Source organism: Heterodontus francisci, chromosome 40 (assembly GCF_036365525.1).
Source record: "Heterodontus francisci isolate sHetFra1 chromosome 40, sHetFra1.hap1, whole genome shotgun sequence".
In the NCBI taxonomy this organism is placed as follows: Eukaryota; Metazoa; Chordata; class Chondrichthyes; order Heterodontiformes; family Heterodontidae; genus Heterodontus; species Heterodontus francisci.
The window spans coordinates 8,866,489-9,154,846 of record NC_090410.1 but is presented as its reverse complement, the minus strand read 5'-3'; the positions used below and the strand labels follow the sequence as shown (position 1 = coordinate 9,154,846).

The 288,358-nt window shown below is 47.7% G+C and overlaps 7 protein-coding genes across 16 annotated transcripts in view; 2 read left to right on the top strand and 5 right to left on the bottom strand.

The window, feature by feature from the left end:
• LOC137353056 (glutaminyl-peptide cyclotransferase-like protein) overlaps positions 1 to 15,622 on the bottom strand; it is a 20,011-nt gene extending 4,389 nt beyond the window's left edge. Inside the window, exons 1-3 of one of the 2 annotated variants that reach the window (XM_068018999.1) lie at positions 15,222 to 15,622; positions 5,306 to 5,452; positions 1,502 to 1,789 (exon numbers count right to left, since the gene is read on the bottom strand). In XM_068018999.1, the coding sequence (XP_067875100.1) occupies positions 1,502 to 1,789; positions 5,306 to 5,452; positions 15,222 to 15,407 (621 nt within the window). In that variant the 5' untranslated portion in view covers positions 15,408 to 15,622. The remainder of the gene's footprint in view (positions 1 to 1,501; positions 1,790 to 5,305; positions 5,453 to 15,221) is intronic. The other variant, XM_068019000.1, reaches the window with a different exon arrangement.
• Positions 15,623 to 28,332: 12,710 nt separating this feature from the next.
• On the bottom strand, positions 28,333 to 47,772 carry fbxo46 (F-box protein 46). 4 transcript variants are annotated; one of them, XM_068018997.1, is made up of 3 exons: positions 47,702 to 47,772; positions 42,980 to 43,085; positions 28,333 to 32,081 (listed from the first exon to the last, which is right to left on the bottom strand). In XM_068018997.1, the coding sequence occupies exon 3, from the start codon at positions 31,992 to 31,994 to the stop codon at positions 30,003 to 30,005; it is 1,992 nt and encodes a 663-aa protein (XP_067875098.1). In that variant the 5' UTR covers positions 31,995 to 32,081; positions 42,980 to 43,085; positions 47,702 to 47,772; the 3' UTR covers positions 28,333 to 30,002. The 4 variants fall into 4 exon arrangements, with proteins under 4 accessions (XP_067875098.1, XP_067875097.1, XP_067875099.1 ...); XM_068018996.1 differs by having other exon boundaries at positions 42,980 to 43,089; positions 47,702 to 47,763; XM_068018998.1 differs by lacking the exon at positions 42,980 to 43,085 and having other exon boundaries at positions 47,702 to 47,771.
• Positions 47,773 to 57,464: 9,692 nt separating this feature from the next.
• On the top strand, positions 57,465 to 57,956 carry LOC137353158 (nanos homolog 2-like). The gene has a single exon (XM_068019206.1). The coding sequence runs from the start codon at positions 57,465 to 57,467 to the stop codon at positions 57,954 to 57,956; it is 492 nt and encodes a 163-aa protein (XP_067875307.1).
• Positions 57,957 to 62,466: 4,510 nt separating this feature from the next.
• On the top strand, positions 62,467 to 71,894 carry LOC137353053 (zinc finger and BTB domain-containing protein 1-like). Of its 2 annotated transcripts, none has more exons than XM_068018993.1 (2): positions 62,467 to 62,599; positions 68,661 to 71,894. In XM_068018993.1, the coding sequence occupies exon 2, from the start codon at positions 68,673 to 68,675 to the stop codon at positions 70,815 to 70,817; it is 2,145 nt and encodes a 714-aa protein (XP_067875094.1). In that variant the 5' UTR covers positions 62,467 to 62,599; positions 68,661 to 68,672; the 3' UTR covers positions 70,818 to 71,894. The 2 variants fall into 2 exon arrangements, with proteins under 2 accessions (XP_067875094.1, XP_067875093.1); XM_068018992.1 differs by lacking the exon at positions 62,467 to 62,599 and adding an exon at positions 62,606 to 63,146.
• Positions 71,895 to 72,647: 753 nt separating this feature from the next.
• Positions 72,648 to 77,012, bottom strand: polr1g (RNA polymerase I subunit G). The gene is made up of 3 exons (XM_068018994.1): positions 76,825 to 77,012; positions 75,134 to 75,281; positions 72,648 to 73,639 (listed from the first exon to the last, which is right to left on the bottom strand). The coding sequence occupies exons 1-3, from the start codon at positions 76,961 to 76,963 to the stop codon at positions 72,997 to 72,999; spliced, it is 930 nt and encodes a 309-aa protein (XP_067875095.1). The 5' UTR covers positions 76,964 to 77,012; the 3' UTR covers positions 72,648 to 72,996.
• Positions 77,013 to 112,865: 35,853 nt separating this feature from the next.
• LOC137353049 (G-protein coupled receptor 4-like) lies at positions 112,866 to 262,424 on the bottom strand. Of its 5 annotated transcripts, XM_068018987.1 has the most exons (4): positions 262,351 to 262,422; positions 172,380 to 172,453; positions 170,431 to 170,603; positions 112,866 to 117,032 (listed from the first exon to the last, which is right to left on the bottom strand). In XM_068018987.1, exon 4 carries the CDS (start codon positions 116,685 to 116,687, stop codon positions 115,626 to 115,628), a length of 1,062 nt encoding a protein of 353 aa, XP_067875088.1. In that variant the 5' UTR covers positions 116,688 to 117,032; positions 170,431 to 170,603; positions 172,380 to 172,453; positions 262,351 to 262,422; the 3' UTR covers positions 112,866 to 115,625. The 5 variants fall into 5 exon arrangements, with proteins under 5 accessions (XP_067875088.1, XP_067875089.1, XP_067875087.1 ...); XM_068018988.1 differs by lacking the exon at positions 172,380 to 172,453 and having other exon boundaries at positions 262,351 to 262,424; XM_068018986.1 differs by lacking the exons at positions 172,380 to 172,453; positions 262,351 to 262,422 and having other exon boundaries at positions 170,431 to 171,056.
• Positions 262,425 to 276,585: 14,161 nt separating this feature from the next.
• Positions 276,586 to 281,311, bottom strand: LOC137353048 (probable G-protein coupled receptor 132). The gene is made up of 2 exons (XM_068018985.1): positions 281,126 to 281,311; positions 276,586 to 279,347 (listed from the first exon to the last, which is right to left on the bottom strand). Exon 2 carries the CDS (start codon positions 279,288 to 279,290, stop codon positions 278,274 to 278,276), a length of 1,017 nt encoding a protein of 338 aa, XP_067875086.1. The 5' UTR covers positions 279,291 to 279,347; positions 281,126 to 281,311; the 3' UTR covers positions 276,586 to 278,273.
• Positions 281,312 to 288,358: the final 7,047 nt, after the last annotated feature.

Genomic DNA, 288,358 nt, shown 5'->3' with positions numbered 1-288,358 from the left:
TTCAGCCCACCGAGTCTGTGCCGACCATTAACCACCCATTTATACTAACCCTACACTAATCCCATATTCCTACCACATCCTCACCTGTCCCTATATTCCCCTACCACCTACCTATATGAGGGGCAATTTATAATGGCCAATTTACCTATCAACCTGCAAGTCTTTTGGCTGTGGGAGGAAACCGGAGCACCCGGAGGAAACCCACGCAGACACAGGGAGAACTTGCAAACTCCACACAGGCAGTACCCAGAATTGAACCCGGGTCGCTGGAGCTGTGAGGCTGCGGTGCTAACCACTGCGCCACTGGCGACAATAAGCTGAGGCCCCCATCTCAGCTGGATATAAAAGATCCCACAGCATTGTTCAGAAGAATAGGGGAGTTCTCCCGGGTGTCCGGGCCAATATTTGTCCCTCAGCCAACATCACAAACAGATTATCTGGTCATTAGCACATTGCTATTTGTGGGAGCTTGCTGTGCACAAGTTGGCCATCGTGATTTCTACATTACAACGGTGACTACACTTTAGAATAGGACTGCATTGGCTGTAAAGCACTTTGGGATGTCTTGCACTGTCAGCCTGGAAATGTGTGCTCAAGTGTCTGGAATGGGACTTGAACCCCCAACCTTTTGACTCTAGGGGAGAGAGTGCCACCCACCGAGCCACGGCAGACTGCATGTAACATAATTAAGATCGGGGGAAAGAGAAATGGAAGACAGTCAGTTGCTCGGAATGAAAGCCCAGGAGAAATTATTTTAATCAGAGGTTAAACAGAGAACTAGAAGGTGTCCGCCCTGGACCTCATCCACCTAGACTTCCCCTGTCTCCCCTCCACCAGCACAATGGACATTTAGACCACTCTCCAAAAAGCTGTTGAGGCTGGGGGTCAGTTGAAAACATCAATAGAGAGATTGCTAGATTTTTGTTGGATAATGTTATTGAGGGTTACAGAACCAAGGCGGGTAAATTGAGATACAGATCAGCTCTGACCTAATTCAATAGCAGAAGAGGGTGGCGTAGCATAGTGGTTATGTTACTGGACTAATAACCCGGGGAGGCCTGGAGTCATCATCTGGAGACATCTGTTCAAATCCCACCATGGCAGCTAAATTTAGATGAAATAAGAATCTAGAATAGCTAGTATCAGTAATGGTGACCCTGAAACTAATGGATTGTTGTAAAAACCCATCTGATTTAATAATGCTTTTAGGGAAGGAAATCTGCCATCCTTCGCTGGTCTGGCCTACATGTGACTCCAAACCCACAGCAATGTGGTTGGTTCTTAACTGCCCTCTGAAAAAGGCCTAGTAAGCCAGTCACATTCAATAAGGTGGCCTTCTCAAGAGCATTTAAGGATAGGCAATAAATGCTTGCCTAGCCAGCAACGCCCACATTCTGCGAGTGAATAAACAAAGAAAAAAGCCTCAAGGACCTGAATGGCCTCCTTCCAGCAATTATCATCCCCTGAACGAGTCTCAAATGCCCTCGCTGGGGTTTTTAACCTTGTCCTTGAGCTTGGCCAGCTCCCTGTCCAGTGAACGCGCCAACTCCAGCATCATGGAGCACGGCACAGCTGAGTCAGTGGCGCCCACGTAGATCCGTCCCCGGTCGTCGCGGGGGAAGTACTTGGAGTCGTAGTGACACGCCAGTGCCAGGCGGCGGTGGGCGGAGGGGTCGAGCGTGGCCACTATGTTGGAGAAGGTCCGCATGCCATGCGGGGTGTTGTCCTCAAACGTGTCCAACTCCACAGTCCACTGGGCAGATAGTGACCCCAGATGCCCCTTGATGTGCTGAGGGAAGTAAACACAACATTTCAGTTACATTATGGCAGGATGGCAACAAGCCCTTTTCAAATCTTCCTCTCCCGCCCGATTTTATGCTGCGATACAGATCCACGGGCAGCAAGAGACACCCTGTATAATTTTAAGACAGTGTGAGATCTGAGAATGAATAGGAGCAGGAAGTGCGACTATGGGAGGCATCCCATTGGAGCCCAAACTCTCTCCTTGCCCGGCATTGGCACATGGGCAATTAGAACTCGGAGATGCATTTTTTGACCTCCCTAAATCAGGGAACAGAGGCAAATTTAACCCATCGACAAAGGTCTCAGCTGTCAAATTACTCTCAGAGTGCAGGGGTCGGACTTACCAATCGAGCCACCAGGATACACTCCGCAGTGATTTTTTCATCAACAAAGGCGACTGACAATTTCCCAGGTCACAAAGGGTGGAGTACGGATAGGAGGGGTGGGGGGTTGGGGAATCTGTCTTGGACAGACCCTCAAGTCTGCTCTGCCATTCAATTAGCTCACAGCTGATCTACATCAATTCCACTTTAGATTAGATTCTAGATTAGATTAGAGATACAGCACTGAAACAGGCCCTTCGGCCCACCGAGTCTGTGCCGAACATCAACCACCCATTTATACTAATCCTACACTAATCCCATATTCCTACCAAACATCCCCACCTGTCCCTATATTTCCCTACCACCTACCTATACTAGTGACAATTTATAATGGCCAATTAACCTATCAACCTGCAAGTCTTTTGGCTTGTGGGAGGAAACCGGAGCACCCGGAGAAAACCCACGCAGACACAGGGAGAACTTGCAAACTCCACACAGGCAGTACCCGGAATCGAACCCGGGTCCCTGGAGCTGTGAGGCTGCGGTGCTAACCACTGCGCCACTGTGCCGCCCACTTGCCCACACTATCCCCATATTCCCTGAATGCCCAAGAATCTATTGATCTCAGTCATGGGAACAGGAGTAGGCCATTCAGCCCATCGAGCCTGCTCCGCCATTCATTTAGATCTTGGCTGTTCATCTACCTCATCGTCACGTTCCCGCATTACCCCCAAATCCCTTGATGTCATGAGTATCCAGATATCTATCGATTTCTGTCTTGAACATGCTCAATGATTGAGCTTCCACAGCCCTCTGGGGTAGAGAATTCCAAAGATTCACCACCCTCTGAGTGAAGAACCTCCTCCTCATCTCCATCTTAAATGACTTGTCCCTTATTCGGAGACTGTGTCCCCTGGTTCTAGACTCACCAGCCAGGGGAAACATCCTATCCACATCAACCCTGTCACGCCCTGTAAGAATTTTCTGAGTTTCAATGAGATCACCTCTCATTCTTTGAAACTCTAAAGAATACAGGCCCAGTTTCCTCAATCTCTCCTCATAAAATAATCCCGCCATCGCAGGGATTAGTCTGGTGAACCTCCTGAATTTACTTAACAACTGAGAATCCTCCTGGAGTAGAGAATTCCAAAAGAGACACAACTCTCAAAAGAGAAAAAAATTGCTCCTCAACTCAGTCCTAAATGGCTGATCCCTTAACCCTGAGACAATGACTCCTAGTTCTCACTGCATTAGAAATTGCAGCCACAATTAGTGGTGATGTTACTGGACTAGTAATCCAGAGGCCCAGCCTTATGCTCCAGAAACAGGAGTTCAAATCCCACTCTGGCAGCTGAGGGAATCTAAATTCAATTAATAAATTTGCAATAAAATGCTAATCTCATTAATAATGATCATGAAACTACCTATCGGATTCACTAACGTCCTTCAGGGAAGGATATCTGCAGTCCTTATCCAGTTTGACCTACATGTGACTCCAGACCCACAGCAATGTGGTCGACTCTTAACTGCCCTCTGAAATGGCCTAGCAAGCCACTCAGTTGCATCAAACTGCCAAAGAACGAGAAGCACTCATGGGTATAGCTACATCACACGGACTGTAGCGGTCAAAGAAGGCAGCTCACCACCACTTTTTCCAAGGTCAATTAGGGATGGGCAATAAATGCCCCAAAATTAATAAAACAGGAGGCCATTTGGCCCCTTGTGTCTATGCCAGCCACAAAAGGGCTATCCAGCATAATCCTACTTTCTGTAGCCGTGTAGGTTATCGTACGTCTAGACTCTCCAGTCAGCCTCTACCTTGACAAACCCTCTAAGAATTTTATATGTTCTATTGAAACCTATCACTCACCACAGCCTCCTTGAGTGACTCCAATGCAGTAAATCTGAATTGAGAGGCTGCCTGGCCAGGATCTCAGCGCATTATTTTAATGAATCACTGATTATGCAACTTTTCCACTCCCTCAAACTTGCCCCCCCCCGGCTCAGTGTTGAAGTTCATCGAAAAATAGGGATTTCCAGATCAAAAAAAAAGATCCAGGCTCATTCACTGCCTTCAGCCCTGTGATAATACAGCAATCTCCATCAACTAGTTTACAACAGACCCAGACACAAGGCGAGGAAAATCCTTGTGGTGGAGAGTTTTGCGAACCGTAAGTCCAAAGTTTCTCCCAACACGTCATGTCTCCAGTTACTCTTATACTGTATTGCAAAATATTAACTTGTGAAAGAAATCTAATTTTAATTAAATCAATAATATCTCACTCCACTTAGGGAGCCTGTTCCATAAATGTGTTACAGAGTGAGTTGGGATCTGGAACGCACTGCCTGAAAGGGCAGTGGAAGCAGATTCAATAGCAACTTTCAAAAGGAATTGGATAAATACTTGAAGGGGAAGAAATTGCAGGGCTACAGAGAAAGAGTAGATGGAGTGGGATTAATTTACTAGCTCTAACACAGGCATGATGGGCCGAATAGCCTCCTTCTGTGCAGTACCACTCTATGATTCCATGTTTCCATAGATTAGTTTTGTATTTACCCCCTTCAAGCACAGGCCTTTATTACCAGTGGGAAGTGCAGGATGCCTTTCACAGGTTACAATTTGTCAAGTGAAGTCTCCCAAACTTGGAGAGAGCACATGAAAATTATCAATGTCGCCAACAGTAAAAAGTTGAAATGCATTGATAATTTTCACAGGGTCTTTCTGTGTTCATGGAATCCACTGAACAAATGTCCCTCTCAACGGACTGATTGGGCTAATAAGCTGAGCAGTGGGTTTCCCTTAGAAGACAGAAACAGCAGCATTGCCAAGATCTGTATCTGTTATGTTTATCTTTGGAATTATATTGTTTTGTGTCTGTATAATTTTATTTCTTACAGTAAATTCAATTTATTGTTTAGCCTGAATGACACAATAACTGGCATTTATTAGAGCCCGAACGCATGAAAATGTATACAATACAGACTGAAGATGTCACACTAGAAAGCAGTGGCTTTATGTGAATGGAGTATTGGGAAACATCCTGAATTGTAACAACCCCTTTCAGTTCCACATTTGCTTGAGACCCGAGCTTGGTTGCTATCAGGAGTACCTTTGAAAAATCGTGGGAGTTGATTCTGAAACCACAACAACAAAAGAAATATTTCAGCTACGAACGTACCTGACGGACAAATTCGATTCCCCCTGACCCTGGGTATCGCTCGATTAGCATTGGCATCAAGAAAACATTCCACAGACGTTGGAAGTCGATGAGCGAGGCGAGGTGCCTCACTTGACTTGACATGACGCTCTTTGGTTTGTGTTCAAACTGTTTTAAAAGCAAATGTTTAAGAATACAACAGGAGTGTAATTTTCATTCAATCTAACCATGAGGAACTGAAAGAATAACTTATATTTATAAAGTGCCTTTAACATAGCCAAATGTCCCAAGCCACTTTCCAGGAGAGTTATCAGACAAAATTTGACATTGGGCCACAGGAGGAGATATTAGGACAGGCAAAGAGATAGTTTGTTTTTTTAAGCAGTGTCTTAAAAGGAGAAGAGACAGATAGAGAGACAGAGAGGTTTAGGGAGGAAATTCTAGGGCTTGGGGCCTAGACAGCTGAAGGCACGGCCACCAACAGTGGAACAAAAGATACTGGAGATGCACAAAAGATCAGAGATGGAGGAGCACAGAGATCTCGGACGTTTGTAGGGCTGGAGAAGATTAGAGAGATAAGGAGAATTTTAAATTTGAGGCGTTGCTGAACTGGAAGCCAACGTCGGTCGTCAAGAATAGAAGTGACGGGTTAACAGGACTTGGTCCGAGTTAGGATCCGGGGGCAGCCGAGTTTTAGATGAACTATGGGTTTACAGAGGGCGGAAGAGGAGAGTGAATTTCACTGAAACCACCAGTCAAGATGGACACAACTTTAACCTAACACAGAAATAATTGAAAAAATTCAGATAATTCTCCTGATTACACACCTGTGACCAATCCACACAGATGAGAAGATCCTAGTTTTGATTCCCAGTCTGTCCCGAGTTAGCTAAAGATAATTCACAACTGAGATGGAGCCCAGTCATTCCAAGTTGGTGCTAATCCTCCACATCAGCAGTATCCTAATCCCACGTGCCCGTTTCACTCCGATTATTCCCGTTTTCTTCAACTACCTATCAAATCCATTCTGAGGGGAGGCGGTGGCATAGTGGTATTGTCACTGGATCAGAGACCCAGGGACATGGGTTCAAATCCCACCACAGCAGAAGATGAAATTTGAATTCAATTAATAAATCTGGAATTAAAAAACTAGATGGCCATGAAATCATTGTTGATGGTTGTAAAAATTCACTAATGTCCTTTAGGGAAGGAAATCTCCTGTCCTTACCTGGTCTGGCCTACATGTGACTCCAGACCCACAGCAATGTGGTTAACTCTTACATGCCCTCTGAAATGGCCGAGCAAGCCACTCAGTTGTACCTAACCGCTACAAAGTCAATAAAAAGGAATGAAACCGGACGGGTCACCCGGCATCGACCTAGGCACCGGAAACTACAATGGCAAACCCAGCCCCGTCAACCCTGCAAAGTCCTCCTTACTAACATCAGGGGGCTTGTACCAAAGTTGGGAGAGCTGTCCCACAGACTAGTCAAGCAACAGCCCGACATAGTCATACTCACAGAATCATACCTGACTGACAATGTCCCAGACACTGCCATCACCAGGTATGTCCTGTCCCACCAGCAGGACAGACCCACCAGAGGTGGTGGCACAGTGGTATACAGCAGGAAGGGAGTTGCCCTGGGAGTCCTCAACATTGACTCGGGACCCCATGAAGTCTCATGGCATCAGATCAAACATGGATAAGGAAACCTCCCGCTGATTACCACCTACCGCCCTCCCTCAGCTGATGACTCAGTACTCCTCCATGTTGAACAGCACTTGGAGGAAGCACGGAGGGTCGCGAGGGCACAGAATGTACTTTGGGTGGGGGACTTCAATGTCCATCACCAAGTGTGGCTCGGTAACACCACTACTGATCGAGCCCTAAAGGACATATCTGCTAGACTGGGTATGCGGCAGGTGGTGAGGGAACCAACAAGAGGGGAAAACATACTTGACCTCGTCCTCACCAATCTGCCTGCCGCAGAGGCATCTGTCGATGACAGTATTGGTAGGAGTGACCACCGCACAGTCCTTGTGGAGATGAAGTCCCGCCTTCACATTGAGGATACCGTCCATCGTGTTGTGTGGCACTACCACAGTGCTAAATGGGATAGATTTCAAACAGTTCTAGCAATGCAAAACTGGGCATCCATGAGGAGCTGTGGGCCATCAGCAGCAGCAGAATTGTACTCAACCACAATCTGTAACCTCATGGCCCGGCATATCCCCCACTCTACCATCAAGCCAGGAGACCAACCCTAGTTCAATGAAGAGTGCAGGAGGGCATGCCAGGAACAGCACCAGGCATACCTCAAAATGAGGTGTCAACCTGGTGAAGCTACAACACAGGACTATCTGCGTGCCAAACTGCATAAGCAGCATGCGATAGACAGAGCTAAGCGATCCCATAACCAACGGATCAGATCTAAGCTCTGCAATCCTGCCACATCCAGCCGTGAATGGTGGTGGACAATTAAACAACTAACTGAAGGAGGTGGCTCCACAAATATCCCCATCCTCAATGATGGGGGAGCCCAGCACATCAGTGCGAAAGATAAGGCAGAAGCATTTGCAACAATCTTCAGCCAGAAGTGCCGAGTTGTTGATCCATCTCGGCCTCCTCCTGAAGTCCCCAGCATTACAGATGCCAGACTTCAGCCAATTCGATTCACTCCGCGTGATATCAAGAAACGACTGAAGGCACTGGATACTGCAAAGGCAGTGGGCCCCTGACAATATCCCGGCAATAGTAATGAAGACCTCTGCTCCAGAACTTGCCGCGCCCCTAGCCAAGCTGTTCCAGTACAGCTACAACACTGGCATCTACCCTGCAATGTGGAAAATTGCCCAGGTATGTCCTGTACACAAAAAGCAGGACAAGTCCAACCCAGCCAATTACCGCCCCATTAGCCTACTCTCTATCATCAGTAAAGGGATGGAAGGTGTCATCAACAGTACCATCAAGCGGCACTTGCTTAGCAATAACCTCCTCAGTGACGCGCAGTTTGGGTTCCGCCAGGGCCACTCAGCTCCTGACCTCATTACAGCCTTCATTCAAACATGGACAAAAGAGCTGAACTCCAGAGGTGAGGTGAGAATGACTGCCCTTGACGTCAAGGCAGCATTTGACGGAGTCTGGCATCAAGGTGCCCTAGCAAAACTGAGGTCAATGGGAATCAGGGGGAAAACCCTCCGCTGGCTGGAGTCATACCTGGCGCAAAGGAAGATGGTTGTGGTTGTTGGAGGTCAATCATCTGAGCTCCAGGACATCACTGCAGGAGTTCCTCAGGGTAGTGTCCTAGGCCCAACCATCTTCAGCTGCTTCATCAATGACCTTCCTTCAATCATTAGGTCAGAGGTGGGGATGTTCGCTGATGATTGCACAATGTTCAGCACCATTCGTGACTCCTCAGATACTGAAGCAGTCCGTGTAGAAATGCAGCAAGACTTGGACAATATCCGGGCTTGGGCTGACAAGTGGCAAGTAACATTCGCACCACACAAGTGCCAGGCAGAAACCATCTCCAACAAGAGAGAATCTAACCATCTCCCCTTGACATTCAACAGCATTATCATCGCTGAATCCCCCACTATCAACATCCTAGGGGCTACGATCGACCAGAAACTGAACTGGAGTAGCCATATAAATACTGTGGCTACAAGAGCAGGTCAGAGGCTAGGAATCCTGAGGTGACTAACTCACCTCCTGACTCCCCAAAGCCTGTCCACCATCTACAAGGCACAAGTCAGGAGTGTGATGGAATACTCTCCAATTGCCTGGATGTTGCAGCTCCAACACTCAAGAAGCTCGACACCAATCAGGACAAAGCCGCCTGCTTGATTGGCACCCCATCTACAAACATTCACTCCCTCCACCACCGGCACACAGTGGTAGCAGTGTGTACCATCTACAAGATGCACTGCAGCAATGCACCAAGGCTCCTTCAACAGCACCTTCCAAACCCGCGACCTCTACCAACTAAAAGGACAAGGGCAGCAAATACATGGGAACACCACCACCTGCAAGTTCCCGTCCAAGTCACACACCATCCTGACTTGGAACTATATCGCCGTTCCTTCACTGTCACTGGGTCAAAATCCTGGGACCCCCTTGCTACCAGCACAATACCTACCCCACACGGACTGCAGCGGTTCAAGAAGGCAGCTCACCACCACCTTCTCAAGGGCAATTAGGGATGGGCAATAAATGCTGGCATAGCCAGCGACACCCACATCCCATGAATGAATAAAAGTTGCTAACATACATGGTCTCTGCGTCAATCGCTAACTCCTTGAGTACATTCCACTGCCTCACAACCTTCCGTGTTGAAAACAAAAGTTTTGCCCAAAGAAGTTTAAAATCAGAAGGGGTTTTGATAGTGTGAATAGGGAGAAACTTTTTCCAGTGGCAGGAAGGTCGGGAAGCAGAGGACACAGGTTTAATATAATTGTCAAATATTCCAGGAGGGAAATTAGTTTATTTTTCCATGCAACATGTTAATGATGGACTGGAATGTGCTAACTGAAGCAGATTCAATAGTCACTTTCAAAAGGCAATTAGCTATGTTACTAAAAAGAAAAAAAAAGGAGAAATTTGCAGGGCTATGTGGAGTTAACTGGATAGTTCTTTCAAAGGGCTGAATGGCCTCCTGTGTTCTTTGATTCTATGATCACTCTCCTTACATGTAATCATAGAGTCATAGAGTTGTACAGCATAGAAACAGGCCCTTCGGCCCACCGCGTCCATGATGCCTATCTGTACTAATCCCACCTGCCTGCATTAAATCCATATCCCGCTATGCCTTGCTCATTCAAGTACCTGTCCAGATGCCTCTTAAATGTCGCTACTGTTCCTGCCTCCACCACCTCCTCAGGCAGCTCATTCCAGATACCCACTAATCATCTTCTTTATCTGTTTCAATCTATGCTGTCCCTTCATAATTTTAAACATCTCCATCAAGTCACCTCTTAATTACTTCAGTTGTAACAAAAATAGCCCCATTTTAAAAAAAAAGACTTTGTAATTCCTCATCTTAGTTAGCATCATAGTACACCGGATGCTAACTGCCTCAATATCCTTACGATAATGTGGAGCTCAAAATTGTACACAATATTTCAGCTGTGGTCAAATTGGCTACTGCGTTGTCTACATTACAACTTCAGTATTTTACAACTTCAGTATTTCATTGGCTGTAAAGCACTTTGAGAAGTCCTGAAAGGCGCGACACACACACACACCCACACACACACCACACCACACACACACACACCACACACACACACACCTTTCATTTGAGGTCATCCGAAGGTTTTATAAAGGTTCATCAAACCTAGTATTCCATTCATTTTTTTTTTTAAATGGCCTTATCCACTTGATATGTTGCTTTTAATATCTCAAGAACCTGAACCCCAAATCCCTCAGTATAGGCCATTCAGCCCATCAAATCTGTTCCACCCTTCAATTAGATTATAATTACATCTGTATCTCAACTCCATCACCCACCCGTCCCCCAAGATACTAACATAGGAACATAGGAGGAGAAGGCCATTCAGCCCATCGAGCCTGCTCCGCCATTCAATACAATCATGGCTGATCATCCACTTCAATGCCTACTTCCCACACTATCCCCAGATCCCTTTATATTATTGGCATTTAGAAATCTGTCAATCTCTACTTTAAACATACTCAATGACTGAGCTTCCACAGCCCTCTGGAGTAGAGAATTCCAAAGATTCACAACCCTCTGAGTAAATCAGAAATTAAAATGGAAGGCGGAAAATTAATGGATGAGTCTGGAAGACAGAGGAAATGAGGGTTAGAAAATGAGGGTTAGAGAGACTTTGGCAGTGCTCAATGGTATCTATTTCAATGCAAGGAGTATAGCAAATAAAGCAGATGAGCTGCAGGCGCAGATAGACACGTGGCAGTATGATATCATAGCTATTACAGAAACATGGCTTAAGGAGGGACAGGAATGGCAGCTCAACATTCCTGGTTACTGGGTTTTCAGATGCGATAGGGAGGGAGAAAAGAAAGGAGGAGGAGTGGCAGTTTTGGTCAAAGAAATTATTACAGCTGTGAGGAGAGATGATATGTTGGAAGGCTCATCAAATGAGGCCATATGGATTGAGCTAAGGATCAAAAAAGGGGCAATCACACTGCTGGGAGTGCACCATAGACTCTCAACTAGTCAGAGGGAGATAGAAGAGCAGATATGTTGGCAAATCTCTGAGAAGTGCAAGAACAGTAAGGCAGTAATAGTAGGGGATTTTAATTACCCCAATATTAACTGGGATAGTTTGAAAGGAATTGAGGGAGCAGAATTCTTGAGGTGCATTCAGAAGAACTTGTTTGCCCAGTACGTAGCAAGTCCCACAAGAGAGGGCACAGTTTTAGACGTAGTTTTAGGAAATGAAGATGGGCAGGTGGAAGAAGTGGCAGTGGGAGAGCATTTTGGTGGTAGTGATCATAATCCATAGTCTATAACTAAATTCAGTCAGTTTAAACATAATTATGGAAAACCACAGAGTTTAAACAGGAGTTAGAGTTCTCAATTGGGGCAAGGCCAATTTTAGTAAACTGAGGAGCGATTTAGCGAAAGTGGACTGGAAACAGCTACTTGAAGGTAAATCAGTATCAGAGCAGTGGGAGACATTCAAAGGAGAGATTCAAGGGGTTCACTGTAAACATGTTCCCACAAAGAAAAAGGGTGAGACGGCCAAATCTAAAGCCCCATGAATGTCAAGGAGCTTACAGGGTAAGATAAGGCAGAAAAGGAAAGCTTATGTCCGACACCAAGAATTCAATACTACAGAAAGCCGAGAGGATTATAGAAAGTGGAGGGATAAAATCAAAAAGGAAATTAGGACGCAAAGAGAGGGCATGAAAGAATATTGGCAAGAAAAATCAAGGTGAACCCAAAGATGTTTTATCAATACATTAAGAGTAAGAGGATAACTAAGGAAAGAGTAGGACCCATAAAAGACCAAAAAGGTAACCTATGTGTAGGAGCAGAAGATGTTGGTATGGTTCTTAATGAATACTTTGCGTCTGTCTTCACAAAAGAGGGGGATGATGCAGATATTGTAGTTAAGGAGGAAGAGTGTGAAGCATTGGATGTGATAAACATAGGGAGAGAGGAAATATTAATGGGATTAGCATCCTTGAGAGTTGATAAATCACCAGGGCCAGGTGAAATGTATCCTAGGCTGTCAAAAGAAGCAAGGGAGGAAATAGCAGAGGGTCTGACCATCATTTTCCAGTCCTCACTGGAGACAGGTGTGGTGTCGGAGGATTGGAGAATTGCTAATGTTGTACCTCTGTTTAAAAATGGAGTGAGGATAGACCGAATAGTTACAGGCTAACCTCAGTAGGGGGCAAATTATTGGAACCTATTCTGAGAGACAGGATAAACTATCACTTAGAAAAGCACAGATCAATTAAGGATAGTCAGCATGGATTTGTTAAGGGAAGATCTTGTTTGACAATTTTGATTGAATTTTTTGAAGAAGTAACAAGGAAGAAAGATGAAGGTAGTGCAGGTGATGTGGTCTACATGGATTTTAGCAAGGCTTTTGACAAGGTCTCACATGGCAGACTGGTTAAAAAAAATAAAATCCCATGGAATCCAGGGAAATGCAGCAGTGGATACAAAATGGGCTCAGTGGCAGGAAACAAAGGGTAATTGTTGACGGTTGTTTTAGCGACTGGACGGCTGTTTCCAGTGGCATTCCGTAGGGCTCAGTACTGGGTCCCCTGCTTTTTGTGGTGTATATTAACAATTTGGACCTTAATGTAGCAGGTATGATCAAGAAGTTTGCAGATGACACAAAGATTGGCCGTGTGGTAGATAGCGAGGAGGATAGCTGCAGGCTACAGGAAGATATTGATGGTCTGGTCAGATGGACAGAAAAGTGGCAAATGGAATTCAACCTGGAGAAGTGTGAGGTGATGCATTCGGGGAGGTCAAACAAGGCAAAGGAATACATGATTAATGGGGAAAATACGGAGAAGTATAGAGGAAGTAAGGGACCTTGAATGTCCATAGATCCCTGAAGGTAGCAGGACAGATCGATAAGGTGGTTAAGAAGGCATATGGAACCCATTCCCTTATTAGCCGTGGTACAGAATACAAGAGCAGGTAGGTTCTGCTGGAACTGTATAACTCATTGGTTAGGCCACAACTTGAGTACTGTGTGCAGTTCTGGTCACCTCATTTCAGAAATGTTGTAATTGCACTAGAGAGGGTACAGAGGAGATTGACGCAGATGATGCCAGGACTGGAAAAATGCAGCAATGAGGAAAGATTGGATAGGCTGGGGTTGTTCTCCTTGGAACAGAGAAGGCTGAGGGGAGATCTCATTGAAATGTACAAAATTTTGAGGGGCCCGGATAGAGTGGAGGTGAAGGGTCTATCCAGCTTAGCAGAGAGGTCAGTGACAAGGGGGCATAGATTTAAAGTGATTGGGAGAAAAATTAGAGGGGAGATGAAGAAAACCTTCTTCACCCAGAGAGTGGTGGGGGTCTGGAACTCTCTGCCTGAAAGGGTATTGAGGCAGAGACCCTCAACTCATTCAAAAGGAGTCTGGATATGCACCTCACGTGCCGTAAGCTGCAGGGTTACGGACCAGATGTTGGAAGGTGGCCTTAAACGTTCTATGATTCTAAAGAAACTTCTCCTCTTCTCAGTCCTAAGTGGCTTCCTCCTTAATTTGAAATTGTGTCCCCTGCTTCTAGACTTCCCAACCAGGGGGTATCATCTAACCTGTATCTACCACATCTATCCCTTCAGTATTTTGTAGGATTCAATAAGATCACCTCTCATTCTTCAAAACTCTAGACAATACAGGCCCATTTTCCCCAATTTCTCTTCAGAGGACAGTCCCACCTTCCCAGGTACAAGTCTGGTGAATCTTCATTGCACTCCCTCTATGGCAATAATATCCTTCCTAAGATAAGGGGACCAAAACTGCACACAGTACTCCAGGTGTGTTCTAACCAAGGTTCTATACAATTGAAGCAAGACTTCACTACTCCTGCACTCAAATCCTCTTGTAATAAAGGCTAACATACCATTAGCCTTCCTAATTGCTTGCTGCATCTGTGTGTTAGCTTTCAGTGACTTATTGACGAGGACACCCAAGTCACTTTGTACAGCTACACTTTCTAATCTCTTACCATCTAAGAAATACCCTGCACATCAGTTCCTGCTGCCAAAGTGCATAAGCTCACATTTTTCCACATTATATTCCACCTGCCATGTTCTTGCCCACTCACTAAGACTGTCCAAATCCCCTTGAAGCCACTTTGCATCTTCCTCACAACACACATTCCCACCTAGTTTTGTGTCATCCGCAAACTTGGAAATATTACATTTGGTCCCCACATCCAAATCATTGACATGTCTAGTGAACAGTTGGGGCCCCAAGTACCGATCCTTGTGGTACCCCGTTCATTTGAGGTCATACCAAGGTTTTATAAAGATTCACAATTGTAAATTACTATATTTTTTTCTCCAAAGAAAGCAAAACCTCACACATACTGGCAATAAACTGCATCTGCCACTTCGTTGCCCAATTGTAGCAATTAGAAACAAAAAGACCCCGCAACACTCGGTTACAAACACAACAGGGCAAATAATTCTGCACATAAACCCACAAAACAGGATGCGACACGTAGATAGAACCTGGCGTCAACCCAGGGCGTTTCATTAACAGAGGGACTTACAACAGATGGCAGCAAAATCATATCAGGCTAAATTACAAAAATAAACTAAATTTGTAAAAAAAAAATCTATTTAGATTAAAGATTAAAATCAAATTCATTCAAATATTTAATAGGGGAGAACCTGTAGCAGTTGCGGGCTGTGTGATTGCTGAAGTCACATTGTTGCAGATTAATGTTACAATCTTTTTGTCGGGAGCCACGTACCTTCCGCCGGGTCCAATCCGCCTGTGGTTCGACAGCTTGTTCAGCTGTGAAATAAAACCCCCAAACAATGCAGGGGACCGCGACAGCGAAGAAAGCCGAGAGCAAGACAACAAGCCGGGGCATCTTGACCAGATTGGTGCGCTTGTCGGTGCGGGAGGCGCGGTGATGCCTGCCTGATTTTGACATGATGGGTGAAAGGATCAATCCATCAGATCAAACTGCTTTTTAAAAAAAAAAGAATGTACATTTGCACCTGAAAGAGAACACACAATCACAGGAGTTCCGATGTCATTCCTAAGCATAAGTTCCCACTGGTCAGTTTCATGCCAGTTTCAGTGCTTAAAAGCACAGCTTCCCTATTCTACTGAGCAGTTTCTACCCTTATCCCACTTTAAACTGTTCACAGCAGCGACGCAGAATGATGACATATTGTGGGTGTTATCGATTCTTAAAAAGGTACCTCCCCTTAGTCTGAGATTGCAATTCATTGACAGTCACCACTGCAGTGATGCTGACAAATTAGTGCATCTAACATTGTCCACATAAGACCCTGAGTTACACATGCCACTCATCAAAATCATGCTCTGCTTTTGACTCAAAGGCTTGCATTTATGTAGCGCCTTCCATCGCCCCAGGACATCCCAAAACATGTTACAGCCAATGAAGTACTTTTTGAGGTGTTGTAGGAAACGAGGCAGCCAGTTTGCACACAGCAAGCTCCCACAAGCACTGCAGATGCTGGAAATCTGAAATATGAACAGCAAGTGCTGGAAATACTCAGCAGGTCTGGCAGCATCTGTGGAGAGAGAAGCAGAGTTAACGTTTCAGGTCTGTGACCTTTCACCAGAACTGGCAAAGATTAGAAATGTAATAGGTTTTAAGCAAGTAAAGCCAGTGGGGGGTGGTGGAAGAGAACAAAAGTGAAGGTGTTTGATAGGGCAGAGGGCAGGAGACATTAAATGACAAAGATGTCATGGGACAAAGGCAACGGGAGTGCTTATGGTTGTAGTGAAAGATAAAGCATTAGTCCAGAGAGAGTGTTAATGGCAGAGTAATGAACAGCTCTGTCCAAAAGCACAAACATAAAAAACCAAAGTTAAGGCAGGCACATGGTTAAAAAATAATTTAAAGATATAATAATTAGAAAAAGGACAGTCATTCTCTGAAATTGCTGAACTCAATGTTGAGTCCGGAAGGCTGTAGAGTGCCTAATTGGAAAATGAAGTGCTGTTCCTCGAGCTTGTGTTGATGGCCACTGGAACACTGCAGGCCAAGGACAGAAATGTGGGCATGAGAGCAGGGGGGTGAATTGAAATGGCAAGCAACTGAAAGCTTGGGGTCATGCTTGCGAACTGAGCAGAGGTGTTCCGCAAAGCAGTCACCCAATCTGTGTTCGGTCACACCAATTTTGCCATTTAATCTCTCCTGCCCTCTGCCCTGTCACATACCTTTGCCTTTTGTTTTCCAGCACTTTCTGGTTTTATCCCACAAGCAGTTAATGACCAGATAATCTGTTTTATTGATGTTGGTCGGGGGTTAAATATTGGCCAGAACACCGGGGATAACTCCCCTGCTCTTTTGTGAAAGATCGCTGTGGGATCTTTGAATCTGATGGGTCTCGGTTTACCCTGTTGTCTGAAAGACGGCACACAACCTCACTACTGTGCTGATGCATCGGACTACAATATATGCCCACAGTCCTGTAGTGGGACTTGAATCTGGAATCAGAGGCAAGAGTGCTCCCTACTGAGCCAAACTGGCACCCAGTAGGGATAGGCCACATCTTAGTTCATTTATCAAGGAAAGTCTGCAGTGCCCCATCACGACGTCAATTCCTAAAGAGAATCATCGTTTTTGGACATCTGCTTTCCTCCCATTGCACAGGTTTGACTATGTGATGAATACCCGATCATCAGTCTTAAAAATGCCTTTTTCAGTTTGAACCTGTGTCCGATTAGGGTGGTGCCACCCGGTGGTGCCAACAGGTGTCAGATGTGGTTCAGTGGGTTCTTCTCTCCAAGTCAAAAAATTGAGTTCAAGTCCCACTCAAGGGCTTCATCTCAAAGATTTAAGGCTGATGCTCCAGTGCAGTACTGAGGGAATGCTGCACTGTTGGAGGTGCTGTCTTTTGGATGTAATGCTAAACCTAGACATGTCTGCCCTTTCAGGTGGATACAAAGGATCCTGTGACACCATTTCGAAGAAGAGCAAGGGAATTCTCCCTGGTGTCCAAGCCAATATTTATATGACAACACAGATGATCTGGTCATTATCACATTGCTGTTTGTGGGAGCTAGCTGTGTGCAAATTGCCTGCACATTTCCTACATTACAACAGTTGACAACATTTCAAAACTACTTAATTGGTTGCAAAACGCGTTGAGATGCCCCAGGCGCATGAAAGGAATTATGTAAATTAGTGCAAATCTTTCTTTTTTCCATTGCCAAGGATTGTGAAATTGTCATGAGGTGGAGCCAAACATTTACAAGTGAATACACTTAAATTCTAATTGAATTTCACAAGCAGCCATAATTCTCTGGATTTGTCAGCAGGAAGCGTGTGGCCAGTGGCCTTAAAGGGACTGGCCAGGTTGAATATCCATCTATTTCACCAGCCAAATCTCGTAAATGTAATTCAGGCTCGAAACTGTGAGTGATAAAAGAGAGATAACACAATTAAACATTCCAAAGGGCCTCATAGATAATGCTAACTTTGGGAGTGTAGTCACTGCTATTTGAGCCAATGTGTGCACAGCAAGATCCCACAAGGAGCAATACAATAACCCATTAATTTGTTTTGGTCATGCTGGCTGAGAGGTAAATGTTGACTCTTCTGCTCGTCCAAGTAGCACCATGGGAACATAGGTTTGACCATCTTTTTTTAATTTGTTCTTGGGGAAGAGAGCATCACAGGCAAGACTGCTGCAGTCCATGTGGTGTAGGTAGGTACACTCACAGTGCTATTCTGTGGCAGTCTGATACAACTGAGTGGCTTGCTAGGCCATTTCAGAGGGCAGTTAAGGGTCAACTACATTGCCGTGGATCTGGAGACACATGTAGGCCAGACCAGGTAAGGATGGCAGATTTCCTTCCCTGAAGGACATTAGTGAACCAGATGGGTTTTTATAACAATCCAGTAGTTTCATGAGTCAACGATTCTGGAATAAGTTAGAGATGACAATGTTAGTGTTGGACCGAGAGAATGGAATGCTGCAAGTTCAGAGGGAGAGAGGTTAAAGTGAGTAAGGGAGCAGAGAAATTGAGACGGCCAATGTCACAAAAAAATCTAGAGAGGGTAAGAGGCTAGAGGGAGGGGTTCAGGTGGAGTGAGAATTCTGAAGATGGGAGAAAGGGTCTACTCTAGAGGGGAAGACTCCTGGTCAAGGATGTAGATGTAAAGGCGAAGTCAATTGAAGAAGATCTCAGCTCGAAATTCTTGAGGTGGGGGCATAAGGAATGAAGCTGAGGCCTTTGCTGGATCATTTGGAGTCAGAGAGGTGAAGGTCAGAGGGGATGACGGAGTCCAAATTCTCCTTTCATCGAAAAGTTGACTTATGAGCAGCACAGTGATTGATGGGCCGATCAACACAGGAAACATTCCAATCAGGAATAACAAAATTTGTACAACACCCAGAAAATTATAACAAAGGCTTTGTTGGGAGGTAAGGTTCCGCTTTACTCAGTACCATGTACATAGTTACGTACTTGTCAGTTTTTAAAAAAATTCATTCTCAGGATGTGGGCGTCACTGGCAAGGTCAGCATTTATTGCACATCCCTAATTGTTCTTGAGAAGGTGGTGGTGAGCTGCCTTCTTGAACCACTGCAGTCCTTGCGGTGTAGGTACACCCACAGTGTTAGGGAGGGAGTTCCAGGATTTTGACCCAGCGACAGTGAAGGAATGGTGATATAGTTCCAAGTCAGGATGGATACCTTACAATGGGAATCAGTATCAATTCCATGTTCCCTGCTCCCTTGATGATGTTGCCTCTTGCAGGGTAGGTTTCCAAGAGGTGCTTGCCTGCCCTCTGCTAATTCTCTCTTCATTATACATGTGTGAGCCAAGGTGGTGTCGACCATGGGAGGCATCGCAGTCAAATCCAATGCCTGTGTCTACAAACCTATACTTACTTGGTGGGCAGTTTTCTCAAGAGTGGTAAGAATGTGGAACTCACTAGCATGTGGCATAGTTGAGACAAACAGCATAGATGCATTTAAAGGGAAACTAGATAAGCATGTGAGGGAGAAAGGAATCGAAGGATATGCTGATAGGGTGAGATGAAGGAGGATGGAAGCTTGTGTGGACTAGTATGGACAAGTAGAGCTGAATGGCCTGTTGTGTTCCGTATGTTCTGTGTAAATCATGAGCTGGAATTCTGTCTGATTCCCCCTCTCCTCCCAGCCCAGGGGCTAATTAAAGCAACCCCAGCACAGTTGAGGTACCATAGCATCAACCGGAGTGGGGGGTTGGGGAAGGGAGGGGAAGACCTGTGACTCTCTGGCCAGCAGCACACCAGGCAATGCATTCACCCTCTCAGCAGAGCATTCCCAGGATCTTTGGGCAGCTACTACCCACTCACACAACTGTAGTCTTTGTTAATGCTAATACTCTGTGATGTGCAAGGAAGGAAAAGATTGAAAGGATTGGAACTATTTTCTTGAGAAGAGAGGGGTGGCCTGATATAGGTCTTTAAGATTATGAGGGAGCTCAATAAGGTAGACATAGAGATGTTTCCATTTGTGGGGAGACCAAAACCAGGGGCCACATATATAAAATGTGGCCCGAGTCCGACCACACGCAGAGTCCTGAAAAGATATTTGTGATCCATCCTGTTGAACGCCTTCCCTTGATTGAGGGAGAGAAAGGCGACCAACAGGCGAAACCTCTGGGAAAGATGGATCAGGTCCCAGACCAGGTGGATGTTGTCCTGGATGGACCGGCCCAGGCCCAGGCCCGTGCAGGACTGGTCAGGGTGGATCATGTGGGCCAGCACAGAGCCCAGGCGGGTAGACATAGCCCGGGTAAAGATCTTATCATCCGTGCTGAGGAGGGAGATCAGACTACAGCTGTTAAGTAAGCGCAGATCGCCCTGTGCCAGGAGAGGGGCATCCCCCCAGTCGCCAGGCTTTCCCCCAGAACCCACGTGTAATTGCCCCCCAGGACGTCCCAGAATGCCCTGATGAACTCCAAGATCAGCCTGTCCAGCCCCGGGGATTTGCCCCTCAAGAGCTGGTGGAGGGCACCGGTCAGCTCCGCCAACGTTAGCAGAGCCTCTAATCCTTTGGCACCCTCTGGGCTGACCTTCGGCAGGTCCTCCCACAAAACTCTGTATGCGTCCTCGCTGTATGGATCCAGAGAGAATAACGTGCAGTAATAGGTATGGACCAAAAGGCCCATTCCCTCCGGATCCGTGATGGAAGATCTGTCGTCGGCCAGCAGCTCAACGAGCTGCTTACGGAACCCCCGCCATTTTTCCAGCGAGTAGAAGAGGGTGAGGCACGGTCCAAATGTTCCAGGACCTGGACCCGCGACCTCACGTATGCGCCTCAGGACCCTATGAGCTGCAGGTCCCTCAGCACACTCATTGTACGCCTGTCACAGGGCCAGGTCCGCGACGGCATGACCGAGACAGGACTCCAAGTCGAGCACCTCCCTCTCTAGGCGCCCCATCTCAGCTTTCCACCTCTTGGTCAACCCCTACGCATACTCCTGCCCACATCCCAACATAGCCTCAAGGAGGGGAAGCCCCCCTGCTTCCTTCTCCAGTCGGCCCAGAATCAACAGAAAGAGTCCCGAAATCGCTCGTCCTCGAGCAGCCGGTTGTTAAAGTGCCAGTACGCGGACCCCGCCCGCGTGCGGAGCGGAGTCAACTCCGCCCACAGCAGGTGGTGGTCCGAGCACGGCACCAGCCGCATGGAGGCCGCCGAGAAGCGGGAGACGTATGCCTGCGAAATGTAGAGGCGGTCGATTCGGGACCCTCCTCCTCCAGACCTCCAGGTTAAGGCGCTGGAGTCAGGATCGAGATTCTGCCAGACATCCACCAAGTGGAAGGAGCTGATCAGTTCCCTCAACTTCTCCACCGATGCTTGGCTCTGCTGGGGACCAGAGCAATCCCTCACCTCAAGGGTGCAGTTAAATTTCCCCCCCCCCCCCCCACCAAGGATAATGCAGTCGCCGCTATTGATAGAGCTCAAGAGAGTGGACACTTCTTTAAAGAAGCGCGCTTACAATGCGCTGGGCCCAGGCACGTGCACGTCCACAAAGTGGAGCGGCACGCTACCCAGGCGAACAGCGAGGTGGAGCAAGCGGCCCGGCACAAGCTCCCTGACCCACAAGATCTCCAGCTGAAAAGTCGGGCCAACAAGTTAGCCACCCCACTAGAAATAGGGGTGAGGTGACTCATATAGACCCTACCCTGCCACTCCAGGAGCCAGGTGTCTCCCGGAACAGTGTAGGTTTCCTGCAGAAAGTTCACCGCATAGCTCCCTTCCCTGAGGACTGCGGGATTGTGAAATCTGTGGAGAGACCCCCTGCTGCCGTTGATGTTGAGGCTGGCTATGGTTATCTTTATGTCAAAAGTACTTAGAACCCGTCACCATCGTCTCACTGTGAGGAGGGAGCAGAAGTGCATTTTGCCTTCCACTCCCCAAGCAACCCATTGAGAAATGGAGCCTCTCAACCAGTTTCACGCCTGTGCCCTTCCCCGCCTCCGAGGGTGACACAGATGGACTGGCTGAACAGCGTCAAACTCGACCATCGACCGAGGGCCAGCTGAACATTATTGAGACAACCCCTGCATGCCGCGAGGAAGGCCCGGAGTTCATGGTGGGGATGAGAGGAGACTTGGTGGGAGGCACGAGGGAGTCCACCGCCTCACTGGCGGATTCAAGGTCATCCTCCGTGCCCCACACCAAGTCTACATCCTCCTCCTGGTCGTCACCACCAGCGGCCAACACACCAACTACACACCGCGGGGTGGAAGTCCCGGCTGTGCCAGCTGGTCCCACCTTCATCATGATCCCACCCAGGATCGATGGCGGAGAAGTCCTCTTTAGGTTAATCTATCGGGCTGGAGCCTATGGGCACCAGCGGTTCAGAACCCCATTCCACTTCCCAATGTGCGGCCCAGGGGAGATGGTAGCTCCTGAGTCTGGAACTCCAGCCGGAGCCTGGACGGGAGGCAGAGGGAGGAGGCCAATCCCGCCCTGCCAGTGCCCACAGGCCCAGCAGAGTGGACAGCATTTTCATCCATAACTGGGTTGGATACAACCTGGTCGGGAGTGGATTTTGGCTGGGAGGGCAGACCCTTCAGAGCCTCGCCCTCCCATCCACTCGGCACCCGACGCAGTGGGAGACGGGGAGGCTTCTCCAGGAGCAGCTCCAGGCTCCCACACCACAAGCTCCTTCAGTAAGGGCCACATGTACAGGGTTCTCCCCCTCCTCTCCATCATGAGGGGTAGGAAGCTCCTGCCCAGGCTTTACAGCCTTTATGATGGTGGTGGCAGGGGAAACCTGGGGACCCGCATCAGGAGACAGCTCCCTTCCAGCAGATGGGCCCTGCACCTCAGGGTGTTACCTCTGTGGAGGGGTGCCTTCTCCTCTTTTTCCCACTAGGGCGCGGAGGCTCAGTGTCCTCCATGTCATCAGAGGCCTCCGCCTCCTCCTTTTGCCTGGTTACCCTGGGCCCCGAGCCCAGCCTGGGGCAGGTGGGTTCCCTGGGATTGGGCCTTGGGCTGAGCTCAGGCTCAGGTTGTGCCACAGTGTCCAGGTGACTCACCTCTCGGTGTTTATTCTTTCTCCGCGTCTTCCTTCCACTCAGACAGGCACCCCCCTCACCTCCAGAGGCCATGAAAACCACGGCTCTGGAACCGTCTGTTGGAGGTGTATAGGGAGAGTGGGAGGAGGTGCAGTGGCGCTGGTATGTAGCACATAGAATCTAACAAAGCAATTTTAGAGATAAAATGCATCACAAAGCAACACAGAAGAAGGCCTTTCAGTATATCATATTCAGGCATAACTCAGAGCTTGGAATGTGCCAGTCCAGAGGCTTTTCTGCTGCTGGGTGTTATTGCAGAAATTACAATACTTGGGTTGTATTATTTGGAGGGGAGGGTGGGTTGGGACAAGAGGGCGGATTAGGGTTTGGAGGGGAGCACAGGTACAGCCCAGGGTTAGATATGGAGTAAAGCTCCCTCTACACCGTCCCCATCAAACACTCCCAGGACAGGTACAGCACGGGGTTAGATACAAAAAAAAAATGGGGTTAGAGTAAAGCCCCCACTATACTGTCCCCATCAAACACTCCCAGGACAGGTACAGAAAAAAAAAACAGGGTTTGCTGCTGCCTGATTGGGAGTGCTGAGTGCATCAACGAGGTGCTGCAGTCAGTTTCTGGAGTTGCTGCTGGAGCGGGGGAGCTAGGGTAAGAGCTGAAACACTTTTGGACAACATTTGCTGAAGAGGAGGAAAAGACTTTGGAGAAATAAGGCTGCTTTTTTTTTTAGAGATACAGCACTGAAACAGGCCCTTCGGCCCACCAAGTCTGTGCCGACCAACAACCACCCATTTATACTAACCCTACAGTAATCCCATATTCCCTATCACCTACCTATACTCGGGGCAATTTACAATGGCCAATTTACCTATCACCTGCAAGTCTTTTGGATGTGGGAGGAAACCGGCGCACCCGGCGAAAACCCACACAGACACAGGGAGAACTTGCAAACTCCGCACAGGCAGTACCCAGAATCGAACCCGGGTCCCTGGAGCTGTGAGGCTGCAGTGCTAACCACTGCACCACTGTGGGTGGATGAGCACGAGACCTTTGTTTGACTTGGACTGTTGCGGGAGGTGGAAGTGGCTGGAGCAACAAGGGGTGTACAATTCTATAAGGAGCTGTGCAATTGCATTGAATACACAAGAAAGCTCCACTTCCCCACCCCAATTGGCCAGCCTGGGTCAGCTGAAGCTGCCTGGCTAAAGAGACAGAAGGATATAGCTAGTGCCTGGGCAGCTTTCAGCTGATCCAGGTGAAGACCCCTCCCGCAACCAGAAGACCAAGAGTGTTACTCAGGACTGTTTAGAGTGCACTGTGTACCACCCTTAAAGCAAAAGTAATCGCTTACAGCCGATCTTTCCCCTTTCCTGTGTACCCTCAGCCTCTCCCTGAACCTACTATTTGTTTCTATGTTATTTCTTGCCAACTTTTGCAAGCCTACAACTTGGGGTGGGTTTGGCTCTTGAACCCATGGCGAGCCCATAATCACCGGTGGCAGGTCCCTCTCATGCGGCTGCAGCCTCTGTGGCCGCCCATATAGTCCTTTTAAATTAATAACGTCTAGCCATGGGGTGAAGAGCTATGCCCACCCCAACATGTCTATAGAGGCTCGTGTAAAGGCAATGGCCAAGGTTGTCAGCCCCTCGGCCATTGTGGCAGCCTCAAAGATGTACAGGAAGGCAGTATTTTTTCTGAAAACCGAGCAGGCGGTATCCCTGGCCCTGAGTAGGGGGCTCACCCTGGGCAGGACTTTCCTGCCAGCGGACCCTCTGGGGCCACTGCGCAGCAGATAACAATATCTAACGTCCCGCCCTTCATTCCCAGTGAGCCCCTCCTCCCGCACCATCTGGGGAAGGTGAGGTAGGGGATCACACCAGTCTCGCTCGGTCTTCGGGAGAACAACGTGTCCATTAGAAAGTTCAGAATGCAAATACAGAAATAAGGGCAGAATGTGTGACTTTAAATTGGGGGCTAATTTACATCTGCACTCCCTAGTCCATGCCCCTACTACTAACTCAGTAGTTTGCAAACTGGGGTCCGTGGAGCCCTAGGAGTCTATAGAGACTTTCTAAGGTGTCTGTAAAATAATTGGTTGGCTGGAGGCCGGCTTGGTGCAAGCTGGGAGGCAACAGCAGAATGTGGTTGCCATACGTGAAGCGCAGAGAGGGTGAGCTTCCTAACCTGAGAGGGGAACGCACAATGCGGAGTGCTGAGAGCAGAAGAAAGATCCGCCAGGTAACCCGCAGGTACAGAGGCTGGGGGTGGGTGCCAGGTGAGTTCAGCCTTGCTCAAGAGCAGGGAGTTTTTGAAAAGTATTTAAATATTACACACCGTACAGTGAGAAGCAGTCACACCCATCTCACTGATATCTGCAATACCTCAACTTAAAAGCATTATATAAACACTCCTTATATGTAACCTTTTCATGAGTATTATATAGTATTATAATTTAGATGGGGGAGTTCCGTGATTACTAACCCATTTGAAAAGCGTCCTTCAATCAAAAAAGCTTGAGAAGCACTGCTCTAACCTCACTTGACCTGAAGACTACATTTGCTCGACTCCCTACAATGCTACGGGAGATTTATGGGGAGACGGTGGTGTAGTGGTAATGTCACTGGATTAGTAATCCAGAGGCCCAGGCTAATGCCCTGGAGAAACAGGATCAAATCCCACCATGGCAGCTGGTGGAATTTAAATTCAGTTAATGAATTTTTTAAAAATCTGAAATTGGAAGCTCGTCTCAGTAATGGCGACATGAAGCTATCGTTGTTGTAAGGACCCATCTGGTTCACTTTAGGGAAGGAAATCTGCTGTTCTTACCCGGTCTGGCCTACATATGACTCCAGACCCACAGCAATGTGGTTGACTCTTAACTACCCTCTGAAATGGCCGAGCAAGCCTCTCAATTCAAGGACAATTAGGGATGGGCAACAAATGCTGGCTTTGCCAGTGATGCCCATGCCCCATGAAAAAATGAAACAAATGATTGACTAGTAAGGTTAAAGTCACAGCGCAGTTAACTTTTGCTCACTTTGGTTGGAACACAGGAACAGAAGGGGGCTGCTGTGCCACTCAATTAGGCCACTGCTGATCTGTACCTGAACTCCATCGACTTACCCACGTTCCTTAACACCAGTTGCTAAAAAAACAATCTAGCAATCTCAGCTTTGACATTTTTAATTGACCCTGAGCCTCAACAGCATTTTGGGCGGGGGGAAAGAGTTCCAGATTTCCAGCCCCCCTTGTGTGAAGATGTGCTTCTGGACATCACCCCTGAATGGCCTGGTTCTAATTTTAAGGTGATGCCCCCTTTGTCTGGACTCCCCCAACCAGAGGAATCAGTTTCTCTCTATCTATCCTCTCAAATCCTTTAATCTTAAATACCTCAATTAGATCCACCCCTTAATCTTCTATATTCTGGGGAATACAAGCCTAGTCTATGTAGCATGTCCCTTTAATTTAACCCTTTTAGCCCTGGTGAATCTGCACTGCACCTGTCCAAGGTTAACAGATCCTTCCTCAGTGTAGTGGCCAGGACTGAACACAAGTTACTGCAGATGGGGTCTAACCAGAGCTTTATATAACTGTAACAGAACTTTCACCCTTTTCAATTCCAGCCCTTTTGACAGCTCCAAGCTGGCACTTGGAACTCGAAGGAAGCAATGAATGTCAAATCACCTCATACCACTCTGTTCACTCCAGGAAGTTTAGAATTAGCCCCTAAAGTACTGCACCGTTACAGAATCTACCACAGGAGCAGTTATCTGAGCACTGCACCATCATCTAGTATGTAGACGATGGTACTGACCTATTGCCATGCCAAATCTAGCTTCCCCTTAAATGTATCTGTGCTATTTGTCTCAACAACAACTTATATTTATAATAGCGCCTTTAACATAATGAAATGTCCCAACGCATTTTACAGGAGTGTTATAAAATAAAGTATGACACCGAGCCACAAGTCAGATGACCAAAAGCTTGGTCAAAGAGATAGGTTTTAAGGTTCATCCTAAAGGAGGAAAGGGAGTTAGGGGGGGGGGGGGGGGGGGAGAGGTTTAGGGAGGGTATTCCAGAGCTTGGGGCCTAGGCAACTGAAGGCCAATGGCATAACGATTAAAATCGGGGATGCACATAAGGCCATAATTAGAGGAGTGCAGAGATCTTGGAGGGTTGTGGGGCTGGAAGAGATTACAGAAATGGGGGAGGGGAGGGGGGGTGGTGGAGGCCAGGGCCACAAAGGAATTTGAGAACAAGGATGAGAATTTTAAATTCAAGACGTTGCTTGACCGGGAGCCAATGTAGGTCAGCGAGCACAGGGGTGGTGGGTGAATGGATCTGCTGCGAGTTAAGACACAGGCAGCAGAGTTTTGGATGACCTCAAGTTTACGGAGCGCAGAATGTGGGAGACCACTCTCAGTGGTAGCAAGTTCCACATTCTCACCACTCTCTGAGTTAAAGAAGTTTACATGGTCACCCAGCCCCTTCTGTCACTGTGGACCTAGGTGGGGAATTTGAGCATTTTCATAAAATTCGGAATCATCGAAATGAACACGTGAGCATCTGATTCATGGTCACATCCATTGAGGTCAGTATTGCAGGGCATTAATATAGGGGTACATTTCCCCCTTCCCCCCCACCACTCTGCTGAGTTCCTAATTTCAGTCTTGTTGCTTTGGAGAGGTGGGGAATGGCCACAGGATTGGATGGAAATTGAAGGCAGCTTCCAGGTGTCTTCACCCAAATGGTTCAGAGAATTTGGGAAGAGAGATCCCAGAACTGGATGAAAAATATTAATTAAACATTTGCAATTATATCGCACCTTGAAATATCTCAACGCCTCAACACAATTACACTCAAGTGCAGCCAAACGTGGCAGCCACTACATACACAGCAAGATCCCACAAGCAGCAACGAGACGAACAGGCAGTTCAACTGTTTTTGGCGATGTTGATTAGTTGAGAGAGGAATTTTGGTAAGGACACCAGGGAGAACTCCCCCGCTCATCTACCAATAGTGCCGTCAGATATTTTACATTCGCCTGAGAAGGCGGACAGGGCCCTTGGTTTAACGTTTCATCCTTACGACCACACCTCTGCCAACACAGCACGGGGAGTGCCAGCCTAGGTTTTGTGCTCAAGTCTCTGGGGCAGGACTTGAACCCACAAACTTCTGACTCAAGAGGCGAGAGGGCCTGAGATGAACCTTTTATCTGAACTTTGGCATCCCTGGCATGGTAGCACCCCCTCACCGTCCTGCCATATTATACCAGTGCATCGGCCTCGATAATGGTTTTGAATTCTGTTAAATACCCTAAATAATAGAACCGTTACAACACTGTGAGAAACAAGTTTATTACCGGATATGTTAAAAAAAAATCATTCAGGGAGATTTTAACTCCTCACTGCCTTAAGCCAATTCAGATACTGTGCCAGACCAGGGAAGCTGTGCTGAAATATTTGGACATGACACCCTGCTGTTGAGATGTGGTTTAGCAAGTGATGGTTTTTGTTGATGGTGAGGTATATATTATCTTGCCCTTTATCGGACAGCCTGGAAAGTATTCAACAGACACACTTACTAATTCAGAGGGTAAAAGCTTTGCCACTCCCCCAGGCAGACCAGCAGGCCCGAGTTTCGACCTGTGGCCTGTGAACTCCAGCCAGGACAGTAGTAGGGGGTTCTGTAACGCCCCAATGTCCAGCGACAGATAAACCAGCGGTAAGGATAGGCAATGGGCTAGAATGTTAATGCCCTCCTACTTATGAACAGTCACTGGGGTGGGGTGGGGGGGTGAGATAGAAAAAGACAGCCCGCCCAAACCCTCTCCCCTCCAACACCCCTCCCACTCTCCCGAAAGATTCCCATGAGGACAGATCCGGTGCCGTTTTATTCCTGATTGACTGTCTTTCTAACCTTTCAATAAGTTCTTTGAAACAATCCCCTTGAGCCCAACTGTCCCGAAATGGAAATGGGTGGTCTATGTCAGCAATGTGGTTTGGAGGTAATAAGTGTTTGTGGCCTGTGTTTCATGCTGGTTGCCATTTTGTTTCAAATCGATTCTCAGCAATAAATATAATCAGATCGTTGAAGTGAAGGTATTGATTTTTTTTGTGATTTCCTGTTTCCTCCCGTCCCCAATAGTCTCATTTCCTGAAGGTGCTCCCTTCCTGTTGGGGGGCATATTCCAATTCTGCCCCCTCCCCCACCACGGCCATTCTCCACCTGCGCCGGTTAATTGGTTGCGAATGGGAGTCACGACCGATTCTAATGCTGTCTTTGCCTGGTGCCCACTATCCAGCAGTGGGGAATGGCTTGGGGATTGGGTTTGGGAACCCTGACTGAATCCCACCTCACCAGCTCCCCCCACCCCTCTCTCTCTCTCTCTCTCCACACCTGCTCCCCCCTCCCGCTCTCCCAACTCAGTTGTAGCACCCCCAAGGTTTGCTAACTCTGCACAGGCCTGGGGCCTTCCTGCGAGGAATGGCTCGCGGTCAAAGGTTACACAAACTGAGCCGTGGGTGAGGTGAGAGGGGAGGGGCTTATCCTTGGAGGGACAAAGCCCCTAATTTTGTTTCTGAGCATGTGAGTCACAGCCGCTAATGGGCCTCTCAGCCCGATAGCATGAGAAGAACCAGGGTGAGGGGCTGGTAGAAAGGCCAAGTGATTGTTAAGGAAACACCCCTGGAGAATTTGCCCTTGAGTGAACAAGGGGCAGGCAGATGAACGAGGCTGCATTTGCATTGATCTTAAATTATGTTTCAATATATTTGGATAACAGGGAAGAAAAAAAACACAATCGTTATCATGCTCTCAACAAATAATCTCACACCATACGACCCCTTCCTCCCCCGTCGCTCCCAACCTCAAACAAAACAAAAATTAAATAGCTCTAGCACACAAGAAGCCAGAATGTTCAATCACAGGACGGAGTAGGGAAGGAGGGCGAGGATTATATAGAAAAAAAGCCTTCCGTGGGTGTTCCTTTTTTTTTATTTATCCGTTTTACCTCCCCTCCTCCCTCTTTAATGTGTCACTGGGCTGCACCCAGTTATTGTCATGGAGTCCGATTCGGCAGCCCGGTGTGTCCCTGTCTTTCCGTCGGCAACACATCCAGTAGGAGCGTCCATAAGGCAGGTCGTGGTGATAAGGTTTGGGATGCCAGCGGCAGAGCGAGACGTCGCCCCTCTCATAGCGCTTCTTGCATTGTTTGCAGGGGTCATCGCGGTAAAGTGGGTCTCGGTTCCACCGAGAGTCAGTGGCACGGACCCCGTAGGCTTCAATGACGGCCTTGAAGTGGTGGCAGACGCACTTGAGGGCGGCCAGGGCCCGGGTTGGGAGGTAGCTCAGGATCTTCACTGTCACATGGTCAGGGAGGAGAAGCAGGTACTGCCGGGGTTCCAGTAGGCGCTGGATCTTGAACCGGATCTCCAGGAAGTCATGCGAGACGTGGCGGTAGAGGCAGTAGAGCGAGGCGTCCTGCGGGTCGGTTTCGGGGCTCAAGAGGACCGCCTTCTCCTTGGCCTCTGGCAGGCCCTGCCTGGTCGGGCTGGGCTTCCTGTCGGACGACTCGTCCGCCGAGGGGTCCGCCTCGGGGCTCTGGGCCAGAGAGTGGAGGAAGAAGAGCTGGCCTGGCGGAGGGTCCTCGCAGGCCAGGCACTTGGCGTCTTGGCTGGGGCCGCTGACCGTCACGCAGACCGTGTCCTCCTTGTCGCCCTGGGCTCCCTCCCGCCCGAAGAAGACGCACTGGTCCACGCCACCCGTCACCACTACCTCCACGTGGAAGCCGTTCAGGCAGTCCCGCGGCACGCTCTTCTCCGAGGAAGGGGTGGTAGCGGCGGCGCCGTCGGGGAGGCTGTCGTTCCGCTGCTCTTCGACTGGGTGGGGCGTCGTCATCTCCACATCCGACCGGGAGCGGGCCAAACTGCCGTGGTTGTTGCTGCTGCCGCCACCGCCTCCGGGCGGGAAGTCAGCAGCAGACACAGAGGAGGAGGAGGAGGAGGAGGAGGAAGAGGGGCTGACGATATGGTAGAGGTCGCAGGTGATCTTCTCCATGGCCCCACTGCAGACGGTGTGGTTGCAGCTCATGAAGATGCAGCTGGGCCCCGTGCTGGACTGCGCCTCCGCCGGTGAGCGGGTGTCCCCGCTGGCCACCCGGAAGGCAATGCGCACTTCACCGGCGGAACAGGGGGCACGATCTCCACCCCCCCCGGCGCCGGCCCCCTCGCCCTTTGCAAGCCCATTGCGCCGCCCTCCGCCGTCCTCACCCCCACTGCCCCGCTGCGCAGACTCAAACTTGGCAATGGCCTCGGCCACCCGGCTGGTATCGGCGCCCCCGTCCCTCCCTCTGCCAGACTCCTGCTCCTCGGGGACCACCATGGGCGGGGGCGGCGGCTCACCCGCCTGCCCGCCCGTCGCCCCGCATGGCTCCGGGGGCGGACGGGCCTGTCCCCGCGGGGCCGCCGTCGCCCGCTGCTCCACCCGTGCCACCATCTCCGCCACTGAAACCGGGTCCGTCTCACAGGGCGGTTCCACGGGGTCCGAGCAGACGCAAAGCCTCTCCGCCAGCCGGCACGGCTCCCTCAGCCTTGCTGGGCAGCCCTTGGTAGGGTCGTGCGACTTCCGCCTCCTCTTGGGCTTAGTCCCATCTGTACTCCAATTGCCCTTGACCTTCACCGCGTTGCTCCGGCTGCCGCCACCACCACACTGGTGAGCGACGAAGAAGGCGATCTTCTCCTTGGTGTTGCCTGGCTTGATGACATACCAGGTATCCAGCATGACCCGCCCTTCCTCCCCTTGCCCATCCCCCGGGGCAGTGCCCCCGCCAGTGGTAGAGGGAGGAGGAGGCATGTTCTCTGAGCACGAGGGCTCATTCTCTTTGGTCCTGGCATCGCCCGTGGTCTTCTTGACGCTGATGCAGCACTGCTTGTTCTGAGAGTAGGTGCCAAGAGGCCTGGGGCACCAAAGTCTTATGCGAGAGAAAGTGTTTTGTTCCATTCTTTTGTGGCCGCCAGGCCCCAGCTCTCACAGTCTCCGTTTCCCGTTCATTCAGTTCGAAGGAGACGCGTCCAGTTTTGACCTCGCCTGCAAAACAAGAGAGAGAGAGTGAGAGATGTTGAATGTCTGCGAGCATCTCACCTAAAGTGTTAACCTCTCTCTCTCTGCTCTTTCTACATCCCTCCCCTGAGCACACCCGCAGGTAAGGAGGGTTCTAGACATGCTGACCATCCTCACCAAGAACTTGCATTTCTATAGCAGCTTTCGCGACGTCCCAAAGTACTTACAGTCAATGAAGTACCTTTGAAGTGTAGTTACTGTTATAATGTAGGAAACACGGCAGACAATTTGCACACAGCAAGATTCCACAAACAACAATTCGATAATGACCAGATCATCTGCTTTTTTTTAAATGTCCTTTGAGGGGTAAATATTGGCCAGGACACTGGGGAGAACGCCCCTGCTCTTCTTCAAATAAGGCCACGGGATCCCTTATGCTCACACGGGAGGGCAGACGGCGCCTCAGGTAGTGCAGCACTCCCTCAGCACTGCATTGGGTGTGTCAGCCTCGATTATGTGCATGAGTATCTGGAGTGGGACTTGAACCCAGAACCTTCAGAGGCGGGAATGTTGCCCACTGAGCTTCGGCTGACACCTAGATAGCCACCCTTTACATGCGAGGCTTTTGGGCTAAAGGCCACACTGCCCCCGAGCCTGATCCTGGACCCTATCACGAGGTTCACGTGCTACTTGATTCTTCCCATCCCCATCCAACCGGAGAACCCCCGACTTCCTCCCTGACTCTGATCTGCAGACACATTACCGAGCCTAGTCTGTAAACCTCAGTACCACTCAGGGTAGAGCATTCACACAACAAGCCACTAAACCAATTTGAATTTATAGGTGTCGTATTCTGAAGACCCTCACTGCCCCGCTCCTGCACACACACACACACACACACCAATTATACATTCTTCACAGAACAAATGAGTTATTTGTACAACAACACCTGGCATTTACGCAGCACCTTTAATGTAGCAAAATGTCCCAAGGCTCTACACAGGAGCATATTCAGCATGTTCTGGCACTGAGCCACACAGGGAGATAATAGGACAGACAACTAAAAGCTTGGTCAAAGAGGTAGATTTTAAATACAGTCAATGAACTGCTTCATGAAGTGTAGGCTTAATACAGGGAAACAGGCAGCCAATTCGTGCACAGCAAGGTCCCACAAACAGAAATGCAATAATGGCCATAAAGGAAAGACCTATTTGCCTTGGAGGGAGTGCAACAAAGGTTCACCAGACTGATATCCTGGGATGAGGGGATTGTCCTATGAGGAGAGATTGGTGTTTAGAAGAATGAGAGGTGATCTCATTGAAACATATTACATTTTTTTAAGGAGATTGATGGGATAGATGATGGGAGGATGTTTCCACCTGGCTGGAGAGTCTACAATATGGTGTCTCAGTCTCTGAATAAGGGGTAGGCCATTTGGGACTGAGATGAGGAGGAATTTCTTCACTCAAAGGGTCGTGAACCTTTGGAATTCTCTACCCCAGAGGGCTGTGGATGCTCAGTTGTTGAGTATATTCATGATAGAGGTCGACAGATTTTTAGATACAAAGGGAATCAAGGAATATGGGGATAGTGCAGGCTCAAAGGGCTGAATGACCTGCTCCTATTTCTTATGACCAGATAATCCATTTTTGGTGATGATCCTTTAGGGATTAATATTGGCTGGCACACCTTTGGGAAGAACTCCCTTGTGAACTGGGATACTTCCAAACACAGAGAAACAGAACGAGATCAGGGAAAAGTATCAAGACCGGGAATGCTCACACCTCTTGCCGGCTGTTTCAACAGCAGGATTGGAGGTAACCTGGATTTGCTTGCTCTCTATCTAGGCTGGTGAATGCTCAGGTTTGGAGTTGGGGGACGAGAGGGCACCTTAAAAAAAAATTAACAGTAATAGAAATAATGGGGTTCATTTCTAGAGCGATAGAATTAAAAGCAATAAAGTTATGTTAAACATGTAATGAACCTTGGTTAGACCACACTTGGGAGTACTGTGCACAGATCTGCTCTCCAGAAAGGATACAGAGGCACTGGAAAAGGTGCAAACCAGATTGATGAGTGCGATACCAGAATTGAGAGGTTACAACTACCATGAAAGGCTGAATAGGCTGCGGCTCTTTTCTCCATAATGAGAATGCTGAAGGGTAACTTGAAAGATTATCAAAGGGTTTGTTAGGATAGGCATAGAGAAAATATTACCGCATGCAGGAGTCCTAAAATTAGGACTATTAAATCCAATAAGGAACTCAGGAGAAACGCCTTCACCCAGAGAGTGATGAGAATGTGGAACTTGTTACCATATGGAGTAGTGAGGTGAATAGATTCATTTAAGGGGAAGCTAGATAAGTACATGAGGGAGAAAGGAATAGAAGGTTCAGCTGATAGGGTGACATGAAAACATGGGAGAAGGCTCATGTGGAGCATAAACACGGGCATGGACCAGTTGAGCCTGTTTCTGTGCTGTAAACCCCTATGTAATTCCATGTAAGGAGTGTCTTTAGGAGGAGAGAAGGGTAGAGGAGTGGCGAGGTTTAGGGAGGGAAGTCCAGAGCTTAGGGCCAAGGCGGCTGAAGGCTTGGCCACCAATGGCAGATGACAAAACTCTGCGATACACAAGAGGTCGGAATCAGAGGAGTGCAGAGATCTAAGAGGGTTGTGGGACTGGAGGAGGTTACAGAGATACGGAGGGGTGATGTGCCATGGAGGGATTTGAAAACAAGAATGAGAAATTTAAAGATTGATGCAATGGTAGACATGAGCCAATGTAGGTGGTCAAGTAGAAGAGTGATGGGCGAATGGGACTTGATGCGAGTTAGGATATGGGCAAAGTTTTGGATGAGCTCAGGTTAATGGAGGTGGGGGCATTGGCCAGGAGAGTATTTGAATAATCAGGTCAGGAGGTAACAAAGACGTGGATAAGTGTTGGAGCAATAGTGGAGCAGGGACGGAGACAAGCGATGTTACAGAGGTGGAATGATTGTTGTTACGGGGGCAAATAAAATGCGTGATCCACACCCACAAGATCCCACAAAGAGCCAATGAAATGAATGACAAGTTAATCTGATCAAAGGAGGAATGTTGGCAAGTACACCAGGGGAGAACTCCCCTGCTCTTCTTCCAATAGTGCCATGGGATCTTTAATACCTATCCAAAGAGGCAAATGGGACCTCGGTTTAACATCTCATCCAAAAGACCCAACTGAAGCCTGTATTGCCGTCTCCCTAGGGCTGGTGAACCCCAGAGTCCCTGGGCAGAGAGCAACGTGGAGCCAACAGCAACAATCAGGTCTATTGGCTCTGCGGTTACCTTCTTGCTGCAAGAAACAGCAAGCTTGCATTTCTATAGCACCTTCACATCCTCAGTGTGTCTTAACGATTTACCTTTTGAAGTACATCTGCTGCCATTGTAGAACTTGCTTCTTCTACATCGAGTGAGGCCACTTGTCCCTACTACTGTTTTTCTGATCATAGAATCATACACCACAGGAGGCCATTCACCCACTGAGTCTGTGCAAGCCCTTTTAAAGAGCTGTCCAATTAGCCCCACTCCCCTGCTCTTTCCACATCGCCCTGCAAATTTCTCCTTTTCAACTATTTATCCCATTTCATTTTGAAAGTTACGATGGAATCTGCTTCCACCGCCCTTTCAGGCCGTGACTGTTAGATTATAACAATGCCCTGCATAAAAATTCTCCACATTTCCCTCCTGAAATATTTGACAATTATTTTTAAATCTGTGTCCTCTGGTTACCAACCCTCCCGCCACTGGAAACAGTTTCTCCCTATTTACTCGATCAAAACTCCTCATGATTCTGAGCAGCTCTATTAAACTTCCCCTAGCTCGAAAGAGAACAATCCCAGATTTTCTAATCTCTCCACGAAACTGAAGTCCCTCATTTCTGGTACCATTCTCGTAAACCTCCTCTGCACCCTCTCCAAGGCTTTGCCATCCTTCCAAAAGTATGCTGCCCAGAACTGGACACAATACTCCAGGTGAGGCCAAACCACTGAGTTATAATTGTGACGGTGGCATTCGCCAGAGCTGGCGGGCAGCCATAAAGACAGGGCTAAAATGTGGTGAGTCGAAGAGACTTAGTAGTTGGCAGGAAAAAAGACAGAGGCGCAAGGGGAGAGCCAACTGTGCAACAGCCCCGACAAACAAATTTCTCTGCAGCACCTGTGGAAGAGCCTGTCACAGTGGCGCAGTGGTTAGCACTGCAGCCTCACAGCTCCAGGGACCTGGGTTCGATTCTGGGTACTGCCTGTGTGGAGTTTGCAAGTTCTCTCTGTGTCTGCGTGGGTTTTCTCTGGGTGCTCCGGTTTCCTCCCACAAGCCAAAAGACTTGCAGGTTGGTAGGTAAATTGGCCATTATAAATTGTCACTAGTATAGGTAGGTGGTAGGGAAATATAGGGACAGGTGGGGATGTTTGGTAGGAATATGGGATTAGTGTAGGATTAGTATAAGTGGGTGGTTGATGGTCAGCACAGACTCGGTGGGCCGAAGGGCCTGTTTCAGTGCTGTATCTCTAATCTAATCTAATCTAGAATTGGCCTTTATAGCCACTCCAGGCGCTGCTTCACAAACCACTGACCACCTCCAGGCGCGTATCCATTGTCTCTCGAGATAAGGAGGCCCAAAAGAGAAAGAGAACATAATATAGTCCCATGGCATTATTTCAAAGAAGAGCAGGGGAGTTCTCCCCGGTGTCCTGGCCAATATATCCCTCAACCAACATCACTGGTCATTATCACACTGCTACTTATGGGAGCTTACTGTGCACAGATTGGCTGCCATGTTTCCTACATTATAACAGTGACTACACTTCAAAAGTACTTCATTGGTTGCGAAACACTTTGGGATGTCCTGAGGTCGTGAAAGGCGCTATATAAATGCAAATTTTTCTTTTGAAAACCTCTCTCTCCAAATAGTCCATTGGCCATCCCTCCTAACCTCTTCCTCTTGGCTCGGTGTCTATCTTCCTTCGTGCCTCTGTGAAATGCCCCGGAACGTTCTCTCTGTTAAAGAGGGATAGCTAATCCTGGTAAACGTCAAGGTGTCACACACTTTGCTACAGATGCAAAATGATCTTTAAAGGGAAAGAAAATAGGAAAGCCAGTTATTGAGCTGGGCCCTGAAATTCGCAACCAATCAGAACTGCTTTGCGATGCGGCCCCAGCTGCAATTCCTCAGATTTTGCAAAGTAAAGCAAGATCCGATTGACAGGTGAACATCACAACTGTGCACCGGATCCTTCACGCAAACCCACAGAAGGTCTGTGGCTCGACAAAAGAGATCACTGAGGGGACGCCTAACAGAGCGCTTCAAGATTGTGAATGGGATTCATATATAGAAAAAGCACAGAAAAATTACACAAGGAATCACAATGGAGCAGGCATTTCCACCTGTGCAAAGCTAGGAATTTTTTTTTTAGAGATACAGCACTGAAACAGGCCCTTCGGCCCACCGAATCTGTGCCGACCATCAACCACCCATTTATACTAATCCTATACTAATTCCATATTCCTACCACATCCCCACCTGTCCCTATATTTCCCGACCACCTACCTATCCTCGGGGTAACTTATCATGGCCAATTAACCTATCAACCTGCAAGTCTTTTGGCATGTGGGAGGAAACCGGAGCACCCGGAGGAAACTCACGCAGACACAGGGAGAACTTGCAAACTCCACACAGGCAGTTCCCGGAATTGAACCCGGGTCGCTGGAGCTGTGAGGCTGCGGTGCTAACCACTGCGCCACTGTGCCGCCCCGTGTCATAAATATAAGACAGTCACTAATATATCCAAGAAGGAATTCAGGAGAAACCTCTTTATGCAGAGATTAGTGAGAATGTGGAGGAGTTGAGGCGAATAACAGATACCTTTACGGGGAAGTTAGGCGAGTACATGAGGTAGAAAGAAATAAAAGGTTATGCTAATAGGGTGAAATGAAGTAGGATGGGAGGAGGCTCGTGTGGAGAGTAAACACCAGCATAGAATAGTTGGGCCAAATGGCCTGTTTCTGTGCTATAACGTCTCTGTAATCCTATATATGAGATCAGCTGGTAATTGGATGCAGTGCGACAGTTGGAATCGTAAAATGCTTGTACACGATAGCAACGCAGCTGGCAGCAGACGGGCTCTCTCTATCGGTTGAGCTCCTGGATTATAAACGACCCGACATTCATGTCACCAATAGAAAACCAAGAAAGCGTGGCCGGTAAACCTGCTTACTGGTCCTGTTTCAGTGGAGTAATTAGAGTCATAGAGTCATACATCACAGAAACAGGCCCTTCGGCCCATCGTGTCTGCGCCAGCCATCAAACACCTACCTATTCTAATCCCATTTTCCAGCACTTGGCCCGTAGCCTTGTATGCTATGGCGTTTCAAGTGCTCATCTAAGGCTGGAAGCCAGCCTTGCTTGTTCATGTTCAGAGTCTACATTTTGGGTGCCAGCTGTAGCTCAGTGGGTAGCACTCTCACCTCTGAGTCAGAAGGTTGTGGGTTCGAGACCCACTCCAGAGATTTAAGCATCTTAGCAAGGCTAACACTCCAGTGCAGTACTGAGGGAGCGCTGCATTGTCACATGTGCTGTCTTTCAAAAGAGACGTTAAACCGCCCTCTCAGTTGGATGTAAAAGATCCCAAAGCACTATTGTGAAGTTCTCCCCGGTGTCCTGGCAAATATTTATCTCTTAACCAACATCACTAAAATAGATTATCTGGTCATTATCACATTGATACTTGTGGGAGCTTGCTGTGTGCAAATTGCTGCCACGTTTCCTATGTGACAACAGCAACTACACTGCAAAAGTACTTCACTGGCTGTAAAGCACTTTGGAATGTCCTGAGGTCAAGGAAGGCGCTATATAAATGCAAGTCTTTCTTTACATGGTGGAGGCTAGCACCCATTAGACAGAGGCTGATCTCCCGAAACAAGAAATGTAAAGAACGTCAGTATTGGAACATCTGTACTGTACTTTGCAATGCTGATGTTATATAAATTCTGGCTGAAAATTGGACTGTGTTTATCCTGTATCTGTTAGACTGGGTACTAGCGTGTGTTTATACTGTGTACATTAGACTTAAGTTTGGGCCTGTGTTTATATACTGTATACAGGACTGAGTATGGGCCTGTGTTTATACTGTCTACTGGACTGAGCGTGGGCCTGTGTTTACACACTATATACCGGGCTGCATGTGGGCCTGTTTATACTGTATACCCAAATGAGTGTGGGTCTGTGTTTATACTGTATATCGGACTGAGTGTGGGTCTGTGTTTATACTGTATACCGGATTGAGTGTGGGTCTGTGCTTATACTGTAAACTGGACTGAGTGTGGGCCTGTGTTTACACACTATATACCGGGCTGCATGTGGGCCTGTTTATACTGTATACCCAAATGAGTGTGGGTCTGTGTTTATACTGTATATCGGACTCAGTGTGGGCCTGTGTTTATACTGTATATCGGACTCAGTGTGGGCCTGTGTTTATACTGTATATCGGACTCAGTGTGGGCCTGTGTTTATACTGTATATCGGATTCAGTGTAGGCCTGTGTTTATACTGTATATCGGACTCAGTGTGGGCCTGTGTTATACTGTATATCGGACTTAGTGTGGGCCTGTGTTTATACTGTATATCGGTCTCAGTGTGGGCCTGTGTTTATACTGCATATCGGACTCAGTGTGGGCCTGTGTTTATACTGTATATCGGACTCAGTGTGGGCCTGTGTTTATACTGTATATCGGACTCAGTGTGGGCCTGTGTTTATACTGCATATCGGACTCAGTGTGGGCCTGTGTTTATGTTGGTTGAGGGATAAATATTAGCCAGGACACCAGTGGGCGAACTCCCCTGTCCTTCTTCGAAATAGTGTCTGTGGGATCTTTTATCTCCGTCTTTCAGCTGAGATGTTAAATTAGGCCCTTCTGGCCCCTCAGGTGGACGTAAAAGTTCCCATGGACATTTCTTTTTACCGCCTGAGAGGGCAGAAGGGGTCTCAGTTAAACATCTCATCCGAAAGATGGCACCTCTGACAGTGCAGCACTCCCTCCCTACTGCCTAGATGATGTTCTCCGGAGTGGGACTTGCACCTACGATCTTCTAGCTCGGAGGGGAGAGCGGTTCTAAAATTGGCCTTTGGTGTTCCTGGGGTAGGAAAGGGAACGTTGGTTGGGGCTCTTGCTCCTTTTTTCATGGGATGTGGGCATCACTGGTAGATATTTGTTGCCCATCCCTAATTGCCCTGAAGTGGCTTGCTGGGCCATTTCAGGGGGCAGTTAAGAGTCAGCCACATTGATGTGTGCCTGGAGTCACATGTAGGCCAGACCATGTAAGTATGGCAGATTTCCATCCCTAAAGGACATTACTGAACCAGATGGGTTTTTACGACAATCATGGCATCATAACTGCAACTAGCTTCCAATTCCAGATTTTTACTTATTAAATTTTAATTCCACCAGCCGTGTTGGGATTTGAACCTGTCTCCCCAGGACGTTAGGCTGGGCCTCTATTACTAGTCCAGAGACATTACCACTATGTCACCGTCTCCTGATCGCTATCGAAGAGTCTGGCTAGAGGGTTTGGGGGTGGGGGGGGGGGGGGGGGGGGGCGTGGCGTTTACGTGTGGAAGTCGGGTGAGGAGGGCTGGGAGTGTGAAGATGCTGCAACTTGTCCCAACAAGTTGGGACGTCATGTTACAGTTGTACATAACGTTGGTTAGGCCGCATTTGGAGTACTGTGTGCAGTTCTGGTCGCCGCACTACTGGAAAGATGTGATTAAGCTAGAGAGGGTGCAGAAAAGATTTACAAGGATGTTGCCTGGTTTGGAGGGCTTGAGTTATAAAGAGAGATTGAATAGGCTGGGTCTGTTTTCCCTGGAGCGAAGGAGGCTGAGAGGGGACATGATCGAGGTATATAAAATTATGAGAGGCATAGATAGGGTTGATAGCCAAAGTCTGTTTCCCATGGTAGGGGTGACTAAAACTAGAGGGCATAGATTTAATGTGAGAGGGAGGAGGTTTAAAGGGGATCAAAGGGGTAAATTTTTCACACGAAGAATCGTGGGTATCTGGAATGAGCTGCCTGAGAAGGTGGTGGTGGAGGCAGGAACAGTAGCGACATTTAAAAGGCATCTGGACAGGTACTTGAATGAGCAAGGCATAGAGGGATATGGAGTTAATGCAGGCAGGTGGGATTAGTATAGATATCCATTATGGTTGGCATGGACGCGGTGGGCCAAAGGGCCTGTTTCTATGCTGTACGACTCTATGACTCTATAACTATCGCACACATTGCTTCCCTGGATTGTCCAAGGAGTATGAGCCACACTCCAGGGATATGATTTGCATGGGGACACAGACTGAGAGCACTCTGCATCTGGTGTGGACACTCTGCAAAATCTGCTGTGGCTTGGAGTCTGTATGATTCGCCTTCATACTGACTGCTGTGAAGTTCTAAACATAGTTTTCTCTCCTCGCCTGTAGGCCCTGACTCCTGTTGGGTGGAGGTGGGGGGTGGGGGGGGGGGGCAGTTCCCCAGGGCCTGACTCCTGTTGGAGGCAGTGTGGTCAAGGGGATAATAATTAGGAGCTGGAACCCTGGTGCAGAGGCTCTCTAAGCTGCTGACTCAGCAGAGACCAGAGGTTGAAGCTGGGCCTTTCTGCTTTGTATCACAAGGGGGAGGGAGGGGGGGGGGGGTGCATTGGTTGGGTTGGTGGACCCTGTTTATCTCCAGCTGCAAACTTCAACCTCTCAGGCAATGTAAATAACACTGACTGCAAACCAGTGTGGGAAGTCAGTGCAATAGAGCCACTGTGTGGGAGATACTTAAAGTATGCTTATTGTCTTCCACAAGGTAGAAAAGGGTTGCATTTTTACTACTGACCCCCCCCCACCCCCCGCAACACCATTCGATATCAGTCGCATTTATTGATCTGTTGGCAACCCAGGACGAAGGGGCCATTTTGCAAGCTCAGCCTCAAAGCACAGTCACGGCCTACGACACAGACTCTAGTCACTGTCCTGGGTGGATCAATTACAATAATTCAATGTTATGCCACATTTAGCCTCCCCCTCATGCCAGTACTGCGTCCCCAGGACCTTAGTGCTGTAATGATGCCGCTCCCAGTTCCCCCGTTCCTCTTACAACCTCTAAAACCCAAGCTTGGCTGGCAGCACCTACCCCACTAGCCTTCCCTTCAGCTGCAGTGTGCCCTGCACTGGGAGATTGAGCCTTTCATTTAGGCTTATCAATGTAAGTAAAAAAAAAAATAACAGTGAGGTGAAGCACATTGCATCAAAGAATTACATCGGCTTTATCTTCCTTTATCTAGGAGCGATTGACAGCGTGTTTAACCCAGTTTTCCTAGTGGTGTGCCAATGTTAAGATGTTTACCTGAAGAAAGTCTAACCGGAATCACTATGTTATGTGGAGTCCCTCAGAAGGGGAAAGTGAGGAGAAAGTCCAGGTTCCTTGCTCTGCGTCCATCCGCAGGCTCGTGCACACTGAATGGGGTAGCAGACCCGAGTTACCGAGTCCGGGCTGTGCCATAGGGAAAGATGCCAACAGCAGGGCTACTGAAGGATCAGATAATAGAAAGTCAGGTAAAACACACTGAGCTGGGCTTGCACTAAGGAACAAGACACATTGAAAACAAGTGACATTTTATTCTAATCAACCTCAGGAGGGGGGGGGCGGGCGGGCGGGCGGTGGGGGGGGGGGGTCTCACCCCACACGACAGGTCTGGAAAGGGACTTGAGTTAAGCATCCCACAACACTCAGCTCCAGAGACGGGTTACGGTCCCTAGTAGCAATAGAATATTAAATTCGGGACTCAACAAAAGCTGTTCTCTTCTTGAATTAACTCGCAGGCTGTTTTCAGTGACTCCCCAGTCTCCCCTCTTACCTTCATCACAAAGAAGCAGGTAGCAGAGTACTGTGCCTCCTGTCCAGTGTTGCTGCTAATCTAGTCCCCTGCTTCGCCATCTGCTGCAGGCCACAAGTGGGAAGGTCTCACTCAGAGATTAGCAGGAGAGAAAGAAATGATTCAGATTCTGCGGAAAGCTGCATCCCGTAACATAGCTCCAATTAACTCTAAATCCTTCCCCCCCCTCCCCTCCCCCCACCCCCCCTCCCTGTTCAAGGTGAAACTGGCTGGGGAGGCTCAGCGTTTGGAAAGCTGAAATAATACTTCTCGGTTAAACAATATCTGCAAAGCTAAGGGAGGTAGGCCATTTGTTGACAGACACTTGCGAGAGACCAAGAGCCTATCATGAGCCAGAATTCACGGCATGTCTATATATGGACGGCAGAGTTACTCTGATCTGCCAGGGCCTGTTAGGAAGAATAAGAGGCTCAACATAGCTACAGACTGTGGAGTGAATGGGATAGGAGAGTTAACCCATTCCTGCCCAGACAGGCCTCCTGTTACGCCAAGTGTAAACACAATGCGGCGAATATAGGAACCGGAGGAGGCCATTCAGCCCCTTCGGCCTGTTGCGACATTCAATCAGATCATGGCTGATCTGTATCTGAACTCCATTTACAGGCCTTCGCTCCATATCCCCTTAATACACTTGCCCATTAAAATCTTTTCGATTTCAAGATTATTAATTGAGCGTGCAATTGCTGCGTTTCGCGGGAGAGAGATCCACATTCCTTTGCGTGAACAAATGTTTCCGAAATTCCTTCCGAATATCCTGGCTCTGATTCGTCCCCTTGTCCTGGACTCCCGCACCAGCGGAAAAAGGAGGCTTTATTTTTAAAATAGAAAGACTTACATTTATATAGCGCCTTTCACGCTTTACAGCTATCGCAGTACTTTTGAAGTGTAGTCACTGTTGTATTGTAGGAAACACGGCAGCCAGTTTGCACACAGCAAGATCCCACAAACAGCAATGCAATAATAGCTTATTTTTTTTACTGATGTCAGTAGCGGGATAAATATTGGCCAGGACACTGGGGATAACCCTCCTTTCTCTTTAATGAATAGTGCAATGGGGTCATTAATATCTATCTGAGAGTTTAACACCTCATTTGAAAAGTGTGTTGGACTGCTGAAGGCTTGTCTCTCGTTGTGTCGCGGGTTTGATAGGCGCCCGGCGCACTCCAATCGGGTCGTCCACTTTTCAGACGGTGAATATTCGGCTGACTATTCGACCATGGGGAGCGCATCACGGTCAAAAGCTGCATCTGCACAGGTGAGGAGGGTGATCCCAGGCTGATCTGTCCCTCGGATTTGGAGAAGTTATTTTTGAGGGGAGGGAAGACCTTCTAGTGACACTTTTCAATTTTGAGTCAAAAGGTCGTGGGTTCAAGTCTTGAGCTCAAGTCTTGAGCTCAAAATCTAGGCTGACACTTCCAGTGCAGTACTGAGGGAGTGCTGCACTGTCAGAGGTGCTATTTTTCGGATAAGAAATTAAACCAAGGCCCCACCTTCTCTCTCGGGTCGAAGTAAAAGTTCCCGTGGCACTATTTTGAAGAAGATCAGGGGAGTTCTCCCCGGTGGCCTGGCCAACATTTATCCCTCAACCACCATCGCTAAGTACAGATTATCTGGTCATGATCACATTGCTGTTTGTGGGATCTTGCTGTGTGCACACTGGCTGCTGTGTTTTCTATATTACAACAGTGACTACACTTCAAAAGTACTTCATTGGCTGTGAAGCACTTTGGGACGTTCCAAGGTTATGAAAGGCACTATATAAATGCAGGCTTCGGTTGTTGTTGAACGTTGGATACAGGCTAGTGATTCCAAGGTCAGCTCTGAATCTTGTCTATTAATAGATGGGAGTTTTGCAAGGGAACTGCAGATTGCATTCTACCAACTGGGCATGAACAGCATGTCCAACAGAAAGACGAAGAACAAGATTCTTTTTTTAAAAAATCCATGCAGAATCTTTATCTCATAGCCCTGGAGTGCAAGCATCTCCACGTGCGCACTCTTTATGTCGGGCCCAGACAGTATGCATCAGCATGCTATTTTTCCGTTGGGGGGCGGGGGGTGGGGGGGTGGGGAGGGTATTGCAGTTGAACCTAATACTGCTCTTACTGAATGCCCCTACATGTGCACTTTCGAGCCAAGGACAGTTGGAGAGGAGCAGGAACCACCACTGATTCCCACCCACAGACTCCCTAGCCTTGGGGAAGGGAGGATGCTTTCCAGTCTGTGTCTGTTCCCCTGTCAATGACCTTTTAGTATAGAAGTTCACTGTCCTTATTAGATTCAAGACTGGGTGTTCGTTATTTGTTATATAAACGCCTCGTTCAAATTCCAGCCTGCAATTCACTCCCGGGTATCAGTTATTTTATTTACTGCCCATTTCTCTTCTGTGACTAATCTGAATGATTTAGGCAAATAACCTCCTTTCATTAGATTTATTGCTGCCATATCTGTTGGGTCCTCACACTCCCTGGACTCCAGTAATATCTCTGGTCCTGATGGTATCTTATACCCTGAACATGTGTGCTTCTGAATTTATTGAAGTACTATACCATCTCTCACTCCGAGTCCACTGTTTCTTCAGTAACTTGTTCATGCTCACTCTATTGCTATGAAGGAAAGATTTGCATTTATATAGCACCTGTCACAACCTCAGGACGTTCCAGAGCATTTTGAAGTGCAGACACTGTCGTAGTGCAGGAAATGCCTCAGCCAATTTGCACACAGTAAGGTCCTACATACAGCAATGTTATAATAACTAGATCATTTGTTTTAGTGCTGTTGGTTGAGGGATAAATATTGGCCCCTGGGAGAAATGTCTTGTTCTTTTTCGAAATAGTATCATGGGATCTTTTACAGCCATACGAGAGGGCAGACCGGGCCTTGGTTTAACATCTCATATGAAAGGAGGCTTCCAACAGTGCAGTACTCGCTCAGTACTGGCACTGGGAGTGCCAGCCTAGATTATGTGCTGAAATCGCGAGACAGACTTGAACCCACAACCTTCTGCCCCAGAGGCAAGAGAGCCCTGCAGTGAGCCACAGCTGGATACCTAGTTCCCACTGCACTGCCCTCACATTGGTACTTTCTAAGCATATAGGTGCTGCTGTTATCTCTCAAATGATCCATCACCTTGAAAGCTCGTCTAATCCAAGAAACCAGTCTGGTTCCCCTGTGATGTCCTTGCTATATCCTGCATCTCTGGCACCCAACTTTCAAACACTTCGGTATACAGGTTGTGGAATTATACACTTCTAAACAATCTCTTGTCATTCCACCTGCCACCTCAGCTATGTATCCAGAGCTATGTAACCTCCTCTTACATTCATCCATCCATCCGGGCTAGAATGATTACCCTCTTGACTCTTGTTCCATTAACTCAGACTGTTTTACCCCACACCGCAGGAACTATGGGCTCTCTCACAAGTTTTTCCTCCAATAGTCTCCTCCACTCATTATCCAACCCTATGCCCATTCTTCCACACCCATTACTGTTTCACAGAGCACAGCAGAGCTGAACAATGGGTGTAAAAAGGGCAGTCTTCTCTGATTCAACATCCTGATGTCAATTTTCCAAGCGAGTCAGAATATGGATTTCACCAACACATTTCCAACTGGGAATCCTGGAGCCTGCAAACTGATGCCAGATTCTCGACGGGGTCAATGCTCTCCATTATAGTTTTTCTGTATTTGTTGACTCAAACGAACATTACTTCTGTTGCTGTACATGAATAAAAAGACAGCTTTGGCAGTGATACTGTTGTTTTCCTTCGGGCAGCTTGAGTGTCTTTTGGAGGTTAAGATAGGATGGGGCTGTGGGGGGGTATTTGCCTGGAGTGTGTCAGTATTTAGAGGGGGTCCCCGGGGGTATGCCAGTATTTACAGGGAGTCCTTGGGAGTGCATCAGTATTTACATGCGACCCCAGGGTGTGTGTCATTATTTACAGGCAATCCCTGCGACTGTGTCAATATTTGAAAGGGGTCCCTGGGGATGGGTCAGTATTTGCAGAGGATGGCCAGGAGCACCTCAGTATTTGCAGGGGGTTCCCGGGAGTATGCCAGATCCCTTGAGAGTATTTCAAAGAAGAGCAGGGAAGTTCTCCCCGGTGTTCTGCCCATTAATTACCCCTTAACCAACATCACTAAATCTGATGATCTGGTCAATATCTAATTGCCGTGTGTGGGAGCTTGCTGTGCACAAACAGGCTGCCACATCGACATTACAACAGTGACTTCAAAAGGATTTCATTGGCTGCCAGGCGCTTTGGGACATCCCGAGGTGGTGAAAGGTGTTGTATAGGCGAAAATATTTCTTTCAATAGCTTATGCAGCACGTAGCAGAGCCACACAGTACAGGAAGATCTCAGGCCTGATTACAGTTGGTATTGAGTCAGCTGGCAGCAGTTAGCAGCGTTACCATGACGAGCATGAGGTGTTAGGCAACGCAAAAGGTTTAAAATGCTTTTCCCACTAAGATGCCCATCGAAGTTAAGAGTTGCTCAGGGCAAGTCCAATTGTGACTATGTTATTTACATACAGTCTAACTTAACACAATCTCAATTTTCTCCTTAATGATAATTTAATCTTTCTGCATTGATATTTCCTTCACCCTCCTCTAAAATAAGGCACAGTTTGTAACTGTCTCTCTTATCTCCAATGCCCAGGTATAACAGGTGAGGTGTTTACCTGTCCTCCTGCACTGCTCCTCTCCTCCATTCAGGCCATTTAATCCCCACTTCCTGGCGACGTACGTGCCTCAAAACGTCATGACGTACAGGAGAGGGCGGGGCACGTTGGGTCCCGTTCGCAATGCCTTCTGGGAATTGTAGTCCACTGATTGGATCATGAAGACAAGGCCTAATCCTTATTGATCCACTCGAGTAATTTCAGACATTACTTCACCAACAGGCCGTTGTAAACGATTATAAAGAGTGTAATTTTTTTTTAATTAAAAAAAACTAAACCAATTTGACACAAAACATGTTGGGAGATGTAGTCCCCATTTACCTTTTGCAACCTCCCCCCGAACCCAGGCCAACCCAGTGTCACTTACGATGGGTGAGAAGCTCCAACCACTTGTCCAGGCTGTGTAATCTGCTCCGGGGGTATTTAGTTGGCTTCTGTCCACCTGGATTATAGGCACAGTGGTTAGCACCGCAGCCTCACAGCTCCAGCGACCCGGGTTCAATTCTGGGTACTGCCTGTGTGGAGTTTGCAAGTTCTCCCTGTGTCTGTGTGGGTTTCCTCCGGGTGCTCCGGTTTCCTCCCACATGCCAAAGACTTGCAGGGTGATAGGTTAATTGGCCCTTATAAATTGCCCCTAGTACAAGTAGGTGGTAGGGAAATATAGGGACAGGTGAGGATGTGGTAGGAATATGGAATTAGGGTAGGAATTAGTATAAATGGGTGGTTGATGGTCGGCACAGACTCGGTGGGCCGAAGGGCCCGTTTCAGCGCTGTATCTCTAAACTAAACTTTGCATTTGCATCCTGCCTTTCACCTCCTCAGAATGCCTTTAAGACTATGAAGGTTTGATAGCACAGACGTAATGATGTTTCCTCTTGTGGAGGCATTGGAAACTAGGGACCATAAATATAAGACAGTCACTAATAAATTCAATGAAGAATTGAGGAGAAACTTCCTTACCCAGAGAGCGGCTAAAATGTGGAACTCGCTACCATATGGAGTGGTTGAGGCAAATGAGGGGAAACTAAATAAGTACATGAGGGAGAAAGGCATAGAAGGATATGATAGGGTTAGAGTAAGGTGGGAGGAGGCTCGTGTGGGGCATAAAAATGCCTAACCTTTGCTGTTAAATCTGATGTAACTCAATGTAACTGTTTGAAATAGGTAATTCAACTGGGCATTTACCATTTTATCTCCTCTGCGGTTCCTGTTTAGTGAATGGAATCACGTGTGCATGCATTTCATATGAGTGGCGCAGTGGTTAGCACCGCAGCCTCACAGCTCCAGGGATCCGGGTTCAATTCTGGGTACTACCTGTGCGGAGTTTGCAAGTTCTCCCTGTGACCGCGTGGGTTTTCGCCGGGTGCTCCGGTTTCCTCCTACCACCAAAGACTTGCAGGTTGATAGGTAAATTGGCTGTTGTAAATTGCCCCTAGTGTAGGTGTTAGGGAATATGGGATTACTGTAGGGTTAGTATAAATGGGTGGTTGTTGGTCGGCACAGACTCAGTGGGCCGAAGGGCCTGTTTCGGTGCTGTATCCCTAAATAACAAAATAAAATAAAAACACCCCTTGGAGCTCAGGCAGCTGGTAACAGAAAGATCTTTCCGACAAGAGGGGAGGAACTGAGGCCTGTAGACAGGCCATCCTTCTACATGTAGAAAGAGGAAGCATGAATGTATTCCTCACTAGTACAGGGTATCTGCAGTGTAAATCAGTAATTTTTCCCCCCAAAAATATACTTTATTCATAAAAAATTAATTACAAAACAATTCAAATTGGACATTTCAGAAAGTGCAATAAAGATCAGTTTCTTTCGATACAGAACGTGAGGTGCCTCACAACTCTTGCTGTTCCATTTTATATACAATGTACATTTGCATTACATTGCAAAAACATTCTCTGGTGCATACAGCCTGAGGAGTTTTACATGGTTTCCTGCTCCTCAGTATACTATTGCGGGAGCAGCCTTTCCCCATTGAGCCTCTGTGGCGGCTGCCCCAGGCTTTAGTGCATCCTTCAACATGTAGTCCTGGACATTGCAATGTGCCAGTCTGCAACACTCGGTCGTGGACCGCTCTTTGTACTGGAAGACCAGCAGGTTTCAGGCAGACCAAAGAGCGGCTTTCTCGGAGCTGATGTTCCTCCAGCAGCAGTTGATGTTTGTCTCGGTGTGCGTCCCTGGGAAGAGCCCGTAGAGCACAGACTCCTGTGTTACAGATCTGCTTGGGATGAACCTCGACAAAAACCGCTGCATCTCTTTCCAGACCTGCTTTGCAAAGGCACATTCCAGAAGGAGGTGGGCAACTGTCTTTCCCCACCACAGCCACTTCGAGGGCAGCATGCGGAGGGGGTGAGACTCCAGGCATGCAGGAAGGATCTGACGGGGAGGGCCCTTCTCACCACCAGCCAAGCTACGTCTTGGTGCTTGTTTGAAAGTTCTGGTGATGAGGCATTCCGCCAAATGACTTTGACAGTCTGCTCGGGGAACTATCTGACAGGGTCCACTATCTCCTTTTCCCTTAGGCCTTGAGGACATTCTGTGCAGACCACTGCCTGATGGATTGGTGGTCAAAGGTGTTTTTCTGCACAAACTATTCCACGAAGGATAGGTAGTACAGCACAGTCCAACTGGATGGAGCGTTACGTGGCAATGTGACCAGACCCATCCTTCGCAACACAGGGGCGGCACAGGGGCGCAGTGGTTAGCACCGCAGCCTCACAGCTCCAGCGACCCGGGTTCAATTCTGGGCACTGCCTGTGTGGAGTTTGCAAGTTCTCCCTGTGTCTGTGTGGGTTTCCTCCGGGTGCTCCGGTTTCCTCCCACAAGCCAAAAGACTTGCAGGTTGGTAGGTAAATTGGCCATTATAAATTGCCCCTAGTATAGGTAGGTGGTTGGGAAATATAGGGACAGGGGGGGATGTGGTAGGAATATGGGATTAGTGTAGGATAAGTATAAATGGGTGGTTGATGGTCGGCACAGTGGACCGACCATGGTGGACCGAAGGGCCTGTTTCAGTGCTGTATCTCTAAACTCTAAACTAAACACCAGGGACCTATAGAACCTCAACACGTAGTGACACATAGTGTTTGCATACTGGGGCTCTACGCACAGTTTGATGCAGCCGCACAAAAAGGCCCCTATATCCAGATGTTTGAACATCGTCTCCCTGAGGACACAGTCCACTTTCGATCTCCAGATAAAGCGGAAGATGGCTTGGGTACTGCCACAGCGCAGGAGCAGGGTATGGGCCAGACCTGTGCCTCATACAGCAACACTGAGAGCGCTTCTCCCACATGACCAGTTTCCGTTTCACCAAGGCTACTCGCTCCTTCCAGTTTTTAGTGCACACCCCGGCCCCTCTGAACCATATCCCCAGCACCTTCAGGTCATCCTGACAGTGAAGGGGACAAAGAATTGGTCAGCCCAGTTCCTAAAGAACATGGCCTCACTCTTGCCGTGATTTAGTTTGGCTCCCGAGGCCAGTTCGAGCTGGTCGAAGATGCTCATCAGTCTGCAAACGGACAGCGGATCTGAGCAGAAGACAGCGACGTCGTCCATGTACTGGGAGGCTTTGACCTGAGTGCCTCCGCTGCCTGGGATTGTCGCCCCTCTTATGCCTGTATCCTTCCTAATGGACTCGGCAAAAGGTTCGATACAGGAAACAAATAAGACAGGGGAGAGAGGACAGCCCTGTCTGACTCCAGATTTGATCGGGAAGCTTTCTGATTCCCACCCATTGATTGAGACTGCTGATTGATCTTTGTGTAGAGCAGTTTGATCCAATTTTTGATTCCCTCCCCAAACCCCATTTTGGAAAGCACGTTCATCATGTAGGTGTGCGATATCCTGTCAAAAGCCTTCTCCTGGTCCAAGCTGATGAGGCAGGTGTCCACCCTCCTGTCCCGTACATAGGCTATCGTATCCCTGAGTAACGCAAGACTATCGGAGATCTTCCTGCCGGGTACAGTGCAAGTCTGGTCAGGGTGAATCACCAACTGCAGATCAGACTTGACCCGACTGGCGATGACTTTGGACAGAATCTTGTAGTCTAGATTGAGCAGTGAGATGGGCCGTCAATTTCTGATTTCCTCCCTCTTCCCCTTCCGCTTGTAGATGAGGGTGATGATGCCTTTCCTCATGGATTCTGACAAGCTGCCGTCTAGAAGCATACCCTCGTACACTTACTGCAGGTCTGGGCCGATCCAGTCCCACAGAGTCGAATACAACTCAACCGGTAAGCCGTCGCTTCTGGGAGTTTTACTGGTCTCGAAGGACCTGAAGGCCTTTGTCAGCTTGTTCAGTGTTAGCTGTTTGTCCAGATTCTCAAGTGTACTGTCATCTAAGACCTCTGTGATAGAGGACAGGAAGGACTGGGAGGCTCTGCTGTTCGTGGGCTTCATGTCATACAGCCCGGCATAAAAGGATTTGCTGATGCTTAGTATGTCCTGCGATGACGTTACTGAGCCGTCCTCTTCCTTCAGGCTGCTGATCACAGAGCTCTCTGTGTGTACCTTTTGGAAGAAGAAGCACGGGCATGTCTCATCCTGCTCCACAGAGCGGGACTCTGGACCAGATGATGATCTTGGAGGCCTCCGTGGCAAAGAGTGAGGCCTGCTGGCTCTTCACCTCTTGGAGATCCTCCTTGACCTCGACCCCCTTCGACTGCAGCAGGATGCAGCAGAATCAGAATAAAATGTAACAGTGCAAAGACAACAACGGCAGAACTTGCATAAAATATAACTTAATTTTTGCACAGCCAGTGTAACAATACACTTTAAAGCCACAATGTGTCTGTTAGCCTACATGCTTGGTTGGCAAAAAATGCTTCGGATTACAGCAGGCTTAGGTAATGGTGACGTATTCTGTTCCAAGACTGAGTGCCTTGAGACACCGTGTTCATATATCAGAGATAAGGAGAAAGTGTGAACACTGCAAAGCTGGAGTAAATACAGAAAGTGCTGAAAACATACAGCGAGACAGCCAGCCAGCATCTGAAAGAGGAAGACTTAGAATTTTACATGACAGTGTCACTGTGGGTAACACTTTCACATATGAGTCAGTGGGCGGCACAGTGGCGCAGTGGTTAGCACTGCAGCCTCACAGCTCCAGCGACCCAGGTTCAATTCTGGGTACTGCCTGTGTGGAGTTTGCAAGTTCTCCCTGTGTCTGCGTGGGTTTCCTCCGGGTGCTCCGGTTTCCTCCCACATGCCAAAGATTTGCAGGTTGATAGGTTAATTGGCCATTATAAATTGCCCCTAGTATAGGTAGGTGGTAGGGAAATACAGGGACAGGTGGGGATGTGGTAGGGATATGGGATTAGTGTAGGATTAGTATAAGTGGGTGGTTGATGGTCGGCACAGACTCGGTGGGCCGAAGGGCCTGTTTCAGTGCTGTATCTCTAAACTAAACTAAGAAGGCTGTAGATTTTAATCGCTCCACCATTGGCGGCCGTGCTTTCAGCTGCCTGGGCCCTAAGCTCAGGAATTCCCTCCCTAAACCTCCTGCCTCTCGACCTCACTTTCCTCCTTTTAAGACACCCCTTAAAACCTACCACTTTGACCAACCTTTTGGTCATTAGCCCTAAGATCACCTTATGTGTCTCTGTGTCATATTTTGTTTTTTAAATGTTCCTGTGAATGCCTTGGGACATTTTATGACGTTAAAGGCGCTATATAAATACAAGTTGTTGTTGATAATTAGACGAAGATGTGTACATCTTTATATTTTGATTCTACATTCCTATATCCACATTTATAATGGAAACCGCCTATGTAAACTTTTCATGCTGCAATTACAGCCTCCTGCCAGTGATGGCGATGCAGCGCCTCCATAGGGGGAGTGTGTAATTGCAGTGTGACAAAAGAAAAGACTTGCATTTATATGTCCCAAAGTGCATTACAGCCAATGAAGTACCTTTTGAAGTGTAGTCACTGTTAGAATGTAAAATGACTTGGCCATTTCAGTTGTGGCACTCTTTGACTCTAAGTTGGAAGGTTGTAGTTTTAAGTCCCACTCCAGAAATTGGACACAAAAGTCTAGGCTGACAGTCCAGTGCAGTACTAAAGGAGTGCTGTACTGTTGGAGGTGCTGTCTTCTGGATGAGATGTTAAACTGAGGATGTCTGCTTTCTCAGGTGGATGTGAAAGATCCCAAGGCACTATTCCAAAAGAGGAGTTCTCACATGGTGTCCTGGCACAAGTTAACATAGCTGTGTTCATTATAAATGTCGATGTAGATAAGAGTTGAGCAAAACTTTACATACGTATCACAGAGTCAAATTCAAACTTCTGCATCACACTTAAAAAAGTGGTCTACTTTTAATTTCAAGTTACTTATTTCAAATTATCTATTTTTTTTAATCACCAGAATCTCGCTCTTCTCAAATTATTAGATAATTAAAATGTTGCTGATGCAAAATAAGAGGGAAAAAAAACTTTGTTTTAACATGATAAGTGTATGTAAAGCAACAATGTACAGCAAACCTCTCCAGGGACAATACAGTGCGGAGCCACTAAGTCTACAAGCTTTAACTGACCTTGCCCAAAGCAGGGCCAGGGCTCTGATCTCCAGCACTGAATACAATTTAACCTTTGAATGAACTGATCCAGTGTTTACTTATCAATTAGACCCTGCTGCCTTAAAGGGACCCACACCTATGCTTTATCAGCAGATGAATGCATTCTACTTTACATAGAATAATAGCATGAGCAGTGGCTGGATGATGCAGTGCTGAAGGAGTGCTGCACTTTCAGAGGTGCCATCTTTCTGATGAGATGTTAAACTGAGGCCCTGTCTGCCCTCTCAGATGGATCCTATTGCATTATTTGAAGGAAGTGCTGACCAATATTTATCCCTCAACCAACATTGCTAAAACAGTTTAACTGGTCATTATCACATTGCAGTTTGTGGGATCTTGCTGTGTGCAAATTGGCAGCTGCGCTTCCTGCATTACAGCAGCGACTGCATTTAATTGGCTGCTGAGTGCTTTGGGCTATCTAAATGCAAGTCTATCTTTCCTGTTCGTAAAAGAAATGGAACATCCTCTGACAGTGAGCAACGTCACAGCAGATTGGCTAGTTTTATACAGCATAAGTCCGTCGTGCTCCAAAAGTGACATTTTGATTGGATTTAAAAAGGGAAGAGAGCCAGTCATTTCCTGCCGGTCCTTGTGACCATGATAACCCGGCCTCAGGCTTAAAGGGGCAGGTCAGGTTAAACACAGTGGGGGGTTTGCCCAGCTGCCGCCATTTCTTTGGGATGCCCTGAAAGAAGAAACCCCTTCCTCCCTTCCTCCGGAGAAATTCCGGGCGCATCATTCTCTAGAAGACATGAGCAACAAGGCTGATCGGCTGGATGAATGTCAGATGAAAATTAACAGCAGAGATGCGTGAGGCGATACAGTCATGAAGAAGGAGGAATTGTGCACCAGTACGTGAAATTGTACAATTTGAACAAGGCGTGGAGATGAAGGTGTGGGTCTGATGCCGAAAACTTTGTAAGTAGGAGAACAAGCTGATAGCACTGTCAAGAAAAGTTTTCAAACCAAGCTTTCATATAAAGGCATAAAGTACAAAATCAGAGGTAATGCTAAACCTGTACAAGTCATTATTTAAGACGTACCTGGATGAGCACTTGAGACGCCATAGCATACAAGGCTGCGGGCCAAACGCTGGAAAATGGGATTAGAATGGGTGCTTGATGGCCGGCACGGACACAATGGGCCGAAGGGCCTGTTTCTGTGCTGTACAACTCTGACTCTGTTGGTTACACCATCATTAGAAATATTGTGCCCTGTTAAATAACACTCACTCTGCTTTCTTTCATCTTACCAATTTACCAACAAACTTAGAAAAATGCTGAGGGGCTGTTTCCCCCCTGGCTAGAGGTCACAATCTCAGGATAAGGGTTCGGCCATTTAGGTCTGAGATGAGGAGAAATTTCATCACTCAGAGGGTTGTGAATCGTTGGAATTTCCTACCCCAGAGAGCTGTGGATGCTCAGCCTTTGAGTATATTTAAGGCTGAGATCAAGAGATTTTTGAACACTAAGAGAATCGAGGGATAGGGTAGGAAAGTGGAGTTGAGGTCAAAGATCAGCCATGATTTTATTGAACGGCAGAGCAGGCTCGAGGGGCTGAATGGCCTACTCCTGTTCTTATTTCAACAACAACAACTTGTATTTATGTAACACCTTTAAACGTAACAAAAGTCCCAAGGCGCTTCACAGGAGCGTTATAAAACAAAGTATGACACCAAGCCACAAAAGGAGACATTGGGTCAAAGCTTGGTCAAAGAGGTAGGTTTTAAGGAGAGTCTTAAAGGAGGAAAGAGAGGAGATGGAGAGGTGTAGGGATGGTATTCCAGAGTTTAAGGCCTAGGCAACTGAAGGCACGGCCACCAATGGTGGAGTGATCAAAATCAGGGATGCACAAGAGAACAGAATTAGAGGAGCACAGAGATCTTGGAGGGTTGTGGGGCTGGAGGAGGTTACAGAGATAGGGAGGGGCGAGGCAATTTCTTGTGTTCTTATGTTCTAAAAACATTTCAAGTTCACACGCATACACCATGAGAATGCGAGTGTTGAGACCACAGGCCCAGTGATGGTGTCTGTTACTCATCTTTTAATTTACTATGGCTGATGGCTAACATATTGAGAACACCGCACTAGGAAGAATGTCAAGGCCATAGAGAGGGTGTAGAAAGAGTTTGCCGAGGAGGAGCCCTTAGTAATGAGAAACTGAAGATCAGTGGGGAACATTCTCCCCTCCTGGGTTCCAGTCCCATTCCAGAGACTCGGGGACAGAATCCAGACTGATACACTCAGTGCAGTACAGAGGGAGTGCTGCGCTGTCGGAGGTGTTGTATTTTGGATGAGACATTAAAACCCAGGTCTGCCCTATCAGGTGGACGTAAAAGATCCCTTGGCGCTATTTCAAAGAAGTGCAGGGGAGTTCTCCCCAGTGTCCTGGCCAATATATATCCCTCAACCAACATCACAAAAAGATTATATGGCCATTATCGTGTTGCTGTTTGTGGGAGCTTGTTATGTGCAAATTAGCAGCTGCATTACAACTGCAACGAGGTTTCGAAAGTACTTCATTGGCTGTAAAGCTTTGAGATGTCCAGTAGTCGTGAAAGGCGCTATATAAATGCAAGTTTTTTTTTTCTTTTTGTTTGACTGAAGGGAAATGGAACCACCCTTTTATCTGTGGTATAGTCCAACAGGGATCTTGTTTCTGTAGAATTCATTAGATATTTAAGGGATTACATTGTTTACTGCTTTCCCTACCTGCATCTCTCCCCTCCTCCCCCTCCCAACAGACACTAGACAAGTGTAAGCCCAACAGGCATTGGGTCTGTGTTGCAGATTAAACCAGTTGCAAGCCAGCAATGCAGAGCGCATAGGAAGACTGCAGTCAATTGCACATTAATCGTGCAGTTCATTTTTCCATTCTGCATTCACTCAATGCAGCAATGCAAACCAAAAGAAATTAGGCAATTTTGTTAAGTTTAATAATAGTTGAATACTGAAATGTCATGGGCTTGTGGGTGTGTGGAGAGGGGGCAGAATTAAATAGTCTGTAAACTTGTTACCTGTCCGGGAACCTGGGACCAGAAGAGATGACAAGCTGGGCTTTAAAATTAAAATACTCTTGGGAACACCCCCTTGTTATTTCAGTGCTACACACCCCCTCCCCCTCTTAATGGTTTGTGGTGAAAAGCTCTACTGAAGAGTGTTTGCAGCCTGAACAGAAGTGGCCATGGAGAGAGTTACCCCCAAATGTCCTCCTGGAAAGCAGAAGGATTTTGATATATGGAAGGACTACTTGCAACTGTCGATGAAGGTCAAAGAGATCTGGCGGCCTGGAATGGACACGCAGGAGACTGGCAAGGTCAGCTCGCCCGCCAAAGGCGCCTTCCGCCCGCTCGTGGTGGGCGGGGACCCCTCCTCCGATGAGGGCGCTGGGGGCTGGGCAAACAACGGGGGCCGCGACAACCCCCCAAAGCGGACGACCGGCATCTGCACCTTCTGCAAGCACAACGGCGAGTCGCGGAAAGTTTACTCCTCGCACGTGCTAAAGGCAGACAGCGGGAAGGTGCTGTGCCCCATCCTGCGTAACTACGTCTGCCCCCTCTGCAAGGCCACAGGCGATGCTGCCCACACCCTGAAATATTGCGGCTTCAACCCCGAGAAGCAGTCTTTGTACCGCAACAATGGACGCAACTCGGTGGGGAAGAAATCAAGGCGTTAAAAGCAGAGTGAGACGGGAAGGAAAAAAAGAAAGACTTGTTGTTAAATGTACAGTTGTAAAATAAAAAGGAGAAATATCTGTAGATAGCAATGACAATAATAATAATGTTTGAAATAAGGACAAGGTTCTGAGGGACATCACCCAGTGAACAGGGGGATGGTTTTATGTTTATTTATATTTAAGGTGATGACCTACTAAAGTTTTTATTTTGGACACTGGAAAGTGGCTTGATACAAGATTGTAAAAAAAAAATGACTTGTCTTCAAAGTGTTTTTTTTTGCCCCAGAAACATTGTTGTATATTAAAGTGTGTTTTCTTTGTGAATTCTGGCTACTTTTCCTTGCTTTTCTTTGCGCCATGTTTCCTCCTTGTACAGGAGCAATTGGCGTGTGGGTATTTTTTTTTACTCATTCACAGGATGTGGGCGTCGCTGGCAAGGCTGGTATTTATTGCCCATCGCTAATTGTCCTCGAGAAGGTCGTGGTGAGCCACCTTCTTGAACTCCTGTAGTTTGTAGGTACACTCACAGTGCTGTTAGGGAGTTCCAGGATTTTGACCCAGCGACAGTGAAGGAACGGTGATATAGTTCCAAGTCAGGATGGTGTGTGGCTTGGAGGGTAACTTGCAAGTGGTGGTGTTCCCATGCATCTGCTGCCCTTGTCCCTCTAGGTGGTGGAGGTCGCGGGTTTGGAAGGTGCTGTTGAAGGAGCCTTGGTGAGTTGCTGCAGTGCATCTTGTAGATGGTACACACTGCTGCCACTGTGTGTCGGTGGTGGAGGGAGTGAATGTTTAAAGTGGTGGATGGGGTGCCAACCAAGTGGGCTGCTTTGTTCTGGATGGTGTTGAGCTTCCTGAGTGTTGTTGGAACTGCACCCATCCAGGCAAGTGGAGAGTATTCCATCACACTCCTGACTTGTGCCTTGTAGATGGTGGACAGGCTTTGGGGAGGTGAGTTACTCGCCGCAGAATTCCCAGCCTCTGACCTGCTCTTGTAATCCCAGTATTCATGTGACTACTCCAGTTAAGTTTATGGGTATTCTGGTAGTAATACAGCCAATAGAATATAGTTGAGGGGAGGGATCATTGGATCCACACTTCAAAATACATCAGGAAAGCAAGAAGCCAACAGTAAAAATGGAAATTGCAAATTAAAGTTCAGTGGGTAGCACTTGAGTCTCTGAGTCAGAAGGTTGTGGCTTCATGTCCCACTCCAAGTGCTTGAGCATCTAAACTGACACTCCCAGTACAGTATTGAGGGAGTGCTGCACTGTCAGAGGTGTTGTCCTATTACATAAGATGTTAAACTGAGGTTCAACTCTGTTTGTTCAGGTAGATGTAAAAGATCCCACTGTACTATTTCAAAGTAGAGGAGGGGAATGCTCCCAAGTGTCCCGACCAATATTTATCACTCAGCCAACATAGCTAAAGCAGATTATCTGATCATTGCTGTTTGTGGGAACTTGTCTGTGTGCAAATTGGCTGCAGTGTTTCCTACATTACAACAGGGATTACACTTCAAAAGTACCTCATTGTAAAGTGCTCTGGGATGCCCTGAGGTAGTGGAAAGAGCTGTAGAAAGACCAAGTATGTCAATATGTCATTGTATTCTCCTGATAGAACTGTGGTCGAAGCAGAAGCCATAATAGATGCTACAAGGAAACAGGGTAAATACATGAAAAGTATTTTTTAATGGATATGGCAATAGGGGAGGGGAATCGGATTAAGTGGGCAACTCCATTAGAGAGCTAGCACAGGAGCGATGGGCTGAATGGCCCCTTCAATGCTGTAAAATTCTATCATTTTAGGTCACAAGGGATCTCCTTTCGTATGGTAGTAGCAAAAAAAATCAAATATCAATATCTAAGACATATCCAGGTGAAAACCTCTGATATAACAGTGGGGACAGCATCGAGGTAGAACCTGATGTGACTTCTACAACGGCAAGTTACGTTGTTATAGCTCCTTCGCATTTCACAGGTGTGGAAATCAGACAAAAAGCGACAAAGTGACAAATTAGGAGACGCTAGGACAGGTGATGACAAAGATGTAAGATTTAAGGAGCATTTTAAAAGAGGAGTGATGAAGAGATTGGAGAGGTTCAGGGAAAGAATTAGGGTCGAGAAAGTTGAAAGCACAGCCACCATGTTGGGGTGAAGGGTCTGGGGAGATGAACCAGAGTCCGGAGTTGGAGGATTGCAGAGATTATGAGGGGCTGGAACTGCTGGAAGGGGGATACGGAGAAAACATAAGGGACTACTCCAAGATCCAAAACTAGGCAACCTGAGAGGCATTGATAAGATCAGAGTTTTTTTTAATAACATTTGGCATTGGGTTAGGAGTCTTAACTCACTAAAGTATATTTCCCTTTTCATTAAAAGACCCATATCTGAGGTTGCAATTAGCTACATCGGAACTACAGCACAGAAACAGGCTATTCAACTCAACTGGTCCATGTCGGTGTTTATGCTCCACGTGAGCCTCCTCTCATCTAACTCTATCAGCCTAACCTTCTAGGCTTTTCTCCTTCATGTGTTTATCTAGCTTTCTCATATTTATGCCATCACTAAGAGTGCCTATTTCCACCTCCGTAATATCACCCCACTTCGCCCCTGTCTCAGCTCATCTGCTACTGTAAGCCTCATCCACGCCTTTGTTACCTCTAGACTTGACTATTTCAATGCTCTCCTGGTCTCGCACATTCTACCTTCTGTAAACTTGAGATCTTCCAAAACTCTGCTGCCTGTATCTTAACTTGCACCAAGTCCCGTTCCCCAACACCCCTGTGCTCACTGACCTACATTGGCCCCCGGTCAAGCAATGTCTTGATTTCAAAAGTTTCACCTTTGTTTTCAGATCCCTCCATGGCCTCGCCCCCTCCCTATCTCTGTAATCTCCTCCAGCCCCACAACCTCTGAGATATCTGTGCTCCTATAATTCTGGCCTCTTGAGCATCCCCGATTTTAATCGCTCCACCATCGGTGGCTGTGCCTTCAGTTGCCCAGGCCCTAAGCTCTGGAATGACCTCCCTAAACCTCGCCACCTCGCTTTCCTCCTTTAAGACACTCTTTAAAATTTACCTCTTTGACCAAGCCTTTGGTTATCTGACCTAATGTCTCATTGTGTGGCTCAGCGTCATTTTTTTTTGATAATGCTCCTGTGAAGCATCTTGGGGTGTGTTTTTACGTTGAAGGCACTGGTGAAAAAAAAAAGTTGCCGTTCCCCTTAAATGCAGCAGCTAATTATCTATGGGCCTACTGAGGACCTCAGAAAAGAGACAAGTCAAGGTCAACCTAGGATGAGAGGAGGAATGGCACTTCATGCTTCCTAGGTGTCAGCTGTAGCTCTATCATGACTGAGTCATAGGACTCGGGTTGGAAGGGGTCAGGGTTCAAATTCCATTCCAGGACTTGAATGTGTCACGCCAACTTGCTTTGTTGAATGATAATTCTCTTTAATCCACTGACTGGAGATCTGAATTTATATTTTTTGAATAAATTTAAGAGAGAACAGATGAAGGATGTCTTTGCTGACAGCTTAGGATGGCAACACTGTATCCTACATTGCAAGGCCTGTGAGGTGGAGACAAAATGGCTGCTCATCCCAGCAAGAACCAAGACCCAGGAAGTCTAAGGGAACTGCCTGTTCTTTTTAGCAAGAAGAAACACTGCTACCAAGTTTGAATCACTGGGTGACTGTCATGTGACAAGCCCCTCCCTATCTGTGGTTTTAAGCTTGTGCTTTTCTGCAGCAGGGAAGAGAAGCGTCTGGACTCTGACACTTGCAGACCCAAGTGAGGGTCCCCTTCTCCATTCCAGTTTAAAACCTTCAAATACTGCTTGTTGATTTGACCTTTTCCAACTCCAGCTACAATCAGAAACCCTGTTGGAGGAAATCATCCTCATCACTACCTCCAAGAGACTCACCAATCCAGTCATCTACCTCTTCAAACCAAAAGCCTCAGGACTACCAAATTCAGCTAGAAGCCAGCCAAATCACCAAATGCCACAGACTGTATACCCCTTTTTTCTATGGACTCTAACTCGACCAATCTACTCTCCCCTACTCTGTAACCTACTAAAGGAGTGCTGCAGTGCCGGAGGTGCTGTCTTTCAGATGAGATGTTAAGCCGAGGCCCCATCTGGCTGCTCAGGTGGACGTAAAAGATCCCATAGCACTACTTTGAAGAAGAGCAGAGGAGTTCTCTCCCGTGCCCTGGACCAATATTTATCCCACAATCCACATCACTAAAATCAGATGATCTGGTCATCATCACACTGCAGTTTGCGGGAGCTTGCTGTGCGCAAATTGGCAGCCGCATTCCCCATGCGCTTCAAAAGTCACTGCATTGGCCGTAAAGTGCTTCGGGACGTCCTGTGGTTGTGAAAGGCGCTATATGAATGCAAGTATTGCCCTCCCAGGCAGGTGTGAGGTGGTAAAACTACAAATATCCAGCAGAGAAACTACAACCCGCAGAATGCACCGCGCATGCGCCGACGAGGGGAGGGCGGGGCTTGTGTGAGTACCGGAAGTGCCTGAAATGTTGGCCCGGGAGGCCTCGAGGCGCAGGCAGCTGTCACTCAAAGTGTAGCAACTTGCAACGCTTGTGTATCAGTTTGTCAAGAGGGGGTTTTTTTTTAAAAGAGGTGAGTTTCGATGGGATAGTTGAATTGAATCATCATTTTCGGGGTTTTTTTGCCACAAAAAAAGTAAAAGCATTGTAATAACGTATCGAAAGGTTGGATGGAGGAGGCTGTGCAAACAAAAAAGTCTACACATATAACCGTTGCAGCAAAGAAAATAGCGTGGTCATTGGCGAGGCCGGGGTCGCTCGGTGATTGCACCGTGTGGATGGGCCGATTGCGCGTTCTACATTTTTTTGGCCCATGCAAAAGAGGGTGCAATTCGTAAGGGGGCGGCTCTTGCACCGACTTACTGCCACTGGCGCTGCCTCCTTTCCTTGCCTGGTGGAGAAGGGCACATTTACCCGTTATCACCGGCCTTTATTAATTTGTGGAGTTCCACCATTGCCCATCCACCCAGTCCTAATGTATCCGGAAGCACAGGATGGATCCCCTTTTCTCCTACTCACTCTGAGGTTGCCAATCCTCTAGGATCGTCCTGCAGTCTCCAGCAATCAAGGTTTAATCCCTGGGATACTGCTGCAAGCGACTCAGGAGAGAAATTATTGGGGTATTTAAAAAAAAAATCTTTGAACACTTTTATTAGTTAACATATATGGAAGATGGGGAGGGAAAGGTGTTTAGATAATTCTTGTCTGTCAATTGGGTAACAGTGTGTTGGCTTTTAATTGGGGAGGGTTTGACCAGTGATTTGGGGGACCGTGGTTGGAGCCTCATGTAATGAAAGAACCTTCAAGGATACCGACAGCATAAGTTGACAACCACATCCTTTCTCATTTCCCCCTCTCCCCCCCCCCCCCCCCTCTTTTAATCCCCTTCCTTTCCTCTTCAGATGAGGTATCAAACCAAGTGCTGTTAATGTGGATATTAAACATCGCTCTGCATTATTTGAAAAGCAGGGACAGTGTTCCTCTTGTGTCCTAAGCGACACCTCTCTTGACCCATTGGCCCTCAAACTGGGGTCCATGGACCCTTGGGACTCCGGAGAGACTTTGCAGGGAGGTCCGCGAAGGTGGGTGTGGAGTCTGGCTGCCATATGTGCAGCATAGAGTGGGCTGGCACTCTCACTTAGGGCAGTGTGCTAGGAGGAGTGCAGAGAACAGCACAAGGTAAATACTTGCTTTCTCAAAAGCTTTATTAAAATCATGTTTGTGTGCAGTATTCTCATTATTGTGCGGCATTATAATTTAAATGGGGTGTCAGTGAATACTAATCTATTTGAAAAGGGGTCTTTCAACCAAAAAGGTTTGTTAATCACTGCCTTAACAGACCCCCCCCAACAAAAGTAGTGACTACGTTATTCAGCTCATTGCTATTTGTGGGATCTTGCTGTGCACAGAAATGCCCTCCAGAATAATGAATGCAGTTTATAGTAATTGATAGTATGTGAAGTGGTTTTGGATTTTTGATCGGTGCGATATTAATAGAAAAACTGTATACTGTTTAAATGAAGTCTCATGGCATCAGGTCAAACATGGGCAAGGTAACCTCCTACTGATTATCACCTACCGCCCTCCCTCAGCTGATGACTCAGTACTCCTCCATGTTGAACACCACTTGGAGGAAGCAATGAGGGTGGCAAGGGCACAAAATGTACTCTGGGTGGGGGACTTCAATGTCCTTCACCAAGAGTGGCTCGGTAGCACCACTACTGACCGAGCTGGCCGAGTCCTTAAGGACATAGCTGCCAGACTGAGTCTGCGGCAGGTGGCGAGGGAACCAATACGAGGGAAAAACATACTTGACCTCGTCCTCACCAATCTGCCTGCCGCAGATGCTTCTGTCCATGACTGTATTGGTAGGAGTGACCACCGCACAGTCCTTGTGGAGACGAAGTCCCGCCTTCACATTGAGAATACCGTCCATTGTGCTGTGTGGCACTACCACCGTGCTAAACGGGATAGGTTTTGAACAGATCTAGCAATGCAAAAAACTGGGCATCCATGAGGCGCTGTGAACCATCAGCAGCAGCAGAATTGCACTCAACCACAATCTGTAACCTCATGACCCGGCATGTCCCCCACTCTACCATTACCTTCAAGCCAGGAGATCAACCCTGGTTCAATGAAGAGTGCAGGAGGGCATTCCAGGAGCAGCACCAGGCATACCTTAAAATGAGGTGTCAACCTGGTGAAGCTACAACACAGGACTATCTGCGTGCCAAACTGCGTAAGCAGCATGCGATAGACAGAGCTAAGCGATCCCATAACCAACAGATCAGATTTAAGCTCTGCAGTCCTGCCACATCCAGCTGTGAATGGTGGTGGACAATTAAACAACTAACTGGAGGAGGTGGCTCCACAAATATCCCCATCCTCAATGATTGGCGAGCCCAGCACATCAGTGCGAAAGATCAGGCTGAAGCATTTGCAACAATCTTCAGCCAGAAGTGCCGAGTTGATGATCCATCTCGGCCTCTTCCTGAAGTTCCCAGCATCACAGATGCCAGACTTCAGCCAATTCGATTCACTCCGCGTGATATCAAGAAACGGCTGAAGGCACTGGATACTGCAAAAGCTATGGGCCCTGACAATATTCCGGCAATAGTACTGAAGACCTGTGCTCCAGAACCTGCCATGCCCCTAGCCAAGCTGTTCCAGTACAGCTACAACACTGGCATCTACCCTGCAATGTGGAAAATTGTCCAGGTATGTCCTATACACAATTACCACCCCATCAGTCTACTCTCAATCATCAGTAAAGTGATGGAAGGTGTCATCAACAGTGCCATCAAGCGGCACTTGCTTAGCAATAACCTCCTCACTGACGCTCAGTTTGGGTTCCGCCAGGGCCACTCAGCTCCTGAACTCATTACAGCCTTGGTTCAAACATGGACAAAAGAGCTGAACTCAAGAGGTGAGGTGAGTGACTGCCCTTGACATCAAGGCAACATTTGATCGAGTATGGCATCAAGGAGCCCTAGCAAAACTGAGGTCAATGGGAATCGGGGGGAAAACCCTCCACTGGCTGGAGTCATACCTGGCGCAAAGGAAGATGGTTGTGGTTGTTGGAGGTCAATCATCTGAGCTCCAGGACATCACTGCAGGAGTTCCTCAGGGTAGTGTCCGAGGCCCAACCATCTTCAGCTGCTTCATCAATGACCTACCTTCAATCATAAGGTGAGAAGTGGGGATGTTCGCTGATGATTGCACAATGTTCAGCACCATTCGTGACTCCTCAGATACTGAAGCAGTCCGTGTAGAAATGCAGCAAGACCTGGACAATATCCAGGCTTGGGCTGATAAGTGGCAAGTAACATACGCGCCACACAACTGCAAGGCAATGACCATCTCCAACAAGAGAGAATCTAACCATCTCCCCATGATATTCAATGGCATTACCATCACTGAATCCCCCACTATCAACATCCTAGGGGCTACCATTGACCAGAAACTGAACTGGAGTAGCCATATAAATACCGTGGCTACAAGAGCAGATCAGAGGCTAGGAATCCTGAGGCGAGTAACTCACCTCCTGACTCCCCAAAGCCTGTCCACCATCTACAAGGCACAAGTCAGGAGTGTGATGGAATACTCTCCACTTGCCTGGATGGGTGCAGCTCCAACAACACTCAAGAAGCTCGACACCATCCAGGACAAAGCAGCCCGCTTGATTGGCACACCATCTACAAACATTCACTCCCTCCACCACTGACACACAGTGGCAGCAGTGTGTACCATCTACAAGATGCACTGCAGTAATGCACCAAGGCTCCTTAGACAGCATCTTCCAAACCTGCGACCTCTACCAACTAGAAGGACAAGGGCAGCAAATGCATGGGAACACCACCACCTGCAAGTTCCCCTCCAAGTCACACACCATCCTGACTTGGAACTATATCGCTGTTCCTTCACTGTCGCTGGGTCAAAATCCTGGAACTCCCTTCCTAACAGCACTGTGGGTATACCTACCCCAAAAGGACTGCAGCGGTTCAAGAAGGCAGCTCACCACCACCTTCTAAAGGGGAATTAGGGATGGGCAATAAATGCTGGCCTAGCCATCGACGCCCACATCCCTGAATGAATATAATAAAAATGGGGAGAGATCTGGGTGTCCTGGTACATGAATCTCACAAAATTATTATGCAGGTGTAACAAATAATTAGGAAGGCACATTGAATGTTGGTGTTTAATGCAAGGGAAATTGAGTCTAAAAGTAGGGACAGTTTAAGAACAAGAGGTCTCCCTTTTAAGGTGGAGATGAGGAGAATGTTTTTCTCTGAGGTCGTTAGTCTGTGGAATTCCCTTCCACATAAAGTAGTGGGGCCTGGGTCATTAAATTTGTTTAAGGCTGAGTTAGACGGATTTTTGATAAGACAAGGGAGTCGAGGGTTATTGCGGGCAGACAGGAAAGTGGAGTTCAGAACACAACCAAATCAGCCATGATCTTATCGAATGGCAAAGCAGGCTGGAGGGGCCAAATGGCCTACTCCTGCTCCTAAAAAGTCCTATGTAATGCAAATCTAATGACTGGGTGGCTGATTTCCTGTGCGAGACTTGCCTTCCTTTCCCTTTCCACAATCTGAATTTGTTCATGTTCTGCTCTGTGGTTACCTCTTTCCTCGTGTGAATAGGTGTGAAATCATACAGTCCAGAAGGGGCCATTTGGCCCATCGTGCCCTTGCCCGCTTTCTAAAAGAGCTATTGAATTAGTCTCACTCCCTTTGCTCACTGACCTGCAAATTTATTCTTTTTCTGTCTTCATCCAGTTCCCTTTAGAAAGTTATTGAATCTGCATCCACAGCCCTTTCTGGCGCGTTCCAGATCATATATTAAAGGCGCTTTGTTGTCAAGTTAATAAAACATCCCAAGACACTTCATTATCAGAGAAAATTTGACACCAAGCCACAAAAGGAGATATTAGATCAGATGACCAAAAACTTGGTCAAACGGGTAGCGTTTTAAGGAGCGTCTCAAAAGAGGCAAGAGAGGTGAAGAGGCGGACGGGCGTAGGGAGGGAATTCCACAGCTTGGAGCCTAGGCAGCTGAAGGCATGGCCACCAATGGTGGAGCAATTAAAATCGGGAATGCTCAAGAAGTAGGAATTAAGAGGAGCGCAGATATCTTTTGAGAGTTCTGGAGGTGTTTACAGAGATAGGGAGGGGCGAGGCCATGGAGGGATTTGAAAACAAGAATGAGAATTTTAAAATCAAGATGTTGCTTAACTGGGAACCAGTGTAGGTCAGCAAGCACGGGTGATGGGTGAGTGGGACTTAGTGCGAGTTAAGACACGGGCAGCAGAGTTTTGGACGACCTGTGTAAAACAATTTATCCTCATCTCCATTGGTCAAATATCTTAAATCTGTGTCCTCTGGAAACGGGTTAATGACTTCTGAGATGTTTGGATATGGACAGTAAGCTGCACATTTGGGGCAGTTTTGTGCACGAAATTCACACCCATTTGGAACTAGGGTGTGACCGGCTAAATTCATTTCACGTGTTGTCCTTACAGCCAACGGTCTGGGCTGGGTTTGATCCTCGGCCCTAGAAAAGGTAACTAGTTGGACTACCCTGTCTCTCTCCGCCTGTGGTCTCAAATAGCAAGTTTCGGCACTGGGGGAAGTGAACATGAGAACATCCAAAACTCTGCCCATATCCTAACTCACACCGACTCCCGTTCACCCATCACCCCCCCGTGCTCGCTGACCTAAATTGGCTTCCAAGCTGGCAACGTCTCGATTTTAAAATTCTCATTCTTGTTTTTAAATCCCTGCGTGGCCTTGTCCCTCCCATCTCTGTAACCTCTTCCCTTCGAGATCTCTGCACTCCTCCAATTCTGACCTCTTGTGCATCCCCTATTTTAATAGCTTCATTGGTGGGTATGCATGGGCCCAAATCTCTGGAATTCCCGATATTGTATTAGTAGTCTCTCCTGTGAAGCATCTTGTGACGTTTTACGGTGTTAAAGGTGCTATATAAATACAAGATGTTGGTGTAAGCCCTAAAGGGATAACCAACTGTGCCACCCTGCCCCTCTCTTCGCACGCAAAGTTCTTTCGCTTGGCATCAAGTGTCTGTACTGGGGGACGTGTTTTTAACTGTTGACGTTTGCTGGTCTGTTTTAGGTGGCGAGCAGGATGCAGCCAGTCAGCCACAGCGACTACGTGCTGCAGCAGCTGTGCTCGCAGCTGGAATACGGCTTCCTGTGCGACTGCTCCATCGCCGTGGGCGACGTCCACTTCCGGGCGCACCGGGTGGTCTTGGCGGCTTGCAGCTCGTACTTTCACAAGCTCTTCGTCAACCAGCCGGTGGAGACCTCGCAGCTGTTCCTGAGCTCGCAGGCCGTCAGCCCGGACCACTTTGACTTGATCTTGCAGCTGATGTACACTGGCCGCCTGGAATCCTCTCCTTCCAACCCGGAACAGTTCAAAGCCTCGCTTAACTTCTTGAAGCTTTATAATGCTGCCCATTTTTGTGGCACGACGACAGCAGCCGCAGTGGGAGAGAGGGAGAACGAGGAGGGGGTTCCTCTTGCCTCTGGGTCTAGCAAAAACAACCCAATGGTCTTTGGCGTCCAGCTGTGCCAGGACAAAAATACATCCATGGAGGCTCCTGTAATAAGTAGGCCGCCTGTTGGCCCAAATCACCTGGCCTCGGTCTCCATCAAACCTGAAGTCCCAGAGGATATGCCAGAACTGCAAACGTTTCTCTGCCACCACTGTGGCTTAGACTTCGAGGAGCAGGCCAGCCTGAGGGACCACCTGCAGCTCCACGCCAAGAAGCCTTTCCACTGTCCGCTGTGCGGCCTGGCCTTTGAGAGTGCCCAGGGGCTGCAGGAGCACGTCTCTGGCTGCCTGCACGGGATGCAGGAGCAGGTGCAGAGCCGAGCCCCCGAGGTCAAGCAGGAGGTGGAGCTCGCAGAGAGGTTCGAGGGAGACGGCTGCTGCCAGGGGCGGGAGGCAGCGAGCAAGGACTTGGGGCCGGGCCTGAAGATGCCAAAGGTGGAATACGCGGATGAACCGCCGCTGCTTCTGGGACTTAGTGGCGTTACTGTGGTGAGAGTTGGTGGTGAGGATGCAGACGTTACCCCTCCCCAGTCCTACGACGGGCAGGCGGAGGATTACGAGCTGGAGGAAGGCGAGGTGAGGTTCCCGGGTGACGATGACTTGGTGCTGGAGAACGCCTCGGACGATGGCTCCTTCAGCAGCTCCGACAGCAGCCTAGACGCCGACAGTGCCGGTGAGGACTCAGCACGGACAGAGCTGAGCGAGGACGAGGCTACACCATGCGGCACAGGGCCCAAGGCACCACCACCAACACCGTCAGCGGGAGGAGGCCAGCCTGCTTGCCACGTGTCGCGGCGCTCTGGGAAGGTGTGGCGCTGCCAGGCATGCGAGGGCTGCCGCCCCTCCGAGGAGCGGTCGAGGGGCCTCCCGGGTAATCGCACTGGGAGCCAGCTGGGGGCGACCCGGGGGAGGATGCGGAAGAACGCCGTGGCAACCCGTTCCTCCTCGCGACGGGGCGTGCCAGAGGGCAGCGGGCGGAATGGGCCATGCCATGCCTGCCACGACAGCGGTGGCAGGCAGCAGGACACGCGTCAGCTCCCCGACTGGGAGAAGATGCAGGCAGTCGAGCGCACGTTGGCCAAAGGAGCAAAGGTACCAGTCAGCAGCCGCAACAAGCGGGGGCCAGTGGCCTCCGTGGGGGGTAAGGCGCGGAACCACCACCGGAAGCCTCGCCACAAGAAGGATGCTGAGGCTTTTGAGGGGAAGCAACGGCGTTTCGCTAAGGCGCCTGGCAAGAGGAAACACAACGGATTGCGCGAGCACTTCTGCGCGGTCTGTGGGAAAGGCTTCCTCCAGCGGGGCCACTTGACTGAGCACATGGCCACCCACAACAAGGCGAAGCAGTTCTCCTGCCAGGTGTGCGGGCGGGAATTCCTGCGGGAGCGCGAGCTGCGGCTCCACGTGGCCATGCACACCGGCGATGCCCGCTACGAGTGCCAGGTCTGCGGGCGGGGGAGCTACCGGAAGCACAACCACCTGCGCCACATGGCTTGCCACCTTTCCCAGGGCCAGGCCATTTGTCAGGTCTGCTTTGAGATCTTCCGCAACGAGGCAGACCTGGAGAGACACCTCGAAATTCACCTCTACCCCTGTGTGGCCTGCGGTGAGAAGTTCAAGTTAAAGAAGGACATGGTGACGCACGTTACCAGCTGCTGGATGAAGAAGCTGCTGGACGAAGAACTGGAGAAGTCTGCGGATCAGGGAGATGAGGATTGACCCTTGAGGTTTACCCCCCCCCTCCCTCCCTCCCACTACCGTCCCCCACCTCCAAAACCATTTTTGTAATCCAGAATCTTTCATTGCATTGTAGACCTACTGCATATAGAACAGGAAGATTCCAGGTTGGCTGTCCTGACCTGTGCTGAGTTAGCCTCTCTTGGCCAGGGCAGCGGTGGAGGGCTGGGTAGGGTTGGCCATAATTGATCATAGCACCCTCCCCCCCACAGGATTAGGGAGGGCTAAGTTCAGCCAGGGGTTTGCATTCCCCATCTCTGTACCTCTACTCCTGTTCGGGTGGAGGGGGAGGGAGCTGGGTCAGACTTGGATGGCAGACGATAGGATTACGTGATGCTGCCCTATGGACCTAGAGAGTGGGGATTCCCACGTGGAGCTGGACAACGGGCAGTATAACTCCCCCCGCGCCACGTCTGCAACGACCCCTCCTGCCAGTCACAGATGCACTTGCGCTAGTACATTGGCACTGGTTTCTCTCTGCATGTCGTGTTCCTGGCCCTTCTAGCCAAAGCCTGATCCAGTTTATCTTTAATCCCATTTTGCACAAATGTGCCTTTAGGGTGGAAGTCAACACCTTGTGTGTAGGATTGGAAATCCAGGGGATTGATAAATTGAAAGGCAGTGGTCAAACCAGGGCAGGATTAAATTGATTTATTTCTCCACCTCATTCCACCCCCAACTTTTTGTGCATCCCTTACACAATAGACCAAACCTAGACTCTGTCTGTACTGAAGTGAGGTAGTGAAGAAAGGCCAGAATCTGTGTACCAACAGGGAGCCAACACCATCTGTGGAAGAGGGGGAAGTGTTGCGAAGCACACACACTGCCATAGTGAGTGGCCATTGCCTGACCTCGATACTTGGTCAGTGGTTTGACAGACGGGGGCTGAGACTCTGAAGGGCAGTTTGATGATCAAAGCGTGGATATTTGAAAACCAGCAGTTTGGGTTTCAAAGAGAATATGTGTTTGTAAAATTTGAGTTTTGTATTCTTATTCTGGTAGTTGGAAGGTCTTGTGATCTATGTTCATCTAATTAAAAAAAAAAGTTCTTCACTGTTAGTCGACAATGCATTTTTTGGTTCTTTTTAAGCTTCGAGCAAAAACGTTGGTGACTTTAGCTGTGAACTGGCTCGGAGGAGTCAAGATGAGCATTGCTTAAGTCTGATTTTGTTCACCTTCCAACCGTGATGTCCATTGTATGACCCTTCCCTGGGTTTAAAAATAAAATTGGCAGCACCTTGTACTCTTGCCCCTGGGTTCAGTGCTCCTTTTAAGTACTGCATCAACAATTCAACTGCCACACTCACTATTTTCTCTGACAGCGTCCGGTGTTGTTGACTGTTTCTCTACTGCTGTTAATCCAGCAGTCACTCGGGAACCTCTCTTCCCAGTGCCCTGCGTTACTGCCTGTATCTCGACCCATGTTATTTCCAGCTCCCTCACACTTACTCAGTGATCCTTCACCAATAGCTGTGCTATTGACTGTATCTCTACCTGTTAATCCAGCTCCCTAAGGCAATTAGGAATGGGCAATAAATGCTTGCCACTGATGCCCGCATCCTGTGAATAAAAAACACAGGGAGGAACTCGCCATTCAGCCCCTTGAACATCTTCCAGCTATTCAGTTAGACCATAGCTGATCTGTATCTTGACTCCATCTGCCTGCCTTGGTTGTGACATTTGATTTAAGGAATAGCTGGGATACTGGAGAGGACTCCCAGTGGAATCAAACCCCAGCGAGAGTCAGCCCAATCAGAATTGACTGCCAGGATTCTCTACCTACAGCACTGGAATTAACACTCGTACTAGAAGTTTTATTCTTCAAAAAAAAAGTTAATTTGAGGGGGCATTTCTAATATACAAACGGATTAAATCAAGACAGATACAGCAGTCTCTGAAAGGAGGAATACAATGAGGGCTGGGTGCAGAAGAGCAAGCTGCTGTATCACTGTAGAAACAAGGGTCTCTCCAGAGGTGAAATAATACGTCTTGGGTATCAAATACATATTCAGACAAAAAGTCTTCACGATGAGGAGGAACAGAGTCTCAAATATAGAGCAGTAAAGTTGGTGTCAGCACAGTCCCATATAACTTAGGGTTGACTAACACATGGAATGTATAATTTTGAATGGGTAATACCCTCAGGAGTTCCAGTTGACGATTAATGTTTATCTTTTTTCTTCTTTTTCTTTTTGTGACCCAAGTCCACCACGCAGGGCCCAGTCTGTGGGATCTCTCTGTACTCATCTTTCCTCCTCTTTCCATGCTTGGGCTCCGACATTCCTGTCTCCTCCTGCTCTTTCCTCTTTTTCTTCTTTCTCCGAGTGACGCCCAGTGCTTCCCGATCTGTGGCCTCGTTAGGCTCCTGCCCGCTGACCACTGTCTTTTTTTTCATCCCTTTCCTCCTTTTGGTCCTTGGCTCTCTTGTGTCGCCAAGCTCCGGTGTTGCAGACACCATTCCGACAATGTTTTGCGCCCGCCGGCGTTTCCGCGGCAACTGCCTGGGTGGGGCTGTGCCAAAAGGCTGGAACCTCAGCTTTAGGCCCGGCGGAATGCTGGGCACTGGGCTGGCGGGGATGGAGCGAGGCTCGTTGGTACCATCAGTATCCTCCCAGCTCTCCCCAATGGTGATGCATCCAGCAAATGCTGGGCAGCTCTCCGCGTGGCCTGCCATCTGTGAGGGGAGGACCAGGCTAATCCCTCCCATTCCGCTGGACGTGCCAAACACATTGTAAAGTTTGTCTCCGCACGTCTTAGACTTGAGCGTCTGAAAACCGACCAACGGGATCTTCCTTCCAGAGAAACTGAAATTGAAAATTAATATAATGCTTATGGGCATTAGGTAACCAACTGGCATTTAAATAGCATCTTTCAAGCTATCAGGATGTCCCAAACCACATTATAGCCAAGGTTGTAGTTTTGAAGTGTAGTTGCTGTTGTAATGTAGGAAACGTGGGAGCCAATTTGCTCACAGCAAGCTCCCACAACAGCGATGTGGAAATGACCAGATAATTTTTTTTTTTTTTACTGAAGTTGATTGAGGGATGAATATTGGCCAGGACACCAGGGAAGAACTCCCCCTGCTCTGCTTTGAAATAGTGCCACGGGATCTTTCACGGGAGAGGGCGGATGAGGCCTCTGAGTTTAACGTCTCATCTGAAAGACCACACCTCTGACAATGCAGCACTCACTCAGCAATACAGTGGACACTCAACCTTCTGAGTTGGGGGGGGGGGGGGGGGGCGGGGAGAAAGTGTATCAAACAAAGCCTGATGGAACTAGAGGCTTCCAGGCCATTCAGTCCATCATTTTTGTGCCAGGCTGGAGCAATCCAAGACTACACTATGCCGCTCTGATCTCTTTCCATAGCCCTATGTGTTCCTCTGCTTCAAGTGTTTATTTGATCTTCCCTCAAAAAATGTAATGGTCTCAACCTGAACTGCTTGGCAAAACACACCCCAACAATTCCCTAAGTAACATTTTATTTCCTATCCTCTCTACCCACTTATTTCAATTGTCACCATAAAAGAATATGCTTTTTCAATGTCACAATGTCAAGTTTTTATAATTTTCATAACCTCTAATTCTTGCATGTGCCTGTCTGGCATGGTACTGAGGTTTGGGGCACTGCAGAGCATCACAATATCCCTGGTTTGAGGAGGAGGAGGGAAATAAAAATCAACCCAGGTCCCTGCTCCTCGTCAATAACCAGTCACACCCAAAAATAGATTGTGCTCAGCGGTGATGCCCCACACAGAAACAATTATTTATGGCATAGGAGGCCATTCAGCCCATCATATCTGTACCGGCCCTAAAAGTGTTATCCAGCCTACTTCCAGCTCCAGGTCCGTAGCCCTGTAGGTTGCAGCACCTCAGGTGCACAAAGTGTTTTTTAAATGTGATGAGGGTTTCTGCCTCTACCACCCTTTCAAGCTGTGGGTGAAAAAATGTCTCAACTTCCCTCTAATCCTTCTACCAATTACTAGCTATGGCCCCAGATTATTGACCTCTGTACTAAGGGAAATGGGCCCTTTCTAGCCACTCTATCTAGGCCCCTCATAACTTAACAGCTCAATTAAGTTGCATGACCTATTCCAGCGTTCACATGCACGGAGGGCACAAGAATGTAGCCTAATGAACACTGACCCTGCACAAATGTCAGAGGGGAGTTGTGGGGAAGTAGATTAGGGGTGCAGGACACCTAGACAGGGAGATGTCTTTACTTTGGAAAGCACAGCCCCCTACTGACCGGCATACTCAAGTTTCCGCACACTTCCTCAATCTGCCAGGACACTCACCCACGGGGATCAAAGTCTGCAGGAGCTTTGATGAGCCAGAGCTCAGTGGAAGGACTGTTCACCTTCTCCGGTGTGAGATCACACGACGTTGCTCGTGGGCACGGCGTAAATTCCGATGGGCATTCAAACTTCGTCATCTTATCAGGCCCTGAAAATACAAGACAGCGAAACGGACTCAGCAAATGATGTTTTCATGAACATCTCTGCATTTTAAAATAATTCATGCGATATGGGCATCACTGGCAAGGCTTTTACTGCCCATCCGGCATCGTCTATTAGCTGTCTCAACCCCACCCCACCAACTGTTGTCCAAGGCACCAGGAGTAAGGGGCTTCAGTCCATCACCTTAAACTGTCCCCCGGGGCGAGGGGCTTTGGTCCATCCCCTTAAACTGTCCCCCGGGGCGAGGGGCTTTGGTCCGTCCCCTTAAACTGTCCCCCGGGGCGAGGGGCTTTGGTCCGTCCCCTTAAACTGTCCCCCGGGGCTAGAGGGTTTCGGTCCGTCCCCTTTCACTGTCCCCCGGGGCGAGGGGCTTCAGTCCATCCCCTTTCACTGTCCCCCGGGGCGAGGGGCTTCAGTCCATCCCCTTTCACTGTCCCCCGGGGCGAGGGGCTTCAGTCCATCCCCTTTCACTGTCCCCCGGGGCGAGGGGCTTCAGTCCATCCCCTTTCACTGTCCCCCGGGGCGAGGGGCTTCAGTCCATCCCCTTTCACTGTCCCCCGGGGCGAGGGGCTTCGGTCCATCCCCTTTCACTGTCCCCCGGGGCGAGGGGCTTTGGTCCGTCCCCTTTAACTGTCCCCCGGGGCGAGGGGCTTCAGTCCATCCCCTTTCACTGTCCCCCGGGGCGAGGGGCTTCAGTCCATCCCCTTTCACTGTCCCCCGGGGCGAGGGGCTTCAGTCCATCCCCTTTCACTGTCCCCCGGGGCGAGGGGCTTCAGTCCATCCCCTTAAACTGTCCCCCGGGGCGAGGGGCTTCAGTCCATCCCCTTAAACTGTCCCCCGGGGCGAGGGGCTTCAGTCCATCCCCTTAAACTGTCCCCCGGGGCGAGGGGCTTCGGTCCATCCCCTTAAACTGTCCCCCGGAGCGAGGGGCTTTGGTCCATCCCCTTAAACTGTCCCCCGGGGCGAGGGGCTTTGGTCCATCCCCTTTCACTGTCCCCCGGGGCGAGGGGCTTCAGTCCATCCCCTTTCACTGTCCCCCGGGGCGAGGGGCTTCAGTCCATCCCCTTTCACTGTCCCCCGGGGCGAGGGGCTTCAGTCCATCCCCTTAAACTGTCCCCCGGGGCGAGGGGCTTCGGTCCATCCCCTTAAACTGTCCCCCGGGGCGAGGGGCTTCAGTCCATCCCCTTAAACTGTCCCCCGGGGCGAGGGGCTTCAGTCCATCCCCTTAAACTGTCCCCCGGGGCGAGGGGCTTCAGTCCATCCCCTTAAACTGTCCCCCGGGGCGAGGGGCTTCAGTCCATCCCCTTAAACTGTCCCCCGGGGCGAGGGGCTTCAGTCCATCCCCTTAAACTGTCCCCCGGGGCGAGGGGTTTCGGTCCATCCCCTTTAACTGTCCCCCGGGGCGAGGGGCTTCAGTCCATCCCCTTAAACTGTCCCCCGGGGCGAGGGGCTTCAGTCCATCCCCTTAAACTGTCCCCCGGGGCGAGGGGTTTCGGTCCACCCCCTTTAACTGTTCCCCCATCGCTCACCCGCCGCTTCGCCTCTCCGCTCTTCAGCTCCCCGCGGCTCGGAGCCCGGGCTTTCGGGCGGTGTGTCGGGAAATTCGGCCTCACTCTCCTCCTCTTCCTCGCTGCTTGACACCTCCCACCGCTGCTTGTGCCCCAACATCGCCAGCGGCAGAAACCAGGCCCCGTTCCCTGGGCAACCCACGTGCCGCATGACCTCTGACCCAGCTGTTCCATTACTCACATGGGGAAATCAGATTATCTATTACCAATTTTCAACAATTTCAACATATAAAACCATAGCAACACCCCTGAGCAAACAGTTAAAACTTCTTTAAACATTGTAAATATAATGCGTGGGGTTTCAACTCGACAATAGTTTGTTCAGATTCACCACAACGGCTTTCCCACCCCCCCCCAGTTCAGTGTGAGACAGTCCCTGGGTCCCCACTAGTCCATCTCTCAGCTCGAATTGGTTCACATTGTTATTTACTGCAGAAAATCGTCTAATTTCGACATCAATTCTGTAATATTCATGATTAAAATAGTTTAATTGGACATGCTATGTAATTTCAGATGTCTAAAATGTGTTTGTTTAATATTCTTTTAGCTACATATTCCCCCCATAATAATGGTGCAGTCTTACTGGAATGCATAAAGCTTTGTGACGGATTAATCTACTGTGGTTGTGGGGGGGGGGGTTCTTTCTATATTTATGACTCCCTTTCCAGAGACAGTAATCACTGAGAATAGGGTTTTCTTTTTGCACAATTGATTAAATTGTATTGATTTTTTTGTTTTATATTTGAATACGTTTCGTAAACTGTGTCTCCCTGTGCTGGAGTGGTTAGTTCCCAGAATAGGTCCTTTAAAGGGATGGGGTGGTGCAGTTAAATCCAGTCTGCCGACAGAAATTCCAGTTGAGATATTTACAGCAGGGAGCGCTGTTTGCCAGGATTGGCCGCAAACGTGGAAACTTTGGAACTTTCTGTGTCTGGGATGTAAATGGAGAGAGTAGGACTGGGCTAATGGGAATGGGACAAATGGGAATATGGATATGGGGGAATGGGCCACAAATTTTAAATTTTCATCCTTGTATTCAAATTCTTCCATGGTCTTGCCCCTCCCTATCTCTGTAATCTCCTCCAGCCCTACAACCCTTCGAGATCTCTGCGCTCCTCCAATACTGACCTCTTGAGCATCCCTGATTTCCATTGCTCCACCATAGCAGCCGTGCCTTCAGCTGCTTGGGCCCTAAGCTCTGGAATTCCCTCCCTAACCCTCTCCACCTCTCTTTCCTCCTTTAAGACTCTCCTTCAACTCACCTCTTTGACCTAGCTTTTGTTCACCAGTCCCAGTCCCTCATTATGTGTGGCTCAGTCAAAATTTGCTTGATGATGCTCCTACAAAGTGCCTTGGGACAAATAACAATGTTATAGGCGCTGTATAAATGCAAATTGTTGTTGACTAGGGGAGTGGAACCAGGGTAATGGGACTGGAGGAACTGGACTGGGGAAATCGGACTTGGGAAGTGGGACTAGGCTGGGAGGGTGGGGATATGAGAGTGGTTTTGCGGGAGGTTGAACTGGGTTAATGAGGATGGGAGAACAGGACAAGGGGAGGAGGTGTATGGGGCTGAGGGAGTCACACAAAGGGAGAGGGAGTGGGCCCGGAGGAATGGAGCTGTGGCAGAGTGGGGGGGTGGGGGGTGGGGAACAGGGTTATGGGAAAGGGACTTGGGGAATGAACTTACAGGATTAGACTGGTTGAATCGACCTGGTGAGTGGGATCTGGAGGCAGGGGAATAGGGCTGCAGGAATGGCGCAGCGATTGTTTGAATGGGAATGGACCTGGAGGAATGGAGTTGGGGGCCGTGGAAGAAACTGGAATGTGGGCAAGGGACTGTCAAAATGAAACTGGGGTGTTAGTTCTGGGCAGGTGGCACGGAACTAGGGTGTTGGGTCTGGAGGAATGGCATAGAGGGAGTAGGGGAAGGGAGTAGGATGGAACTTTGGGAATAGGGAGAGGAGAACTGGAACCAGGGGAATGGGACCTAGTAAAGGGTATGGTTAGGTGAATGGGTCTTGCTGCGCTGGGGTCATCACCTGGTCAGTTTTGGACCAGACAGTTCAGTTTTTATTCATAAGGTCATAAGAACTAGGAGCAGGAGTAGGCAATTCAGCCCCTCGAGCCTGCTCCGCCATTCAATATGATCACGTCTGATCTCATCTCGGCCTCAACTCCACTTTCCTGCCCATTCTCCATCACCCTTCAACCCTTTACTAATTAAAAATCTGTCTATCTCCTCCTCAAATTTACTCAATGTCCCGGCATCCACCGCACTCTGGGGTAGTGAATTCCACAGACTCACGACCCTTTGAGAGATGTAATTTCTGCTCATCTCTATTTTAAATCTGCTACCCCTTGTCCTAAAACTATGACCTCTCATTCTAGATTGCCCCACAAGAGGAAACATCCTCTCTACGTCTACTTTGTCAATCCCTTTAATCATCTTATACACCTCAATTAGATCTCCTCTCATTCTTCTAAACTCTAGAGAGTAAAGGCCTAAACTGCTCAATCTCTCTTCATAAGACAAACCCCTCATTCCTGGAATCAATCTAGTGAACCTCCTCTGAACTGCCTCCAATGCAACTACATCCCTCCTCAAGTAATGGGACCAAAACTGTACCCAATACTCCAGGTGCGGTCTCACTATTGCCTTGTACAGTTGCAGCAACACTTCCCTATTTTTATACTCTATTCCTTTAGCAATAAATGCCAAGATTCAATTTTTCTTCCTTATTACCTGCTGTACCTGCATACTAGTTTTCAGCGATTCAGGTTGTCTATAATTGCCAAGCTAGACAAGGAGAACTTGGTGTACAGGTACACAGTAGAGAGATTTAGAGGGTTGGGGGAGGTGGGGGAGAGATTGACAAGAATCAGGAAGCAAAGAAGTTGGGATGGGGATTGGGTGAGGAGATGGGCATTGTCAAACAGATGGATTTCTAGGAGGTTTTTTGAAGGGAGGGAGTGAGGGCCCCTGATCGTGGAAAAGAAGGGCTTGCCTTGGGACAAATGGCTGAAGAGAACTCAGAGAAAAGGATGAGGTGAGTCCTTAGAACAATTCACTCGGGCAAAGGGAGTCAGCGGAACTGGACAAGGATGGAGGAAGATAGGAACAGTAGTTGAGCCATTTGGCCCATCATTGGCCATTGTTTTGATAATCACAGCAGCGTATTACCTCATTAATCCCAATTGCCCTCGCGTTCTCTCCAATCATATTTCCCTGACTTCCCAAGTAAGTATTCTCCTCCTGAAACAGTATATTCTGGACTCACTTTTAACTGGCTGTGCTCTGGCTTTAAGATTTTGCCTCTTTGTCCTGGAGTCCCCTACTAGGGGGAAGAATCTCTCCCCTTCTACCCTGTTAATCCCCTTTGTTATTTTAAGCACCTCAATCAGATCAGCTGTTAACCCATTTCGACCATAACCACCATCTCAGGGCAATGACGGATGGGCAATAAATGCAAGCCATGCCAGTGATGTTCGCCTCCCCTGCGCTGGATAAGTGGGGATTTACATATAGAATTACATGGAATGTGCAGAACAGAAACCGGCCATTCGTCCCTACTTGTCCGTGTTTATGCTCCACTTGAGCCCCCGCCCATCTGACCTCATCTGACCCTATGAGCATAACCTTCTATTCCTTTGAACGAGGTGTTCAAAATCATGAGGGGTGTGGACTCAGTAGATAGGGAGAAACTTCCCGTTGGCAGAAGGGTCGAGAACCAGGGGACACCGATTCAAGGTGACTGGCAAAAGAATCAAAGGCGACATGAGGAAATACATTTTTACGCAGCGAGTGGTTAGGATCTGGAAGGCACTGCCCGAGAGTGTGGGGGAGGCAGAGCCAATCAAGGCTCTCAAAAGGGAATTAGATAATTGTCTGAAGAGAAAAGATTTGCAGGGCTGCAGGGAAAGGGCTGGAGAGTGGGACTAGGTGTGTTGCTATTGCAGAGAGCGACGCACGGACACGATGGGTTGAATGGCCTCCTTCTGTGCTGTAACTGTTCTATGATTCTCCCTCGTGTACTTATCTAGCTTCCCCTTAAATGCATCTATGCTATTCGTCTCAACTATTCAATTGTGGTCTTCATGGTAACAAGGCTATCTTCACTCTGTGTATCTATTTGACCTTTAAATGTGCCTTGGTGGTGAGATTCCCTCTTGAAAAAGGGTCCAAATGGTTGTACCCCAGTTAACAGGGGTCCTGGCGTTGAGATTCTCTCTTCACAAAGGGGCCCAGATAGTGGTACTCCCTCTTCAGAAGACATCCTGAAGGTTAGAAAGTCTCTTTAAGATGAGTTGCTGCAGTGACTCCCCTTTAAGTAGGTCCTCGTGGCAAGGCTCCATGTGTGTGTTTTGTTGCCTGGACTGGCTGCACCTCCTAGGAGAGAACTATAATCTTGGCTTTGTAATTGGAATGTTTTGTCGTATGGGAGCCAGTTAGAATGCCCGGGTGGGATTCTTCCTGCTCTTACAGCTGTAGGACAAGAATCAATTACTCAGCCCCCCCCGCCCCCCGCAGTGTGTTGGCCCCAGTGTCACAGGCTACAAAGATTGAGCTAATTAAGGATGAGCCGATTGATCTGAAATCTTGGCTTTGGAGAACGGAATGTCTCTCAGTCCTTGGAGCGAAGTAACATTAACAGCAAAGCCAGACATAAAAAAAACTCTCAAAAAACTAACCCCCCCCCCCCCCCCCCCCACCCCACAAGTAATTCTGGCATAACTAACCAGAACAGCCTATCCCTGTTCCAATAGGGAGGGGGAATTAAGGTGGGGACGGCAGGTGGTGAGATCACTGGATATGTGCCATCTCGCAGTGTGGCATGGAGTGGTGCTGAATGTCTTCGAAGGACACCCTGAAGAGCTGGTGCTTCCCCAGGCAGCCCCAAGCAGCGCAGAATTCATCCAGAATTTACCCCCTCACCATCCCACCTCACCTTGCCTCCCTAATTCCCTCTGCTGCTCTCCCCGCTGTCACGCTCAGGGGCCGCTCTTGTGCCCTCGGTGGGCGTCAGCATTTATTCAACTGCTGGCGGGGCATCACAGCTGGTGCCCTGCTTCTATTCTCCTATCAGTATTATCCTTCCCGAGGCATAAAGGCCAGGAAGTTCCCAGGTCCGATTCCCAGTTTATGTTAGCTGATCAACTGGAGTATTGTGTCCAATTCTGGGTGCTCCACTTTAGGAAGGATGTGAAGGCTTTGGATAAAATGCAGAAGTGGTTTACGAGGATGGTTCCAGGGGTTAGGGACTTCAGTTACGTGGATAGGCTGGAGAAGCTGGGGTTGTTCTCCTCAGAGAAGAGAAGGTTGAGAGGAGATTTGATCAAAGTGTTCAAAATCATGAGGGGTCTAGACAGAGGAGACAGAGAGAAACTGTTTCCATCGGCACGAAGGTTGAGAACACTAGGATACCGATATAAGGTGATAGGCAAAAGAACCAACAGCGAGATAAGGAAAAACTTTTTTTTGTAGCGAGTGTTTGGGATTTGGAATGCACTGCCTGAGAGTGCGGTGGAGACAGATTCAATTGAGGCATTCAAAAGGGAATTGGAAAAGTATCTGAAGAGAAAAATTACAGGGCTATGGGGAATGTGATATAGAAGTAGGGAGGTTTTACTACATTTGTATAGTATATTGGTGAGACCACATCTGGAGTACTGTGTACAGTTTTGGTCTCCTTATTTATGAAAGGATATAAATACGTTAGAAGCATTTCAGAGAAGGTTCACTCGCCTGATACCTGGGATGGGGGGATGTGGTTATCTTTTGAAGAAAGATTGGACAGGTTGGACCTGTATCCATTGGAGTTTAGAAGAATGAGAGGTGATCTTATTGAAACATGTAAGATCCTGAGGGGACTAGACAGGGTGGATGCTGAAAGGATGTTTCCCCCTTGTGGGAAAGACTAGAATTAGAAGACACAGTTTAAAAATAAGGGGTTGGATATTTAAGACGGAGATGAGGAAACTTTTTTTCTCTCAGAGGGTCGTGAAATTTTGGATCTCTCTTCCCCAGAGAGCAGTGAAGGCAGGATCATTGAATATTTTTAAGGCATGGGTAGATAAATTCTTGATTAACAAGGGAGTCAAAGGGTATGGGTGGGCGGTAGGCAGGAAAGTGGAGTGGAGGCCATAATCAGATCAGCCATGATCTTATTAAATGGCAGAGCAGGCTCGAAGGGGCCGAATGGCCTACTCCTGCTCCTAATTCGTATGTTTGTTTGTTTTGAAAAGGCAGGGGAGTGGGACTAGCTGAGTTGCTCTTGCAGAGAGCCAGCATGGACACGATGGGCTGAATGGCCTCCTTCTGTGCTGTAACCATTCTATGATTCGTGTCTCAGCCTTAACTGTCCAGAGGGAATGTCAAAGATCCCATAATAGTCCGAACAGTTCCTTCTTCGGTTCAGTGTCAGTTTTTGTCTGATTATGCTCCTGTGTAGTGCCTTGGGATGTTTTGCTATGGTACAGGCAGTATATAAATGGAAGTTGTCATCTGGGATGGGGTGGATCCAAGGGCAATGGGACTGGGGAAACTGGTTTGGGGGGGAAATCAGACTTGGGAAGTAGGGCTGGGTTGGGAGAGTGTGTCCATGTGAGCGAGACGGGGAGAATGAGAGGCTACAAGAGTGGGAATGCGGATGGCTGGACTGGGGTTAATGGAAGTGGGGGAGCAGGACCAGGAGAGAAGAGGCTATGGAGCAGAGGGAGTTGGGCAGAGGGAATGGGATCAGGGAAAAGAGAGTGGGTCTGGAGGAATGGAGCCACGGGAGAGGGGCAACAGGATTGTGGGAATGGAAGTGGGGTTAAGACAAGAGGCATTGCAACTGGTGGATTGGTTAGAGGGCTTGGGGGGAGGGTTCAGTTCCCATTCAAGCTGTCCCGACTTGTATAAAGGAGGCCATTCGGTCCATCATATCAGTGCTGGCTCCCTGCAAAAGCTAGTCCCAATCCCCTGCCTTTTCCCCGTTGCCCTGAAAATTCTTTTTTCACATAAAACAACACTTCTTTTATGTTTCAAGCTGTTTAGACTTTCTACCATCTTTTGTCAAAATGTGAATGAATTGTATGTGAATGAATTGTATGTGAATGACAGGTGCCAGCTGTGGCCCAGTCGGTCGCGCAGTTGCATCTGAGCATGAAGGTCGTGGGGTCAAGTCCTGCTCCAGAAACTTGAGCACATAATCTAGGGCAACACCTGCAGTGCAGTACTGAGGGAGTGCCACACTGTTGGAGGTGCCATCTTACAAACCAAGGCCCCTTGGTTCCTAGATTATTGTGGGGGAATAAGCTCAAGTTCCTGATCATTAGCCAGTGGCTCTTGGTTAGAAAGGCAATTCAGCCCAGGTTCCATTGGGTTCTCCCCGGAATCCTGGGCCAACATTTTTCCCAATACATATGTGACGAAAGCTCCCGGGATACATCCGACCAGGATTTGCAACCCGACCACCAGGAATAAGATGAACGGCCAGCTTCTGGTGGCTCTTGGCTGAAGATGGTTCAGAGAGCAGAGGAACTGTGGTATTCCTTTAAGGATATGACTCTGAAAGCAATGGTCTAATGTGTACCCATGCAAAGCAAAGGTGCCTAGCTTAAAAGCACAATAGTCAAAGTTAAAATCAATTTATTGATAGGGTCAGTGGGTAGCTTCTTGCCTTTGAGTCAGAAGGTTGAGGGTTCATGGAAGAAGTCAGAAGAGTGATGAAATACTCTTCACTTGCCTGGATGGGTGCAGCTCCAACAAAAGAAGCTCGACACCATTCAGGACAAAGCAGCCCACTTGATTGGCACCCCATCCACCACCTTAAACATTCACTCCCTTCACCATCGACGCACAGTGGCAGCAGTGTGTACCATCTACAAGATGCACTGCAGCAAAGCACCAAGGCTCCTTCAACCTTCCTACCACCTACTTCCCAAGGGAAGGGCAGCAAATGCATGGGAACATCACCATCTGCAAGTTCCCCTCCAAGTCACACACCATCCTGACTTGGAACTATATCGCCGTTCCTTCACTGTCACTGGGTCAAAATCCTGGAACTCCCTTCCTAACAACACTGTGGGTGTACCTACCCCAAATGGACTGCAGCGGTTCAAGAAGGCAGCTCACCACCACCTTCTCAAGGGCAATTAGGGATGGGCAATAAATGCTGGCCTGGCCAGTGATGCCCACATCCAAGAAAGGATAAAAAATAGCCCCTCTCCAAAGACTTGAACACGTAATCCATACTGACACTCCCAGTGCAGTCCTGAGGGAGCACTGCACTGTCAGAGTTGATGTCATTCAAATGAGATGTTAAAACGAGGCCCCATCTGCTCTCTCAAGTGGACCTAAAAGATCCCATGGCACAATTTTCAAGAGTTTTTCTTGGTGTCCTGGCCAGTGTCCATCCATCCAACAATATCACCCAATCAGATTATCTGGTCGTTATCACGTTGCTGTTTGTGGGAGCTTGCTGTGTGCAAATTGACTGCAACATTTCCCACATAACAACAGTGACTACACTTCAAAAAGTACTTCTCGTTACATAGCGAGTTATAATTTGGAATGCACTGCCTGAAAGGGCGGTAGACGCAGTTTCAAATGTAATTTTCAAAGGGGATTTGGATGAATACTTGTAGGGGGAAAAAAAACTGCAGGACTATGGGGAAAGAGCAGGGTAGCGGGGACTAGTTGGATAGCTCCTTCAAAGAGCCAGCACAGGCACGATGGGCTGAATGTCTTCCATCTATGCTAAATGATTCCACCATGCATTGGCTGTCCTGAGGCAGTGAGAGGCGCTCTCGAAATGTGGGTTTGTTGTTGTTGCGAGTGGGGATTGAACCCACAGCCAGTCTACCAACTGAGCGACAGCACATTCTCTCTCCCGTGGCAAGGTCTACACCTTTAAGACTTTGCTCCGCCTCCAGAGGATGACGGCATTTGGTTTTCAGAGGTCGTCAATGTTTTTTGTCCAATTACTGTGTTTCTGTATAATGTCCCTGTGTCCAGGGAGCGTGTGAATTGACCTCACCAGTGCCCACAGGGATCCTCACACACACATACACACATATTCATCTCCTTGAAGATAATGATCAGCCCCAGATGCTGATTTTCCTTTCTGTCTGACTGCAGTTTCACAGCGAGTTCCAACAATCTGAGGTTGAGGGAATTGCAGCTGGAGGATTATGGAACACAGGACAGCCTGACTGAACTTCCAAGGGAGGGCAGCTGGAAAGCTGGGTGCAAGCTGTGAAAGTGTGGGAGTATAGGAAAAACTGTTTGGAATGAATTAAGCAAGGAGCTGCTACTGGTTTTCGTTTCTTCAGAAAAGCACAGAGCCAAATAGAATCCATCACATTAAACCTTGCAAAATGGAAAATATTAGCAGCCAGTGTCCCCATCAAACACTCCCAGGGCAGGTGCAGCACGGGGTTAGATACAGAGTAAAGCTCCCTTTGCACTGTCCCATTAAACACTCCCAGGACAGGTACAGCAATGGCATTTTAATTTGAGTTTTTTGTTTATTTATCTGTTTTAATAAAGTTATTTTAAAATTATGTATATAAAGGGGGCCTGAGGAATAAAGGCCCCCTCGACATAGATTATATTGAAGGGGCCTGGGGTATAAAGGCCACCTAAAAAAAATAAAAACGGGGATTACATAGATTAAAGCTCCCTCTGCACAAAAAAAAAAAAAAAAACGGGTTAGATACACACAGGGTTACATAAAAAAAACGGGGATTAGATACAGAGTAAAGCTCCCTCTACACTGTCCCCCATCAAACACTCCCAGGACAGGTACAGTACGGGGGTTAGATACAGAGTAAAAAAAAAAAGAAAAAAAAAAAAAAACGGGGATTGGCTCCTCTGTGATTGGGAATACTGAGTGCTGAGTGCATCAACGAGGTGCAGCTGACAGTGCTGCAGTCAGTTGCTGGAGGTGCTGCTGGAGAAGGAGTGCTGAGGAGGGAACTGCAAAAACTTTTCAACAACTTTTGCTGCAGAGGAGGAAAGACTTTGAAAAAGGCTGTATTTCGAGGTGGGTGTCGAGCACCAAGCTTTCATTTCATTTGGACTGTTGTGGGAGGTGAAAGAGGCCAGAAGAACAAGGGGTGGGGGCTATACAATTCTGTAGGGAGCTGTGCAGTTGCATTAAAGTTGCAGGGAAGCTCCCTCCCCACCCCAATTGCCCAGCCTGAGTCAGCTGAAGCTGCCTGGCTAATAGAGACATCAGGATCGAACGAGAGCCTGGGCAGCTTTCGGCTGACCCAGGTGAAGACCCCTCCCACAACCAGAAGACCGGAAGACCAGAAGTGTTTACAGTGCTCTGAGTACCACCCTTTAAGGGGAAAAAAAAGCAAAGTCATCGCTTGCAGCCTGTCTTTCCCATTTCCTGTGTACCCTCAGCCTCTCCCCAAACCTCCTAGTTGGTTTCTTTGTTTGTTTGTTTGCTTACCTGCAATTTGGGGGTGGGTTTGGCTCTTGAGCCATGGCAAGCCCTTCATCACCGGTGGCGGGGCCCTCTACTACCTATGCAGCTGCAGCTTCTGTGGCTGCCCACGTGGCCCCGTCACCCTTTAAATTATTGACATGCAGCCATGGGGTGAAGAGCTATCCCCACCCCAACATGTCTATTGAGGCCTGCGTTAAGGCAATGGCCGTGGTTGTCGGCCCCTCGGCCATTGTTGCGGCCTCAAAGATGTATGGGAAGGCTGTGTTCTTTTTGAAGACCGAGCGGGCGGTGTCCCTGGCCCTGAGTAAAGGGCTCACTGTGGGGGGGACCTTCCTGCCAGTGGACCCTCTGGGGGCCACTGCGCATCGGATAATGTTGTCCAATGTCCCACCCTTCATTCCCAGTGAGCTCCTCCTCCCCCACCTGCACCATCTGGGGGAGGTGAGGTCGGGGATCACCCCAGTCCGGCTTGGTCTTCGGGAGCACAGCCTCCAACATGTCTACTCCTTCCGCCGCCAGTTATTTATGCAGCTGGCGCGGGAGGAGGACACGGAGGGCCAATTTTATGTGGAGTTCCAGGGGACGGCCTACCGCGTCTTCTGGACCTCGGATGGGGCGCGGTGCCACGTCTGCAAGGGGGTGGGGCATGTTCGTAAGAACTGCCCCAACCTCCCGGCCGCCAGCTCCACCTCGGCGGCCCAGAGTGGTTCCACAGCACCTCCTCCCACTCCCCCCGCAGATCCAACAGACACCGCTCAGTCGGTTCCGGAGGCTGTGGTTTTCACAGCCTCTGGCGGGGAGGGGAGCGTCCGTCCGAGCGGAAGGAAGACGCGGGGAAAAAAGAAACATCGTGAGGCGCGTCCCCTGGACACTTTGACTCAACCCGAGCCTGAGCTCAGCCCAAAGCCCATTCCCATGGAATCCACCTGTCCCAGGGCTGGGCTCAGGCCCAGGGTGACTAAAAAGGGAAAAAAGGGTGCGGAGGCGGAGGCCTCTGATGACATGGAGGTCTCTGAGTCTCCGCGCCCAAGTGCGAAAAAGAGGAGAAGGCACCCCTCCACAGAAATAACACAGGGCCCTGAGGTGCAGGGCCCATCTGTTGGAGGGGAGCTGCCTCCTGTTTCTGGTCCTCAGGTTCCCCCTACCGCCACCACCAAGGCTGCAAAGTCCGGGCAGGAGCACTCTATTCCTCAGGATGGAGGGGAGGGGATGGCCCCGGGACATGAGGCCCCTCCTGAAGGAGTAAGTGGGGCCCTGCTTGTGGTGGGGGAGCCTGGGGAAGCCGCCCATTCTGCCACTGCTACTGGGTCGGGTGTCCTGAATGAAGGGGAGGGCGAGGCCCCAGAGGGTCGGGCCTCCCAGCCGGAGTCCACTACCAACCAGGAGACACCCGACCCAATTATAACTGAGAATGCTGCCCCATCTGCTGGGCCTGTGGGTGCTGGCGGAGCAGGAGATAGCCTCCTCCCTCCGCCTCCAGTCTCGGCTCCGGCTGGTTTCCCGGAGTCGGGAACTTCTGTCTCCCCTGGACCACTCATTGCCCTGGGGACGGAGGTGGAGGGGGGTCCTGGGCCGCTGGTGCCTACAGGCTCCAGTTTCACAATAGAACCCAGAGAGGACTCCTCCGCCATTGATCCTGGGGGTGGGATCGTGACGGAGGCGGGACCAGCTGGCGCGGCCGGGACGTCCGCCCCACAGTGTGTGGTAGATGTGTCGGCCGCTGGCGGTGACGACCCGGAGGAGGATGGGGATTCGGTGCGGGGCACGGAGGATGATCTTGATTCCATCGCCAGTGAGGTGGTGGAGTCCCTTGTGCCTCCCACCGAATCTCCTCTCATCCCCACGGCGGAACTCCGGGATTTCCTCGCGGCTTGCAGGGGTTGCCGCAATAAAGTTCAGCTGGCCCTCGACCGTTGGTCGAATCTGGCGCTGATCATACAGTCCGTCCGTGCCGCCCTTAAGATAGCGGGCAAGCGCGCGGACGTGAAACTGGTTGAGAGGCGCCGTTTTAATGTGTTCCTCAATGGGTTGCTGGGGGAGTGGAGGGCCAGGTGCACTTCCACTCCCTCCTCACAGTGAGGTGTTTGTGACGGGTTTTAAGTACCTTTGACATGAAGATAACCATAGCCAGCCTCAACATCAACGGCAGCAGAGGGGCTCACCGCAGATTTCACAATCTCTCAGTCCTCAGGGAAGGGAGATACGCGGTGAGCTTTCTGCAGGAAACCCACACCGTTCCGGGAGACGAAGCCACCTGGCTCCTGGAGTGGCAGGGTGGGGTCTACATGAGTCACCTCACCCCTATTTCTAGTGGGGTGGCTATCTTGTTGGCCCCGACTTTTCAACCGGAGATCTTGGGGGTCAAGGAGCTAGTGCCGGGCCGCTTGCTCCACCTCGCCGTTCGCCTGGGTAGCGTGCCGCTCCACTTTGTGAACGTGTACGCGCCCAGGCCCGGCGCGTTGCAAGCGCGCTTCTTTGAAGAAGTGTCCGCTCTCTTGAGCTCCATCGATAGCGGCGAGTGCATCATCCTCGGGGGGGATTTTAACTGCACCCTCGAGGTGGGGGATCGCTCCGGTCCCCAGCGCGGCCAAGCGTCGGTGGAGAAGTTGAGGGGACTGATCAGCTCCCTTAACTTGGTGGACGTCTGGCGGAATCTCCATCCCGACTCCAGCGCCTTCACGTGGAGGTCTGGAGGAGGGGGGTCGCGAATCGACCGCCTCTACATTTCGCAGGCGTACGTCTCCCGCGTTTCGGCGGCCTCCATGCGGCTGGTGCCGTGCTCGGACCACCGCCTGGTGTGGGCGGAGTTCACTCCGCTCCGCACGCGGGCGGGGTCCGCGTACTGGCACTTTAACAACCGGCTGCTGGAGGACGTGGGATTTCGGGACTCGTTCTGTCGATTCTGGGCCGACTGGAGAAGGAAGCAGGGGGGCTTCCCCTCCTTGAGGCTATGGTGGGATGTGGGCAAGACTCACATCCGCGTCTTCTGTCAGGAGTACGCGAAGGGGTCGACCAAGAGGCGTGAAGCCGAGATCGGGCGCCTTGAGAGGGAGGTGCTCGACTTGGAGTCCCGCCTCGGTCATGCCGTCGCGGACCCGGCCCTGTGGCAGGCGTACAAAGAGAAGAAGGGCGCGCTGAGGGACCTGCAGCTCATAGGGTCCCGAGGCGCGTACGTGAGGTCGCGGATCCAGATCCTGGAAGATTTGGACCGCGCCTCTCCCTTCTTCTACTCGCTGGAAAAATGGCGGGGGGTCCGTAAGCAGCGCGTCGAGCTGCTGGCCGACGACGGAACCTCCATCACGGATCCGGAGGGAATGGGCCTCCTGGTCCGGACTTATTACAGTGCGTTGTTCTCTCCGGATCCGTCCAGCGAGGATGCGCGCAGAGTTTTGTGGGAGGACCTGCCGCAGGTCAGCCCGGAGGGCGCCGAAGGATTGGAGGCTCCGCTCACGTTGGCGGAGCTGACTGGCGCCCTCCACCAGCTCTCGAGGGGCAAATCCCCAGGGCTGGATGGGTTGACCGTAGAGTTCCTCAGGGCGTTCTGGGACGTCCTGGGGGACGATTACGCGCGGGTCCTGGGGGAAAGCCTGGCGACCGGGGAGATGCCCCTCTCGTGGCGCAGGGCGGTCATCGTCCTGCTGTCGAAGAGGGGCGATCTCCGCCTGCTTAAAAACTGGCGTCCGGTCTCCCTCCTCAGCACGGATTATAAGATCTTTGCCCGGGCTATGTCTACCCGCCTGGGCTCCGTGCTGGCCCACATGATCCACCCCGACCAGTCCTACACGGTCCCGGGCCGGTCCATCCAGGACAACATCCACCTGGTCCGGGACCTGATCCATCTTTCCCAGAGGACTGGTCAGTCGGTCGCCTTTCTCCCCCTCGATCAGGAGAAGGCGTTCGACAGGGTGGATCACGATTACCTTTTCGGGACTCTGCGCGCTTTCGGACTCGGGCCGCATTTCGTGGCCCGGGTCCGACTTTTATACGCTGCCGCAGAGTGTCCAGTCAAAGTTAACGGGTCCTTGACGGCGCCCCTTCGATTTGGGAGAGGAGTGCGTCAGGGGTGCCCCATGTCCGGCCAATTGTATACCATCTGCGTGGAGCCCTTCCTGTGCCTGCTTCGCAGGAGGTTGACGGGATTGGCTCTGCGCGAGCCGGCCATGCGGGTCGTCCTCTCGGCTTACGCCGACAACGTGCTCCTCGCAATCACAGATCCCGTTGACTTGCGGAGGATGCGCGACTGCCAGCAGACCTTTTCTGCCGCGTCCTCCGCGAGGATCAATTGGGAGAAATGTTCCGGACTCCTGGTTGGTCAGTGGCGGGTGGACTCCCTGCCGGAGGAGATGACACCTTTTGCGTGGAGCACCACGCACCTCCTCTATCTGGGAGTCCACCTTAGCCCCGCTGAGGAAGCCTGGCCGGCAAACTGGCAGGAGTTGGAGGCGAAAGTCACCGCTCGGCTGGAGCGCTGGACAGGACTGCTCCGAGTGCTTTCCTACAGGGGCCGAGCGTTGGTCATAAACCAACTGGTGGCCTCCATGCTGTGGTACCGGTTGGTCACTTTGGCCCCGCCCCCTGTATTTGCCACCAAGATCCAGAAGAAACTCGTCGATTTCTTCTGGGGCAAGAGGAAACACTGGGTCTCTGCCGCGGTCCTGAGTCTCCCGATCGAGGAGGGCGGTCAGTCGCTGGTGTGCGTCCGCACCCAGGCTGCGACTCTCCGCCTTCGGACCCTGCAGAGATACCTGTACGTCGAGCGTCCTCCCAGATGGTGTGCGCTGGCGACGTATTTTTTCCGCCAGTGTCACTGCCTTCAAGACGACACGCAGCTCCCGGTGGAGTCCGTTAGCCCCACCTCTCTGAGGGAGTTGCCTGTCTTTTACCGGGATCTTTTCCGAGTCTGGAACATGGTCGCCTCCAGTCAGGGCGCTCCCCCGCCGGCGGAGGAGAGCGCCTCGGCTGTCCGGGCGGCCGACTCCGGGGACGGTCCGGCGGGCGGAGGAGTAGCCGAAACCCCCGGGACGCCCCTCACTGCGGGTGGCGAGGGGGCTCGGGAGTGTGGAGCGATCCCGGCCGAGCTGACTCCCGCTCGGCCGGAACTGCTCGTCGGACCCAGGCCCCGAAACCCTCCTCGGGAGCCGGTCCCGCACAACCCGAGCCGCCTCTCGGAAATGCCCTCCGTGCCATTCCAATCGGCGCGGAGGGGTTTCCTGTACGGGCTGCTCCTGCACACTCTCCACTTCCTCGCCCTCGTCAGCCGGCCGGACACGCCCTGGCGGTCCGCGTTGCCATCTGGCGGCGAGGGGAAACCCCGATGGTGGTCTCTCTACGCGGGAGTCTTCCCCCTTTACATCGGGGACCTGGGGTGGAGGGTGCTGCACAGAGCAGTCCCGTGCAATAGGCTTTTAAGTAGGTTCACAGACTCCCAGGCCAGCTGTACTTTCTGCGGCCTGGACGAGTCCGTGTTCCACATTTATACGGAGTGTGCGAGGTTGCAGCCCCTATTTGAGTATCTGAAGGGGCTGCTCCTCAAATTCTGGCTGCACTTCAGTCCCACGCTCCTGATCTTTGGGCACCCGGTGCGGAGGGGCTTGGGCCGGGAGGAGGATCTCGTCGGTCTGCTCCTGGGCCTGGCGAAGGTGGCAATTCACAGGTCCAGGTTGCGGGCCGTCGGGGGGTCCGTCCTCCCCGATTGCCTGCCCCTCTTCCGCGGTTACGTTCGCGCCCGGGTGTCCCTGGAAAAGGAGCATGCGGTGTCCGCCGGTACGCTTGAGGCCTTCCGCGACCGGTGGGCACCGCAGGGACTGGAGTGCATCGTCGACGCCGAGAATGGCATTTTAATTTGAGTTTTTTTTGTTTATTTATCTGGTTTTAATAAAGTTATTTTAAAAATATAAGTGTGTATATAAAGGGGGCCTGAGGAATAAAGGCCCCCTCGACATAAAAATGTATAAAGGGGGCCTGAGGAATAAAGGCCCCCTCGACAAAAAAAAAAATGGAGTTAGATACAGAGTAAAACTCCCTCAGAAAAAAAAATGAAAAAAACGGGGGTTAGATACAGAGTAAAGCTCCTTCTACAAAAAAAAACGGGGTTAGATACAGAGTAAAGAACCCTCTACACTGTCCCATCAAACACTTGCTGGGGGCAGGAACATTCAGTCTCCACCAATGCTGATTGCTTTGTTATGTATTTTCACCATTTATCTTTTGTTATAGATTTCTAGCAGTTTTTTCTCTTTTTTGTCTGCTTGTTATTCTTAACTTGATTGAAGAAGTGATGCTGTAACCTCTGTCTGCCTGTGGGACACCATGGATACATATCTCTTTATAACCTAACGCTATCTAAAAGCCCAGCACTAGAAAATACTACTAATTGACATTTGGATTGCCAATTTAAAAATAAACTGATCTAAAAAAGCATGACAATTACACCTTGCAACCACAAGCAACATAAAAAAATACGTCCAGCGTCTCTTTAGCAGAAGTGTAATGCACCGTGCTTTCCATGGTGTAATGATCCTGACCTTATGACAAAGCACACTCTCTGATCACCAAGAGCAGTGCCACGGGAGATCAGTCAGTATTGCTTAACTTGTCATTAATGTAAAGATAATAGTGAGAACATAGGGACGGGAGGCGGCTCTTCAGCCCATCCAGCCTATTCCATCATTCAGTTAGATCTTGGCTGATCTGTATCTTAACTCCATTTACCCGCCTTGGCTCTGTAACCCTTAATACTTTTACCCAACAAGAATTTATTAATCTTAGATTTGAAATTGTAAATTGACTGCCAGCCTCAGCAGCTTTTTTTTTTTTGGGGGGGTGGGTGGGGGAGAGAGTGTTCCAGATTTCCACTACCCTTTGTGTGAAGAAGTGCTTCCTGACATCACCCCTAGCTTAAGGTTATGTCCCCTTGTTCTGGTCTCCTTCACCAGAGGAAATAGCTTCACAGTGGGACATCTGGTATTTTTCCCTCTGAGAACAACGATACAAATTTCTGGTGTGGAATCCAAGCCCATCATCATCTGACCCAGAGATGCAAGTTCCACTAAATATTGCACTGCTGTTAGGAAGAATAGAATAGAATATAAGAGCTGGAGTACCGTGTACAGTTCTGGGCACCACACTATAGGAAGGATGTGACTGCACTGGAGAGGGTGCAGAGGAGATTCACCAGGATGTTGCCTGGGCTGGAGCATTTCAGCTATGAAGAGAGAAAAGGTTGTTTTCCTTGGAGCAGAGAAGGATGAGGGGGGACATGATTGAGGTGTACAAAATTATGAGGGGCATTGATAGGTTAGATAGGAAGAAACTTTTTCCCTTAGCGGAGGGGTCAAGAACCAGGGGGCATAGATTTAGGGTAAGAGGCAGGAGGTTTAGAGGGGATTTGAGGAAAGATTTTTTCACCCAGAGGTTGGTTGGAATCTGGAACGCACTGCCTGAAGAGGTGGTGGAGGCAGGAACCCTCACAACATTTAAGAAGTATTTAGATGAGCACTTGAAACGCCATAGCATACAAGGCTACGGGCCAAGTGCAGGAATATGGGATTAGAATAGCTGGGTGCTGGATGGCCGGCACAGACATGATGGGCGGAAGGGCCTGTTTCTGTGCTGTATAACTCTATGACTCTACGAAGGAATCTTTGATACTGCAGTTGCATTAGATTCTGGGTAGAATGAGGATCAGCTAACAAGGAGAGAAGCATCTCTGCTGTGTTTGGTAAAAACTCTTTGCTTGCTCTCTTTATGCCTCCAGTGCGTTCAGGTAGCACCTATTATGATACTGAAGCACATGGGCCAGGTGAAGTCCCAAGGCGATCGAGGGTCATTGCCACGTTAGCTGAGCTGAGCTGAGCTGAGCTGAGCTGAGCTGAGCGAGGGCAGTGTGGGGCCAGCAGCTATTGCACTTATTGACACTGGGCCAAATGATTGAGGTATAGGTGGGATTCAGCTCCTGTGGAGAGGAAGGGGAGATTAGAGCCATCCCTTCATCTCTCTTTAAGGACCAATGTCCAGTCACTGGGGGAACCACATTGAGAATTAGATAAGAGGCTGGGAAGAGAATCCATCGTTAAAGAGAGAGAAAGAGTGAGAGAAAAAAGCCGGAGATAGAGAGGGGTAATTGGAGAAAGAGCATGGGGGGAGAGTGAGATGGGAGAAGGAGCTAGAAGGAGATAGGGAAGAGGGTGAGAGGGAAGGAGATAGCGAGGGAGAGAAAGGGAAGGAGATAGCGAGGGAGAGAAAGAGAAGGGTGGTAAAGGAGAGGGGAGAATGAGAAGACAGGAGGAGAGAGAGAGAGCAGAGAGGGAATGGGGAGAGAGAGTAAGGAGGAACAAGATGGAGAAAGAGGGGGAGGGAGTGAGGATACACGGCTGGAGTATTGCGTACAGTTCTGGTCACCACATTACAGGAAGGACATAATTGCTCTGGAGAGAGTACAGAGGAGATTCACAAGAATGTTGCCAGGGCTTGAAAATTGCAGCTTTGAGGAAAGATTGGATGGGCTAGGGTTGTTTTACTTAGAACAGAGGAGGCTGAGGAGTGACTTAATTGAGGTGTACAAAATTATGCGGGGCTTAGATAAAGTAGACAGGAAGGACCTGTAGAAGGATTAGAGGGGACATGAGGAAAAACTTTTTCACCCAGAGGGTGGTGGGTGTCTGGAATTCACAGCCCGGCTCGGTGGTGGAGGCAGAAACCCTCAACTCTTTTAAAAGGTACCTGGACCTGCACCTGAAGTTCTGTAACCTGCAAGGCTACGGACCAGGTGCTGGAAGGTGGGATTAGATTGGGTGGCTGGTTTTTTCATCCAGCGCAGACACGATGGGCTGAATGGCCTCTTTCTGTGCGTTAATTTTTCTATGGTTGAATGGGTAGAAATGGAAAAGGGAGATAGACAGGAGGAAGAAAGTGAGAGAAAGGTGGGAGAGGCGAAAACAAGAAAGAGGACACAAAAAGTGGGAAGGGAGAGAGGAATGAAAGAGTGTGAGAGAGTGAGGAAGAGGGGAGAATGGAGCAGACAGACAGAGACAGTGACTGCTACATAGAGGCCAGCAAAGTGATTTGTTCCCATTAGATCTCAATATAAATATTTAAAATGGAAGAAACTAAACCTGGCCTCAAAGACGGCTTCCAAACGAAGGAAGATTTGACGCCAGATCAGAAAACATTCTCTGATAATTGTGCTTTCCACAAAATTATACATACCATCGTGGGTGACTTAAAGTTCAGAATTGTTTTATGGTTACTTAAAAACCACAGTGTAAAGGGATAAATGTTGGTGAATCTCTTGGGCTGGTTAAGACAAAGGTTGTCACTGTTCTTAGTGTTGGTCTCAAACACACACTAAGAGTACGTAGAGAAAGCAGAGTAAATTGACAATGCTACACTTGTTAAAGCACATCATTGGGACAGTGTCGAGGGAACTTTACTCCGTATCTAACCTGTGCTGTCCCTGCCCTGGGAATATTTGATGGGGACAGTTGAGAGGGAGCTTTACTCTGTATCTAACACTTTGCTGTACCTGCCCTGGGAATGTTTGATGGGGGACAGTGTAGAGGGAGCTTTACTCTGTATCTAACCCCATTTTTTTTTTCTTTTCTTTTTTTTTCTGTATCTAACCCTGTTTTTTTTTCTCGTTTTTTTTCTGTATCTAATCCCGTGCTGGACCTATCCTGGGAATGTTTGATGAAGACAGTGTAGAGGGAGCTTCATTCTGCAACACAAGTATTTTTTCTGTATAAAAATGAGTTATACAATTAAACATGTATATTTATCATTCATTTTCTTTTACTTATGTAATATGACTGAAGATTGAATAATCTCCAGAGCAGTAATGAGGGAGTGCTGCAATGAGAGAGCTTGGAATCTAGAGGCAAAAAATGCACGATGAACTTTTGTGTCCTCCCAACAGGAAGAAGGTCCTAAGAAAGACTTCCTAATATGCACTGTTGTACACATTACTGATGTAGAATTAAGAGATTTTTGTCTTTACTGGTAGTCAATTTTCCTGGATTTCAATGCATTGCTGTTTAAGAGCTGATTAAATTAAGGTAGCAGATAATTCGGGAAACAATCTTGATAAAGCATAGTGTTGGGCCAGTTAGTTAGTTCGTGGATGTGAAAGAATTTCACAATACTTGTGATATTCAGAGATATATCAAATGAGCAAAACTACCTTTAATATATGCACAGTCTATTTATTACACACATGATTTACCAATCATATAGTAACCACACTCCCTTGCTTGATAACTGGAAATAAGATGCAATTTTAGTTTTCTGCTACCTTCAAGTCAGAGACAAACTAACACAGGATATAACCTGAACCAGGTCTTAAACCTCAGCATTACTAACACCCAATGGAGTGAATGAGTGTAAAGAGGAAACTCCCCTTTGGTGACTTTGTTGTTACTTCTTGTTAATTATCATTCACGGGCAGCTGCTCCTTATCGAATGAATTGAGGAAATCCCCAATTCTTTTGATGTTGGGTGGTGATAATCTCTTTGTAATCCCTGTTGGCCCAATCCGGGTCTCTCTGTAGCGGAGCACCCTGCTCCACCAAGTCTGAAGCACAATGGCATGTCCTTCCATCTGACCTGACCCCACCTGTAATCACAGCACCCATCCAAAACACAGAATAAACTGGTCAATCCTGTTGGCCAAATCTAACCCACAAGTGAAAGTTAGGCAAAGATTATTGGTCAGGAGGGTGGCGGGTTGAGATGACGGATGAAACAAGAGTTTCTATTGGTTATCTTTGGCAAATCCCCTGAAACCTTCTCACGCAGCCATGCGGACCTCTATTGACAATCCCTATTTGATCTAACCCCTGCTCCAACTGGCTTGGTATTGTTTGATATATACACTGTGTGCCTGAATTGGGAATGTGTTCCATTCCCAGCACTAGTCCCTCACCTTGACGAACACAAAACTTACTAAGGATAATATGGTTAGATTCCTTGTTGATTATTCTGTATAAATCTACTGGTCGGCTCCCCCAGTGACCCAGTCAATCAAGGCCATTGGAGCCTAACTGTTACTTGACTTTACAGGCCCAGGAAGTCCCAGGTTCAATTTCCCGATGTGTGCTGAGTTATTAGTCTCAGCTGGGATGCCAGTGGGCAGTCAGACACGATTGCGATGCCCCCCATAGCGGAACAACACACCAGCACTCGCTATCTGCATGAAAACCAGACTGCTTAGGTTAGGTATTGTCGGGCGCCCAGTGGAACTGAGTGAAACTATTTTAGAGTGCATTCCTGGAGGTTTCATCACATGACCTCTCACCTCAACGGCCCTGTCCCCACACTCCCGCTATTGGTCCACCTCTGCTCCACCTTCCCATGGCCAATTGGAAAGGGAAAGTACTTTTTTGTCACCCAATTGTAATCATTTTCACTGTTGAGTGAAACAAACTTTTCCCCCCCATTTTCAATATTTTCTAACTAATAAACAATATCTTTCACAGAAAATAGCAAAAAATCAATTTTATTTTTGTGCTCTCCATATTCTAAAAAGGAGAAAAAGGATACAGAGGGGACAGTATCAGAAAGATTTACCAGGTTGATACCAGAACAGAGATGTTGTACTTAATGGGAAAGACAGACACATTCCGAGGTCCAGGACAACGTGCTGAGGGATGCAGTAAAGCTTGGGGCAGCCGCAGCAAAGGCTTAATGGGGAAAGACCACTGTGTAAGGTCCCCCCACCATAGTATAATGAGGGGTTGGAACCTGTGTAAAACCCCTCAGGCTGTATGCACTAGAGTGTGTTTTTAGGTATGTAATGCACATGTCTTCTTCTTCTTTGGCCTCCTTGTCTCGAGAGACAATGGGTAAGCGCCTGGAGGTGGTCAGTGGTTTGTGAAGCAGCGCCTGGAGTGGCTATAAAGGCCAATTCTCGACTGACAGACTCTTCCACAGGTGCTGCAGATAAAATTGTTTGTCGGGGCTGTTACACAGTTGGCTCTCCCCTTGCGCCTGTCTTTTTTCCTGCCAACTGCTAAGTCTCTTCGACTCGCCACACTTTAGCCCCGCCTTTATGGCTGCCCGCCAGCTCTGGCGAACGCTGGCAACTGACTCCCACGACTTGTGATCAATGTCACAGGACTTCATGTCGCATTTGCAGACGTCTTTAAAGCGGAGACATGGGCGGCCGGTGGGTCTGATACCAGTGTCGAGCTCGCTGTACATTGTGTCCTTGGGGATCCTGCCATCTTCCATGCGGTTCACATGGCCAAGCCATCTCAAGCGCCGCTGACTCAGTTGGGTGTACAAGCTGGGGATGTTGGCCGCTTCGAGGACTTCTGTGTTGGAGATACGGTCCTGCCACCTGATGCACATGTACATTGTAAATATTACCTGGAATGGCAAGAATGGTGAGGCTCATGCTCCTTATTGAAAGCAACTGATCTTTATTACACTTTATGAAGTATCCAATTTGAATTGTTTTGTAATGTAGAAAAAAAGACTGAGCAGGTTGGGGCTGTTATGTCTAGAGAAGGGAAGGCTGAGTGATGACATAATAGTTGTTGTGAGAGGCCATCATAGGTAAATGTAGAGCAGAGGTTTCGTCTTGTGGGGAGACCAATGCTAGCGGGCATGAATGTCAGATAATTACTTATAAAGCCAATAGAGAATTCAGCAGAAGCTTATTTGCGCAAAGATTTGTAAGAATCTAGGGCGGCACAGTGGCGCAGTGGTTAGTACCGCAGCCTCGCAGCTCCAGGGACCCGGGTTCGATTCTGGGTACTGCCTGTGCGGAGTTTGCAAGTTCTTCCTGCGACCGTGTGGGTTTCTGCTGGGTGCTCCGGTTTCCTCCCACAACCAAAGACTTGCAGGTTGATAGGGAAATTGGCCATTGTAAATTGCCCCTAGTGTAGGTAGGTGGTAGGGATTATGGGATTACTGCAGGGTTAGTATAAATGGGCAGTTGTTGGTTGGCACAGACTCGGTGGGCCGAAGGGCCTGTTTCAGTGCTGTATCTCTAAACAAAAATGTGGAACTTGCTTCCAAAAAAATGTAATTGAGGTGAATACTATTAATGCACTTGAGGGAGAACGGAACAGAGAAATATGCTGAGACAAAGAGGGATGAGACGTATGGAGTACAAATACCAGCTTTGAACATTTGGGCTGAATGGCCTGTTTTTGCCCTATAAATACTGTGTAATTTTCAATATCTTTATGATTTTTCTCCTGGATTTTGCTCACAACGGCATCCTGGAGATTAATCTTCAATTCCCGGAGACTGCAGTCCAATCCTGGAGGAGTTGTCAACCCTAGCGGAGCCAGCAGGGGTCAGCACTTTGTAGGTGTGGAGGAGGAGGCTTATGTTCCTGTTAAAAGATTGATTATAACAATGTCACTGTTGGATTTAACCCAAGCCCCATCCTGCCCAAGTATTGTGAGCTCAGTACGTCAGCTGTTATTTTTTAAACTGCTTTGTGCACTCTTAACCCTGCAGCCACTAAATGAGGGGGTTTTAATGCCTCTTAAAAATGCTTTTGACGTTGTATGTGGGACTGTACATAAACATAACATTTACTGCAATAGACAAAATGTCAACTGAAGCTAATCTGATCTTTGGGAAAATAATTCTGTCAAGCTTAGTCTGTTCCAGCATTTGGATTATATGCTCACAGCTCACAAGCTGCGAGTGTTTAACTTTTCCAACACCCAGAGTTATAAAAGAAAGAACTTGCATTTATATAGCGCCTTTCTCAAATTCAGGACGTTCCAAAGCCTTTCACAGCCAATGAAATACTTTATCTAACGTATAGTCACTGTCGAAATGTAGGAAACGCAGCACCCCAATTTGTGCACAGCAAGCTCCCACGAACAGCATCATGATAATGACCACTTTTTTTTTAGTCATGTTCATTGAAGGATAAATATGGGCCCCAGGGCACTGGGGAGAATTCCCCTACTCTTCCCCAGGGGATCCTCCATGCCCACCTGAGAGGGCCCTCGGTTAAACGTCTCACCAAAACGTGCTTCATTAGTTGTAAAGCGCTGTGCGACATCCTGAGGTTGTGATAGGCGCTATATGAATGCAAGTTCCTTCTTGTCCGAAATGAAATGAAGGTCTCCTTAATCTGTTGGCTGAAAAGGCCCCACAGTGAACGAATTTGAGCTGCCTCAGCCTAGGTTTCTCATTGGGTTTGAAGTGCACTGTTGGGGAAGAAAAGAGGGAGCTTTACTCTAATTCCAATCCCTTGTGTACCAGCAGCATGCTTGATACTGACTACGCAGAAGGTGTATCAATCATCACCTTGTCTGGCACACCTCCTTTCATCCTATCTTGTTTCTGTTGAGAGTTCAAACCTTAGGCGCATCAATTAGCCAGAATACTTGAGAGCTGAGCTCCTTACTTGAAATTTCCACTTGTGTTTTCAACCGGCAGTGGACACTGGCGTAGAGATTCGACTGTGAGGGGCATCGCTAAACGGGTGGTGTTACACCAGCCTCCTGTTATACGCCTTGCTTGATATTCAGTTGTATGAATTGGACTGAATATCAGATGGAGAGTACAACGAGTGGCAGATACAATACTGTCTGTTTTGCGCTACCCCTCATGGTCGAATAGCTAGCCTTGACAGTCTTAGCTTCTTTTTTTTTTTGTCTGCTAGTTGTGGGGAAGGCAAGCTGTTGAGGAAGAGAGTCCCATCCAAAATTGGTCAATTGCCTCCTGGCCCCGGGCAAATCCAATTAAACTGAACAATTGCACCCCCCCCCCCTTCGCACTGCACCCTAGCTATCTTACCCCAGCCCTTCTACTTTGAGATTCTTTGGACCAGAGTCCAAAGCTGGTGTTTGCAGAGCTCTCTGTAAATAGCCTCCACAGACCACAATAGTTAATCACATTTCAGCTCCTGCTGTGTTCTCAACATATTCTGCCTTATTATTTTTGTGGAGAACTGGGCTAGAGTACCCTGCTCACACACAGCTGGATGTGAGAATTGCTGCCAACTTGCTGAACTTCCAAATACCATGTTTGTGTTTCCTAATCTCTGGTGAAATGTCAGATCGAAGCTTCTCGCCTTTGCTGCACTTGCTTGTGTCTTGTTCTGCAAAGTCGGAACCAGGTGACAACAAGCCCATAGTAACTATACAGGTGTCAGCCATGGCTCTGAGTCAGAAGGTTGTGGAGTCATACGAACACACAAATTAGGAGCAGGAGTAGCGCATTTGGCACCTCAAGCCTGCTCTGCCAGTCAACGGGCTCATGGCTGAACTGATTACTCCACATTCCCGCCTACCTCCGATAACCTTTCACCCCCTTGCTTATCAAGAATCTATCTATCTCTGCCTTAAAAATATTCAAAGACTCTGCTTCCGCTGCCTTTTGAGGAAGAGAGTTCCAAAGACTCACGGCCCTCTGAGAGAAAAAATTTCTCCTCATCTCTGTCTTAAACGGGCGACCCCTTATTTTTAAACAGTGACCCCTAGTTCTAGATTCTCCCACAAGGGGAAACATCCTTTCCACATCCACCCTGTCAAGACCCTGCAGGATCTTATATGTTTCATTCAAGTCACCTCTTACTCTTTTAAATTCCAGTGGATACAAGCCTAGCCAGTCCAACCTTTCCTCGTAAGACAACCCGCCCATTCCAGGTATTAGTCTAGTAAACTGCTTCCAGTGCATTTATATCTTTCCTTAAATAAGGAGACCGATGCCTTACATACACAGTTATGTCCCACTCCAAAGACAAAATCAAGGCTGACATTCCAGTACAGTACCGAGGGAGTGCTGCCTTGTTGGAGGTGCAATATTTCAGATGAAATATTAAACCGAGACCCGGTCTCAGGTGATCCCTTGGCACAATTTTGAAGAAAAGCAGGGGAGTTCTTCTCGTGCCCTGGGCCAATATTTATCTCTCAACCAACATAACTAAAAAATAGACAGATGATCTGGGCATTATCACATTGCTCTGGGATCTTGCTGATCGTTGCACTTCCTACATTGCAACACTTGAAAAGTGCATTGGGACGTCCTGGGGTCGTGAAGGGTGTTAAATAAATGTAATCTTTCTTTAGATTGAGGACAGTTTCATTTTCAATTTTTCTCCCCTCATACCCCGAAGACATTAAGGGAGTGGCTCACCCTAGGCCACTTGTAAGCTTTGAGTGTTGGTTGACTAGTTGACCTCAAAGGTCAAAGATCACAGTCTGACGTCTCCACCTAGTACCCCTGGTTAGTACGGCACAGTGCCATACCAAGCAGTGGTCCAACTGACTGGGCAATAGGTGGAGCTAGTTACACGATGACCTAGTTTGCCAGGCAAATATTTAGCCACCGCGGCAGCCTTACGAGCAAGATGTCACAGGACAAGAGAGACTGTTGAGAAATGGACCCAAAGTATACATAAACCTTTTATTACAGAGTGCAACATTTGTACCAAACTCATCGATGTTGACGTGAGCTGAGAGAGTCTTTCAAAACATAGTCTGCATTCAAAGGCTTGAATTCAAGTCAATCTCATAGGCTGCAATAAAAAATCGTCATTACAGTCCAAGACAAATTGGAAGAACAATGTGACAATGGTCCTTAACAGCAATGGGAAGATATAGATAGTGCTAGAGACGTCTAATGCCTATTGATGGCGCAGTCATACGACACTGCACGAAACTGGGCAGCGTTACTTAGAATGAAGAAAATGTTCTCTTCCCTTGTTTCATTTGTGGGGGAGATCAAAAACCAGGGCTCATAAATGTAAGACAGTCACTCATAAATCCAATGGGGAATTCAGAAGAAACTTCTTTCCCCAGAAAATGGTTAGAATGTGGAACTTGCTACCACAGGGACTGGTCGAGGCGAGTTGCATAGATGCATTTAAGGGGAAGCTAGGTAAGCATGTGAGGGAGAGAGGAGTAGAAGGTTCAGCCGATAGGGTGAGAGGAAGAGGGGGTGGGAGGGGGCCCAGGGGTGGGAGGGGGCCCGTGAGGAGTGTTTACCAGCTGGGCCGAATGTCCTGTTTCTATGCTGTAAGTTCTATCGAGAAGGGGTTGCAAAGCAGAAGAACGGAATCCAAAAGCTGTTAGCAATCAGTTCAAATCTCCAACATGGCATCTAATAATACGAAGTCCGCTCGCCTGGTCGGGTTAGTATTGATGCCCATCCGCTTGAGCAGACCTTCTGGAAATTTCTAAACTCCAGCCTGGAATCCTATTTTAAATAAAAACAGAAGCAATTCTTTTTCACTTCTTTCTGAGTGGAGCAGCTACTAATGCAATCTTTTTTTTTCGCCAGCCATGAGGAGTCAGGATACCTGATTTCACCACCTCCCCCACCCCCCCCACAAACACACACACACACACACACACACACACAGAGCGGCCCGATCCCATCCCTCACCTGTTTTTCGGGTCGGTGGTGACTGATTCCCGAGTGGATGGGCTAACATCCCTCAGTGCTTTCATGCGAACGGAGCAATGGCCCAATATCTCAGGGCTTGCCTCCGGTTTGGGCTGTGCATTTCATGCAGGGATCAAAGTGCAAGTAGAAGATAACATCATTGTGCGTTTCTAATAGTCCCTGTCTTCTTCGTCACTGTGCCCTTGTTTCTTATTTTTGCCAAAGTAAGGGATGTTGGGGCACACCAATGGGCTAGGCCACAGAACAATAGGACATCAGCTTCCAAAGCATCACTGTCCTCTATCAGAAAACATTGAACGGGCATTATCTCCAGAGAAATGAAGGCCGAGGGGTGAGCTAATAGAGGTCTTTAAAATTATGATAGGGTTTGATAGGGTAGACATGGAGACGGTATTCCCACTTGTGGAGGAGTCCAAATCCGCGGATCATGAATGCAAGAGAGTCACTAATAAATCCAGTGGGGAATTCAGGAAAAACCTTCCTTACTCAGAGAGTGGTGAGAATGTGGAACTCGCTGCCATGTGGAGTGGTTGAGGCAAATGACATGCAGATGCACACAGCTCAAAAGGAACATTGGTGGGGATTGGGGTGAAATCACTAAGATTGAGAGGGTGGGGAGTAAAGAATTCATTCATCTTTTGGATGAGACGTTAAACCGAGGCCCCATTTGCCCTCTCAGTTGGATGCAAAAGATCCCACAACACTGTTCAAAGAAGAGCAGGGGTGGGGTTGGGGGGTGGGGATTCTCTTTGATGTCCTGACCAATATTTATCCCTCAACCAACATTGCTAAAACATATTATCTGGCCATTATCTTGTTGCTGATTGTGGGGTCTTGCTGTGCGCAAATTGGCTGCCGCGTTTCCTACATTACAACAGTGACTACACATTGGCTGCAAAGTGCTTTGGGATGTGCTGAGGTCATGAAACGCAATGCATAAATGCAAATCATTCCTCCTTCCTTTAAAGCAAAAAGTCCATGCTCACTTCAGTCTTTTTCCAGCGGCAACAGGGAGAGCGAGGTGGCAGCTGGGTAAGTAAGTCCTATATATTTGGGCAGCGGCTGAACCCGAGACACCTGTAGTGTCTCCCACCCGTTCTCCTCCTCTAACCAAAAAAAAAGGACTCGGTGGTGTGCAGATAAGGTAAGGCTTTTTCTATTTATTTTTTTTTTCGTGTGATTGGTAAAAACTTTTCGTTCCTTTTTCATTTATCTAAGTTAAGACTAAGTTAAGCTTAAGATTAAAAATGGCAGGAGATCTCAGACCCGTGTTATGCTCCTCTTGCTCAATGTGGGAGCTCAGGGACACGGCTGATGTCCCTGACTCCTTCACGTGCTGGAAGTGTGTCCAGCTGCAGCTCTTGTTAGACCGCATGACGGCTCTGGAGCTGCGGATGGACTCACTTTGGAGCATCCGCGATGCTGAGGAGGTCATGGATAGCACATTTAGCGAATTGGTCACACCGCAGATTAGGATTGCTGAGGGAGAAAGGGAATGGGTGACCAAAAGGCAGAGAAAGAGCAGGAAGGCAGCGCAGGTGTCCCCTGCGGTCATCTCCCTCCAAAACAGGTATACCGTTTTGGATACTGTGGAGGGAGATGGCTCACCAGGGGAAGGCAGCAGTAGCCAGGTTCATGGCACCGTGGCTGGCTCTGCTGTTCGGAAGGGCGGGAAAAAGAGTGGAAGGGCTATAGTCATAGGGGATTCGATTGTAAGGGGAGTAGATAGGCGGTTCTGTGGTCGAAAACGAGACTCCCGAATGGTATGTTGCCTCCCAGGTGCACGAGTCAGGGATGTCTCAGATCGGCTGCAGAACATTCTGAAAGGGGAGGGTGAACAGCCAGTTGTCGTTGTGCACATAGGCACCAATGATATAGGTAAAAAGCGGGATGAGGTCCTACAAGCAGAATTTAGGGAGTTAGGAGCCAAGTTAAAAAGTAGGACCTCAGAGGTAGTAATCTCAGGATTGCTACCAGTGCCACGTGATAGTCAGAGTAGAAATGAAAGAATAGTCAGGATGAATGCGTGGCTTGAGCTGTGAGGCAATATGGGCAGAACTCAGAAATAGGAAGGGTGCGGTAACAATGTTGGGGCTGTACTACAGGCCTCCCAACAGCGAGCGTGAGATAGAGGTACAAATATGTAAAACAGATTATGGAAAGATGTAGGAGCAACAGGGTGGTGGTGATAGGAGATTTTAATTTTCCCAACATTGACTGGGATTCACTTAGTGTTAGAGGTCTAGATGGAGCAGCATTTGTAAGGAGCATCCAGGAGGGTTTTCTAGAGCAGTATGTAAATAGTCCAACTCGGGAAGGGGCCATACTGGACCTGGTGTTGGGGAATGAGCCCGGCCAGGTGGTTGAAGTTTCAGTAGGGGACTACTTTGGGAATACTCATGGACAAAGACGAGAGTGGTCCTAAAGGAAAAGTGCTAAATTAGGGGAAGGCCAACTATACCAAAATTCGGCAGGAGCTGGGGAATGTAGATTGGGAGCAGCTGTTTGAAGGTAAATCCACATTTGATATGTGGGAGGCTTTTAAAGAGGGGTTGATTAGCGTGGAGAGACATGTTCCTGTGAAAATGAGGGATAGAAATGGCAAGATTAGGGTACCATGGATGACAGGTGAAATTGTGAGACTAGCTAAGAGGATAAAGGAAGCATACATAAGGTCTAGGAGGCTGAAGAAAGACGAAGCTTTGAAAGAATATCGGGAATGTAGGACCAATCTGAAACGAGGAATTAAGAGGGCTAAAAGGGGTCATGAAATATCTTCAGCAAACAGGGTTAAGGAAAATCCCAAAGCCTTTTATTCATATATAAGGAGCAAGAGGGTAACTAGAGAAAGGATTGGCCCACTCAAGGACAAAGGAGGAAAGTTATGCGTGGAGTCAGAGAAAATGGGTGAGATTTTAAACGAGTACTTTGCATTGGTATTCACCGAGGAGAAGGACATGACGGATGTTGAGGTTAGGGACAGATGTTTGATTACTCTAGGTCAAGTTGGCATAAGGAGGGAGGAAGTGTTGGGTATTCTAAAAGGCATTAAGGTGGACAAGTCCCCAGGTCCGGATGGGATCTATCCCAGGTTACTGAGGGAAGCGAGAGAGGAAATAGCTGGGGCCTTAACAGATATCTTTGCAGCATCCTTAAACACGGGTGAGGTCGCGGAGGACTGGAGAATTGCTAATGTTGTCCCCTTGTTTAAGAAGGGTAGCAGGGATAATCCAGGTAATTATAGACCGGTGAGCCTGACATCAGTGGTAGGGAAGCTGCTGGAGAAGATACTGAGGGATAGGATCTATTCCCATTTGGAAGAAAATGGGTTTATCAGTGATAGGCAACATGGTTTTGTGCAGGGAAGGTCATGTCTTACCAACTTAATAGAATTCTTTGAGGAAGTGACAAAGTTGATTGATGAGGGAAGGGCTGTAGATGTCATATACATGGACTTCAGTAAGGCGTTTGATAAGGTTCCCCATGGTAGGCTGATGGAGAAAGTGAAGTCGCGTGGGGTCCAGGGTGTACTAGCTAGATGGATAAAGAACTGGCTGGGCAACAGGAGACAGAGAGTAGCAGTGGAAGGGAGTTTCTCAAAATGGAGACGTGTGACCAGTGGTGTTCCACAGGGATCCGTGCTGGGACCACTGTTGTTTGTGATATACATAAATGATTTGGAGGAAAGTATAGGTGGTCTGATTAGCAAGTTTGCAGACGACGCTAAGATTGGTGGAGTAGCAGATAGTGAAGGGGACTGTCAGAGAATACAGCAGAATATAGATAGATTGGAGAGTTGGGCAGAGAAATGGCAGATGGAGTTCAATCAGGGAAAATGCGAGGTGATGCATTTTGGAAGATCCAATTCAAGAGTGAACTATACAGTAAATGGAAAAGTCCTGGGGAAAATTGATGTACAGAGAGATTTGGGTGTTCAGGTCCATTGTTCCCTGAAGGTGGCAACGCAGGTCAATAGAGTGGTCAAGAAGGCATACGGCATGCTTTCCTTCATCGGACGGGGTATTGAGTACAAGGTCATGTTACAGTTGTATAAGACTTTGGTTCGGCCACATTTGGAATACTGCGTGCAGTTCTGGTCGCCACATTACCAAAAGGATGTAGATGCTTTGGAGAGGGTGCAGAGGAGGTTCACCAGGATGTTGCCTGGTATGGAGGGCGCTAGCTATGAAGAGAGGTTGAGTAGATTAGGATTATTTTCATTAGAAAGACGGAGGTTGAGGGGGGACCTGATTGAGGTGTACAAAATCATGAGAGGTATAGACAGGGTGGATAGCAAGAAGCTTTTTCCCAGAGTGGGGGATTCAATTACTAGGGGTCACGAGTTCAAAGTGAGAGGGGAAAAGTTTAGGGGGGATATGCGTGGAAAGTTCTTTACGCAGAGGGTGGTGGGTGCCTGGAACGCGTTGCCAGTGGAGGTGGTAGACGCGGGCACGATAGCGTCTTTTAAGATGCATCTAGACAGATACATGAATGGGCAGGAAGCAAAGAGATACAGACCCTTAGAAAATAGGCGACATGTTTAGATAGAGGATCTGGATCGGCGCAGGCTTGGAGGGCCGAAGGGCCTGTTCCTGTACTGTAATTTTCTTTGTTCTTTGTTCAACCCTTGAGGCAACCTTTTCCTGTCATTTCATGTCTGCAATCAGGAAATCTGTCACAGAGAGCAGGCAACCCAGGAATTCCCAGTAGAAAAATGGAAGGTAAAAACCTTGGGATCATTTGGAAATCTTTAGTGGTGGTGGTGGGGGAGGGGAAGGGGTCACAAGGTGGCTCTTCCCAAATGGATGAACTTGGAGGAACTGAATGGTTTTCCTCATCCTCCTCTCCCTTGCGAATTGCGAACTCTGTGCTCGTAAAATTTGTCTTTAGTCGCTTATGTCTGTGGCTTTCACCAGGAAGCTACAGCTCACTGTCTCTTAATTCTTCGTGCTGGGGTATGCTGGAGTTAAACGTCATCGCCAAGAAAAGCACCAGCTGTTTGGTTCAATGCGTTGCCAAGTATGAAGCTGAGCCCACAGGCTAGGAGGGTCCCTGGTTAGATACCCAGCTCTGCAGCAGAACAGGCTCCTCTACCAACTAACAATTTGAAGTTGATCTTTGCAATACTTTGCAGGTTGGGTGTGTTCTGGAGTAACAGTCCCTGGAGCAACATTCCCTGGAGTAGCATTCTATGGAATAACAGTCCACGGAGCAACATTCCTTGGATCAACATTCCCTGGAGTGACAGCTTATAAAATAACAATCCCTGGAATAACATTTCCTGGAGCAACATTCCCTGGATTGACAATCACTAAAGTGACAGTTCATAGACTAACAGCCCCTGGAGCAACATTCCTTGGATCAACATTCCCTGGAGTGACAGTTTATAAAGTAACAATCCCTGGAGTAACAGTCCCTGGAATAACATTCCCTAGAGTAACATTCACTGGAGTAACATTCCCTGGAGTAACATTCCCTGGAGTAACAGTTTCTACTTTGATACTTTCCAGAGTAACTGTTTCTACAGTAAGAGGCACTACAGAAGTTAGCTTTGCAGGAATCACAGGTGGTCAATCATTGATTTCTCTATTAACAATCTCGCTCCTCAGTTTAAAGTGAGATTTTTTTTTGGGGGGGGGGGGGTGGTGGGTGGTGTGTGGTTTTCTCTGCCTTGCCCAAGAGTGCCAGCCTGTACTGGGCAACGCCTGTGTGGGTGACGGTTACCCTCTCTCACCTGGCCCCAGAGGTCCTTCTTCATGAGCGAGTCTGGACAGTGAGGGCCTTGTTAAGGGGATCCTGTGCTCAGGGTGGAATCTTATCAGCTGTGCGAAATGGCTTTGGAGGGAGGAGGCTGGGGAATTGTTGAAAGTTGCGCCTCAGGTCACCTACCCAATGTATTCCGGGTGATCCTGCTGCGGGTAGCAGCGGGCAGGCAATTACTGGCAATTACGTGCTCACGGGGGCAGATTGGGGATGCTGGCAGGATTTTCCCAATGACGGATGGCACCCCCGGCTGAGGTTAAAGCCAGGCAGATGGCCAGAGGCAGCCACCTGGCGGCAGGCGGCGGGACGGGCGAGGCCTCCTTCAATTACCCCCCCCCCCCACAATCCGCGGGTACTAGTGGGCCACAGCCACGATGGCACACCATCCTGTGGATGAGCTGGCAGCTGTGGCCACCGTTATTTTTACCATTTTCTGACATCCTACGTGGGCAGCTTCCACCTCTCCCAGTGGAGCTGCCAGCCACCCACAGCCTTGGGCATTCCGAACGGCCCTCGCGCCTGCCCGATGTCCTGAATTGCACAGGGCATCCCAGAGGTGGCCTGTTAATTTACCCGCTCCGGGACAATCGCGCAGGCAGGCGGGACTCAGACACCATCGGTGTCGGGACCCGCGTACGGCCCCCCTGATGCCCCAGAATCGTCTAAGTTGAGACAATATCACCCGCGACACCCGTGCTCGCTCCAGCAGGGCTCAGTGAGAGTGCCCAAGAGCAAAATCCAGGCCGGTCCTCACGCCCCAGCCTCTGCTGGGGAGTGTAGGTGTGTGGATGTCGGGTGAGGACTCATTTGTGATGACTCCAGGGTCGAATAGCTTACGGGCAACCCACTGTCCAGGACTATCAGGTGAGGTACTGCAAGGCTATCGGGACCTGCAGAAATGTAGCCCAACAAATAGTCACCACCTTCACGAGAGGGGGAAGGAAAATGGTTGGAAAAGGGCCCACAGTGTATAAATTGGATACGGTTAACAGCACAAAAGGAATAGCTGGCACAGTACCACTGCTTTGCTTCCGGATGCCACTTAGTAAGTACTTTGGGAGTGTAATTCGGATCCGTAATGCTGCTGGAGATGATGTTATGGAAGACAAACGCCGTCCTGGTGTATGCGCACTGCGCCTTCAGCTGCTTCCAGCACGACTCTTATTGCAAGCCATTTTGAGAAGGGTGCTCGTGCGAGTGTCAGAAGTAGCTGGCATGGTAGCGTGGCACCATTGTGGCATCACGCAGCCCTGCCGGCCGATGTGAGGCCCAACTTCCAAACTTGGGCTACCCAGGATCCATTGGACAAACTCCCTTGCTACTCACCGAAGACCAAGCATCCAGCTGCAAGAGGGGCACAAGCACTTGTGTTACTTAAAGGGCTCGGCGCCCGAATTGTAGGTAAGGCCATTTTTAAGGAACTTCTGCTTTCGCAAAGTCGCTCGAAATATTCTGGAGTGATTTTGGAGACATTGTGGTGAGAATTTGACAGGAAGGACAGAGGACTTGGTGACCTGTCCAAACAAAGGCTGCAACAGATATGGGGGCTGCAGTGGCTGTGCCTCTGGGTCTGCAGCACGACAGGGACACGGAGCAGGGGCTGCGGAGAGGGGAAGCTCTGCACGATGCCCTCCGCCAACTAGGAACTGGATTCCTCCGTGCTCCTTGACAGAGGCTGTTTGGCAGGCCGGCCAATGCACAGGCATCTCAGTATGCAAGCCCATCAGCGTTCTCCTACATGCTGGCCCATCAAGGTCCTCCCCTGAATCCCCTGTAGCAGAGCTCGTGTGCGTCCTCGCCCTCCGGTGAGCTGGCAAATGACCCACCCTTTACCCTGGCCTTGTCGCAGCCCACTCAAGCCCGGTGACTCACCGCTTGCTGATCCCAATTCTATACTAGCCTCCAAGATATGTGCTGGTATCTGAGCTGGTGGGCTGCGTGCGTTAAATCAAGTGGCGGGGCCTCGTCATCAGCACCGTGCTTTTGCTCTTTCGCCTCCTCTTGGGCGCAGCTCTGGCTGGGCAAGTGGCGGTTCTTGGGTGCCTGAAATCGGAAAATCAGAAGGGGAAGGTTGGGTCAAGGGAAGTGGATTGTAGAGGAAAGCAAGTGGTCCAGGGCATGAGGTTAAAGATTGTGGTGCAATATAATTCTGCTGCTGCTGCAGCTGATGGACCACTGTGCCTCATGGATGCCCAGTTTTAAGCTGCTAGATCTGTTCTGAATGTACCCCATTTAGCGTGGTGGTTGGGCCTAGGACACTGCCCTCAGGAACTCCAACAGTGATGTCCTGGGGCTGAGATGATTGGCCTCCAACAACCACAATCATCTTCCTTTGTGCTAGGTATGACTCCAATCAATGGAGAGCTTCTCCGCCCCCCCCCCTCCTTTCCCCGCCCCAATTCCCATTGACTCCAGTTTTGCCAGAGCTCCTTGATGCCACACTCAGTCAAATGCAGCCTTGATATCAAAGGCAATCACCTTCATCTCACCTCTGGGATTCAGCTCTTTTGTCCATGTTTGGACCAAGGCTGTAATGAGGTCAGGATCCAAGTGGTCCTGGTGGAACCCAAACTGAGCATCAGTAAGTGAGTTACCGGTGAGTAAGTATTGCTTGATAGCACTGTCGACAACATCTTCCATCACTTTGCTGATGATTGAGAATAGAGTGATGGGATGGTAATTGGCCGGGTTGGACTTGCCCTGCTTTTTGTGTACAGGACATACCTGGGCAATTTTCCACATTGCCGGGTAGATGCCAGTGTTGTAGCTGGACTGGAACAGCTTGGCTAGGGGTGCAACTTGTTCTGCAGTACAAGTCTTCAGTACTACAGCCAAGATGTTGTCAGGACCTCTGTAGTAAACAGTGCCTTCAGCCGTTTCTGAGTATCACGTGGAGTGAATCGAATTGGCTGAAGACTGGCATCTGTAATGCTGGGGACCTCAGGAGGGGGCCGAGATGGATCATCCACTCGGCACTTCTGGCTGAAGATGGTTGCAAACATTTCAGTCTTGTCTTTTGCCCTCAGGTGCTGGGGTACAGCTATTATTGAGAAGGACGTTCATGGGGCCTCCTCCTCCTGTTAGTTGTTCAATTGTCCGTTACCATTCACTGGTTTTGGGGTTGCTTAGCTCTGTCTATAGCACGCTGCTTCCACTGTTTAGCATGCATATAGTCCTATGTTGTAGCTTCACCAGGTTAGTACCTCATTTTTTAGGTCTACCGAGTGCTGCTCCTGGCATGCTCTCCTACACTCCTCATTGAACCAGGGTTGGTCCCCTAGCTTGTTGGTAATGGTAGAGTGAGGGATATGCTGGGCCATGAGGTTACAGATTGTGTTTGAATACATTTCTGCTGCTGCTGATGGCCCGCAGTGCCTCATGGATGCCCAGTTTTGAGCAGCTAGATCTGTTCTGAATCTATCCCATTTAGCATGGTGGCAGTGCCACACAACACAATGGCGGGCGTCCTCAGTGTGAAGACAAGCCTTCGTCTCCACAAGGACTGCACGCTGATCACTCCTACCAATAATTCCAGAACTTCGGGCCTTGGCAGCTGAAAGCACAGCCACCAATGGCGGAGCAATTAAAATTGGGGTTGCTCAAGAGGCCAGAATTGGAGGTGCGCAGAGATCTTGGAGGGTCCCAATTCAGTGCCCAGCCTGTGTTGAGTTCGCTGGGTTCAGGTGCCACTACAGTTGGGAAGGTAAGCTAGCATTGGCCTCATTGCCCTATAAAATGGACAGGGTGGGCTCGGGGGAATATCAGCCAGCGGCGCCTGCTCTAGTTCACCATACGGGGATTTTGGGGGAGGGAAGTATCGAGCTTCGTTGTGATACCCTCGCACCCCCACAACTCCCCGGAAAAGCAGCATGTAAGCAGTCACTGGGCGAGACGCCTCTTCCCAGTGAAGCCATTCCCCAGCAAGACCTCAGAGAGAACTGTGGGCAAAAAAAAACCCTTTATGTCTACATTTGGTTTCCTGTGGGCTGGATCTAGAACAGGTGAACTGCTTTGACCTGTACAGGAAGTGAATGGTTATCATTGGCCAATCTTCAACCAGTTGTAACATTTTGTCCAAATTATGACAAGTGGCTTAAACAGTTCAACCTACAAGCAGGACAAGTTCAAACGCTACCTGTTCCTCAATTGTTTACACTGGGGTTCAGTTTTCCCGCTGTCCTCCATTTCAAGAGTGCCTGGGTGGGGGTGTCGGGGTGTTTTCAAGCTAGGGGGAGGAGGAGGGAGGGTTGCCAACTCTCCTGAATTAGGCTAGAGGCTCCAGGCATTGAAGATTAATCTCCAGGGACACTGCTGGGAGCAACCTTGGAGTAAAATCCCACAGGTATTAAAAATGTGGCTTGACTGACAATCAAGCATCATCTAATTGGGTAGCAATTTGTTTTCCAATTGGCCCGCAGAAGGCGGTGCACATGTTGGGTGGCCAATAGCAGGAAAAAGGGGGTGGGTCATGTGATAAAACCTCTCGGAATCCATTCAACCGGAGCTGGCAACCCTGGGGGCAGGATCTCAGTATGCTAATGAGCTAAGTACCAGGATGTAATCAAGTGACTGAAAGCCAGCGTCACTCTGCAACTGTAACACCCAGACAAGGGTTCTGTAAATAGTTTGCTCTGTACTGTATATAATAGTTTAGCTGTTAAGCAAACTGGACTCCACAGATCTCATTTATGTCGCATCAGACAACATAAAGAGCTCATTACATGGTGGCAGCTGTGATGAAAACACAAGGTCTGGGATTGAAGACCACAGGTAAAACAGCTTTGAAAACGACCCTCCCTACAGCTAGAAGAGAGAAAGTTCAAAAGAAATACTGGCCCCAAAAAGTGGAAAGAAGAAAGAACCTACGTCCATGCATCTCATTTCTGTTGCATCAGACAACATAAAGAACTCATTACAGCAACCAGCCCCAGACCATTCCCACACACCATGATGGAGAATGCACACAAAGAAAATCAAAGAGACAGAAAACTTAACATTGGGGAAGCAAAGAAAGTGGAGGACTGATTGTAGGATTATTGAAGCAGTTCAAAATGATTTAAATAGGTTTTTAAAAAATCATTACCACATCCAGGAATGTTATAAAAAATACATTTATAAAGGTAGCAATACTATAACATCTTATAACCCTTAGATTTTATTTTAGTTCTTAATTCTTTATATACTCAAAGTCTTCATCTGAATACAGTCCTCCCTCAGTACCACCAGCTCAATGTTGAAATATTGGGATTTTTTAGAGGAGAGAGGGGTGTCCAGAGTGACTGACCGGGCAATGTCCGTTGATTTGGAGCTGGCGAAGAATTTCAGGAGTGGTGCGAGGCCTTTAGTCATGTCACTGCGGGCGCCCTCGTTGACCAGACAGTAAAGGATGGGGTCGGCCACACAGTTGAGGCTGGTGAGGGCCAACGAGACGTGGTAGGCCGTGAAAATATTCTCCTCGAAGCTGCAGTCACAGGGCCTACTCAGATATATTATGCTCCGCAGGAGCAGGATGATGTGGTACGGCGCGAAGCACAGCAGGAGGATGACAATGAGGCTCAGCGCCAGGCGCTTGATCTTCGCCTTCTCCCCCTTCTCCGTCGACAAGTTCCCTTTGACCGCCTTGACGATGCCCTGGTAGGAGAACAGCATCAACATCCATGGGAACAGGAACCCGATGAAAACTCGGTATAAGTTCATCTGAGCCACCCACTTTTCCATGGGGTACTTCTCGAAGCAGAAGGTGTGGTTGAAGCGGTCTTCGAAGAGCTCATTGTGGAAGAGCGGAGCAGAGTTGGCCCCGATCTCTATAGTCCAGACCACCACACTGGTGATGACTGCTGTTTTCACCCGCCGGATCTTGGCGAACCTCAACGGGTGGGCCACGGCCAGGTAGCGATCAACCGAGATGCAGCTGAGAAAAGCGATGCTGATGTAGATGTTGGTGTAGAGAATGAAGCCAAAGAGCTTGCAGGACTCTGGGCCGAGGATCCAATTATCCTGATGGAGGAAGTAGTTAATCCACGGGGGCAATGTCGCAATGTATAGAAGGTCAGAGATGAACAGGTTGAGGAGATAAATACCCAGTTCATTTCTCTGTTTGACCTGAAGGTATGCAGCCCATAAAGCGAGACAGTTTGTTGGAAGTCCAATCACAATGACAAAGATGTACAGAGTAGGCGGAAACAGACTGTCCAGCCTCGAATCAACATCACAGCTGTTATCGCTAATGTTGCACATTTTCCACTCTGCGAAAACTGGTCAGGCGGTCACAATCACAAATCTTTGTAACTCGGACAAACCCATCGCCTGAAGCACATCACCAGTCACGTGTCCAGTGAAATACTCGACAATGCGGCTTAGCCAACTCAACCAATTCAGAATATTCCATTGACAAGCGAACGATTGCGTTCAATAAAGGACGAATATCTCAGAGCAACAATGACGAGATGACTATCTTAACGAAGTGTATAGCCTCTCCCTTGTCTCTTCCCACTTATCGGAAAGTTAGGTGGCAGAGTGTTTGGATGATATCTCCTGGACACTTGGGCTTTGAGTGGTGTTGGCTGTCCTGTCGAACAATTCCTGAAAAATAAAACAGAATTACTTATCTTGCCGATAACTGCTAAAATACAGCAGGTAATTGTGAAATTAATGAGGCCTTATTATTTTTCCAGTGTTCTCCTTCCTCTCCAACTGGATAATGCTTCCATTTGCAAAAGCTAATTCCTCCCTCAATGCCCCATTCCTCATGTTTGAGGCTAGGCAGTGTGTATCCTCAGGCTATTCAACTGTGGTGGGCAGACTCACAGGCAAGCCTGATCCCAGTGTCACCTGATGTCCTGACCTATGCACTCTTCAGCAGGTGTCTATTTAAGAAAGGGAACTTTGGCTAATTGTTTTTTTAACCCCACATCCCTTTATCCAAGGATATAGAAACCAATTTTAGTTGAGAGCTCAGATGTTAAGTTGAAAAAGACTTCATTTATATAGAGCCTTTCATGCTCTCAGAACTTCCATAAGGGCTTTACTGCCAATGAAGTATTTTTGAAGTGTAGTTACCATTGTAATGTAAGGAAACACAGCAGCCAATTTGTGCACAGCAAGCTCCCACAAACAGCAGGCAGACGAATGCTTTCGGCCCCTATTTTTAATATACCCAGAGTTTATGGGATCCTTGCACTATCTTTTTCAACAACGACAATAGGATCTTTAACGTAATAAAACATCCCAAGGTGCTTCATAGTGGCGTTATAAAACAAAATTTGACACCGAGCCACATGAGGAGATATCAGGTCAGATGACCAAAAGCTTGGCCAAAGAGGTTGGTTTTAAAGAACATCTTAAAGTAATAAAGAGAGGTAGAGAGGCAGAAAGATTTAGGGAGAGAATTCCAGAACTTAGGGCCCAGGCAGCTGAAGGCACGGCCGCCAATGGTGGAGCGATTAAAATCAGGAATACTCAGGAGGCTGGAATTAGAGGACTGCAGAGACTTCGGAGGGTTGTGGGGCTGGAAGAGGTTACAGAGATAGGGAGGGGCGAGGCCATGGAGGGATTTGAAAACAAGGATGAGAATTTTAAAATCGAAGCATTGCTTGACGAGGCAGCCAATGTAGGTCAGTGAGCACAGAGGAGATGGGTGAACGGGACCTGATCCAATTTAGGACACAGGCAGCAGAGTTTTGAATGACCTCAAGTTTCCGGAGGGTAGAACCAGGAGTGCGTTGGAATAGCCAAGTCTAGAGGTGACAAACGCATGGATTAACGGAGACAAAACTTGGTGCATTTGGTGGGCAGCCTTGCCTGTCAGGAGCTCATGTCAGAAATTCCCTCGTGGGCTGCTCTCGATTTCAGGTTTGAACATTGAATGCAGCACGTGCCAGAATTTCTAATGGCGTGCAAGATCAGAAATTGACACCCTAACAAGACACACGCTGTATCGCGAACATTCACAACATCAGTTCAGATCACAATGGTCTGCGCCCCAAAGCATCTCACCCCTTCGAACCCCTTCAGCTGAAGTAGGCAGACTGCCAGTCTAGGAGCTCACAGAATCATGCAAGGAGGCCATTCAGCCCATTGTGCCTGTGCTGGCTCTTTGAAAGAGCTATCCAATTAGTTCCACTTCCCTGCTCTTTCCCCATAGCCCTGCAATATTTTATCTAACTTCCCTTTTGGAAGTTACGATTGAATCTGCTTCCACTGCCCTTTCAGGCAGTGCATTCCAGATCACAATAACTCGCTGACAATTTCTCCTCATCTCCCCACTGCCATTTTTGACAATTGTCTTAAAATCTGTGTCCTCCATTACCCAACCCCCCTCCCCCTGCCACCAGTGGAAACCATTTCTCCCTATTCACTCTATCAAAACCCCTCATAATTTTGCACACCTCCATTAAATCTCCCCGAGCTCCAAGCTCTAAGGAGAATAATCCCAGCTTCTGTAGCCTCTCCACATAACTGAAGTCCCCCGGTACCATTCCAGTAAATCTCCTCCGCAACCTCTCCAAGGCCTTCACATCCAGAATTGGACATAAACTCTAGCTGATGTTTCACCAGTGATTTATAAAGGTTTACCCTAAGTTCCTAGCTTCTGTATGTTATGTAAAGGCAAACGAACCCATATGCCTTTTTAATACCTGAAGGATATCCCCTCTCATATAGTGGGCCTTCTTCTTGAACCACTGTAGTCCCTCGTGGTGAAGGTACTCCTACAGTGCTGTTGGGTAGGGACATTCAGGCTTTTGACCAAGCAATATATTTCCAAGTCAGGATGGCATGTGACTTGGAGGGGAACCTGGAGGTGGTGGTGTTCCCATGTGCCCGCTGCCCTTGTCCTTTTAGGTGGTAGGTATTGTGAGTTTGGTGACACCAACATGGACACTGTCAGTGAAAGAAAAGCCTCAGAAGCGATTCCAATCTCCCACATAGTATACTGAAGATGACATGGTGTTCAGCTGAGAGTTATGATTCCTCAGTGCAAGAAAGGTTTTCCAGTAGAGGGCTTGAATGGCTTCGGATGCTGTTCGCAAATGTCCGGGAGCGAGTTTCACCTTGGGTGGTAGACTGGCGGAGCAGATTGGGATTCCGGCATGATGGAAATCAAAACTGTCTGGATTTCCATTCTGGCAGCTTATAGCCCAAGTGGCGAAGGTGAAAATGCACCTTGCTGTGACTCAGACCTGACATCGTCTCTCACCCACCAGAAAACGCTTCTTCTGTCAATGAGGTTCCGAGCTCTGGTGTGACGTGGTAGCTGGATGATCTCGGCTGGCCATTTCACCTGGATGACCTCCCCCAAAGCCCCGAGAAAGTGACTTGGAGAACACACTGCACACCATCGCAACTGAACTGACAATTAAATCCCAGAGGCGTTGAGTGTAGTTTGCGGGCTCCGTGTTGCTGACAACTGATTGTAAACTAGCCCCTATGTTGACTAAATGCCAAGTCACTGTTGACTCCACATCAGCCCCCATCCGGGTAGAGGTTACCACCATTGTGGACTTGCAGTGTAGCTAGAACACAGCCCAGTGTCCTGTGCAACGTTTGTGCAGGTTTTGCATTCCAGATCGCTAATTGTCTGTGTCAATGTGTGAACTGTGCACCTGCATGCTCCATGGAATGTTACTGGTCTTGTCTGTCTACTTCGAAGTTCCACCAGAGCCCCAACACTGCACTCTGCACTCACTTTGCACTCTAGGGTGTTCCTGTGGGACTCTCACTGTGAAGGTTACAGCATTGGTTGCTGTGCCCATGCAACACTCTTACATCTCACACTGTGGGATCCATCAGTCTGTAGGACCCTGCTCTGCACCAGTCGCCATGTAAAGGTAATGGTAAATGTGGTAGTATGTGTGGTTGTTGTATCGAGCCCAGTGGTGATTGTGATTGAACTGATGTAGTGCACAGAACTACATAGAATGTACAACACAGAAGCAGACCATTCGGCCCACTGGTCCATGCCAGTGTTTATACTCAACACGAGCCTCGTTCCACCCCATTTCATCTTACGCTAACCTTTCTCCCTAATGTGTTTATCCAGCTTCTCCTTAAATGCATTTATGCTATTCACCTCAACCACTCCTTGTGGTAGTGAGTTCCACATTCTCATCACTCCGTAGGAAAGAAGTTTTTCTTGAATTTGCTATTGGATTTACTAATGACTACCTTACATTTGGTGTTATCCCGTGTGCATTTCACAAGTCGGCCATAGGTGGTAGCTGCTTTCCCTATGCTTGTACCGAGCTCTGCGTCAAAGGACAGATTGTCTGTCACCGTGGACCCAGGGTAGCAGAATTTGCTAACCACTTCCAGTGGGGTGACCCTCAGGACCAAGCTGATGGTTTATAAGGCCTGAGTCCTCAGCAGCTTGCTGAATGGCTGTGAAACATGGGCCATTTACAGCTACCAGGAAAAGAAGCTCAATAATTTCCATCTTCGCTGTCTGCGGTGCATTATGGGTATATCCTGGCAGGACAAAAGCACAAATATGGCAGCCCTCTCAAAGGCAGAGCTCCCAACTGTGTTGGCACTAATCAAACAGAGGCGGCTTTGGTGGATCTGACATGTCTATAGGACGGAAGACAGTCACGTACCCAAGGACCCTCCGTATGGTGAGGTAGCCGGGGCCAGACAACCAGTGGGGAGCCCAAAGCTCCGCTTCAAGGATGCTTGCAAGTGTGACATGAAGGCCCTAAATGTCGACTGTCGCACTTGGGAGTCACTAGCTGGTGAAAGAGGGAATTGGCGACACATCCTGTGGACTGGTGTGCACGACCACGATGACCAGTTGCTACAGCAGCTTGGCAACAGGCGCCAACATCAAAAACAACAACTCACAGCATCACTTGGCAGCTTCACGTGCGGCACTTGTGGCAGAACCTGCCTCTCAAGGATTGGCCTTCACAGCCATCAGCAAAGGTGCACCAAGAGAAGACACCCCACTGAAATGGATAGTTTGCTGTGTGTCCATCATCTTCCATAGATGGCAGGATGCCAACAATATGATCTTACATTTATGGCCCTGAGTTTTGGTCTCCCACCTCCACCCCCCACCCCCTCCACCCTCCAATGAGTGGAAACATCTCTACGTCAACCCTGATCAAACTCTTTCATAACCTTAAAGAGCTCTATCAGGTCACCCCTTAGCCTTCTCTTCCCCATCCTGTTTCCCGATTGGCATCGCCAATCATAGTTTCGTTGTGTGTGGCAGTGCCAATGGTGCCATGGTTCTTTGCTCTGGCTTGCAGCGAAGATGCTCTCTGAATCCGTAGTGGCCCAAACACACCTGCAGAGACATCAAAATACCCTTTGAGCATGAGGTCCCGCTAGCAGTGCACAGAATCTGTCCAACATATTATAGTAAATTCAATATTTTGATCATATATTTTATCAAATGTGGTAAAATAATGGCATATCCTAATTCTATTAAATTGATTAGGTATATGAAATAAGGTTTGGATTGACGGCTTACCAGATTCTGCCTACGTCAGATTTCCATCAAAGCCCGGATCTGATGAGAATAATTCAGTCGCTCTCCTTTCCTCTGTGGTCATCTGCTGCGTCTAGTAGCTGGACTGGTGTTTGGTTTCAACCGGTATATTTCTGATTTTGTTAACCATCTAGGAGCTATTTGTGTCAAGGCAAGTAAATTCTATTATTCCTAGGAGGTTCTTTGCTCTGGTTCGCAATGTCTTCTCATATTTGGCTTGGGGTTAGAGTAAATTGTGCTAAATATGGATTCCCTTGTGGGTATAGACTCCACTGCAATCAGACCCTCCTCGGAGTAGACAGCCCTTGGCTTTTAGAGTCACTTTGCTTTGAATGCCACTTTCTCCCCCAGTACATCATTGCTATTACTTTGCAATATGGGCAGCACGGTGGCGCAATATGGGCAGCACAGTGGCGCAGTGGTTAGCACCGCAGCCTCACAGCTCCAGGGACCCGGGTTCGATTCTGGGTACTGCCTGTGCGGAGTTTGCAAGTTCTCCCTGTGTCTGCGTGGGTTTTCGTCGGGTGCTCCGGTTTCCTCCCACATCCAAAAGACTTGCAGGTGATAGGTAAATTGGCCACTGTAAATTGCCCCTAGTGTAGGGAGGTGATAGGGAAATAGGGATTACTGTAGGGTTAGTATAAATGGGTGGTTGTTGGTCGGCACAGACTCGGTGGGCCGAAGGGCCTGTTTCAGTGCTGTATCTCTAAATAAAAAAATTAAAATATTGCGACAGGAGTTACAACAGACTTTTTTTTTAATGATTTGATGGCCTAAATTATTGTGAAAATGAATTAAAAGTTGAATTAATGGGAAGTGTGGGGAATTGCTGTTCATTTCTCAGCAACATGGCTTTCAGGTTCATCAAACTGTGGCTCAGTGGGTCACACTCACTCCTTGAAATTGGAAGGTTGTGAGTTTGAGCACCACCCCAGAGGCTTGAGCACAAAATCTGACACTCAGGGACAGTACTGAGGGAGTGCTGCACTATCAGAGGTGCTGTCTGTCAGGTGAGATGTTACACTGAGCCTCTGTCTGCCCTCGGAGGTGAATGTAAATAGAACCCATGGTACGAATTCGAAGAAGAGCAGCAGCATTCTCGCCAATAATTATACCTCAGCCAAAATCACTAAAACAGATTACCTGGTCATTATCATCTTGCTGTGTGCAAATTGGTTGCTGCATTTCCTACATTACAACAATGACTACACTTCCAAAGCTCTTCATTGGCTGGAAAGTGCTTTGGGATGTCCTGAGGTCACGTAAGGCACCATAAAAATGCGAGTCTTTCAGTCACTGAGCATGTTACACATTTAATCCCAAGAGACCCATAATTGAGAGCAAAGATGAACAAGGTGTCACCTGAGGGATATTAGATTAGTTTAGAGATACAGCACTGAAACAGGCCCTTCGGCCCACCGAGTCTATGCCGACCATCAACCATCCATTTATACTAATCCTACACTAATCCCATATTCGTACCACATCCCCACCTATCCCTATACTTCCCTACCACCTACCTAAACTAGGGACAATTTATACTGGCCAAATTACCTATCAGCCTGCAAGTCTTTGGCATGTGGGAGGAAACCGGAGCACCCGGAGGAAACCCACGCAGACACAGGGTGAACTTGCAAACTCCACACAGGCAGTACCCAGAATTGAACCCGGGTCGCTGGAGCTGTGAGGCTGCGGTGCTAACCACTGTGCCACCCTAATATATATTGGCCAGGACACCAGGCCGAACTCCCCTGCTCTTCAACAAAATAGTGCCATGGAATCTTTTACATCCACCTGAGAGGGCCTCAGTTTAACATCTCATCCAAAAGACGCACCTCCGACAGTGCAGCGCTCCCTCAGTACTGCACTGGGAGGGTCAGCCTAGATTTTGTGCTTAAGTCTCGGGAGTGGGGTTTGAACCCTTGACCTTCCAACTCAGGGCAAGAGTGCTACCCAATGGCTGAGAAAGTACAGCTTAGTATCTAGCCTAAACTTGGCCATCACTTTGCTTCACTGTGCCCTCTCGGCCTGATGCCCTGGCTTATCTAAACCCCATTGCTCCAGGTTTCACTATCCCACTAAATAGCAATGGACCTCTATAAGGTCCCCTCGGAGACATCTCTTTTCAGGGCCAACTAGTTGGCTCTTACTTACTCGAGTGCATGCAGACTTGCCTTAGTTCTGCCAGCTCTTCCAACAGCGTGGGTACAGTGAGAGTGAACTTGTCCCTAAGCACAATCGAATAGCACTACTAGAAATTGCATCATCAGGGGCACTGACTCACTCATTGACTGTGTAATATAATCCACCTGAAACAATCACTGAACAGAATGGGATTCTTGAGTCACAATTGCAAAGTTACCAAAAATAGTGAGAAAACAATCAGTGGGAGCAGACATAAATAAAGGATGTAAAAATAAATTATAATCCTTTTCAACTGCTTGATGTTTACAAAGGACATCAATGATGACATTCCTTCTCTCATTGCCCTTTAAGGTGAGTGGAGAGGAACTCACAGCTTATTCGGAGGAGAGCAGGGAAGTTCTCCTCTGTGCCCTGGCCAACATTTATCCCTCAACCAACATCACTAAAAAAAAAACACACCAGACTATCTCGTCATTATCACTTTGCTCTCGATGTGGTTGACTCTTAACTGCCCCTGAAATAGCCCAGCAGCTCACCACCACCTTCTCGAGGGAAATTAAGGATGGGCAACAACTGCTGGCCTTACCAGAGATGCCCACATCAACAACTTATATTTTAAATCACACCTTTAACGTAATAAAATGCCCCCACAGTGCTTCACGGGAGCATTACAAAGCAAGATTAGACACCGAGCCACATGAGGTGATATTGGCGCAGATGGCCAAAAGCTTCTTCAAAGAGGTAGGTGTTCACGAGCCTCTAAGCGAAGAAGGAGAGGTAGAGAGTTGGAGAGATTTAGGGAGGGAATTCCATCCCTTGAACGCATAATTTTGTTTTGTTGCTGTTTATGGGATTTTGCTCTGTAAAAATTGGCTGCCATGTTTCATAAATTACAGCAGCATTTCAAAGCTGCTTCATTGGCTGCAAAGCACTTTGGCATGTCCTGAGGTTGTGAAAGGTGCTATATAAATGCACGTCCTTTCTGACTTTCTCCTTAACATTCCGAGAATGAACTATCTCCATGTCCCACCTCATCCTTGTTTTGGTTCGTCGGTTGCCCGCTTCATATAACTTGAAGGAGATGCATAGTTTGGTTAAACGAGCTGACAAAGCGGATTAATGCAGAGCTACACATCTCCCTCCAGCCCATGAGCTCTTGCTTCCTGCCTTGATCTTGCAAAACCCTTGCCGCATCTGATAGCATTGTCCAGTCAGCCCCATTCGCAGGTCAAGCAGAATTGGAATGTTTAATTCCAATAACCAAATAAATGAGACTTAGTTTGAAATAGATCAAGGATCTGCAGCAGCTGGGCTCTTATTTATTTATTTTTATTTATAGAGATACAGCACTGAAACAGGCCCTTCGGCCCACCGAGTCTGTGCCGACCATCAACCACCCATTTATACTAATCCTACACTAATCCCATATTCCTACCACATCCCCACCTGTCCCTATATTCTCCTACCACCTACCTATACTAGGGGCAATTTATAATGGCCAATTTACCCATCACCCTGCAAGTCTTTTGGTGGTGGGAGGAAACCGGAGCACCCGGCGAAAACCCACGCAGACACAGGGAGAACTTGCAAACTCCACACAGGCAGTACCCAGAATTGAACCTCAGGTCGCTGGAGCTGTGAGGCTGCGGTGCTAACCACTGCGCCACTGTGCCGCCCATATTATCCTCCAATTTTCTCCCCTATCTGAAGAAAGTTCTTTTGACATTTTACTTGTGCCCGTAATGGGGTCTCAGTGTCACCGATACATGGCAGCGCAGGGGGTAGGGGAAATCACTGCAATCCCTCACTTTGTGAGCACAGTGACTTGTAAATTCTGGAATGACAACACTTCTGCGTTTGTTGACTTGCGAGAAAATGTTGTAGCTTGCTGAGTTTGTGGGTTCACGTCTCACTCTGGGAATCTGTGCTCAAAATTGAGGCTAGCACTCCAGAACAGGGCTGAGGGAATGCTGCACAGTCGGATGTGCCTTCTTTTGGATACGTTAAATCACGGCCCCATCTGCCCTCTAAGGTGGATGTAAAAGATCCCACAGCTACTATTTTGAAGAAGAGCAGGCGAGTTTTCGCCGGTGTTCCGCACAATGTTTATTCTTCAACCAACATTGCTAAAACAGCTGTTCATTATCATATCGCTGTTTGTGGGAGCTTACTGTGCAGAAGTGAGCTGCCGCATTTCCCTATATTGCGCTTCAAAAGTATTTCATTGTTGCAGCACAGAAGGAGGCCATTCAGCCCATCGTGTTTACACCGGCTCTACGAGTGAGCAATGCACTTAGTGCCATTCCCCTGCCTCCTCCCCATAACCCTGAACATTCTTCCTTTTCAGGTAACTATCTAATTTCCTTTTGAATGCCTCGGTTGAATCTGCCTCCACCGCATTCCCTGGCAGTGTAAAGCGCTTCGGGACGTTCTGAGGCAGCGAACGGCGCTATACAAATGCAAGTCTAAGTTTCTTTTCCTGCAAGACATCTTTTCTTACAGATGCAGTGTGCGTTTCAGCTCTCAGTCTCCAACAAAATACCAGGTCCTCATTTATATTTGGAAATTCTTCATTGACTTGTCAATCAAACAAAGCTAAACCTCTGAGTTCGGGGGGATAGATCGCACTGAAGCACGTCATTTGTAAATGCAGTTGACTTCTCCCAGGAAATAAAAGGCTTGCATGCAAATTTTCATGAAGGCAATGCCCCTTGACCCCTCCGTCAGCACTGAAACCCTTTATGGTCAGCTGACATTTATAAATGGCTCCTGGAAAATGGACACTGTTGTTTAAGGATTGCAGATTGTTGCAGTCTTATGCATAACTGCAGATGTCACTGATGTCACCATCCCCTTTCTCTTTTAATGCAGCAGTGTGTTTAATGGTGAGACACGGTCAGCGTTCAGGCCCATCCATTTGCAGCAGGAGGTCTCCATTAAAAGCTAAAGCTCCTTATTTATCAAATGATCCAATATTATTTCGAAGGTGAAGGATGACAGAAGGGCTGTCAAGTTGTGAAGTGACTGGGGGGGGGGGGGGGGGGAGAGCAAAGATTGCACTTCACCAACACAACTCTGTATTAAAGAGAGCCCCTCAAAGAGTAAGTATCGTCATCCAGACCCTTTTCAAGAACTCAGTATCACCAGCAAAATCTCTTTTAGAAAGGGGTTGTCACCATCAAGACTTTCTTTGACCAGAAAGTATCTAGATATGAGTTATTTGTAAATGCGGTTTAAGTTTCGATGGGCCGAATGGCCTCCTCAGTGTCATTATGGCTCTAAAGTTAAAACTTGCTTTAATGGCGTTAGATTCGTGTGTAGATTCCCATTTGGGATATAGACCTGGAGTCAGATAGTTAATATGCTAACCGCAAGTTGTTTTCCAAGGGACAAAACAATAAATAACTTGTTTGCTTTTCTGGGTCATTGAAAAAAACCTCTCACCCAATGTGTTTAGAAACCCCTTTTGATATTTTATCTGTCTCGGAGGGAGCGGAGGTTGCAGAAGAGATGCATAGCTTTTTGACAGAGAGAAGATCCTACCTTGGACTTTAGGACTGAATGCCGAGGGGTTATTCTGTTTTAAGTTAATTAAGGTAACTCACTGAATTCGGTCAGTGTATTGTATTCATTATTTTCATGTGATCAAATTGTGTCAACGGAGCAAAGTGGAAGCGATTAACACCTAAATGTTTGCAGCTGTGGCTCAGTGGGAAGCACCCTGACCTTTGAGGTTAGAAGGTTGTGGGGTCAAGTCCTGCATCTAGGCCATGAGCACAAAGATCTAGGCTAACACTCCCAGTGCAGTACTGAGGGAGTGCTGCACTGTTGGAGGTACTGTCTTTCAGATGTGACCTTAAACCAAGGCCCTATCTGCCCTCACAGGTGGAGTTAAATGTTCCCATAGCACTATTCTGAAGAGGAGTGGGGGAGGTTTTCTTTTGTCCTGCTCAATATTCATCACTTAACTAACATCACTGGTATCTGGTTATTTATCACATTGCTGTTTACGGGAGCTCGCTGTGTACAAATTGGCCGCGGGATTTCCTACATTGCAACAGTGGAAGCTAAAATAAAAAGTACTTAATTGGCGGTAAAGTGCTTTGGAATATCCTGTGGTTGTGAAAGGTGCTATATAAATGGAAGTCTGACTTTCTTTGGAATAAAACAGCCTAACGATTTGAGCCGAGTTTTGCCTCATCTCGTGTAAAATCATTGTGCTTTTGGAGAGATTGAGAGAAATACACAAGCGGACTAACAGGAGTATCCAGCTCAGGGACTTCAATGTTACACACCCAGCTCTACTCAAGTTGATATAGAGCAGTGGGAACCAACTCCTCTACAAATAAAGTACTCAGCCCACTTACAGGACCAACTGATGCCACTTAAAACCTAATAAATACAGGCTGTGCCAGAGATTCCGCATCCTGAGTTTTATTTTTAGTTTCAAAATAGAGTTTTGGCCGACTGGCAGATACAGAGTCCGATTGGGAGAACCTGGAGACAAGACCTTTTTAAGGCAGGAACAATTGTCTGTGCTCCTGCTAAAGGGAGAGTCTGCCTATTACAGCCTGTTTCAATAACTAAACACGTGGAATAATTATTAATAATGTTTAACGTCAATTTATTTGACTTTCTGTCTATTTCTGTTGACTTTTGACATTAAACAGTGGCTGGAGGCACATTCACTGGAAAACTGACCGGGAAAAAAAATTGTATTTATGTAACGCCTTTAACGTAATGCAACATTTCAATGAGTGTGACCAGGCAAGGGAACAGGACTGACATCAGCAGAGAATCATTATCCCACAGTGCTTCAATGAGCTTGTGCTTTTGTTAGTTCAGCTCCCTTGTTCTGATTTGTCACAGACAATAATTGCTCACTGCTCATTCTGCTGATGGACAGGCAACTATTTAACATAAAAGGGAAAATACATTTTTTTTGTAAAAATTGAGGGAATATTACAATGAATTATAAATGGTGGATTCTCCTGAAATGGCGCACCACCAAGGTACCCTCTAATGTTTTTTTGGGGGTGCACGGGCGATTTATTTAAGTGTGCGGCCCCTTTAAATTTTTTTGTGCCGCGTGGCAACTTCAAAGGGCCAAATTGTGTGGGGCCTACTTTTGGGCCAATGGCAACACAGAGCTTAGAGGGAATATTACTCATGACTGGGTTTCGGCTGGGAGGTCTTGTGGGGCTGGTAACCAAGTCGGGAATGCGTGTAGCATGGCCGACTATCAGTAGAAGGGACGCCTTTTAGGTTTGGGCAAGTACCAAAGGGAGCTAGATGCCAATGAGTGTCATGGAGCCGCTGTTAATGCAGTGTTAAGTTGGGTATTTGGGCGCTTTACTATGTTAAAGACACTATACCTATAAAATGTTGAGCATGAGACTACTTGGGGAGAGGGAGAAGGGAGACAAGAGCATAAGAAATAGGAGCTGGGGTAGGCTATTTGGTTTGTCAAGCTTGCTGCGCCTTTCAACAAAATCATGACTGATGATCTACCTCAACTCCACCTTCCCGCACTGTCCCCATACCCCTTAGTACCCAAAAATCTATCGACCCCTGTCTTGAATATACTCAACGACTGAGCTTCCACAGCTCTCTGGGGTCGAGAATTCCAAAGATTCACAACCCCTTCCTTCTCTTTATTCAAGAAAACAGCCCCAGTTTGTTTAATCTTTACTGATGGGCATAATCTCTCAGATCTGGTATAATTCTAGTAAATTTTTTTGCACCCTGTCCAGTGCTTTGTATTGTGTTTTTGTCAATAACTAATTCTTTGGATCTAATTGATCAGAATCAGATTTGCTGCTAGGATTCGACAGTCCTATCACCTTACAACATTTCTAATAATTATATAGGTAGGTTCATTTTAACCTCTTGAACTCTGTATTGGTAAGGATAGAGAAACCTCTCTTTTTTTCATTAATAGGCTGTAGCTATTTGTAACTGTTAGGGTATTTCAATGGCATATTTGATTCAGCGACATTGCCAAGAATATTTGAGGTCAAAAACCCAATGTTTCCTTGCAGACATTTAATTCGGAATCCAATTACAAGGTCCATTGTTTTGGTTGATTGTCTTTGGGAACAGCTGCTCACTGTATCTGTTGAACGATCTGTTTTGTTGATATTGTCATGACGGTTACAACATCCAGGATATGATGGTTGAGAACTGTTGCATATCCTCTCCTTAGCATTACCCCCCACCCCTCAAGTCAGCCATTCGGAGGGTACAAGGGTGAGAAGGTTCCATTTTAGGGAAGGGCCTTCCTCTGAATCTCCTGATTAGCTCCATTTGGCCAATCTATTTGTGCATGCCTGCTAGCCAGTCATGGGAGAAGGTGGTGCATCTCCGCCTCTGATCACACTAAATAACACCCGACTGGAAGTGGTTAGCAGATTCTGCTACCTTGGCTCCATGGTGACAGACAATCTGTCCCTTGATGCAGAGCTCGATACACACATAGGGAAACCAGCTACCACCTTTGGTCAACTTGTGAAACATACATGGAATAACACCAAGCTGACCCTTAGGACCAAGCTGATGATTTATAAGGTTTGTGTTTTCAGCACCTTTCTGTATGGCTGTGAAACATGGGCCACTTACAGCTACCAGGAAAAGAAGCTCAATAATTTCCCTCTTTGCTGTCTGCGGTGCATTATGGGTATATCCTGGCAGGACAAAATCACAAATGTGGCAGTCCTCTCAAAGGCGGAGTTCCCAAGTATGTTGGCACTAATCAAACAGAGGCGGCTTCAGTGGATCGGACACGTCCGCAGGATGGAAGACGGTCACACACCCAAGGACCTTCTGTATGGTGAGATAGCCGGCGACAGACGACCAGTGGGGAGCCCAAAGCTCCGCTTCAAGGATGCTTGCAAGCGTGACATGAAGGCCCTAAATGTCAACTGAAGGGACTCAAGGGATAAGGTAATAGGGTGGGAAAGTGGAGATGAAGTACAAGATCGGCCAGAATCTTATTGACTGGATGAGTAGGCTCCAGGGACCGTATAGCCTACTCCTGATCCTATTTCTTATGTTCTATATGAGTAACACACACCTTGGGCACTTATAAATACATTGCTGAGTGCCACTCCTATTAGTCAGCACACCTTTGTAATTAAGTGACATTCCCATTAGCCAATCGACTCTTACATCCCTGAGTGAGAATTTCTTGAACCAACCCATTCTTACACCCCCCAGTGACGCGGTATTGGTCAATCCATTATTGGAACCCTTGGAGTAATAATCTGGATAATTTGTTATTTTATGCCATTTGTATCTCTCCTTCCAACACATTTTCTCTCAATTTTCTTTCAGTTTTCTCTATTTTTTCACTATTGTCCCGTCTGCCCCAGCAGACCAAGGAACAATTCAAATCTAAATTGTATTTATGTTTAACCACTCTCATCAAACTAAAAACAAAAATCATCTTTCAGACACTTCAACATGTTTATATAATCCCATAATGGCTAAACAAATCATTTCTGAACAGACTCCAAGATAGGACCAGTTCTGGGGTTCGGGTCACCTTGAGGAGCCTTACCAACTTTCTGCCTGTAGGTTCTGATATCCACCCAATGTGTATTGCCCTAGTAACAGTTTCCAAGATGTTTCTTAGCCAGCATGTCACACTTTGGTCTGATATGCACAGCAAGACTTACAATAGTCACATGAGGAGGGGGCCCCGAGCTCTCCTGCCCCGTAAGTGCGACCCACTGAATCAGAATCAGGAAACTATGGCGTTTCCCCGGTCTGTGAAAAACATTCTCCGTACAGATTAAATTTCAATCGAATTAATAATACGATAGGAAAAAGAAAATCAAACAATGCTCACATATCCTATTGAAGTGTCGGACTCCCAGATGCTGCTATAACTACAGGAACGCAATGCAGTCCCACAGTCCGATGTCATAATTAGATAACTCCCACGATTACGTCCACTGCGCCGAGATTTTTTTTTATTTATTTCTGGATCGGACCGACACAAATTGTTTTGCTTTCGTCTTTCCACTTTGAGCAGTCTATTGGTCTATCTGCAGCTGCCTTCACCACATTCTGCTTCTCCTGTCTGGCCCAGGTGCTTTCACCGATTGCTCGATTATTAATGTTCCAGATTAACAGCTTGTGCTTGCTTCGCTTCACTGACTGGCAGAGTGTAGCTGGTCTTAAAGGGGCTTCATCACTGAGCAAATTAAACCAGAGAGGAGAGAGACAGAGCGAGAGAGAACAGCGTCATTCTCACAACCATGACGTTCCTGTATGGATTCTAACACATGGTCTCACCCCACGCCCCCCCCCCCCCCCACCACCGCCCATCACCCCGGCCTCGCCACCTCACTGGGTCACACAGTAACTCCAGTGCTTTCTCTGCTACTGGACCATTTTCCATCCTATGATGCTGAGTTAGCTGCAATGGCGGCAATGCCATTGTGTTGGGGATCACTTTTGATCATTGCGTGTTTCCCCCTTGCGGGAAAGTCCATGGGTGGACATCAAGGTGAAGCCAGGGTTGCATTTCGCTGTGATACCCACCACAGTTGCTGATCACAGTCTGGGATGCAATGCATCTGTTGAACCCATATGCCAGCACAAGGCCAGTGCCTCCAGAACCCATACAACAGGAAGGGTCAGCAGCCACGGAGCCCACATCCCATCACTAGTCAGCGTCACAGTTCCATGAGCACTGGATTCTAGTTCGCAAAGTGCCAACTCTTGCTGGGGTACAATTCTACAGGTGCGAATTCTCACTGACCTACAGTTTCCTGGGTGCTGACTTTCATTGGGGTACAATCCCGGAAACTGTCTCTCACTGGATACAATTCCATTGGGACTGCCTCCTACTGAGTGAACAACATTCAGGCTCGGGCTGATAAGTGACAAGTAACATCTGCACTGCACAAGTGCAAGGCAATGACCATCTCCAACAAGACAGAATCGAACCATCTCCCCTTGATATTCAATGACATTACCATTGCTGAATGCCCCACTATCAACATCCTTGGGGTTACCATTGACCAGAAACTGAACTGGACCAGCTGTATAAATACTGTGGCTACAAAAGCAGGTCAGAAGTTGGGAAATCTGCTGCACGTAAGTCACCTGACTCCCTAAAGCCTGTCCACCATCTACAAAGCACAAGTCAGGAGTGTGATGGAATACTCTCCACTTGCCTGGATGGGTGTAGCTCCAACAACACTCAAGAAGCTCGATACCATCCAGGCACACCCCATCCATCACCTTCAACGTTCACTCCCTCCACCGCCAGCACACAGTGGCAGCAGTATAAGATGCACTGCAGCAACTCACCAAGGTTCCTCCGACAGCACCTTCCAAACCCCCGACCTCTACCACCTAGAAGGACAAGGGCAATGGAAGCATGGGAATCCCAACACCTCCAAGTTCCCCTCCAAGCCAATTACTATCCTGACTTGGAAATACATCGCTGTTCCTTCACTGTTGCTGGGTCAAAAGCCCCTCCCTAACAGCACTGTGGGTGTACCTACACCACACGGACTGCAGCGGTTCAAGAAGGTGGTTCACTGGGTACAGTTCCATAGGTACTGAGTTTCACTAAAATACTGATTTTCACAGTTCCATGGGTGACGACCCCCACTGGGGTATGGGCTGTTTCTGGGTACAGTTGCCAGAGTTTTGGGTTCCTTGGGTACTTTGTGGTATGTGGTATCTTGCTCACGTGGGCAATCTTCACGTATGAGCCTAACCTGATCGTTAGCAGGGATTCTGACTCTCAGGGCATCACGGCAAAATTTGACTGTCGTCACCCACAATCTGACTCTGTGCTAGGGGTGCTGAGGAGCATGAACATTGGCCAGGGTACCTGATCGTTATCCAATGGTTCTTACTTGAAAGTGAAAGACTTGCATTTATATAGCGCTATTTCATGACGTCCAAAAGCACTTTACAGCCAATGAAATGCAGTCACTGCTGTCATATATGAAACATAGCACCCAATTCACACACAGCAAGCTCCCACAAGTAGATACCCATGCATCACCTCTGCCAATTCATTACCCCATCAGTACTGCAGTGGGAGCATCAGCCCACATTTGCACTCAACTCTCTAGAGCAGGGCCTGAACCCTCAGCTTTCTAACTGAGAGGTAAGCATGTTAACCAATGAGCCACAGCTGACACTCACATAAGGGTGTTAGGCAGGAACAGGAGTACTCTCTGCAGCTGGGTCCCATGGATGATTGGACTGCTGACCCATGGTCTACATTTTGAGAGCCCCCAGTTGTGCCATCAACCTCCCTGCCCCACCACCTGTACCCAAGGCCCCATTGAGGGGCATGGGGAATTCACACACTTGACCCTTTCCTGGCTCTGTTCACACATGAACAACAGCTGTATGGGTGAGGCAAGGACAAGACTAAGGCTCGTTCCAAACTAAGGAAGGGAACTGACGGTGAAATACTTTGTGCTGCTGTGAATTGCCAGTTCCCACTTTGAGCTGTCAGCACTGCACACTAGACAGATCCTCAGTATAAACCACCTCTACTTCTTGCAACACAATAGATTAAATATCTGATAATTGAAAAGGATTGCATTACCATCTTGGCAAAGCAACAGCGAACAAAATGAAACTCTATCTAATAGGGAAGTGCAGACAACTTCAGCTGAAGAGTTAGTACTGGGACAGGAGAAACAGTCATATGTTTGACACTCTGAGGACAGCTATCTTCAGAGAAATATAAATCTCACTCCAGTACAAAAATTCAACAGTTCAAACTCCTTCCCATTCATTCCCATTGCATAGAATTCCAACAAATTAAACCCCTTCCCCTTCATTGCTAGAATTCCCATAAACTATTTCCTTTACTCTCAGCAGGTAGATATCCAATGGATGGCATTCCTTTGAATGCTCATTGAGGCAAGCAACGTTACCACTGGAGAATAGAACATTTTCCATTTCATACATCCTGGTACCAAATTCTCATCCCCAGCTAATGTCTCAGATTCAGCCAGGTTGCTCACAACCTCACATCTCTACTTGATCTTGCGCTGAGCTTCAAACCTCACATCAGCTCCCATGGTCGCACTCTCACTCAAACAGAAATTTCAAGTCACTCTCCAGAGACTAAGCTGACACCTCAATGCAGGCCTGAGGGAGTACAGCGCTGTTGGGGGGCACCATCTTTCAGGGATGTTGAACTAAGATCCTGTCTGCCCTCTCAGGCGGAGGTAAAGATCCCATGGCACTATTCCGGCATCCCGGTCAATAATTATCCTGCGACCAACACCACTAAACAAAAAAAAGAAATGATCAGGTCATTATCTCATTGCTGTTTGTGAGATCTTGCTGTGCGCAAATTGACTGCTGTGTTTCCTACATTGCAACATGCTTCAAAAGTACTTCATCAGCTGTACAGTGATTTGGGACATGTTGAGGTTGTGAAAAACACCATATAAATGCAAGTTTGTTCATTTGATTACAAAGACTGCTGGGGGAGAGGGGGGGGGGTGGTGAAATTGCTCTTTGATTTAATTGCAAGACATGCAGAACAAAATGGCCGCCTGTTCCACATGGCCTGACTTACAAGCCGTTTGAGTTCAATGAAAAAGAAGAAAAGTGATCAAGCAAAGCTCCAGAATATTCATCCATTTTCACAGCCACGCTCTTCAGCCCTGCCTTGCTGACTCCCAGTGACAATATGGTCCCCACTGCCCTAGTGGTGCAGGAACCATCACTTACCAGGGAGTAACGACACCAAAAGCAGCAAATATAACAACTTGCACTTATATACACCCTTAACACAGAGAAATATCTCTGGATGCTTCACAGAAACGCAATCAATGCTCAGCCATAGAAGAAGATGTTAGCAGATTGGTCAAAGAGGGTGGGTTTTAAGGAGATTCTTATAGAAGGACAGGGAGGTAGAGAAGCCGAGAGGCTTAGGGGAGAAAACTCCAGTGCTTAGGGCTTGCATGGCTGAACAGATGGCCACCAATGATGGGGGGGGGAAGGGGAGTAAAGGGAGTTGGAGATGGACAGACGAAGCCAGAATTGGGGAAACGCAGAATTCTTGGAGGGTTGCAGGGCTGGAGGAGGTTACAGAGGTAGGAGAGGGGGCAAAGCCGTGGAAGGAGTTGAACACCAGGCCGACAATTTAAAAATTAAAATGCGGGTGCAACAGGGTCGACTGATTTGTTACTTTCCCATTCTGTGCTACCTTCAAAGACCAATCTCACCTCACCCTCTCCCGCCTTCTTCCACCTTTGCAACATCACCCGCCTCCAAACTGACTCAGCGCCTCTGCCGTTAAAACCCTCATCCATGCCTTTGTCACTTCCAGACTTGATTTCTTAAGTGCTCTGCTGGCTGGGCTCCAATTCTCTATCCTCCATAAACGTCAACTCATCCAAAACTCTGCTGCCCGTATCTTAACCTGCACCAATTTCCACTTCACCCCTCTACCAACGCCTCAATTTTAAAGTTCTCATCCTGGTGCTCAACTCCCTCCATGCCTCGCACCCCTCCCTATTTCTCCAACCTCCTACAGCTCTCCGAGATCTCTGTGCTCAGGGCCTCTTTTGTGCATCTCCAATTCCTTTGCCCCTCTCCTCCTTCAGACATCCAAGCCCTAAACTCTGGAATTTGCTCCCTAAATCTCCCTGCTTCTCTGCCTTTTTCTCCTTCTTTGAGAAGCTTCTACAAATCTTGTTCCTTGACCAATCTCCTAACATGTCCTTTGGCTCAGAGTTTATTTTTGCCCGATTATGTTTCCGAGACGCGTCCGGAGCTGTTTCTCTATGTTAAGGGTATCGATAAGTGCAAGTTGTTGTAGGTGTTGTTGTTACGTCTTGGTAAATAATGCCTCCTGTGTTGCTAGGGCAGTGGGGGTCGCTGGGGGGGTCATCGGGCCAGTGATGATAGTGGCCGTGAGGATGGATGAATATTTTGGAGCTATGCTCGCTAACACTGGCTGGTGCAAGATGTGTCACTATGGTGATGGGGTATCGTCACAAGACCCTGAGGCGTACCTAAGACGGGCCAACAATTGCACCAAGAGGGCTGTCGCCTTGGGCAGCATGGCTGAAACACAATGATCCCTCTGAGGTGGATGGAGAATCAGGGCAAATCACTGTGAAAATATCGCAAACCGTCTCAGGTGAGTGCAGAGGGAGCTCTTCAATGGGAACACTTTTAAGTCCACCTGTCCCGCATTTTGCCTGTACACAGTTCTGTCCCCTCTGGCACATTAGATCACGGCTTCTGATAATCTCAGTCTGATCAGTTTGTTTTGGAACATTGTTTCAGTCAAAGATAAAGACTGATGGAGGAACTCAGTCAAAACTAAAATAAGGGCACCTGCTGCTGACAACAGCTTATTCTTGAACATTGCTGTTGTGGGATCCCACCAAAGAGATTCCTATTAAAGAGGGAGTCTCCCCATTAGAACCCCTATTAAAGAGGGAGTCTCCCCATTAGAACCCCTATTAAAGGAGTCTCCCCATTAGAATCCCTATTAAAGAGGGAGTCTCCCCATTAGAACCCCTATTAAAGGAGTCTCCCCATTAGAACCCCTATTAAAGGAGTCTCCCCATTAGAATCCCTATTAAAGAGGGAGTCTCCCCATTAGAACCCCTATTAAAGGAGTCTCCCCATTAGAACCCCTATTAAAGGAGTCTCCCCATTAGAATCCCTATTAAAGAGGGAGTCTCCCCATTAGAACCCCTATTAAAGAGGGAGTCTCCCCATTAGAACCCCTATTAAAGAGGGAGTCTCCCCATTAGAACCCCTATTAAAGAGGGAGTCTCCCCATTAGAACCCCTATTAAAGAGGGAGTCTCCCCATTAGAACCCCTATTAAAGGAGTCTCCCCATTAGAATCCCTATTAAAGAGGGAGTCTCCCCATTAGAACCCCTATTAAAGGAGTCTCCCCATTAGAACCCCTATTAAAGGAGTCTCCCCATTAGAATCCCTATTAAAGAGGGAGTCTCCCCATTAGAACCCCTATTAAAGGAGTCTCCCCATTAGAACCCCTATTAAAGGAGTCTCCCCATTAGAATCCCTATTAAAGAGGGAGTCTCCCCATTAGAACCCCTATTAAAGAGGGAGTCTCCCCATTAGAACCCCTATTAAAGAGGGAGTCTCCCCATTAGAACCCCTATTAAAGAGGGAGTCTCCCCATTAGAATCCCTATTAAAGAGGGAGTCTCCCCATTAGAATCCCTATTAAAGAGGGAGTCTCCCCATTAGAATCCCTATTAAAGAGGGAGTCTCCCCATTAGAACCCCTATTAAAGAGGGAGTCTCCCCATTAGAACCCCTATTAAAGAGGGAGTCTCCCCATTAGAACCCCTATTAAAGAGGGAGTCTCCCCATTAGAACCCCTATTAAAGAGGGAGTCTCCCCATTAGAACCCCTATTAAAGAGGGAGTCTCCCCATTAGAACCCCTATTAAAGGAGTCTCCCCATTAGAATCCCTATTAAAGAGGGAGTCTCCCCATTAGAATCCCTATTAAAGAGGGAGTCTCCCCATTAGAATCCCTATTAAAGAGGGAGTCTCCCCATTAGAATCCCTATTAAAGAGGGAGTCTCCCCATTAGAATCCCTATTAAAGAGGGAGTCTCCCCATTAGAATCCCTATTAAAGAGGGAGTCTCCCCATTAGAATTCCTTTTAAAGAAGGAGTCTCCCCATTAGAACCCCTATTAAAGAAGGAGTCTCCCCATTAGAATCCCTATTAAAGAGGGAGTCTCCCCATTAGAATCCCTATTAAAGAGGGAGTCTCCCCATTAGAATCCCTATTAAAGAGGGAGTCTCCCCATTAGAATCCCTATTAAAGAGGGAGTCTCCCCATTAGAATCCCTATTAAAGAGGGAGTCTCCCCATTAGAATTCCTTTTAAAGAGGGAGTCTCCCCATTAGAATTCCTTTTAGAGAGTCTCCCCATTAGAACCCCTATTAAAGAGGGAGTCTCCCCATTAGAACCCCTATTAAAGAGGGAGTCTCCCCATTAGAACCCCTATTAAAGAGGGAGTCTCCCCATTAGAACCCCTATTAAAGAGGGAGTCTCCCCATTAGAACCCCTATTAAAGAGGGAGTCTCCCCATTAGAACCCCTATTAAAGAGGGAGTCTCCCCATTAGAACCCCTATTAAAGAGGGAGTCTCCCCATTAGAATTCCTTTTAAAGAGGGAGTCTCCCCATTAGAATTCCTTTTAAAGAGGGAGTCTCCCCATTAGAATTCCTTTTAAAGAGGGAGTCTCCCCATTAGAACCCCTATTAAAGAGGGAGTCTCCCCATTAGAATTCCTTTTAAAGAGGGAGTCTCCCCATTAGAACCCCTATTAAAGAGGGAGTCTCCCCATTAGAATTCCTTTTAAAGAGGGAGTCTCCCCATTAGAATTCCTTTTAAAGAGGGAGTCTCCCCATTAGAACCCCTATTAAAGAGGGAGTCTCCCCATTAGAATTCCTTTTAAAGAGGGAGTCTCCCCATTAGAATTCCTTTTAAAGAGGGAGTCTCCCCATTAGAATCCCTATTAATAATACAGTCTCACATGAGGACCCTTATAAAGAGGGTAAGTTTCCATCAGAATCCTGCTAAACAAGAAAGCCTCCAAGTCAAGAACCCTTTGGTGAAAACTGGCTCCAATAAATGACGACTAGCATTTTTAAGCGCCCCTTTGTTGTAGAAAAGATGTGTCACTATGGTGATGGGGCATCGCCACAAGACCCTGAGGCATACCTAAGACGGGCCAACAATTGCACCAAGAGGGCTGTCGCCTTGAGCAGCATGGCTGAAACACAATGATCCCTCTGAGGTGGATGGAGAATCAGGGCAAATCACTGAGGCATGCAGAAAATCAGATGGTGAACCAAAGACGGAGATATGAGGAGATGTAGGAACCAAAAGTTGGTTGAGGAACTGGCTGTTAAGGAATGTCTTACAGGAAGTTGGGGGAGATGCTGCAGTTTAGGGAGAGAATTCCATAACGTAGGGCCTTCACAGCTGACGGCACAGCGACAGACGATGGAGCCAAGGGAGGATTAATTCATAGCAGGCCAGAGTTAGAGGAACGAAGATTCTTCACAGTCTGTTGCAGGGCTGGAAGAGGTGACAGAGATAAAGAAAGAAGAGAAAGACTTGCATTTACCTAGCGCCTTTCTCCACCTCAGGATGTCCCAAAGCACTTTACAGCCAATGAAGTACTTTTTGAAGTGTGGTCACTGTTGTAATGCAGGAAACATGGCAGCCAATTTATGCACAGCAAGCTCCCAAAAACAGCAATGTGATAGTGATGTTGGTTGAGATATAAAAATTGTCCGGGGCATAACTAGGCAGTTAGAAATCTGAAATTCTCTTCCCTCTGAAAGGATGTGAATGCTAGGAGCTTTCAAGACTGGAATGGATAGATTTTTATTGGTTAAGGGTATCAAGGGATAATCTGTTTTTAAGTGATGTTGGTCGAGGGATGATGAGCCAGATAGGGAGAGATGAGGCCAAGAAGAGATTTAAAGACATGGGGCAGGATTTTCCCCATGGGCTCCTGAGACTTCAGGCTCAAATGGGAAACAATCACTCCAATGTGATTTGCCCTGCAGTGGCCAATTAATGGCCAGAAGATGGGCTCGCCATCCAGTTAAGGACTGTGGGCGGGCTCTCGAAGTTGAAGGGCCAATCAGAGGCTCTCCAGCTTGAAAGCAGCAGCTTGGTAGGTAAGTGAGGGAGAGGGGGCTTCAAAATGGAGTCGACCTCTCCCAACTTAAAAAATGTTTTTTTGCAGCCTGGGCACCATTGTGAGGTGGGGTGGGGGAGGCAATGCCTGTATAGGTGGCCTATGGCTGTTGCTGCTCCCAGGAAGTCAAAGAGGGCCTCTAGTCATGCCTGAAGAGCTGGCACCTTCCCCTCCCCCTCTCCCCCCTCCCCAGTCTGCTGCCAGGAGGCCACCTCGAGGCAGCTAAACTGGCCCCCCGTCACCTCCAGGAACCTGGATCCCAACTGGAAAATCCCAGTCGGCCTCTGTTAACAGGCCTTAATAGGCCATTAATTGGTTTAATCTGCTACCCACTGTTATCTCCGCCTACAGCGGTGGGATCAAGCCAGGGAACTGGCATGCAGGCTGGCAATGGTGCCCACCCACCTGCCTCGATTCCCAGCTCTGGCAAGGGCCAGGAATTAAGCCCAAGGATAAGATAAAACCTGGATGACCTTAGGGACAATTTCTAAGCCCCTACCAGTTGTTCAGGGTTCTTGCAGTGTGATAAAATTCTGCGGTGTGCTGAAAGATCACACAAGTAAATATAGAACAGTAAAGGGATGTTTAGGCTGATAAGAATTCTCCAATGCAACAGATAATTTGCCAATTCACTGAGTAACCTCATGAAAATTTTCCATGTAGGCAAAGCTTTGTGAAATTTTTCCTTGACTTCTTTCTTTTGGGCCTCCTTATCTCGAGAGACAATGGATACGCGCCTGGAGGTGGTCAGTGGTTTGTGAAGCAGCGCCTGGAGTGGCTATAAAGGCCAATTCTGGAGTGACAGGCTCTTCCACAGGTGCTGCAGAGAAATTTGTTTGTTGGGGCTGTTGCACAGTTGGCTCTCCCCTTGCGCCTCTGTCTTTTTTCCTGCCAACTACTAAGTCTCTTCGACTCGCCACAATTTAGCCCTGTCTTTATGGCTGCCCGCCAGCTCTGGCGAATGCTGGCAACTGACTCCCACGACTTGTGATCAATGTCACACGATTTCATGTCGCGTTTGCAGACGTCTTTATAACGGAGACATGGACGGCCGGTGGGTCTGATACCAGTGGCGAGCTCGCTGTACAATGTGTCTTTGGGGATCCTGCCATCTTCCATGCGGCTCACATGGCCAAGCCATCTCAAGCGCCGCTGACTCAGTAGTGTGTATAAGCTGGGGGTGTTGGCCGCTTCAAGGACTTCTGTGTTGGAGATATAGTCCTGCCACCTGATGCCAAGTATTCTCCGAAGGCAGCGAAGATGGAATGAATTGAGACGTCGCTCTTGGCTGGCATACGTTGTCCAGGCCTCGCTGCCGTAGAGCAAGGTACTGAGGACACAGGCCTGATACACTCGGACTTTTGTGTTCCGTGTCAGTGCGCCATTTTCCCACACTCTCTTGGCCAGTCTGAACATAGCAGTGGAAGCCTTACCCATGCGCTTGTTGATTTCTGCATCTAGAGACAGGTTACTGGTGATAGTTGAGCCTAGGTAGGTGAACTCTTGAACCACTTCCAGAGCGTGGTCGCCAATATTGATGGATGGAGCATTTCTGACATCCTGCCCCATGATGTTCGTTTTCTTGAGGCTGATGGTTAGGCCAAATTCATTGCAGGCAGACGCAAACCTGTCGATGAGACTCTGCAGGCATTCTTCAGTGTGAGATGTTAAAGCAGCATCGTCAGCAAAGAGGAGTTCTCTGATGAGGACTTTCCGTACTTTGGACTTCGCTCTTAGACGGGCAAGGTTGAACAACCTGCCCCCTGATCTTGTGTGGAGGAAAATTCCTTCTTCAGAGGATTTGAACGCATGTGAAAGCAGCAGGGAGAAGAAAATCCCAAAAAGACTAACGGAAGCTAATTGAGCAGAAATTTGTCTGAATCAGCCCTGTGTTACCACTCTGCCATGTCCTACCCACAGCCTCAGCAGTGTCACGCCATGTGTGACCCTCACATCTCCTGCAGAGAGATTCATCGTGACGTGTTAGCTTGTTACAGGTCCCAGAAAGAACGAACTTGCATTCATATAGCGACTTCCACCACCTCAGGAAGACCCAGAGGGCCATTCAGCCAATGAAGTACTTTTTTTAAGTGCAGTTACGGCTGTAATGTAGGAAACGCGCCATTCAATTTGCGCACAGCAAGCTCCCACAAAGAAAACTGTAATAATGACTAGATCACTTGTTTTCCAGGTTGTTGGGTGAGGGATTAATATTGGCCAGGAGACAGGGAAGAAGTCCCCTGTTTTTTTCTTGAATAGTTCCGTCGGATCTTTTATGTCCACCCGAGAGGACAGATGGAGGCCTCAGTTTAATGTCTCATCCGAAAAACGGCACCTCCGACGGTGCAGCACTCCCTCGGTGTGTGTCAGCCTACATTTTGTGCTTAAACCTCTGGAGTGGGAACCTACGACCTTATGATTGAGTGGTATACCCACTGAGTCACAGCAGATCTGGAATTAAAGTTGCTGATATTAATGTGTTACTGTATTCCTTTCTTTGCTATTTTAACCCATTGGTTACTAACTCGATGAAATAAAGACATTAACTGTTTCATTGTTATCAGCAACAGCCATTTCTTGTCTATTTTATTCATAAATCGATAACATGTCGCAGTAATACAGAGGCACTGCTGCATTCATACATGTCCCTGTCCTTTGGAGACGCTAACCCAGTGCACTCTCTACTCATTCTGTGGGGTTACCAACCATCCAGGATTGGCATGGAGTCTCCAGGAATTGAAGATTAATCTTTGGGACACCAGCTATGAGCAAACCCTAGAGAAAAATCATAGGGGCATTGAGAAGGAAGCCCGACTTCGCCCCCGTCTCAGCTCATCTGCTGCTGAAACACTCATTCTTACTTTTGTTACCTCCAAACTTGACTATTCCAACACACTCCTGGCTGGTCTCCCACATTCTACTCTCCATAAACTTGAGGGCATCCAAATCTCTGCTTAACTCACACCCAAGGCCCTGTCATCCCTCTGCTCGCTGACCTACATTGGCTCCCAGTCAAGCAACACCTCGATTTTAAACTTCTCATCCTTGGTTTTCAAATCCTTGCATGGCCTCAGCCCCTCCCTAACTCTGTAACCTCCTCCAGCCCCACAACCCTCCAAAATATCTGTGCTCCTCGAAGTCTGGCCTCTTGTGCGTTCCTGATTTTAATTGTTCCACCATTGGTGGCTGTGCCTACAGTTGCCTAGGCCCAAACTCCAGAATACCCTCCCTATATCTCTCCACCTCTCTACCTCACTTTCCTCCTTTAAGACACTGCTTAAAACTTACCTCTTTGAAAAAGCTTTTGGTCATCTGATATAATACTCCTGTAAAGAGCCTTGGGACGTTTTATTACATGTTAAAGGCACTATATAAATATAAGTTGTTGTTGTTGTTTAAAAATACATCCATTCATCAATTATAAACATTTTGGTGATGGAGAAAAGGCTGTTTGACTGACACTCAAAAGTCATCAAATTGGGAAACGAGGGGTCTGTTCTAATTGGTGTGGGAAGGCGAGGCTCCGCGAGGTTGAGTGTTTTGGGTGACCAATGGCGGGAACGTTGGGGCAGGGCGGTTGGAGGCGGGAGGTCATGTGATAAAGCCTCCAGGAATACATCCAACTGGAGCTGGCAACCCTACCATTTGGATGGGCAAAAAAATAAAATCCCACGGCACGTTTTGAAGAAAAGCGGAGAGTTTTCCCAGATTCCTGGCCTTCATTCGTCCCACAGCTGCCCAACGGGAAACCCCAGAATAGCCCTCTGTTCACCTCACTGCTCTCTGTGGGATCTTGCTTTGCAGTTGTCATTAGCACCTCCTCCCTGTCGCTTTCAGTGAGGGAGCTAGGGGGCGGTGCGCAGCCTTGTACCCCATCCTCACTGCAAAAGTGAACACACTGCAATTAACTGTCTGTAGATCTCCAACTTTCTTTCTTGTACTTGAGAGTAAACCTCAATGTTGGGCCTTGTTCCAGTTAAACCTTTAATCACTATTGGGTCATTTTGCCATATTTGGAAAATATTTGTCATTAAATCGCAATCTTTTTGTTCACGAAAATGCTGCATCATTTCAGACTGCAAAAGGAGGACAGCTTCAGCCAAAACGGAAGAGAAAATGTGAAGAAGGCACAGACTTGAGAGCTGTGAAGGTCATGTACAGAAAAGACGGAAGGAAGTGTTTCTTTAAATAGAGGATGGCCAACAGCTGGAAAGGGGGTCAGGAAGGATGGGTGAAACACACTGGGGTCGTTTGAGAAATGGCTGGATGTTGCGACGGGAAGAGGGCAGGGTTGATATTTGGGAACAAAGACGTCAAATGTGCCCGATGGCCTTCGTTTACTGACACCCACTGGGACGACAAGAAAACAGAGGTTGACAGCAACATTTGGAAGTTTGTTGGTTGGTATTCAGGGTAGAGGACTGAAGCGTGCCCAGGAGAAAGAAGCAACATTTTCCTTTGCTCCCCATCTGCCCTTCCACCATGTTTGCTTTCAAAAGCTGCTTTGGCATTGGGCCTCTGTTGGGAGAGCTGATAAATGTGGCCCCCTTATCCCAGTAGGTCCTTGCAAATAAAATCCAAAGCTCTTTTTGCCTGCTACCGCAGGTCTTGGTGGGACAAGCTATCTGCAGCAACCCTGCACATTTCTCACCTGTAGTGGGCCTTCCTGCAAACTACCTGGCATTCCATGCGAGCACCATTGGCCATGACTGGCGAACTCCCGTGTGGTAGGGTTGCCAAGTCCTGGAGGTTTCATCACATGACCTCCTGCCTCCAATTGCACCGCCCCCGCCCTCCTGCCATTGGTCTTCCAATGTGTCTGTTCTCATGACACCCAGCCTTCCCACGGCCAATTGGAAAGTGTTCAGATTTTCCGTCGCCCGATTAACTGCCAGTCAAACGGCCTTTTCTTTTCCAACGCCAACATTTTTACAACGAATAAACAAAAATGCTAACCACCACCTCTCTTAACTCCTCCACTGTTGCTAAATTATCAGACGGCTTATCTGGCAGAGCAGAAACTTCCTCCAATTAACTATTGGGAGGACTGAAGCCATTGTGTTCCGTCCCCAATGCAAACTCCATTCCCTAGCTACTGACTCCATCCCTCTCCCTAGCAACAGTCTGAGATTAAGCCAGTCTGTTCACAACCTTGGTGTCACATTTAACCCCAAGATCCATTTCATATTCATGCCATCGCTAAAACTGCCTATTTTTACCTCCATAACATTGCCTGATGTTGCCCCTGTCTCAGCTCATCTCCTGCGGAAACCCTCACCCATACCTTCATTAGCTCTAGGTTTGTCAATTTCAATGCACTCCCGGCTGATCTCTCACATTCTACTCTCCTTAAAATTCAGGTCATCCAGAACTCTGTTGCCCATGTCTTAACTCGCGCCAAGTCCCCTTCCCCTATCACCCCTGTGCTCGCTGACCTACACTGTCTCCCAGTCAAGCAATGCCTCAATTTTAAAATTCTCATCCTTGTTTTCAAATCCCTCCTTGGCCTCACCCCTCCCTATCTCTGTAATCTCCTCCAGCCCCACAACCCTCCAAGAAATCTGCGCCCCTCTAATTCCGGCCTCTTGAGCATTCCCGATTTTAATCGCTGCCCCATTGGCCGCGCATTCAGTTGCCTGGGCCCCAAGCTCTGGAATTCCCACAGTGGCGCAGTGGTTAGCACCGTAGCCTCACAGCTCCAGCGACCCGGGTTCAATTCTGGGTACTGCCTGTGTGGAGTTTGCAAGTTCTCCCTGTGTCTGCGTGGGTTTCCTCCGGGTGCTCCGGTTTCCTCCCACATGCCAAAGACTTGCAGGCTGATAGGTAAATTGGCCAGTATAAATTGTCCCTAGTTTAGGTAGGTGGTAGGGAAGTATAGGGATAGGTGGGGATGTGGTACGAATATGGGATTAGTGTAGGATTAGTATAAATGGGTGGTTGATGGTCGGCACAGACTCGGTGGGCCGAAGGGCCTGTTTCAGTGCTGTATCTCTAAACTAAACTAAACTAAACCTCTCCACCTCGATTTCTCCTTTAAGACGCTTCTTGAAACCAACCTCTTTGACCAAGCTTTTGGTCACCTGACCTCATATCTCCTTTTGTGGCTCGGTGTCATATTTTGTTTTATAATGCTCATAAGCACCTTGGGATATTCTATTCTATTAAAGGCACTTTATATACATAAGTTGTTGTAAAGAAAATTATTTTTATTTTAATGCCCCCTGTGATTTTTATCTCCTGGGTTTTATTCCCAGTGCTGTCCAGGAGATTAATCTTCAAATCCTAGAGACTCCAGTACATTCCTGTGTGATCAGAGAGAGTCAATCCCACCGTCACTCCACAAACACTTTCTCCTTCTGTGCTACAATATCCTCCTTTAAGCCCAGGGTGACATGGTTAATGGTCCAATACAGTCATTAGCAACTTATCCATCATGATGAGGATTGCTTTGCTAGCCTGATTTTCAAGCCCTTGATGGGTTCCCTGTGACCAGCCCAACTCAAGTCAGTTCCATTCAGTTTCCTGCTCTGGGTGACTGCATACAATTAATCGGAGGCATTAATCTCTCACTGAAATAATTAACTGAAGGGAATCTTTGCTCCAACTCTTGGTCTTCAGCTTGATGAGATTATGAGCAAAGATTTATCTTCGGGCAAACCCCCTTTTTTTGAGTAGCCACGTGGAATTATTACGAATTTCCAACGCTTTCCGTACTTGCATTGATAGCACAGATGCATTTGAGGGGAAACTGGACAAACATATGAGGCAGAACAGAATAGAAGATCATGCTGATAAGGAGAGGTGAAAAGGGGTGGGAAGAGGCTCTTGTGGAACATACACGCCTGTACAGACCAGTCAGGCCGAACGGCCTAGTTCCAATGTAAATCTACCTTCCCGTACAGCAGCTGGACAACGTAGTCCAGTCTCTCCCTCTCGTATTCTCAGACGCTCCCCCAGACTGTAACACCGGTTTCATCACTGACGTAATGAATTAATTATCTGAGTCCCAGGGTGCTGTCCTTTCAGATCTAGGTCTGGAGTTGCATCTTAGTCATAGGTTTATAGCCTTGTCTCTCTTTGCTAGTTAGAAGGATCTGTTGGCATGCCATAGGGTGCGGCGTACAGTTCTGGTCACTGCGGGCTAGGTTTTACATTTCCAGGAACAATGGCAGTCCGCCCGTGTGGACGGCACGTCGTGGAGCTGCTACGATATTAAACGCGGCGGCTCATTTAACTGGCTGGGGCGGACTGCGGCCCCAGATGGTATGGATGGGGCGGGCGTAACGTCCCGAGCAATGGCGTCAGGCATCACTGCGCAGGCGCTGACACCATTTTTAAAGGGCTCTCGAGCCCTACATTCCCATTTTAAATTTAAAATTGTTTATAAAATATTAAATAACTTGATCCTGACCCTCTCTCCACCACCACCCCCCCCTCTCCAATCACCCACCACACCCCAACATCATTACAGAAAGGATGTAATTGCACTTGAGAGGGTAAAGGGGAGATTTACAAGGATGTTGCCAGGACTGGAAAAGAGCAGCTAAGGGAAAAGATTGGATAGGTTGGGGTTTTCCTTGGATCAGAGAAGGCTGAGAGGAGATTTGATTGAGGTATACGAGGTTGTGAGGGGCATGGATATGATGGATGGAAAGGGCCTATTTACCTTTGTTGAGAGATCAGTGACTGGGGGGCATAGATTTAAAGTAAAATCATTTTCACCCAGAGGGCATTGAGGGCCTGGAACTCACTGCCTGAAAGAGTGGTCGAGGCAGAAACCCTCAACTCATTTAAAAGGTGTCTGGATATGCACCTGAAGTCCCGTCACCTCCAGGGATCTGGAGCAAGTGTTGGAAAATGGGATTAGGCTGGGTGTTTTGTTTTTCAGCCAGCACAGACATGATGGGCAGAGTGGCCTCCTATGCTGTAAATGTTTCTATATTTTCTAAATATTCTAAGTATCTGAAGAGGAGGAACATGCAGGGATGCGGGAAGAGGGCGGGGGAGTTGCAGTACGTGAATTGCTCCTTAGGAGGGCCAGCACGGAGACGATGGGGCGAATGGCCTTCTTCTGTGCGTTAACAATTCTATGATTCTAGAGTGATACAACCACTATAGCCTACATTTATTTTGCACCTGTAGCACAGCGGAACACCTGAAAGCTAAGAGGGATAGGACACTGAACAGTAATATAAGAGTTAGGAGTAGTGACCAAAAGCATGGCTTTTAAAGATAGCGAAATAAATAAAGCCAAACGCAAATGAAGAAGGTCCCACTTGAATGATCTGTGTTGCCCTGTGATGTGATAGCAGGAAGGGTGCTACAATTGGCCCCTGGCACTTACATACTGACTGACGATGGGCTAGAGGGGGAGAGGTTAACAAACTATAACCCAAATATTATCCTGGTCACTAACATGATGTACAGGGGAGGGTTGATAGATGGTAACTATGTGGATATGATACAAGGACTTAGAAGGTTAAGAGATGCTTTTTATTGAAGTTTGCAAGATATTGGGGGATAGATAGGGTAGATCGAGAGAAACAATTTCCGCTGGTTTGGGAGTCTGAGACTAGGGGACATAGTCTAAAAATTAGAGCCCGACCTTTTAGGAGTGAAATTAGGATAGAACGGTTACAGCACAGAAGGAGGCCATTCAGCCCATTGTGTCCATGCTGGGCCTCTGCAAGAGCAACTCATCTAGTGTCTACCCACAAAGGGTGGCTAGAACTTTGGAAGGCTCTTCAACTGTTAATTTTAAAACTGTGATTGTTAACAAAAAAGGATATGAGGCCAAGGCGGGTATAAGGAGTTCGGTCACAAATCGGCCATTGAATGGTGGAATAGTCTGGAGGGGCTGAATGGACTCCTCATGTAACTATATTCCTATTTAAATTACGAGAGGTTTCACAAACTTGGCTTGCGTTCCTCGAGCTTAGAAAATTGAGTAGTGATCCATCAACCATGCTTAAAATGATAAAAAGGGATCTATTGGCGAGATACAGCGAAGCTATTTCTTCTGGTGGGGCAGCGCAGAACAATCTTAAAATTAGAATTAGGCCATTCAGGAGTGCATCATGAAGCAGGTTGTTGTGCAAAGGGCATTGGAAATATGGAATTTTCTCCCCAAAAATGCTGCAGATGCTGGGACTCAATTAAAATGTTCAAGACTGAGATCAACAGAGTTTTATTAGGAAACGATATCAAGAAGCTATGGACCAAAGGTGGGTAAATGGAGTTGAGGAACAGATCTGCCATGATGTAACTGAATGAAAGAATAGACTCAAGGGGCTGAATGGCCTAACCCTGTCCCTATGTCCCTTGATGCCCATTGTGGTGTTGTACCTCTGGTTGAACCCCCATTGTCCCTCATTATTAACATGCCCTGCACCCTGACCAGTATTTGTCTCCTCACACGCCAGGTTTCAGTGTTCACAGGGTTTTCTTTTGCAGTTTCAGTTCTGGTAAGCACCAGCAGGCAAAACATTTAAGTAGCACAATAGAACATTGATAGGAAAGCTGCATTTCCTTTTGCGCCCATATCACATAACCGAGTTTCAGGAGTGTACTTGTTTCAATAATAATTCGTGAACCCAAAATAGAAAACTGCAATACTGACACTCGTCTCATAAATTTTTGGACTCTAAGGGTCTTAGAGTCATTTACAGCACAGAAGGAGGACGTTCAGCCCATCGAGTCCATGCCAGCTCTCCATGGAGCTATCCTGTTAGTCCCACACCCCCGCTCTATCCCCCTAGCCCTGCAAGTCCGTTTCTCTCAAGTGGCCATCCAACTTCCTCTTGAAGCCATTGATCGTCTCGCCTCCACCACCCTCGTGGGCAGCGAGTTCCACGTCATTAGCACCCGCTGCATAAAAAGGTGCTTCCTCATATTCCCCCTGCATCTATTGCCCAAAATCTTCAGTCTGTGTATCCTAGTCCTTGTACCATCAGTTAATGGGAACAGAGTTTCCTTGTCTAACTTACCTAAGCCTATCATAATCTTGTACACTTCTATTAAATCTCCCCTCAATTTCCTTTGTTGGAGTCAAGAGATAACATACGAACTAGGAGCAGAAGTAGGCCATTCGGCCCCTCTAGCCTGCTCCACCATTCAATAAGGTAATGGCTGATCTGTTTGTGCTTTGAAATCCACACTCCCATCTACCCCCGATAACCTTTGATTCCCTCGCCGAACAAGAATATTCAATGACCCCGCCTCCACCACCTTCTGAGGTGGAGAGTTCCAAAGTCACACAACCCTCTGAGGGAAACATTTTCTGCTTATCTTTGTCCTAAAAGGCAACCCCTAATTTTAAAACAGTGACCCCTAGTTCTGGACTCACCCACAAGAGGAAACATCCTTTCCACATCTACCTTGTCAAGACCGTTCAGGATCTTATAAACTTCAATCACGTCTCCCCTCACTCTTCTAAACTCCAGTGAAAACAAACCCAGTCTGTCCAACCTTTCCTCATAAGACAACCGGCTCATTCTGGGTATCAATCCAGTAAACCTCCTCTGAACTGCTTCCAACGCATTTACATCCTTCCTTAAAAAAGGAGACCAAAACTGCACACAATATTCAAGATGCGGTCCCACCAACGTACTGTATAACCGAAGTGTAAATCTAAACTTTTATTTTCAATTCCTCTTGTAATAAAGGATAGCATTCCATTAGCCTTCTTTATTAACTTACTGTACTAACTTTTGTGTTTCATGCACTAGAACACCTAGATCCCTCCGCACCTCGGAGTTCTGCAGTCGTTCTCCATTTAAGTAATACTCCGCTTTTTTATTCTTCCTGCCAAAGTGAACAACTTCACATATTCCCGCATTATACTCCATCTGCCAGATTTTTTGCCCACTCACTCAACCTACTATATCGCTCTGCAACCTCCTTATGTCTTCTTCACAACATACTTTCCTACCTATCTTTGTGTCATCTGCAAATTTAGCTACCATGCCATCGCTCCCCTCATCTAAGTCATTGATATAAATTGTAAAAAGTTGAGGCCCCAGCATTGACATCCTCCTAATCAGAAAAGGATCCATTTCTTCACACTCTCTGTTTTCTGCCTGCCAGCCAATCTTCTATCCATGCTAATATGTTACCCCCTACAACATGAGCTCCTACTTTGTGCAATAACCTTTTATGTGGTACCTTGTCAAATGCCTTCTGGAAATCCAAGCACAGTACGTCAACGGGCTCCCATTTATTTACGGCACATGTTACTCCTTCAAAGAACTTCAATAAATTGGTTACTCATAACTTCCTTTTCACAAAACCATGCTACTATTGCCAATTACCTTGAGTTTTTCTAAGTGCCCAGCTATAACCTCCTTAATGATTGATTCTAACACCTTCCCCACGCCAGACATCAAGCTAACTGGCCTCTAGTTACCTGTTTCCTGCCTCCCCCACTTCTTGAATAGAGGGGTTATATTTGTTACTTTCCAGTCTGATGGAACCTTTCCAGAATCTAGCAAATTTTGAAAAGTTAACACAAAGCATCTACTACCTCATTAGCCACCTCTTTTAAGACCCTATGATAAAGTCTAACAGGACCTGGGGACTTGTTGGCCCTCAGCTCCATCAGTTTGCTCAGTACCGCTTCCCGGATGATTGTAATTTCACCACGTTCCTCTCTTCCTTCCACCTCCTGATTTACAGCTATTACTGGAACTTTTTTTGTATCCTCTATAGTGAAGACAGAAGCAAAATAATTGTTCATTACATCTTCTTATTATCTACTATTAATTCCCCATTCTCACACTCTAGAGGACAAACACTAACTTTACTTACTCTTTTCCTTTTTAAGTACCTGTAGAAACTCTTGCATGTCCTCTTGTTTTGACATCTCTAGCTAGCTTCCTCTCATACTCTAATTTCTTTCTCCTGATTAACCTTTTACTCATTCTCTGCCGTTCTTTATATTCTGACCAATCATCTGACCTGCCACTCATCTTTGCTCAATCATATGCTTTTTCCTTAAGTTTGATGCTTTCCTTAACTTCTTTAGTTAACCGCAGATGGTAGATCCTCCCCTTAGAATTTTTCTTTATAGTAGCAATATACTTATTCTGAATATGCTGAAATATCCCCTTAAATGTCTGCCACTGCTTCTCTATTGATCTATCTCCTAGCCTAGTAACCCAGTTCACTTCAGCTAGCTCAGCTTTCATGCCCACATAGTTGCCCTTATTTAAGTTAAAATACTAGTCTTTTCAGTCCACTAGATAAGTGGATAGGGCAGGGAAGTTGACGTCAAAGGTCAGCCATGATCTTATTGAATGTCAGAGAAGACTCAAGGGGCCATTTGGCCTACTCCTGCTCCTATTTCTTAAGTTCTTATGTTCTTAAAGAGACATATTAAGTTGCACATACTTAAAGGCTGAGATGAATAGTCCAGGACATCAACCAAGTTGAAAAGAATAATTAAGAACACAAGAATGGAAAGATTAAGGAACAGAAATAGGGCCACAGATTAAGAATTAGTGGGAAATTCCATGTCATTATTCACAAAAGAGCAAGGGGCAATCTGTATGTCTCCTGGGCAACCTTTTCTCCCTTAAACAACATCACCGAAACATTTCTGATGAAAGGTCATCAAGCTGAAATACTGACTCTGTTTAGCTCACCACAGATGCTGAGTGTTTCTGGCATTTTCTGTTTTTATTCCACCAAAACACGATCTTTTCTTGTATCACATTCGGTGTTTGTGGGAGCTTGCTGTGCTCAAATAGGCTGCTGCGTTTCCATACATTGCAACAGTGAAAAGCACTTCATTGGCTGTGAAGTCCCGACATCATGAAAGGCGCTACGTAAATGCAAGTTGAGGCATGGACGCAGAATGAAACAATTTATCTGGGAATTTCTCAGACTGCCAGCGTTCCGTGAGGCAAAACAAATTCCTTCTAACCATTCCTCTAGAGACATCAACACAGATGGGCTGTTCTTCCAAGGAACTTCATATTGAATATTTTATTAAACAGAATAGGAGTTTTCTGCAACTGTGCTCCCACAGAATGCCAGAGAATGGGATCAAATTAATTTTTAAACATGCAGAACATGGAATTGCAGCCAATTCATCTGGGAGTACTGAGGTCCCATCTGACTCTTCAGATGGATGCTAAAGGTTTGTGGAACTTCGAAGAGTTGGGGGGTCTCCTGGCACCCTGGCCAACATTCCTCCCTCAGCCAACACTAAGAAAAACACATCAACCAACGATTTGTCTCATTGCCATTTATAGTTCTATATAATTGTGGACCTGGTGTGCTCAAAATGACGGACATGTTGCTCTGTTTCCGAGGGATAGAAATGGGAAGGTTTCCCACTGGTGCCTTTTCGTACCCAAGGACAGGATTTCTAAGTCATAAGAACATAAGAAATAGCAGCAGGAGGAGGCCATTCAGCCCTTCGAGCCTGCTCCGCCATTCAATGAGATCATGGCTGATCTTCTACTTCAACACCATTTTCCTGCACTATCCCTGTATCCCTTGATATTTTTAATATGTAGAAATCTATCGATCTCAGTCTTGAACATACTCAACGACTGAGCCTCCACAGTCCTCTGGGGCAGAGAATTCCGAAGATTCGCCACCCTCTGAGTGAAGAAATTCCTCCTCATCTCAGTCCTAAATGGCCTGCCCCTTATTCTGAGACTGTGTCCCCTGGTTCTAGACTCCCTATCCAGGGGAAACATCCTTCCTGCATCTACTCTGTTGAGCCCCGTAAGAAGTTTGTACGTTTGAGTGAGATCACCTCTCATTCTTCAAAACCCCAGAGAATAAAGTCCCAGTCTATTTAATCTTTCCTCATAGGAAAATCCCTCCATCCCATGAATTAGTTTGGTGAACCTTCGTTGCACTCCCTCTATGGCAAGTCTATCTTTCCTTAGGTAAGGAGACCAAAACTACAATACTCCAGGTATGGTCTCACCAAGGCTCCACATAATTGCAGTGAGACATCTTTACTTCTATACACAAATCCTCCTGTAATGAAGGCCAACATACCAAATGCAGAGCCCATGCAGAGTATTCTGTTCCCAGCAATAAACTTCATAAGGGAATATCCTGTGGAGACAGGGTGTGATAGTTTATATTTCCCATACTAACCATGAGCTCTCTCGTAGCATAACTGCCAAATTAATGCCAATAAGTGGACATTATAGTATTGTGGATGTATACACTAGTAAATTGATTCAAGCTACCAAACTCATTTTGCATGGGGCCCTTAAGCCAAACTTTGCTTCCACCAATCCAGGCTGGATTAGAGCCAATGCCTGAGGTGAAAGGTCAATGTCTAATTCACTGCGCCACCCAGCGCTCATATCACCAGACTCGCTGAACGGGAGACCAGCACCTCACTGGCCCGTGCTGGAGCAGCCCCTTCCTGAATCCTTCCCTCGGATTCCTGGCCTGTTACTGGTGCCATATCCCTAGGATATAGTCTCAGCATGTCCCAAAACACTTTACAGTCAACGCAGTACTTTTTGAAGTGTAGTCATTTTTGTAATGTAGGAAAGGCGGCAGTTAATTTTTACAAAGAGAGCACCCACAAACAGCAAAGTGATAATGACTCGATCGTCTGTTTTAATGATGTTGATTGAGGGTTACTGGTCATCAGTAACCTGTCTCTAGATGCAGAAATCAACAAGCGCATGGGAAAGGCTTCCACTGCTATGTCCAGACTGGCCAAGAGAGTGTGGGAAAATGGCGCACTGACACGGAACACAAAAGTCTGAGTGTATCAGGCCTGTGTCCTCAGTACCTTGTTCTATGGCAGCGAGGCCTGGACAACGTATGTCAGCCAAGAGCGATGTCTCAATTCATTCCATCTTCGCTGCCTCCAGAGAATACTTGGCATCAGGTGGCAGGACCGTATCTCCAACACAGAAGTCCTCGAGGCGGCCAATATCCCCAGCTTATACACACTACAGAGTCAGCGGCGCTTGAGATGGCTTGGCCATGTGAGCTGCATGGAAGATGGCAGGATCCCCAAAGACACATTGTACAGCGAGCTCGCCACTGGTATCAGACCTACCGGCCGTCCATGTCTCCGCTTTAAAGACGTCTGCAAACGCGACATGAAATCCTGTGACATTGATCACAAGTCATGGGAGTCAGTTGCCAGCGTTCGCCAGAGCTGGCGGGCAGCCATAAAGACTGGGCAAAAATGTGGTGAGTTGAAGAGACTCAGTAGTTGGCAGGAAAAAAGACAGAGGCGCAAGGGGAGAGCCAACATTGTAACAGCCCCGACAAACAAATTTCTCTGCAGCACCTGTGGAAGAGCCTGTCACTCTAGAATTGGCCTTTATAGCCACTCCAGGCACTGCTTCACAAACCACCGACCACCTCCAGGCGCGTATCCATCGTCTCTCGAGATAAGGAGGCCAAAGAAGAAGAGATTGAGGGATAAATATTGGCCAGGACACCGGGGAGAAAACTCCCCTGTTCTTCTTCGTAATGGTGCCATGGGATCTTTTATGGCCACCTGAAAGGGCTCGCTTTAATGTCTCATCAGAAAGACGAGGCCACCGACAGTGCAGCACTCCCTCAGTACTGTACTGCAACTGCAGACTCACTGATGAGAAACAGCCCTGTGGAAATGCTGGAGGATGGTGCCCCCAATCTGAATCAGAGCCTTCGGGGAATGAAGGGGTGGGTAAAGTCTTCAGGCATTTGGTGACTTTCCTTTAGTTTTGGGGGTGGGGCTTTCACAGAATGTGTCAGCAATGATCATCTTAATGTGTCACTGTGCGAGCGACAGAAACAATCGGCCAAATGCTTGCTGATGGCTCAGAAAGTACCTCAGGGCTGTCACTTTGACTCAAGTCCCAGGATAATAAAATGGCTACATGCCAATGTTGCTTTCGCAGTTTCATCCTGTCCCAATAATCTGATCATATCATCATTTCTCTGCACTTACATAAAGTTCATGCATATCACAGAGCAATGGTGCTTTGATTACTCTTCTGGGCACCGCAGGATATTGCTTTGAGGTGCAGTACCGTCAGGAGCAGTGAAGTATATATTATTTGACTAAAGGATAAAAGATAAATATTCAGGATTTTAAAAATTCTTTTGTAGGATGTGGACTTTGCTGGCCAAACCAGCATTTGTTGCCTATCCGTAATTGCCCTTGAGAAGGTGGTGGTGAGCTGCCTTCTTGAACTGCTGCAGTCCTTGGGGTGTAGGTACACCCACAGTGCTGTTAGGAAGGGAGTCCCAGGGTCTTGATCCAGCGACAGTGAAGGAACGGCGATATAGTTCCAAGTCAGGATGGTGTGTGTCTTGGAGGGGAACGTGCAGGTGGTGGTGTTCCCATGCATCTGCTGCCCTTGTCTTTCTAGGTGGTAGAGGTCATGGATTTGGAAGGTGCTATTGAAGGAGCCTTGGTGTATTGCTGCAGTGCATCTTGTAGATGGTACACACTGCTACCACTGTGTGTCAATGGTAGAGGGAGTGAACGTTGAGGATGGTGGATGGGATGCCAATCAAGCGACTGCTTTGTCCTGGATGGTGTTGAGCTTCTTGAGTGTTGTTGGAGCTGCACCCATCCAGGCAAATGGAGAGTATTCCATCACACTCCTGACGTGCCCTGTAGATGGTGGACAGACTTTGGGGAAACAGGAGGTGAATTACTCGCCACAGTATAACCAGCCTCTAACCTGCTCTTGTAGCCACGGCATTTATGTGGCTGGTCCAATTCAGTTTCTCGTCAATGGTAATCCCAGGATGTTGATAGTGGGGGATTCAGTGATGGTAATGCCATTGAGCATCAAGGGGAGATGGTGAGAATCTCTCGTTTGAGATCGTCATTGCCTGGCACTTGTGTGGCATGAATGTTACTTGCTACTTATCAGCTCAAGCCTGGATGTTGTCCAGGTCTTGCTGCATCTGGACATGGGCTGCTTCAGTATCTCTGGAGTCGTGAATGGTGCTGAACATTGCGCAATCATCAGCAAACATCCCCAATTCTGACCTCATGATGGAGGGAAGGTCATTGATGAAGCAGCTGAAGACGGTTGGGCCTCTGACACTATCCTGAGGAACTCCTGCAGTGATGTCCTGGGGCTGAGGTGATTGGCCTCCAACAACCACAACCACCTTTCTTTGTGCTAGGTATGACTCCACGTGCTGGAGAGTTTTCCCCCTGATTCGCATTGACTCCAGTTTTGCTAGGGCTCCTTGATGCCATACTCGGTCAAATGCTGCCTTGATGTCAAGGGCAGTCGCTCTCACCTCACCTCTGGAGTTCAGCTCTTTTGTCCATGTTTGGACCAAGGCTGTAATGAGGTCAGGAGCTGAGTGGCCCTGGCGGAACCCAAAAGGAGCATCAGTGAGCAGGTTATTGCTGAGCAAGTGCCGCTTGATAGCACTGTCGACAACCCCTTCCATCACTTTGCTGATGATCGAGAGTAGACTGATAGGGCGATAATTGGCCGGGTTGGATTTGTCCTGCTTTTTGTGCACAAGACATACCTGGGCAATTTTCCAGTAGATGCCAATGTTGTAGCTGTACTAGAACAGCTTGGCCAGGGGCGCGGCTAGTTCTGAAGCACGTCCTCAGTACAGTTACTGGAATGTTGTCAGGGCCCATAGCCTTTGCAGTATCCAGAGCCTTCAACCGTTTCTTGCTATCACGTGGAGTGAATCGAATTGGCTGAAACCTGGCATCTGCCTTCAAGAGGAGGCCGAGATGGATCATCCACTTGGCACTTCTGGCTGAAGATGGATGCAAATGCTTTAGCCTTGTCTTTTGCACTGATGTGCTGGGCTCCCCCATCATTGAGGATGGGGATATTTGTGGAGCCTCCTCCTCCTGTCAGCTGTTTAATTGTCCACCACCATTCAAAACTAGATGTGGCAGGACTGCAGAGCTTAGATCTGAGCCGTTGGTTGTGGGATCACTTAGCCCTGTTCATTGCATGCTGCTTCCGCTGTTTGGCATGCAAGTAGTCCTGTGTTGTAGCTTCACCAGGCTGACACCTCATTTTTTTTTGGTATGCCCTCCTGCACTCTTCGTTGATCCAGGGTTGATCCCCCAGCTTGATGGTAATGGTAGAGTGGGGGATCTACCAGGCCATGAGGTTACAGATTGTGGTTGAGTACAATTCTGCTGCTGTTGATGGCCCGCAGCACCTCATGGATGCCCAGTTTTGAGTTGCTAGATCTGTTTGAAATCTCTCCCATTTAGCATGGTGGTAGCGCCACACAACACGATGGAGGGTATCCTCAATGTGAAGATGGGAGTTTGTCTCCACAAGGACTGTGCAGTGGTCACTCCTACCAATACTGTCATGGACAGATGCATCTGCGGCAGTCAGATTTGTGAGGATGAGGTCAAGTATGTTTTTTCCCTCTTGTTGTTTTCCTCACCACCTGCTGCAGACCCAGTCTAGCAGCTATGTCCTTTAGGACTTGACCAGTTTGGTCAGTAGTGGTGCTACTGAGACACTCTTGGTGATGGACGTTGAAATCCCCCACCCAGAGTGCATTTTGTGCCCTTGCCACCCTCAGTGCTTCTTCCAATTGGTGTTCAACATGATTCATCAGCTGATGGGGTGCAGAGGTGGTAATCAGCAGGAGGTTTCCTTGCCCTTGTTTGACCTGATGCCATGAGACTTCATGGGGTCTGGAGTCAATGTTGAGAACTCCCAGGGCAACTCCCTCCCTACTGTATACCACTGTGCCGCCACCTCTGGTGGGTCTGTCCTGCACGTTGGATAGGACATACCCGGGGATGGTGATGGTGGTGTCTGGGAGATTGTCTCTAAGGTATGATTCGGTGAGTGTGACTATGTCAGGCTGATGCTTGACTAGTCTGTGGGACAGCTCTCCCAACTTTGGCACAAGCCCCCAGATATTAGTAAGGAGGACTTTGCAGGGTCGACAGGGCTGGGTTTGCCGTTGTCGTTTCCAGTGCCTCGGTCGATGCCGGGTGGTCCGTCCGGTTTCATTCCTTTTCGTAGACTTTGTAGCGGTTTGATACAACCGAGTGTGGGAAAATGGCGCACTGACATGGAACACAAAAGTCCGAGTGTATCAAGCCTGTGTCCTCAGTACCTTGCTCTATGGCAGCGAGGCCTGGACAACGTATGTCAGCCAAGAGTGACGTCTCAATTCATTCCATCTTCGCTGCCTCCGGAGAATACTTGGCATCAGGTGGCAGGACCGTATCTCCAACACAGAAGTCCTCGAGGCGGCCAACATCCCCAGCTTATACACACTACTGAGTCAGCGGCGCTTGAGATGGCTTGGCCATGTGAGCCGCATGGAAGATGGCAGGATCCCCAAAGACACATTGTACAGCGAGCTCTCCACTGGTATCAGACCCAGCGGCCGTCCATGTCTCCGCTTTAAAGATGTCTGCAAACGCGACATGAAGTCCTGTGACATTGATCACAAGTCGTGGGAGTCAGTTGCCAGCGATCGCCAGAGCTGGCGGGCAGCCATAAAGGCGGGGCTAAAGCGTGGCGAGTCGAAGAGACTTAGCAGTTGGCAGGAAAAAAGACAGAAGCGCAAGGGGAGAGCCAACTGTGTAACAGCCCCGACAACCAATTTTATCTGCAGCACCTGTGGAAGAGTCTGTCACTCTAGAATTGGCCTTTATAGCCACTCCAGGCGCTGCTCCACAAACCACTGACCACCTCCAGGCGCTCACTCATTGTCTCCCGAGACAAGGAGGCCAAAGAAGATATAACTGAGTGGCTTGCTAGGCCATTTCAGAGGGCATTTAAGAGTCAATCACATTGCTGTGGGTCTGGAGTCACATGTAGGCCAGACCAGGTAAGGATGGCCGATTTCCTTCCCTAAATGACATTAGTGAACCAGATGGGTTTTTACAACAATCGACAATGGTTTCATGGCCATCATTAGACTAGCTTTTTAATTCCAGATTTATTAATTGAATTCAAATTTCTCCATCTGCCGTGGTGGGATGGGCTGGGGCCTGGGGCTCTGGGTTACTAGTCTTCAGTATTTTTTGAATGGCAATTATTTTAATCCTTACCCTGCTGAATAAACTGCGACTCTGTACTGTTACACAGAGAGTAATCCTTACTCTGCTGAATAAACAGTCACTCTGTACAGTTACACAGTGAGTGATCCTTATCCTGCTGAATAAACAGTCACTCTGTACAGTTACACAGTGAATTAGGGTGAAAAAAGAAATACTTGCATTTATATCACACTTTTCACAATCTCAGGACATCCCAAAATACTTTACAGCCAATGAAGTACTTTTGAAGTGTAGTCACTGTTGTAATGTAGGAAACACGGCAGTCAATTTGCACACAGCAAGCTCCCACAAACAGCAATGTGATAATGACCAGATCATCTGTTTTTTTGTGATGTTGATTGAGGGATAAATATTGGCCCAGGACACCGGGGAGAACCCCCCTGCTCCTCTTCTTGGAAATAGAGGCCGGGGGATATTTTACATCCGCCCAAGAGGGCAGACGGAATCTCAGTTTAATGTTTCACCCAGAAAGATGGATGTGAAGAAGGAATAGGAGAAAATGCAGACAGCCACAACTGCAACAGAATAAGGATGAATTGATAGGACAATGTACTAAAGCTCTGGTTGAAAAGGAGTACAGAGATGTGGACTTAATACTGAGGGAGCAAGAAGCTGAACCAGCTTTCAACACAGACGGAATGGCACACATTCATCAAACTGGCCTTTCCGCCTTCAATCTGTAGAGTAAATTTATCTTGTATTTGTTTCAACCACAGAATCGTTTGCGATTTACTGTTCAAAGAAAGAGAGAACCGACTGAAAAATAAGTACAGTGCATACATCAGCAATCCTGTTCAGAGATGGTTGAGAAAGTATCACACTGAGTAATAGAAACCCTTGTAGGCTTGTGACCTAAATATCCAATTTCACATGGCAAATGCACGTGAACTTTAACCTCTTTGTGTGTTTCTTGGTAAAATGCTAAGACCAAAAGCAGAGCATGTAAGTGATTGTTGAGAATATTTGACTTCCTTGGTTACCGACTGGTGATAGATGTTTGTTAAGTAAGTATACACATTCGAACTATGTTTACCCGTATTGTGTGTTTGTAAGGCGTTTTCAACTAAAATTAGTTCATGGGGGTTAAAGCAATGCAGCCGTAGCCTCCACACCTGTGGCTACTCAGTGATTACTACTGAACAGCACTGTTGTCGAGGGAACTTTACTCTGTATCTAACCCCCGTACTGTCCCTGCCCTGGGAGTGTTTGATGGGGACAGTGTAGAGGGAGCTTTACTCTGTATCTAACCCCTGTACTGTACATGTCCTGGGAGTGTTTGATGGGGACAGTGTAGAGGGAGCTTTACTCTGTATCTAACCCCGTTTTTTTTTTCTTTTCTTTTTTTCTAACCCCGTGCTGTACCTGTCGCGGGAGTGTTTAATGTGGGACAGTGTAGAGGGAGCTTTACTCTGTATCTAACCCCGTTTTTTTTTCCAACCCAAGAAAAATGCATGTATTTTAATTTCAAACTATACAATCAAATGCTACGGACTTTTTGTGGGCAAAATTGTAAAATATCCACAGTAACCCTCACAATCAAACTTTCACCTGGATAAAAACAAAAAGTTAGGAAAACATTTATTTCTCTCCAGCTTTTCCTAACTTTTTGTATCTAACCCCGTGCTGTACCTGTCCTGGGAGTGTTTGATGGGGGACAGTGTAGAGGGAGCTTTACTCTGTATCTAACCCCGTGCTGTATCTGCCCTGGGAGTGTTTGATGGGGACAGTGTAGAGGGAGCTTTACTCTGTATCTAACCCCAAGCTGTACCTGTCCTGGGAGTGTTTGATGGGACAGTGTAGAGGGAGCTTTACTCTGTATCTAACCCCGTGCTGTACCTGTCCTGTCCAGTTTGATGGCGACACTGTAGAGGGAGCTTTACTCTGTACCTAACCCCGTGCTGTACCTGTCCTGGGAGTGTTTGATGGGGGACAGTGTAGAGGGAGCTTTACTCTGTATCTAACCCCGTGCTGTATCTGCCCTGGGAGTGTCTGCTAGTATTAAAATTGGATTTCATTTTAATAACTATTGGAAAGCAAACTAAATAAATACTGAAATATATCCTTTGAAGTGATCGCAGCAGAAATTGTGTTTATTTTTCTGCTGCAAATCTGACTGCCATCTTTTTTATACTTCCTGTATGATCCCGTTCGATTGTCGATTGCAAACTTTCCAGTGATTAAAAATTTGGGAATTTTGATCCTTTCCCCTAACTGTTAAAAACTGACCTTGAGTATTTACTCATATCTTTTATAGACATCTCCGCTTATGTCGAGTTCTGCGTAAGTTTAGAAACATGCAGCTCTTTGTGGGATATAATTTTATGATAAAAGCTGGGACAAATTCCACGGGACAGTTCCCCGCCAAGCCGCAAGCTCAGAAATTTCCCGGTCAGCGTGTACCAGGATTGCTCCGCAGGGAGTGAATGGAATACCACTGGGCTGCTTATCAGCCTGACTGAACTGATTTAGTGCTAATTAAATGTGGCCCTGGGGCCTTTCTCCAGGAACACAAAAATTACAGATGAGGTAGGCCATTCGGCTCGCCGTCCAAGTTTTACATTAAATAAGTAAAACAAAAATAACAATCAATATGTTCAAATGTGTAGCTAATTTTTATACAGAAATAAATACTTGTGTTGTGCTACATGGGGATTTATGGAACTTTTATAACCGGGGAGTTGGGGGGAGCCTCAGAAACAAAAATGTTGAGCACCCCATGGGCTAGTATGCAGTCTTAGGAAATTTCTGTCATCAAATCCCAAAAAACTACAGTTTTCATCAACACCGTTTCTCCCATTTAATGAGAAGCCTGGGTGAGAGGCTGAGGCCTAGTGTGCAGATGGGTCGTTAAAATCACCCAGGTTACTTACCCGCATAGGATCCGGCTCACTGGGACTTTAAACCTGCGCAGGCAGCAAGGGCACTCACACAAAGCCAGAATGGTCCTTCTTTACACTTACAATGCCGTTCTCGATGTTGTCATCGGGACCCACTTGTAAATTTAACTCAGGCCTGAGTGAGGAGACCCCACCATTGCCAGTTAGGGCCTGTTGACAACAAGCAGAGGCCAAAAATGGCAAGTTATTTCCTTTTGCATTTGCTCCTCTACACTGGGGAGTCACATGCTGATTGGGTGATTGTTATGCCTTCCACAAGCAGTATCCATTTACAACTCCTCTCGGCCCATCTTTTGTTTCTTTACTTTTCTCAATAACACCCACTTTATGCCTTGCACTTTCATCCCTTTTGTCAATTGATTACTCCTGCCCTCTTTCCTTTTTGTTCGTTCCTTCCTGCAACCCCCCGCTTTGCCAGTCTCTACAATGTGCTTAAAACCCGTTACCTCAGTAACATTTTCCAGTTCTCACAGGAGGTCAGCTGTTCGAAACGTTAACCCTGTTTTTCCCTCTCCACAGATGCAGCCTGACCCACTGAGTGTTTCCAAAACTTTCTTTTTATGTTCAAGTTATTTTCTTCCCTTTATTGAGACCAGGAATGGTCCTCTGGAATCCATACTGAAAGCTTAGGCATAGTGGGAATATCACTGGACTAGTAATGCCCTGCGGGAACGGATTCAAATCTCACCACGGCAACTGGTGGAACTTAAATCTAATTATTTAATAAAAAACTGGAATTGAAAGCTAGTCTCAGTAATGGCGCTGTGAAACTATCATCGATTGTCGTAAAAACCCATCTGGTTCACTAATGTCCTTTAGGAAGGAAATCTGCCATCCTTACCTGGTCTGGCCTGCATGTGACTCCAGACCCACAGCAATGTGGTTGGCTCTGAACTGCCCTCTGGAATGGCCTAACAAGCCACTCAGTTCAAGGGCAATTAGGGATGGGCAATAAATGCTGGTCTTGCCAGTGACGCCCACATCCCATGAAATAACAGGAATAAACTTACCCTGGTTACACCCCCACCTCCGCTTTCCCAAACTGAGACACCATCGAGTCATGTAGGGTTGGCAACTCTCCAGGATTGCCCTGGAGTCTCCAGGAATGGAAGGTTAATCTCCAGGGAGTAAATCCCAGGGGCATTAAAAAGAATTGTGCGCTCTTTCTTTTCTTTGAACACTTGCACGTATTTGTCGCAAAAATATTGGAGATGGGAGAAAAAGGGCTCTTTGACTGGGTGGGGATATTTGGATCTGGGGGAATAATCCTCCAGGAATATGCCTACAGCCAGGCAACCTTACACCACATTCTGTCGGGAACTGGCAGGAAAACCGACCAGCAGGATTTCAATGAGGTTGTGTGAGTTAAAATAGCGTGGGTCTCATTTTAGGTATAATTTTATAGCATTATAACAGGCCATTCAGCCCAATTGGTTGATGTTGGTGTTGTACTTAAAACAGTGGGTGAACTGGGTGCTAACCACACCACTCCTGGTGTCAAAATTAGGGTTCAACGCAGATTGCCACATACTCTATGTAGAACCAGGCCACAAAGGGGTTCAGTCTTTAGCCTGTAACTGAGGGTCAGATGTGGCTCAGTGCATCGTGCTTTTTGCCTCTGAGTCCAAAGGTTATGTGTTCAAGCCCCACTCCAGAGATTTGAGTGCAAAGGTCGAGGCTGACACACCAACGCAGTACTGAGGGAGCGTTAAAGGTGACACGTTAAACTGAGGCTCTGTCTGCCCTCTTAGGTGGGCATCAAAGGTCCCATAACCACTGTTTTGAAGAAGACCAGGGGAGTTCTCCTCGATATTCTGGCTAATATTTTTCCTTCAATCAACATCGCTAGAGCAGGTTATCTGTTCAGTGCCACATTGCTATCTGTGGCAGCTTGCTGTGCACAAATTTCCTGCTGCATTTCCTACATAACAATGGCAACTACTCTTGAAACGTACTTCACATGCTGTGGAAGTGGAAAGCGCTATATAAATGCAAGTCTTTCTTTTTTTTTCCATTCCCTAACCCCCAACCCCTGGCAAACTGACTCTTAAATCTCAGCCCGGTTTCCATCTCGTCTCCCTGGAAGTTTGGGAAAGGTTGCTCTTTGCGCTATTGTGTCATTTGGTGAATAAAACCTGTATAAGAGCAACAAAGTGTGGAGTGGGGGAAGGGTAATTTCAACTTTGCGTTGTAGTGTAAAACGTGCAATAGTGGATTGGCAGCCTGAAGGAATTGACTCTTCAATGGAAATAAACGTCGGAAGAGATGTAAATTGGACTGTCAACATGCTATCACTCCTTCCGACCTTGTGCAAATTCGAATTTAATTACCCCCAAGGTTCTGTTATTGTCGGCAACTTGAGATAGATGGAAATTAACGAGAACAGGGATTTAAAGTTTACATATGTGGCCCTTCCTGAATAAAAAGGCTCCCTGCACCGAAGCGCACACAGCAGGCAGCGTTTTGCCAAAAATTCTTCCCTTTAAGCTGCCCTCAGCCACTGCATTTCTCAAATACAAGAGAATTAGTCCAAAAAAAAAGATTACAAGTCAATCCCTCACTTCAAAGTGACCTGATCTAAACAAGGCAGCACGTCGGGGAAAGACGTCCTCATGAAATCAGGTCCTGGGAGAGTTGTCTGGTTAACAAGTTGTTTTTTTTCTCCCCTTTTTTTTTGAGCAGAACAGTTTAATAAGATTTAACTCAACAATGACAGGACTGCACCATGCCAGATGAACAAACAATTTGTATGTAGGATTTAATTCCTTACAGTTGATATTTTAGTGTCAATGCCAACAAAAGTAGTGTAAAAAGAGTCTAACTTAATGCAATCAGATCTGTGGAACTCAGACATCTTTCAAAGTGTCCATGGTTGGAGGGCTCTCCTTCCCCTTGTACAAGTTACCCACACCATGGCAATTCGCAAGAGTTGGTGTGGATGTGGAGGATTATATTAGGCTTTGCTTTTAATCCCTCCTGCTTCATAAACATTTTTCACAATGGGAATCTTTCAGTCACCGCACCATAGCCAAGCAACAGATTGATTGCTGGGATGAGAGGGTTGCCCTTTGAGACGAGATTGAGTAGAATGGGCTTTATATCCTCTACCCCAGAGAGCAGTGGATGCTCAGTCGTTGAGTATATTCAAGACTGAGATCGATAGATTTTTGAATGCTAAAGGAACCAAGAAATATGGGAACTGGGCGGCAAAGTGGAGTCGAGGTAGATCAACCGTGATCTTATTGAATGGCAGAGAGGCTCGAGGGCCAGAATGACCTACTCCTGCTCCTATTTCTTCTATTCTTACGTGCCATAGTCAGTGTAGTTGTGGTTAAGTATCAATTGCCCACACATACAGTCATTTCTCTCTCACGTTCCACCAAGGTTTGGGCATCAGCTGGGGCTCCGTTGGCCACGCTCTCGCCTATGGGTCAAAAGGTTGTGGGGTTTGAGCCTCACTTCGGGGACTCGAGCACACGATCCAGGCTGACCCTTCAGGTGAGGGCGCGCTGCATTTGCTGCAAGTCCCGTCCTTGCGATAAGACAATAAACCGAGGCCCCGTTGACCTGTGGATGCACTGATCGAAGAAGAACAGGGGCGTTCTCCTGTTGTCCCGGACAACATTCTTCCTTGGCCGATGGTGCCAAAGAGAAAAACAAGACTAAGCAGCATTTTGTTTATAACTGTATTGCATTATTTCTCCTCCAATGCACGAGCCTTCATTAAACAGTGCTGTTCTGCATCTGTCTTATTAGAGTTAGTGAGTGTCCCTATGTGGCTAGTGATTGCTGTTATTTATCCAGTGTATATATATACACATTATAAACATTGCCACTCTGCAATCTATATCTGGGAAAGCAACTAGCATTCTGATAAGAGGACAGGTCACCCAGTTCTTTTTATTATAGTAATTCGCTTCCAGTCAGACTTCTGTTGTTCTGCCTGGGTCTTAGGTTTCTTCTTAATGCTTGCATGGGATGTGGGTGTCACTGGCAAGGCCAGCATTTGTTGCCCATCCCTAACTGCCCTTGAAAATTGAGCGGCTTGCTAGGCCATTTCAGACAGCAGTTAAGAGTCAACCACATTGCTGAGGGTCTGGAGTCACATGTAGGCCAGACCAGGTAAGGATGGCAGATTTCCTTCCCCAAAGGGTATTAGTGAACCAGATGGATTTTAACAACCGTCAATGATAGTTTCATGGCACCATTACTGAGACTAGCTTTCAGTTCCAGATTTTTCCCCCTCTCCTATTAATTAATTGAATTTAAATTCCACCAAGTACCATGGTGAGATCTGAACTTATGTCTCCGGGACATAAGCCTAGGCCTCTGGATTACTAGCTCAGTGACATTACTGCCCTGCCAGAGGCTGTTCCCAGGCTATAGTGAAGGGAAGAGAAGTGATTGGATAATGTAAACCCTGCAATGCTGCATCACCTTGTCCAGACCAGAAAAAAAACTTGCATTTCTATAGCCCCTTTCACAACCTCAGGACATCCCAAAGCACTTTAGAGCCAATGAAGCTCAAGTCTCTGAAATGGGTCTTGAACCCACAGTGTTCAAGTGGAGAGGTGAGAGTTGTACCCCCTGAGCCAAGGTTGAATAGTCAAACCAGAGCCATAATGGCAGGTCAATTCAAAATCAAACAATGGCCCTGATTTTAACCCACCCCATCCCCCCCACCCATGCCAGATCTCGCTGGAATCTCCGATTTCCTTCAGTCCTTCTTCTGCTGACCGACACCCCACACCCACCACTCCCCCCCCCAACACTGGCCCCCTGGGTCCCTGGCCATGGCCTCTCGCCACTAAAATCCGTCTCTGCGTTTACGCAGTTTGTCGCCTGGCTACGGGGCTCGTTCGCACCCTTCACACCCTCCTGTTAACATTGAGGCCAATATTGCAGTGAGCTAGTGGTCAATCTATGAAACAGGCTCCCCAGGGAGACGGTGGGAGCAGATTAATATATTTTCATTAACCAAAGGTAATAAGAGATACGAGGCAAAGGCAATAATGAGATAGGTCGTAGATCAGTCATGATCTTGTTGAAGGGGGCAACAGGCTCGAGGGGCTGAATTTTATGTTCCTGTCTCATGATTGGTCAACAACTCTATTATCGAGGCAACTGCCAAGAAGGCGAACTAAATGGGCCTTGGTCTTTTGTCCATCTACCAATTCCTAATTTGGGGTCAGTGGTTGGTGGCTATTATGCCTGATGCCTGCCTCAATGTCTCCTAATGGCAAGCTGGGCACCACAGGCTGTTTGCTGTTGGTGGAAATGGTCTAAAGAGTCATCTGCCGTGTGCCAACTGCCCTGGCAATCTTTTCACAGTGTGTGTGCTAACAAGTCAACAGCCCACGTAAACTTATCTAACAACTGCTTTCGTCTCAACGGCGGAGCTTCCCCACCTCCGACTTCCCAAAACATAAACAATGTAAAGTCTGTCAATATGAAAATCTCGCTGTAACCAAGACTTTTCTCAGTGCCTTCTTAAGAGACTTTGTCAATAACAGTTTATATAGCACCATTAACGTTGAAAAAAAAAAGGTCTCACAGCCTTTCAGAGAGGAAAAATATCGACAAAGATGGAGAACATAAAAACTGATCTGCAACCTCAACTCCACTTTGCCTCCCAATTCCCATATCCTTTGATTTCCTTAGTGTCCCAAACATCTATTGATTGCAGTCTTCAATATTTTTTCTTAATTCATTCACGGGATGTGGGCGTCACTGGCCAGGCCAGCATTTATTGCCCATCCCTAATTGCCCTTGAGAAGGTGGTGGTGAGCCGCCTTCTTGAGCCGCTGCGGTCCATGAGGAGTAGGTATTCTTATTCAACGTTTCTTTAGGGGTTTGATCCAACTGAGAGCTTTGCTCGGCCATTTCAGAGGGGAGGTAGGAGTCAAACACATTGCTGTGCGTCTGGAATCACATGTAGGCCAGACCAGGTAAGGACGGCAGATTTCCTTCCCTAACGGACATCAGTGAACCAGATGGGTTTTTACAACAATCATGATCACCACTCCGGCTACTAGTTTTTTTAAATTCCCGATTTATTTAATTAAATTAAAATTTCCCAGCTCCCACACGTGGATTTTAACTCAGTCTAGCATTAAGCCTAGACTGCTGGCTTGCTAGTCCTGTAACAATACCACAACGCTCCCCTTCCATCTAAGACCCTGGTGCTGTAACATTAGGCAGTTGGTGTTTCCCCTCAAGTTAGCACCGACAACCGAGAAGTCCCCAGACGTATAGACTTCTGTCCTTCCTGTGGACACCAGTCTATGAGGTTGGGTGGGGGGGGAGGAGAGGTGGAAGGGGGTTGCAGATGCTAGGCAAGTTTGCACCTCCTAAAACCATGCCCAGGCTACGCAGCAAACAAAGTAACATTATCACGATGCTCCCCTTTTCCCTCTAATAGATTCACCCACTGAGCATCCACAACCCTTTGGGTTAGAGAGTTCCAGAGATAGAGGAGAGCTGACCAAAAGCTTTAAAGGGGAACGAAGAAGATGAAGAGAATTCAGAAACCTGGCACCTAGCTGACTGAAGGCACACCCTGTCCCACACAGGCTGGTACTCAATCGACAGGTTATATATATATATATATATGTGGGAGAGAAACATTACCCCCAACAAGTCCCTGCAACAGAATTAATTTCTCCCCTCTTCCTTTCTGAGCAACCCCGTTACATCAAAAAGAATAAAAGACCTTAAAAGCAGACTTTGCGGTCGGATCCAGTGGCGTGTCCCAGTCGAGCTGTAATTGTTCCGATCTGATTCCAGAAGAAATTCCCAATCATTCCCATCTCTTGAGTTCCTGATGTTCTGGCATTCAGTCTCCTCCGGAGAGCTGGTGCTTCCAGCACTGACCGTCTGTGTTAGCTAATAGCGTTGCAGAATCAAACAGTTCAATTTAGCATAAAATTACAGCTCAGTCAAATATTTGCAGATTGTCTCTATTGCAAAATTGTTCTCAGCCCCTGAATCAAGGTTGATATTTCTCATCTAGGTAATTTTTTTGCTAGTCCAGTCTCCATCTAATTCTGACTCAATTTAGGCTTTAACTGCTAGGATAACCCGAGTTTTTGTTTTAAAAAAACATTCACTAGCTCTCCAAACTTTTGTGTTCATTGAACAGGTGCCATATTCGTTCTCTCCTCTTTTCTTCCTTCTACTTTCTTTCTCTCTCACACGCCCGTTTACTTTCAATCTCTCTCTCTGTGCTAAGAGCCAGAGACGGAAAGCTCCGTGTCCAACCTGTTGTAGAGTGCTTGAAAGAATACTGTCAACTTGTTTCAATAGACTCTGAGAAACAGGAAGTGGTTTAAAAGAAGCTTGGGGCGTCCAGTAAGCTTTACTCAAAGACCTTCTGAGTTTCATCAGTCGCAGGGAAGTATTAACCCCCTCCTTCCCACGTCACTTTTTAATGTCACTGGGTCAAAATCCTGGAACTCCCTTCCCAACAGCACTGTGGGTGTACCTACCCCACATTCACTGCAGTGGTTCAAGAAGGCAGCTCACCACCACCTTCTCAAGGGCAATTAGGGAAAGGCAATAAACGTTGGCCTGGCCAGCGACGCCCACATCCCCATTTCATTGCAGGAACAAAGCAAAGCTTTGAAGCTTTTTCCACCCTCTTCCCCCATCCAAATTTTCCATCCACCTGAAAGGATAGGTAGGGGCAATGGATTAACTTCATGTGAATGACAGCACCTCCGCCAGTGTAGCACTCCCTCAGTACTGCACTGGGAGCATCAGCCTTGATTTTTGCGCCCAAGTCCTGCAGCGGGACTTAAACCCAGAACCTCTGACTCAGAGAGGAGGGCACTACCCACAGAGTCACCACTGCCAGGGCTGGGGAAAGAGGGATTAGAGGAGGCTCATGTGGAGTATAAGCACGAGCATAGACGAGTTGGCCTGTTTCTGTGCTGTAGACACTTTTTTAATTCCATGTCATAGAATCACAGGATCAGACAGCACAGAAGAAGGCCATTCGGCCCATCGTGCCTGTGCCAGCACTTTAGAAGAGCAAACCCATTAGACCTCTGCTCTTTCCCTACAACCCTGCAACTTACTTTCCTTCAAGTAGATGTCTAATCCCCATTTGAAAATGACTATTGAATCTGCAGCTACCACCTTTTCAACCCCTTTCCCCACCATCTCCAATATAAACTAATACAAGTGTTCAAACAAAATGAAAACAAAGCCCATGATTTTGTTGAACACCCCCTTCGGATTTTTTCTTCTCCCGGGGTTTTGCTCGCAGCCGTGTCTGGGACATTAATCTTTAATTTGTGGAGACTCCAGGCTACTCTTGGAGGGTTGGCAAGCCAGGTTCAAGGAGGGAGAGGAGACGGAAGAATTAACACTAAATAGGCACCAGAACTTAAGGCAACATATTATGTGCTGTCAGGCACATTTTGACAAGAAATCAGAGCTTCTCTAAATGGACCTATTTTAAATGTCGTACCCTGGACACTGCCTCGTTATTTATCCACGAGGTCAGACGCAGGTGCCGAGAATATGCAGGTTGTTGCCTTTAAGATAAACATTGAAAATACTTTTTCTCTTGGTGTGGACATCAAACACTCCCAGGGACTGGTACAGCACAGGTTAGATACTGAATAAATCCCCCTCGACACTGTCCAGTCGATTTACCTTCATTCTAATTTAAACAGAGCACCTCCTCCTGCGCTAACACTTCCCTCTCCAGCACTCGCCATTCTTATGACCTGGCAGAGAAAGATGAACAAATTGTGCCAATTAGTATGGTGGTTTGTCTGGGCTGAAATTGAGCTGAGGTCCCTAAAACGACAATCTTCAATTTGATCTCGCTGTGCTCTCATCTCGCTGAAATTTGTCAGTTCACATCTGTTGTGGGTTGCCTGTATGTAGCTCACGTGCTGATCTTATTCACAGCCTCTAAAAATAGCTAAACCCTCCCCCGACCCCCAATGGCACTCCCCCCTCCCCCTCCCCAACCATCACCACCGAACCAATCAGAAATACACAGCTTCCTCTTTCTGTGGGAACTTATTTATTCAGCTGACAACATCCTGTGCTAGATTGGCACGCAGATTTGGCATTTCAGCCAGGTTTCTTTCCAACTCGGCCAATCCTTCCCAATATTCTGTGACCCAGCTGCCTTGGTGTTGTGACTGTGTCTGTCTGGGACCGGGGAGGAAGTGAGCGAGGCATTGGCCTGGTCCTTGTGGGCCCCTGGCCAGGGAATACCATGTGACACAACTGGACCATAGATGAGGGACAGAGGGCAACTTGTAAACTTGTGGAAGAAGGTCAAAGGGCAGTTTGTTGTGCTTGGGTGGTGAGAGTGACTGTGCTCATGTTTTGCCTCAGACAGTCATGGGTTCAAGTCCCACTCCAGAGACTGGAGCACACAATCTAGCCTGACACTCCCAGTCAAGTAGTGAGGGAGTGCTGCACTGCCAGAGATGCCATCTTTCAGATGAGATGTTAAAACAAGCTCTCCCAGGTGGATGTAAAATATCCCACGGCACTATTCCAAAGAAGAACAGGGGAGTTATCCCTAGTGTCCTGGCCAATATTTGTCTCTCAACCAACGTCACTTTAAAAAGAAAACATCATCGTATTTGCTGTTTGTGGGAGCTTGCTGTGCGCAAATTGGTATTTCATACATTACAGCAATAGCAACTTATATATTTATATAGAACCTTTAATGTAACAAACATCCCAAGGAGAGTTATAAGCAAAATTAGACACCAAGCCACATTAAGTGATAATAGAGAAGATGGCTGAAAGCTTACCCAACAGAGAGGTTGCAAGGAGCATGTTAAAGGAAGAAAGTGAGGCGGAGAGGTTTAGGGAGGGGATTCCCGAGCTTAGGGCCCAGGCTGCAAAAGGCACGGCCGCCAATGGTGGAGCGATTAATTAGATGAACACTGAGATCTCGGAGGGTTGTGGAGCTGCAGGAGATTACGGAGATAGGGAGGAAGTGAGGCCACGGAGGGATTTGAAACCAAGGATAAGAATCTTAAAGTTAAGATGTTGCTTGACCGGGAGCGAGCACAGGAGTGATGGATGAACGGGACTTAGTGCGAGTTAAGACATGCGCAGCAGAGTTTATGAAAGGTGGAATATGGGAGACCAGCCAAGAGTGCGTTGGGATGGTCAAGTCTGGAGATGAAAAGGCATGGATGAGGTACGAATGAGTAATTATCCTACAAAAGTACTTCATTGGCTGTAATGCGCTTTGGGATATTCTGAGGTTGGGAAAGGCGCTATATAAATACAAGTGTCTCATTCATTCATTCATTGAGCTTGTAACACAGGCAATCCCCTATTGGCCCATAATTAAGATGAGCAAGATGTTACAGGAAGTTTCTTCGTTTTCCAGCTCCAGGGAATCTCCTGAGTGCAATTGACTGACGAGGGTTACCTCCTAAATGGTTCCAAAGTGTATGAGTGCCGATAATAAACTGCGTCACTGGGATTTGTTTATATTTGTAAGACGCCCGTCCTTTGTCTGAGAAACACTGAGTTATGGGAGGAGGTCCTATCTGCCCAGCCGACACTTGCACTTGCTAGTGATTGAGGGCCACAAAAACAGCTTGCATTTGTATAGCGCCTTGAAAGTAGTAAGATGCCACAGGTCTTTGACAAATTCGAAACTGAAGAGGGCAGGGATGCTTTCTTTCTTGACTCTCGCTGATTATGGGATACTGATGTTCACTATAGTACCCCTAATGGTGTGGTAGAAGCCAGTGATGCCAGGGTGGGGTTAGGGGTAACCTCTCAGGCTATAAGCCCTGACGATGAACCATTTAAAGGGTTCATTTTATATTTATTTTTTTATATTTTTATATTTAGAGATACAGCACTGAAACAGGCCCTTCGGCCCACCGAGTCTGTGCCGACCATTTATACTAATCCTACATTAATCCCATATTCCCTACCACATCCCCACCTCCCCTCAATTCTCCTACCACCTACCTACACTAGGGGCAATTTACAACGGCCAATTTACCTATCAACCTGCAAGTCTTTGGCTGTGGGAGGAAACCGGAGCACCCGGCGGAAACCCACGCGGTCACAGGGAGAACTTACAAATTCCACACAGGCATGAACTGTCAGCACTGGTCTCCGTGGCATTAGCCTCCTGGCTATTTCACCAAACCCCACCCCCCGCAACCCCCACATCCACTCCTCTGCTCCCCTCTCCCAATTCACACACACGTTTGTGTATTAACCACGTTCAAAGCTGTTAGCCTCAATAAAGTGGGCAGCGAGGAGAGGATAGATTTAAGGGCTAGCTCAAATAATGCACTATATGGCCCAGCTCAGAGTCCCAGAGCAAGAGGAGAGCAAACTCAGGAAAGTGATGATCTGTTCTGCAAGTTGTTCCAAAATATTCCTTTGCCGGGATGGGAGAATTTCCATAAATAGGGAAAAACAATAGGATAACAAGTCATTAGAACAGTCTCACAGAGAATCAAGTCAATTCAGTGTTGGGATACCTTTAAAAGGAGCCAGACAGGCGTCTGTTGTGGTGAGGAATTTAAGGGCCTCCAGAGTAATTGGGGCACAATTTGCAGAGGAAATAACAGCGGGTTTGATGGCCGTTGTTAATGCACAAATTGTCTCGTAGCTTGTGGCCAGCGGGAGAGATGCCATACGCTGTGAATTGGCACATATCTCTGGACAATTTGCTTCCCTGTTAGCCTCACGGAAATGGCAGCTCGTCCTCAACCTCCCGTGACTTTCATGAAATTGCCACATTTACGCCGTAAGTTCAACTTGCCGCAGAAAATTAGGGCTTGGTACTTAATGGCACAAGGACCCTTTTAAAGGTGAGATTGATGCTCCAGCCCAGAAAAGGAACAATTCAAATTGTGGAGCCTCCTTGCCGCAGGTAGTAAATTGTTGGTCGAGGTTTTTAAAATTAAGATTGTTTTTCTTACTTTTCCTTTCTGGCTTTTTTCTCTCTCTTGCTCCAATCTTTCTTTCTCTTTATTTCTATTTTTTTTATATAAATATGGGATGTGGGCATCGCTGGCCAGGCCAGCATTTATTGCCCATCCCTAATTGCCCTTGAGAAGGTGGTGGTGAGCTGCCTTCTTGAACCGCTGCAGTCCTTGGGGTGTTGGTACACCAACAGTGCCGTTAGGAAGGGAGTTCCAGGATTTTGACCCAGTGACAGTGAAAGAACGGCGATATAGTTCCAAGTCAGGATGGTGTGTGACTTGGAGGGGAACATCTACGCTTGATTTGACTCTAATTTGCTCGATTTCCTTCTCTATTGCTTCTCTGATTCTTTATCCTTAAATCTCATTGGTTAAAGAGATGGACTCTTTGTGCTATCCTTTGACAAAGTCCCTGACGCCCTCACTGCCCCATTATCAGCTCATACTCCCAGCAAGTTACAGGGCAATTTATATTCAAACTGAAGGGTGAGAGAAAAAAACTATATTACAGGGTGCTTTCCTGAGACATTAACCTCTCTTGGAATGTTGGGGGAGGATTTAGTAATGAGTAATCGATGAACACTTGTGTATGACACTCACTGCGCCATTGCGACAGATTGACCTCTATAAATAAACAATCAAAGGCTGGGCATTTCCACAGACCTGCTCCGGGTGGAAGTCCCAGGCTATAGAATTGTAAAGGAAGACCATTCGACCCATTGTGCCTGTGCTGGCTCTCTGAAAGAGCTACCCAATTAATCCCACTCCCCTTCCCTTTCCCTGCGCCTTTTTAAAAAAATGTCCTTTTATAAATATTTATCAACTTTTTTTTTAATAGGAGATTCCGGATTCTGCCCCCACCTCTGTTTCTGGCTCTCCATGAAATAATGTCTCCTAACCTCTCTCTTTGTCCTTTTATGAACATAAGTTATTGCCCAATAGTTACTGGTTCCTATAGATGTTAAGGAGAGGCCCCATCTGCCCTCTCAGGTGCACGTAAAAGATCCCACGGCACTCTTCCGAAGACGAGCAGGGCACTTCTCCGGCCAATAATTATCCCTCAAACAGCATCACTAAGTCAGATTATCTGCTCACTAGCACATTGCTCTCTGTGGGATCTTGCTGTTAACTATTTGATGGCCACATTTCCTACATGACAACAGTGCCTACACTTCAAAAGTACTTCATCCTAAAGCACTGCTGCATTTCCCACATTACAACAGCGACTACACTTCAAAAAAGTACTAAATGAATTGTAAAGTGCTCTGGGAGATCATGAAAGGTGCCATAGAAATGCACAATTCCTTTATCTTTTCATGCACCTGTTTCCCTCTTTGCCTACACCACTCTATAATCTATTATAGAAGTTACATTCATAGAGAAATACAGCACTGAAACAAGCCCTTCGGCCCACTGAGTCTGTGCCAACCAACAATCACCCATTTACACTAATCCTACATTAATCCCTTATTCCCTACCATTCTCCTATCTACACTAGGGGCAATTTATAATGGCCAATTTACCTATCAACCTGCAAGTATTTGGCTGTGGGAGGAAACCGGAGCACCCGGCGAAAACCCACGCGGTCACAGGGAGAACTTGCAAACTCCGCACAGGCAGTACCCAGAACCGAACCCGGGTCGCTGGAGCTGTGAGGCTTCGGTGCTAACCACTGCACCACTGTGCCACCCCTTCCTGCCAACTTCTACCACTGGAGCTGTTTATCTCCGCACTTACAATGGAAATCGTCCCAGTAATTGTGTCACATCCTAATTTCACCTTCCTGCAAGCACTGTGTGCATTTAACACAGCCGGCTATGTTTGTATGGATTTGTACAGGTTGGTTTTTATGGGTCCTTTGGTGTTGCCCGTGTATTTATGTGAGACCCTTGTTTGGGATCAGCTGCCTCAAAACAGAGCAGGAATCGAACCTGGGTCGCCCTGGTCTGCAGCAGCTGCTGCTGCATCGAGTAGCGGCCACTAGGGGCACTTTCTGTTTTGCTGCGGAAAAATCGTTAAGGTGGAAAAAAATCTGGCATTTATATAGCAGCTCGCACATCCCGAAGGCGCTGGGACCTTCGATTGAAGTGGCACTCCAGTGTTTGAAACTGGAAATCCTTCATGATCCACAAGTCAATCACAGGCCAGACAGAGAGAGCCAGTTTGCAGATTAATTGACATGACATTTGATGAACAATGCGCTAGGTCGAATAGGAACCTCTCTTTCTCTCTCTCTCTCTCCCCCTTTACATCTCCCTTTCTGTTAGCAAACACACACAGATTAACTGGTCAATATCACATTGTGGGAGCTTGCTGTGTGCAAATTGGCCTCACAATATTGCCTCACATTTTGACCCTCCCTTGCATACAGAGACAAGAAAGATTTGCATTTATATAGCACCTTTCATGACATCCCAAAGTGCTTTAGGATGAAGTACTTTTGAAGTGTAGGCGCTGTTGTCATGTAGGAAATGTGGCCATCAAATAGTTAACAGCAAGCACCGACAAACAGCAATGAGATAATGACCAGATAATCTGTTTCAATGATATTGTTTGAGGGATAAACATTGGCCAGGACTCCCTTGCACTCCTTCAAAAAGAGCGTCATGGGACCTTTTACGTCCACCTGAGAGAGCAGCTGGGGCCTCAGTTTAACGTCTTGTCCCTCAGTCCTGCACTGGGAGTGTCAGCCTGGATTCTGTAGTCAAGCCTCTGAACTGGGCCTTGAACCCTACAACCTTCTGACTCTGAGTTCAGAGTGCTTACAGTAGGCCCATTTTAAAGGCTGGCAAGGGGCTTCCGATATTGGATGAGGTGGGGTGAGGGTGCGGAGGTTTCCGGAGCTGTGGGCTGTTCTCCGTTTGTTTGGAGTTGGATCCTTTCTGCTACCAGGTTCGTGCCAAGAGCTGTGTCTCCCATAGCTGAGCAGCCTCTGCAGGAAGCCAATGATGGTATTAATAACCAGTTCAACTTTGCTTTGTTTGACACAAACGTGCTATCATATCCTGATAAATGGGCTTGTTTACAAGCTTTCCAGATTCCTGTGTGTATCCCTGTCTCTGAGGCCCTGTTTAAATATGAAACTGAGAGACTTGAGAAGGCACCATTGTCACGATCATAGAATTATAGAATGATACAGGACAGAAGGAGGCCATTCAGGCCATTGTCTCTGTGCTGGCTCTTTTGGTACAGCAATCCAATTAAATCCAACTCATCTGCCCTTTCTCAGCGCCCTACAAATTTTTTCCCTTCAAATATTTATCCAATTCTCTTTTGAAAGTTATCTTTTGAATCTGCTTTCAGTGCATTCCAGATTATAACAACTCACTGCATAAAATAAATTCTCCTCATCTCCCCTCTCCTCGTGTACCTACCCAGCTTCCCCTTCAATGCATCTGTGTTACTTGCCTCAGCCACTCCATGTGGTGGTGAGTTCCACTTGCTTACCACTCTCTGATTAAAGACATTCCTCCTGGATTCCTTATTGGATTTATTAGTAAGGATCTTATATTTATGGCCCCCTGGTTTTGGACTCCCGCCCTCAAGTGGAAACATCTTCCTTAAGCTCCAGATCGCAACGGACTGCTTCACCCTGTCTTTATACCAGTCTTTTCCTGCCATCTGACTCAGGGTGCGAGGACAGTCTGTTGACACCTGTCAAAGGTGAAGCCTTGCAAGACATGTTAGTGGAACCTGCCGTGACAGTCAAAGGTTCATTCTACCTCTTCAGTCAAGCATGAAATGGATAGGTTGAGTTACACCATCGATACCAGTCACACCGTTGGAGCCCTGACTCAGCACAGCACCTGAAGATACACTGCACTGTTGCACGAGGCACCAAGTACAACAGTTAAAGGGACACTGTGAAAAGTCGGTGTTCTGTGAGTGTGGGGGGGGGGGGTGGGACTGGGGGTGGTTACTGGATGGCTCAGTGACCTAGCACTCAATCCTTTTCCTTCCATTGGCTCAGTGGGTCACGCTCTTGCCTCTCAGGCAGAAAATTCCGGGTTCAGGTCCCACTCCTAGAGCACAAAATCTAGGCCGACACTCCACTGAGGGAGTGCTGCAGTGTCGCAGGTGCTGCCTTTTGGGTGAGCTGTGAAACTGAGGTCCTGTCTGCCCTCTCAGGTGTTGCGGCCAATATTTATCCCTTTGACCATCATTACCACAAAAACAGGTTGCTGTTTGTGGGATCTTGGCTGACAGTCTCCATTCTCTAAATAGAACAATTTGCATTCAGGCTGTCCCAAAGCACTTTACAGCCAATGAAATACGTTTTTTAAAGCGTTGTCACTGTTTCAATGTCAGAAACACAGCAGCCAATTTGTACACAGGAAGCTCCCGCAAACAGTAATGTGATAAATATCCAGACAATCTGCTTTAGTAATATAGGTTGACGGATAATATTGGTCCCAGGGAAACCTTCCCAGCCCATTTTCTAAATAGTGGCTGTGGGATCTTTTATATCCATGTGAGATGGCAGACAGGGCTTTGGTTTAAAAGCTCGTCAGGGAGATAGCACATCTGACAGTGTAGCACACCCTCAGTACGGCACTGCAGTGTCAGCCTGGATTTGGCACTCGAGTCCCTGAATTGGGTCTTGAGCCCACAGCTTTCTTTCTCAGAGATAAGAGTTCTACCTCCGAGTGTATCCTGTTTCTTGTCAACTGTGCCATAGCAGCACTGCCCATTCCAGGGATCTAGTGTTGCTATGGTGATGTGGGGATTCAAATTTAAATGCTGGAAAGACTGTGCAATCGATCGCTTCCCTTTTGTCCGGTAACATCTTTTTCTTCTCATTCCCTCCAGTCGAATCCCCATCTGTGATCGAGGCTTCTCCCGTGCCCCGGTGTCTCACCCTGTTCTCTGCCGCAACGTGCGCACATGAGGTTGTGTGAACACACTTGCGTCTGAACACCAGACTGCAAACTGGTCGGGAAGCCAACGACGAGAAGAAAAATGGCACTTAGATCCTGCCGAGTGAAGCAAGGGGCATAGGAACAGGAACCATGCACCCGCCACCACCCCCCCCCCCACCACCCCCACTCCGTAAAAGCCTCAACAGCCTTTTGTGGGAAAATGTTCCAAATTTCTACTACCCTTTGTGTGAAGAAGTGCTTCCCCTTGAACAGCCTATCTCTAACACCTCAATTCGATCACTCCTTAATCTATACTCAATGGAATTACAAGCCAGCATCTAAAAGGCACGAAGACTTACCCACTCAGGCCATGGGCATCACCGTTTTCTCTTGTCAGCCTGCCAGCCTGCTAGAGACACTTAGACACTGGGAAAACAGCACCAATTTCCCAGCAGTCTAGCAGTTACCATGGTGATGGAGATTCTGCTCATAACCAAAGCTAATCTTTCTTTTTTTTTGAAGGCGTTGTGTCAGAACTCAGGGTTGCCTGGCACGGCTGTGGTATCAATAGCGGAGACTTTGACTTTCTCAACCACAGAACCCCATACTAGAGACAAGGCCAGGGGTTCACAAGATACACCTTCATTTCCACTGATCCCCATTGACTCCAGGGTTGCCAACTCTAGTTGGACATATTCCTGGAGATTGCATCACATGATTTTCCGGCAATGATCAGTCACTGCTAACCAATGGCGTTTATTGTTCTACTGAAAAATTTTACCGGAAGCATTTTTCCATTTTCTGCCCCAGTATCAGAATTGAGCACTCATAGGACAGGTACAACACGGGTTAGATACAGAGTAAAGCTCCCTCTACACTGTCCCCATCAAACACTCCCAGGACAGGTACAACACGGGTTAGATACAGAGTAAAGCTCCCTCTACACTGTCCCCATCAAACACTCCCAGGACAGGTACAACACGGGTTAGATACAGAGTTAAGCTCCCTCTACACTGTCCCCATCAAACACTCCCAGGACAGGTACAACATGGGTTAGATACAGAGTAAAGCTCCCTCTACACTATCCCCATCAAACACTCCCAGGACAGGTACAGCACGGGGGTTAGATACAGAGTAAAGCTCCCTCTATACTGTCCCCATCAAACAAAAAAAAAAAAAAAACGGGGTTTAGATACAGAGTAAAGCTCTCTCTACACTGTCCCCATCAAACACTCCCAGGACAGGTACAACATGGGTTAGATACAGAGTTAAGCTCCCTCTACACTGTCCCCATCAAACACTCCCAGGACAGGTGCAGCACGGGGGTTAGAAGAAAAAAAAAGATAAAAGAAAAAAAAAAGAAAAAAAAAGAAGAAAAAACGGGGTTAGATACAGAGTAAAGCTCCCTCTACACTGTCCCCATCAAACACTCCCAGGACAGGTACAACATGGGTTAGATACAGAGTAAAACTCCCTCTAACATAATAATAAATAAAAACAAGAAATGCTGGAAATACTCAGCAGGTCTGACAGCATCTGTGGAGAGAGAAGCAGAGTTAACATTTCAGGTCAGTGACCGTTTTTCAGAACTGACAAATATTAGAAATGTGAAAAGTTTTAAGAAGTACAGCCGGGGGTGGGGGGGCGCAAGGAGAAGGTGTAGATAGGACAAGATCGCAGAGAATAACCGACCAGAAGGTCATGGAGCAAAGACAGACAATATGTTAATGGGGCATTGAAAGACAAAGCATTAGTACAGATAGGGTGTTAACGGACTGAAAACTGAACAGCCGCAAGTACAAACATGAAAAACAAAACAGTGGGTAAGAAAACTGAACAAACTAAGACGAAATAAAATAAAATAAACACAAAACAAATATAAAAATCGGGTCAGATACAGAGTAGAGTGTCCAGCGGGACGGGCCCGTGTCTATTAGGAAGAGGATTGTATCAGCCCGAATGACAGCAGAGGTGTCTTCATTCATATCATTGTGATACTGGTCGCAGGAGTGTAGAGCAAATCTGTAGTCCACAGCACCACCTTCACCATATATTAACTTGTTGAAGGTTGCAGCAACACACCGGGATGGGATTCTTAATTAGATTGCATTTTAATGGGTTCTTAATGGTGGTTGAAATTTCTTCACAGCTGTTAACCTGCTGATGTAACCTGCTTATTGAAAAGTGAGAGACAGCAGTCAGCACATGCACAGGGCCAACTGGAGATATATAGCAGATCGCAGTCAAGGACCCTGTCTGGGGGTTGGCCTATTTTTTAGATCTGAACATGTACCCTGGAAGACTTCTCATTTGCATCAATAATTGACTTTGGTCGAGAGTTTTTGCTCACCGTTCCTAACCCTGCTTTTGCTCCATGTGTTACGGAGGGAGGAAGAGAGGGAATCGGATAAAGTCTTGAAGGAAAGAGAAGATCGTAAACACTTGAAGGAGAACAAAATATTGTGGGGATAGGCAGAAAGATCCAGGCTGCGGGACTACTGGATTGCACTTCAAAGGAGCCGGTGAGGACTCGATGGGCTGAATGGCCTCCAACTGTGCTATACTAGTCCATGATTCCAACAGTTAGTGAGTGAATGAGGAAGGAAAACAGCCAATACTTTGCTCATCTAGTGGTAATCGCTCTGTTTGCTATACAGAATGTGCTGCCTGAAAGGGTGGTGGTAGCAGATTCAATAGTAACTTTCAAAAGGGAATTGGATAAATATTTGAAAAAAGTATTTGACGGTGGCTACAGGAAAAGAGCTGGCGAGTGAGACTGATTTTTTTTTCAAAGTGCTGGCAGAGACTTGATGGTCTGATTGGCCTCCTGCTCTGTATTTTTATACGAAATGAAAGGAGTTTATCTTAAACGCCTTGAAGTCTTAAGGCCCAATGTCTCGAAGTGTCTGACAGGAGTTATGGGATGGTGAGGGGAAGCATCAACTTTGACTAGTTTGGCCCTTTCTGGGAATGAGTCCAAGTGACAGACACAAGGGATTTGTCATTTTCTGTCCTGCAATGTCCCGCTCGCCCATCAACCTTGCAAACCTCCATCATCCCCCCTGTCCCTCAATTCAAAATCCTTGACCGTACTTGCAAAGCTCCACCTCCACTCCCGTGCCATACTCTCACTCCATCCTACCTCTACATCTTCCTCTAGCTCTACATTCCAACGCATGCACTATAGTCTTCCTAGTGTCCCGAGTGCTCCTTACATGATATCAGAGCTTACTGTTCTCTAGGTTATAACCTCCGGAACTCCCTCCGCTCTGACTTCTTGCCTCCAATGCCCACCTGCTCAAACCCTATTTTTTTTTTCCGGTCACGCAACCCAGCAACCATAACAATCTCTAACTACCACGCCTTCTGTTCTCTGTGGGGTGACCTCCCTTGCGATGAAGTGTTGTTGGTAGCTGTGCTTCAGTTGCCTAAGCTCTGGAATGTCCTCCCTGAACCACTCCGCCTCGCTCTCCTCCTCTAAGAGGATCCTTAAAACCTACCTCTTTGACCAAGCTTTTGGTCTCCTGTTCATCCTCTCAGTTGGATATGAAGGATTGCTATTTTGAAGAATTGAGTACGGGGGTTCTCCCTGGTGTCTTGGCTAATATTTATCCCTCAACAACATCACTAAAACAGATCACATTGGCAATATGTCTGTGGGATCTTGCTGTGCGCCAATTGGCTGCCTTGTTTCCTACGTTAAAACAACAATTACACTTCAAAAGTGTGTTGCTGGCTGTAATGCAACTTGTGAGGTCCTGAGGTTGTGAAAGGCGCTATATAAATGCAAATTCTTTTCTTTCTCACATCTTCACATTGAGATGACCTTACAAATGCAGTTGTTGTTGTTACTGAGTTAAACTGTACACCACCCCCCACCCCCCCGCCACTCCCCAACCCTTCTACCCACTGCTCTCTTGCGACAAAATCAAGCAAAACCTCTTGCGGCATGCAACACAACTCAGATGTATATCTGACTCAACGTAACCAGCAACCATTTAGTGCAACATGCTCCAGGAACATGATGGAAGCTAATATAAAACTCGATGCGACATCAGTAAAAGTCAGGGCTCTGCAGAATTTGAGACATTAACCGATATTGTCCTCCTTGGAGCAAAGGAGATTGGGGCGAGATCTGATAGGGGTGTACAAGGTTGTGACAAGTAAGGTAGACAAAGAAAAGCTGTTCCCATTAACTGATGGTACAAGGAGTACCAGATTTAACATTTTGGGCAAGAGGGGATGTGAGGAAGACATGTTTTTACACGGCGAGTGGGTAATGACCGGGAACTCGCTGCCTACGAGGGTGGTGGAAGTGGAGACGGTGAACGATTTCAAAAGGAAATTGGATGGGCAGTGAGGGAAATAAACTTGCAGGGCTATGGGGATAGAGCGGGGGAATGGAACGGACTGGATTGCTCTCCAGAGAGCCAGCATGGACTCGATGGGGAGAATGGCCTCCTTCTGTGCTGTTATGGCTCTATAATGTGAAGGTCACAGTGGGTACCTGGTAGTTGAGGGGTACAGTGGAATATTCACTGTCCATTCACTCTGGCAGCTGGGTTTGGCAGCCAATTACGGAGGAGTGGGAGCAGCTCTTTTGGCAGTGTTGGGCCAGTGTCGAGAAAGCTCTGCACTGCATCCAACCCGCAGCAGACTTGCGTCACCAGCCTTCGATTATGTCGCATAACCTTCTGTCACCTTGCCAGTGACATCAGAAACTTGCATTTATATAACTTTAATGCAGTAAAACATCCAAAGCACAGGAGCATTACCAAACAGAATTTGACACTGAGCCACACAAGGAGACATGTACGCGTGAAGTGCAGTCACTGTTGCAACGTAGGAAATGTGGCAGCCAATTTGAACACAGCAAGATCCCACAACTGGCAAGGAGATAATGAGCAGACAATCTGTTTTAGTGACATTGTTTGAACGTCAGTCGGGACACTGGGGAGAAATCCCTCGCTGTTCTTCGAAATGAGGCAATTGTTTTAATTCACGCTCACAAAGACAGGCACACTCTCACGCACACGAGCGCACATCTCCAACCCTTCCCTTGTAAAGTCTTGTAAACATTTGCACACCACAGGGATCTGAGCCTCTGAGCAAGTTCCAAGTTTTGAAGAGTTATGAGGCCTTCTATTCAAATATTGCAGGGCCTGTAACAGAACTCTCACAGTGCTAATGAGCTAAGCTAAGACCCTAATTAGAATCAAGGGTTTAGTTTCAGGGAGAATGTGCTTGCCATTCATAGCAAGTTGATATTTGCGTAGAATAATAGCTGGGCTGTATAGGCCAGTGTGGAAAACCCACCCTGCTAAGCTGCAAATGCAGGTGGCGTGCTTGGTCTATTCACAGCTAGAATGTATGGTGGCATGTCTCGTCTTGTTCAGCTGGCAGTGCTGCTGGAGGTGGCACTTGTGCTATCAAAGGTATTTCAGCATTAGTTTCCATTATATGTGGGAAACCTCATCCTATTCACTCCCATTCTCATTGAATTCAAATGGATTCAACACCCCCCCCCCTCCCATTGTATTGAATTCAACAGGGCCCAACCTCTGCCCATTCATGCCCATTGTTTACCATGATTCAGTAGATTGCAGACACAGCCCCGATAGCGGAAGGTTACGGGCTCAGACCCCACTCCAGGTACTTGAGTACAACCTCCAAGTTGAGACCCTCAATGCAGTACTATAAGAGAGTGCTGTTAGCAATGCTGCCTTTCAGCTGCACTGCCCTCTTGGGTAGCTGTAAAAGGTCTGCTTGTTGCCTCGTTGCTGCTTGTGGGAGCTTCCTGTGCACAAGTTGGCTGCTACATTATAAAAGTCATTTCACTGGTTGTAAAATGTTTTGGGATGTCTGGAAGTTGTGAAAGGGAATGCATGATTAAATGACGTATCGAATTCAAATAGATCCAATCCATTCTAAATTCACTCTATTCCTATTTCCAGAATTCATCCCAAAATATTCTCTTGCTCTGTAGATTTATACGCTATGTATTTTAATTGAAGATGACAAGACATCATAGATGTCCATGGCTGTACATGGGCCGTCTCGCCATGGACTTAATTGGGATGAAGGTGGGAAGATGGTGGGTGCACCCACAACCATCCCACCTGATGAAATGCTGTACCCACCTTCAAACCTGCTGGGGGGGAAGCATAACATTCCCCCCTAAGTGATTGAATGAGCTGTGGGCCAAATGTTAAAAGCTATATTAACCAGAATTCACAGAAATTCAAACAAGTACTTTCCCAATGACATATTGCTTGTGTCTCTGTGGTGTCGAGTCATGTCTGTCGACATGTGACTCAGGTTGAGCTGAGAAGCCGGATCTGACTCCTATCTGGAATTAATCTGGATGTATTTGGATTTTTTCTAGACTGCAGCGCCACATATTGCCCCTCTCTGCTCTGGGTAATCTGTGCTTGCATTTATCATAGCAAATGACCTTGGAAGAGTTGTGGGGCTGGAGAAGATCACAGAGATAGGGAGGGGGCGCGGCCAGGGATTGGTTTGAAAATGAGGATGAGAATTTTAAAATCGAGGTATTGACAGACCAGAAACCAATATAGGCCGGCCAGAACAGGGAGTGAGGGGGAAACAGGACTTGATGCGAGTTAGGACACAAGGCAGCAGAGTTTGGGAGAGTGGAAGATGGGGGGTTAGCCAGGAGAGCATTGGAATAGTCAAGTCTAGAGGTAACAAAGGCATAGATGAGAGTTTCAGGAGCAGATGAGCTGAGGCAGGCGATGTTAAGGAGATGGAAGAAGTCTTGGGTGCTGGGCTGGATATATGACCACTGATAACCCTTTCCATCACCTCTCATTCAGGTAACATATCTGGATGCATCTAGATCTACAGTATCCCATGTGAGATCGCATGGATTCTTTATACAGATCAGAGCCTGCATGGTTCTGTTTATCTCAGGAATTATTGGGTTACAACATGACACATCTTTTGCTTTTAATGAACAATCAGTTTCAAATATTTCTCCTTCCTTGATAATATTTTGCAAGCATAGCAAGTGTTTAACACGCTGTGAGAAAAGGAGGACTTGCATTTATATAGCACCTTTCATGACCTCAGGACGCCCCCCCCCCCAAAAGTGCTTTACAACCAATGAAGTATGTTGTGGGACTACCTTAAGAAGGGATCACCTGAAGTGCAGACCACCTTAAGAGCTCTAAGTGAAGATCACCAGAGGAAGTGATGTCATGTCACACATGACCAGGCAGTTGTGAGTGGAGCCCAAAAGGGTGAGATGTGCTTTGGTGTGGTTTGTGCAATAACTGTTTGTATATATATGTTCTAGTTAAGTTATAATAAAACCTATGTTTTCTTTGAATATTACTTGTAGTCCTGTGAGTCTTACAATAGTTCACCCATCAAAGGAACAAGTAATATTCCAAAGTACTTTTGAAGTGTAGTCATTATTATAATGTAGGAAAAGCAGTAGCCAAATTTGCACACAGCAAGATCCCACAAACAGCAATGTGATAAAGACCAGATAATCTGTTTTTGTGATGTTGATTGAGGAATAAATATTGACCAGGACACTGGTGAGAACTCCCTTGCTGTCCTTCAGAGCAGTGGCATAGGATCTTTTATGGCCACTTTGAGATAGATAGGGTCTTGTTTTAACATCTCATTCGAAAGACAGGACCACCAACGCTGCAGCACTCCCTCAGCACTGCACTGAGTGTCAGGCTTGTATTTTGTTCTCAAAGCCTGGAGAAGGACTTGAACCCACAAACTTCTGCCTCGGGGGTGAGAATGCTACCCACTGAGTCACAGATGCCACTGGAAGGGGAGTGGGGGTGGGGGTGGGGGTGGGGGGAGGGGATGCAGAAGGTTTACAGCTTGCTACACCCCCCACAAACTTTCCACCTGAACTCTTGAGTTAAAATTGTGGCTAGTATCCCTGTTCATTTCTGCCCTAAGAACCAACTGAGGACTGGGGAGGATTAACTGAGGTGAGTTTATGGGTGCCCAACTATGCTGAACAGTGTTTATGATTGGTCAAGTGTTTCAACAGAGTATTGCTGAAAATAGAGACATGTTGTCGAAGCTTTTCATCTTGCACTCATCAGGACAATCCGCAAGAATAACCAATGTAAGGGAAAACAACAACTTAATGCTGTATGAGAAGAGAGTGCTGATTGGTTGTCAAGTGAACTCTGATTGGTAGAGGCGCTGCCATGGAGAATGCACTAGTTAACGGTGACTGACAGTTAACTGCCAAGCTTTGTTCGAAATTTAAACCAGGCAGCTTGACTCTAATTGGTCACAGCCTTGCCCCGAGGAATGAACCAGCAGTCACTTATTTTGTTTAGCTGAAACAGGCGCAATGTTTGTAGATGCTCATTCTGTCCGCAAAGCACAGGGCCCTGTGTATTAATACATGTAGCTTCCGGTACACGCAAATGTGCCACACTGCAAGCCTGACTGACAATCTTAAATTGGTTGTCAGCGTAATTCTTAGCACACTGAGGATTATTTCAACAGACTGAATGATCTTTCACCTTCTCCCACCCACCCTGCCCCTACTCCTCCGGTTTCTGGTGTTTCTCATTAGGAGAGTTATCACATAGATTGTTTTATGGCAAGCTGGCATGGTGCTTTAAAACAATTCTGGGCTTCAAGATTAGATTACAACCTTGTCGTTACTGCTTGCTATCTCTATCTTAATTCATACAATTCATTTTGTTGTTAATTAAGCTTTGGATGCAGCTTTGTACCAAGAGACAATCCTAATAAAGCTTAGGCTGTGTTTTGGGGCCTGCCTTGAGGGCCAGGGCCCACATTAGTGGGGATTCATTGCTGTACCCTCTCCTTTCCTTCAAGACAGGGGAGACCAGGTAATTACAGTGTGCACAGCGCAAGAGAAAGGGCCCATTTAAATTACAACTATTTAATACAAGTGCTCACAAAGACTCGGTAAAAGAGTTGGAGTATTGTGTGCAGATTTGGGTTCCTTACTAAGAGATGGAATCTGTTTAGGGTCCAGCCATGGCGCTCGACTCTTCAGTTAGAAATTTGTGGGTTTTAGTCGCACTCCAGGGACTTGAACACATAGGCTTAGAAATTGGTTAATGCAGTGACCGTTTCTCGGGCACTACTTAGACTACTAAAGGCTCCAATGTAGCGGGCAGGAAGTATGCGTTCATTTCCGGCAGGAAGTGCGTTGCCTACCATATTGGGTATGGACAAACAAAGGGCGTCTTTTACCCACCCCTGCAGCAGGAGTTAGGCCCTTTGCATGTGGGAGTAAGGGGTCGAACACCTGCTTGAAGTCTCCCCTCCAAGACTGGCCTGCTCTTAGACTGCCTGCAACATCGGGGGGCTACAGTTGGGGAAACCAACTCTCAGGAATGCCTGCCAAACAAGAAAGGGAGTAACTTAAAAGCAAACAGAAAATGCTAGAAATACTCAGCAGGTCAGGCAGCGTCTGTGGTGGGAAAAGCAGTTAACGTTACAGGTCGATGGTCCTTTATCAGAACTGGCAAAGGTTAAAAATGTAATAGGTTTTGAGCAGATGAAAGGAGGAGTAAGGGAGAAGAACTAAAGGGAAGGTCTGTGATAGAGTGGAGGGCAGGGCATATTAACTGATAAAAGGTTTCATGGTACAAAGCCAAGTAAAGAAATGAAAGATGCATCTGTCCTCGCACAAACTAAAGAGATTAAGAAAGAAACAAGGTGGGTGGGGTGGGGAGAAAACCAGCAAAAAATAAACAAGGGAAAAGGAAAACAAAAGAGGCAGAGGTTATGATCTAAAATTATTGAACTCAATGTTGAGTCCAGAAAGCTGTAAAGTGCCCAGTCGAAAGATGAGGTGCTGTTCCTCGAGCTTGTGTTGGTCTTCATTGGATCGCTGTAGCAGGCCAGGGACAGAAAGGTCAGAGTGGGAGCAAGGTGGAGAATTGAAATGACAAGCGACAGGAAGCTCGGGGTCGTGCTGGCAGGCTGAGTAGAGATGTTCCACAAAGTGGTCACCCAGTCTGCATTTAGTCTCCCCAATATAGAGGGGACCACATTGTGGGTAGCAAGTACAGAATCACAGAATTGTTACAGCACAGAAGGAGGCCATTCGGCCCATCGTGTCTGCACTGGCTCTCCGAAAGAGCAATTTACTTAGTACCATTCCCCGCCTTCCCCCCCTAACCCTGTACATTATTTCTTTTCATATAACTTTCTAATTCCCTTTTGAATGCTTCAATTGAACCTGCCTCCACCATGTTCTCAGGCAGCACAATCCAGACCTTAACCACTCGCTGTGTGAAAATGTTTTTCCTCATGTCACTTTTGCTTCTCTTACCAAATACTTTAAATCTGTGCCCTCTTGTTCTCGATCCTTTCGTGAGTGGGAACAGTTTCTCTCTATCTACTCTGTCCAGACCCCTCATGATTTTGAATACCTCTATCAAATCACCTCTCAGCTTTCTCTTCTCCAAGGAAAACAGTCCTAACTTCTCTAATCTATCTTCATAACTGAAATTCCTCATCCCTGGAACCATTCTCCTGAATCTTTTCTGTACTCTCTCCAACGCCCTCACATCTTTCCTAAAGTGCGGTGCCCAGAACTGGACACAATACTCCAGCTGAGGCCGAACTAGTGTCTTATACAAGTTCAACACTAACCTTCTTGCTCTATTTTTTTTTTGTTCATGGGATGTGGACATGGTTGGCAAGGCCAACCCCCTATTAATAAAGCCCAGGATACTGTACGCTTTATTAACCACTTTCTCAACCTGCTCTGCCACCTTCAATGACGTATGCACATATACCCCCCAAGTCCCTCTGCTTCTGCACCGCTTTTAGAATTGTATCCTTTATTCTATATTGTCTCCATGTTCTTCCTATCAAAATGAATCACTAAACATTTCTCCGCATTGAACTTCATCTGCCAACTGTCTGCCCATTCCATCAACTTCTCTATGTCCTTTTGAAGTTCTACACTATCCTCCTCACAGTTCACAATGCTTTCCAGTTTCGTATCATCTGCAAACTTTGAAATTGTGCCTTGCACACCAAGGTCCAGGTCATTATTATATATCGGGAAAAGTAAGGGGCCCGACACTGATCCCTGGGGAACTCCACTACAAACCTTCCTCCAGCCCGAAAAACATCCATTAATCACTACTCTTTGTTTCCTGTCACTCGGCCAATTTTGTATCCATGTTGCAACCGTCCTTTTTATTCCGTGAGCTGTAAGTTTTCTCACAAGTCTATTATGTGGCACTGTATCAAACGCCTTTTGAAAGTCCATGTTCACCACATCAACAGCATTGCCTTCATCAATCCTCTCTGTTACCTCCTCAAAAAAACTCCAGCAAGTTAGTTAAACATGAATTTCCCTTAAGAAATCATTGCAGGCTTTCTTTAATTAACCTGCATTTGTTCATGTGACTATTCATTTTGTCCTGAATTATTCTTTCCAGAAGTTTCTCCACCCTTTTTTGAACAATGTGTAAAGTTTGCAATTCTCCAGTCCTCTGGCACCACCCCCGAGTCTAAGGAAGACTGAAAAAATTATGGCCAGTGCCTCTGCGATTTCCACCCTCACTTCCCTCAGTATTCTTGGATGCATCTCATCTGGTCCTGATGCTTTATCCACTTTAAGTGCAGACAGCCTATCTAATACATCCTCCTTATCAATTTTAAACACTTCTAGTGTCTGACTTGCCTCCTCTTTCAACATTGCCTGGGTTGTACCTTCTTCCTTAGTAAAGACAGATGCAAAGTATTCATTTAATATCTCAGCTATGCCCTCTGCTTCCATGTGTAAATCCCCTTTCTGGTGCCTAATCAGCCCCACTCCTCCTTTTACTATTTATATGTCTATAGAAAACTTTGGTATTCCCTTTAATGCTAGCTGCCAGTCTCTTCTCATGCTCTCTCTTTGCTTCTCTTATTTGTCTTTTCACTTCCCCTCTGGACCTTCTATATTCAGCCTGGTTCTCAATAGTATTTTCTACCTGGCATCTGTCATAAGCACACTTTTTCTTCTTTATCTTATTTTCTACCTTTTTTGTCATCCAGGGAGCTCTGGATTTGTTTACCCTACCTTTCCCCTTCGAGGGAACAGCATACTAAGTTGAAAGAAGTACACTTGGAAGGAGTGTTTGGGACCCCGGTCGGTGAGAAGGGAGGAGGTAAAAGGGCAGGTGTTGCATCTCCTGTGCTTGCATGGAAAGGTGACGTAGGAAAGGGAGGAGGTGTTGGTAGTGACTGATCGCTGACCCCTGACCCCTGAACTTCCAACATTGACTCCCCCCAATCCCCAGGACCCCAATCTTCTGGCCCGCCACCCTCTCCAAAGACCCCAATCTGCTGTCCTGGAGCTGTAGACCACTTACCTCTCTCTTTGTAATAGTTCTGGAAAAAGTACACCCCAGATTTACCAACAGGGCAGTGGGGATGATGTGTCTGAGTGACAAGGACGGAATCGAGCTCCTGGGACTGTAGTCTCTCAAACTGAGAGGAGGCTTGATTGAGATGTTTAATGTGATAAAATATATAAAAAGAAAGATAAGATGGTGAGCTAGGCCACTGTTACTTTGAGTGAGCCCACAGCCCAGTGAATAAAGAGAAAGACTGACATTTTTATAGCACCTTTCATGTCCTTAGACCATTCCAAACCACTCGACAGTCAATGAAGTGCCTTTTGCAGTGTGGTCACTGTTGTAATTGTCAGGCAAACCCCTCCACCTGCTGAGACTGAGGCACACATTATTTCGCCACATGAACATTAAAACTTTAAAAATTGCAATCTCTGATTGGAAAGACATTTCCATGGTAACAGACCATGTTGAAACAATGGAGACTCTGCAGTCGCTCTCCAATACACAGAAGTGGTCAGATTAGTTTTCGTCACATGGCTAGCTAGCTGGGGCAGAGAAATTTGAGCCTCCAACAAGGGATGTGAAGAGACTGTTCCATATAATAAACTAGTCACATGACTAACCTGCTGAGCACCCTGGGAACTTTTTGAATTTGGATTCCCGGACAAAGGGTTTTGAGGCAGAACACAGTGTGCTCTCCTGAACCTAAGAACACCCCCTGCCCGCCTGCTGCCTGTCTATCTCTCGGGGAACTGAAACCATTGAAGACTTGAAACTCAAAGAGAGAAAGGTTTCCCACGTGAAAATTTTTTAAAGAAGATTACTGGGCCCCAACGAAACGCAAGAATATAACCACAATCAAGGACTACAGCGAGCTCGAGAAACAGTAAACAAGATATAGCCTCAAACTGTTCCACTTATTTCTTTATCTACTCTTTTCTGTCCCTATCTGGCACGTTTATATTGCATGTGCATGCTAGCGTGAGGGTGTTGTATAGCCGCAGGAGTGAACCGTATTGGAATTAAGTTTAAGGTTTAATAAATTTTATCTTTCTGCTTTAAACGAAAGAAAGCCTGTTTGTGCTCAGTTATTTGCCTGAGAATTGGAAACTGTGAACACGGATTCACACAAAGGAGAGCTCAAAACACAGTGTGTTTAAAATAAAACCCTGTCACAATAAGACCAGGTGACAACAGCAGAAGACCCCCTAGACACATTGCTCACCTGTTTGTAACATAATGTAGGACATTTATCCACCCTGCTTTAGTACCCTCGACTGATAGTCAGTCCCAGTTTTGAAATTTTCAATTGACCCCTTAGCCCCGACAATGTTTTGGAGGAGAGAGTTCCAAATTTCCATCCCCCTTTGCATGAGGAAGAGCTTCTTGGCTTCATCCCTGTACGGCCTGGCTCGAATTTTAAGGTGATGCCCCCTCATTCTGGACTCCCTCCACCAGAGGAAATAGTTTCTCACTATCTTCCCTATTGAACCCTTTAATCACAGTTTAAATCTCTGGGGAAGTGGCAGGCCTCCAGTTCGCCAAAGGGTCGCCAACTCTGCTTGGACGTATTCCTGGAGTTTCATCACATAACCTCACACCTCCAGCCATCCCAGCCTGGTTTAACATCTCCCCACATTGCCAATATTTTTATAAGTAATAAGTTAACGAGTGCGATGAAAATGAAAAACATACTCCTTGGGTTTGCTCACGGCAGAGGTCTGGAGATTGATTCCTGGAGGCTCCAGGGCAATCCTGGAGGGTTGGCAAGCCTCCTTAGCTGCGGCCCACATGTGGTGGGGTGTGTGTGTGTGTGTCTGTGTGTGTGTGTGTCTGTGTGTGTGTGTGTTTGTGTGTGTTTGTGTGTGTGTGCACACAGCCCCTGGGCTGCTGGGTCCTGTAATGTTACCCCGACAATGGCAGATTTGAGTGACCCTGGTCTACGGGGACACTGCTACGAAAAGTGTTCCTTATCACTTAGGATGTTGACTCAAGGTGATTAATGATTGCAATAATAGAGCTTGAACTTCATTTTAAAATGATTCTGAGTTAATTATCGGGAGATTCAGTATCCAGTGTAGATAGAACCTGCTCCGTCCAGTGGGTCAGAAGAACGTGCATTTATATAGCACCTTTCACAACCTCAGGATGTCCCTAAGCGCTTTACGGCCAATGAATTACTTTTGAAGTGTATTCACTGTTGTAACGCAGGAGATGCAGTAGCCAATCTGTGCACAGCAAGCTCCCACAAGCAGCAATGTGATAATGACCAGATGATGTGGGGGGGGGGGTTTTCCGCGATGTTGTTTGAAGGCTAAATATTGGCTCAGGACACCAGCCAGAACTCCCTTGCTCATCTTCGAAATTCATGCTGTGGGATCCTTTGCATTCAACCAAGAGGATAGAATTCCAACTTGGTGGGGGGGTGGGGGGGGGGGGGGGGGGGTGGGGGGCAATCTGTCAGCTTTCGCAGCTAGTGGGATCTTGCTGTGTGCAAATTGACTGCCACCTCTCCTACATCGCGACGCTGGCTACGCTTCATAAAGCACTTCATTGGCTGTAAAGCACTTTGGGACATCCTGTGGTCGTGAAAGACGCTATATAAATGCAAGTTCTTTCTTTCCTTTTTATTGAAGCCCTTCAGGGAGGGTGACCTACCACCCCTCGCTGATCTGGCGTGACGTCCCCTGGAGTGGTCCAGAGAGCAATTAACGCCAGGGCAAGGAATGGTTCAATGCCATCTCCTCAGGGCAACTATGAGTGTGATCTTGCCAGTGTTACCCACATCCCCGCAACCAAATGAAATGCGTGCTTTTAACCCGGATCTTGTGCTGGCTACTGATGTTTGCCCAGTTAAATCTGTCTCCCTCACCCCAAGTGGCAAACCCGTAGACCCTGTAAAGCGAGTCAGATTTTAGCAGCATATATGCCTGGTAGCTGGCTGGTGGACTTTGGAATCTGAGTTTTGTAGGCACCAGTGATCGTGGCTATAGAAATGCACAGTGGCCTATCTCGTTCCTGCACTAAGGGCCCTGTCAGCATGTGAGCGACATTTATTTCTTGTTGAGTTCTGCCTGTGACTGTTCCCTAAACATCTCTGTCAGCAGTTTTAAAGCTCACTGCGCAAATGATAAAATCGAGCCACTGGCAAAGGAGGAAACTGCAGGCTGATGCCAGGTGTGTTCTCCCCCCTCCCCCTCTCCTTCACTACCATGGGAATATGGAAATGTCAGCCGCAGAATGAGGCTTGATTTATGGAGGTGGGAATATTAAACTGATAACTTGAGGTTTTCACTTCACTACCTTTGTGGGTCAGGGAGAAAGTTTTGTTTCTTATTTTTGGAGCTTGCACCTGCCTCAGAAGATGTAACTATTAGAGTTGGTTGAGGAGAATAGGAACAGGCGTACCAGTAGGCCCCAGGCCTAGAGGGCCTGCTCCACCATGTTTTTTTTTAGAGAAACAGCACTGAAACAGGCCCTTCGGCCCACCGAGTCTGTGCCGACCATCAACCACCCATTTATACTAATCCTACACTAATTCCATATCCCTACCACATCCCCACCTGTCCCTATATTTCCCTACCACCTACCTATACTAGGGGCAATTTATAATGGCCAATTTACTTACCAACCTGCAAGTCTTTGGCATGTGGGAGGAAACCGGAGCACCTGGAGGAAACCCATGCAGACACAGGGAGAACTTGCAAACTCCACACAGGCAGTACCCGGAATTGAACCCGGGTCCCTGGAGCTGTGAGGCTGCGGTGCTAAGCCTTGATACAAAGAAGAGTGCCTTATTGAAGACTCAGAGAGTAAAGGCGCTTTACGCTGGGCTACTGACCCTTGATAGCTCAGGTTTTGATCATCATTAGCCATGTGATCTGGCGGAGGATATGGTGAGCCTGTATAACAGGCCTTACTGTTCCCGGGCTAAACAAGGAAAGACCCAACCAGGACTCCCACTCCCCTCCAATTGGAAAATGCTGCATTATTAGGTTCATTGCTTCTTGTGGAATCTTGCTGTGCCGAAGTTGACTTAACAGTATTTCTTTACTGGGAAGGAATTGGGATTTCCTAAGGTTGCGAAAGGCTCTATATGAATGCAAGTTTCTTCTTGTATGCATTTCTCAGTTGAGGACTCTTTTAATTTGCCTACGATAACTGGTGGAATAACTTGCTGACGCTCAGTGTCTAGGGTACACATGAATACTGATCTAATCAAGGTGTTTGCACTGATTAAAGGGTATGATAGGGATAGAGAAAGAAGTCATTTCCTCTGGTCGGGTGGAGCCCAGAACATGGGGATATCATCTTAAAATTAGAGCCAGGCTGATAAGGGGGTGATGTCAGGAAAAAGTTCTTCGTACAAAGGGTAGTGGAAATCTGGAACTTTCTCCCCCAAAACGCTGTTGAGGCTGGGAGGGGTCAATTGAAAATTGCAAAACTGAGATTGATATCTCTTTATTAAGCAAGATGTTAATGATTATAGAACCAGCACGGTCAGATGGAGATAAGATACAGATGTGGTCCAACTGAATGGAGGAAGATGCTCAAGAGCTTGAGCGTTCTCCAATTCTAACATTCCTATTGACCACTTGAGCGTGATATCGGAGGGAAGTCTGCCCCAGTGGGCCTGCGGAGCATATATGCCTCCCCTTCTAGAACGGAGGGGAGAAGATTAGAAACAAGTGAAGCCACCAACCCTCCAATTTTGTGGCAGCCTTCAAACGACAAGATTTTTTTAAACACAGAAAGCCGCAGGGTACGGTACTTTCCAGAGCTTGTTTTTTTGCTCTGAGCTGTCCATTGCAACCTACAGTAAACCTCCCTGACTCACTTTACACCTCACACAATCTTTGACAAACCACAGGACCTGCTACAAAACCTGCAAACAAATGTTTCATTGCAAAGTTTTAAGAAGTGGATCAAACATGATAAAAGCAGACTGATTGGGGAACAGGAACCCACCTATAATGTGATTTGCGGCTTTTGTGATCTATTGAGTCCTCATTTTCTATCAGATGAATTGACTATGTGATACGTTAAATCTATTCCCCCCATCCCCACCCCGTGCAAAATGGCTTGTAATATAGAAGAAAAAGAAGAAAAAAAAATCGTCAAGATTTGAACCTAACCTGTCAGGCTTATCACAGTGTTGCTTGTGGGATCTTGTTGTGCACAAACTGGCTGCTGCGTTTCTTACATTACAACAGTGCCCTCGTTTCAAAAAATGAAGTACCTGATCGGTGATGAAATGCTTGCAGGTGTCATGAAAGGCACTATATAAATGCAAGTCTTTCCTTCTTTGTACGCTAAGTGGACGGTGTACAGTCGAGAGACTGACGGCCCACCTTGAGCGTTTGATTAAGAATCAGCATAACCTGGGAAGCCGAAGCCTGACCTATGTAGAATCACATAGTATCTACAGCACAGAAACAGGCCATTCGGCCCAACTGGTCTATGCTGGTGTTTATGCTCCACATGAAGCTCCTCCATCCTACTTCATCCAAACTTATCAACATAGCCTTCTATTCCTTTCTCCCTCATGTGCTTATCTAGCTTCCCCTTAAATGCATCTATCCTATTTTCCTCAATCACATTCTAACCACTCTGGGTAAAGAAGTTTCTCATGAATTCCCTATTGGATTTATTAGTGACTGTATTATATTTCTGACCCCTAGTTCTGGTCTCCCCCCACAAGTAGAAGTATCTTCTCTGTGTCTACTCTATCAAATCCCTTCATAACTTTAAAGACTTTATCAGGTCACCCCTTAGGGAAAGGAACCCCAGCCCATTCAGTCTTTCCTGATGGTAATGACCTCTCAGTGTCAACCTTTTTTATAGTGCTATCCAGTGCATCTTTACACAGAGACTAGAATTGTACATGGTGCCCTGAGAGCTTTATTAAAGTCATGGAACCACAGACAGCACCTGGGAAAAGCCAGAGGTATGTTGCCTTAACAGATCCTCAACCCAGGTCACTTAGCCCTGGTGAAATGCCTTCATTTATTGAGATACTTGGAGAGAGAGCTTGCAAAGAGGGGAGTTGGGTCAAAGATGTTGGTGGCTCCTCCGGAGACATCGTTATGTTGTCCCAAAACATTCCCATTATGGGTGGCTCAGAACCCCAGAGGAGAACTGGGATAGTGCAGAGAAGTGGGGCAACGGGAGGCAGAATGAATGTTGGTTTAACGGTGTTTGGTGTCACGAAGTTGTGTAGATGCAAGATTGGATCTTTCTCTACTCTCTCCTGATTTGAATCGAACAGAGAGGTGTTGAGCAAAGGTACATCAAGACGTGGGATTGGAAAACCAACGTGCGGTGGAGTACGGGTCACACTTGGCCGTGGCTACAGAAAGCCCTGGTGGTGAGGAGGAAGCAGGCCATTCCCCTGACCTCCCGGGCTTGAAGGATGAAAAGAGCTAAACCTACAGCATATAAAGGGAAGGAATTGCCCAAAATTGCACCCATGGCAAAGAGGAGAGGCCCCTGGAGGCCTGGGTATGTTTCATTGGGTTTTCCTCTTTCAAAACCTTTCAAAAGAAACTAAAGGATTGGGAGAGAGCAGCTCATTTTGTTATTGGATGCAATAACTTGGATGCTTCCCAAAAGTGTGTGAAGGTATATGACTGGCCAGAAAGTCCTATGGAAAGTTAGTGAGGTCATGACCTGCAGACTGGAAAACAAGCCCAAACCACAGAATCAGAGAATACTGCACAGAAGGAGGCCATTCGGCCCATCGTGCTCATTATAAGAGTTAAGCAATGAGTCCCAATCCCCTGTTCTTTCCCCATAGCCCTGCAATGTTTTCCCCTTCAACTATTTATCCAATTTCCTTTTGAAAGTTATGATTGAATCTGCTTCCACCGCCCTTTCAGGCAGCGCGTTCCAGATCACAACTACTCACTGTGTAACTAAGTTCGCCTCATCTCCCTCTCTCTGATTCTTTTGTCTAATCTGTGACCTCTGGTTACTGAGGCTACCATCAGTGGATGCAGTCTCTCCTTATTTACTCAAACAAAACTGTTTCCCTACCTGTAAACATCAAACATAGAAACAAACAGAGAACAAATATTCCTTTGTGAAACCGTGCAGGATATTGTTATCGAGAAATTCGCAAGAGAGCTCATTTGTTCATCAAGTTATTTTGTTAAGACGAAAGAATTTCTATAATGACCTGTTTATTGAAGCCAATACAAGGTTCTCAATTAACTTGTCTCATTTGGACTACATACTAACAAAGAATAAGGGGTTGTCATGTTAACGTGGGTCAACATGTTCAGTGCAGTACTGAGGGAGAGCTGCACTTCTGGAGGTGCTGCCCCTTTGGATAGGTGTTCAACTGTTGCCTATTCTAGTAGGTCTGGGTGTAGAAGGTCAGATGGCCCTAATCAAAGTAGCAAGCTCGCCCAATGACTAGGCTGACATTCCTCCCTCGATCATTAACCGGTCACTCATTTCACTGCAGACCGTGCAATGTGCCAAATAGATGCCAACATAACATCAATCACGGCATTAATGGGACCATTCGTTTGGAGCGGAGGGGTGCGGTGGAAGGAATTGTAGACGGGAAGCCCAAAGTCCAAGTTCCCCTATTTCAAGGGCGTCTCTTCAACTTTCTCCGCAGGATTCCCCCCTGGCAGCCGGCCTGATTGCCAACCTGTCGACCGAGGCCTGGGCAAACCCGGCCAAAATGGACTGAAAATAAAATGGAGGCAGACGGCCTTCTTGAGAGCTGTTATCACTGAGTGACCTGCTTCTGAGAGCAGATCAACTCACTACCACCTCTCAAGGGCAATGAGAAATGGGCAATAAATACTGGCCTAGCCATGAATGAATAATAAAAGGATAGTTGTTTGGTAGCACAGAACTTGAGCATTGCTGAAAACAAAGACATTTTGTCGAAGCTTTTCGTCTTGCACTCGTCAGGACAATTTGCAAGAATACGAATGTAAGAGAAAGCAACAATACTATATTAGAAGAGATTGGATGGCAAGTGGACTCTGATTGGTAGTGGCGTTGCCATGGAGAATGCAGCAGTTGATATTTTCATCAATATTCAAAAAAAAAGGATTGGTCACCCACCCCCTCTGTCCTGCCTCTGTGAAAACCAGAAGTGGAGGGGTTCGAGCCGAGTTCGAAATGTTTCAAATTTTAGCCCAACCCGAACCCCACCCGTTCTTGGGGCTTTAAATTACCCCCTTTGTACAGAACAGAAAGGGACGATTTCGAAGGCTGTGCAGCTCTCAGGAATTTTCTGCAATGTGTTCCCTGTAAATCTGGACCCTGGAATCGGCCCCACATCTGGTCAGATGAAAATTCGTGGCAAACCCTCGCACTCTGCAGCCCCCATGTCACAGAGAGTAGAACAGACTGTTTTATTTTTTTTTAACAATCAGGCTTTGCTTTCGCGAGTCCCATTTATATTCTCGATGTTTCTGCAATGTGGAGGGAAATAGTCAGGCAACTGTCAGAATGAGACGGCTTGGCATCACTTGTATCGGCTTGGGTGTATGTGCGAGCAGAGCTTGGGATCCGGTTCAGTGACAATGCACCCCCCCCCCACCCCCTCAGCTGATTATCTGGCCAGTGCCCCCTATTCAGATTCCTCGCACAAAGACTGGGCTGAGATGGCCGAAGAGAATGGAACTGTACACCAGTGAGAGCGAGAGAGACACAAAGCGTCAGGAAAGCATGGGAGGTGGGGTCGGGGGTTTGCAGCGTGAATGTGGGGAAAGGAAGAGATTTGACCCCAAATTTGAGGTCCTATTGCCTCGAGGGCTGCTGACGCTACTGAAATACCAGAACTGTGATGGCGAGGAATCTGACTCATTGTGTAACCAAAATATAAACAGCCGGAAAGCCTCAAACATTTGGAAGCTTTGAACCAAATGCCCATCTGCCAAGAAGACCGATTCTACTGAATTTTCAAAGTTTGCATCATTTTCTGACTTCCTCAGAGGCCGTTTCATCTTTTCTTTTCCCAGCGCCCTGGACTTTTTTTTATAAAAAGGTCCAACTTGCAGTTTGACAATTGCCTTGTCACTTGCACATTTTCTATATGTGTCACCTCCCACAGTACACCAGGAGGCTATTTAGCCCATCGTACATTTTCTGGCTCTCCGAAAGAGCTCTTTGCTCAGTCCCATCTCCCCCCTGCAGAAAGGTGTGCCTGGGCGTGAAGAACAAGATCTAACGTAGCAGTGATGCCCTCCCCAGTCAAATAGCCAGCCACTTATCTACCAGGTGCGGTATCTGGGAGAGGGCTGTCAAGCCTGAAGATTCAAAGCTCACTGAGAGGCAGCTCAAGGGGAGAGAAAACAATTACAAATCGCAGCCAAATTCAACTTTCACAGCTAGGAAGATAGACAGAGCAAGGGAGACAGACATAGAGACATGCAGGGAAACAGTTGGGGTTAGAGGCCTCGATTATAGGTCAGGGTGGGATCGGGTGAGGGAGGGTGGGGGTTCTGAGCGAGTGACAACCTCCAATACTGAGGCCTGGAGAGATTTCGATTGCCAGGCCCCTTTTAAATATTCAGGCCTGGACTCTCGCCCAAATCACTGCCAAGAGGAGAAGGGAGCAGAGGGGAGGAAAGGAGAGGGGAACAGAGAAGAGAGGAGGAGAGGAGAGGAAGACAGGGGTGGAGGGGGGAGCAGACCAGAGTGCTGTATCAGGAAAGGAAGAGGTGCGTGTTGGAGAGGGGGCCTACATAGTGTATATCAGACCATCGCTGGGTCAGAATCCTGGAACTCCCTCTGTAGCGGCACTGTAGTCACCACACAGACTGCAGAGGCTCAAGAAGAAGGCCGACCACCTCCACCAAATTCTCAAGGGGGAACGAGGGATGGTCAAGAAACACCAGCCTTCCCAGAGTCACTGACATCCCAAAGAGCGATTATAAAATGTAAGTCGCCTGGGTGAGATGGAGAAGGGGTGGCTCGTAATTCAGAGCTGGTCCGTCGAATGTGACATTTTTAACAACGAGCATTTCTTTGCTATCTTCCAGAACATCTCCGATTGTTTTTGCAAACATTTTGAACAAGAATAAATAATAGTTAACAGCAAAAGGAACAATGTGAGCTCTGCTTGTCACAGATGAGAGCACACAGTGAATAACACTGCATGAGATGGAATTCACTAAAACGGTTATTTGGAATTTGGTTAAAATCTATATTCACTAATATTTTATATATAGACGACACGCCCACCTCTGAACAAAAAGGTCGAGGTTTTCAACACTGTTCTTGAGGACTAACATTCCCATTGTAGTCCTGTGGGTGTGCTGCACTGTCAGAGGCGCCACATTTCAGATGAGATGTTAAACCGAGGCCCTTTCTCTCTGCCTTCTCAGGCGGATGTGAATATTCCACGATCTCTATTTGGAACGAGAGCAGGAAAATTCTCCCCTCCACCCTGCCTTGGGCTGATATTTATCCCTCAACCAACATCCCTGAAAGCAATGCAACTGGTCTTTCAGTTGCTGTTGGTGGGATCTTGCTGTGCCGAAGGTGGGCGTTGAACCTGCCTGCAAATCCACATTCACTGCCCTTCCAAGAGCAATTCATGGAGCGACGTCTCTCTGAGATGTAGGTGCGTGTTGCGGACAATTTTCTGGGTCATTAATATTAACTAGTGAGATAATTAATAGCACAGATGCAATCAGACAAACGCCGTTTTCAGTGTTCTTACTTATGAACCTGACCTGACTGCAAAGAATCTCGGTGATGGGCCAAAGCCCAGGGAGCATGGCTGAGCAGATTGATAGAGTGAAGGCACAGAGAGCAGAGAGAATTTTGATCGGTTACATATTTGCAGGTTCAAAGGAACAAAAAGGAAATCAGCCACATTCTGATATACACCACACCCCTCACTGGAACACTCTGATATACACCACACCCCTCACTGTAACATTCTGATATACACCACACCACTCACTGGAACACTCTGATATACCCCACACCCCTCACTGTAACATTCTGATATACACCACACCACTCACTGGAACACTCTGATATACCCCACACCCCTCACTGTAACACTCTGATATACCCCACACCCCTCACTGTAACACTCTGATATACCCCACACCCCTCACTGTAACATTCTGATATACCCCACACCCCTCACTGTAACACTCTGATATACCCCACACCCCTCACTGCAACATTCTGATATAGCCACACCCCTCACTGTAACACTCTGATATACCCCACATCCCTCACTGTAACACTCTGATATTCCCCACACCCCTCACTGTAACACACTCTGATATACCCCACACCCCTCACTGTAACATCCTGATATACCCCACACCCCTCACTGTAACACTCGGAAATACCCCACACCCCTCACTGTAACACTCTGATATACCCCACACCCCTCACTGTAACACTCTGATATACCCCACACCCCTCACTGTAACACTCTGATATACCCCACACCCCTCACTGTAACACTCTGATATACCCCACACCCCTCACTGTAACACTCTGATATTCCCCACACCACTCACTGTAACACTCTGATATTCCCCACACCCCTCACTGTAACACTCTGATATACCCCACACCCCTCACTGTAACACTCAGATATACCCCACACCCCTCACTGTAACACTCTGATATACCCCACACCCCTCACTGTAACACTCTGATATTCCCCACACCCCTCACTGTAACACTCTGATATACCCCACACCCCTCACTGTAACACTCTGATATACCCCACACCCCTCACTGTAACACACTCTGATATACCCCACACCCCTCACTGTAACACTCTGATATACCCCACACCCCTCACTGTAACACACTCTGATATACCCCACACCCCTCACTGTAACACTCTGATATACCCCACACCCCTCACTGTAACACTCTGATATACCCCACTCACCTCACAGTAACACTCTGAGAAGCCGCACACCCCTCACTGTAACACTCTGATATTCCCCACACCCCTCACTGTCACACTCTGATATACCCCACACCCCTCACTGTAACACTCTGAGAAACCGCACACCCCTCACTGTAACACTCTTATATATCCCACACCCCTCACTGCAACACTCTGATATATCCCACATCCCTCACTGTAACACTCTGATATACACCACACCCCTCACTGTAACACACTGATATACACCACACCCCTCACTGCGACACTCTGATATATCCCACACCCCTCACTGTAACAGTCTGTTATACACCACACCCCTCACTGTCACACTCTGATATACCCCACACCCCTCACTGTAACACTCTGATATACCTCACAGCCCTCACTGTAACACTCTCATATATCACACATCCCTCACTGCAACACTCTGATATATCCCACACCCCTCACTGTAACACTCTGATATATCCCACACCCCTCACTGTAACACTCTGATATACACCACACCCCTCACGGCGACACTCTGATATATCCCACACACCTCACAGTAACACTCTGATATTCCCCACACCCCTCACTGCAACACTCTGATATATCCCACACCCCTCACTGTAACACTCTGATTTTCCCCACACCCCTCACTGCAACACTCTGATATATCCCACACCCCTCACTGTAACACTCTGATATTCCCCACACCCCTCACTGTAACACACTCTGATATACCCCACTCCCCTAATTGTAACACTCTGATATTCCCCACACCCCTCACTGTAAATCACTCTGATATACCCCACACCCCTCACTGTAACACTCTGATATACCTCACAACCCTCACTGTAACACTCTGATATTCCCCACACCCCTCACTGTAACACACTCTGATATACCCCACACCCCTCACTGTAACACTCTGATATACCCCACACCCCTCACTGCAACACTCTGATATTCCCCACACCCCTCACTGTAACACATGCTGATATACCCCACACCCCTCACTGTAACACTCTGATATTCCCCACACCCCTCACTGTAACACACTCTGATATACCCCAAACCCCTCACTGTAACACTCTGATATACCCCACTCCCCTCACTGTCACACTCTGATATACCCCACATCCCTCACTGTAACACTCTGAGAAAACGCACACCCCTCACTGCAACACTCTGATATACACCACAGCCCTCACTGTAACACTCTGATATACCCCACACCCCTCACTGCGACACTCTGATATATCCCACACCCCTCACTGAAACAGTCTGTTATACACACCCCTCACTGTCACACTCTGATATACCCCACACCCCTCATGGCGACACTCTGATATAACCCACACACCTCACAGTAACACTCTGATATATCCCACACCCCTCACTGCAACACGCTGATATATCCCACACCCCTCACTGGAACACTCTGATATATCCCACACCCCTCACTGTAACACTCTGATATACACCACAGCCCTCACTGTAACACTCTGATATACCCCACACCCCTCACTGCGACACTCTGATATATCCCACACCCCTCACTGAAACAGTCTGTTATACACACCCCTCACTGTCACACTCTGATATACCCCACACCCCTCATGGCGACACTCTGATATAACCCACACACCTCACAGTAACACTCTGATATATCCCACACCCCTCACTGTAACACTCTGATATTCCCCACAACCCTCACTGTCACACTCTGATATACCCCACAGCCCACACTGTAACACTCTGATATACCCCACATCCCTCACCGCAACACTCTGATATATCCCACACCCCTCATGGCGACACTCTGATATACCCCACACCCCTCACTGTCACACTCTGATATACCCCACATCCCTCACCGCAACACTCTGATATATCCCACACCCCTCACTGTAACACTCTGATATACCCCACACCCCTAATTGTAACACACTCTGATATACCCCACTCCCCTAATTGTAACACTCTGATAAACCCCACACCCCTCACTGTAACACTCTCTGATAATCCCCACATCCCTCACTGTAAAACACTCTGATATACCCCACACCCCTCACTGTAACACTCTGATATACCCCACACCCCTCACTGTAACACTCTGATATACCCCACATCCCTCACTGTAAAACACTCTGATATACCCCACACCCCTCACTGAAACACTCTGATAATCCCCACACCCCTCACTGTAACACTCTGATATATCCCACACCCCTCACTGTAACACTCTGATATACCCCACACCCCTCACTGTAACACTCTGATATACCCCACACCCCTCACTGAAACACTCTGATAATCCCCACAACCCTCACTGTAACACACTCTGATGTACCCCACACCCCTCACTGTAACACTCTGATATACCACACACCCCTCACTGTAACACTCTGATATACCCCACACCCCTCACTGCGACACTCAGATATATCCCACATCCCTCACTGCAACACTCTGATATATCCCACACCCCTCACTGCGACACTCTGATATATCCCACACCCCTCACTGTAACACTCTGATATACACCACACCCCTCACTGTAACACTCTGATATACCCCACACCCCTCACTGTAACACTCTGAGAAACCGCACACCCCTCAATGTAACACTCTGATATTCCCCACACCCCTCACTGTAACACTCTGAGAAACCGCACACCCCTCACTGTAACACTCTGATATACCCCACACCCCTCACTGCAACACTCTGATATACCCCACACCCCTCACTGCAACACTCTGATATACCCCACACCCCTCACTGCAACACTCTGATATACCCCACACCCCTCACTGCAACACTCTGATATACCTCACACCCCTCACTGTAACACTCAGATATACCCCACACCTCTCACTGTCACACTCTGATATACACCACACCCCTCACTGTAACACTCTGATATACCCCACACCCCTCACTGTAACACACTCTGATATATCCCACATCCCTCACTGCAACACTCTGATTTATCCCACACCCCTCACTGTAACACTCTGATATATCCCACATCCCTCACTGTAACACTCTGATATTCGCCACACCCCTCACTGTAACACACTCTGATATATCCCACATCCCTCACTGCAACACTCTGATTTATCCCACACCCCTCACTGTAACACTCTGATATTTCCCACATCCCTCACTGTAACACTCTGATATTCCCCACACCCCTCACTGTAACACACTCTGATATACCCCACACCCCTCACTGTAACACACAGATATACCCCACACCCCTCACTGTAACACACTGATATCCCCCACACCCCTGACTGTAACACTCTGAGAAACCGCACACCCCTCACTGTAACACTCAGATATACCAAACACCCCTCAATGTAACACTCTGATATACCCCACACCCCTCACTGTAACACTCTGATATACCCCACACCCCTCACTGTAACACACTCTGATATACCCCACAGCCCTCACTGTTACACTCTGATATATCCCACATCCCTCACTGCAACACTCTGATATATCCCACAACCCTCATTGTAACACTCTGATATACACCACACCCCTCACTGTAACACTCTGATATATCCCACACCCCTCACTGTAACACTCTGATATACCCCACACCCCTCACTGTAACACTCTGATATACCCCACACCCCTCACTGTAACACTCTGATATACCCCACACCCCTCACTGAAACACTCTGATAATCCCCACAACCCTCACTGTAACACACTCTGATGTACCCCACACCCCTCACTGTAACACTCTGATATACCCCACACCCCTCACTGTAACACTCTGATATACCCCACACCCCGCACTGCGACACTCAGATATATCCCACATCCCTCACTGCAACACTCTGATATATCCCACACCCCTCACTGCGACACTCTGATATATCCCACACCCCTCACTGTAACACTCTGATATACACCACACCCCTCACTGTAACACTCTGATATACCCCACACCCCTCACTGTAACACTCTGAGAAACCGCACACCCCTCAATGTAACACTCTGATATTCCCCACACCCCTCACTGTAACACTCTGAGAAACCGCACACCCCTCACTGTAACACTCTGATATACCCCACACCTCTCACTGTCACACTCTGATATACACCACACCCCTCACTGCAACACTCTGATATACCTCACACCCCTCACTGTAACACTCAGATATACCCCACACCTCTCACTGTCACACTCTGATATACACCACACCCCTCACTGCAACACTCTGATATACCTCACACCCCTCACTGTAACACTCAGATATACCCCACACCTCTCACTGTCACACTCTGATATACACCACACCCCTCACTGTAACACTCTGATATACCCCACACCCCTCACTGTAACACACTCTGATATATCCCACATCCCTCACTGCAACACTCTGATTTATCCCACACCCCTCACTGTAACACTCTGATATATCCCACATCCCTCACTGTAACACTCTGATATTCGCCACACCCCTCACTGTAACACACTCTGATATATCCCACATCCCTCACTGCAACACTCTGATTTATCCCACACCCCTCACTGTAACACTCTGATATTTCCCACATCCCTCACTGTAACACTCTGATATTCCCCACACCACTCACTGTAACACTCTGATATTCCCCACACCCCTCACTGTAACACACTCTGATATACCCCACACCCCTCACTGTAACACACAGATATACCCCACACCCCTCACTGTAACACACTGATATCCCCCACACCCCTCACTGTAACACTCTGAGAAACCGCACACCCCTCACTGTAACACTCAGAGATACCAAACACCCCTCAATGTAACACTCTGATATACCCCACACCCCTCACTGTAACACTCTGATATACCCCACACCCCTCACTGTAACACACTCTGATATACCCCACAGCCCTCACTGTTACACTCTGATATATCCCACATCCCTCACTGCAACACTCTGATATATCCCACACCCCTCATTGTAACACTCTGATATACCCCACACCCCTCACTGTAAAACTCTGAGAAACCGCACACCCCTCACTGAAACACTCTGATATTCCCCACACCCCTCACTGTAACACTCTGAGAAACCGCACACCCCTCACTGTAACACTCTGATATACCCCACAGCCCTCACAGCAACACTCTGATATACCCCACACCCCTCACTGCGACACTCTGATATATCCCACACCCCTCACTGTAACACTCTGATATACCCCACAGCCCTCACTGCAACACTCTGATATACCCCACACCCCTCACTGCGACACTCTGATATATCCCACACCCCTCACTGTAACACTCTGATATATCCCACACCCCTCACTGTAACACTCTGATATTCCCCACACCCCTCACTGTAACACAGTCTGATATACCCCACACCCCTCACTGTAACACTCTGATATACCCCACAACCCTCACTGTAACACTCTGAGAAACCGCACACCCCTCACTGTAACACTCTGATATACCCCAAACCCGTCACTGTAACACTCTGATAGACCCCACACCCCTCACTGCGACACTCTGATATATCCCACACCCTCACTGTAACACTCTGAAATACACCACACCCCTCACTGTAACACTCTGATATACCCCACACCCCTCACTGCGGCACTCTGATATACCCCACACCCCTCACTGTAACACTCTGATATATCCCACACCCCTCACTGCAACACTCTGATATACCCCACACCCCTCACTGCAACACTCTGATATACCTCACACCCCTCACTGTAACACTCTGATATACCCCACACCTGTCACTGTCACACTCTGATATACACCACACCCCTCACTGTTACACTCTGATATACCCCACACTCCTCACTGGAACACTCTGATATTCCCCACACCCCTCACTGTAACACACTCTGATATATCCCACATCCCTCACTGCAACACTCTGATTTATCCCACACCCCTCACTGTAACACTCTGATATATCCCACATCCCTCACTGTAACACTCTGATATTCCCCACACCCCTCACTGTAACACTCTGATATTCCCCACACCCCTCACTGTAACACACTCTGATATACCCCACACCCTCACTGTAACACACAGATATACCCCACACCCCTCACTGTAACACTCTGAGAAACCGCACACCCCTCACTGTAACACTCAGATAAAGCAAACACCCCTCACTGTAACACTCTGAGAAACCGCACACCCCTCACTGTCACACACTCTGATATATCCCACATCCCTCACTGCAACACTCTGATATATCCCACACCCCTCATTGTAACACTCTGATATATCCCACACCCCTCACTGCGACACTCTGATATACCCCACACCCCTCACTGTAAAACTCTGAGAAACCGCACACCCCTCACTGAAACACTCTGATATTCCCCACACCCCTCACTGTAAAACTCTGAGAAACGGCACACCCCTCACTGAAACACTCTGATATACCCCACAGCCCTCACTGCAACACTCTGATATACCCCACACCCCTCACTGCGACACTCTGATATATCCCACACCCCTCACTGTAACACTCTGATATACCCCACAGCCCTCACTGCAACACTCTGATATACCCCACACCCCTCACTGCGACACTCTGATATATCCCACACCCCTCACTGTAACACTCTGATATATCCCACACCCCTCACTGAAACACTCTGATATTCCCCACACCCCTCACTGTAACACAGTCTGATATACCCCACACCCCTCACTGTAACACTCTGATATACCCCACACCCCTCACTGTAACACTCTGAGAAACCGCACACCTCTCACTGTAACACTCTGATATACCCCACACCACTCACTGTAACACTCTGAGAAACCGCACACCCCTCACTGTAACACTCTGATATATCCCACACCCCTCACTGTAACACTCTGATATACCCCACACCCCTCACTGTAACACTCTGAGAAACCGCACACCCCTCACTGTAACACTCTGATATATCCCAGACCCCTCACTGTAACACTCTGATATACCCCACACCCCTCACTGTAACACTCTGAGAAACCGCACACCCCTCACTGTAACACTCTGATATATCCCACACCCCTCACTGTAACACTCTGATATATCCGACACCCTCACTGTAACACTCTGATATATCCCACACCCCTCACTGTAACACTCTGATATACCCCACACCCCTCACTGCGACACTCTGATATATCCGACACCCTCACTGTAACACTCTGAAATACACCACACCCCTCACTGTAACACTCTGATATACCCCACACCCCTCACTGCGGCACTCTGATATACCCCACAGCCCTCACTGTAACACTGATATATCCCAGACACCTCACAGCAGCACTCTGATATTCCCCACACCCCTCACTGTCACACTCTGATATACCCCACAGCTCTCACTGTAACACTCTGATATATCCCACATCCCTCACTGTAACACTCTGATATACCCCACACCCCTCACTGTAACACACTGATATACCCCACACCCCTCACTGTAACACTCTGATATATCCCACACCCCTCACTGTAACACTCTGATATACCCCACAGCCCTCACTGTGACACTGATATACACCACACCCCTCACTGTAACACTCTGATATACCCCACACCCCTCACTGTAACACTCTGATATATCCCACACCCCTCACTGTAACACTCTGATATACCCCACAGCCCTCACTGTGACACTGATATACACCACACCCCTCACTGTAACACTCTGATATACCCCACACCCCTCACTGCGACACTCTGATATATCCCACACCCCTCACTGCGACACTCTGATATACCCCACACCCCTCACTGTAACACTCTGATATATCCCACACCCCTCACTGCGACACTCTGATATACCCCACACCCCTCACTGTAACACTCTGATATACCCCACACCCCTCACTGTAACACTCTGAGAAACCGCACACCCCTCACTGTAACACTCTGAGAAACCGCACACCCCTCACTGTAACACTCTGATATACCCCACACCCCTCACTGTAACACTCTGAGAAACCGCACACCCCTCACTGTAACACTCTGATATACCCCACACCCCTCACTGTAACACTCTGAGAAACCGCACACCCCTCACTGTAACACTCTGATATATCCCACACCCCTCACTGTAACACTCTGATATACCCCACACCCCTCACTGTAACACTCTGATATATCCGACACCCTCACTGTAACACTCTGAAATACACCACACCCCTCACTGTAACACTCTGATATACCCCACACCCCTCACTGCGACACTCTGATATATCCGACACCCTCACTGTAACACTCTGAAATACACCACACCCCTCACTGTAACACTCTGATATACCCCACACCCCTCACTGCGGCACTCTGATATACCCCACAGCCCTCACTGTAACACTGATATATCCCAGACACCTCACAGCAGCACTCTGATATTCCCCACACCCCTCACTGTCACACTCTGATATACCCCACAGCTCTCACTGTAACACTCTGATATATCCCACATCCCTCACTGTAACACTCTGATATACCCCACAGCCCTCACTGTAACACACTGATATATCCCACACCCCTCACTGCAACACTCTGATATATCCCACAACCCTCACTGTAACACTCTGATATATCCCACACCCCTCACTGCAACACTCTGATATATCCCACAATCCTCACTGTAACACTCTGATATCCCCCACACCCCTCACTGTAACACACTGAAATATCCCACACCCCTCACTGTGACACTCTGATATACACCACACCCCTCACTGTAACACTCTGATATACCCCACACCCCTCACTGCGACACTCTGATATATCCCACACCCCTCACTGCGACACTCTGATATACCCCACACCCCTCACTGTAACACTCTGATATATCCCACACCCCTCACTGCAAAACTCTGATATACCCCACACCCCTCACTGCAACACTCTGATATACCTCACACCCCTCACTGCAAAACTCTGATTTATCCCACACCCCTCACTGTAACACTCTGATATTCCCCAAACCCGTCATTGTAACACTCTGATATACCCCACACCCCTCACTGCGACACTCTGATATATCCCACACCCTCACTGTAACACTCTGAAATACACCACACCCCTCACTGTAACGCTCTGATATACCCCACACCCCTCACTGTAACACTCTGATATACACCACACCCCTCACTGTTACACTCTGATATACCCCACACCCCTCACTGCAACACTCTGATATACCCCACACCCCTCACTGTAACACTCTGATATACCCCAAACCCGTCTCTGTAACACTCTGATATACCCCACACCCCTCACTGCGACACTCTGATATACCCCACACCCCTCACTGTAACACTCTGATATACACCACACCCCTCACTGTAACACTCTGATATACCCCACACCCCTCACTGCAACACTCTGATATACCCCACACCCCTCACTGTAACACTCTGATATACCCCAAACCCGTCTCTGTAACACTCTGATATATCCCACACCCCTCACTGCAACACTCTGATATACCCCACACCCCTCACTGCAACACTCTGATATACCTCACACCCCTCACTGTAACACTCTGATATACACCACACCCCTCACTGTAACACTCTGATATTCCCCACACCCCTCACTGGAACACTCTGATATTCCCCACACCCCTCACTGTAACACACTCTGATATATCCCACATCCCTCACTGCGACACTCTGATATATCCCACACCCCTCACTGCGACACTCTGATATACCCCACACCCCTCACTGTAACACTCTGATATATCCCACACCCCTCACTGCAACACTCTGATATATCCCACACCCCTCATTGTAACACTCTGAAATACACCACACCCCTCACTGTAACTCTCTGATATACCCCACACCCATCACTGCGGCACTCTGATATACCCCACACCCCTCACTGTAACACTCTGATATATTCCACACCCCTCACTGCAACACTCTGATATACCCCACACCCCTCACTGCAACACTCTGATATACCTCACACCCCTCACTGTAACACTCTGATATACACCACACCCCTCACTGTAACACTCTGATATACCCCACACCCCTCACTGGAACACTCTGATATTCCCCACACCCCTCACTGTAACACTCTGATATATCCCACAACCCTCACTGTAACACTCTGATATATCCCACACCCCTCACTGCAAAACTCTGATATACCCCACACCCCTCACTGCAACACTCTGATATACCTCACACCCCTCACTGCAAAACTCTGATTTATCCCACACCCCTCACTGTAACACTCTGATATATCCCACACCCCTCACTGCAACACTCTGATATATCCCACACCCCTCATTGTAACACTCTGAAATACACCACACCCCTCACTGTAACTCTCTGATATACCCCACACCCATCACTGCGGCACTCTGATATACCCCACACCCCTCACTGTAACACTCTGATATATTCCACACCCCTCACTGCAACACTCTGATATACCCCACACCCCTCACTGCAACACTCTGATATACCTCACACCCCTCACTGTAACACTCTGATATACACCACACCCCTCACTGTAACACTCTGATATACCCCACACCCCTCACTGGAACACTCTGATATTCCCCACACCCCTCACTGTAACACTCTGATATATCCCACAACCCTCACTGTAACACTCTGATATATCCCACACCCCTCACTGCAAAACTCTGATATACCCCACACCCCTCACTGCAACACTCTGATATACCTCACACCCCTCACTGCAAAACTCTGATTTATCCCACACCCCTCACTGTAACACTCTGATATATCCCACAACCCTCACTGCAACACTCTGATATATCCCACACCCCTCACTGCAAAACTCTGATATACCCCACACCCCTCACTGGAACACTCTGATATTCCCCACACCCCTCACTGTAACACTCTGATATACCCCACACCCCTCACTGTAACACTCTGATATATCCCACAACCCTCACTGTAACACTCTGATATATCCCACACCCCTCACTGCAAAACTCTGATATACCCCACACCCCTCACTGCAACACTCTGATATACCTCACACCCCTCACTGCAAAACTCTGATTTATCCCACACCCCTCACTGTAACACTCTGATATACCCCACACCCCTCACTGCGACACTCTGATATATCCCACACCCTCACTGTAACACTCTGAAATACACCACACCCCTCACTGTAACGCTCTGATATACCCCACACCCCTCACTGTAACACTCTGATATACACCACACCCCTCACTGTAACACTCTGATATACCCCACACCCCTCACTGCAACACTCTGATATACCCCACACCCCTCACTGTAACACTCTGATATACCCCAAACCCGTCTCTGTAACACTCTGATATACCCCACACCCCTCACTGCGACACTCTGATATATCCCACACCCTCACTGTAACTCTCTGATATATCCCACACCCCTCACTGCAACACTCTGATATACCCCACACCCCTCACTGCAACACTCTGATATACCTCACACCCCTCACTGTAACACTCTGATATACACCACACCCCTCACTGTAACACTCTGATATTCCCCACACCCCTCACTGGAACACTCTGATATTCCCCACACCCCTCACTGTAACACACTCTGATATATCCCACATCCCTCACTGCGACACTCTGATATATCCCACACCCCTCACTGCGACACTCTGATATACCCCACACCCCTCACTGTAACACTCTGATATATCCCACACCCCTCACTGCAACACTCTGATATATCCCACACCCCTCATTGTAACACTCTGAAATACACCACACCCCTCACTGTAACTCTCTGATATACCCCACACCCATCACTGCGGCACTCTGATATACCCCACACCCCTCACTGTAACACTCTGATATATCCCACACCCCTCACTGCAACACTCTGATATACCCCACACCCCTCACTGCAACACTCTGATATACCTCACACCCCTCACTGTAACACTCTGATATACACCACACCCCTCACTGTAACACTCTGATATACCCCACACCCCTCACTGGAACACTCTGATATTCCCCACACCCCTCACTGTAACACTCTGATATACCCCACACCCCTCACTGTAACACTCTGATATACACCACACCCCTCACTGTAACACTCTGATATACCCCACACCCCTCACTGTAACACACTCTGATATATCCCACATCCCTCACTGTAACACTCTGATTTATCCCACACCCCTCACTGTAACACTCTGATATATCCCACATCCCTCACTGTAACACTCTGATATTCCCCACACCCCTCACTGTAACACTCTGATATATCCCACATCCCTCACTGCAACACTCTGATTTATCCAACACCCCTCACTGTAACACTCTGATATATCCCACATCCCTCACTGTAACACTCTGATATTCCCCACACCACTCACTGTAACACTCTGATATTCCCCACACCCCTCACTGTAACACACTCTGATATACCCCACACCCCTCACTGTAACACACAGATATACCCCACACCCCTCACTGTAACACTCTGAGAAATCGCACACCCCTCACTGTAACACTGAGAAACCGCACACCCCTCACTGTAACACTCAGATATACCAAACACCCCTCACTGTAACACTCTGAGAAACCGCACACCCCTCACTGTAACACACTCTGATATACCCCACAGCCCTCACTGTTACACTCTGATATATCCCACATCCCTCACTGCAACACTCTGATATATCCCACACCCCTCATTGTAACACTCTGATATATCCCACACCCCTCACTGTGACACTCTGATATACCCCACACCCCTCACTGCGACACTCTGATATATCCCACACCCCTCACTGTAACACTCTGATATACACCACACCCCTCACTGTAACACTCTGAGAAACCGCACACCCCTCACTGTAACACACTGATATTCCCCACACCACTCACTGTGAACACAAAAGTCCGAGTGTATCAGGCCTGTGTCCTCAGTACCTTGCTCTACGGCAGCGAGGCCTGGACAACGTATGCCAGCCAAGAGCGACGTCTCAATTCATTCCATCTTCGCTGCCTTCGGAGAATACTTGGCATCAGGTGGCAGGACTATATCTCCAACACAGAAGTCCTTGAAGCGGCCAACACCCCCAGCTTATACACACTACTGAGTCAGCGGCGCTTGAGATGGCTTGGCCATGTGAGCCGCATGGAAGATGGCAGGATCCCCAAAGACACATTGTACAGTGAGCTCGCCACTGGTATCAGACCCACCGGCCGTCCATGTCTCCGTTATAAAGACGTCTGCAAACGTGACATGAAATCGTGTGACATTGATCACAAGTCGTGGGAGTCAGTTGCCAGCATTCGCCAGAGCTGGCGGGCAGCCATAAAGACAGGGCTAAATTGTGGCGAGTCGAAGAGACTTAGTAGTTGGCAGGAAAAAAGACAGAGGCGCAAGGGGAGAGCCAACTGTGCAACAGCCCCAACAAACAAATTTCTCTGCAGCACCTGTGGAAGAGCCTGTCACTCCAGAATTGGCCTTTATAGCCACTCCAGGCGCTGCTCCACAAACCACTGACCACCTCCAGGCGCGTATCCATTGTCTCTCGAGATAAGGAGGCCCAAAAAAAAAGAAAAGAAAAAAGAAACTCACTGTAACACTCTGAGAAACCGCACACCCCTCACTGTAACACTCTGCTATACCCCACATCCCTCACTGTAACACTCTGATATTCCCCACACCCCTCACTGTAACACTCTGATATACCCCACACCCCTCACTGCGACACTCTGATATATCCGACACCCTCACTGTAACACTCTGAAATACACCACACCCCTCACTGTAACACTCTGATATACCCCACACCCCTCACTGCGGCACTCTGATATACCCCACAGCCCTCACTGTAACACTGATATATCCCAGACACCTCACAGCAGCACTCTGATATTCCCCACACCCCTCACTGTCACACTCTGATATACCCCACAGCTCTCACTGTAACACTCTGATATATCCCACATCCCTCACTGGAACACTCTGATATTCCCCACACCCCTCACTGTAACACTCTGATATATCCCACAACCCTCACTGTAACACTCTGATATATCCCACACCCCTCACTGCAAAACTCTGATATACCCCACACCCCTCACTGCAACACTCTGATATACCTCACACCCCTCACTGCAAAACTCTGATTTATCCCACACCCCTCACTGTAACACTCTGATATATCCCACACCCCTCACTGCAACACTCTGATATATCCCACACCCCTCATTGTAACACTCTGAAATACACCACACCCCTCACTGTAACTCTCTGATATACCCCACACCCATCACTGCGGCACTCTGATATACCCCACACCCCTCACTGTAACACTCTGATATATTCCACACCCCTCACTGCAACACTCTGATATACCCCACACCCCTCACTGCAACACTCTGATATACCTCACACCCCTCACTGTAACACTCTGATATACACCACACCCCTCACTGTAACACTCTGATATACCCCACACCCCTCACTGGAACACTCTGATATTCCCCACACCCCTCACTGTAACACTCTGATATATCCCACAACCCTCACTGTAACACTCTGATATATCCCACACCCCTCACTGCAAAACTCTGATATACCCCACACCCCTCACTGCAACACTCTGATATACCTCACACCCCTCACTGCAAAACTCTGATTTATCCCACACCCCTCACTGTAACACTCTGATATATCCCACAACCCTCACTGCAACACTCTGATATATCCCACACCCCTCACTGCAAAACTCTGATATACCCCACACCCCTCACTGGAACACTCTGATATTCCCCACACCCCTCACTGTAACACTCTGATATACCCCACACCCCTCACTGTAACACTCTGATATATCCCACAACCCTCACTGTAACACTCTGATATATCCCACACCCCTCACTGCAAAACTCTGATATACCCCACACCCCTCACTGCAACACTCTGATATACCTCACACCCCTCACTGCAAAACTCTGATTTATCCCACACCCCTCACTGTAACACTCTGATATACCCCACACCCCTCACTGCGACACTCTGATATATCCCACACCCTCACTGTAACACTCTGAAATACACCACACCCCTCACTGTAACGCTCTGATATACCCCACACCCCTCACTGTAACACTCTGATATACACCACACCCCTCACTGTAACACTCTGATATACCCCACACCCCTCACTGCAACACTCTGATATACCCCACACCCCTCACTGTAACACTCTGATATACCCCAAACCCGTCTCTGTAACACTCTGATATACCCCACACCCCTCACTGCGACACTCTGATATATCCCACACCCTCACTGTAACTCTCTGATATATCCCACACCCCTCACTGCAACACTCTGATATACCCCACACCCCTCACTGCAACACTCTGATATACCTCACACCCCTCACTGTAACACTCTGATATACACCACACCCCTCACTGTAACACTCTGATATTCCCCACACCCCTCACTGGAACACTCTGATATTCCCCACACCCCTCACTGTAACACACTCTGATATATCCCACATCCCTCACTGCGACACTCTGATATATCCCACACCCCTCACTGCGACACTCTGATATACCCCACACCCCTCACTGTAACACTCTGATATATCCCACACCCCTCACTGCAACACTCTGATATATCCCACACCCCTCATTGTAACACTCTGAAATACACCACACCCCTCACTGTAACTCTCTGATATACCCCACACCCATCACTGCGGCACTCTGATATACCCCACACCCCTCACTGTAACACTCTGATATATCCCACACCCCTCACTGCAACACTCTGATATACCCCACACCCCTCACTGCAACACTCTGATATACCTCACACCCCTCACTGTAACACTCTGATATACACCACACCCCTCACTGTAACACTCTGATATACCCCACACCCCTCACTGGAACACTCTGATATTCCCCACACCCCTCACTGTAACACTCTGATATACCCCACACCCCTCACTGTAACACTCTGATATACACCACACCCCTCACTGTAACACTCTGATATACCCCACACCCCTCACTGTAACACACTCTGATATATCCCACATCCCTCACTGTAACACTCTGATTTATCCCACACCCCTCACTGTAACACTCTGATATATCCCACATCCCTCACTGTAACACTCTGATATTCCCCACACCCCTCACTGTAACACTCTGATATATCCCACATCCCTCACTGCAACACTCTGATTTATCCAACACCCCTCACTGTAACACTCTGATATATCCCACATCCCTCACTGTAACACTCTGATATTCCCCACACCACTCACTGTAACACTCTGATATTCCCCACACCCCTCACTGTAACACACTCTGATATACCCCACACCCCTCACTGTAACACACAGATATACCCCACACCCCTCACTGTAACACTCTGAGAAATCGCACACCCCTCACTGTAACACTGAGAAACCGCACACCCCTCACTGTAACACTCAGATATACCAAACACCCCTCACTGTAACACTCTGAGAAACCGCACACCCCTCACTGTAACACACTCTGATATACCCCACAGCCCTCACTGTTACACTCTGATATATCCCACATCCCTCACTGCAACACTCTGATATATCCCACACCCCTCATTGTAACACTCTGATATATCCCACACCCCTCACTGTGACACTCTGATATACCCCACACCCCTCACTGCGACACTCTGATATATCCCACACCCCTCACTGTAACACTCTGATATACACCACACCCCTCACTGTAACACTCTGAGAAACCGCACACCCCTCACTGTAACACACTGATATTCCCCACACCACTCACTGTGAACACAAAAGTCCGAGTGTATCAGGCCTGTGTCCTCAGTACCTTGCTCTACGGCAGCGAGGCCTGGACAACGTATGCCAGCCAAGAGCGACGTCTCAATTCATTCCATCTTCGCTGCCTTCGGAGAATACTTGGCATCAGGTGGCAGGACTATATCTCCAACACAGAAGTCCTTGAAGCGGCCAACACCCCCAGCTTATACACACTACTGAGTCAGCGGCGCTTGAGATGGCTTGGCCATGTGAGCCGCATGGAAGATGGCAGGATCCCCAAAGACACATTGTACAGTGAGCTCGCCACTGGTATCAGACCCACCGGCCGTCCATGTCTCCGTTATAAAGACGTCTGCAAACGTGACATGAAATCGTGTGACATTGATCACAAGTCGTGGGAGTCAGTTGCCAGCATTCGCCAGAGCTGGCGGGCAGCCATAAAGACAGGGCTAAATTGTGGCGAGTCGAAGAGACTTAGTAGTTGGCAGGAAAAAAGACAGAGGCGCAAGGGGAGAGCCAACTGTGCAACAGCCCCAACAAACAAATTTCTCTGCAGCACCTGTGGAAGAGCCTGTCACTCCAGAATTGGCCTTTATAGCCACTCCAGGCGCTGCTCCACAAACCACTGACCACCTCCAGGCGCGTATCCATTGTCTCTCGAGATAAGGAGGCCCAAAAAAAAAGAAAAGAAAAAAGAAACTCACTGTAACACTCTGAGAAACCGCACACCCCTCACTGTAACACTCTGCTATACCCCACATCCCTCACTGTAACACTCTGATATTCCCCACACCCCTCACTGTAACACTCTGATATACCCCACACCCCTCACTGCGACACTCTGATATATCCGACACCCTCACTGTAACACTCTGAAATACACCACACCCCTCACTGTAACACTCTGATATACCCCACACCCCTCACTGCGGCACTCTGATATACCCCACAGCCCTCACTGTAACACTGATATATCCCAGACACCTCACAGCAGCACTCTGATATTCCCCACACCCCTCACTGTCACACTCTGATATACCCCACAGCTCTCACTGTAACACTCTGATATATCCCACATCCCTCACTGTAACACTCTGATATACCCCACAGCCCTCACTGTAACACACTGATATATCCCACACCCCTCACTGCAACACTCTGATATATCCCACAACCCTCACTGTAACACTCTGATATATCCCACACCCCTCACTGCAACACTCTGATATATCCCACAATCCTCACTGTAACACTCTGATATCCCCCACACCCCTCACTGTAACACACTGAAATATCCCACACCCCTCACTGTGACACTCTGATATACACCACACCCCTCACTGTAACACTCTGATATACCCCACACCCCTCACTGCGACACTCTGATATATCCCACACCCCTCACTGCGACACTCTGATATACCCCACACCCCTCACTGTAACACTCTGATATATCCCACACCCCTCACTGCAAAACTCTGATATACCCCACACCCCTCACTGCAGCACTCTGATATACCTCACACCCCTCACTGCAAAACTCTGATTTATCCCACACCCCTCACTGTAACACTCTGATATTCCCCAAACCCGTCATTGTAACACTCTGATATACCCCACACCCCTCACTGCGACACTCTGATATATCCCACACCCTCACTGTAACACTCTGAAATACACCACACCCCTCACTGTAACGCTCTGATATACCCCACACCCCTCACTGTAACACTCTGATATACACCACACCCCTCACTGTTACACTCTGATATACCCCACACCCCTCACTGCAACACTCTGATATACCCCACACCCCTCACTGTAACACTCTGATATACCCCAAACCCGTCTCTGTAACACTCTGATATACCCCACACCCCTCACTGCGACACTCTGATATACCCCACACCCCTCACTGTAACACTCTGATATACACCACACCCCTCACTGTAACACTCTGATATACCCCACACCCCTCACTGCAACACTCTGATATACCCCACACCCCTCACTGTAACACTCTGATATACCCCAAACCCGTCTCTGTAACACTCTGATATATCCCACACCCCTCACTGCAACACTCTGATATACCCCACACCCCTCACTGCAACACTCTGATATACCTCACACCCCTCACTGTAACACTCTGATATACACCACACCCCTCACTGTAACACTCTGATATTCCCCACACCCCTCACTGGAACACTCTGATATTCCCCACACCCCTCACTGTAACACACTCTGATATATCCCACATCCCTCACTGCGACACTCTGATATATCCCACACCCCTCACTGCGACACTCTGATATACCCCACACCCCTCACTGTAACACTCTGATATATCCCACACCCCTCACTGCAACACTCTGATATATCCCACACCCCTCATTGTAACACTCTGAAATACACCACACCCCTCACTGTAACTCTCTGATATACCCCACACCCATCACTGCGGCACTCTGATATACCCCACACCCCTCACTGTAACACTCTGATATATTCCACACCCCTCACTGCAACACTCTGATATACCCCACACCCCTCACTGCAACACTCTGATATACCTCACACCCCTCACTGTAACACTCTGATATACACCACACCCCTCACTGTAACACTCTGATATACCCCACACCCCTCACTGGAACACTCTGATATTCCCCACACCCCTCACTGTAACACTCTGATATATCCCACAACCCTCACTGTAACACTCTGATATATCCCACACCCCTCACTGCAAAACTCTGATATACCCCACACCCCTCACTGCAACACTCTGATATACCTCACACCCCTCACTGCAAAACTCTGATTTATCCCACACCCCTCACTGTAACACTCTGATATATCCCACACCCCTCACTGCAACACTCTGATATATCCCACACCCCTCATTGTAACACTCTGAAATACACCACACCCCTCACTGTAACTCTCTGATATACCCCACACCCATCACTGCGGCACTCTGATATACCCCACACCCCTCACTGTAACACTCTGATATATTCCACACCCCTCACTGCAACACTCTGATATACCCCACACCCCTCACTGCAACACTCTGATATACCTCACACCCCTCACTGTAACACTCTGATATACACCACACCCCTCACTGTAACACTCTGATATACCCCACACCCCTCACTGGAACACTCTGATATTCCCCACACCCCTCACTGTAACACTCTGATATACCCCACACCCCTCACTGTAACACTCTGATATATCCCACAACCCTCACTGTAACACTCTGATATATCCCACACCCCTCACTGCAAAACTCTGATATACCCCACACCCCTCACTGTAACACTCTGATATACCCCACACCCCTCACTGGAACACTCTGATATTCCCCACACCCCTCACTGTAACACTCTGATATATCCCACAACCCTCACTGTAACACTCTGATATATCCCACACCCCTCACTGCAAAACTCTGATATACCCCACACCCCTCACTGCAACACTCTGATATACCTCACACCCCTCACTGCAAAACTCTGATTTATCCCACACCCCTCACTGTAACACTCTGATATATCCCACACCCCTCACTGCAACACTCTGATATACCCCACATCCCTCACTGCGACACTCTGATATATCCCACACCCCTCACTGCGACACTCTGATATACCCCACACCCCTCACTGTAACACTCTGATATATCCCACACCCCTCACTGCAACACTCTGATATATCCCACACCCCTCATTGTAACACTCTGAAATACACCACACCCCTCACTGTAACTCTCTGATATACCCCACACCCATCACTGCGGCACTCTGATATACCCCACACCCCTCACTGTAACACTCTGATATATTCCACACCCCTCACTGCAACACTCTGATATACCCCACACCCCTCACTGCAACACTCTGATATACCTCACACCCCTCACTGTAACACTCTGATATACACCACACCCCTCACTGTAACACTCTGATATACCCCACACCCCTCACTGGAACACTCTGATATTCCCCACACCCCTCACTGTAACACTCTGATATATCCCACAACCCTCACTGTAACACTCTGATATATCCCACACCCCTCACTGCAAAACTCTGATATACCCCACACCCCTCACTGCAACACTCTGATATACCTCACACCCCTCACTGCAAAACTCTGATTTATCCCACACCCCTCACTGTAACACTCTGATATATCCCACACCCCTCACTGCAACACTCTGATATATCCCACACCCCTCATTGTAACACTCTGAAATACACCACACCCCTCACTGTAACTCTCTGATATACCCCACACCCATCACTGCGGCACTCTGATATACCCCACACCCCTCACTGTAACACTCTGATATATTCCACACCCCTCACTGCAACACTCTGATATACCCCACACCCCTCACTGCAACACTCTGATATACCTCACACCCCTCACTGTAACACTCTGATATACACCACACCCCTCACTGTAACACTCTGATATACCCCACACCCCTCACTGGAACACTCTGATATTCCCCACACCCCTCACTGTAACACTCTGATATACCCCACACCCCTCACTGTAACACTCTGATATATCCCACAACCCTCACTGTAACACTCTGATATATCCCACACCCCTCACTGCAAAACTCTGATATACCCCACACCCCTCACTGGAACACTCTGATATTCCCCACACCCCTCACTGTAACACTCTGATATACCCCACACCCCTCACTGTAACACTCTGATATATCCCACAACCCTCACTGTAACACTCTGATATATCCCACACCCCTCACTGCAAAACTCTGATATACCCCACACCCCTCACTGCAACACTCTGATATACCTCACACCCCTCACTGCAAAACTCTGATTTATCCCACACCCCTCACTGTAACACTCTGATATACCCCACACCCCTCACTGCGACACTCTGATATATCCCACACCCTCACTGTAACACTCTGAAATACACCACACCCCTCACTGTAACGCTCTGATATACCCCACACCCCTCACTGTAACACTCTGATATACACCACACCCCTCACTGTAACACTCTGATATACCCCACACCCCTCACTGCAACACTCTGATATACCCCACACCCCTCACTGTAACACTCTGATATACCCCAAACCCGTCTCTGTAACACTCTGATATACCCCACACCCCTCACTGCGACACTCTGATATATCCCACACCCTCACTGTAACTCTCTGATATATCCCACACCCCTCACTGCAACACTCTGATATACCCCACACCCCTCACTGCAACACTCTGATATACCTCACACCCCTCACTGTAACACTCTGATATACACCACACCCCTCACTGTAACACTCTGATATTCCCCACACCCCTCACTGGAACACTCTGATATTCCCCACACCCCTCACTGTAACACACTCTGATATATCCCACATCCCTCACTGCGACACTCTGATATATCCCACACCCCTCACTGCGACACTCTGATATACCCCACACCCCTCACTGTAACACTCTGATATATCCCACACCCCTCACTGCAACACTCTGATATATCCCACACCCCTCATTGTAACACTCTGAAATACACCACACCCCTCACTGTAACTCTCTGATATACCCCACACCCATCACTGCGGCACTCTGATATACCCCACACCCCTCACTGTAACACTCTGATATATCCCACACCCCTCACTGCAACACTCTGATATACCCCACACCCCTCACTGCAACACTCTGATATACCTCACACCCCTCACTGTAACACTCTGATATACACCACACCCCTCACTGTAACACTCTGATATACCCCACACCCCTCACTGGAACACTCTGATATTCCCCACACCCCTCACTGTAACACTCTGATATACCCCACACCCCTCAATGTAACACTCTGATATACACCACACCCCTCACTGTAACACTCTGATATACCCCACACCCCTCACTGTAACACACTCTGATATATCCCACATCCCTCACTGTAACACTCTGATTTATCCCACACCCCTCACTGTAACACTCTGATATATCCCACATCCCTCACTGTAACACTCTGATATTCCCCACACCCCTCACTGTAACACTCTGATATATCCCACATCCCTCACTGCAACACTCTGATTTATCCAACACCCCTCACTGTAACACTCTGATATATCCCACATCCCTCACTGTAACACTCTGATATTCCCCACACCACTCACTGTAACACTCTGATATTCCCCACACCCCTCACTGTAACACACTCTGATATACCCCACACCCCTCACTGTAACACACAGATATACCCCACACCCCTCACTGTAACACTCTGAGAAACCGCACACCCCTCACTGTAACACTGAGAAACCGCACACCCCTCACTGTAACACTCAGATATACCAAACACCCCTCACTGTAACACTCTGAGAAACCGCACACCCCTCACTGTAACACACTCTGATATACCCCACAGCCCTCACTGTTACACTCTGATATATCCCACATCCCTCACTGCAACACTCTGATATATCCCACACCCCTCATTGTAACACTCTGATATATCCCACACCCCTCACTGTGACACTCTGATATACCCCACACCCCTCACTGCGACACTCTGATATATCCCACACCCCTCACTGTAACACTCTGATATACACCACACCCCTCACTGTAACACTCTGAGAAACCGCACACCCCTCACTGTAACACACTGATATTCCCCACACCACTCACTGTGAACACAAAAGTCCGAGTGTATCAGGCCTGTGTCCTCAGTACCTTGCTCTACGGCAGCGAGGCCTGGACAACGTATGCCAGCCAAGAGCGACGTCTCAATTCATTCCATCTTCGCTGCCTTCGGAGAATACTTGGCATCAGGTGGCAGGACTATATCTCCAACACAGAAGTCCTTGAAGCGGCCAACACCCCCAGCTTATACACACTACTGAGTCAGCGGCGCTTGAGATGGCTTGGCCATGTGAGCCGCATGGAAGATGGCAGGATCCCCAAAGACACATTGTACAGTGAGCTCGCCACTGGTATCAGACCCACCGGCCGTCCATGTCTCCGTTATAAAGACGTCTGCAAACGTGACATGAAATCGTGTGACATTGATCACAAGTCGTGGGAGTCAGTTGCCAGCATTCGCCAGAGCTGGCGGGCAGCCATAAAGACAGGGCTAAATTGTGGCGAGTCGAAGAGACTTAGTAGTTGGCAGGAAAAAAGACAGAGGCGCAAGGGGAGAGCCAACTGTGCAACAGCCCCAACAAACAAATTTCTCTGCAGCACCTGTGGAAGAGCCTGTCACTCCAGAATTGGCCTTTATAGCCACTCCAGGCGCTGCTCCACAAACCACTGACCACCTCCAGGCGCGTATCCATTGTCTCTCGAGATAAGGAGGCCCAAAAAAAAAGAAAAGAAAAAAGAAACTCACTGTAACACTCTGAGAAACCGCACACCCCTCACTGTAACACTCTGCTATACCCCACATCCCTCACTGTAACACTCTGATATTCCCCACACCCCTCACTGTAACACACTCTGATATATCCCACATCCCTCACTGCAACACTCTGATTTATCCCACACCCCTCACTGTAACACTCTGATATATCCCACATCCCTCACTGTAACACTCTGATATTCCCCACACCACTCACTGTTACACTCTGATATTCCCCACACCCCTCACTGTAACACACTCTGATATACCCCACACCCCTCACTGTAACACACAGATATACCCCACACCCCTCACTGTAACACTCTGAGAAACCGCACACCCCTCACTGTAACACTCTGAGAAACCGCACACCCCTCACTGTAACACTCAGATATACCAAACACCCCTCACTGTAACACTCTGAGAAACCGCACACCCCTCACCGTAACACACTCTGATATACCCCACAGCCCTCACTGTTACACTCTGATATATCCCACATCCCTCACTGCAACACTCTGATATATCCCACACCCTTCATTGTAACACTCTGATATATCCCACACCCCTCACTGTGACACTCTGATATACCCCACACCCCTCACTGCGACACTCTGATATATCCCACACCCCTCACTGTAACACTCTGATATACACCACACCCCTCACTGTAACACTCTGAGAAACCGCACACCCCTCACTGTAACACACTGATATTCCCCACACCACTCACTGTGAACACAAAAGTCCGAGTGTATCAGGCCTGTGTCCTCAGTACCTTGCTCTACGGCAGCGAGGCCTGGACAACGTATGCCAGCCAAGAGCGACGTCTCAATTCATTCCATCTTCGCTGCCTTCGGAGAATACTTGGCATCAGGTGGCAGGACTATATCTCCAACACAGAAGTCCTTGAAGCGGCCAACACCCCCAGCTTATACACACTACTGAGTCAGCGGCGCTTGAGATGGCTTGGCCATGTGAGCCGCATGGAAGATGGCAGGATCCCCAAAGACACATTGTACAGCGAGCTCGCCACTGGTATCAGACCCACCGGCCGTCCATGTCTCCGTTATAAAGACGTCTGCAAACGTGACATGAAATCGTGTGACATTGATCACAAGTCGTGGGAGTCAGTTGCCAGCATTCGCCAGAGCTGGCGGGCAGCCATAAAGACAGGGCTAAATTGTGGCGAGTCGAAGAGACTTAGTAGTTGGCAGGAAAAAAGACAGAGGCGCAAGGGGAGAGCCAACTGTGCAACAGCCCCAACAAACAAATTTCTCTGCAGCACCTGTGGAAGAGCCTGTCACTCCAGAATTGGCCTTTATAGCCACTCCAGGCGCTGCTCCACAAACCACTGACCACCTCCAGGCGCGTATCCATTGTCTCTCGAGATAAGGAGGCCCAAAAGAAAAAGAAAAGAAAAAAGAAACTCACTGTAACACTCTGAGAAACCGCACACCCCTCACTGTAACACTCTGCTATACCCCACATCCCTCACTGTAACACTCTGATATTCCCCACACCCCTCACTGTAACACACTCTGATATATCCCACATCCCTCACTGTAACACTCTGATATATCCCACATCCCTCACTGTAACACTCTGATATTCCCCACACCCCTCACTGTAACACACTCTGATATACCCCACACCCCTCACTGTAACACTCTGAGAAACCGCTCACCCCTCACTGTAACACTCTGAGAAACCGCACACCCCTCACTGTAACACACTCTGATATACCCCACAGCCCTCACTGTTACACTCTGATATATCCCACACCCCTCATTGTAACACTCTGATATATCCCACACTCCTCACTGTAACACTCTGATATACACCACACCCCTCACTGTAACACTGTGATATACCCCACACCTCTCACTGTAAAACTCTGAGAAACCGCACACCCCTCACTGAAACACTCTGATATTCCCCACACCCCTCACTGTAACACTCTGAGAAACCGCAAACCCCTCACTGTAACACTCTGATATACCCCACAGCCCTCACTGCAACACTCTGAAATACCCCACACCCCTCACTGCGACACTCTGATATATCCCACACCCCTCACTGTAACACTCTGATATACCCCACAGCCCCCACTGCAACACTCTGATATACCCCACACCCCTCACTGCGACACTCTGATATATCCCACACCCTTCACTGTAACACTCTGATATACCCCACACCCCTCACTGTAACACTCTGAGAAACCGCACACACCTCACTGTAACACTCTGATATACCCCACACCACTCACTGTAACACTCTGAGAAACCGCACACCCCTCACTGTAACACTCTGATATATCCCACACCCCTCACTGTAACACTCTGATATACCCCACACCCCTCACTGTAACACTCTGAGAAACCGCACACCCCTCACTGTAACACTCTGATATACCCCACACCCCTCACTGCGACACTCTGATATATCCCACACCCTCACTGTAACACTCTGAAATGCACCACACCCCTCACTGTAACACTCTGATATACCCCACACCCCTCACTGCGGCACTCTGATATACCCCACAGCCCTCACTGTAACACTGATATATCCCAGACACCTCACAGCAGCACTCTGATATTCCCCACACCCCTCACTGTCACACTCTGATATACCCCACAGCCCTCACTGTAACACTCTGATATATCCCACATCCCTCACTGTAACACTCTGATATACCCCACACCCCTCACTGTAACACACTGATATATCCCACACCCCTCACTGCAACACTCTGATATATCCCACAACCCTCACTGTAACACTCTGATATACCCCACACCCCTCACTGTAACACACTGATATATCCCACACCCCTCACTGTAACACTCTGATATACCCCACACCCCTCACTGTGACACTCTGATATACACCACACCCCTCACTGTAACACTCTGATATACCCCACACCCCTCACTGCGACACTCTGATATACCCCACACCCCTCACTGTAACACTCTGATATATCCCACACCCCTCACTGCAACACTCTGATATACCCCACACCCCTCACTGCAACACTCTGATATACCCCACACCCCTCACTGCGACACTCTGATATATCCCACACCCCTCACTGCGACACTCTGATATACCCCACACCCCTCACTGTAACACTCTGATATTCCCCACACCACTCACTGTTACACTCTGATATACCCCACACCCCTCACTGCGACACTCTGATATATCCCACACCCCTCACTGCGACACTCTGATATACCCCACACCCCTCACTGTAACACTCTGATATTCCCCAAACCACTCACTGTTACACTCTGATATACCTCACACCCCTCACTGTAACACTCTGAGAAACCGCTCACCCCTCACTGTAACACTCTGAGAAACCGCACACCCCTCACTGTAACACACTCTGATATACCCCACAGCCCTCACTGCAACACTCTGATATATCCCACACCCCTCATTGTAACACTCTGATATATCCCACACCCCTCACTGCGACACACTGATATATCCCACACTCCTCACTGTAACACTCTGATATACACCACACCCCTCACTGTAACACTGTGATGTACCCCACACCTCTCACTGTAAAACTCTGAGAAACCGCACACCCCTCACTGAAACACTCTGATATTCCCCACACCCCTCACTGTAACACTCTGAGAAACCGCAAACCCCTCACTGTAACACTCTGATATACCCCACAGCCCTCACTGCAACACTCTGAAATACCCCACACCCCTCACTGCGACACTCTGATATATCCCACACCCCTCACTGTAACACTCTGATATACCCCACAGCCCTCACTGCAACACTCTGATAAACCCCACACCCCTCACTGCGACACTCTGATATATCCCACACCCTTCACTGTAACACTCTGATATACCCCACACCCCTCACTGTAACACTCTGAGAAACCGCACACCCCTCACTGTAACACTCTGATATACCCCACACCCCTCACTGCGACACTCTGATATATCCCACACCCTCACTGTAACACTCTGAAATGCACCACACCCCTCACTGTAACACTCTGATATACCCCACACCCCTCACTGCGGCACTCTGATATACCCCACAGCCCTCACTGTAACACTGATATATCCCAGACACCTCACAGCAGCACTCTGATATTCCCCACACCCCTCACTGTCACACTCTGATATACCCCACAGCCCTCACTGTAACACTCTGATATATCCCACATCCCTCACTGTAACACTCTGATATACCCCACACCCCTCACTGTAACACACTGATATATCCCACACCCCTCACTGCAACACTCTGATATACCCCACACCACTCACTGTAACACTCTGAGAAACCGCACACCCCTCACTGTAACACTCTGATATTCCCCACACCCCTCACTGTCACACTCTGATATACCCCACAGCCCTCACTGTAACACTCTGATATATCCCACATCCCTCACTGTAACACTCTGATATACCCCACACCCCTCACTGTAACACACTGATATATCCCACACCCCTCACTGCAACACTCTGATATACCCCACACCACTCACTGTAACACTCTGAGAAACCGCACACCCCTCACTGTAACACTCTGATATTCCCCACACCCCTCACTGTCACACTCTGATATACCCCACAGCCCTCACTGTAACACTCTGATATACCCCACACCACTCACTGTAACACTCTGAGAAACCGCACACCCCTCACTGTAACACTCTGATATACCCCACAGCCCTCACTGCAACACTCTGAAATACCCCACACCCCTCACTGCGACACTCTGATATATCCCACACCCCTCACTGTAACACTCTGATATACCCCACAGCCCTCACTGCAACACTCTGATATACCCCACACCCCTCACTGCGACACTCTGATATATCCCACACCCTTCACTGTAACACTCTGATATACCCCATACCCCTCACTGTAACACTCTGAGAAACCGCACACACCTCACTGTAACACTCTGATATACCCCACACCACTCACTGTAACACTCTGAGAAACCGCACACCCCTCACTGTAACACTCTGATATATCCCACACCCCTCACTGTAACACTCTGATATACCCCACACCCCTCACTGTAACACTCTGATATATCCCACACCACTCACTGTAACACTCTGATATACCCCACACCCCTCACTGTAACACTCTGATATACCCCAAACCCGTCACTGTAACACTCTGATATACCCCACACCCCTCACTGCGACACTCTGATATATCCCACACCCTCACTGTAACACTCTGAAATGCACCACACCCCTCACTGTAACACTCTGATATACCCCACACCCCTCACTGCGGCACTCTGATATACCCCACAGCCCTCACTATAACACTGATATATCCCAGACACCTCACAGCAGCACTCTGATATTCCCCACATCCCTCACTGTAACACTCTGATATACCCCACAGCCCTCACTGTAACACTCTGATATATCCCACATCCCTCACTGTAACACTCTGATATACCCCACACCCCTCACTGTAACACACTGATATATCCCACACCCCTCACTGCAACACTCTGATATATCCCACAACCCTCACTGTAACACTCTGATATACCCCACACCCCTCACTGTAACACACTGATATATCCCACACCCCTCACTGTAACACTCTGATATACCCCACACCCCTCACTGTGACACTCTGATATACACCACACCCCTCACTGTAACACTCTGATATACCCCACACCCCTCACTGCGACACTCTGATATATCCCACACCCCTCACTGCGACACTCTGATATACCCCACACCCCTCACTGTAACACTCTGATATATCCCACACCCCTCACTGCAACACTCTGATATACCCCACACCCCTCACTGCAACACTCTGATATACCCCACACCCCTCACTGCGACACTCTGATATATCCCACACCCCTCACTGCGACACTCTGATATACCCCACACCCCTCACTGTAACACTCTGATATTCCCCACACCACTCACTGTTACACTCTGATATACCCCACACCCCTCACTGCGACACTCTGATATATCCCACACCCCTCACTGCGACACTCTCATATACCCCACACCCCTCACTGTAACACTCTGATATTCCCCAAACCACTCACTGTTACACTCTGATATACCTCACACCCCTCACTGTAACACTCTGAGAAACCGCTCACCCCTCACTGTAACACTCTGAGAAACCGCACACCCCTCACTGTAACAAACTCTGATATACCCCACAGCCCTCACTGCAACACTCTGATATATCCCACACCCCTCATTGTAACACTCTGATATATCCCACACCCCTCACTGCGACACTCTGATATATCCCACACTCCTCACTGTAACACTCTGATATACCCCACACCCCTCACTGTAACACTCTGATATATCCCACACCCTCACTGTAACACTCTGAAATGCACCACACCCCTCACTGCAACACTCTGATATACCCCACACCCCTCACTGCGGCACTCTGATATACCCCACAGCCCTCACTGTAACACTGATATATCCCAGACACCTCACAGCAGCACTCTGATATTCCCCACACCCCTCACTGTCACACTCTGATATACCCCACAGCCCTCACTGTAACACTCTGATATATCCCACATCCCTCACTGTAACACTCTGATATACCCCACACCCCTCACTGTAACACACTGATATATCCCACACCCCTCACTGCAACACTCTGATATACCCCACACCACTCACTGTAACACTCTGAGAAACCGCACACCCCTCACTGTAACACTCTGATATTCCCCACACCCCTCACTGTCACACTCTGATATACCCCACAGCCCTCACTGTAACACTCTGATATATCCCACATCCCTCACTGTAACACTCTGATATACCCCACACCCCTCACTGTAACACACTGATATATCCCACACCCCTCACTGCAACACTCTGATATACCCCACACCACTCACTGTAACACTCTGAGAAACCGCACACCCCTCACTGTAACACTCTGATATTCCCCACACCCCTCACTGTCACACTCTGATATACCCCACAGCCCTCACTGTAACACTCTGATATACCCCACACCACTCACTGTAACACTCTGAGAAACCGCACACCCCTCACTGTAACACTCTGATATATCCCACACCCCTCACTGTAACACTCTGATATACCCCACAGCCCTCACTGTAACACTCTGATATATCCCACAACCCTCACTGTAACACTCTGATATACCCCACACCCCTCACTATAACACACTGATATATCCCACACCCCTCACTGTAACACTCTGATATACCCCACACCCCTCACTGTGACACTCTGATATACACCACACCCCTCACTGTAACACTCTGATATACCCCACACCCCTCACTGCGACACTCTGATATATCCCACACCCCTCACTGCGACACTCTGATATACCCCACACCCCTCACTGTAACACTCTGATATATCCCACACACCTCACTGCAACACTCTGATATACCCCACACCCCTCACTGTAACACTCTGATATACCCCACACCCCTCACTGCGACACTCTGATATATCCCACACCCCTCACTGCGACACTCTGATATACCCCACACCCCTCACTGTAACACTCTGATATACCCCACACCCCTCACTGCAACACTCTGATATACCCCACACCCCTCACTGCAACACTCTGATATACCTCACACCCCTCACTGCGACACTCTGATATACCCCACACCCCTCACTGTAACACTCTGATATACACCACACCCCTCACTGTAACACTCTGATATACCCCACACCCCTCACTGCAACACTCTGATATACCTCACACCCCTCACTGCGACACTCTGATATACCCCACACCCCTCACTGTAACACTCGGATATACCTCACACCCCTCACTGTAACACTCTGATATACCCCACACCCCTCACTGTAACTCTCTGATATATCCCACACCCCTCACTGCAACACTCTGATATACCCCACACCCCTCACTGCAACACTCGGATATACCTCACACCCCTCACTGTAACACTCTGGTATACCCCACACCTCTCACTGTAACACTCTGATATACACAACACCCCTCACTGTAACACTCTGATATACCCCACACCCCTCACTGTAACACTCTGATATACCCCACACCCCTCACTGGAACACTCTGATATTCCCCACACCCCTCACTGTAACACACTCTGATATGTCCCACATCCCTCACTGCAACACTCTGATTTATCCCACACCCCTCACTGTAACACTCTGATATATCCCACATCCCTCACTGTAACACTCTGATATTCCCCACACCCCTCACTGTAACACACTCTGATATATCCCACATCCCTCACTGCAACACTCTGATTTATCCCACACCCCTCACTGTAACACTCTGATATATCCCACATCCCTCACTGTAACACTCTGATATTCCCCACACCACTCACTGTAACACTCTGATATTCCCCACACCCCTCACTGTAACACACTCTGATATACCCCACACCCCTCACTGTAACACTCTGAGAAACCGCACACCCCTCACTGTAACACTCTGAGAAACCGCACACCCCTCACTGTAACACTCAGATATACCAAACAACCCTCACTGTAACACTCTGAGAAACCGCACACCCATCACTGTAACACACTCTGATATACCCCACAGCCCTCACTGTTACACTCTGATATATCCCACATCCCTCACTGCAACACTCTGATATATCCCACACCCCTCATTGTAACACTCTGATATATCCCACACCCCTCACTGCGACACTCTGATATATCCCGCACCCCTCACTGTAACACTCTGATATACACCACACCCCTCACTGTAACACTCTGATATACCCCACACCCCTCACTGCAACACTCTGATATACCCCACACCCCTCACTGCAACACTCTGATATACACCACACCCCTCACTGTAACACTCTGTTATACCCCACACCCCTCACTGCAACACTCTGATATATCCCACACCCCTCACTGTAACACTCTGAAATACACCACACCCCTCACTGTAACACTCTGATATACCCCACACCCCTCACTGCGGCACTCTGATATACCCCACACCCCTCACTGCGACACTCTGATATATCCCACACCCTCACTGTAACACTCTGAAATACACCACACCCCTCACTGTAACACTCTGATATACCCCACACCCCTCACTGCGGCACTCTGATATACCCCACACCCCTCACTGTAACACTCTGATATACCCCACACCCCTCACTGCAACACTCGGATATACCTCACACCCCTCACTGCAACACTCGGATATACCTCACACCCCTCACTGTAACACTCTGATATACCCCACACCTCTCACTGTAACACTCTGATATACACAACACCCCTCACTGTAACACTCTGATATACCCCACACCCCTCACTGTAACACTCTGATATACCCCACACCCCTCACTGGAACACTCTGATATTCCCCACACCCCTCACTGTAACACACTCTGATATGTCCCACATCCCTCACTGCAACACTCTGATTTATCCCACACCCCTCACTGTAACACTCTGATATATCCCACATCCCTCACTGTAACACTCTGATATTCCCCACACCCCTCACTGTAACACACTCTGATATATCCCACATCCCTCACTGCAACACTCTGATTTATCCCACACCCCTCACTGGAACACTCTGATATATCCCACATCCCTCACTGTAACACTCTGATATTCCCCACACCACTCACTGTAACACTCTGATATTCCCCACACCCCTCACTGTAACACACTCTGATATACCCCACACCCCTCACTGTAACACTCTGAGAAACCGCACACCCCTCACTGTAACACTCTGAGAAACCGCACACCCCTCACTGTAACACTCAGATATACCAAACAACCCTCACTGTAACACTCTGAGAAACCGCACACCCCTCACTGTAACACACTCTGATATACCCCACAGCCCTCACTGTTACACTCTGATATATCCCACATCCCTCACTGCAAAACTCTGATATATCCCACACCCCTCATTGTAACACTCTGATATATCCCACACCCCTCACTGTGACACTCTGATATACCCCACACCCCTCACTGCGACACTCTGATATATCCCGCACCCCTCACTGTAACACTCTGATATACACCACACCCCTCACTGTAACACTCTGATATACCCCACACCCCTCACTGTAACACTCTGAGAAACCGCACGCCCCTCACTGTAACACACTGATATTCCCCACACCACTCACTGTAACACTCTGAGAAACCGCACACCCCTCACTGTAACACTCTGATATATCCCACACCCCTCACTGTAACACTCTGATATACACCACACCCCTCACTGTAACACTCTGATATTCCCCACACCCCTCACTGTAACACCCTGAGAAACCGCACACCCCTCACTGTAACACTCTGAGAAACCGCACACCCCTCACTGTAACACTCTGATATACCCCACACCCCTCACTGTAACACATTCTGATATACCCCACAGCCCTCACTGCAACACTCTGATATACCCCACACCCCTCACTGCGACACTCTGATATATCCCACACCCCTCACTGTAACACTCTGATATACACCACACCCCTCACTGTAACACTCTGATATACCCCACTCCCCTCACTGTAACACACTCTGATATACCGCACACCACTCACTGTAACACAGTCTGATATACCCCACACCCCTCACTGTAACACTCTGATATACCCCAAACCCGTCACTGTAAAACTCTGATATACCCCACACCCCTCACTGCGACACTTTGATATATCCCACACCCTCACTGTAACACTCTGAAATACACCAAACCCCTCGCTGTAACACTCTGATATACCCCACAGCCCTCACTGTAACACTGATATATCCCAGACACCTCACAGCAGCACTCTGATATTCCCCACACCCCTCACTGTCACACTCTGATATACCCCACAGCCCTCACTGTAACACTCTGATATATCCCACATCCCTCACTGTAACACTCTGATATACCCCAAACCCCTCACTGTAACACACTGATATATCCCACAACCCTCACTGTAACACTCTGATATACCCCACACCCCTCACTGCAACACACTGAAATATCCCACACCCCTGACTGTAACACTCTGATATACCCCACACCCCTCACTGTAACACTCTGATATACCCCACACCCCTCACTGCGACACTCTGATATATCCCACACCACTCACTGTAACACTCTGATAGATACCACATCCCTCACTGTAACACTCTGATATATCCTACACCCCTCACTGTAACACTCTGATAGATACCACATCCCTCACTGTAACACTCTGATATACCCCACACCCCTCACTGTAACACACTGATATACAACACACTCCTCACTGTAACACTCTGATAGATACCACACCCCTCACTGTAACATACTCTGATATACCCCACTCCCCGAATTGTAACACTCTGATAAACCCCACACTCCTCACTGTAACACTCTGAGAAACCGCACACCCCTCACTGTAACACTCTGATATTCCCCACACCCCTCACTGTAACACACTCTGATATACCCCACACCCCTCACTGTGACACTCTGATATTCCCCACACCCCTCACTGTAACACACTCTGATATACCCCACTCCCCTAATTGTAACACTCTGATATCCCCCACACCCCTCACTGTAACAGTCTGATATACCCCACACCCCTCACTGTCACACTCTGATATACCCCACACCCCTCACTGTAACACACTGATATATCCTTCACCCCTCACTGTAACACTCTGAAACCCCACACCCCTCACTGTAACAGTCTGAGAAAACGCGCACCCCTCACTGTAACACTCTGATATTCCCCACACCCCTCACTGTCACACTCTGCTATACCCCACACCCCTCACTGTAACACTCTGATATTCCCCACACCCTTCACTGTAACATTCTGATATCCCCCACACCCCTCACTGTAACACACTCTGATATACCCCACACCCCTCACTGTAACACTCTGATATACCCCACACCTCTCACTGTAACACTCTGATATACACCACACCCCTCACTGTAACACTCTGATATACCCCACACCCCTCACTGCGGCACTCTGATATACCCCACAGCCCTCACTGGAACACTGATATATCCCAGACACCTCACAGCAGCACTCTGATATTCCCCACACCCCTCACTGTCACACTCTGATATACCCCACAGCCCTCACTGTAACACTCTGATATATCCCACATCCCTCACTGTAACACTCTGATATATCCCACACCCCTCACTGCAACACTCTGATATATCCCACAACCCTCACTGTAACACTCTGATATACCCCACACCCCTCACTGTAACACACTGATATATCCCACACCCCTCACTGCAAAACTCTGATATACCCCACACCCCTCACTGCAACACTCTGATATACCTCACACCCCTCACTGCAAAACTCTGATATACCCCACACCCCTCACTGCAACACTCTGATATACCTCACACCCCACACTGCAACACTCTGATATATCTCACACCCCTCACTGCGAAATTCTGATATACCCCACACCCCTCACTGCAACACTCTGATATACCCCACAGCCCTCACTGTAACACTCTGATATATCCCACGCCACTCACTGTAACACTCTGACATTCCCCACACCCCTCACTGTCACACTCTGATATACCCCACAGCCTTCACTGTAACACTCTGATATATCCCACGCCCCTCACTGTAACACTCTGACATTCCCCACACCCCTCACTGTAACACTCTGAGATACACCACACCCCTCACTGTAAAACTCTGATATACCCCACAGCCCTCACTGCGACACTCTGATATACCCCACACCCCTCACTCTAACACTCTGATATACACCACACCCCTCACTGTAACACTCTGATATACCCCACACCCCTCACTGTAACACTCTGATATACCTCACACCCCTCACTGCAACACTCTGATTTATCCCACACCCCTCACTGCGACACTCTGATATACCCCACACCCCTCACTGTAACACTCTGAAATACACCACACCCCTCACTGTAACACTCTGATATACCCCACACCCCTCACTGCGGCACTCTGATATACCCCACACACCTCACAGTAACACCCTGATATTCCCCACACCCCTCACTGTAACACTCTGATATACCCCAAACCCGTCACTGTAACACTCTGATATACCCCACACCCCTCACTGCGACACTCTGATATATCCCACACCCTCACTGTAACACTCTGATATACCCCACACCCCTCACTGTAACACTCTGATATATCCCACACCCCTCACTGCAACACTCTGATATTCCCCACACCCCTCACTGTAACACTCTGATATATCCCACACCCCTCACTGCAACACTCTGATATTCCCCACACCCCTCACTGCAACACTCTGATATATCCCACACCCCTCACTGCAACACTCTGATATATCCCACAACCCTCACTGTAACACTCTGATATACCCCACACCCCTCACTGTAACACACTGATATATCCCACACCCCTCACTGCAAAACTCTGATATACCCCACACCCCTCACTGCAACACTCTGATATACCTCACACCCCTCACTGCAAAACTCTGATATACCCCACACCCCTCACTGCAACACTCTGATATACCTCACACCCCACACTGCAACACTCTGATATATCTCACACCCCTCACTGCGAAATTCTGATATACCCCACACCCCTCACTGCAACACTCTGATATACCCCACAGCCCTCACTGTAACACTCTGATATATCCCACGCCACTCACTGTAACACTCTGACATTCCCCACACCCCTCACTGTCACACTCTGATATACCCCACAGCCTTCACTGTAACACTCTGATATATCCCACGCCCCTCACTGTAACACTCTGACATTCCCCACACCCCTCACTGTAACACTCTGAGATACACCACACCCCTCACTGTAACACTCTGATATACCCCACAGCCCTCACTGCGACACTCTGATATACCCCACACCCCTCACTCTAACACTCTGATATACACCACACCCCTCACTGTAACACTCTGATATACCCCACACCCCTCACTGTAACACTCTGATATACCTCACACCCCTCACTGCAACACTCTGATTTATCCCACACCCCTCACTGCGACACTCTGATATACCCCACACCCCTCACTGCGGCACTCTGATATACCCCACACACCTCACAGTAACACCCTGATATTCCCCACACCCCTCACTGTAACACTCTGATATACCCCAAACCCGTCACTGTAACACTCTGATATACCCCACACCCCTCACTGCGACACTCTGATATATCCCACACCCTCACTGTAACACTCTGATATACCCCACACCCCTCACTGTAACACTCTGATATATCCCACACCCCTCACTGCAACACTCTGATATTCCCCACACCCCTCACTGTAACACTCTGATATATCCCACACCCCTCACTGCAACACTCTGATATTCCCCACACCCCTCACTGCAACACTCTGATATACCCCACACCCCTCACTGTAACACTCTGATTTATCCCACACCCCACACTGCAACACTCTGATATATCCCACACCCCTCACTGCAACACTCTGATATACCCCACACCCCTCACTGCAACACTCTGATATTCCCCACACCCCTCACTGTAACACTCTGATATTCCCCACACCCCTCACTGCAACACTCTGATATACCCCACACCCCTCACTGCAACACTCTGATATTCCCCACACCCCTCACTGCAACACTCTGATATACCCCACACCCCTCACTGCAACACTCTGATATTCCCCACACCCCTCACTGTAACACTCTGATATATCCCACACCCCTCACTGCAACACTCTGATATTCCCCACACCCCTCACTGCAACACTCTGATATACCCCACACCCCTCACTGTAACACTCTGATTTATCCCACACCCCACACTGCAACACTCTGATATATCTCACACCCCTCACTGCGAAATTCTGATATACCCCACACCCCTCACTGTAACACTCTGATATACCCCACAGCCCTCACTGCAACACTCTGATATACCCCACACCCCTCACTGTAACATTCTGATATCCCCCACACCCCTCACTGTAACACACTCTGATATACCCCACACCCCTCACTGTAACACTCTGATATACCCCACACCTCTCACTGTAACACTCTGATATACACCACACCCCTCACTGTAACACTCTGATATACCCCACACCCCTCACTGCGGCACTCTGATATACCCCACAGCCCTCACTGGAACACTGATATATCCCAGACACCTCACAGCAGCACTCTGATATTCCCCACACCCCTCACTGTCACACTCTGATATACCCCACAGCCCTCACTGTAACACTCTGATATATCCCACATCCCTCACTGTAACACTCTGATATATCCCACACCCCTCACTGCAACACTCTGATATATCCCACAACCCTCACTGTAACACTCTGATATACCCCACACCCCTCACTGTAACACACTGATATATCCCACACCCCTCACTGCAAAACTCTGATATACCCCACACCCCTCACTGCAACACTCTGATATACCTCACACCCCTCACTGCAAAACTCTGATATACCCCACACCCCTCACTGCAACACTCTGATATACCTCACACCCCACACTGCAACACTCTGATATATCTCACACCCCTCACTGCGAAATTCTGATATACCCCACACCCCTCACTGCAACACTCTGATATACCCCACAGCCCTCACTGTAACACTCTGATATATCCCACGCCACTCACTGTAACACTCTGACATTCCCCACACCCCTCACTGTCACACTCTGATATACCCCACAGCCTTCACTGTAACACTCTGATATATCCCACGCCCCTCACTGTAACACTCTGACATTCCCCACACCCCTCACTGTAACACTCTGAGATACACCACACCCCTCACTGTAAAACTCTGATATACCCCACAGCCCTCACTGCGACACTCTGATATACCCCACACCCCTCACTCTAACACTCTGATATACACCACACCCCTCACTGTAACACTCTGATATACCCCACACCCCTCACTGTAACACTCTGATATACCTCACACCCCTCACTGCAACACTCTGATTTATCCCACACCCCTCACTGCGACACTCTGATATACCCCACACCCCTCACTGTAACACTCTGAAATACACCACACCCCTCACTGTAACACTCTGATATACCCCACACCCCTCACTGCGGCACTCTGATATACCCCACACACCTCACAGTAACACCCTGATATTCCCCACACCCCTCACTGTAACACTCTGATATACCCCAAACCCGTCACTGTAACACTCTGATATACCCCACACCCCTCACTGCGACACTCTGATATATCCCACACCCTCACTGTAACACTCTGATATACCCCACACCCCTCACTGTAACACTCTGATATATCCCACACCCCTCACTGCAACACTCTGATATTCCCCACACCCCTCACTGTAACACTCTGATATATCCCACACCCCTCACTGCAACACTCTGATATTCCCCACACCCCTCACTGCAACACTCTGATATATCCCACACCCCTCACTGCAACACTCTGATATATCCCACAACCCTCACTGTAACACTCTGATATACCCCACACCCCTCACTGTAACACACTGATATATCCCACACCCCTCACTGCAAAACTCTGATATACCCCACACCCCTCACTGCAACACTCTGATATACCTCACACCCCTCACTGCAAAACTCTGATATACCCCACACCCCTCACTGCAACACTCTGATATACCTCACACCCCACACTGCAACACTCTGATATATCTCACACCCCTCACTGCGAAATTCTGATATACCCCACACCCCTCACTGCAACACTCTGATATACCCCACAGCCCTCACTGTAACACTCTGATATATCCCACGCCACTCACTGTAACACTCTGACATTCCCCACACCCCTCACTGTCACACTCTGATATACCCCACAGCCTTCACTGTAACACTCTGATATATCCCACGCCCCTCACTGTAACACTCTGACATTCCCCACACCCCTCACTGTAACACTCTGAGATACACCACACCCCTCACTGTAACACTCTGATATACCCCACAGCCCTCACTGCGACACTCTGATATACCCCACACCCCTCACTCTAACACTCTGATATACACCACACCCCTCACTGTAACACTCTGATATACCCCACACCCCTCACTGTAACACTCTGATATACCTCACACCCCTCACTGCAACACTCTGATTTATCCCACACCCCTCACTGCGACACTCTGATATACCCCACACCCCTCACTGCGGCACTCTGATATACCCCACACACCTCACAGTAACACCCTGATATTCCCCACACCCCTCACTGTAACACTCTGATATACCCCAAACCCGTCACTGTAACACTCTGATATACCCCACACCCCTCACTGCGACACTCTGATATATCCCACACCCTCACTGTAACACTCTGATATACCCCACACCCCTCACTGTAACACTCTGATATATCCCACACCCCTCACTGCAACACTCTGATATTCCCCACACCCCTCACTGTAACACTCTGATATATCCCACACCCCTCACTGCAACACTCTGATATTCCCCACACCCCTCACTGCAACACTCTGATATACCCCACACCCCTCACTGTAACACTCTGATTTATCCCACACCCCACACTGCAACACTCTGATATATCCCACACCCCTCACTGCAACACTCTGATATACCCCACACCCCTCACTGCAACACTCTGATATTCCCCACACCCCTCACTGTAACACTCTGATATTCCCCACACCCCTCACTGCAACACTCTGATATACCCCACACCCCTCACTGCAACACTCTGATATTCCCCACACCCCTCACTGCAACACTCTGATATACCCCACACCCCTCACTGCAACACTCTGATATTCCCCACACCCCTCACTGTAACACTCTGATATATCCCACACCCCTCACTGCAACACTCTGATATTCCCCACACCCCTCACTGCAACACTCTGATATACCCCACACCCCTCACTGTAACACTCTGATTTATCCCACACCCCACACTGCAACACTCTGATATATCTCACACCCCTCACTGCGAAATTCTGATATACCCCACACCCCTCACTGTAACACTCTGATATACCCCACAGCCCTCACTGCAACACTCTGATATACCCCACACCCCTCACTGTAACACTCTGATTTATCCCACACCCCACACTGCAACACTCTGATATATCTCACACCCCTCACTGCGAAATTCTGATATACCCCACACCCCTCACTGTAACACTCTGATATATCCCACGCCACTCACTGTAACACTCTGACATTCCCCACACCCCTCACTGTCACACTCTGATATACCCCACAGCCTTCACTGTAACACTCTGATATATCCCACGCCCCTCACTGTAACACTCTGACATTCCCCACACCCCTCACTGTCACACTCTGATATACCCCACAGCCTTCACTGTAACACTCTGATATATCCCACACCCCTCACTGTAACACTCTGATATACACCACACCCCTCACTGTAACACTCTGATATTCCCCACACCCCTCACTGTAACACTCTGAGAAACCGCACACCCCTCACTGTAACACTCTGAGAAACCGCACACCCCTCACTGTAACACTCTGATATACCCCACACCCCTCACTGTAACACATTCTGATATACCCCACAGCCCTCACTGCAACACTCTGATATATCCCACACCCCTCACTGTAACACTCTGATATACACCACACCCCTCACTGTAACACTCTGATATACACCACACCCCTCACTGTAACACTCTGATATTCCCCACACCCCTCACTGTAACACTCTGAGAAACCGCACACCCCTCACTGTAACACTCTGAGAAACCGCACACCCCTCACTGTAACACTCTGATATACCCCACACCCCTCACTGTAACACATTCTGATATACCCCACAGCCCTCACTGCAACACTCTGATATACCCCACACCCCTCACTGCGACACTCTGATATATCCCACACCCCTCACTGTAACACTCTGATATACACCACACCCCTCACTGTAACACTCTGATATACCCCACTCCCCTCACTGTAACACACTCTGATATACCGCACACCACTCACTGTAACACAGTCTGATATACCCCACACCCCTCACTGTAACACTCTGATATACCCCACACCTCTCACTGTAACACTCTGATATACACCACACCCCTCACTGTAACACTCTGATATACCCCACACCCCTCACTGCGGCACTCTGATATACCCCACAGCCCTCACTGTAACACTGATATATCCCAGACACCTCACAGCAGCACTCTGATATTCCCCACACCCCTCACTGTCACACTCTGATATACCCCACACCCCTCACTGTAACACTCTGATATATCCCACACCCCTCACTGTAACACTCTGATATACACCACACCCCTCACTGTAACACTCTGATATACCCCACACCCCTCACTGTAACACTCTGAGAAACCGCACACCCCTCACTGCGGCACTCTGATATACCCCACAGCCCTCACTGTAACACTGATATATCCCAGACACCTCACAGCAGCACTCTGATATTCCCCACACCCCTCACTGTCACACTCTGATATACCCCACAGCCCTCACTGTAACACTCTGATATATCCCACATCCCTCACTGTAACACTCTGATATACCCCAAACCCCTCACTGTAACACACTGATATATCCCACAACCCTCACTGTAACACTCTGATATACCCCACACCCCTCACTGCAACACACTGAAATATCCCACACCCCTGACTGTAACACTCTAATATACCCCACACCCCTCACTGTAACACTCTGATATACCCCACACCCCTCACTGCGACACTCTGATATTCCCCACACCCTTCACTGTAACATTCTGATATTCCCCACACCCCTCACTGTAACACACTCTGATATACCCCACACCCCTCACTGTAACACTCTGATATACCCCACACCTCTCACTGTAACACTCTGATATACACCACACCCCTCACTGTAACACTCTGATATACCCCACACCCCTCACTGCGGCACTCTGATATACCCCACAGCCCTCACTGTAACACTGATATATCCCAGACACCTCACAGCAGCACTCTGATATTCCCCACACCCCTCACTGTCACACTCTGATATACCCCACACCCCTCACTGTAACACTCTGATATATCCCACATCCCTCACTGTAACACTCTGATATATCCCACACCCCTCACTGCAACACTCTGATATATCCCACAACCCTCACTGTAACACTCTGATATACCCCACACCCCTCACTGTAACACTCTGATATACCCCACACCCCTCACTGTAACACTCTGATATACCCCACACCCCTCACTGTAACACTCTGAGATACACCACACCCCTCACTGTAACACTCTGATATACCCCACAGCCCTCACTGCGACACTCTGATATACCCCACACCCCTCACTCTAACACTCTGATATACACCACACCCCTCACTGTAACACTCTGATATACCCCACACCCCTCACTGTAACACTCTGATATACCTCACACCCCTCACTGCAACACTCTGATTTATCCCACACCCCTCACTGTAACACTCTGATATACCCCACACCCCTCACTGTAACACTCTGATATATCCCACATCCCTCACTGTAACACTCTGATATATCCCACACCCCTCACTGCAACACTCTGATATATCCCACAACCCTCACTGTAACACTCTGATATACCCCACACCCGTCACTGTAACACACTGATATATCCCACACCCCTCACTGTAACACTCTGATATACCTCACACCCCTCACTGCAACACTCTGATTTATCCCACACCCCTCACTGTAACACTCTGATATACCTCACACCCCTCACTGCAACACTCTGATTTATCCCACACCCTCACTGTAACACTCTGAAATACACCACACCCCTCACTGTAACACTCTGATATACCTCACACCCCTCACTGCAACACTCTGATTTATCCCACACCCTCACTGTAACACTCTGAAATACACCACACCCCTCACTGTAACACTCTGATATATCCCACACCCCTCACTGCAACACTCTGATATATCCCACAACCCTCACTGTAACACTCTGATATACCCCACACCCCTCACTGTAACACTCTGACATTCCCCACACCCCTCACTGTAACACTCTGAGATACACCACACCCCTCACTGTAACACATTCTGATATATCCCACACCCCTCACTGTCACACTGATATATCCCAGACACCTCACTGTAACACTCTGATATACCCCACACCCCTCACTGCAACACTCTGATTTATCCCACACCCCTCACTGTAACACTCTGATATCCCTCACACCCCTCACTGCAACACTCTGATTTATCCCACACCCTCACTGTAACACTCTGAAATACACCACACCCCTCACTGTAACACTCTGATATACCTCACACCCCTCACTGCAACACTCTGATTTATCCCACACCCTCACTGTAACACTCTGAAATACACCACACCCCTCACTGTAACACTCTGATATATCCCACACCCCTCACTGCAACACTCTGATATATCCCACAACCCTCACTGTAACACTCTGATATACCCCACACCCCTCACTGTAACACTCTGACATTCCCCACACCCCTCACTGTAACACTCTGAGATACACCACACCCCTCACTGTAACACATTCTGATATATCCCACACCCCTCACTGTCACACTGATATATCCCAGACACCTCACTGTAACACTCTGATATACCCCACACCCCTCACTGCAACACTCTGATTTATCCCACACCCTCACTGTAACACTCTGAAATACACCACACCCCTCACTGTAACACTCTGATATACCTCACACCCCTCACTGCAACACTCTGATTTATCCCACACCCTCACTGTAACACTCTGAAATACACCACACCCCTCACTGTAACACTCTGATATATCCCACACCCCTCACTGCAACACTCTGATATATCCCACAACCTTCACTGTAACACTCTGATATACCCCACACCCCTCACTGTAACACTCTGACATTCCCCACACCCCTCACTGTTACACTCTGAGATACACCACACCCCTCACTGTAACACATTCTGATATATCCCACACCCCTCACTGTCACACTGATATATCCCAGACACCTCACTGTAACACTCTGATATACCCCACACTCCTCACTGTAACACTCTGATATACCCCACACCCCTCACTGTAACACTCTGATATATCCCACACCCTCACTGTAACACTCTGATATACCCCACACCCTCACTGTAACACTCTGATATACCCCACACCCCTCACTGTAACACTCTGATATATCCCACACCCCTCACTGCAACACTCTGATATACCCCACACCCCTCACTGCAACACTCTGATATACCCCACACCCCTCACTGTAACACTCTGATATATCTCACACCCCTCACTGCGAAATTCTGATATACCCCACACCCCTCACTGTAACACTCTGATATACCCCACAGCCCTCACTGTAACACTCTGATATTCTCCACACCCCTCACTGTCACACTCTGATATACCCCACAGCCTTCACTGTAACACTCTGATATATCCCACGCCACTCACTGTAACACTCTGACATTCCCCACACCCCTCACTGTCACACTCTGATATACCCCACAGCCTTCACTGTAACACTCTGATATACCCTACACCCCTCACTGTAACACTCTGATATATCCCACGCCCCTCACTGTAACACTCTGACATTCCCCACACCCATCACTGTCACACTCTGATATATCCCACATCCTTCACTGCAACACTCTCATATATCCCACACCCCTCACTGTAACACACTGATATACACCACACCCCTCACTGTTAAGAAAGGTATTTTGATAATTGTAAAGGTAGCTGATGGTACATTTCAACCTGTTCTGCCTCATGTGGTTATTTATTAAATAGTCCGTGTGATATATACCACATGCCTCATTGTAACACTCTGATATATCCCACACCCCTCACTGTAACACTCTGATATACCCCACACCCCTCACTGTAACACTCTGATATTCCCCACACCCCTCACTGTCACGCACTCTGATATATCCCTCACCCCTCACTGCAACACTCTGATTTATCCCAGACCCCTCACTGTAACACACAGATATACCCCACACCCCTCACTGTAACACTCTGATATTCCCCACACCCCTCACTGTAACACACAGATATACCCCACACCCCTCACTGTAACACTCTGAGAAACCGCACACCCCTCACTGTAACACTCAGATATACCCCACACCCCTCACTGTAACACACTGATATACACCACACCCCTCACTGTAACACTCCGATTTATCCCACACCCCTCACTGTAACACTCAGATATACCCCACACCCCTCACTGTAACACACTGATATACACCACACCCCTCACTGTAACACACAGATATACCCCACACCCCTCACTGTAACACTCTGATATTCCCCACACCCCTCACTGTAACACACAGATATACCCCACACCCCTCACTGTAACACTCTGAGAAACCGCACACCCCTCACTGTAACACTCAGATATACCCCACACCCCTCACTGTAACACACTGATATACCCCACACCCCTCACTGTAACACTCTGAGAAACCGCACACCCCTCACTGTAACACTCAGATATACCCCACACCCCTCACTGTAACACACTGATATACACCACACCCCTCACTGTAACACTCTGAGAAACCGCACACCCCTCACTGTAACACTCAGATATTCCCCACACCCCTCACTGTAACACACAGATATACCCCACACCCCTCACTGTAACACTCTGAGAAACCGCACACCCCTCACTGTAACACTCAGATATACACCACACCCCTCACTGTAACACTCCGATTTATCCCACACCCCTCACTGTAACACACTGATATACACCACACCCCTCACTGTAACACTCAGATATACCCCACACCCCTCACTGTAACACACTGATATACACCACACCCCTCACTGTAACACACAGATATACCCCACACCCCTCACTGTAACACTCTGAGAAACCGCACACCCCTCACTGTAACACTCAGATATACCCCACACCCCTCACTGTAACACACTGATATACACCACACCCCTCACTGTAACACTCCGATTTATCCCACACCCCTCACTGTAACACTCTGATATACCCCACACCCCTCACTGTAACACACTGATATACACCACACCCCTCACTGTAACACTCAGATATACCCCACACCCCTCACTGTAACACACTGATATACACCACACCCCTCACTGTAACACTCTGATATTCCCCACACCCCTCACTGTAACACACAGATATACCCCACACCCCTCACTGTAACACTCTGAGAAACCGCACACCCCTCACTGTAACACTCAGATATACCCCACACCCCTCACTGCAGCACTCTGATTTATCCCACACCCCTCACTGTAACACACAGATATACCCCACACCCCTCACTGTAACACTCTGATATACCCCACACCCCTCACTGTAACACACTGATATACACCACACCCCTCACTGTAACACTCAGATATACCCCACACCCCTCACTGTAACACACTGATATACACCACACCCCTCACTGTAACACACTGATATACACCACACCCCTCACTGTAACACTCTGATTTATCCCACACCCCTCACTGTAACACTCTGATATACCCCACACCCCTCACTGCGACACTCTGATTTATCCCACACCCCTCACTGTAACACTCTGATATATCCCACATCCCTCACTGCAACACTCTGATATATCCCACATCCCTCACTGCAACACTCTGATATATCCCACACCCCTCACTGCGACACTCTGATATATCCCACATCCCTCACTGCAACACTCTGATATACCCCACACCCCTCACTGTAACACTCTGATATACCCCACTCTCCTCACTGTAACACTCTGATTTATCCCACACCCCTCACTGTAACACTCATGATATACCCCACACCCCTCACTGTAACACTCTGATATACCCCACTCTCCTCACTGTAACACTCTGATTTATCCCACACCCCTCACTGTAACACTCTGATATACCCCACACCCCTCACTGTAACACTCTGATATTCCCCACACCCCTCACTGTAACACACTCTGATTTACACCACACCCCTCACTGTAACACACTGATATTCCCCACACCCTTCACTGTAACACTCTGATTTACCCCACACCCCTCACTGTAACACACTGTTATACCCCACACTCCTTGTCCTTCGAAACTTTACTCTAAAAGGTTATGTTCCAAGTGGACCCCCTTTCGAGAGGTTGCGATGTAATTGTGATGTTGTTTCAACAGTAAACCCTCCACTCAGGAGCTCTGTTCAGAGGGAATAATTTCATTGAAACATCATCAGAGGGAACATCTAAATCTGACCCCCTTTGGCAAGTGGTTTGAGCCCCCAATTACACTTTAAAGAGGAATCTTTGCCTTTAATGGTGCCCTGTTGTTGCCCGGGTGCATTGTACAGAGCCAGTCCCTTTTTATGTGTCCCTTTCAGCTGAGTGTTCCACACAATATTGAGTATTACTTCTTACCTTTGCTTTGTGTGGGATGCGATGGAGAGGCTGGGTTTGTGGAATCCTAGTCTGACCAGCTTTGTGTCATGGTAAATGATTGCGTATAAGAACGCCTGGTTGTGGGCCAGAATAAACAGAAAAAATGCAAAAGGTTTTGCCTGGAGTCCAGCAGTGGTGTAGAATTACCTGTGATGTTCAGGCTTTCTCTTGTGAGCACAGGGTGACACTGGTGTTCTACATCTTTGTGGACAGAGTTTATTTAATAATAGCCAGGGGCACTTATGCACATCAGCAACTACAACAGCACTTTCTTTCTTTTATCCCTCACTCTCTCCCTCTCCTTTCTTCTCTCTTCCTCCCTCTCTTTCTCCTTTCTTCCTTCCGAACATTCCCCAATGATTACTGCGCGACAGGTGACATACGGACGCTAAGCGAGGGCAGAATTGGGCTCAGCCGCGATGCCCCTGCCTGGCGGAATAGCCTGCTGACACTGTCTAAACTCCAAATGATGGGTGAGCATTCAGTTGAGGGCCTGGACGACAGACATCGCCTTTGGAACCCCGGGAAGAGTTGACGCTTTCCGGGATTGAAGGGGGGCAGGGGGGGGGGGGGGCTACAGTCTGAGATGGTGTGAGAGTGAGATAGAGAGATGGACAAAAGGTGGGTGGGTAGCAGCAGAGCTGGTTTCATCGCACTCCCTTCTCAAGGAACGTTATTTAAGGCACTGAAATCACGAATGACCGTCTTAACTCATGCACCCAGCATCCAGCTACATCTCTGCTTCTGACAACAGAGGTGACGCCAACAGACCATAGAAACTTTGAAAATGACATCAGTTATTTCAAATGATTCAAATGGAACGCACCTGCTTTAGTTGGGTTGTTGGGGGTGGCCTGCGGATGGGGGGGCGGGGGGGAAGAGAGTTGGGGGGAGAAGAGTGGGGGGGAGCGAGTGGGTGGGGTCACTCTCAGCGCTGCGGCCTTTGTCAGATCCTCGCAGTCTGCAGTCACTGGGATTGTCGCCCTGTCTCTCCACCACCTCCAGTTCCAGCTCCAGCTCTCAGGGCTCGTTGAGCAGCCGGCAATATCGATGATTAGCTTAGCCTCCAGCAGCAATGGGACCACATGACCTGCTGCCCGTGTATAATGTGTCAACAGAACAAACGTTTAAATGAAGCATCCTCAAAGAGTAGACGCCCACTTGCTAACAGGTGCCAGCATTTGTTTATCCGAGACAAACGCACAATTAAAAACTTATTTATAGCTGTTTGCAAAGAAGAACTGTTTGTACTTTCAGCTCAGACGCAACTCACAGTATAAATTCTTCTGGCAGACAACAACAACTTGCATTTGTATAGCATCTTTAATGTAGAAGGATGTTCCACGGCACTTCCCAGCAGTGTTATCAAACAAAATTCAACACCCAAGGCACGCAAGAGGTTATGCGGACCGGTGACCAAAAGCTTGGGCAAAGAGGCAGGTTTTAAGGAGTGTCTTAAAGAAGGAGAGAGAGGCGGAGAGGGTTCAGGGAGGGAATTCCAGAGCTTAGGGCCGCAGGCAGCTGAAGGCACGGCCGCCAATGGTGGAGCGATTAAAACCAGGGGATGCTCAAGAGGCCGGAACTGGAGGAACGCAGGGATCTTGGAGGGTTGTGGGGCTGGAGGAGATTACAGAGATAGGGAGGGGCGAGGCCATGGAGGGGTCTGGAAACAAGGAGTGGTCTGATGGCGGTGAATAAATCGCAGCCAGCAAAACCCGAGTTATACTACATCTGTGCTATTCACCTCAACCATTTCATGTGTTGGTGAGGTCCACATTCTCACCATTCTCTGGGTAAAAACAGTTCTCTGAATTCTTTGTTGGATTTACTGGTGACTCTGTCACATTTATGACCTTCGCTTTGGTCTCACCCACAAGTGGTGACATCTTCTCTACGTCTACCGTATCGAACCCCTTCCAAATTTTAAAGACCTCGATCAGGTCATCTCTTAGTCTTCTCTCTTCTAGAGAAAAGATCCCTTATCTGTTCAGTCAGCCCTGATAATTATAACCTCTCAGTTCTGGTCTCATCCCAAGTGAATGTTTCCTGCACGTACTCCGGTGCTTCTCAATCCTTTTACACCATTGGTGGCCGTGCCTTCAGCTGCCTGGAGCCCTAAGCTCTGGAATTCCCTCCCTCAACCCTCTCCGCCTCTCTTTTCTCCTTTAAAACATTCCTTAAAACCTGGAGACCAGGACAGAGCACAGCATTTGTGTTCTAACCTTTTCTAACCAAGGTGCTATTCCTTATGAAGGAGGGGGGGGAAAATGATCTTAAAAAAAATAAATATGGGTAAAAGAAACATTTCTTAGAGTTTAAAAAGCCCCCGTCTTCAGGAGAAAGCGTATTTTGTTTTTTTTGGGGAGAGGAGTGTGAGATTCTATCACCATGGCTGTGTCAGAATAAATCATGCTTCAGTTCTGTTTCTATCATTCTATCATTCTAGCTCTCTTTACTCATTGTCTCGATCACAGAAAAATCAATCCTTGTACCCCTCACCATCAGCATCCCCCTACCCACTTCCAACCCTAACCCCCACTTCTGGCCCAGCAACGCCTTGATTTTAAAATTCTCATTCCTCGTTTTCAAATCCCTCCCTGGCCTCGCCCCCTCCCTACCTCTGTAGCTTCCTCCAGCCCCACAACCCTCCAAAATCCCTGCGTTCCGCCAATTCTAGCATCTTGAGCATCACTGTTTCCCATCGCTCCACCATTGGCGGCCGTGCCTTCAGCTGCCTGAGGCCCTAAGCTCTGGAATTCCCTCCCTAACCCTCTCCGGCTCTCTCTCCTCCTTTGAGACGCTTCTTAAAAGCTACCTCTTTGACCAAGCTTTTGGACACCCGTCCTAATATCTCCTTATGTGGCTCGGTGTCAAACCTGTGAGACGCCTCAAGATGTCTTCCTATGTCAAAGGCGCTGTACAAACGCAAGTTGCTTTTTTTGTTGCTGTGTGTCATCCGAGAAGAGACCCCTCCCCCAATGTCACTTCCAAACTCCCAGCTGTCTAACCTTTCAACTTCCCTTTCTCGTCATACTACTGCAGCTACTGATCTGTTCAATCACTTCCTTTACTCTGCCCTGGTGCCCTAGCAAAACCCTTACTCATTTGACATTAAGAAATGTCAAATTCCTCACCTGACAATTTGCCAACTAGGGTCCCCAGATGTCTAGACTTGTCTGCTGACAACACTGTTGGAATATCTGGAAGATCTCCATTGATATCAGCGAGGGCCATAATCTCAGTCCTTTCAAAACAAGTTACTAGCCGGGTCTGAGTGTACGCTGTTTTTTTTAAATGGTGAATTCTGTCTCAGGTTCATCTTTTTCAACAGGTCCAGGGACAGTGCGATCTCAATGGACTGTTAATTACTCCGACATTTAAAAAAAAACACGACTATTACAGTAATAAATCTACACAAACAACTCGACCCCTCCCGAACTCTGTAACCTCTCCAGCAAACCTCTCTCCCACTACCCTGGGAACTCTACGTCACTTCAATTCCGATCTCTTGCACAACCGCAGTATTCAACGTCTCACCATGTGATGAAGCATTGGTATTTGAATTTTCATGGAGGATTGTTGCTGGACAGACGTAGTTAGATCATAATGTCAAAGTACATCAGCAAATCAGAAAATCGAAAACTCATGATGAATTTACCGATGCCTTTCAGCTGCCTGGGCCCTAAGCTCTGAAATCCCATCCCGAAGTGTATTCGCCTCTCCCTTCGCCTTTAAGAGGTTCCTTAAGCCCTACCTCTTTGATGAGGAACCTGTCCTAATATCTCTTCATGTCGCTCAGTGTCCAGTTTTGTCTGACAAAGTGCCTGTGAAGCGCTTTGCAACGTTCTTGCTATATTAGAGGGGCTATATAAATGCAAGTTGTTGTATATTGACCCTGAAATACTAAATTGAACACAAATAGTACAATTATAACAAAGACTTTAAAAAAATTAAACACTTCCTGTCATGCAGGCCCCCACCTGCCAAGATTGATTTCGCCACATGGACATTAAACATTTTAAAATTGTTGCTAGGAAGAAAAGAAGGTCTATTAAAAGGGGTTGCCAAGCCCCTGGCTGGAAAGACATTTTTTGTATACTAGCAGACAGTGTTGGAACAAAGGAACCGGTATCCTGCTCCCATTTAATCCACAATGGGCTTTTGATTACCAGACGCTGAGGGTGCAGGAGCTCGCATTCCAGGTTGACTGCTAAGATGGCCGAATACACAAATGGAAGTGGTCACACCCCCTAGTCACATGACTAACCTGCTGGGCAACCTGAGTTTTTTTAATTTGAACTTGCCACGGAGAATTTGAACTCAGAAAGCGCCTTGCCCTTGGACTGAGAACATCTCGTTCCTGTCTGCTCCCATCTCTTTTTCATGGAACTGAAGATCCATTGAAGACACATGAACCCCAAGAGAGAAAAGTCTCCTACAGTTTACAGTTTAAGAAGAATACTGGGCCCCAACGAAAAGCAAGACCACTTACAATCAAGGACTCTATAGCAAGCTCAAAGCACAGTAACAAACCCCCTTCAGAGATTGCGTCAAACTTTTTCACTTTATTTTTCTTCTGCTCTTTTCTGTCTCTATTTGCATGTGCATATCGTGTATGCATGCTAGCGGGGCGCGGCGTGTACCGTAGGCGTCAACTGAATTAGAGTTTAAGTTTAAGTTGTAATAAATTTCACTTTTCTTCTTTAAACCTAAGGAAGCCTGTTTACGCTCTTTTCTTTGCTTTATAATCGGAACATGGTGAACAAGGATTCACCAAGGGGGAGCTAAAACATGGGGTGTTTAAAATTAAACCCTGTTACAGTAAGCCCAGGTGAAGGCTGAAAGGGACCCCTAAACACCTTTCTCACCTGGTCATAATGCTTCCTCTTACCCTTTTCTTCCTTTATCCTAATGTTTTTTAAACCATTAATTTTAAAATGAAAAGGAACTTACTTTTTTTTTACTCGTTTTCAGGATGTGGGCGTCGCTGGCCAGGCCAGCATTTATTGCCCATCCCTAATTACCCTTGAGAAGGTGGTGGTGAGCTGCCATCTTGAACCGCTGCAGTCCATGTGAGGTAGGTACACCCACAGTGCTGTTAGCGAGGGAGTTTCAGGATTTTGACGCAGCGACAGTGAAGGAACGGCGATATAGTTCCAAGTCAGGATGGTGTGTGGCTTGGAGGTGTTCCCATGCGTCTGCTGCCCTTCTCCTTCTAGGTGGTAGAAGTCATGGAAGGTGCTGTCTAAGGAGCCTTGGTGAGTTACTGCAGTGCATCTTGTAGATGGTACACACTGCTGTCACTGAGCGCCAGTGGTGGAGGGAGTGAATGTTGAAGGTGGTGGATGGGGTGCCAATCAAGCGGGCTGCTTTGTCCTGGATGGTGCCAAGTTTCTTGAGTGTTGTTGTAGCTGCACACATCCAGGCAAGTGGAGAGTATTCCATCACATTCCTGACTTGTGCCTTGTAGATGGTGGACAGGCTTTGGGGAGTCAGGAAGCGGGTTACTCGTTGCAGAATTCCCAGCCATTATGGTAGCATCGTCACCTCATGAATTTGTTTCTTTTCCTGTGTTGTCACCATCATTCCTGGCCAGAATGGAGATGAATGGGTAATTCCACTGTCAATCACGCTTGGAGCCCGCACTGCTGTAAGTGACCGGGATTGATCTAACGCATATAATTTGCTGTTTTGTAACTGTCCTCCGCTGACTGCATTTTGGGCGGAAACCACCCTGCTTTTCTCGGGAGACGTTGCTGTAGTTTCGGTCGTGAGTTCTGTTTGCTGTAGTTTGTGGAGAGTCTTTCTAAATAGACTCTGTAAGCTCTTTGCTGTAGTTTGTTTGCTAACCTTGCTTGCAGTAAAATAGACTGTTTGCTATGAGTCCCGCCTCTGATTCATTGGCTGACACAGTGGTGTCAATAGATGCTCTGTTTCTCTTGGTGTATATGTGTGTGTGTGGTGGGTGCGTGTGTGTGTGTGTGTGCGTGTGTGCGTGGTGGTTGTGTGTGTGTGTGGTGGTTGTGTGTGTGGTGGTTGTGTGTGTGGTGTGTGTGTGTGTGTGCGTGTGTGTGTGTGTGGTGGTTGTGTGTGTGTGCGCGTGTGGTGGTCGTGTGTGTGTGCGTGCGTGTGGTGATCGTGTGTGTGCGTGCGGTGATCGTGTGTGTTTGCGTGTGTGTGTGTGTAGTGTTGATTGAACACAGGTTGGACATTGGAAGAACTCCCAGCTCTGTGGAATTTCCTAACGAGTTCTGAATTTGCAGACAAAACCTCAATTTAATGTCCCACTGAAATATAACACCTCTGACAATGCAGCCCTCCCTCTCTAACTTCCCCAGCACTTCCCCCCCAGATTGAGAGCTCTAACCTTCATCCCACTCACAGTTTCTGATCCAGTGGTCTAGCAGGCATCTTTCCATCTAACCTGTACCATTCTTCTAACCTACTTTATTTCTCCCAAAGATTGCATTTTAATTCAATTCATTACTTGTATTGGGGATTATCGTTGGCTGAAGCCAACTTTAAACTAATTAAAAGTCAGAAGTGTGAACATTGCCCTAGTGATAAACCCTTGTGTGCCAATCTTTGATGATCTTATTGCATCTCAATAGTATGCCAGTTGTATCAGTGATGGCTCAGTGGGTGGCACTCTCGCTGGGAGATTTTCGGTTCAAGTCCCACTTTGAGCACAAAAGTCAAGGCTGACACTCCAGTGCCATATTGAGGGAGTGCTGCACTGTCATTGCTGTCTTTTAGAGGACGCCTTAAAGCAAGGCCTCATCTGCCCTGTCAAGCCAGATGCAAGATCCCACGACACTATTTTGAAGGCTTTCTCCCTGGTGTCCTGGCCAATATTTATCCCTGGGGCAATTTCACAAGAATAGACGATCTGGTCATTATCATGCCGCCGTTGGTGGGATCTTGCTGTGTGTAAATTGGCTGCCATGTTTTCGACATTACAACAGTGACCACATTTCAAAAAGCACTTCATTGGCTGTAAATCGCTTTGGGACATGCTGAGATTGTGAAAGGCGCTATATAAATGCAGCTGATAAATTTTGGCACTTAAATGTGTGAGCGAATCCATGGGAACTGGGGGTTAAAATCCCATCCTCCTTTATAGAGTCACAGAGAGATACAGCATTGAAACAGGCCCTTCTGCCCACCGAGTCTGTGCCGACCATCAACCACTAATCCTACATGTCCCACCATTCCCCTACCTACACCAGGGGCAATTTACAATGGCCAATTTACCTAACAACCTGCAAGTCTTTGGCTGTGGGAGGAAACCGGAGCACCCGACGGAAACCCACGCGGTCACAGGGAGAACTTGCAAACTCCGCACAGGCAGTACCCAGAAACTGAACCTGGGTTGCCGGAGCTGTGAGGCTGCGGTGCTAACCACTGCGCCACTGACTCTGAAAAAACAGAGTTCATATGTCCCAGATCTCCCAATCTATCCAACAGCGTCCTTGATCACCTGTTCTGGCTGCACAGGCTCCTGACTCTGAACGATTTGGTCTTACTTCACTTCTCCTTTGCCAAGTTTTGAGTGGATCGGCCGAGAGTTTAGTGGAGAGCTGGCACAGGTGACTCTCCTGGGAGGGGGAATTTGCAAGATGGATTAAGATATTCTTTAAAAAGGGAAGATAGAGTAAATGTCTGGTAATACAGGAACATCGGAACCGAAGAAGGCCATTCAGCTCTATGCACACACACACACACACACACACACATATATACAGCTGACAATTCACTCACCTCTGCCAACTGTACTTCTCGTGTGTGACTGAGTATCAGCTCCGGGCAATGTAAACTGTATAACTGGCCTTGTCATCTGCGCACTGCAGTAAATGAACCAGTTTCCGGAGATGAACCTGCATCGGAGATGGATGAGTTTAAAGGGGCAGCGTCTTGCTGACGTAAAAAATATATTTGGCAAATCTTCCTTGTTTTGAGGCAAACGAAAGCGAAATACTCAGATGAGGCAGGCGCCGTTGCATTTATATAGCGGCTTTCACGACCTCAGGACGTCGCAAAGGACTTTTCAGCCAATGAGGTACTTTTTTGAAGTGTAGTCACTGTTGCAATGTAGGAAACTTCGCAACCAATTTGCGAAGAGCAAGCTCCCACAAACAATGATGTGACCACGACCGGATCATCTGTTTTTGCGATGTTGGTTGACAGATTAATATTGTCGAGGATACCAGGGAGAACTCCCCGGCTCTCCTTTGAATTGCACTGTGGAATCTTTAATACCCATCTGAGAGGGTAGACAGGGCCTCAGTTAAGTGTTTCATCCAAAGGAGCAGTGAAATAGGGAATGCTGAATAAATTGTCTGGAGCCAGGAGCCTGTGCAGCCAGAACAGGCGATGTAAGCACCTCAGCACTACAGTGGTGTGTCAGGTTAGAATGTCTGTTCAGGTCTCTACGTGTGGACTTAAACTCAGAATCATTACAGACCCAGAGACGAGATTTCTACCCACTGAGCCATGGCTGATAACCTTTGACCTTGCAGAGGTTGGGATAGAGTGTATCGCACGTGCGAACAATGCACGTTCCCTGTACTTGTGACCCCGTGATATGTGCAACATAGTCATGTCGTCTGGGACAAGCCTCATGAAACCTGAACCTTCTTTGATCATTCTTTAAATTGCCCTTCCCTATTTTATCCTGAGCTCGTTCCCATCTTCCTGACCAACGATTCCCCCTTGGGAAGGGAGGCAATGCCGCGCCGCACTTCCAGTTTACCCCGTGATAGCAGCAGTCCCGGAAATGTGGCTCTCCAATGCGGGGGTCCAAGGAGGAATGGCGTTCCTTACATCAGACTGTGCAAGTGCGGTCAACTGCCTCCTTCAGTATGAAGCCACCTCTCAAAGGGAGGAGCCATTAATCTAGGTTCGTCAAAGCCAGTGTTGAGGTGCCTGTTCACATTCCCATTGCACTGTGTCCCCTCTCTCTGAGGATAAAGATCCATTTCGGGATTTGCACATGAATTTTAGTGTGGCAAATGCCAAGAAGCAGTTGATGCCTCGCAGGGATAATGTTATCTCCTGTTGCTGGGCAACGGGACACTGAAATGCATCTATGCTGCAGAACGGAGTTGTTCAGCCTTGGTCAATCCATCAGTTCGATGTTGCAGCTCGGCTGCCGGAGATAGCTCGGTCATAAAGGCACTGCTCCAATTACAGTTCCATTAGTGCTGTCATCAGTGATTCTGATCACCGTCACCATTAGGCTCCAGGCACCTGCTGAAACATTCATGGCAAATTAAGCACAAGGCATTGTGAGCCATTCCTTATGCTTCCTGACCGGGCAATAGTCACAGCTGGGAAAAGTGTGAGAAGCAAAGGAAGATTTGAAGGGAAAGCATGAAGGCAAAGGAGGGGTGACCAGAAGAGAGTGTCAGTGATTAGCACTCTCACCTCTCTGTTGTGAAGGCCCTGGATTTAAGCCCCACTCCAGTGACTGGAGCACATTAAGCTAGACCAACACTCCCAATGCAGTACTGTGGGAGTGCTGCACTGCCAGAGGTGCTGTCTTTCGGATGAGACGTTAGGCTGAGGCCCCCTCTCAGATGGATGTAAAAGATCCTGTGGCACTATTTGAAGAAGAGTAGGGGAGTTCTGAGCCAATATTTATCACTCGACCAGCATCACTAAAATAGATTATCTGGACAATATCACATTGCTGTTTGTGGGAGCTTGCTGTGCATAAAAGTGGCTGCCACTTTTCCTACATTACAACAGTGACTACAACTCAGAAGTACTTTACTGGCTGTGAAACACTTTGGGACGTCCTGAAAGGTGCTATATAAATGCAGCTTTATGGGAATGAAAAGAGAGGCGCTGAATGAATGAAGAACTTAGTGAAAGTGTTGGGTAGACGCTACATCAACACTAGGAATGAGAACATGGTTGGGAGGAGTGAGGAAAGTACACAGGAGGCCATTCAGCCCCTCTAAGCTGTTCCACCATTCAATTAGATCCTGCTTGCTCTATATGTAAACTCCATCTTAATTTGTTTCCACAGGAATATTGCAATGAGGATTGTAAGTGGGTTGCTGTAGCTTTAAGCTTGGTTTGAGACTTTGCTACAGAGTAGCAGATGAGGACCAGAGGAGAATCTTTACAGCAACAACAACAACAACTTTTATTTATAAAGTGCCTTTGACACAATAAAACATCCCAAAGTTCTTCTCAGGGACATTACAAAATAAAATATGGCACCAAGCCATGTAAGCTTGGCCAAAGAGGTATGTTTTAAGGAGCATCTAAAAGAAGGAAAGTGAGGTAGAGAGGTTTAGAGTCATAGAGTTTTACCGCACAGAAACAGGCCCTACAGCCCAACATGCCTGCGTTGACCATCAAGCACCCATCCAATCTTATCCCATTTTCCAGCACTTGGCCCGTAGCCTTGTATGCTTTGGCGTTTCAAGTGTTCATCTAAATACTTCTTAAATGTTGAGGGTTCCTGCCTCTACCACCCCTTCAGGCAGTGTGTTCCAGATTCCAACCACCCTCTGGGTGAAAAAGGTTTTCCTCAAATCCCCTCTAAACCTCCTGCCCCTTACCTTAAATCTATGCCCCCTAGTTATTGACCCCTCCGCTAAGGGAAAAGGTTTCTTCCTATCTAACCTATCAATGCCCCTCATAATTTTGTATACCTCAATCAGGTCCCCCCTCAGTCTTCTCCGCTCCAAGGAAAACAACCCTAGCCTATCTAGTCTCTCTTTATAACTGAAATGCTCCAGCCCAGGCAACATCCTGGTGAATCTCCTCTGCACCCTCTCCAGTGCAATCACATCCTTCCTATAGTGTGGTGGCTAGAACTGTACACAGTACACCAGCTGTGGCCTAACTAGCATTTTATACAGCTCCATCATAACCTCCCTGCTCTTATATTCTATGCCTTGGCTGATAAAGGCAAGTATCCTGTATGCCTTCATAACCACGTTATATATCGGTGCTGCTGCCTTCAGTGATCTATGGACAAGTACCCCAAGGTCCCTCTGACCCTCTGTACTCCCTAGGATCCTACCATCCATTGTATATTCCCTTCCCTTGTTGATCCTCCCAAAAATGCATCACCTCACACTTCTCAGGATTAAATTCCATTTGCCACTGCTCCGCCCATCTTACCAGCCCATCTATATCGTCCTGTAATCTAAGGCTTTCCTCCTCACTATTTACGACACCACCAATTTCCGTGTCATCTGCAACTTATTGATCATACCTCCTATATTCACTTCTAAATCATTGATGTACAATACATTGGCTGAATGACAGGAAACAGAGAGCAGTGGTGAATGGAGCCCTCCGGACCAGGGAAGGCACACATTGGGGCCCCTCAGGAGCCAGTGCCAGGATCACCCCCTCGACACACACCAATGACCTAGACTTGGGTGTACAGGGCACAACCTCCAATTGCCTTTATTGACTTTACAATTGACGTAATGTTTAGAGAGGGCATTTCAGAGTCTAGGCTCAGGCAGCTGAATGCACGGCCGCCAATGGTGGAGCAATTAAAATCAGGGATGCTCAAGAGGCCAGGATTAGAGGAGCGCAGAGATCTCAGAGGGTTGTGGGGCTGGAGGAGATGACAGAGATAGGGAGGAGGCGAGGACATGGAGGGATTTGAAAACAAAGATGAGAATTTTAAAATCGAGACATTGCTGAAACAGGAGCCAATGGTAGGTCAGCGAGCACAGGGGTGATGGGTGAACGGAATTTGATACGAGTTAGGACACAGGCAGAAGAGTTTTGTATGAGCTCAGTTTGCAGAAGAATTGCAAGGATGTCTGTGTGTGTGTTGCTCAATGTGGCTTAATTGCAGTTTCTCTCCTGAAGGTGCTGTCTCTTGGCATCTCCAGATTTCTGTTCACCTTCCAGTACCTCAGCCCAGTGCCCATCTTCATATGTGATTCTAGACACCAAGTTTGGGACAGGGGCAAAGGGGGTTCTTTATCCACAGCCCAACCCAAAGGATTAACCCTTTCCTCATCTCCTATCAGCACACATTTCTCTTCACCTTCTTGTCCCAGAGACACTCAGGCTAATTAAGAAAGAACTCTCACAACCTCAGGGTGACTTTACAGTCAATAAAGTACTTCATAGTCAATGTTTTTTTTCCCCAAAATATACTTTATTCATAAAAATCTGTAAAAATTACATTGCCAAACAGTTTCCAAACAGCACCAAAAAATACAAACATTGCAAGGGAGATCAGTTTCCTTCAATACTGTCATGAGTTTCTTCCCAACCCTTCCGTTTCACAATTGTCATGTCAATTACAGTTTTACATTTACAGCAATTGAGAATATTAACGATACAGTTCGAGGGGTTTCCCATGGATCCAGCCCCTCAGTCCAGCTTGGTGGGGGAACCTTACACTGTGGTCTTTCCCCATTGAGCCTTTGCTGCGGCTGCCCCAAGCTTTAGTGCGTCCCTCAGCACGTAGTCCTGGACCTTGGAATGTGCCAGTCTGCAACATTCGGTGGTGGACAACTCTTTGCGCTGGAAGACCAGCAAGTTTCGGGCAGACCAAAGGGTGTCTTTCACCGAATTGATAGTCCTCCAGCAGCAGTTGATGTTTGTCTCGGTGTGCGTCCCTGGGAACAGCCCGTAGAGCACAGACTCCTGTGTTACAGAGCTGCTTGGGATGAACCTTGACAAAAACCACTGCATCTCTTTCCACACCTGCTTTGCAAAGGCACATTCCAGGAGGAGGTGGGCAACCGTCTCTTCCCCACCACAGCCAACGGGGGGGCACTGTGCGGAGGGGGCGAGACTTCGGGTGTGCATGAAGGATCTGACGGGAAGGGCCCTTCTCACCACCAGCCAAGCTACGTCTTGGTGCTTGTTTGAAAGTTCTGGTGATGAGGCATTCCGCCAAATGACTTTGACGGTCTGCTCGGGGAACCATCCGACAGGATCCACCGTTTCCTTTTCCCGTAGGGCCTTGAGGACATTCCGTGCAGACCACTGCCTGATGGACCGGTGGTCAAAGGTGTTTTTCCGCAGAAACTGCTCCACGAAGGATAGGTGGTACGGCGCCGCCCAACTGCATGGTGCGTTCCGCGGCAATGTGACCAGGCCCATCCTTCGCAACACCGGGGACAGATAGAACCTCAGCACGTAGTGACACTTGGAGTTTGCGTACTGGGGATCTACACATAGCTTGATGCAGCCGCACACGAAGGTGGTCATCAGGATGAGGGCCACGTTGGGTACATTTTTCCCGCCCATGTCCAGAGATTTGAACATCGTGTCCCTCCGGACCCGGTCCATTTTAGATCCCCAGACGAAGCGGAAAATGGCTCGGGTGACTGCCACGGCGCAGGAGTGGGGTATGGGCCAGACCTGCGCCACGTAGAGCAACAACGTGAGCGCCTCGCACCTGATGACCAGGTTCTTACCCACAATGGAGAGAGATCGCTGCCCCCACATGCCCAACTTTTGTCGTACGTTGGCTACTCGCTCCTCCCATGTTTTGGTGCACGCCCCGGCCCTTCCGAACCATATCCCCAGCACCTTCAGGTAATCTGACCTGACGGTGAAGGGGACAAAGGATCGGTCAGCCCAGTTCCCAAAGAACATGGCCTCGCTCTTGCCGTGGTTAACTTTGGCTCCCGAGGCCAGTTCGAACTGGTCGCAGATGCTCATCAGTCTGCGCACGGACAGCGGATCCGAGCAGAAGACGGCGACATCATCCATGTACAGGGAGGTTTTGACCTGAGTGCCTCTGCTGCCTGGGATTGTCACCCCTCTTATGCCCGCATCCTTCCTAATAGACTCAGCAAAGGGTTCAATACAGCAAACAAACAAGACCGGGGACAGAGGACAGCCCTGTCTGACTCCAGATTTGATCGGGAAACTTTCAGATTCCCACCCGTTGATTGAGACTGCGCTACTGATGTTTGTGTAGTCAATGTTGTGATGGAGGAAACACAGCAGCCAATTGGCACACAGCAAGATCCCACAAGCAGCAATGATGTTGGATGAAGCTCCTTCACCCATTACTGCCCTGACCGGGATCAGCACAGAGCAGGGAACGAACCTGGAAACCCCCTGGTGTGTGGGGCTGCAGTGCTGGTTATATTGTGCCTTTACACACGGAGCCACCAGCACTGTTGTACTGTGCTGCAATTATTAGGAGGAATCTGCTGGATAAACAGAATAAATAAATAACACTGGATTATTCTCAGGGCTAATCATCTTTTGAATCCCTGAGACTGGATTATTGCCATAACAGTCATTGGCAAACATTCTGGGTCCTCCACAGAGTTAATGTCGAGGAGAAAACATTTTAACGCTTACTCGTTTGTAAAGTTGGGATCTTTATTTGAATCCTTTTTTCCAATTGTTGGCTCTTGCTGTGGGTACGGTTCCTCACCCGATGGACAACCTCTGGTACCCTGCCTAAGTGGCCATTCTCCAGGTGTGAGCCCGGGGAGTTGGTGTCAGCTGCCTATTCAACCATGGGGGGCGAGGGTTTGCAACAGAGTCAATTTTTGTGTCCCGATTCCTGAGTGGCCACCGGGAGAAGGAACCCTGACTGATTTGTTCCTCTCCTTAGCCCACTTGGGCTGACTGTGGCCTCACTCTCCCCTCTCCCGTCCCCCCTGCCCCAACTCAGCACACTCCACAGGCCCGACCTGGGATCCTCCTGTCCTGAGGCAAGGTCATCGACCGGCAACACTCAGTCTGTTTCTCGCTCCACAGATGCTGCCTGACCTGCTCACCATTTTCTGATTTTGCTATCTGGGATCTTCCCGCTCTCGGTTGCTCAGCTGCTCACTTGAAACATCAGTGAGGACAACAAAAACAACTTGTATTCATCTAGCGCCTTTAATGTAATAAATGCCTCGAGGTGCTTCGCAGGAGCACTATAAAACAAAATATGACACTGAGCCACATAAGGAGATACTAGGGTAGATCACCAACAGCTTGGTCAACAAATTCGAGAGGCGGAGAGGTTTCAAGAGCAAATTCCAGAGCTCTCAGTTTCTGAAGACTTGGGCACCAGTGGCAGAGTGGTTAAAATCAGGGATGCTCGACAGGTCAGAATTGAAGGAGCGCAGAGACCTCAGAGGGTTGTAAGGCTGGAGGAGATTACAGAGATAGAGAAGGGAGGGAGGGTGAGGCCATGAAAACAAGGATGAGAATTTTAAAAGTGAGAACTCAAACTGTGGGGAATCAACGAGAGAAGTGGAAACAAACGGTAAACGATTGAGTGCACTGCTCCCACTCACAGAGACAGGAAAGGGGAGATTTGGAACTCCGCCAGCACTTTAGCACATAATTAAAATATCACAAAAGTGCCTCACGCAATAAATAACATTAGTGTCAGTCGTGGATCATTTGGTGACACTCTTGCCTCTGACTCACAGAAGTTGTTAGTTCATAATCTCACTCCAGAGACTTGAGTACAAAGCCAGGCCGACTCTCCCAGTGCCAGTACTGAAGTGGACACAAATGATCCCATAACCTTATTCTGAAGAAGAGCAGGGGAGTTCACCTTAGTGACCTGGCCAATATTTTCTCCTCAGCACAGATAACAGATTATCTGGTCATTATCACATTACTGTTTGTAATAGCTTGCTGTGTGCAAATTGGCTGCCATTTTTCCTCCATCACAACAGTGACTCCCCTTCGGAGAAGTATTTCATTGGCTGTAAAGCGCTTTGGGACGTGCCAAGACTGTGAAAGGCACTATATAAATGTAGCTGTTCTTTCTCAGAAGAAACCTTGATGACTCTTTTTTGCATCTACGTAAGCAATCACCAAATGCCAGTAAAGAACGATGCAACAGCAAGTGACCACATGACTTCCATCAAAGTTACTATCCTTCTTTGCCAAGAAAGATTATTTTTAATACATTTGTGGCTTTTTTATTTTGCGATGACATCTGCCCCGGAGATAGTGTGTGGAGAGCACCCTCGTGTGGCAAATGCCTGCTACATAATTGAAAAAAAAGAACAGAAAATGCTGGGAGTTAATAGCAAGTCCATCGGCATCTTATCAAGAGAGAAGACCCTTCGTCTGAACTGGGGCAGGTCATAAGACAGGGCAAAACAAAGGAGAAAGAAGGAGACAGAAAGTACGAGGCATCATGGCTCAATAGATGCAGCTCCAACAACACTCAAGGAGCTCGACACCCTTCAGGACAACGCAGCCCGCTTGATTGGCACCCCATCCACCACTTTAAATATTCACTCCCTCCGTCTCCAGTGCGCCGCGGCAGCAAAGCATACCATCTGGACAACGGTGGCATAATGGTAATGTCACTAATCTGGTAATCCAGAGACCCAGGCTAATGCCCCAGGGACACGGGTTCAAATCCCACCCCGGCAGCTGGTGGGATTTAAATTCAATTGATTAATGAAAAATCTGGCATTGAAAGTCTCAGTAATGGTGCCCTAACACTGTCATTGATTTCCATAGAAACCCATGTGGTTCTCTCATGTCCTTTAGGGAAGGAAATCTGCCGTCCTTACCTGGTCTGGCCTACATGTGACTCCAGACCCACAGCAATGTGGTTGGCTCTCAACTGCCCTCTGAAATGGCCGAGCAAGCTGCTCAGTTGTCAAGGGCAGTTTGGGATGGGCAACAAATGCTGGCCTTGCCAGCGACACCCACATCCCATGAGCGAATAAAAATAACTACAAGGTGCACTGCAACAACTCACCAAGGCTCCTTCAACAGCACCTTCCAAGCCTGCAACCTTCACCACCTAGCAGAACAAGGGCAACAGACACAAGAAATAGGAGCAGGAGTAGACCCATCGAGCCTGCTGCGCCATCCAATACGATCATGGCCGATCTTAGGCTTCAACTCCACTTTCCTGCCCGCTCCCCATATCCCTGAGAGACCAAAAATCTGTCTATCCCAGCCTTAAATATCTTCAGCGATGGAGCATCCACAACCATCTGGGGTAGAGAATTCCAAAGATTCACAACTTTTTTGAGTGAAGTAATTTCTCCTCATCTCAGTCCTGAATGATCGGCCCCTTATCCTGAGACTGTGACCCCGTGTTTTAGATTCCTTGACCAGCAGAAACAATCTCTCAGTGTCTACCCTATCCAGCCCCTTCAGTGAGATCACCTCTCATTCTTCTAAACAGAGAATATAGGCCCAATTTACTATCCTATCATCATAGGACAACCCCCTCACCCCAGGGACCAATCCAGTGAACCTTCGCTGTACTGCCTCCAACACAGCTATATCCTTTCTTAAATTTGGATGCATGGGAAACACCACCACCTGCAAGTTCCCCTCCAAATCACGCACCGTCCTGAATAGGAAATATGTCACAGTTCCATCACTGTCACTGGGTCAAAATCCTGGAACTCCCCCTCTCTAACAGCACCGACACCACACGGACTGCAGCGGTTCAAGAAGGCGGCTCACTACCACACGATTTCAGCGGCAGGAAAGTCAATGACCAGAGGACACAGCATTAAGATAATTGGCAAAAGAACCAGAGGGGGGAGATGAGGGAAATTTTTTAACGCAGTGAGTTGTTGGTGATCTGAAATTCGCTGCCTGAAAGGGCGGTGGAAGCAGATTCAATAGCAACTTTCAAAAGGGGAATTGAATAAATGCCTGAAGAGGAAAAATTTGCAGGGCTATGGGGGAAAAGTGTGGGAGTGGGACTAATTGGATAGCTCTCAAAGAGAAGGTATAGACTAGATGGGCCGAATGGCCTCCTTCTGTGCTGGATCAATCTTATATGACGTCAGATTCCTCGCATTTGAAGTTTTATCATCCTTTATGCTCCACAGATTATGTACTGATTGAACACTGGGTGGTGCTGTCTCCACATTTGCTGATTACATCATTCTATGTCAACACCACCCCCCCCCCCCCCCGTGAAGTTCATTTTATTATTCATTCCCGGGATGTGGGAGTTGCTGGCAAAGCCAGCATTCATTGCCCACCCTAACTGCCCTTGGGAAGGTGGTGGTGAGCTGCCTTCTTGAACCGCTGCAGTCCATGGGGTGATTCTAACTGTACTGAGTGGCTTGCTCGGCCCACTTCAGGGGGCAATTAAGAGACAACCACGACATAAGATGATGACGGCATAGCAGTGGGTCTGGAGTCACATGTAGGCCCAGACCTGGGTAAGGAGGGCAGGTTTCTTTCCCTAAAGGACATTAGTGAACCAGTTGTGTTCAATCCTGAGGGGTCTCAGCAGGCAAGGCCCCAAGAGGCAAAGGCTTTACAGGCTACTCCAACAGGCAGGGAAAACAACTAGTCCTTGCTAATGACATGGAGCCTTTGTCAAGCAGTGATCATGAAAGCATTTGGTGTAATTTAAGAAACGATAGGGCGAAATAAAATTCATGGGCAAGTGTATGTGATAGTGCTGTCGGGGGGGACAGGGGAGAGATAAGAGAAAATGGGATTTAGAGGGACCTGTGTATCCTTAGTCACAAATAATAGAAAGTTAACAAGCAGGTAGAGCAAACAATTAGGAAAGTAAATGGTATTTTAGCCTTTATTACAAAGAAATTGAAGTATGAGAGTAAAGAAGTCTTACTGCAATTGTATAGAGCTTTGGTGAGACCACACCTGGAATATTGTGCACAGTTTTGATCTCCTTATCTAAAGAAGGATATTCTGCCTTAGAGGGACTGTGATGAAGGTTCACTAGACTGATTGCTGGGATGAGGACTGTCCTATGAGGAGAGATTGAGTTGACAAAGCCTGTACTCCCTAAAGTTTAGAAGAATGAGAGGTGGTCTCGTTGAAGCATATAAAATTCTGAAGGGGCTTGACAGGGCAGATGCTGAGAGGTTGTCCCCCTCGGCTGGGGAATCTAGAACACAGGGGCACAGTCTCAGGATGAGGGTTCGGTCATTTCGGGCTGAGATGAGGAGAAATTTCTTCACTCAGAGAGTCCTGAATCTTTGGAATTCTCTACCCCAGAGGGTTGTGGATGCTCAGTCTTTGAGCATATTCAAGACAGACAGCAATAGATTTTCGGATCCTGAGGAAATCAAAGGATAGTGCGGGGAAGGTATAGCCGAGGTAGAAGATCAGCCGTGATCTTAGCAGGCTTGAGGGGCCAACTGGCCTACTCTTGCTCATATTTCTTATTTGGTAGAAGAAGATAGATTATGGGGAGGTTAAATGGGAGCTTTGCCCAGACGATAACCTTGGATCCAGAATGAGGGAAGTGCTGCATTGTCAGAGTTGCCGTCTTTCGCTGCGATGTTAAACTAAGACCCTGTCTGTGTAATTAGGTGAACTTAAAAAAATCCTTACGGCATTTTTTCGAAGAAGACTGTCGAGTTCTTCTCAGTGTCCTAGTCAACACTCATCCCTCAAACACCATCAAAAGCAGATTATCTGGTCACTAATCTCACGTTTGTGGGAGCTTATTGTGCACATACTGGCTGCCTCATTTGTCTTCAAAACAATAGCGACTACACTTCAAGAGTGCTTTTTTGGCTATGAAGCACTTTGGGACATCCTAAGTTCGTGCAAGTCGCTATATAAATGCAAGTTCTTTCTTCCTTGACAGCTGCATCTTACCTTAGTTCCAGGTTTCCAAACATCTGGAATTCCTGTGTGCATAACCAGTAACCAGTAGCAACCTCGTGACCTTCCTATGTCTCGGGTACATGTTCCTTGATAATGTTTCCTGTCTCGAAACATTGGGGTTGTTTGTCACACTCTCATGTGGTTAGCTGCAGACCTGCATATTTCCCCAGGTGGTTTAGTTGGTGGCAACTGTCTCCTTCCCTCAAACTGTCTGATTCTTCCTCTGTGTTAGCTTTTTAAACAAGAACTAGCTTGACGTTCACAATCTTTTTACTCTCTTTTATTTGCCAATTGACTTGATTATCTCGATCTGTGACACGGGGTATAGCTGTGTGTGTGTGAAAGGGGTGAGAGAAAGAGAGAGAGAGACAACAATAAAGAGTGAGGCAGAGAGAAATAAAGGTGGAGACAGAGTTAAGGTGAGAGCATCTGAGAGACTTGCACACAGCAACGAGACATACATGAAGTGAAAGAGAGTCGGATACAGAAACATGAGTAGGGGAGAGATGTACACAAATAGACAAACAGGCCACAAATGGAGGAGATAGAGAAAGCTGTGACTGAGATGGGAGAGGGCTACATGCTTTGATTGAGATGTTACACATTAGGTAGTCAGGCAGTAAAGAATAGAACTGGAGACCAGTCTTTACACATTAAAAAGCTTTTGGTTGCAGAGACACACATACACTTCCAAATCCAATAAAACAATTTCAGTCTTCCCTGATAGATATGAGCAGAGGTGAATCCCCAGGTAATCCCCACCACCTGAATACAATTAAACACCCAATTAATATACAATTAACATGAGAGAGTCAGCACTGAAAGAAGGTTACTCACAGCATATGGTCTCGCAGGTCTCGCAATCAGTCACGGAACAGGGTTCAAAAGGAATTCAGGGAGAACTGGAAAGACATAAAGGTTGACAAAACCAGCTCATCTTAAGTGTCCCCCATTGTCCCGGGAGACAGTTGGACCAGTGACCCAGAAACAGACTCAGTTACAGAAAGGGAAGTAACTGTAAGTAAGAGAGAGACACAAACAGTGACAGAGAAGAAAACGAGAAAGGCAGAGAGAGGGAGACAGAGACAAAGAGAGAAAGAGAGAGACGGAGACTGAGAGACAGAGAGAGGATGTGAGAGGGACAGAGAAATGGGAGACAGAGAGAGAGGAACAGACACACAATGGCAGAGAGAGGAAGTGAGAGACAGAGAGAGATAGAGACAGTGATACGGAGAGAGTGAGACAGAGGCACACAGACACAGTGACAGAGAAAGAAAGAGAGACAGAGAGACACACAGTGACAGAGAAAAAGAGAAAGAAAGAGAGAGAGGGAAGGGCATAGACTCTGTGACAGAGACACACAGAGCAAAGACAGAGACAGACAGGGCGAGAGACAGAGAGTGAGAGTGAGAGAGAGAGAAAGACGGTGTCACAACCAGAATGGTTGATTTGTAGGTTTTCTCAGTTTCCATCTCCCAATGGTACAGCTGAAATTCTGCAACATTCAGAGAGTTGTGAGCACAAACTGGAGACCCCCCTCTTTGAGGAGAAAGCGTGTTGGAGCGCCAGACCAGTACTCCATCTCCTGAAATTATTAGCAAGAAGCTGCAATGAATTCTATCCCATTGTTGGATTTTAAAATGTCAAGAATGCAGAAAAATTGAAACTGCCCCCAGAACCACCTCAACCACTTTGCATAAAATCCCAAGGATTAGCTCTCGATTGGTATCAATTGGGTTTCTCCTAATGGCTCAGTGAGTTCATGCTCCATGCAGTGTGGTAGAGCGAGACTAGACCAGGGAGTCTCCTGGTCCAATCCCTGGGCTATAGTGTGTGAACTAATTCCAGGGGAGTTTGAGTGACGTGTTCCAACTCAGCAATCCTGGGGTCCCACTCCAGCTCACTATCCGGATGTGGGTTCAGAACTGGGTTGGGCTCAACAGAGGAAGCATATTGACTTTGGCAGGTAGCCGCCCTCCCATGGAAACAAACCCCAGCCAAGTCACTGTCTTTGAAGTTGGTGAAGAAAGAGAGAGCAAGAAATTCAAAGACAGGTGCTAACTGGGGATCTGCCCTTCCCAACTCTAGGCCAATACTACACAGCAGAGTGACAGCATTATAGGTACAGGAGGAGGCCATTCTGCCCCTTGAGTCTGTTCCACCATTCAATTATGGCCAATTCATATCTTAACTCCACCTATTCACCTTGGTTCTGTAACCCTGAGTAAACATACCCCACTGAAATCTATTGATCTCAGGTTTGAAATTTTTAAATGACCCCCTGCCCCAGCATCTTTTTTGAGAGAGGGAGTTCCAGATTTACATTACCCTTTGTGCGTTTCCTAACATCAGCCTGAATGGCAGGGTTCAGAGAGGCGATAAATAAGAAAGCAAAATAAAATGAGCCAATGTAATCACATCATAATCTCTATAACACAGCAACAATGTGTGAATGAAACTGTCTTTTTTAATGGAAAATATATCATAATTACAATCTGAATGACGTACATTTTGCATATCTAATTACATGTTGTTACAGACAGATGGGAAATGATAGGGTTGGTTTTACCTTTTTTCACTTTTCAACTAACTAACGACAGCGTGTTTTTAAGCAGTGTTTTGACCTCTGATAGTTTTAATCACAGAATTATTACAGCACAGAAGGAGGCCATTCGGCCCATTGTGTCTGTACAGGCTCTCCAAATGAAGTTTTCTCATAAGTTTAAAAAAAAGATAAATGTTTATTATACAACAACTGAAAATATACGCAACTTCACCCACTCTCACATGCGTGCAGGTACACACATACACAAGAAAAGTTAGAGATTAAAAGATAACATGAGTTTAGGTCCGATGGATTTAAAAAGAGTTCGCTCTGAAACTTGTTTTTTCGTCGGGGTGAAGACTTGAAACGGTGAAGGACTGGTTTTCCTTCTGTCTGAAGAAAAAAAACTCAGAAGATTTAGGATGATGGATGTGTTTTGCAGACTTCTCTTGTTTTATCTCAGTCACTATTCAATGGCTAAAGCCTGGCTCAATTTCTCTGTTAGAGAGTTCAAGGACAACTCCAATCTCTGCCTACATGTAGTATAAAGATGGTGATCTGAGGCAGGGTCCTTCCTCATCACTGGATTAGATAGAGTTTTTACTTTTGAAATAATAACTGTATTAAAATCAACACTGATTCCACTCCCATGTTCAAGATTACACTGTCACTTCACTTGTGCACTGCTGTCGCCGGTCACAATCCTTTCTCCTGATTGGTCAGTTTGAATCTGGCCAATTTGGCATGCCGCAAGTCTTTTTGGGTTTGTTTTAATAATAAGTTCATAATTTCTCCTTGCGTGAGCGTGACAATATTCAGATCATCAGGACACCTCATTACATATGCAATTCGTAGGCATCTCATTACATATGCAAATTGAGAGCAGATCATTGGTATCTCATGACATATGCAAATATTAGTTTCATTACAAATGCATACTCGAGGATATCTCATTATATATGAAAAAAACCCAAGTGTCTCTTTAGCTAAACTGCTAATGGTCGAACTTTTAACTTGAGGAAGAAAGTTTGACGCCATGGACTCACTCACTGGGTCCATGAGTCCAGCCCTGGGCTTGGATTACACGTCCTGTGATAATGGAGTGCTCTGTACAATATGAAGTGTGGGGAAGCAGGGAGCACTGGTCTGATGCGCAGACATACATCACTTCTTGTTGAGACCAGAAAGGACAGGAAACATGACACTCCACTTTAAGCATACCTCCAGTCCACTGCTTGGTCATCCATTGGCTGGACAGTCCAGTTTTAAAGTGGTCCATCCAGAAATGTATAAACTGGACACTCAAAATCAGGGTTTAAAATAAAACATGAGTCTATTTTTCCCCACTGCACATCTGTCTCTCTAAGCAAGGAGAGTTTAGTTATTCAAGTTGTTATTATTGGTTATAGCAATGAGAGCCATGATTCCACTTCCTGCCCTGTCCACATCTTGCCTCTGGTCCGGTTTGGGAGTTGGAGAACAGGTACGGGAACTAACTTAAGTTTTATTGGTCAATCGAGAAGAGGCTACGGTGAACCCAAGCTCCAGCCCATTTCAACTCCCTCCTTCCTTGTTATTTTGCCTTCAGTCACATTCGGGTTAATAAAGTTGTGGTCTTGGTAAGTGAAACAGGAGATCCGTTTGCTCTCTTCTTTGGGAGCCCAACACAACCACAGGAGGTAAAAGATTTCTTCAGGTCCTTTTTAACACTGTTGCTGACTAACACGTAGAGGATTGGGTCCACTGCACTGTTGAGGCTGGACAGAGCCAAGGAGATGTTGAAGTAAAAGTACACTTTCTTTTCAAAGTCACAGCTACAGTCGGTCAGGGAGAAATTTATTGTCCTGAGCAAGAGGATGATGTGATAGGGGGCAAAGCAAATGAAGAATATGATGATGACTGATATGGAAAGAAGTTTAACTTTTACCTTTTGTTCCATTCCCAGAGTTAAGCTCTTCCTGACTCCTTTGAAAATCCTCTGGTAGGACAAAATCAAAACCAGGAGAGGCATCAAAAAGCCAGCGACAAATCGGAAGTAGTTAGCGATGGCCAACGGCTTGATGAGGGGTAGGTGCTCAAAGCAAGTTTGGTTCTCATTGTGGGCTCCATCTTGGTCGGTTGACAGAAGGAAAACAGGAAGGTGGAATGCAAAGATTGCCAGGAATATGAACAGGCTGACCTGCACGGCTTTACTCCGTTGTCGGAACCCCTGAGACTCGATAGGGTAGACAACCGCTAAGTAGCGGTCAACTGAAATGCAACAGAGCAGGAAGATGCTGATATAGACATTGGAGTAGAACAAAAAGCCCGAGAGGTAGCAGGCGGTCCGGCTGAGCTTCCACTGGTGGCCATTGTAGTAATACAGGATCCAGAGAGGAATGGTCAAAACATATAAAATATCAGATATGGACAGGCTCAAAAGGTAAATTCCAAGGATGTTCTTCTGCTTGACTTGCAAGATAATTGGCCACAGGGTCAGACAGTTCATGGTAAAGCTCACAATGAAGATTACACTGTACATTACTGTCAACTCAATGCTACTCTGTTTAAAATCAATCCCGCACGTCTGGTTGCAATCGACTTCCGCAATTGATGATTGGTTCATGGTACTTATAGTGAGATGTAGAACAACCTTGAATTTGGACACCAGGCAGCAAAGGATCTTGAAGAAGACAATGAAAAATAGGTTAAAATAAATCACAGCATAAAAGTACCAAGGAACAGTGAATAGGGCCAGGGAGTAAATGTCTGAATGGCCAACGTCAAAGCTAAAACATTCTGTCAAACGCTAAACCCCCTAAAGCAATGGCATGATTCGGCATCAAACAACCACAAAACATGCAAGATTAACCAGCATTGATGGAAAGTGCCTGAAGTATGTATCAGGTCGGTAAGCCTGTGAGACAGAAAGGAAGATGAAGGTTGTCCTCCTTGGTGTCACATTTCCATGAGTCTAACCACAGGAATCATCACGTCCCCCACATCTCTGACATCTCCATATCGAATGACATTACTAACTCTCAATCCCCTTCCGAACCAGATATTCATCCGGCTCTTTTTTAAATCAACGCATTGGTTGTTTTGTCTAGGAGTATGTTCCCCACCCCTACTACTCTGCAGGAATTTTGCGCTCCAGTCCTCTAGTTGTAGCTGCTCACATCTATGTCAATGTGTGGAATGACACTCCAATGCAGTACTGAATAAGTGAATCTGTCAGCCTGCTTTCATGATGCAAAACATCCCACAGATTATTTGGGAGTTCTCCCATTGTTGAGGTCCTCCCTTGACCAACGGCACCAAAATTAAAAAGCAGATTCACCACTTACTACATGTAGGACCTTGCTATGTGTAAAATGGCTGCTGCATTTACCCAGAAAGGAGCTTAGTTTCGTGCCAAATGCTTCTTTGCCCTCCCACGCAACAAACCATAACTGTCTACATAGCCCAATTCCATCCATGATTAAATCCTTCTCCTATATCTGCAGAGTTGGCACAGTGGTGCAGTGGTTAGCACTGCAGCCTCACAGCTCCAGCAACCTGGGTACTGCCTGTGTGAAGTTTGCAAGTTCTCCCTGTGACTGTGTGGGTTTCCACTGGGTGCTCCGGTTTTCTCCCACAGCCAAAGACTTGCATGTTGATAGGTAAATTGGCCATTGTAAATTGCCCCTAGGGTAGGTAGGGAATATGGCATTAATGTAGGATGAGTATAAATGGGTGGTTGTTGGTCAGCACAGACTCATTGGGCCAAAAGGCCTGTTTCAGTGCTGTATGTCTCTTTTAGCTCCTCTTTCATATTCCTAGAAAAGATTCACGATAGAGATTATTGCTAGACAGCCAGTATTTCTCTTTGCTCTGCTTCCAACTTTATTGGTGTCCTGGTCAACCCAACCTAATCTGACACAATCCAACTCAACCTAACATAATCAAACCCAGCCTGACGCAACCAACCAACCCCAGCTAACCCAAACTAAACTAACTCAATCTAACCCAACTCAACTCACCCTCATCCAAACCAATCTAACCTAATGTATCCCAGCCCAACTCAACCAACCTAATCCAACACAGCCCAACTCAATCTAACACAAACTAATACAAGCAAATGCAATCCAAGCCAACATAACCTAACCCAACCCAACCTAATACAATCTAATACAAGCCAACACAATTCAACTCAACATAACCTAACACAATCCAATCCAGCACAATCTAACCCAACCCGTCATATCCTAACCCAGCCCAATGCAGCCTAACCCAACCCCAAGGACTATTGCCAAATTGCCTTGATCCCAAAACTGTGTGGCATTGCCACAACTGCACCAACAATGCAAAATGTCCCAATTTATTCTCATGCAAGTATGGTGCAAAAAAACTATACAAGTTATCAATGTACATCTTTCTGCTGAATATAAAACAAGAATTTGCCATCTTTTGAACACTTACCCCTGAAACTAGAGATGGTGTTGGTCTTGTATTCTAATCTTTCTTTTTCTCTGATATGTAGTTACTCTGACTACAGCCCGTAGCTGGTGATGGTTGAAGTGAAGGCAGCTTCGAGCTCTCGTGTTTGGTTGTGTTGTAGGATGATGTCGTGGGCTTGTCAGACCACACAAGCTAGAATTGTCATTAACAGGAAGCTTGCAGTGCGAGAGTTTCACAAACCTGAATGACGCACAACTACAACGTGTTTGAAAGCCAGTCAACAAAGGCAACAACACACACCCTATTTTTCATCCGCTGGTTAAACTGTGAGTTTTAATCATAAACAGTTACAGTTGTAATTGGTGCAGAATGTTGAATTGCAAGCATCTTGAAAGAGAAACCTATAGACTATTCCTTTTGGAGGCTGCACTTAATTTTCGTCCTTCTTCTCCTGAAGCGGATCTAACTGTCCTCATACCTTGGCCAAGAGGCTTCTCTTTAAAGGTCAGCTCAAGACAGCAAGTGGCAGTTGGCTATTCCACTATAGGTGGCATCACAGCTGAGTCCAACCTTAAGCTGACATGACCTCCGCACATGGATAGCAATTAAAAGCATGACCATTGATAATTTTAGTTTAGTTTAGTTTACAGATACAGCACTGAAACAGGCCCTTTGGCCCACCGAGTCTGTGCCGACCATCAACCACCCATTTATACTAATCCTACACTAATTCCATATTCCTACCACATCCCCACCTGTCCCTATATTTCCCTACCACCTACCTATACTAGGGGCAATTTATAATGGCCAATTAACCTATCAACCAGCAAGTCTTTGGCATGTGGGAGGAAACCGGAGCACCCGGAGGAAACCCACGCAGACACAGGGAGAACTTGCAAACTCCACACAGGCAGTACCCAGAATTGAACCCGGGTCCCTGGAGCTGTGAGGCTGCGGTGCTAACCACTGCACCACTGTGGTTCTCTCTCTCTCTCTCACTTCAGTAGCCCAAGGGTCAGAGTTGGCCTCACTGCATCTGGGCTTGGAGCAAGGGGAGGAGGGATGAGAGTACAAAACAAAAGTCAGGCATGATTCACGCTCCTGAAGGAGTGCTGCTATGTTGGAGGTGCCGTCTTCTGGTGAGACGTTAAACCGAGGCCCTGTCTGCCCTCTGAGGTGGACATAAAAGGTCCCACGGCACTATTTTGAAGAAGAGCAGGGGATCTTCCCGCTGGTGGTCTGGTCAATATTTATCCCTCGACCAACATCACTAAGATACGAACCACTGCTGTTCACGGGATCTTGCTGTGCACAAATTGTCTGCTGCACTTCCTACATTACAACAGTGATTACACCGCAAAAGTAATTCATTGGCTGTAAAGCATGTTGGAACATTGAGATCGTGAAAGGTGCCACATAAATGCAAATCCTTTTTCTTTCTGATCACTGTCTATTGACTCCTGCTTGAAATCTTGCCTGCACGTGTTTGTGTGTGTGGATGTCCTCAGACCGTCGAATAGCCTATCACAATGCGCTGCCTCTGGGAAGAACAGCCACTCGGACGCGGGAAAGTAGGCTGCAAGAGTCAGTGCCTTGAGGAAAGGAAGGGAGAACATTTGAAAGTTAGAAGCAAAAGGTGACATTTCCTGCATTTGAAACAGAAACTCAAAAGGATAACGTTTTTCTCTGTCCCCTCAGAATAGGAAAATTTGAGAACTTTCCAGGTGTATTTACTACAACTGCCTTCTGTGAAACAATTTTATTTTAACAAGCAGTTAAAATTGAAACTACGTCAGACAGGGCAGGAGAAAATTTCCCCCACAAGTCCCACAGGGATTTAGGGAGATTTTGCAACTATTATGTATGTCTGGACGGCTCACATTGTCACCTCAATTGTGCTCCAATCAGCCTCTGCTTTCTGTTACACTTCACATACTTCCTGGCTGTTAGAGAGACACCATTAGTTTCAGGTTAACTTCAATGTGCATACTGGCAATGCCAAGCTCGGCCTCTTTGCCTTCATCTGAGAGTCTTGCTGTACAGCCTAGCAGCTCATCCAAGGCTAAGTCATGGACAAGCCAGAACTTCCTCCAGCACAACGAGGCAAAAGTCATCCCTTTCCAGCATCCCCCGAAGTTAGCACATTAGCTTCCTTTCCCAGCACCCTTCCGCTTGCTCACTCAGCCTGAACCTGACAGTACATATTCATAGTGTCCTGTTTGACCCTGAACTAAACTTCAAACACCCACAACTAGTCCATTGCTGAAATCACTTATTTCCACCTCTGTAGTATTGTCCATCTTCATCCTGCTCTCCTCTGATGTCCTCCTCAATGCTCAGGGCATGACCTCCCTAACGCTTTCCTTATTGGCCTCCCCAAAAGGCAACATACGGAAACACCAACTCTTCCAAAACTCTCCCTTCCATACCCGATCCTACACGATGTCCTTCTCACCCATGTCTGCCCATCCTTGCCCACTTCCCTCCACCGCCTCTCCATCGCCCCTCAGAACACCGATTTCAGAATTCTCATCCTTGTCTATAAATATCTCCATGGCGTTTCCACCTTCTGCTCTTCCGACTCCAGCCTCCTGCACATCCTTCCCGCTCTCCATTCCACCAATAGGAGAGAGCCTTGGATGCGGTCTCTCACCCCAGTTCTCTGGAACTCCCTCTCCCTCTGGCCTCCTTCCATGCTGTTATGACTCGATGACTCTACAACCTGCACCTTGCCACACTGCTCCCCATTTTTAAATGTCTCAAAATCAACCCATTCACCATTCTCTTCACCATTCCCAAACTATCCTCCCAATCATTGTATTTGATCCTTCTATGCAGCTTGAGACATCTTACTATCTTAAAGGTGCTTTATAAGTGTAAGTTAAACTTTAAATGCCATCATTGTAGTATGATCGCTTGAAGAGTGATGTCACTTTAAGAACTCAGTATGCTAATGAGCTAAGAACCAAGATGTAGTCATGACATTGGAAGCCATACTCACTCTGCACTGTTACACCCTAAACAAAGGTTCTGTATGTAGTTTGCTCTGTATTGTATATACCAGTTTAACTGTTACTAAACCCTCTAGAGATCTTCAAGGAACTGGAATCCATGTACTCATAGTGTTGCTTAAGATAACACAAAGAAACTCATGGCAATCATACCACTGGTTTGACCTCACCAGCAGTACCGTGAGCGGTTCTGAGCACCACACATTTGGGAACGATATATTGGCCTTGGAGGGAGTGCAGTGTAGATTTACTAGAATGATACTTGGACTCCAAAGGTTAAATTATGAGGAGTGATTATATAAACTAGAAGTGTGTTCCCTACAGGTTTTCTAGGTATTAAGGGGAACAGATAGGGTAGATAGAGAAAAACTATTCCTTCTGGTTGAAGAATCTAGGACGAGGGGGCATCATCTAAAAATTAGAGCCAGACATTTCAGGAGTGAAATTAGGAAATACTTCGACACACAAAGGGTGGTAGAAATTTGGAACTCTCTTCCACAAATGGCAATTGATGATCAATTGATAATTTTAAATCTAAGATTGATAAAGTTTTGTTAGTATTAAGGGATAGGGGGCAAAGACAGGTATATGGAGTTAGGTCACAGATCAGCCATGGGGAGGCGGTGGCGTAGTGGTATTGTCACTGGACTAGTAACCCAGAGACCCAAGGTATTGCTCTGCTCACAGGGGTTTGAATCCCACCACAGCAGAAGGTAGAATTTGAATTCAATTAATAAATCTGGAATTGAAAGCTAGTCTGTTGATTGTCGTAAAAACCCATCTGGTTCTCTAATGTTCTTTAGGGAAGGAAATCGGCCATCCTTACCTGGTCTGGCCTACATGTGACTCCAGACCCACAGCAATGTGCTTGACTCTTAAATGGCCTAGCAAGTCACTTAGTTGTATCAAACCACTACAAAGACAGTAAAGAATGAAACTCCCTTCCGAGCAGCACTGTGGGTGTACCTACCCCACATGCGCTGCAGTGGTTCAAGAAGGCAGCTCACCACCACCTTCTCAAGGGCAATTAGGGATGGGCAATAAATGCTGGCTTAGCCAGCAATTACCACATCCCATGAATGAATAAAAATAAATAGATAAGGGGGAATAGTGGATGTGGTGTGTCTGGATTTTCAGATGGCTTTCAATAAGGTCTCACATAGGAGGTTAGTAAGCAAAATTAGAACAAATGGGATTGAGGGTAATATACTGGCATAGATTGAGAACTGGTTATTGGACAGAGAATAGGAATAAACGGTTCATCCTCAATTGAGGCTGTGACTAGTGTGGTACTGCAAGGATCAGTGCTTGGGCCCCAGCTATTCACAATCTATATCAATGATTTGGATGTGGGGACCAAATGTAATATTTCCAAGTTTGCTGATGACACAAAACTTCACCAGACTGATTCCTGGGATGGCGGGACTGTCCTATGAGGACAGATTGAGGAGACGGGGTCTATGTTCTCCAGGGTTTAGAAGAATGAGAGGTGATCTTATTGAAGCGTACAAAATTCTTACAGGGCTCGACAGGGTTAATGCAGGGAGGCTGTGGGGTCTAGAACCAGGGGACAGTCTCAGAATAAGAGGTAGGCCATTTTAGACTGAGTTGAGGAGGAATTTCTTCACTCAGAGGGTGGTGAATCCTTGGAATTCTCTACCCAAAAGGGCTCCGGAGGCTCAGTTATTGAGTATATTCAAAAATGAGATCAATAGATTTATAGATATTAAAGATATAAAGGGGTATGTTGACAGTGCTGGAAAATAGCAATGTGTAGAAGATCAGCCATGATCTAGTTGAATAGCAGAGCAGGCTCGAGGGGCTGAATGGCCTACTCCTGCTCCTATTTCCTATGTTGTTTTCCCTGGAACAGAGGAGGCTGAGGGGTGACTTAATTGAGGTGTATAAAACTGAGGGGCCTCGATAGAGTAAGGATGACTTATTTATTTTAGTGTGGGAGGGTGGGTCAAAAACCAGGGGGCATAGATTTAAAGTAATTGGTAGAAGGATTAGAGGGTGGTAGAGACCTGGAACTCACTGCCTGAAAGGATGGTAGAGGCAGAAACTCTCACCACATTTAAAAAGTACTTGGATGGTCTACTTGAACAACTGTGACCTGCTGGACTACAGACCTAGTGCAGGAAGGTGGGATTAGGCTGGATAGCTCTTTGTCGACTGGCATGGACATGATGGGCTGAATGGCCTCCTTCTGTGTTGTAAATGTTGTATCATTTCTATGATTAAAGTGATTGTTAACTGGTTACAATACATTTGTTCCCAATCCTGGCCAATATTGCTCCAACACCACCTAAAGCTGATGATCTAGCCATTCAACTCATTGCTGTTCATGGGATCTTGCTGTGTTCAAATTAATTCTTCTATTTCCCTGCACTTCAAAATTATTACATTGGTTCTTTTGGGTGTCATGAGGTGAAAGACTTCAGAGTTCCTTTCTTAATAGCCCACATCCAGTCATTTGTTGAGCCAGTTTTTTTTAAATTACTGCAGTTTTTTTTGGTTCACCAGTGCTTCTGGTAATCAGTCAATTTCTCTGTCACCATCTGACTGCAAACTTAACGATTCATTTTAAGACTCGACAAAATCGTTCCTGCCAAAGCATGAAAGATAATTTAACTCCAGCTCGTTCATTTGTTTCAGATTCACTGAGGTCATTGCATCATCAAACAAGAAGTGGCAGAAGTGAGTATTTCTCACACCATTTATAACTTACCAGTTTGTTCGCCACAGTTTCACTCTCAGCTTGTTCCATTCTTTGCGCTGGCGCACCCCATGGTGAGACTTTAATGAATCATTTTGTTAGCCAGCCCGTGCTGTGAGTGCGCACTTGCTGCATGACACCTCTATCTTCTTTTCATTCATTCAATATCTTTCTAACCTCCCGGGCCAGGAAGAAAAGCTCCTCTCGGGTTTTTAAAAATGTTCTTCTTTGAGCTTTCACTTAATGAAATAGTTTATTCATTCACGGGGTGTGGACATCGCTGGCTCGGCCAGTATTTATTGCCCATCCCTAATTGCCCTTGAGAAGGTGATGGTGAGCTGCATTCTTGAAATGTGATTGAAGAAACTCTCTGTCACAGACACAATGGGCTGAATGGCCTCCTTTCGTGCTATATGATTCCTACAGATGCTGCAAAGACACAGAAGGTGTTACACTGGCCGGAAATTCCTAGGTTCCATCCTTGTGTGTGTGGAAATCAGTCTCATCACAGTTTAGCTCAGTAGCCAGGGCGAGGGGCGGCAATGAGACAACAGTCAGCTTCTCCTGCTGCTGATTTCTGACTAGGGAGCCCTGTCGACAGCTGTGCTTGCACGTCACATGAGAACTGAGCTGTGATGCCCTCCTTTCATTAAATAGTGCAAGCGGCCGAGGGAGCGACAGCGCTTGATGTTATTGTGCACATGAGCTCATGACCAATGCAGACAAACTCCAGCTGCAGTGAAGATCGACTGGAAATACTAACTCTGATTCTCTCTCTGCAGGTGCTGCCTGACCTGCTGACTGTTTCCAGTGATTTCTGTTTTCTTTTTGAGGTATTGGATTGTATTACTAGAACCATTCAGCATAAATCAAAGGGCACCATTTTGACACTGTAGAGGTCACTGCAGCTAATGGCCAGGAAAATAGGACCAAGGGATCTTTCACGGCCACCTCAGAGGATGGATGAGGCCTCGGTTTAACATCTCATGCAAAAGAGAGCACCTCCAACATTGCAGCATTCCCTCCGTCCTGCAACTGCCGTGCCAGCCTGGATTCCTGTGCTCAAGTCTCTGGAGTGGGACTTGAACCCACAACTTTCTAACTCAAGAGTGCTGCTCACCAAGCTACGCTGACACACATAGACTGGATTTTGGGCAGTTAATATTCCTAGAGAGTACCCAGCCTTTGGAATGCATTGCTGACTGGTTGTGTGGGCGCCGACTCTCTGCTTTGAAGAGAGAGCCGGACCAGTTCCTCACCGGGGCCAAGATGGCTTTATATTGAATCCAAAGTGTCTTGAGAGATAACATGTGGTCGGAGTGCTCTCCCGGACTGGTTTCAGTGCCCCTGAGGGGATTTTCCAAATTATTTTTTCCCTTATTGGTTCTTGGTTTTTTTCTCTGGTTTTTTGCCTCTGTCACATTACACGGCTGGGGAAGTGTGGGTGAGGGAGGGACTGTGTGGGGGGTGGGTGGTGGTTAGCAGGGAGATGTGTGGGGAGACTGCCAAGTGAAAAGAAGCAAC

Excerpts from the sequence above, each read along its gene's own strand:
- fbxo46 (XM_068018997.1), bottom strand. The coding sequence starts at position 31,994 with ATGGAACAAAACACTTTCTCTCGCATAAGACTTTGGTGCCCCAGGCCT.
- LOC137353158 (XM_068019206.1), top strand. The coding sequence starts at position 57,465 with ATGGAGAGAGTTACCCCCAAATGTCCTCCTGGAAAGCAGAAGGATTTT.
- LOC137353053 (XM_068018993.1), top strand. The coding sequence starts at position 68,673 with ATGCAGCCAGTCAGCCACAGCGACTACGTGCTGCAGCAGCTGTGCTCG.
- polr1g (XM_068018994.1), bottom strand. The coding sequence starts at position 76,963 with ATGTTGGGGCACAAGCAGCGGTGGGAGGTGTCAAGCAGCGAGGAAGAG. Across the intron at positions 75,282-76,824 it reads GCGGAGAGGCGAAGCGGCGG|GGCCTGATAAGATGACGAAG; the intron begins GTGAGCGATGGG and ends TTGTATTTTCAG. Across the intron at positions 73,640-75,133 it reads GCAGACTTTGATCCCCGTGG|TTTCTCTGGAAGGAAGATCC; the intron begins GTGAGTGTCCTG and ends TTTCAATTTCAG.
- LOC137353049 (XM_068018988.1), bottom strand. The coding sequence starts at position 116,687 with ATGTGCAACATTAGCGATAACAGCTGTGATGTTGATTCGAGGCTGGAC.
- LOC137353048 (XM_068018985.1), bottom strand. The coding sequence starts at position 279,290 with ATGAACCAATCATCAATTGCGGAAGTCGATTGCAACCAGACGTGCGGG.